The sequence below is a fragment of the Emys orbicularis genome, chromosome 13, assembly GCF_028017835.1.
Source record: "Emys orbicularis isolate rEmyOrb1 chromosome 13, rEmyOrb1.hap1, whole genome shotgun sequence".
NCBI classification, from domain to species: Eukaryota; Metazoa; Chordata; order Testudines; family Emydidae; genus Emys; species Emys orbicularis.
The window spans coordinates 16,169,997-16,449,025 of NC_088695.1; the positions used below are offsets into that span (position 1 = coordinate 16,169,997).

Genomic DNA, 279,029 nt, shown 5'->3' on the forward strand with positions numbered 1-279,029 from the left:
TCATAAAATCATGAATGTTGGCAACACTTTTGACACTACGTCTCCTTTACACTGAGGCAGAGCTGCCTTAGCGTACGTTAGAATCAAGCCTTTGAAACACTGATTCCAGCTTAACCAATTTTTTTGGCCTGTGAATTGAATATCCCTAGACTTGAAAGGATTAGATTTTATCGGTAGATGTCAGTAAATGTTGATTTCACTTTGCACACACAAACTGATTAAAAAACATTTCCATTGATAAGAACTGAAATTTACAAATAGGTACTGTAAGAAAAATGCTGCTTGAGAACTTACGAGAGTTTAATTTAAGGATATTTACGTAGCATGTTTTGTCATGAGATGTTGACAATTTGTGTTTTAACAGTTACACTTTAGCTTTTTGAATCTGTGTCTACTGTCATAAAATAATTGTCTGACTAAAATATTGTCTGATCCCCCCCCCCCAATTTCCCACAACTGTGAACAATAATATTGATAAAAACTGAAACTGTGAAAGTTTAAATAGATAAGATTAATATTTATTTGTAAGAATGTTTATATATTTATCAGTCAAAATTACATATTAAATCAAATGAATTCTGCCAAGCCTAAATATCACTCCTTAGACACGCAGTTCTGTCAGCTCATCAGGACAAGGGGAAGCTGATGTCCATGTGAAGCCCCAGTGACCCCCCACACCAGCAGAGGGGGCTGATTGCAGGATCGGAGCCTTATTGGGAGATTGCTCACCAAAGCTTCCAGGACTGGAATGTTACCAGTGATCTGGCTCCAGCTCCGCAAACAGCCTGAGTCAGTTCCAGGAAGGGAAACACCCGGCTGCTGCTGCAGGTGGGGCATATTTCTGAGCTCCCAAAAGTGAGACTAACCCTGTTACGCTGTCCAGAGGGAGCCATGGCCACAGATAACCCCGTGGAAAGTCTCCAGGAGGAAGCTACATGCCCCATCTGTCTGGAGTATTTTAAGGACCCAGTGATTATAGACTGTGGGCACAATTTCTGCCGAGCCTGCCTCACCCAGTGCTGGGAGGGATCGAATACAGACGTCTCCTGCCCTCAGTGCAGAGAAACTGTGCAACAGCGAAACCTCAGGCCGAACAGGCGGCTGGCAAATGTTGTGGAAAAAGCCAAACGGTTGAGTTTACAGGCAGCAAAGGGAGCAGAAGGAGAGAGGGTGTGTGGGGAACACTAGGAGACTCTGAAACTGTTCTGTGAAGAGGATCAAAGTTCTGTCTGTGTGGTTTGCCATCTGTCCCGGGATCACAGAGATCACACGGTGGTTTCCATGAAGGACGCTGCCCAGGAGTACAAGGTAGGGAATTGCTGGCAAGTTTAATGGGTAATAATTTTGGATTTTTAATTACAGGCTGATTTCACTGCAAGTTACCTGGCACAGGTGTGACACATCATTAAGCTCTGTAAAGCCTTCATTGTACAGGAGATGCTATCACAAAATTAATGATCTGGCAGTGTGGCGACAGAATCAGAATATCAAGTCTTAAAAGATACCTATGTGGGAAACTTTTCTCTGAGTTTCTGAATGCTTTTCAACCTCAGCTTCCACTGCTGAAATAAGGGGACTTTTTACACAACAGCCGGTGTTAACCATCAGTGAGGTTTAAATCACAAGAGCTGCAGGCCAGTCTAGGTGAGTGTGTTATTTTGAGACTGGAGAACTGATCATTTAAATATCAACACTGTTACTTATTTCACTCCCCATGTGAGAGCAGAGAGGGAGAATTACAGCTCAGCACCATTTATTGCCAGGGACGCCTCCTTCCAGTGCCACAAGCAGGTGATGTTTGGGAGATGCCACCTCTTATTTCCCCCCAGAGAGCCCAGTGGAGCCCAGGGGTACATTCTAGCCCCATGAGGGGAGTCCGGCCCCAGAAGCCCCTTAGAGCCAATCAGCAACTCCATCCTGTTTTGAACAATGCACCATCCACTGTGAACAGATCATGGTGTCTCCTTTTGGTTACTCACATGGGCTGAACTTATTTTGTGGGTGGAGCTTCAAAGAATCCAGCCACCTCCCCCCCTCTCTCTCCCCTCCCCCTGATCCCTGCTCATTTACGAAGCTGTTTTGCTGGATGCAAAGGCTGCTTTTCCACCTCCTGTCTCTCACTAACCCCAGCTGGCTCCCTCCCTCACTGCTTCCCTGCAGCAGCACCACAGGGGTGTCACCGAACAGCACCCCAGGAGCTCTCAGCAGCAGCTGCAGCAGCAGCCTGGGCACTTGGGCAGAGAGGAGGACAGAACTTGAGGGCTCAGAGAAGAGAGAGTGAAATGGGGAAATTTCTGGAGGGGGCTCTGGGGGGCTGCCATGGGTGTTGCACAGAGCGGCGCTGACGGGGCAGGAGCACGTTGCTGTGCTGTGTGAATGAATCACACGCTGTCAAAGGGGAAGAGAGCCCTGGGGTATTACAGCTCTGGAGCAGTTATAATTATGGGTGGCATATTCCCCCAGACCGAGTGTGTTCCCTGTTCCTCACTTACCTCCAGCCACATCACAGCTTTACCCTGTACAGTTAATGGGACTGCGCTGGCTCAGGTGCTCAGCTGCTGCCTGAGGGAGGCCACATGGGAGCCTGGACAGACGAGAGCACAGTGGGGTCTTGTTCCTGGCCTGGGTCTGGGGTACTGTGGAGCGAGGTGCTGTGCCAACCTCTTCACTCTCACCGGCTGGAGGGATCGTTCAGAACCTTCCCAGCTCTTTCCCCTCTGGCCTGTGCTCAGTGATGTGAAGCTTTAGCTAAAACACAGGCCTTGAGAAGTCCTGAGTGTCTGCACGAAGCAGATCCCCTGCTCTGAGACTGGCATCTCTGCTCCCATGAGGCCTTTGGGGCCGGCACAGCTGAGTCTGCTGCTCGCTTCCAGCATATTTACTGCTCATTTATGAAATACCAATATGGACAGTACTGTCCCACCCATCGGACAGGCAGACTAATGGCTGTTTATCGCACACGATGCCCCTGCAGGTGAAACTCCAGGGAGCCCTGGGCCCTCTGAGAAAGGAGCTGGAAGAGGCCCTGGCTCTGACATGTAAAGAGGAGGAGAACCACAGAGTGGCAGGTGGGTGTCTGGGTTTATTCCTCCCTGAGCTCTTCCCCCTGCAGCATTCCCAGGAATGAGGGGGGGCCGTCCAGGATGAAGTTATGAACCTGCTCTGGTTGTTTGCTCTGTTGCACAGGCTTGGTGCCGGCCATGGGCAGCGCATGCCTCCAGCATTGGGGAGGCTGGGTGAGTGTACCTGGATCATCCCCTGTGCCTGGATTATCGCCCTGCCCACTGGTCCACCCCCATTTGGCCTCCTCTCCCGAAGCCCTGCCCACACTGCACTCCTGTTCTGCCCCATGCCCCGCTCCCACTCAGCCCCCTCCCCAGAGGCTCCCTGCTCACTGTTCACTGTTGCAGCTTGCTCCTCTCCCGCACCTCATAGGCTACAACACCGTAGGCACCAACTCCAGCCCCAGAGCACCCATGAGGAAAATTTAGTGGGTGCTCTGCACCCACCGGCAGCCAAACTCCCCTCCCTGCTTCCTCCCCTGAGCGTGCCACGTCCCTGCCCCTCTGCCTACTTCCCAGCGCTTGCCGCTGCCAAACAGCTGTTTGGCGGCGTAGCAAACTCTGGGAGGGACGGAGGGGGGAGGAGCGGGAACACAGCATGCTCAGGTGAGGAGGCGGGGAAGAGGCAGGGGTGGTTATTTGAGGAAGGAGCTGGAATAGGGGCAAGGAGGGGGTGGAGTTGGGTCAGGGCAGGGGTGGAGTCAGGGTGGGGCCACGGGGTAGAGAGGAGTCAAGCACCCACAGGCGTGAGCAGAAGTTGGCGCCTATCCCCCCCCCCTTCTGCCCCACAGGCCCTCTCGCCTGCCGCTTGCTCCTTTCTGCCCCCTCCTGCCTTAAGGGTGAGTGACAGGGGCAGAGAGGAGCAAGTGACAGGGCCCCCCACACAGTTGACAGCCAGCAAGCGGCGGGTGCTGTGGGCTTTGGGGAAATAGCAGGAGCGAACGCTCCGTGTGGAGCACAGGCAGCACTCTAAAGGCGGCAGGTCTGCAGCCTGCCCCCAAAGGGAGTGGTGCTGCATCCTGTTGGGGGAGGCTGAGCCTTCCCTGGCCTATGGTACCTCCCATCCAGGGTGCTGGCAGCATCAGGCTGTCTCTCTGGTGGGGATCTCAGTGCAGCAGCTCCTGCAGGCAGAGGGGGAGGGGCAGTTCCTGGCCCTTGTACAGTGGTGCAGACCCACCCCTGAGATCTCTGAGAGGGGCAAATTCTCAATATTGGGTGCAGTGTTTTCACTATTACATGGCTCCTGTTTCCCTCCTGCACATGAGGATGGTGTGTCGGCTGCTCCAGCCATCGGTTTTCAGTGGCCTCCACGACAAAGCTCTGCAGCTTCTCTGCAGCCTGGAGGAAACAGATTGTTCCTCCTCGCTCTGCACCCACAGACACTGGAGCTGGGAGGATGATTTGCCCCCATGGGTGAGGTTCAGAGTCACTCAGCTGGCTGGGCTGGGGCGATGCTGGGAGCTGAGCTCTTCTGTACATCAAACCCAGTTGTGGGTGTGGAGCTGTCAAGGCTGTATCCCCACTTTGAACTTTAGGGTACAAATGTAGGGGCCTGCATGAAAACTTCTAAGCTTATCTACCAGCTTAGCTCTGGTCCGCTGCCACCATCTCAAGAATTCCCTCCCTGGGAAGCCTTGAGAAACCTTTCACCAATTCCCTGGTGAATACAGATCCAAACTCCTTGGATCTTAAACAAGGAGAAATTGACCCTTCCCCCCTCCTTCCTTTCACCAACTCCTGGTGAATACAGATCCAAATCCCCTTTGGATCTTAAAACAAGGAGAAATCAATCAGGTTCTTAAAAAGAAGGCTTTTAATTAAAGAAAAAGGTAAAAATCATCTCTGTAAAATCAGTATGGAAAATAACTTTACAGGGTAATCAAACTTAAAGAGCTCAGAGGACTCCCCTCTGTTTTAGGTTCAAAGTGTAGCAAACAACGATAAACACTCTAGTAAAAGGTACATTTACAAGTTGAGAAAACAAAGTAAATCTAAGACGCCTTGCCTGGCTTTTACTTACAATTTTGAAATAAGAGAGACTTGTTTAGAAAGATGGGGAGAACCTGGATTGATGTCTGGTCCCTCTCAGTCCCAAGAGCGAACAACCCCTTAAAACAAAGAGCACACACAAAAGCCTTTCCTCCCCCCAAGATTTGAAAGTATCTTGTCCCCTTATTGGTCCTCTGGGTCAGGTGTCAGCCAGGTTACCCGAGCTTCTTAACCCTTTACAGGTAAAAGGATTTTGGAGTCTCTGACCAGGAGGGATTTTAGTACTGTACACAGGAGAGCTGTTACCCTTCCCTTTATAGTTATGACACGCCCCCCAAATCACAGGTAGTGTTGGACGTTCGGTTCCACACTGGCTGTGATTTCTTCCTGGAGTTCTAGGAGAAAACAGAGTTAACAAGACACATGTACCTTTAGACATACTACTGATTATATAAAAACTAACAATATTTTTTATTACAAGAACAATTGTTAACCAGTTAACTCTGGGAAACTTTCCCGGGAGAGTGCATCAGCCACTTTGTTAGAAGCTCCCGAAATGTGTTGTATTTCAAAATCAAAATCTTGGAGAGCTAAACTCCACCGAAGAAGTTTTTTGTTATTTCCCTTGGCAGTATGAAGCCACTGTAGCGCAGCATGGTCTGTTTGTAGTTGGAAGCGCCGTCCCCAAACATATGGGTGTAGCTTTTCCAGCGCGTACACAATGGCGTAGCATTCCTTTTCGCTGATTGACCAGTGGCTTTCCCTCTCAGACAGTTTCTTGCTGAGAAACACGACAGGATGGAATTCTTGATCTGGTCCTTCCTGCATTAAAACTGCTCCCACGCCTCGCTCGGACGCATCTGTGGTTACTAGGAACGGTTTGTCAAAGTCTGGGGCCCTTAGCACAGGGTCAGACATGAGTGTTGCCTTAAGCTGGTTAAAGGCCTTTTGACACTTATCAGTCCACTGAACTGCATTTGGCTGTTTCTTTCTGGTTAGGTCTGTCAGCAGGGCGGCGATTTGGCTGTAGTGTGGTACAAATCGCCTATAATATCCGGCCAAGCCTAAGAAGGATTGGACCTGTTTCTTTGACTTTGGAACCGGCCACTTTTGGATAGCATCCACTTTGGCCTGTAGGGGATTTATAGTTCCTTGACCCACCTGGTGCCCCAGGTACGTCACTCTGTTTTGGCCTATTTGACACTTTTTAGCCTTAACAGTTAGTCCTGCCTGCCGCATGCGCTCAAAGACTTTTTTCAGGTGCTCCAGGTGTTCTGTCCATGAATCAGAAAAAATGGCCACATCATCGAGGTAGGCAACTGCAGATTCTCCCAATCCCGCTAGGAGACCATCTACAAGTCTTTGGAAGGTGGCGGGTGCATTTCGCAACCCGAAAGGAAGTACATTGAATTCATACACCCCTGCCTGGGTGACGAAGGCTGACCTTTCCTTAGCGGGTTCATCTAGTGGTACTTGCCAGTACCCTTTGGTTAAGTCTAAAGTAGAGATGAATTGGGCATGTCCCAATTTCTCCAATAGCTCATCTGTGCGTGGCATTGGATAGTTGTCAGGACGAGTTACAGCATTTAGCTTACGGTAGTCCATGCAAAAGCGTATTTCCCCATCTGGTTTGGGAACTAGAACCACTGGAGATGCCCATGCACTGGTAGAGGGGCGGATTATACCCATCTGTAGCATGTCCTGGATCTCCCTTTGTATAGCAGTTTGGGCATGAGGTGACTCCCGGTAGGGTGGGGTTCTAATTGGGTGAGCATTACCTGTGTCAATGGAGTGGTATGCCCGTTCGGTCCATCCTGGAGTGGCTGAGAAAATCGGTGCAAAGCTTGTGCACAGCTCCTTGATCTGCTGTCGCTGCAGACGTCCCAGGGTCGTGGAGACGTTCACCTCTTCCACGCCACCATTCCTTTCTCCTTCGTAGTAGACACCTGCAGGCCACTCCGCGTCATCTGTTTCCTGGGCTGTAAACTGGCAAACGTTTAATTCTCTGGAATAAAAGGGCTTAAGAGAATTAACATGGTATACCTTAGGCTTTATGTTGGAGGTGGGGGAGGCTATGAGATAGCTAACAGCTCCTAGGCGCTCCTGGACCGTGAATGGTCCTTCCCACGACGCTTCCATTTTATGGGCCTGGAGCGCCTTTAAGACCATGACTTGGTCTCCTACTTTGAAGGACCGTTCTCTGGAATGTTTATCATACCAGGCCTTTTGCTCTTCCTGAGCATCCTTTAGGTTTTCTTTAGCAAGGGCCAAAGAGTGTCGGAGGGTGCTTTGTAGGTTGCTTACAAAGTCTAGAATGTTAGTTCCTGGAGAAGGCGTAAACCCCTCCCATTGCTGCTTCACCAACTGTAATGGCCCCTTAACCTCGCGGCCATACACAAGTTCAAATGGTGAAAACCCTAAACTGGGATGTGGTACAGCCCTGTAGGCAAAAAGCAACTGCTGCAACACTAGGTCCCAATCATTGGAGTGTTCATTTACGAATTTACGTATCATGGCCCCCAAAGTTCCATTAAACCTCTCCACCAGACCATTGGTTTGATGGTGATGAGGGGTGGCAACCAAGTGATTCACCCCATGAGCTTTCCACAGGTTTTTCATGTTCCCTGCCAGGAAATTAGTTCCCGAATCTGTAAGTATGTCGGAGGGCCACCCTACCCTGGCAAAAATGTCTGCTAATGCCTGGCACACACTGTTAGACCTGGTGTTGCTTAAGGGTACAGCTTCCGGCCATCGGGTAGCAAAATCCATGAAAGTCAGTACGTACTGCTTTCCTCTGGGTGTCTTCTTTGGGAAAGGACCCAGAATATCCACAGCTACTCGCTGAAATGGGACCTCAATTATGGGTAGTGGCTGGAGAGGGGCTTTAACCTGGTCTTGGGGCTTTCCCACTCGTTGGCACACCTCACAAGACCGGACATAATTAGCAACGTCCTTGCCCATTCCCTCCCAGTGGAAGGACTTCCCCAACCGGTCTTTGGTTCTGTTCACCCCAGAATGGCCACTGGGATGATCATGGGCTAAGCTCAAGAGCTTTACCCGATACTTAGTGGGAACTACCAACTGTCTTTGAGGATGCCAGTCTTCCTGGTGCCCACCAGAAAGAGTCTCCTTGTATAAAAGTCCTTGTTCTACAACAAACCGGGATCGGTTAGAAGAGCTGAGAGGCGGTGGGGTGCTCCGTGCCGCCGCCCAAGCTTTCTGAAGGCTGTCATCTGCTTCCTGCTCGGCCTGGAACTGTTCCCTTGATGCTGGAGACATCAGTTCCTCCTTGGACTGTGGACTGAGGCTTGGTCCCTCTGGAAGCGATGCAGGTGCTGGGGCTGTTTCCATTGACTGTGAACCGCTGTCCGCTGGTGCACTATGTGGTATTTCAGGCTCTGGCTGAGCCTCTTGGGTAGGGTTATCTGCTGCTTCCACCAGTTCAGACTCGCTGGTGCCGTCTGGCATTGGAGTTGTAGACGGGCTTGCAAGCGCTGGACTCAGTGCTGGCAATGGTTCTGGTGCTGGTTGCGTTGCCAGTTCCGGTTCTGGGTCTCTGGGATTGGATCCACTACGGCTGTTGCAGTCGTTGGCAGGGGATCCGGTTCCACCACCGTTGTTTGGGTCTCTGGTAACACAGACGGGGCCCTGGTGGACGGCTCAGGAACAGGGATGGGGGTGAAAGCTTGCTTAGCCTGGCTGCGGGTGACTATTCCCACCCTCTTGGCTAGCTTCACATGGTTGGCCAAGTCTTCCCCCAGCAGCATGGGAATGGGATAATTGTCATAGACTGCAAAAGTCCACATTCCTGACCAGCCCTTGTACTGGACATGCAACTGGGCTGTAGGCAAGGTTACAGACTGTGACACGAAGGGTTGAATTGTCACTGTAGCCTCAGGGTTGATGAGTTTGGGGTCCACTAGGGATTGGTGGATAGTTGACACTTGTGCCCCAGTGTCCCTCCAAGCGATAACCTTCTTTCCGCCCACTCTCAAGGTTTCCCTTCGCTCCGAGGGTATGAGAGAGGCATCTGGGTCTGGGGATCTGTGGTGTGATTGGGGTGTAATGAACTGTAATCGGTTGGGGTTCTTGGGGCAGTGAGCCTTTATATGCCCCAGTTCATTACATTTAAAACATCGCCCTGCTAAGTTATCACCGGGGCGATGTTGGTTGATGGAGACTGGTGTGGTGGGGTGAGAAGGCGTCTGGGGTTTCCCTTGGGATGTGGGTGGGGCCTTGGGTTGTCCCCGGTGATAAGGTTTTGTTTCGGCTTGCCCCTTCTGATATTCGCTCCAACTGCTACTAGCTTTTTTCTTTTCTGTCACCTCCACCCATTTGGCTCCAATCTCCCCCGCCTCGGTTACAGTTTTGGGCTTCCTATCTAGGATGTGAACACCCTCTAAAAACTGCTCCATTTTTGCTAGGGAAAGCAGATCTTCCAGAGATTTAACATTTGCTCCTGATACCCAGGCATCACAATTTTTGTCAATGTGGTAGGCATGCCGGGTAAATGACACCTCTGGTTTCCACCTTAGGGCTCTGAACCGCCGACGGGCATGCTCGGGTGTTAGCCCCATTCTGAGTCTGGCCTTGTTTTTAAAAAGTTCATAACTGTTCATGTGTTCCTTAGGCATTTCAGCCACCACCTCTGCTAAGGGTCCACTGAGCTGCGGCCTCAGCTCTACCATGTACTGGTCTGCAGCGATGCTGTATCCAAGGCAGGCCCTTTCAAAATTTTCTAAGAAGGCCTCAGTATCATCGCCTGCCTTGTAGGTGGGGAATTTTCTGGGATGGGAAGTGGTACCTGGAGAGGAGTTGCTAGGATGGCCTGATGCATCCTGCTTAGCCTTTGCTGCTTCCAGTTCATGCTTCCTTTCTTTTTCTCTCGCCTCCTCTTTGGCTTTTTCCAGCTCCATCTTTCTTTTGTGTGCCTCCTCTTTGGCTTTCTCTTCTCTTTTATGGGCCTCCTCTTTGGCCTCCTCTTCAAGTTTTTTAATTTGAAGCAGTCTCTGATGTTTTCTTTCATTTTCTTCTGCTTCTAGTTTGGCCAGTTCTATTTTGTTAGCTACTTCTTTGGTAGTCATTTTTCTGTGTTTTTGTGCTGCGTCACCCCCTCTGCAGTTGACTGAAACTGGGATGTACTTAGCTCTGGCTGCTGCTGAGTTAACAGAGACTTTCTAACAAGCTACTCCCGAGGATGTAAAAAGAAAAAAAACAATTCAGCTTGTAAATTCCTTTTACCAGTCAAGTTTGTTTGCTTATTTGAACACTTCTCTTAACAAAGGACCTTGTTAAAAAAAACTTAACACCTCTGCCTTCAGGCAAGGAGAGATAAGATATGCGTCTACCTTCAGCTCTGCATTCCAAGCAGCTAGAAGGAAAAAAAAAATCTCTTACTGGCTTTTGGGTTTAAAACGATCTCCACCGCTGCGCCACCATGTCAAGGCTGTATCCCCACTTTGAACTTTAGGGTACAAATGTAGGGGCCTGCATGAAAACTTCTAAGCTTATCTACCAGCTTAGCTCTGGTCCGCTGCCACCATCACAAGAATTCCCTCCCGGGGAAGCCTTGAGACACCTTTCACCAATTCCCTGGTGAATACAGATCCAAACCCCCTTTGGATCTTAAAACAGGGAGAAATCAATCAGGTTCTTAAAAAGAAGGCTTTTAATTAAAGAAAAAGGTAAAAATCATCTCTGTAAAATCAGTATGGAAAATAACTTTACAGGGTAATCAAACTTAAAGAGCTCAGACGACTCCCCTCTGTTTTAGGTTCAAAGTGTAGCAAACAACGATAAACACTCTAGTAAAAGGTACATTTACAAGTTGAGAAAACAAAGTAAATCTAAGACGCCTTGCCTGGCTTTTACTTACAATTTTGAAATAAGAGAGACTTGTTTAGAAAGATGGGGAGAACCTGGATTGATGTCTGGTCCCTCTCAGTCCCAAGAGCGAACAACCCCTTAAAACAAAGAGCACACACAAAAGCCTTTTCCCCCCCCCGCCCAAGATTTGAAAGTATCTTGTCCCCTTATTGGTCCTCTGGGTCAGGTGTCAGCCAGGTTACCCGAGCTTCTTAACCCTTTACAGGTAAAAGGATTTTGGAGTCTCTGACCAGGAGGGATTTTAGTACTGTACACAGGAGAGCTGTTGCCCTTCCCTTTATAGTTATGACAGGAGCTCTGTGGAAAATCTGCCCAATCTGCATCTACATGGTCCCAACAGCTAACTGTAGGCTAGTCACTGAATAATACCCAGGGGTCTGGGTGGGCGTGTACAGCCCATGCTGCTGCGGCTTCATGCCTACCAGTGTCCGAGCTAGCTAGATCAAAGGTAGCCTGGGTGTGTCTACACATGTTGCTGTCACATCTTCATTGCAGTGTGGATACCCCCTGAGTGAGCAGAGCCATGGGCAGGTCAGAGTCAAGCCAGGCAGTGCTCGGCCACTTTGCAGCCTCTGTTGTCATCACATGGCCTTTTCATGCCAGTCACCTGCTACTGTTACTGTCATTGTCCCTGTGCTTGTCTGTAGCCAGGTGATGAATACACATGGGACAAAATGTCCGTTCTGGTTTACCTGCCTTTTCCAGTGAAATCCCTGCCTGGAGCATGGGGGGTGTGAGGAAGACGCCAGCAGCAGGGATGAGAGGAGAAGTAGGTGTCCCACTATTCAGATAAAAATGGCCATTTACAAGAGCAGAAATGCTCAGAGCTGGGTGCCTCTGGTTCTGCATCTGAAGCCATATTTAGAGCCCGGCGGAAGTGGGCTGGTTTCCAGAGGACAGAACCGCAGCAGCTCCCACTGCTGCACCTGAAGCAGTTGGAGGTCAGTTCCTCAGACAGTAGGGATTTAGGTGGATAACAATTAACACCCAGGTTTGAATGTGTCCAGCAAAGTGCCCAGCCAGCGCCCTGGAGACGGCTGCCCCTTTGAAGAGTCACTGGGGTGGTTCTGAAACCATTGATTATTGCCCCATGAGAACGAGTTACGTCCTACATCACCAGAGGCCGTGGCCCAATGATCAGTGTCACTCGGCAGAGTAACTGCAGCCCCAGCGACTGTGAGACGAGGCCCAGCAGGGGCTGCCAGTCACCCACTGAGAGGGGCTGTCATGGGCCTGAGCCAGGTGGGGAGTATCCCCATGGGTGGGAGCAGGGCCGGGAGGTGACAGGTCCCATGAAGGATGCGCTCTACGTCTCTGATGGTGGGAGATGTTAGGGATATGATAATGCTGCGCCACTTGAATTAGCTGTAACTCAACAGCTCCCAGGGGGCAGGAGGGGAAGGAGGCTGCAGGCCCATGGCCCTTTGCAGGGCCCAGGCCACATGCACAAAGCCTGGGGCAGGTGCCAGCAGGGGCTCCTGAGGGAGCTGGGGCTTGTCAGAGCTGTACCCGAGTTGTCTGAGTGCCCCATGGCTGCAGCGCTCCCACGGGCAGGGTGGGGGTGGTCTAGCGGATGAGTCCGTGTCCAAAGCCCATTGGCAGATGGGCCCAGGGGTGCTGGAGGCTGTGCTGGGGACTCGGGTTAGCTGGGCCAGAGGCAGGAGGTGGAAGTTACAGTGCTCAAACAGCTGCCTCTTCAGACAGACACTGAGCACAGCCCCTCCCCCACCACACAGGGAGCTGGACAGACGGACGGGTTAGAGCCCCGCACAGGGAAGATGGGGGGGTCAGCACAAGGCACAGACTGGTGTGGGGAAGGGCTGGGGCTCACGTACTGGGGTTTCAGGGAGGAGGGCTCTGGGGCAGGGGACAAGGGCGGGGGAAGCTGCTGAAGCCCCTGGCCATGTTGGCATCTCAGGGAGAGTAAGAGGGACTTTCCCCAACATCACTGTGGCCCGAGTCTCACTGGGGGGGGCAGGCTCCCCCCATGGTCACCCAGCACCTCTGTGCTGAGCTGCAGGGGAGCTAGAGAGGCTAGTGCAGAGTAGCCAGCCCCTCCCCCAGCCAGGATCAGCACCAGCTCAGCATTGTTCCCACGGCTCCTTTCAGAGAGCAGGTGGGGATACAGCTGGCATCAGCCAACCCGCTGCTCTGTGAGCCTAGAGGGCTCCCTAAAGGCTGCGATCCCAGGGGCACTGGTCACATGGGCATGGGGCACTCTGCCAGGCTGGGTGAGGCCAAAGCCAGCCCTGACAATGCCCTGGGTGCCCAACACCCATGTGAGCCTCAGGATGGCGCCCAATGTCCTGAACTTTGCAGCCCTGGGAGCAGGTTGTCATAGAAGGAGCATCACCCACAACCCGCTGCGACGGCTCCCCTTGGTGTCTGAGGGCCCAACACTTGGCACCCAAATCTCCCCACGGATGCCCTGGGAAGCCTCCTGTAAATCTCTCCTGTTCCCTTGATTTCTGCCCACTCCACTGTGTCCGTCCCATGCCACCTGCAATAACATACTTCAGCTTTACAAAACACCCTAGACAACCTCGCTATGGAACTGGCCTTATTAATTCTGAACTAAAACAAACCCTTTATGGTACAGTTCCCAAAAAAGTAAATATCCTTACAAATATGATACTGGTCTAATATCCCCTGCTTCATGGACAGAGGTCTAGCCTGTGTAACGCAGCATCTGGCTCACTTTTCTCTGCGTCTTTCCTATTTTTCTATCTCCAGAGCAAAGTGAAGAATAAGAGAGAGATGATTGCAGGTGAATTTAAGAAACTGCACACACTGCTGAGAGAGGAGGAGCAGCTGCTTCTGCAGAGCCTGGAGGAGGAGGAGGAGGAGAGGAAGACTCTGCAGAGACTACAGGAAAATGTCACCAAACTCTCCCAGCAAAGCTCCTCTCTGCAGCAGCTGATCACAGAGATAGAGAAGTGTCAGCAACCAGTTTTCGAGCTGCTAAAAGTGAGACAGCATCAAAATTCTCCACCCTTCCAGAATTATAACTCAGATCCCTGGGTCTGGATCCCAACAATTAGAGTAAATGTGTTCTGTGGTTTACAGACAAACAGAACATCCGGCTAAGGGCTCCATCAGTTCCAAAATATCGCAGTTCATGTTAGAGGGGAATTCTCCTCATGGAGACCCAGTGAGGCCGTGGGAGATTAAATGGATGATACAAAAATGATACTGGAGTCAGAACAGGGATGGGGTTTAGCTCAGAACACTGGACACAACACAAGCGATAAATACAGATACTGATGGGTTGGGTCCCTAGAAGGGAGAACGCTTTAGCTAAATTCCTGTCTCACCTACATAAATGAAACAAGTGTTAATGCAAAATGGTGTATGAGAGTTTACCACAAAACAGTGGAGCCTGGGAGGGTTGATCTATTTTCTAGATGAAAGTGTGATGCCCAGAGTGAGACTCACTCAGTTTTATGCACATTGTGTTAGTACAGAACATTGATTCTCTTTTTCCTTTCAGGATGTGAAAAGCACATTGAGCAGGTGTTTCCCATTTTCATTGCTCTTATATTCTGGGTGGTGGTTCTGGGATGATGTGTGTACAGAGCAGCTGAGTGATGATGGGACGTTTTCTTCATAGGAGTGAGAATGTGAAACTCCAGGAACCAGAAGCTGTTTCTACTGACCTGAAGACTGTGTATAAAATTTCCCTTGACATGAGGGAGGTGCTGAAGAGATTCGGAGGTGAGTGGATTTTACTGGGACATTCACTGTATTGTGCCTGGGGATCTGGTCAGGGCCTGGGACCCCAGGACACGCATGGACCCAGCTGACAGGCTTGGAGCTGTTTGATAGCTGGAGGCTGATGTGCTCAGTGCTGGGCAGTTTGCCTGCTACTTACAGCCACCTGCTGGTACTTGTCCAGGTATCTGACCAGGCCCCGTCACTCTGACATCCTGACCCCTCCATGGCTGAGTTAATGGGTGTCACTGAGCCAGGTGCCGTGAGGCCTGGACTGGGCCCATTGTGCTGGGTGCTGCACAGACTGGTAACGGAGGACGTGTCTGTGCCTCTCTCCTGGGACACGTGAGAGCTGCGTTGTGTGGCCACCGCTCAGCACTGCCCCAGCCCCCATTAGCCAAGGCTGGCCGAGCTTTCTGAGCTGGAGGAGGGGCTGGTCTGGCTGCTGCGGTCTGACCTGGGTCGTGTGTTACTGGGTAACAAAGCTGAATCCTACGCCCCTCGTCTGCTCTGAGCACAGCCCAGTGTGAGTTTGGGTCAGTGGTTTGCTGCTCAGTGAGTGAGACTCACTCACAAGAGTGTGACCCTGTCACAAAGGCTGAGTGTGAGCTGCCCCCATCCAAACCCCTCCCCACAACCCCAGCGCGGAGACCGGGGGCAAATGCAGAAACCTGACCGCGAGGAGGGACAGAAGAAACTAAGGCAGAGGAGATGGGGATTGGGAAGGTTCAGTGAGCTCGGTCTGTGATTTTTGAACTGGCCCTTTCATCCTACCCCCACCGCTCCTCTCTTCCCACCCACCCCCCAGCAGGGGGCAGTCGAAGGGGCCAAGCTGGGTGTCTGTCCCAGCTGATGGAGGTTGCACAGTCGGTGTCGGCTGCAGGGCCAGGATCTCAGGGCTCTGGGGAGCAGGAACCCCAGGCTGCGAGGGAAGCAGCTTCCTCTGTGACTGGCTGGAGCCAACACATCCCTGCTCCCCTCCCCGTTCACTGCTCCCAGCCCAGTCTGTACCCACTGGGCCCTGAACACGGCTGGGCTCTGGGCCATTCCACACCCCTGAGCCTGTCGGGATCCTGAGCCAGTCACTTCAGTGCCTCATTCTAGGGGATCACCAGCCCCAGGGGAGCCTCCTGTCACCCCCCCCCCAGAAGCCCCTTTTGGTGCCGCTAGGCTCTTGGCTATTGTAGATCATGTGTCTGTGTTAGAAATCCATGTTTTATTTTGTAAACACCTGGGGACATGCTTTGGGCCTCTGCCCTGCCTGGATTTTAGCCAAGGGTCCTTCCAGGGATGTTGCCATCATGTGAGATCCAGGATGGGTGCTGTTCTCCCTCTGTGGGATTAGAGTCGGGCAGGTTGTCAGGGTGGTTTGCTCCAGATCAGATCAGAGCTGGGCTTAAAGCCTTGGAGAATGGATTCAGCTATTTAGCCCTAGAGCAGGGACATCCTGGGCTGTGACCATGCACAAGCCAGGATCAGCTCTAGAGCTGGGAGGAGTTTTCGGTCTCTGATTCCATTTAGTTCTTTGTCTCTCAGCCAAGCCTGTCCAAGGAGGTGAGCAGGGAGCACCCACCTGTGGAGTGGATCCCTGTCTACTAGGGGCTGCAGAGAGACTCAGGAAATCCAGTGAAGGGTCATGGAAACTACCACTGGAAAATACAGTGATGGGGGCATGAGAGAGAGATGACCAAAGAATCCTGACGCTGGAGGATCAAATGCATCACAAGCTGGGGAAAATTCCAAAACAGCCAACAGACTAAATTTTTGCTTTCAATTATATATGTAAAGGTATTAATATAGAGACAAATTTAATAATAGAGATATGAATTGTAATTCAAACTCTTTAAGACTTTTATTATCAAACATCTAGAGCCTGTCAGATTTCTTTCCAGCAGAATGTAACAACCTAAATAAGTTACAATTTGAACTCCTTAAGGCTTTAATTCTCAGTCTAGTCAGACATCTAGATTCAGTCAGAAAAAAAGAAGGTGGATTATTTTGACTTTGCATCAGAAATCAGAAATGTTTGCAGGGTTTGGCAACCAAAAACAAATTTATTTCCAACTAAAAACTACTGTAAACTGGAAATTGTATGTTGCAAACCAAAGCATATTGGGATTTGCAGATTTCAACAAAACAATACAAAACATCTGAGTATAGGAGATACATTCCCTGAACATCTTTGTTTAGTTGAAAAACTCATTTTCCTACTATTACAAAAAAAACCCACTAAATTTCCAAACATCTCTAATTTGAAATGGAGCTTTGAAAAAGGGGGGGGGACATTAATACTGTTGAATAATACCATCGTTTCGAAAACATTTTTTTTCTTGAAACTGGGTTTGTTTCTGTGTCAAAGGGATAGTTACTGGAAGGTATAACTTGACTAAGCAGCAGAGCTGATAGCCACAGTTTTTCTGCACACTAGCAGCTTTCGGCTCAGAGTTGACCCACCAGTTAAAGCCAGTCTATCCCAGTGTTGCCAAAGGACATACAGGAGGTAAATGGCCATATTTCCAGGCCTTGTAAGTTAACAAGATAGACACAGGACCAGGATTACAAAGGGTTTAAGCACCTAAAGAAGGAGAAAGGTGCCTTGTGGGATTTACAATTGCACCTGAGCAGGTCAGGTACCTAACTCCCACTGAATGTTCATAGGATTTAGCCACCTGGCTCATTTAGGAGCATTGATAAATCCCAGTGGGTGCCTGTCTCCATCTTTTAATCCTGGCCCCCAGATAACATACAAGTTGAGCTGGAATCAGGGAACCCTGCTGTAGATCATAAGCTCTGTGTTATGCTGGGGTCAGACTAGAGGGTCAGAATGGCTTTATCATCTTTTGGGCTTTATCACCTTTGTTTCTCTACCCTTGCCTCTGGGTCGCTGCTTCTGAGCTGTGCTGGGCTCCAGGGCATGAGTCCTTCTAGCCCTTGTGAAATAGACATGAATAAATCACCTTCCCACTGCATCAGTCCTTTAATGTCAGTGCAGCTCAAAGCCAGCTACACACAGCTCATCTGCAGAGAGCAACAGGTTTAGGTTTGAGTCTAGTTCAATCGCACAATGGCCCTTTTGGCTTTATCACCTTTGTTTCTGTGCCCTTGCCTCTGGGACTCTGCTTCTGAGCTGTGCAGGGCTCCAGGACATGAGTCCTGCTCGCCCTTAGGAAAGAACATGTATAGATCACCTTCGCATAGCATCAGTCCTTTAATGCCAGTGCAGCTCGAAGCTAGCTACACACAGCTCGTCTGCAGAGAGCAAAAGCTTGAGTCTAGTTCAATTCCAGAATGAGGGGTGAAAGGATTCTCAGATACCTGTGCCATTAGCTTCTAGATTCTGGTCTATAGATAGATATTGACCAAAACATCCTAGTGCTGGATGACTGAATGTATCTTCTGTTGGGAAAAAGTCCACAAAGACTAGTACAGGAAGTTTGCTATTTCAATTAAATATGTTGGAGGATCAACGTACAGGAGAAAATTAAGATGATAAATATGAATTACAATACGAACTGCTTAAGACCTTTACTATGAGTTTAATCAAATACCTACTGCTGATTGGAATTTTTCCTCCCATCAGGAATTTTTTTATTTTTCACTGAAAAGCTTGTATCCATTTTCCCCCAGTTATTGGCAAATGAAAACTTTCAGCTAAAAACTGATTTTTTTTTTTAAATCTCAAAACCAAAACAGTTTGTTTTTTTTAAGTTTTAAGTTTTGTTACAAAACAATTCCAAAATGTTTGAGAACAGCAGACAGATTCTGAGATTTGTTGTTCAGCTGAAAAACCAATCTCCATTAAAAAGAACACAGCTGAAAATTTCCAACCAGCCTTAAACTTTAAATGAATTGGGGAACATTAATATTGCCTGATAAGGCCTGATTTCAGACCCATTTATTCTATTGCATCTGTGTCATTTCTCTTTCAAAGGGATAGTTGGTGAGGAGGTAACAACTGAATAAACAGTAAAGTTGGCAGTGCACAGAATGTTTTATACAGAAGAGCCCCTTTAAACCTTGGGTTAGAGTTGAACCAAGCAGCCAAAGCCTGTCTAGCCTGCCACCATTCAAGGACATACAGGATCTCACAGGGAGTAGAACCCAGACCTCCTGGCCTAGCTCCAAACTGCAGCTGGCTGAGTATAAATGGTGTAAATGGGTGTGCAGAAGAGAAACAGAGTAAAACATGGGGCTACATTTCCAAAGGTATTTAGGTGCCGAGTGAGCTTTTCAGAAGCACCTAGGAGCTCACAACTCATTGATTCCAAGGGGTGTTGGGGCCCTGATGCTTTTGAGAATCCCAGTAGGTGCCTCAATACCTTTAAAAATCTGCCCCAGAGCTCCTCTCCGAAAGCCCTTACAGTCCTAGTAGACACGGCAGAGAAGGGGGTGGGGTGGGGTTGAAACAGAGGCAGAAAGAGGGTAAATGACGGGTCCAAGGTCACAGAGCAGGTCACTGGCAGAGACAAGAACAGAACCCAGGTGTCCTGACAGCCAGTGCACCACACAGCAGAGAGTAAATGATACGTTTACTACCAGTCCATTGTTAGCCGCAGGCAGAAGTGCTGCTGGGAGTTGGTGCCATAAATCAATTTGGGAGCAGGGAGTCGGCCGTCTAGGCGTAGAGCTAGGGGTAGAAAAATTACAGATGAGCTGCTATTCATGATTGTGGTTGAGTCTACGTCATATTGCCCTGCAAAGGGGGAATCAAGCTGTTAGAAATTTAGTTTCAGTTTTATACCCAAGTTTTGAGCTTGCTGATGGTCGCAATAGAAGGACCTTCTTTACAACAGTTGTTGGATTTGGAGTGCGCTTTGTTCCATCCTTTATATTGCATTTTATCAAGCCACCCCATGGGCAAAATCCTCAAATGGGATAAAGTGATGAAGCTCCATTGACTTTAAAGGAGCTGACCCAATTTAGTAGTGTGGTAATGTGACTTATTGATTGTCAGAGGCGAGGAGCACTAACAACACCTACTCATTGTAAGTAATGAGTTCTGTGCACCTTTGACATTCATATAATGAGGTATTAGGGAAAGGGGAATCAGGGCCATTCCTTCTTTCGCTCTAATCCTGACCATTGTCTTTCTCCTTCCTTCCACAGCCATCACATGATGTACTGAGGAAGAAAATGTCCAACCAAACTGCCGTGACCGAATTCCTTCTCCTGGGATTCTCTGATGTTCGTGAGCTGCAGATTTTACACTTTGTGGTGTTTCTAGTGCTTTACCTGATATCCCTGCTGGGGAACATTCTCATCATCACAGCCATAGCCCTTGACCACCATCTTCACACCCCCATGTACTTCTTCCTGATGAATCTGTCCATCCTAGACCTCGGCTCCATCTCAGTCACCATCCCCAAATCCATGGGAAATTCCAGAATACGTAATTGATCTGGTGTTCATTAGGGATGTGTCGCTCAAATTTTTCTCGTCATCTTCTTTGTTTCAGCAGATTTTGCCATACTGACCATCATGGCGTATGACCGATATGTCGCCATCTGCCAACCACTGCACTATGAAATGGTGATGAACAGGAGAGCTTTGGTCCAAATGGCAGCCAGTGCCTGGATCAATGGTATTCTCTACTCTGCACTGCACACGAGGAACACGTTTGTAATGTCTTTCTGTGGAGGAAACATGGTGGATCAGTTCTTCTGTGAAATCCCCCAGGTCCTCAAGCTCGCCTGCTCTGACTCATACCGCTTTGAAGTTAGGTTTCTCATCTTTAGTATGTGCTTAGCCTCAAGCTGCTTTGTTTCCATAATTATGTCATATGTTCAGATCTTCAAAGCAGTGCTGAGAATCCCCTCTGAGCAGGGCCGGCATAAAGCCTTCTCCACCTGCCTCCCTCACCTCTTTGTGGTCTCGTTGTTCCTCTGTACTTCTGCCTTTGCCTACCTGAAACCCACCTCCAGCTCAACCCCGAATCTACGCTCTTACTCCACCGTCGACGGGAAGCTGCAGCGGTCGATTTTGCCGCCGTCCCTATAGCGGGGTAAGTCGGCTGCAATACGTCGAATTCAGCTACGCTATTCGCGTAGCTGAATTTGCATATCTTAAATCGACCCCCCCTGTAGTGAAGACCTGCCCTCAGATTGAGGTATGAATGCTTCCAGGGTTCCTTCCCCACTCGCAACGCCAGGGTACAGATGTGGGGACCCGCATGAAAGCCCCCTAAGGTTATTTCTACCAGCTTAGGTTAAAACCTGGTACGCTGCCACCACCAAGTGATTTAACAAGAAACAAGGAAATGACCACTTGGAGTTCCTCTTCCCCTAAAATATCTCCCGAAGCCCTTACTCCCTCTTTCCTGGGGAGGCTTGAGAATAATAGCCTCACCAATTGGTTACAAAGTGATCAAAGGCCCAAACCCCTGGGTCTTTGGAAAATGGAAAAATCAGTCAGGTTCTTAAAAGAAGGATTTTATTAAAAATAAAATCAGGATGGAAAATAACTTTACAGGGTAATCAGATTCAAAGAGCCCAGAGGAACCCCCTCTAACCTTAGTTTCAAAGTTACAACAAAACAGGGATAAACTTCCCTCTAGCAAAGGTAAAATTCACAAGTTGAGAAAACAATGATAAACTAATATGCCTTGCCTGGCTGTTACTTACAAGTTTGAAATACGAGAGACTTGTTCAGAAAGATTTGGAGAACATGGGTTGATGTCCGGTCCCTCTTAGTCCCAAGAGCGAACACCACCAAAACAAAGAGCACAAACAAAAGCCTCCCCCCGCAAGATTTGAAAGTATCTTGTCCCCTTATTGGTCCTTTGGGTCAGGTGTCAGCCAGGTTACCTGAGCTTCTTAACCCTTTACAGTCAAAAGGTTTATGGTGCCTCTGGCCAGGAGGGATTTTATAGTATTGTATACAGGAGGGTTGTTACCCTTCCCTTTATAGTTATGACAAATGCATTTGTTCTTTGTGGTTTTTATTAGTTTGTTTGTCAGATTTTTAGCTTATTTTATGCTTAACTACTTGGTTGGTGGTTTGGTTTGTTTCTTTCTTTTAGGAGGTTTTGGAAGTGTAAAGGCCTGAGGAGATAGTGATTGTTTGGTGAGACAGGATTTTCAATGTTTGTCCTCTCTTGGGACTGTCCATATGTCATCTCTTTGATGGGGTTCTCTGAGCGAACTGAAGGTTTGCTCCCCACAATGTGCAAAAGAGGTTTCTGCATGGCTTAGTTCCTACTGAAATGATTATGTGTATACTGTTGGCATATTATTGTGTAATTAATGATATGTTAGGCATCTTTTTATTATTTTAACCTAAGTGAATATGTAAAAACTGTGTCATTCTTGCTATGGTGGAAAGGCTGTTTTAAAGAAAAACGTTTTCCAGAGTTTCCTAAAGAAAATCTGACTCGGAATAATGAGGCCAAATTTGGATTAATAAATCATAGAATATCAGAGTTGGAAGGGACCTCAGGAGGTCATCTAGTCCAACCCCCTGCTCAAAGGAGGACCAATTCCCAACTAAACCATCCCAGCCAGGGCTGTGTCAAGCCTGACCTTAAAAACCTCTAGGGAAGGAGATTCCACCACCTCCCTAGGTAACCCATTCCAGTGCTTCACCACCCTTCTAGTGAAAAAGTTTTTCCTAATATCCAACCTAAACCTCCCCCACTGCAACTTGAGACCATTACTCCTTGTTCTGTCATCAGGTACCACTGAGCACAGTCTACATCCATCCTATTTGGAACCCCCTTTCAGGTGGTTGAAAGCAGCTATCAAATCCCCTCTCATTCTTCTCTTCTGCAGACTAAATAATCCCAGTTCCCTCAGCCTCTTCTCATAAATCATGTGCTCCATCCCCCTAATCATTTTTGTTGCCCTCCTCTGGACTCTTTCCAATTTGTCCACATCCTTCTTGTAGTGTGGTGCCCAAAACTGGACACAGTACTCCAGATGAGGCCTCACTAATGGTGAATAGAGGGGAACGATCACATCCCTCGATCTGCTGGCAATGCCCCTACTTATACAGCCCAAAATGCCGTTAGCCTTCTTGGCAACAAGGGCACACTGTTGACTCATATCCAGCTGCTCGTCCACTGTAACCCCTTCATCCTTTTCTGCAGGACTTCTGCCTAGCCACTCAGACCCTAGTCTGTAGCAGTGCATGGGATTCTTCCATCCTAAGTGCAGGACTCTGCACTTGTCTTTGTTGAACCTCATCAGATTACTTTTAGCCCAATCCTCTAATTTGTCTAGGTCCTTCTGTATACTATCCCTACCCTCCAGCGTATCTACCACTCCTCCCAGTTTACTGTCATCTGCAAAATTACTGAGGCAATCCACGCCATCCTCCAGATCATTAATGAAGATATTGAACAAAACCAGCCCCAGGACCGATTCCACTTTAGCCCATCACTTCAAAGAGATCAGGATTTGGCCAATAGATTATATACACAAGGATCAAGATTTGGTTGACAGCACCCTGGAGAAAGTGAGTGTGACAGAGATATAAGGGCCAGACTTCCCATCTCAGCTAGACTAGCACCAATGCAGAGTAGACCCATTGACACCACTAGTTTAATACTAATGAGGTTCTGGTCCAAAGTCACTGGGCAGCACTCAGTAGTGACATGAACACTGGTGTAAATTTCTTATCTGGGGTCATTTTGGTGTAGCCCTGATGTAAGTGGAAAAGTGCCATCACATGCACTGATCTGGTGTTCCATACGCCAGCTTGGGTAGATCTACTCCCATCCAAGCTGAGAAAGGATCTCAGAAGTTGGCCTGTTATTAGTATTAGAATATCATCTTTGTGTATGGTTGTGTACACTACATATATGACAGACAAAAGCATTTGATTAGATAGACTGACAGACAGACAGGACCATTCCTTGTCCTAACACACAACCTCATATAGTCATAATGATAGATTTCTATTTGATTGTGAATTATATTAGCTAGATAGATAGATAATTAATATTGTGAAAATTATTGTGCTTCTTTTCCTGTTAATGATTGTCTATGTCCAGATCATGATTTTTTTATAAGTACTCCTTATTAAACATTATTTATCAAAGATTTTTATGACTATATCTTACTCCATCGCTCATTTACAAACAGCTCATCCTAACGCACTAGTGTTTGAACTTTGAGCTGTTTTGACTGGATACATTTTTAACATGCTCTGGTTGCTTCTCTGAGCAAATGGAAGTATCACCGTTGGGATCCTTAGGCCAATCCTCAGCTGAGTTAAATTGTCATAGCTCTATTGAAGTCAATAGATCTCTGAGAATTTACACCAGCTGAAGATCTGCTCCAAACACTCATGATTATGAATTTAAAACTCACTTCCTTTGAATATTCTGTACAATGGTCCTGATTCCACAGCCACTTCAGCATGTTCTTAACTTTAATCATATGAGTGGCCCCATTGAAGGTTTAAAGGTGTAAACTCATGCTTAATTCCCTGTTGAATGTGGGTTAGGGATATGGATAGGGCTTAAGGCTAACACCAAACTGGTACCAGACTCTGACACTGTCTCCATTTCTCTCCTTTCCCAGTCAAATAAAGCCCTGCAATTGGTGTATTGGAATTACTCTCCCCTTCTGGCTTCTTTCCATAATTAGGATTCTGGGACTTGACTCCTCAGTGACTTTAGGCACCACACCGATAAATGGAGTAGAGAGAGAGAGAGATCAACATTGACAAGGAATTGCACAGAGAAAGGATGCAGTGCCACTGTCCATGTCATCAGTTTTAGGGGTATTCTGATGTGAGGCTCTCACAGTCACTCCAGCTGAAGCTGTTCCACTCTGGATTAATAATTAAAGAGTTATTGGAGTAGGGGGACTGGACACTGGGTCTTCCAGGTGAGTTCTAAGACCACCAGGCTTCAGGGTAATTCTCATGTTCTCTCTCTCTCCCTCTCTGACCCAACGATTCTTTAATCCAAAGTGGAACAGCTTGAAGAGATTGAGGGAGCCCCACATCGGAATATCCCACAGCCCAGTGATTAGGACACTGGGTGGCAGATCCCCCTTCAAATCCCTTCTCCTCAGGCAGAGGGGGCACTTGCACTTGGGTGTTCCCCATGCCAGGTAAGTACCCTAACCACTGGGCTAAAAGCTAAACAGGAGGGACGCCTTCTTGTCACACAAAACATGATGGATGCCTGACACCAAGGAGAGCATTCCCAGAAGTGATTATGTGGTGTTAATGAAGGATCAGGCTATTCCAGACCAGCTGAGATTCTGGTGCCACTAGGCTCTTAGGTATTGTAGATCATGTGTCTGTGTTAGAAATCCCTGTTTTAATTTGCAAACACCTTGGGACATGCTTTGGGCTTCTGCCCTGCCTTGTTTTTAGCCAAGGGTCCTGCCAGGGATGCTGCCATCATGTGAGATCCAGGGCGGGTGCTGTTCTCCCTCTGTGGGGTTAGAGTCGGGCAGGTTGTCAGGGTGGTTTGCTCCTGAGGTGAGATCAGAGCTGGGCTTAAAGCCTTGGAGACTGGATTCAACTATTTAGCCCCAGGGCAGAGACATCCTGGGCTGTAACCATGTCTGAACCCTGCACAAGCCAGGATCAGCTCTAAATGTGGGAGGAGTTTTCAGTCTCTGATCCCATTTAGTCCTTCTTCTCTCAGCCAAGCCTGTCCAAGGAGGTGAGCAGGGAGCACTCATCTGTGGCATGGATCCCTGTCTGCTAGGAACTGCAGAGAGACTCAGGAAATCCAGCGAAGGGACATGGAAACTGCCACTGGATAATACAGTGATGGGGGCATGAGAGAGAGATGACCAATGAATCCTGGTGCTTGAGGATCAATTTTTGCTTTCAATTATATATGTGAAGGTATTAATATAGAGAGAAATTTAATAATAGATATATGAATTGTAATGGGAACTCTTTAAGACTTTTATTATCAAGCATCTAGAGCCTGTCAGATTTCTTTTCAGGAGAATGTAAGAACCTAAACATAAGTTTCAATTTGAACTCTTTAAGGATTTAACTCTCAGTCTAGTCAGACATCTAGATCCAGTCAGAGAAAAAGAAGGTGGATAATTTTGACTTTATATCAGAAATCAGAAATGTTTGCAGGGCTTGGCAACCAAAAACTAATTTATTTTCTGCTAAAAACTACTGTAAACTGGAAATTTTGCGTTGTAAACCAAAGAATATTGGGATTTGAAGATTTCAGCAAAACAAAACAAAAGGTCGGAGTATAGGAGATACTTTCCCTGAACATTTTTGTTTAGTTCAAAAACTCATTTTCCTACTACTACTACTACTACTACTACTACAAAAAATCTAAATTTCCAAACTTCTCTAATTTGAAATGGAGCTTTAAACAAGGGTGGGGAACATTAATACTGTTCAATAATACCATAATTTCAAAACCATTTTTTCTCTTGAAACTGGGTTTGTTTCGGTGTCAAAGGGATTTTTACTGGAAGGTAAAAATTGAATAACCAGCAGAGCTGATAGCCACAGTTTATGTTTTATGCACACTAGCACTTTTAGACTCAGAGTTGAACCACCAGTTAAAGCCACTCTATCTCAGTGTTGCCAAAGGACATACAGGAGGTAAATGGGACTAGAACCCATGTTTCCAGGCCTTGTAAGTTAACAAGATAGACACAGGACCAGGATTACAAAGGGTTTAAGAACCTAAAGAAGAAGAAAGGTGCCTTTTCGGATTTACAATAGCATCTGAGCAGGTTAGGTACCTAACTGCCACTGAATGTTCATTGGATTTAGCCACCTGGCTCACTTAGGAGCACTGATAAATTCCAGTAGGTGCCTGTCGTCATCTTTTAATCCTGGCCCACAGATAACACAGAAGCTGGGCTGGAATCGGGGAACCCTGCTGGAGACTGTACGCTCTGTGTTATGCTGGGGTCAGACTAGAGGATCAGAATGGCCCTTTTGGCTTTATCACCTTTGTTTCTGTGCCCTTGCCTCTGGGACTCTGCTTCTGAGCTGTGCAGGGCTCCAGGACATGAGTCCTGCTCGCCCTTAGGAAAGAACATGTATAGATCACCTTCACATAGCATCAGTCCTTTAATGCCAGTGCAGCTCGAAGCTAGCTACACACAGCTCGTCTGCAGAGAGCAAAAGCTTGAGTCTAGTTCAATTCCAGAATGAGGGGTGAAAGGATTCTCAGATACCTGTGCCATTAGCTTCTAGATTCTGGTATATAGATTGATATTGACCAAAAAATCCCCGTGCTGGATGACTGAATGTGTTATATGTTGGGAAAAAATCCACAAAGACTAGTACAGGAAGTTTGCTATTTCAATTAAATATGTTGGGGGGATCAACATACAGGAGAAAATTAAGATAACTATGAATTACAATACGAAACCAAAATCCCCCCCTCCCCCAGTTTTTGGCAAATGAAAGCTTTCTTCTGAAAACTATTTTTTTATCTCAAACCCAAAAAAGGTTTTTGTTTTACATTTTCAGTTTTTTTTACAAAACAATCCCAAAATGTTTGAGAAAAACAGAGATTCTGAGATTTGTTGTTGTTTAGCTAATGTCCATTACAAATAACACAGCTGAAAATTTCCAACCAGCCTTAAACTTTAAATGAATTGGGGAACGTTAATATTGCCTGATAAGAGCCTGATTTCATACCCATTTATTCTATTGCAGCTGTGTGATTTCTCTTTCAAAGGGATAGTTGTGAGGAGGTAACAACTGAATAACCAGTAAAGTTGGCAGCGCACAACATGTTTCATACAGACTCATCTCTTTAAACCCCGGTTTTGAGTTGAACCAACCAGCCAAAGCCTGTCTATCCTGACTCTGTTCAAGGACATACGGGACTCACTGGGAGGAGAACCCAGACCTCCTGGCCAAGTTCCACACTGCTGCTGGCTCAGTATAAGCGATGTAAATGGGTGTGCAGAATATAAACAGAGTAAGACATGGGGCTACATTTCCAAAGGTATTTAGGTGCTTAGTGGGATTTTCATAAGCACCTAGGAGCCTATAACTGATTGATTTCAAGAGGTGATGGGGCCCTGATGCTTTTGATAATCCCACTAGGTGCTTCAATACCTTTAAAAATCTGCCACACAGCACTGCTCATAAAGCCTTTACAGTCCTAGTAGACACGGCAGACAAAGGGGGTGGGGGGTGTAGAGGCAGAAAGAGGGGAAATGACGACTGGTCCAAGGTCACAGAGCAGGTCACTAGCAGAGACAAGAACAGAGCTCAGGTGTCCTGACAGCCACTGCACCAAACAGCACAGAGTAAACGATACAACATAGCTGTGATGGAGGGATGCTGCTAGTCCATTGTTACATGCAGACTGAAGTGCAGCTGGGATTTGGTGCCATAAATCAATTTGGAAGCAGGCAGCCGGCCGTCTAGGCACAGAGCATGGGGTAGAAAAATTACAGATGAGCTGCTACTTACGAGCTGCTGGGTGAGCCTATGTCATATTGCCCTGCAAAGTGGGAATCAGGCTGTATTAGCAATTTAGTTTATCAGTTTGTGAGCTTGGTGATGGTCGCAATGGAGGGACCTTCTTTGCAAGAGTTGCTGGATTTGGAATGTGCTTTTTCCATCCTTCGTACTGCATTTTATCAAGCCACCCCAAGGGCAAACTCCTCAGATGGGATAAAGTGTTGAAGATCCATTGACTTTAAAGGAGATGACCCAATTTACACTAATGTGATAATGTGACTCATTGACTGTCAGAGGCGAGGAGCACTAACAACACCTACTCATTGTAAGTGACGAGTGCTGTGCACCTTTGACATTCATATAATGAGGTATTAGGGAAAGGGGAATCAGGCCATTCCTTCTGTCGCTCTAATCCTGACCATTGTCTTTCTCCTTCCTTCCACAGCCATCACATGATATACTGAGGAAGAAAATGTCCAACCAAACTGCCGTGACCAAATTCCTTCTCCTGGGATTCTCTGATGTTCGTGAGCTGCAGATTTTACACTTTGTGGTGTTTCTAGTGCTTTACCTGATATCCCTGCTGGGGAACATTCTCATCATCACAGCCATAGCCCTCGACCACCATCTTCACACCCCCATGTACTTCTTCCTGATGAATCTGTCCATCCTAGACCTCGGCTCCATCTCTGTCACCATCCCCAAATCCATGGCCAATTCCCTCACGAACACAAGATCGATTTCGTATTCTGGTTGCGTCGCTCAAATATTTCTCGTCTTCTTCTTTGCTTCAGCAGATTTTGCCATACTGACCATCATGGCATACGACCGATACGTTGCCATCTGCCAACCACTGCACTATGAGACAGTAATGAACAGGAGAGCTTGTGTCCAAATGGCAGCCAGTGCCTGGATCAGTGTTATTCTCTATTCTGCACTGCACACCAGGAACACGTTTGCAATATCCTTCTGTGGAGGCAACATGGTGGATCAGTTTTTCTGTGAAATCCCCCAGCTCCTCAAGCTCGCTTGCTCTGACTCATACCTCATTGAAGTTGGGTTTCTCATCTTTAGTGTGTGCTTAGCCTCAAGCTGCTTTGTTCTCATAATTGTGTCATATGTTCAGATCTTCAAAGCAGTGCTGAGAATCCCCTCTGAGCAGGGCCGGCATAAAGCCTTCTCCACCTGCCTCCCTCACCTCTTTGTGGTCTCCTTGTTCTTTTGTACTGCTGCCTTTGCCTACCTGAAACCCACCTCCAGCTCAACCTCAGGTCTGAATCTCATGGTGGCTGTTCTCTATTCTGTGTTGCCACCAATGATGAATCCGATCATCTACAGCATGAGAAACAAAGAGCTCAAAGGTGCACTAAGTAAATGGATAGGTTGGAGGTTATTCACTGAGAACAAAATGTCCATATTTCTCTTTCGGTAGCAATTTCATTGTGTGTTTCTTTATAAATATAATCATCTGATGACATTATTGCCTCCATGAGAAAATACTATGCAATCTGTTTATTTTGAAATAGGTATTTCCACTAGTAAAAATACAGACAAACATGACTCAAGAAAAAAAGGAGTTTCTATATGTTTACACCAATGTAAATAAGATCGGAATCTATCTATCATATTTGCTACCAATCACCATACTATCTGAGACCATTGCCTATAAAATCAGTAGCCATATCAAAGTCCCTAGTGAGGTCTCCGGCTCCTCTTATATTTTGGGATAAAAACTCAGATAGAGGTATCAATGCATTTGTTCTTTGTGTTTTTTGTTTGTTTGTCAGATTTTAGCTTATTTTTGCCTAACTGGTTGGTTGGTGGTTTGGTTTTTTTTCTTTGTTTTGGAGGTGGAAAGGCCTGAGGAGATGGTGAGTGTTTGGTGAGACAGGATTTTCAATGGTTGTCCTGTCTTGGGACTGTCCATATGTCATCTCTTTGATGGGGTTTTCTGAGCGAACTGAAGATTTGCTCCCCACAATGATAAAAGAGTGCAAAAGAAGTTTCTGCATGGCTTAGTTCCTACTGAAATGATTATGTGTATACTGTTGGGATTTTATTGTTTTATTAATGATATCTTAGGCATCTTTTTATTATTTTAACCTAAATGAATATGTAAAAACTGGGTCATTCTTGCTATGGTGGAAAGGCTTTTTTGGAGCAAACAGAGTTTTTACTTTTTGGCTGGGTGTAGTAAAGTTAGATGTTTTATTTTTAAGCAATTGCATAGAGGGAGAGAGTGCACTAGGACACAGGGTTTTCCCCTTCTAGGCAGGTCTTTTAAAAGATAAACAATTGCAGCAAGCATTTATATCTTTTGTTACATACAATAATGGACAACAGCTGCATTCTATTTATACATAGGTTATTTTGATATTTTATTTTTTACATTTTTTAGACTATAGTTTACATTTTATACTTATTTACACAAGGTCGCAAAAACTTTTTACACAGTTTTTTTTTAATTTGCCTTACACAATTTTTGCTTTGACAAATTTTGCATTATTAGGTTAAGAGCTAGCCTGACTTTTGCTTACGGAAGAAACTGTTTGCATTGAGATTTTTTTTAAAATTCCTGTTAGTTTTTGCTTTACTTTCACAGCTGTTTTGAAGAAAAACTTTTTCCAGAGTTTCCTAAAAAAAATCTGACTCGGAATAATGAGGCCAAATTTGGATTCCATGGAAGTGACTAAGGTTTAGCCCCTCACTTCAAGGAGATAAGGATTTGGCCAATAGCCTATATACACAAGGATCCAGATTTGGCTGACAGCACCCTGGAGAAAGTGAGTGTGACAGAGATGTAAGTGTCAGATTTCCCAACTCAGCTAGACCAGCAATAATGCAGAATAGACACATTGACATCACCAGTTTAATACTGATGAGGTTCTGGCCCAAAGTCTCTGGGCTACACTCAGTAGTGACATGAACACTGGTGTAAGTTTCTTGTCTGGGGTCATTTTGTTCTAGCCCTGATGTAAGCGGAAAAGTGCCATCACTTGCACTGATCTGGTGTTCCATATGCCATCCCGTGTGGATCTACTCCCATCCAAGCTGAGAAAGGATCTCAGAAGTTGGCCTGTTATTAGTATTAGAATAGCATCTTTGTGCATGGTTGTGTACACTACATATATGACAGACAAAAGCAGAGAATGTGATTAAATAGAGAGACAGACAGACAGGACCATTCCTTGTCCTAACACACAACCTCATTTAGTCATAATGATAGATTTCTATTTGATTGTGAATTATATTAGCTAGCTAGATAATGAATAATCTATGGAAATTATTGTGCAAGTTACTGTGCTTCTTTTCCTGTTAATGATTGTCTATGTCCAGATCATGATTTTCTTATAAGCACTCCTTATTAAACATTATTTAGCAAAGATTTTTATGACTATATCTTTCTCCATCGCTCATTTACAAACAGCACATCCTAACGCACATAGTGTTTAAACTTTGAGCTGTTTTGACTGGATACATTTTTAACATGCTCTGGTTTGCTTCTCTGAGCAAATGGAAGTATCACAGTGGGATCCTTAGGCCAATCCTCAGCTGATTTAAATTGTCATAGCTCTATTGAAGTCAATAGATCTCTGAGAATTTACACCAGCTGAGGATCTGCTCCAAACACTCATGATTATGAATTTAAAACTCACTTCCTTTGAATATTCTGTACAATGGTCCTGATTCTGCAGCCACTTCAGCACGTTCTTAACTTTAATCATATGAGTGGCCCCATTGAAGGTTTAAAGGTAAACTCATGCTTAAGTCCCTGTTGAATACGGGTTAGGGCAATGGATAGGGCTTAAGGCTAACACCAAACTGGTGCCAGACTCTGACACTGGCTCCATTTCTCTCCTTTCCCAGCAGGGCCAGCTCCAGGCACCAGCATTCCAAGCAGGTGCTTGGGGCGGCAATCTGCAAGGCGTGGCCGTCCGTGTCTTTTTGCTGCCCCAAGCAGTGCGCCGAATTGCCGCCATGGACGGCAGGGGCAGTGCGTATGCCGTTAGGGCAGCATGAGCATTTCTGCGCCGGCGGCAATTCGTCGGCAGCTTCTATGTTCAGCTGCCCGCGACGGCAATTTGGCAGCAGCTTCTGTCTTCAGCCGGAAGACAGAAGCCGCCGAATTGCCGCTGCCACGGAAATGCGTGTCCCACCCTAACGGCACACGGACCGCCCCCGCCGTCCGTGGCAGCAATTCGGTGCACTGCTTGGGGCGGCAAAAACAGTAGAGCTGGCCCTGTTTCCCAGTCAAATAAAGCCCTGCAATTGGCGCATTGGAATTACTCTCCCCTTCTGGCTTCTTTCCATAATTAGGATTCTGGGACCTGACTCCTCAGTGACTTTAGGCACCACACCGATGAATGGAGTAGAGAGAGAGATCAACATTGACAAGGAATTGCACAGAGAAAGGATGCAGTGCCACTGTCCATGTCATCAATGTTAGGGGTATTCTGATGTGAGGCCCCCACAGTCACTCCAGTCGAAGCTGTTCCACTCTGGATAAATAATTAATAAATTATTAACAATTCCACTCTGTGAATCTAGCCCTGAGTGTCTGATATCCCCTAAGAGGCTTTAACAATGTCATCCCAGAAGACTGGAGACAGATCCAAAACCACTATTTTGAGCCCTTCCTGACACTGAAGGACTTTGTAAACTGCAGCTATATCCAGAAATGGGTTCTACAGATGGCCCTGTCTCTTTAACATGAGCCGAACACAGACCCCAGGACCAAACACTCATGAGTTTGAGGTTTTAACATATAGGGCTGCTCCCATCTCAGCTGGGACCATCTCACCTCTAGATCATGCAGAACAATCTGGTCCCAGCAGGGTATAAGTGAAAGGCTGTTATTCATTGGATATCTGACAGTCAGTGGTATCTGTGCAGCTTTGAAAATGAGGCCACTTTAAAAATGCCAGCTGAGGGCTTTGTCAAGTGGAAAATTATCTATTGTCAGATTTTACAAATGGCTCCTCTCTTCATCCTTGTCCAAACAGAACCATCCATCCCTGAGCTTTGCACTGTTCAACATCCAGCCTTGCATTCATCGGTGCCTAGAGGTGCACAGGGACCATTCCCCTGCTAGGCCGCTAGTGACTATGTTGGCATAAGCATCAAAGTCTGTGCCTTGTGATGGCTTCATGGTGGCCTAAGAAATGGATAGGGGATCTTTGTGCAGTTCCTGGAAGACGTGTCCCCACCACACAAACGTCAACATCACTGGAAATATATTTGCACCCTTGTTCTCCATTACTATAGAGAGGTCCAGGAGTATGCAGAAAGGAATCCTTTGTCATATATAGCAAAGGTCCCTCCAGGGCAGGGTAGAAGCATACTTCCAGGGAGTGGTGAGTAGGGGAAGATCGCACAGCTGCCACCTGGGCTTCTAAATGTACTACTGAAAAATGTCAGACTTCAGAACTTTGGGTTAATCATCTGGCCGCTTAGGCTTCGGGTTGTGCTAAGAAAATGAGGATACAAGGGGACAAGACAGAAATCTCTGTATATTAAGTCTGGGCTATTCAAAGGGGTCTAAGGACATTAGTTGCCTAACTCCCATTGTGCAGTCAATGGGAGCTGGGCATGTAATTCCCTGAAGTCAGTCTGAAAATCATTGTCACAGCTCATGGCCTGTAGTAAAAGTTCACTGTATGGTTACAGATTCTGCAGCACCCACAGCCCCTTGTGTCTGCTCTAATTGCACAGGATGCTGCAGAGTCAGTCACTGGTTCCTCCAGAGGGCCAAGCCCATTCCTGGGGCCTCTCCAAGGAAATCAGTGATTTTCCACTGAGAATACATTGGGTCCCTTCTGCTGAGCTGTTTTCTACTCACTACCCTGTTATTTTTTTCCTATGACTACAGGGGTGTTAATGGGACAATTCACCTTAGATGGTCCTTTGAATATGTGCCAACTACTTATGCCAAACTATTTGTTCTACTTTGTATTTAGTTGTGACACTCTGAGTTCCTTTCCCACACCTGAGAAAGAACTCTGTGTAGCTCGAAGCTTGTCTCTCTCACCAACAGAAATTGGGTCAATAAAAGATATTACCTCACCCACCTTGTCTCTCTGTTCCCTGATAAGGCATCTTTAGAGAGCAGGACAGTCTCTGGTCTTAGCTTCCAGCACTGGCCATATGAAAGGAGAGGAGGTCTCAGTTCACACCCCATGTCCACATGAATGCTACAGCCATCTCAGTGCAGGATGGGACATGCTGGCTTGGGAGATAACACATGTAGCAGCTGCTTTCATGTCTAGGTCACCTATTCAACCCAGCCTCAGTGAGCAGTGCCCCAGTATCCTCCCCTTCTGACCTCTGTGAAAAATTGGTTTTGTGCCTCATCTTCTTGGACATGTCATGAAAGCACCCACTAAACATCTCATCCATCAAAACTGGAACCTGTTAACTCCCTGTGAGCAGCCTCAGCAGAGACCATGGACCAGTCTGGACCTGAAGAGATGGGAAAATGGGAGAGGGTAGATTGGGTTCCCAGTCCCGTTCACTATATGGTCTCTCCATGGAGACTGCGATAGCCATCAAAGGGGCCAATTGTTGCCAGTCAAAGTAAAGGTGGTTTCTGTAGGGATGGGCCTTAGTCCGGAACCAGAACCTCAGATCCTAAGCCCTCTCGCCTGAGCTTTGGGGAAGCGAGGATCCCAATAAAGAGCCCAGAGCTGGGCCCATCTCAAATTAATTTGCAATTTTCTGATAGAAATAGTCTTCTTTTTTCAGCCACACAACCCTCAGCTCTTACATAGCAGGGAAGGCCCAGTCCTGATCCCACTGCAGTCACTAGCAATGCTCCCGCTGACTTCAGCAATTCCAGGGTTTGATCGTAGAGGTGCGCGTTGTGTCTTCATTTGAGCAAATTTCTCCATGGAAATTCCTTCACTTCACAGTTTTTTGTTTCATTTTCCCCCATTCCATAGAGAGGTGGCCACATCAAGCAAAGGACATTTGTATGGATGGAAATGTAGGTAGAGAAGGAAATGAAGTGACCCATTCCAGTGTTGTACAGTTAGGAATGGAGAGGGCTACAAACACGGTCTGAGGCTTCCAAGCTGACTTACCCCAGTTCAAACAGAGAGAAGTTAATGACATTACTGTGTGTTCACACACTGGTAATTGGTGCTGATACACTCCCTCCATGGAAACCAGGAGTAATTCCACTGGACTCAATGAGACTCATTCTTCTCGCCTTCATCCTGGTGTAAATAAAGAGTAACTCTAGTAGAGTAAATGGAGCTGTTTCTCCTCTTACTCACCCAGTGTAATTCAACAGATTTAGGCCATATCAGCTTTTACCACCTTTACCACCATGTCTACACTTCGGACCTTACTACCTTTACTGCTTTTGTCGGTAAAACTTTTGTCGGTCAGGGGTGTCTTTTGCACACCCTGACCAACAAAAATGGTAGTGTAGACAAAGCCTAAGGTCGGGGCTTTTGGTTAACTTATTGTTAGCTATGTTAAGTGAAGGATGAATTCACAGCCATCACTCTAAATGAGGTCTGCCATTGATCCAGTCATTAGTACCTCGCAGTTTAACAATACAAGTCAGCAGAAGGAAACTGGGAGTTATGGAGGGACTTATAACTCCGGAAGCCCTTGGTCAAATGACAACAAATTTGGAACTCTAATGCTATCCCATGACTGCCTAAGGCACCCAAATTTCAAAGCTATCCAAGTAACTATTCAGCTTTTAGTGCACTTACAAAAACTGAGCTTTAAACCATACAAAATGGTGGGAATGGAAATCCACTATTTTGGCAAAAGTGCACAATAAAACATGTAGATTTTCTTAAATTCCATTCTCATTTTGGGTCCCCCAAAGATTTAGTGGGGGCCATGCACTACATTGGGTAAAATTCAACAGATTGAGACCATTTTGACCTACATCACATCAATAGTTTGATCTCTAGCTTTGAGCAAAATAAACAAACCTAGGAACTTGTAACTGGGCTTATATCTACACAATCCTTAGCTCAAATGACCCAAAATTTAGGTCACTAATCCTACCCAGCACCCTCCTAAGGCACATTAAATTTCAAAAGAATCTGGCTAAGCATGTTCTTTTTTTTTTAAGAAAGGAGGACATTTAAACAGAAGTCATGGTGCAACCTTAACTATAGGGGTGTTGCTGTGATGGTAATAATATTCATCAGTTCATTTACTGGTTGGGTACCCATCTTGCAGGTTTCTATTAACTCTGCTATTGGAATATTCCATGAGCACTGAGATGGGATTGTGATGTTCAGCAATGAGAATCTCAGATACAGGAACAAGCAAAAAGCTAGACATGACGGCACAGATATTCAACTCATGTCACCTGGCCCAGTTCCATAGCACTATGCCAATTTACATCCGCTGAGGAACTGGTCTAATTGACTTCAGTGGGGCTGGGGCTGATTTACACAACAGCTGTTTGGGGATCTGGACCCTTTAACTCCAAGGCAGCTAGAGGTGATTTACAAAAACTGGGGCTCTGACCCATTCACTCCAGTGGAGCTACCCTGATTTGAACTTGCTGAGGATCAGATCCATTGATACCAATAGATCTAGGGCTGATTTATACCCTCTGGCTCTTTGTATTTCATCAGTTTCTCTGACATGAATGTCTAGTGTAAATTACACATTTTTAAACAGTGCATCTGCAGCCAAAGGAGCCTTTTATTTTAAGAAAGAAAGAAAGAAAAAGAAAGAAAGAAACCTGGGCTATTCATCCCAATAAAAGTTGAAGATTAGAAGCAGAAAAACTCCACAACACTGTCCCCAGTGGGAATGAATCGCTCTGTCACTCTTACAAGTTATACTTGTAACTAATCCCAATGGACAAAGAGCTAGGACAGAGCAGACTGGTTACAAAAGTTTGACTCTTCTTTGGTTCAGTTTCACGGGCAAAGAATATGGGTTGGAAACTGCGTCATCGGCCAGATCCCCAGCTGGCATAAATGGATGTAGCTCATGGAAGTCAGATCCCCAAGTGGTGTAAATAGCCCTTGCTACTCTGAAGTCAGTGAAAGTGTATCAATTTACACCAGCTCAGGACCTGGTCCTTAGTTTTTAGTGTTTGTCTCTTAGTGACAAACTTCAAGCAGCCAGGGCAGCCTGAGCTGTGGGTTCCTCTGGTAGCTGCACCCCAAGTGCTGCTGGTGCAATGCAGGAGAAAAACATCTCTGCTCCCCTAGAGGTGATTACATGGAGTTAATGAAGGAACAGGTTATTCCAGGCCAACTGAGGCTCTGGTGTCACTAGGCTCTTAGCTATTGTAGATCCCATGTCTGTGCTACAAATATATGTTTTATTTTGCCATCCTGTGGGGACCACCTTTGCGATCCAGCCCTGCTTTGTTTTTAACTAAAAGGTCTTCAAGAGATGCTGCCATTGTGTGAGATCCAGGGCAGGTGCTGTTCCCCCTCTGGGGGGTTAGGGTCAACTAGGGCAGGTTGTCAGGGTGGTTTGCTCCTGAGGTGAGAGCAGAGCTGGGGTCACAGCCCTGGAGACCAGATTCAGCTATTTAGCCCCAGAGCAGGGATATCCTGGGCTGTGACCTTGTCTGAATCCGGCACAAGCCAGGATCAGCTCTAGAGCTGGGAGTGTCTTTCAGTCCTTGATCCAATTTAGTCCATCGCCTCTCACCCAAGCCTGCCCTAGGAGGGAAGCAGGGAGCACCCATCTGTGCTAGGAACTGCAGAGAGACGCTGCAACTCAGGACATCCAGGGAAGGGACGTGACAACAGCTGCTGGATAATACAGTGATGGGGGCATGAGAGAGAGAGAGAACCAAACAATCCTGGCAGTGGGTGCATAGTTAGATAGATAGATAGATAGATAGATAATGATCAATGATTCCTAACACTGCAGGATCAAATGCATCGCAAATTGGAATAAAGACCAACAAAGTAAGTTTTCTATTAAATATGTTAGAGTATTAATATACGGGGAAAATTTAATATCAGAAATATGAATTGCAATTAGAATTCTTTAAGACTTTTACTATCAAATTATGCAGACATCTGGAGATGATCAGATTTTTTTTTTCCACCAGAAAAAATTGACTTTTCATTGAGGTTGTGAGAACCAAACAGTTTCAGCCTAAAACTGTTGGTAACTGAAAAATGTTAGTCATAAACAAAAAAATGTTTTCATTTTTATGGATATCAGAGACTTTCCATGAAAATATATTCAACTGAAAACTGAATTTTCCTTTGAACGAAAGTAGAAATTGTCTGACTACTCCTAACTGGAAACTTAGCTTTAAGCCAGGGTGGGGAACATGAATATTGTCCAATAACACCACAATTTCCAACCCCATTCCCTCTATTGCAACCGTGTTTATGTCTGTTTCAAACGGGTAGCTGCAGGATGGTAAAACTGAGTAACTAGCAAAGTTGGTAGCCCAGAGAATGTGTTTTAAACATACTAACCTATCTAAACTGAAGCCCAGAGAGTCGAAGCTCCCAGACAAAGCCTGTCTTTCCTGACCCTGCCCAAGGACATGCAGGAGGTTGATGGAGCTAGAACCCAGCTCTCCTCTTCTACCATCATAGCCTCTGTCCCACACTGCTGCCTGCTAAACAGAAATACTCTCAACAGGTTCATAGAACATGCACATAGTAAGACACAATCCATCCCCAAAAGAGTTCGCATTCAAAGTACACAAGACAGACAAAGAGAGGTGGAGGAAAGAGAGGCAGCAGTAACAGAGGCAAGACTAGAACCGAAGTCTCCTGACATTCACTGACTCAGACAGCACAGAAATAAAGTCACAGAGGGAAACCATACAACCTAACAGTAACTGAATGATGGTAATAGCCCATTATCACCCAGCAATGGGAGTGCAGCTTGGATCTGGTGCCATAAATCAACGCGTAAGTAGGCATCAGGCTGTATGTGGGATGTAGGGGTGGAATCATCACAGAAAAGCTGCCATGCGGGAAGCTGGGTGATTCTATGCTGTATTTCTCAGTTAAGTGGGAATCAGACTATGCTGGCATTTTAGTATTTTAGTTTAGTTGGCCAAGTTGAGAGCCTGCTGTCTGTAGCAATAGGGGCATAATTTTGGCTAAAATTATTGGATTTGGGTTGTACTTTGTTCCATCTTTCATACTGCATTTGATCAAGCCACATCTTGGGCCAGATCTGCAGATGGTGTAAACTGACCCAGCTCCAGTGACTTTAAGGGAGCGACACCAATTTACACTCCTGTGATAACGCACCAGAGTAGTGCTCTGGTTGTGAGTGGTGAGGAGCCCTCCCTACTCCAGTCAATGGAAGTGACAAGTGCTGTGCACCTTTGGCATTGACATTATGAGATATTATGGAGAGGGGAATCAGAGTCATTCCCTCTCTCACTATAACCCTGACCATTGCTCTTGTCCTTCCCTCCACAGCCATTGCACGATGAACTAAGAAAAAAAATGTCCAACCAAACTAACATAACTGAGTTCCTTCTCCTGGGATTCTCTGATGTTCGAGAGCTGCAGATTTTGCACTTCATGGGGTTTCTAGTGCTTTACCTGGCAGCCCTGACAGGGAATCTTCTCATCATCATAGCCATAGCTCTTGATCACCACCTTCACACCCCCATGTACTTCTTCCTGATGAGTTTGTCCATCCTAGACCTCGGTACCATTTCTGTCACCATCCCCAAATCTATGGCCAATTCCCTTATGAACACCAGGTCCATTTCCTATTCTGGATGTGTCACCCAAGTCTTTTTCCTCATCTTCTTTGCTGAAGCCGACTTCATCTTACTCACCATCATGGCATACGATCGATACATTGCCATCTGCAAACCACTGCACTATGAGACTATAATGAACAGGAGAGCTTGTGTCCAAATGGCAGCCAGTGCCTGGATCAGTGTAATTCTCTATTCTTCATTGCACACCGGGAACACGTTTGCAATAACCTTCTGTGGAGGCAACATGGTGGATCAGTTCTTCTGTGAAATTCCCCAGCTACTCAAGCTCGCCTGCTCTAACTCGTACCTCAATGAAGTTGGGGTTATTGTATTTGGTGCGTGTTTAACCCTAAGTTGTTTTGCTTTTATAATTGTGACATATGTTCAGATCTTGATCACGGTGTTGAGAATCCCCTCTAAACAGGGCCGACATAAAGTCATCTCCACCTGCCTTCCTCACTTCATTGTAATTTCCATGTTTCTTTCCACTGCTGCCTTTGCCTACATGAAACCCATCTCCAGCTCTCCATCAGGTCTGGATCTCGTGGCAGCTGTTCTCTATTCCGTGCTGCCGCCAGTGATGAATCCAATCATCTACAGCATAAGGAACAAGGAAATCAAAGCTTCTCTGAGGAAACTGACTGGGTGGAGGTTATTCAACAAGAATAAAATGTCTGCATTTCTCTTATGAACATGGTTTTATCTGTGTTTTTTTACAAATACAATCAACTGATGACATTATTGTCTCCATAAGAATATGGTGTGTGATTTTTCGATGCAAAATGCTGTATTTATAGTGGTAAATCCACACTAACTCCACCAAATCAGTGGAGTTATTCTAGGTTTATACCAGTATAAGTAAGATGAAAATCTATCTATCTCATGCTTTTATACTGCCACCCCTCACCATGTTATCTGAGTACCTTCCACATAAAATCAGTAGCCATTAGAAAGTACCCAGTGGACTTCATAGAGTCTCTGGTTCTTCTCCTTTTTGGGGGTCAAAACTTTGCTTGGGGTATGATGGCTTTTGGGTTTCTGTATGTTGGTGTGACAGAGTGGGATATGACAGCATCAGATCATGAACTCTGTGTTTTATTATCTGGCTAGATATTGACATGGTGAATGCAGAAGCCTAGGCTTGCTCAATAGCAGTCTATCACTCTTTGTTCATGGCAGCTCCCCTACCTGAGAAAGGTGGATGTTACTTTGCTGAAGGACTATCACTCAGAGAAATCAAGACTGAAGTCTGGGGCCTTCGATTTTTGTTGCATTTCACCTACAGGTCCTGTTGTATGGAACAAGTTTTTTGTTGTATAGGGAGTCTGCAAGTGATGGGGGAGGGGGGTTTAAGCATGACTGGCGGGTCTGGAAGTCTTAATTTTAGTACATGACAAAGAGACAGGGGACCTATTTAAGTGCAGAGTCCTACCCGATGTCAGGTGCCAACCATAATCACATGTAAGAAGGACTTGCAGAAGTTCTATCTATCTATCTATCTATCTATCTATCTATCTATCTATCTATCTATCTATCTATCTATCTATCTATCTATCTAAGGATTCCACACTGCCACCCATTACCATGCTATCTGAGCACCATCCACATAAAATCAGTAGCCATATCAAAGCCCCTAGTAGACACTGAGGAACCAGAGACATTTTGTTCTTCCCTTCAGGGTAAAAAATTATGATTGTAGTATCAGTGCAGTTGTTTGGTTCTTGCTTCTTTCTCGGATTTTTTTTTTTTAATTTTAGCTTCTGGCAGAGACAATAACAGGTAGTTAACATGTAGAGCTGGATGGAAATTTTCCAATGAAACTGAGTTTTGTCCAAAAATGCAGATTCATAGAACTCAAAGAGTCATAGAACTCCGGAACTTTTGAGTTCCATGAACTTTCAGTGAAGCAAAAGCAGGTTGGCCACTGAGCCCTACCTACCTGCCAAGTTGGGAAGCCCAGTCTCTCAGGGTCCATGGCTCCAGGGCAGCCCTGCCATGCCAGGGTTTTCAGCCTCCCTACCACAGATCCGGGCAACTGAAAGCCCTGGGATCTCCATCTCTAACTGTGGCTCAGAAGCAGGGAGCCTGGGAACACTGAGAACCCGTCTCGAGCCAGGGCTCTCAGAACTTCTGGGCCCCTAACTCAGGCTTTGTGAATGCCGGTGATTTTAGGACACCGAAGGGCCAGATTTTTAAAGGTATGTAGGTGTCTTGTAGGATTTTCAAAAGCAGGAGTTTGGGGGGTTGAAAGTGTAGGGCTGCTCCCACATCAGCTGAGATAGGGACCCTCTTACCTCTAGTTCACACAGATCAATTTGCTCCCAGCTGGGTATAAGTTAAAGGTTATTCCATTCACTGGATATCTGACAGTCCACAGTAGCTGGGCAGCTTTGAAAATGAGGACCCTTTGAAAATACCAGCTGAAGACTTTGGGAAGTGTGCATCACAATTTTTTTTCAGCTCACGGGCCACGTCAATAGAGAGATTATCTTGTGAACACTTTCCCTCTCATTCATGATCACACCAACTGCCTCAACACCCAGGCACAGTTATGGGGACCATGTCCCTTGCCCATTCAAGTTCATATAATATGTTGGCATAAGCTACAACAATTGTGGGTATGGAAAGGTTATATTAGGAAAGCATTTGGAAGGTTTAAACACTATAGGCCAATCTCCAGGGCCCAGCTCTAGGAGTCATGACATTGCAGCAGAATCTCAGCTTTTATTTTCTAAGCAATAGTAATTTTCTAGTCCTAGTGGTTGGCAAGAAAAGCTTGAAAGTATTATCCAAACCTAAGAAAATAGCCAAGCATAACCAACAAAGCAATGTCCACCTGAGTCTGCAGAGAACCTGAGCCAATCACTCTGAGAGGGGGGAGTTGCCCTGAGTGAACCAATGCAACAATGCCCATCTGAGTCTGCAAAGAGCCAGAGCCAATAGCTCTGAAAGCAGAGGTCTGCCCTGAGTGTAACCAACACAATGACTCCAGCTTGAATGAGTAGAGAGTCTGGGAGGGTGATGTTAAGCAATGAGAATCTCAGCTACAGAACAAACACAAAATTAAGCATCAATGCACAGATACACAGCTCATGCAAAATGGCATAGCTCTTTAGCACTATGCCAATTTACACCAACTGGGGATCAAGCCCCATTGACTTCAGTAAAATTACAGCTGATATACACCAGATGGGGATCTGGCCCTTCAAATCCTTTTAGTCTCTCTGACATACCTACAACCCGTGTGAATTAACCATTTTTAAAATGTCATGCAGCATTATACCTGCCGCTTGATGAGCCATTGTCTGAGATAAGAAAAAAATGCAATTACCGAGAAAGAAAGAAAGAAAGAAAGAAAGAAAGAAAGAAAGAAAGAAAGAAAGAAAGAAAGAAAGAAAGAAAGTTGGGCCATTCATCCCAATAGAAGTTGAAGATCAGATACAGAAAATCTTAGCAACAGTGAATTTCTCCAAAGTTCTGTCCCCAGTGGGAATAAATCACTCTGAAACCATTAAAAGTTATACTTCTAATTAATCTCAAAGGCAAAGGACTAAAAAAGTGCAGACAGGTTAGGAACTTGTGACTTGTCTTCAGTGCAGATTCACAGGCACCGAATATGGAATTGAAACTGGGTAATGGGCAGGGCCGGCTCCAGGCACCAGCCCACCAAGCTGGTGCTTGGGGCAGCACCTGGAGGGGGGCGGCGCGGCGCTCCGGCCCGAGAGCGGGTCTGCGACTGGGCTCGCCGCCCTCCCCCCGGTGCTGCCTCTGGCCGCCGTGGAGAGCGGAGCCCCGGCCGGGCTTGCCGCCCTCCCCCCGGCGCTGCCTCTGGCCGCCGGGGAGAGCGGAGCCCCGGCGGGGCTCGCGGCCCTCCCTCCGGCGCTCTGGCCGCCAGGGCTCCGATCTCCCCGGCGGGGCTCGCCGCCCTCCCCTGCGGGGCTCGCCGCCCTCCCCTGCAGGGGGGGCGGCGGGAGGCTTTTTTGCCTGGGGCGATGGTAATGGGACAGATTCCCCAGCTGGTGTAAATTGACACAGCTCCGTTGGAGAGAGTGGGCCAGATCCCAGCCCGTGTAAATCAGCATAACTGCATTGAAGACATAGAAATGATTGTGGGTTAATACAATGATGGGTGCATGACAGGTAGATAGACCACTAAACAATCCTGATGGTTGAGAATCAAATGAGTCACAAGTTGAGACAAACTCCACAGACCAGCACAGTAAATTTGCTATTTCAATTAAATATATTTTTGAGGACTAATATCCAGGGGATATTTAAGAACATAAATGTGAAATTACAATTTGAACTCTTTTAGACTTTTAGTATCAACTTAATTAATTAATATCTATGGCTGGTCAGAATTATTATTCTCCTCTGCAAAACTTTGAATTTTCACCAGAACCCCAAAATATAACTTTTATTTATGTATTTATTTTTCACTTTTTGGCAGTGAAAAATTCAGCTGAAAAATGCAAATTTTAAGCTGAAAACCAATTTTTTGTTTGTGTTCAGTTTTCAAGAATAATCAATTTTTTCAAGAAAAGTTTCTGAGAAAAAATTTGTTTAGCTGAAAACCCAATTTTCCACAAAACAAAACAAAACAAAACAAACAAACAAACAGTATATCAACACTTAGCTTAACAAAGAGAAGGTTCACAGTACTTGCATGGAGAAAAAAAATGTGAGCCAGGCCCTAATTAAGAATTCATTGTGAGTTATTTATCCACTCTCAGTGATTAAGCCCCATGTTATGCCTGGAGAAACTGAGGCACGGAGACTTTAGCTAACCTAGTGTCTTGATCACCTCTCTAGCCACTGTTGCCTGGTTGTTCTTGTTCTCATTTTAGGCTGGGATGTTGAAGGGAGTCTAAGGGAGTTAGGTGCACAAGGTGTGTACAAACCTGCCTTAGACCCTGAAGGTACATACTCAAGGTCAGTGGGACCAGAACACAGACCACCTGTTCTAGCACCATATTTATTGTGCAGTACTGTTGCCAGCTGAGTACAGATTGTAGTAAATGTGTGCACAGAACATACACTGTTGTTTTAGTATTTTAGTTTCATGGGAAAATTTTTAGTCTATTGTCTGACAGAACTGAGGGACATTTTTTGCTAGGTCTGTTGGGCTTGGGCTCTAAATTGTTCTATTTTTTTAATGCATTTGATCAAGCAACACCTTGGCCCAGATCCTCAGATGGTGTAAATTCATGCAGCCCCATTGACTATAAAAGAGCTATGCCAATGGACACTAGTGTGACAACGAATCTGACTAGTGCTTTGATTGTCATCAGTGAGGCGCACACACCACTCCTGGGGTCAATAGAAGTGGCAAGTTCTATGCTCCCTTGACATTCACCTCATGAGATATTATGAAGAGGGGAATCAGGGTCATTCTCTGTGTCACACTAATCCTGACCGTTAAAGCTGTTGAAGCTGTTCCACTACATGAATACTTACTCATTGGAAGGATGATTCACCAGGAGCCTTGCCTCACTCAGTGCACAGTATGGATGCAGGCAAAAACAAATCAGGCATTTTTCAACTTTCAAGTCCTTGGCTTTGCAAGTCAAATAGATATATTTTCTAATAAAGGTTTTTGCGGACAATTTAAAGGAATGCTTCATAGTGTTCATAGTTTTGCAGCATTTGGGGCCAGAAGGCACCATGACATCATACAGTCCAACTACCTGTATATCACAGGCCATTAAACGTCACCCAGATACCCCTATATTGAGCTCAATGATTTTAATGAAACTCAGGATTTCAGTCCTCAGGAGACTACACTGTTATGAGCCACTGGCAGAGAACAGCAGAGCACGAGATGCCACCAATCTTGAGGCCTCTGGAGTGGCAGGGAATTGATTAGGTGAGATGTGCCCAGATGATCCCAGCAGGTGATCTGTGCCCCATGCTACAGAGGAAGGCAAAAAATCCCCAGCGTACCCGCCACTCTGACCTGGGGGGAAATTTCTTCCCATCTTGAATCTGATGACCAGTTAGACACCAGTCAGACAGTCAAGCAAACAAAGACTCTCATATCCCTTTGCATTAATGTGGAGGTTTTTCCCCCTACAGTTTTTATTTTGACTAAAAAAACCCTGTGATTAATAAATGATAATCCTTTTTTTTTTTTTTTTTTTTGCAATTGCATTAGTTGTTGAGGCAGAAATATATGTACACATATTTATAACTGAGGCCTTTTTGAACTTTGAAAAAAAAATTAATTGGTATTATGATGGTTATAACCCAATATAATATTAAAATAGTGTGGTACTACTTATATTTAAAAATGTATAAATTTGGCTTTTGTTGAAACAAAATAAAAACAAAACAAAAAAAGTAGTCATGTGACACATACGACAACACAGGACAACATACATGACAAGCTTACAATTAAAGATGAATGGTGCCAGAATTGTATTTATAACTTTAAAAGATAAGGCATTAAGAGCTTAAAGTTATTAAGGCAATGCATTTTAGAAAACAGACTGGGAAATGAAAGAGTTAAATAAGCAAGTCATTACCTTTTAATTTAAAACTTTTAATAGGAATTGATAACTTGGGCACCTACCTGTTCCATCTTATCTGTTTATTGTCTGACATAAATATAGAGGTTGAGAAGATAAAAGGGACAATAATTTGGTCTGAACATTTATAAATAAAGGTGAAAATTGATTACACCAAAATTAGGTGGACTTGTGATTCAGTTTCCCATTTTAACTAGTTTCAGTAGATAGATAGATTATTTTATTTACACCGCTGTAACCTACAGTAACTCAATGGAGTTCAGTGGAGTAAGTCTGGAGTTTCACTACTCTATAAACAGATTGCACACTATGTTCTCATAGAAACAATTTTGCCATAAATTGATTATATTTATAAAAAAAACACAAAATGAAACTGTGGTCATGGGAGAAAGCTGGACATTTTATTGTTGGTGGGTAATGTCTACGCCGTCAGCTTTCTCCAAGCAGCTTTGAGCTTCTTATTCCTCTTGCTATAGATGATTGGATTCGTCATGGGAGGCACAACAGAATAGAACAGAGAACAACTGCCATGAGATCCAGTCCTGAGGGAGAGCTGGAGGTGGGTTTCATGTAGGCAAAGGTGGCAGTGAGAAGAAACAAGGTGACCATGATGAGGTGAGGAAGGCAGGAGGAAAAGGCTTTATGCTGGCCTTTGCTCAGAGGGGATTCTCAGCATTATGGTCAAGATCTGACACAGTTATAAAGACAAGACAACTTAGGGCTAGCCACACATCAAATGGAATAACCCCAAGTTCACCAAGGTATGTGTCAGAGCAGGTGAGCTTGAGTAGCTGGGGGATTTCACAGAAGAACTGATCCACCACCATGCCTCTGGAAAAGGATATTGCAAATGCGTTCCCAGTGTGCAGAGTAGAGAATCCCACAGGCCCAGGCACTGGCTGCCATTCGGACACAAGCTCTCCTGTTCCTCTTTGGAACCCTGTCCCACATCTGAATGCTACTGTGACAATGCAGAGAGGAATGGGACTGGAGGCTCTCCATGATGCTCTGAACTTCTTCTGAAGCTTAGAAGAGCTTGATCAGGCCTCACTTCTCAAATAATTTATTGTCAACACACACAAAGAAGGAGGGTAAAAATATTCTGTCTTGATAAGAGCTGGGCAGAATAGGGGATTTCCCTTCTGCCAATTTTTTTTGAATTTTTAATATAATGAGCCGCCCCCGCACCCAATGCTTCCAATGGGAGCATAACTCATCACTTCCTTCTTTATAAAAAACTGGGAATAGTTCAGCAGAATGAAGATGGATATTCATGACTGAAATATCCAGAAATGGGCCCAACCTGAGCCATTCGGGTAAGAAGGGCTTGTGTTGTTGGGTTCTGGCTCTGGTCCATCTCTAGAAACCATGCCCTTGCCATGTTTGCCACGATTGCTCCATCTGCTGGTGGTGCAATTTCCACAAAGAGGTCAATGACTTAATGGGAGCTGGGAACTGAGTTCCCCTCTCGTGCTGTGAGATGGTCTCTCTGAGTCAGGGCTGATCCTGAGTCTTTGCTGAGTCTCCTGAAGGAGCCAATTAGCTCATATGAATTGGCTGGGGGTATGTGCTCTGCTTTTTTACACAAGATCTTGAGAAATGTCACTCACTCTTTTCACAGGGGTCGGAAAGTGGGCAGTTTCTGGACACTACTCTATTGGACTGCTCTGAAGAAGGTTCCTAACGATTAAGGGACCTACCTCATTCCCTGTGCCCCAAGCCAGCCACTCCCTGTCTACGATGAGCTTTCTGTGATAGCCACAGGTGACTGTGGTATGAAATGAGACCTCATTTGCTTCCCAATGGCCAGTGCAGGGTTAAAGTCAAGAACTGTCACACTTTCTCTGGACACCCTGAAGCACCTTGCCCCCATGTTCAGCTTCTGCATAGTGTACAAGGACCATCCCAACAGCTCAGGAATGCAGGTAGCAATAGCAACTAAAACTAACAACCTGTGGGGGTTCCCTGAGAGCCACCTACGGGGAGCAGACTGCTCCGGTTATCCCCAATGGGGAACTGGAGTGGATTCAGGAGGAAATAACTCAATAGAACGGGCTGGACACATCCCTGCCGCGAGTCCGTTTACTTCTGCAGGGTTACACCAGAAAGCATTTGGCCGCCATTGGCCTATGGAAGAAAATGTAATTGACTCTGCCGTGCCCTGTGGAACCATAACTGAAATGATGCGCTGAAGAATGTAAAATGATAAAACTGATTTAGCCTTGGTCCTAATCTTGACCTACATTTTTAGAGCCTTGGGATGCCTACCAGGAGCTCTGCATCTGCTTGTCTTTCCCTCATCCTGAAAGTTTCAGTCATCCCAGAAAGTGAAAGTTTATATATTTAAGTAACAAAAATGTAAAGCTCTGGCAGTGGCTTCACCCTACCTCATCTCACTCTGTGCAAAGAGCTTCAGCCATTTCCTAGAGGGGCCCTGAGAAATCTGTTCTGCATCTCATATTAAATCCTTGATCTCTCTTAAGAGACCTACCAGTGTGCTGCAGACAATGGGCTAGTTTGCATGATACGTCCTTCTGCCCACAAGGAACTGACTGGGACGTTCAGTTCATTTCAGCAGCCCACCCAAAGCTCAGTGAGTAGGCCAGGGGCTCTTATTAGCACTTTGGTCTCAGTTTTCAAAAGTGACTGGAGATTTTGGGTGTCCAGGGTGAGACACCTTTAATGGCTCCTGACCCATAGAAACTGCTGAGAACCTGGCCTCTGAAAATCAGGCTCATTTCACGGTGTCTCTTTTTCTGGGGGGTGCCCAGTTTGTGTCACCCCAAGTCACTAATAACTTCTGAAAGTTTATGCTAGGCCCCCTTTTCTCTGTGTTGCTATTATTAAGGACCCAGCTCCTTCCCAGGGGTATATTTGCTGGGCTCAGATGGTAGAGCCCAAAATGCCCTAGTGAAAGTCCCTATGTCCGTTGCAATCACTTGGGCTTCTCTGATTTGTTAGAAGACATGCTGGCCAGACCATGTGTGTTGTGAGTTCTAGGTTTAATTCCTGGGTCTGCTGCAGACCCAATGGATGACATTGGCCCCATTCACTTCTCCCAGAGTGCTTCACTCTGTGCATTGTCCTGTTACAAGCAGTCCTGAGGAGAGAAATCTGGGGCATCAAACCTTCCACATCCTAAGCCCACATAATGAGAAGGGCCTTTTCTTTCCAGATATTTCCTAGCTGAGCAGTGCCTCGAGCAATCACTCAGGCGCCCAATCTCCTCCCTTTGAAGTCAAGGGGTATTAGGCCATTTCTCATCTTTCATTACTTGAAATTGTTCCCTGGGACCCTTGTTGTTAGGACCTGCAGTAGTTTCCTGATAGGTGACACTGTCATATGACTGTGCCAAGGGTAGAGCTGGTTATGAGCTAGAGACACCTCTGCCTGCTTTTTGGTCTCTCTGAAAACACCCACCTCAGGTGTTGAGACTCTTGCCCTTGTTGTGGTCAAAGACCCCCACACAGTGATTTTAGTTCAAAGACTCAAGCCTGAGGCCAGTTTATTGACATACATACCAGTGCACTGGGGTGCAGTCCGAAGACTGACACCCCAAGGACCGCTCGCAGGCGGGCTTTTATTTCGTCAAACCGCAAGCAAAGTACAAACAATAGTCATGAGTTAAGAATTTAGGGTTGGGGTTAGTCCCTCCCCCAAACCGCGAGTTAAGAAAGTAGGGTCAGGGTCAGTCCCCCCCCACCCCCCGGTACCTTCCTCATTAATTTTCCGAGAAGTGGGTGTTTATTTGGGTAGAGGGGCGCTTGGTGGTTTTCCCCAGGGGTGGTACTTGGCACCAGTTTGGGTACATTTCTCAAGACACGTTATTTTACGGGGTCTTTTGGTTAAAGATTAGGGTGGGGGGTTCCATGGGACGCCTAAAGAGGATCTATGATTGGCTATTTTTGCAGATAGCTGGAATCACGGAGTGGGTCACAGATCACCCAAAGGAGAAGCTGCATGAGTCAGTTTGCATTTAGCTAAAGTTACCTATTGCTTCACACAAGCGGTTATTATATTTCATTAGTCATGAACATATTTCATTAGTGCTGTTGCTGGGGCTTTTTATTCTTTCCCTCCTTGCCCCACCTTGACCTCCTCTGGACATGACCCTTGACCGAGTTTGGCAGGGAATTGTGCAGTCTAGTCTAGTTCAGGCCCTGGCCTGGGCCCTGCTTTGTGTAAGGGTAGTTAGCATAACAGATCTTTGTTGGAGGGTTTATTTTGGGGCCTTCAGATTCACAGCTCTGGCTATCAAAAAGAAGGCCCCCCTGCTCTATTTCCCCACACCCTCATCTGCCTCAAGGCGGAATCTCACGCTCCTTCCACTCTCAGACTGGGATCTAGGTACTCTATCCTGCATACCAATTGCTTATTACCCTGCAGGTCCAACTGGGTTTCAGGCATCTGTGTTTCCACGCCAGGAACCTGTGACCAGTGAAATTGACCAACACCCATCTTAAAACAAAGTATTTTATTCAGCAATTGGAACAAACCTTTAACAATAGGTTTCAAAACAACAAACAGCCTACGCACCTCTATTCAAAGTTCATGCTTCAGGGCTTCAGCTGCTTATCTACAAGGGTCAGGTAGGACCCCTCCCCCCAATGCACTATTGGTCTGATGGATTCTGTCCGTCCCCCCGCCTCCCAACACACACACACACACACACACCTTATTCTGAAGCTGAAGCTGGAGCTGGGGCATTGGACAGGGTGGACCAGTGCTCTGAGGTCGCCCAGAGAACCTTTTTTTCTAGATGCTTGGCTGGTGGGTCTGGCTCACATGCTTCAAGCACTATTGATCACCTGATTTGGGGTGGGGAAGGAATCTCCCTAGCTCGGATTGTCAGGGACCTTGGGGATTTTCACTTTCCTCTGCAGCATGGGGCCTGGGTCACCTGCAGAGATCATCTGGGCACGTCACACCTAATCAACTCCCTGCCATTGCAGGGGCCTCAGGTATTGGTGACACCTCAATCTCTCCTGTTCTCCGCCTGTGGCTCTGTCACGGATCCACAGGATCGGTGCTGCGCCCCCAGCTTTGGAACAGTCTCTAGGAGGAAACCCTCCAGTGTGCCAGACCTCCGAGGGGTCTCACTGTTCCTGCATAGGCTAAGCCTCACCACCTCCTTGAATGAACCTCTGGGGCTTCAGCCCTCCTGCTTTGCACCTTGAGCTCTGTTCAGCGAGTCCAGCTGAGACAGGCTCCTGGTAGAGACTTGTCCACTCTTCAGGGATTAATGCACCTCACCAAGCATTTGCAGTGTCACTCAAACAGCGTTGTCAACAAAGTAAGGTCTGGAATGCAGCACAGGAAGTCCTTAGGTTAGCACAGAGAACTGAAAGTTAAAACATGGTCCAAGTCCCTTCTGGTTGGCCCTGAGCCCAGCCAAGCTGTAGTGAACCCCATTTTTTCAAGCTCTTTGTCTCTCTCCATCTCTCCATGGTCAGATTCCAGGTGAGAGCCCTGACTTCTTCCAGCAGCCAACTCTTGCCCCCCGCCCCCGGGTAACAATGCAGCACATAGGGGAAACTGAGGCACACACAGGCTTCATAAAAATATTGCAGAAATTCCTACTTCATCACTGGCTCACAACAGGTCAGTCTGCTGAGGACTGAAATACTTTAGTTTTACCCATGTTATTGGGCTCAGTACAGGGATAACCGAGTTAAATTTTATGTCCTGTATCGTACAGGAGGTGAGACCAGATGATCTAATGGTCCCTTCTAGCCTTAAGCTCTATGGAACTATGACACTATATTTAGTCCCATTTAAACGTACCGTTCTTTGCAAGCTGAGTGTGATGGGTCCCTCTTGAGCTACAGGAGAAGACATGAACCAACTCACATGCTCTTAGGAAGCCAAGAAGCTTCTGAGACCCAGCCTGGGCTCATATTATCACTGTGATTCTGTCTCCCTCTTCCAGATAAAACTGGAGGGGGGGCGTTGAAAGCTCCCACACTCCCTGTTTGTCTGGACCCACATACGGTATTGCTCAGTGGTGTGAAATCTTCCTTCTGCATCGGAAGGCTGGAGTATCCAGCCAGGCCCTCTATGCCCCATCTTGTGTGTGCCATTCTCTGGGTGGTTGGACACATTCAGCTTTAATGATTTGCAACCACTGGTTTTGTGACTGTATCTAGTTTGTGGGGGAAGGTATTGGAACTGTCTGATCCCTTCTCTTAGACCAACACACACAGCTCCTAAATCACATGTAGGGATACAGATTAACAAAGATGTCTTTCTAAATATATATATATATATATATGTTCTACCTCAACCACAAAATATCGGGTAGATGCAGGAATCACTGGGGGAAATTCTCTGTCCTGTGTTATGCAACAGGTCAGATTAGATGATCATAATAGTCCCTTACAGCCTTGTAATCTATGAAATGGTAAATCAGTCATGGTGAAACATGGGAATGGCTTTATTCCATCATGTGTGTTATCTGGACAATCTCTAGGACCAAGCGGGGAGGGATTAATTTTTTGTCATGACAAATGCCCTTCCTATCATTTCCCCCAAAGCATGTTTTATTGCCTTGTTTCTGAGGCTGTAAATCATAGGATTCAATAGTGGTGGCATCACGGAATAGAACACGGCAGCCAGCAAGTCCAGATGCAGTGAGGACATTAATTTTGGCCCCATGTAGGTGAACATGATGGTGCTCATAAATAAAGAAAACACAGTCAGGTGGGGCAGGCAGGTGGAGAGGGCTTTGTACCTGCCATGTGCAGAGGGGATTCTCAGCACAGTGGAGAAAATGTGAATGTAGGACACAAATATGGAAATAATGACCATGGAGCCAACGACTGAGCAACAGATAAGAATCAAAATTTCATGGTCATGTATATTAGTACAGGAGACCTTTAGCAACTGTGAGATGTCACAGAAGAACTGACCGATCACACTGGACTCACAGAAGTGCAGCCTGAAGGTATCAACAGTAAGAAACAATGAATAGATTGTGCTGCTGACCCAGCAACCAGCTGCCATCTGGACACATGCACTTCTGTTCATGATTTCTCTGTAACGCAGAGGAAGGCAGATGGCTACATAGCGGTCATATGCCATCACCGTGAGGAAGGCCATCTCTGCAGCAGCAAAGCACACAAACAAAAAGACTTGGGTGACACATCCAGAGAAAGAGATCCGTCTGGTGTTGGTTAGGGAGTTGGCCATTGATTTAGGGACGGTGACTGAGATGTAGCAGAGGTCTAGGATGGATAAGTTGCCCAGGAAGAAGTACATGGGGGTGTGAAGGTGGTGGTCGAGGGTTATGACTGTGACGATGAGAAGATTCCCAATCAGAGCTGCCAGGTAAATGACTAAAAACACTGTGAAATGTAAAATCTGCAGCTCCCGAACGTCAGAGAATCCCAGGAGAAGGAACTCAGACCTCGTGGTTTGGTTGGACATTTCCTGCCTGGGAGACACTCTACAGAGGGACAGGGGTTATGAAAGGAAGAAGAGAGAAATAAATATGATTAAAGTTATTGCTCTGCAGGAAAAAATAATAATATTGGACTTTGAAAGGTGAAAGTGAATGTGTATTTTTTATAAATCTCCCTAAATATCATTGTCTTACTCTTAGAGATATGGGAATAGTTTTCCGGCAGTCATTAACGTAGATCAATGTTGCCTCCGTGTCTGGATGATGTGTCCATCATAGCCAACTATTTTTTCAAACGTATTTGCTATTCGGAATCATTCATCCATATTAATTAACTCTGGGCAAACCCACTGTCTTGAACTCACACCTTCATTTATGGCAGAATCAGCCCTTACATGTCAAGATGAAAGACACAGAAATGAGCTTCATCATTTCTATATGCAGTATAAATATTATTTCTACAATCACAGAATTTCTGAATTCTGACGCCATGACTCTTGCACAGCCCCCTCCCCTTCATGCCCTGCCTTCACTGACCCCTCTGCAGACCCGTCCTCCTCACCCCCTGCCTCAGTGATCCCTATGCAGCCCTGTCCCCTTCACACCCTGCCCTCAGTGACCCCTGTGTAGTACCAGCCCCTTATCAAAATGGAATTCAGAAAGGGAACATTTAGGATGACTATCTCAATGAAATCCATGAGTGTTAGCTGTATGAGCCTTTGGCTTATGCCCTGTATACTACGTAATAGCAGACCATTCCCTGGGTTGTTTAAATGTAATCTGGGCCAAACACTGGAACTCTAGCAGAAGTTTTACCATAGTTACATGGAATATGGGGGGCTGCTGCACCCATAGAAGAAGTGGATGCAGTCCCACTGAAGCCAAAGGAGATCACCTTACTTCTGCTAGGGTTGAATTTTGGCCAAATAGTTTCACTTGTATCTCTGCAGTTTGCAGTTTAAGAGGAACACGGGACTTGCCATCATGGATCAGAGACATGGTCTGTCTGGTCTCTAGCCATGGTCCGAAGCAGATTGTTCAGAGGAAGGTACAAGCTGGGAAAGAAACAGTTCTCCACACTCTAATTTAGAGGTGAATCAACTCACTGGCCAGATTCAGCTCTGAGATATGCAGGGGCCAGGGAGTTCTAGACGTGCTTGCACCCAACACTCACTTTGGCTCCTTTTGATTCTGGTCAGGTTAAACAGCTATTCATTATTAAAAACATCATTCAGGAATCTGAGCAATTCTTATGCCTGTTTGAGCATGTGTGGAGCTGGTGTTTGTCACATAACAATACCACACACATGTAACGTAATAGCCCACATGGCCAGGAAGAATGGTCGGTGGTTAGGGTGCTTACTGGGGGCTTGGAAGACCTGAGTTCAATTTCCCTCCTCTGCAACAGACTGCATGTGTGACCTTTGGCAAGTCATATATTGCAAGGCCAGAAGGGACAATTGTAATCATCTACTCCAACCTCCTGCATAACACAGGCTAGAGAACTGCATGAAAATAATTCCTGCATCAGACCTTTGGGGAAAAAAAACATCCAGTCTTGATTTTAAAATTGTCAAGTGATATAAAATTCACCATGACCCTTGGTAAATTGTTCCAATGGTTAATTACCCTCCCTGTTAAAAATTTACACCCTATTTCCAGTCAGGTTTTGTCTAGCTTCAATGTCCAGCCATTGGATCGTGTTATACCTTTCTCTGCTAGATTGAAGAGCCTATTATTAAGTATCTGTTCCCCATGTAGGTACTTACAGACTGTGACCAAGTTCCTGCTTAACCTTCTCTTTGGTAAACTAATTATATTGAGCTCCTTGAGTCTATCACTATAAGGCAGGTTTTCCAATCATTAATCCTTCTCATGACTCATCTCTGAACCCTCTTCAGTTTATCAACATCTTTCCTGAACTGTGGGCACCAGAACTGGACACAGGATTCCAGAAGCGGTTGCACCAGTGACCAGGTCAGAGGTAAAATAACCTCTCACTCCTACTTAAGATTCCTCTGTTTATACATCAAAGGATTGGCCACAGCATCGCACTGCTGATTATCCACCATGGCCCCCAAATCTTTTTCAGAGTCACATAGACTTTAAGGTCAGAAGGGACCATCATGATCATCTAGTCTTGTTACCTGGGGTTCTTTCAACCCAAAGCTCTTGGTAACTTTTACTCTGTGCGAGGTGGTGTCAGGAAATAAATCACGGGAGACACGGCCCTCTGACTGATAGATGGCTGGCACAAACAGGACAACACAAGGGTGCTTTCACTTAAAGCTAAACTTTACTTAGTCTCAAGCACTTACACACGTCCGCAACAGGTTAGTAAAACACCCCCAACTCTCGATAATTGCTGAAGCTGAGTGTGGCTCTTGAGTGGCACAGCGGCAGCTGGTGGAGAACACAAGATATATCCAGAGGGAGAGTCCAGTCCCGAAGAGTCCCACTACCTCAAACTTTCCCCCCTTATTTTATACATTAGTAACACAATGACATGTCCCTTAAAGAAAACTTGTTAAGCAAACAGTTTCAATGGTCAAGTAAGAGGTTTTCTTCTGATTATTGATTAATCAGGTGTGTTTTTTTCCCAGAGTTTGCAGCCTTGAGACCCTGTTAGACCCATTCCTGAGGGTACATCCTGCTCTTCTAAAATGCAACTATCAGCAACTTCAACACAATTCATATCAGGAAGGACGCGGGGTCAAGCTGCCCTTTTTGTGGCACCAAAACCTCCTCTGCTCCTGCCTTGGTCAAGCTGAGGCTGCTTTTAGCAATAAGCAATACTGTTTTCAAGCACTTTACTGGTTTGCCAACATCTCCCTATACAGTCTGACCTCCTGCACATTGCAGGCCACAGAATCTCACCCACCCACTCCTGTAATAGACTCTTAACCTCTGGTTGAGTTACTGAAGTCCTGAAATCATGATTTAAAGACTTCACGTTATAGAGAATCCATCTTTTACACTAGTTTAAACCTGCAAGTGACCCGTGGCTCATGCTGCAGAGGAAGGGAAAAAAAATCCCAGGGTGTCTGCCAATCTGAACCGGGGAAAAATTCCTATCCAACCCTGAATATGGTGATCAATTAGACCCTGTGCATGTGGGCAAGACCCACCAGCCTGACACCTGGGAAAGAACTCTCTGCAGTAATTCTGGAAGTATGGCCTATGTTCTTTGTTCCTGGATGTATACATTTACATTTAGCTGTATTAAACACACATTGTTTGCTTAAGCCCAGCTTACCAAATGATCCAAATCTCTCTGAATCAGTTGACTGATCCTCTTCATTATTTGTCACTACCCCAATTTTTGTGTCATCTGCAAGCTTTTTATCAGTGATGATTTTATATTTTCTTCCAGGTCACTGATAAAAATGTTCAATAGCGTAGGGCAAAGAACTGATCTATGTGGGATTCCACTAGAAACGCACATACTCTATGATGATTCCTCGTGTATCATTACATTTTGCAATCTATCAGTTCACCAGTTTTTAATCTATTTAACATGTGCCATGTTAATTTTATATCAATCTAGGTTTTTTTGTCGTGCGATACCAAATGAAATGCCTTACAGATGTCTAAGTATATTACCTCTATTGACCAAACTTTTAATCACTTAGCCTTTCTGGGCTTCAGTTTCCCATCTCTAAAATGGGGACAAATAGCACATCCCTACCGCATAGCGGTGCTGGGAGGATAAATACTTTAAAGGTTGTGAAGTGCTTTGAGTTCTACTGATGAAAAGTGCTAAGTAAGAACTATGTGTTATTGTTCTGGAGTCTCTGCCTGGAAGAAATGGCATGTTTCCATTATTAAGCCTCCTCTCATAGTGTTCTCCCATTATAGCTGCAGCAGCAGGGCAGGGGGTGGGAGGGAGAGAGAGACATGGCAGCTACTTCTTCATAGCTGCTTCCCTGCTTCAGCCATTGCACAAGCAGCAAGAGACATGTTGCTGCCCAGATGCACCTGGCACCACCTCTATCAGCTCCTGCAATTTTCACTGAGGCTGGTCAACAATTTTCCATTGAAACTCATTTCCAGCGGAAAACTGGGTTTTCTGCTAAATTAATATCTTCACTAAAAGTGTCGGCTTTTCTTCAAACATTTGTTGTCAGAAAACTGAAAACCCCCAACACCAAATGTTTTGGCCCAAAAGCAATTTTTTTTCCAGGTTTGGCCAGACATTTTCAGTGTTTTTGTTTTTCTTACAAAAATCAAAAATTTCCACCCCAAAATTTGACAGAAACAAAAATGTTTCCATCCTTGTCGTTGGCAGTGTTGTTGTAGCCACGGTGGTCCCAGGATATTAGAAAGACAAGGTGGGTGAGGTAATATCTTTTATTGGACTAACTTCTGTTGGTGAAAGCAACAAGCTTTCGAGCTTATTCAGAGACACGAAGAAGAGCTCTGTGTAGCTTGAAAGCTTGTCTCTTTCACCCGCAGAAGTTGGTCCAATAAAAGATATTACCTCACCCACCTTGTCTCTCTTCATTCTTGTCAAAATTGTCCATGAAAAAACAAACAAATAAATAAAAATGTGTTCTGACCATCCCTCCTTTCCCCAACCCTCAGAAATACATCAGAATACGTAGCCCCCGTGGGCAAGGGACAAACTACCAGCCCTGACCAGATTCCAGGATTCTTTAGAATGGAAAGAGATCTGGGAGAACACAATCAGAGCTCACCCTGATGCCACTGAGCTCAGAACCCAGTCCTTGGTCAGTTACACATTAGTAAACATACCTGTAGGGGTGAGTTGGTGTCTCCTGAGTCAAGATGTCCTCTGATCCTTATGGTGTGGTAAAAATCTCTTGTTCTGAAATGCATGGACATCCCAATTAACCCTGTGACTTTTTTTTCTGAGACCATCAGTTGGAGCTGATACTATCTGAGAACATGGAGGGGACAACGACTTATAACAAAGGGCTTTCAGAGCTCATGAAGAGCTGTGGGTAAAGTTCATACTGCATCTAGATTAAAACAGGCTCTTCCCACCCTGCCAGAGCTGCAGAAACACTGCTGGGTATGCAAATAGTTTGAGACCTGATCTAGCTGCTTACACTAGGGGCCCACCGAATATCAAGCCTTTGAACAACTGAAGCTTTGCCAAGGGAATTTATTGAATTATGTTCTCCTAAGGGCATTTTGGGTAGGTATCCTGGAGTCCTGCAGGGCTCAGAATCAGGGGCACAGATGAAAAAAGTTCATCTCCCAGGCCAGCCACCGAATACAAAATTAATGTGAAAACATTAACACTGAATGCCATTCTCCTGCCAGCTACCCTAGCTCAGCCCCATTTTCTGAACAGGGCTGAGAGGAGAACCGGGCCAGCTGATTTTCATTGTCTCACCTGCATTTGGCTTTTAAAACTATTCTCTCTTCAGACATTAAACCTTCCCCATTTGCTGCAATGAAATACCCTTAGAGCTGAGGGATATGTTTGGCTGGACTCACATCTCACTGATAATGGTGAGATCTCATCTGGAATACTGTGTGCAATTCTGGTCTCCCATGTTTAAGAAAGATGAACTCAAACTGGAACAGGTGCAAAGAAGGGCTACTAGGATGACCCGAAGAATGGGAAATCTACCTTATGAGGGGAGACTCAAAGAACTTGGCTTCTTTAGTCTAACCAAAAGAAGGCTGAGGGGAGATATGATTGCTCTCTATAAACACATCAGAGGGATAAATACCAGGGAGGGAGAGGAGTTCTTTAAGTTAAGCACCAATGTGGACACAAGAATAAATCATAGAATGATAGAATATCAGGGTTGGAAGGGACCTCAGGAGGTCATCTAGTATTCTAGTCCAACCCCCTGCTCAAAGCAGGACCAATTCCCAACTAAATCATCCCAGACAGGGCTTTGTCAAGCCTGACCTTAAAAACCTCTAAGGAAGGAGATTCCACCACCTCCCTAGATAACCCATTCCAGTGCTTCACCACCCTCCTAGTGAAAAAGTTTTTCCTAATATCCAACCTAAAATGGATATAAACTGGCCATCAACAAATTTAGGCTCAAAATTAGGTGAATGTTTCTAACCATCAGAGGAGGAGTGAAGTTATGGAACAGCCTTCCAGGGGAGCAGTGGTGGCAAAAAACCTAACTGGCTTCAAGACTGAGCTTGATAAGTGTATGGAGGGGATGGTATGATGAGACTGCCTACAACGGCATGTAGCCAATCTGCGACTGCTAGCAGCAAATATCTCCAATGGCTGCTGATGGGACACTAGATGGGGAGGGCTCTGAGTTACTACAGAGAATTTTTTCCCAGGTGTCGGGCTGGTGGGTCTTTCGCACATACTCAGGTCTAATTGATTGCCATATTTGAGGTGGAGAAGGAATTTTTCCCAGGTCAGATTGGCAGAGACCCTGGGTTTTTTTCTCCTTCCTCTGCAGCATGGGGCACAGGCCACTTGCAGGTTTAAACTAGTGTAAACGGTGGATCCTCTGTAACTTGAAGTATTTAAATCATGATTTGAGGACTTCAGAAACTCAGCCAGAGGTTAGGGATCTATTACAGGAGTGGGTGGGTGAGATTCTGTGGCCTGCAATGTGCAGGAGGTCAGACTAAAGCTGATGTGCTGTGGGAGAAGGAGGCAGGTCATGGTCCATCGATAGGTGAATGTTCTGTAAAAATGAGCTCCTTCCCCTCCCCATGAGGCTGAGACTTAATGACCTGGGAGACTATGGGACTCCCTGATTTTAGAGCTGTAGAAGGGCTTTTGCTGCTCTCAGGATTCTGTCCATGTCCTTTGGGTTATGTCCCATAATTGTTTCACTAGATCAGAGGTTGTGGTGATAGGTGGTCAGTCACAGCTGACCTGTCTCCTTCCTGACGTTCTGTTCATAATTCAGGGGTTCAGAATCCCTGCCCATGTCTGCAGCTCTCTGGGGTGAAGGGAGGGTTCAGGACAATTTCCTCCCTCTCTCCAATAATCTGTGCCCGTGGGAGAGAAGTGGCTCTTCTCAGGGCCATCTCCTGGGTCTCACAGGGGTGAGAGGTTCTTGATCCCCAAGGCAGCCTGGTGCCCTGTGGTTGGTGCTTAACAGAACCTGAGGGGCCTGGGTTGGAGCCTCACTAGTGGCCATGGCTTGTGTATGTTACAGACATCCATCGCTACGTGGCACAAAGGGAATCCCCTGGGTGGGTGAGTCAATGCAGGATTGTGTCTCGAGAGATCCGACCTTTATCTCCCTGACTGATCCCCGAGTGTCTGAGAGGGGAGCTGCTGGGTCAGTGAGCTGGGAAGCGCTCACTCAGCTATTGTCTGACCAGATCCCAGATGGATTCCTGGCTCCCTGTGGGAGCACAGAGTGGGCGTGAGGGTTTCCCAGCACCATCGTGAGTCAGGAAGCAGAACAGTCCTGCCTTGGGCATTGGGTCAGGGACATGGTGAGCTCCTATCCTGGGCTTTATTACTGCACCCTACGAAAGGCTGGGGGCAACATCAGTGGGGTGGGAAGTGGTACCTGAGACCTCCCCTGGGGCCCCTATAGGGTGATACCGTCCCAGCCCCAGGATTTGGAGCCTGGCTCTGTGCAATCTGCCAAAGGTTCGTGCCCTGTTGCGTTTAGGTCTTTGGAGAGATAGTCTCTGGGGGGCAGAGAAGATCCTCCCTGCAGGTGGCATTGCTGGCCATCTACGGCCCCCTGCTGCACCTCAGCCTGGCTGGGCTGGTGGTCCTAGCCTTATCCATCTTGCGGGAAGCTGCCCAACTGATGGGGACAAGGTGAAGAGGCTGGATTAGGCTCAGGTGGTTGGGGGTGGGACCCAGGGCCTGTCACCTCTAGGCCCCAGAAAGTCATTCCCGTCCCGTCCCATCGCCATTTGGTGTCCGGGAAGCAGCAAGGCGAATGAGTCAGAGCAGGTGCCATGGCTAGAGGTGAATTCAACTCCATGAGCAGGATGGACTAAGGGGCTGAATTGCAGAGATGCCACAGCCACCAAAACTCTAGTTCCAGTCAGTGCAGTTTGCACGCCCTCTGCAAACCAGGCCTTCAGTGAGGAGTCAGGACCTCAACCTGCTAAGAGAAAGAAAGGAGAACACCCATATCCATGTACATCACCATCCCACTCCTCAGGGCCAGGAGAAGGCCTGGCCCCTGGCCCAGCTCCCTTGGCTTGATGGAGCTGCTAAGATTGGGGTGGGGTGAGAAGAGATGAGAATGAGCTGGGTACATAGTAGAATGGCAGTGAGGGCCCCTTCCTTCCAGTGGAGAGTCCATAGCCTCTCCGGGGGAGCCCTTCCTTCCCTCCACACTGTGAGCTTTGGTGCCTGGACGCTGCAGGGAACTGCTAAGGGCAAGGATTAAAGAGCCAGCTGTCATCCTGCCATGAGCTCTAGCACTCCTTTTGTCTTAGGGGGAGCCTGTGATTAACTTATCCTTAGTTATGTTAACTGAAGGGTGAATTCACAGCCATCAGTGTCAACAAGGTCTGTGATTCATCCACTCATTAGTACCTCTCCTTTTAATACCTATAAGGCAGCAACAGGAAACTGTTTTGGGGAGCTATAACCAGGAGTGCAAGTAGGGCGGTACTTGCCAGTACGCAGTACCGGCAAGAGAATTTTAGCGGGTACGGGGTACCAGAAAGACTTGGGGCTAGCCCCTGCCTCTGGAGGGGGGGGGGGGGCTGCGCTCTGCTCCTTAAAGAAGCAGAATGCGGCTAGGGAGGACATTCATTATTTAAATGGCTTTAACAGCACAATACATATGTTAACAATCAAAGTCTTTGTTTAAGTTTGTTATCATATGTTTTGTACTGTTACATTGGTCAGGAGTCCTCAAGTGGGGAGGGGTGAGGGGGACGGAAGGTGTTTAAACAGTGTTTTTTATTCAGTTTCTCCCCCTGGGTCTGAATTATCCGTGACATCCGTACTGCATTACATCAAGTCCAAATCATCAGAGGAATGTCTCTGCTTGCACTGACCAGAGGATGATTGGATTCTGTTGTCAGCCCAGCTCTGCCACCTGATGGGAATCAGGTGTTGTCCCCAGTGTACCTAGAATTCTTCTTAGCACCCAAACTAGTCTAACATGCATTTTGTTAACTGGAACTGGAGCAGCAAAACAAAGAAAACAAATGCCTCATTTTCCAGCTTTGTGGGTGAGAGAATGGTAAGTGAAGATTATAATGCTGGACACTGACGGCCTTAAGCCAGCTGCCTCAGGAATCTGCCAAGAACTTTGCTGAAAATATGTTCCTCATCTTAGCAATGAAGCTAAGATTTATCACACATCTGCCCACCTTTATTCGAATGAAGCTCCTTCTGATCTGACAGCTCAGGCATTGTCAGTTTCATCCAGAACAATTTACAAACTTGGAACCTAATCCTGTAAACCCTTAATCATTTTATCAATCCCATTGAAGACAATCGGACTATTTGCATGACTATGGACCACTTTTGTGGACTGGTAAGAGTTTCAGGAATCTGTTCTGTTCTTATAAAGAAAGTTGAAATGCAATGTTTGGGTACAATACCATAAAGCAGTTTAGGATACAGTTCTACTTAAAATTTGTCTTTTAATAAGTCCTACCTATGCTGAAATGGCTCCTCACCCAACTCCCATATTCCATATGAACAGACTGAATACTACATATGTGGGGGGAAAGTGAGTAGTTAAGCATGTTGATGTTTGTATATACAAAGGGGGGTTTCAGAGGGGACGGGAAGAGTGTCAGAGCCCTGGGCTGGGGGCAGGGAGGAGTCACATGGGGAGGTCACATGCCCCCCCTTGTATCCCTCCCATGAGTGCAGTACACTAACACTACCCTGCGACCCCTTGAGGCACACCAAACTTCAAAGCAATCTGAGTGACTGTTTGGATTTTAAAGCACTTACAAAGTTTAAGCTTTAAAGCATATAAAATGGCTGGAATGGAAACCCTCTGGCTGTTTTTCCATATTGGTGCATGCACACTGTAAAAAGTGAACATTTTCTTAAATTCAGTTTTGGTCCCCTGAAGACAGAGTGAATAAACTTGACAAACGGAGACGTTTTTGACCCTCATCAAATCAATAGTTTGAGCTCTAGCATTGCACAAAAAAACCCACCTAGAAAACCCCTTTTTATCTCTGCAACCCCTAGCTCAAATGACTTTTTGAAAAAAAAAATCTATTTTTTCATGGCTTATATTTCCATAACCCCTTGCTCAAATGACCGGTAATTCAATTTACTCATCCTACCCAGCACCCTCCAGAAGCACACCAATTTTCAAAGGAATCTGACGAAGCATGTCAATGCTAGAGGCCTTAGAAAGTTGACTTTTAAATGGTAGTCACAACGCAACTTTAGTTATACTAGCACTGCTGCATCACTATAATATTTATCAGTTTGTGTATTGGCTGAGTACCCATCTCTCAGATTTCTGTCTATAAACCATGATCTCGGAATATTCCATGAGCATTAAAACGGGATTGTGCTGTTAAACAATGAGAACACTGATAGAGGAATAAGCATCAAACTAGGCACCACAGTACAGACATTCACCTCATGTAAACTGGCACAGCTCCATAGCACTATGCCAATTTACACCAGATGACATCAATCTCCCTGACATACCTACAACCAGTGTGAATTAAACATTTTTAAATGTCATGCAGCTTTGCACGTGCAGCCTAATGAGCCTTTTATTATAATGTTGAATGCAGTAAGAAAAAAAATGTAATTGCTGAGAAAGAAAGAAAGAAAGAAAGAAAGAAAGAAAGAAAGAAAGAAAGAAAGAAAGAAAGAAAGAAAGAAAGAAAGAAAGTTGGGCCATTCATCCCAATAGAAGTGAAAGCTCAGATACAGAAAATCTTAGCAACAGTGAATTCCTCCAAAGTTCTGTCCCTAGTGGGAATGAATATCTCCTTAACATTAAAAGTTACACTTGTAATTAATCCCATGGAACAAAGAACTAAGAAAGTGCAGATGGGTTCAGAACTTTTGTCTCGTCTTTGGTTTAAACTCACAGGCAAAGAATATGGATTTTAAACTGTGTATCCCCAGCTGGTGTAAATCAGGCATTGCTCCATTGAAATCAAAGGGCCAGATCCCCAATTGGCAAAAATAGCCCTAGCTACACGCATGTTGACGTGGTTCTTAGTTTTTAGTGTTTGCTTTGGGTACCTCTTAATGACCTACTTCAATCAGCCCAGCCAACCCGAGCTGTGGGTTCCCCTGGTGGCTGTACTCCAAGAGCTGCTGATGCAATGCAGGAGAAAGGGGAGGGGGGACCAAAAAAAAAAACCAATCTCTGCTCACCCAGAGGTAATTATGTGGAGTTAATGAAGGAACAGGCTATTTCAGGCCAGCTGAGCTTCTGGTGCCAGTAGGCTCTTAGCGATTGTAGGTCACATGTCTGTACTATATATAGATATTTTATTCTGCAACCTGTTTGAGACACCCTTTGAGCCTCATCCCTGTCTTATTTTTAGCCAAGGGTCCTTTCGGGGTTGCTGCCATTGCGTGAGATCCAGGGAGGGTGCTGTTCTCTGAGGTTAGGTTCATCTAGGGCAGGTTGTCAGGGTGGTTTGCTCCTGAGGTGAGATCAGAGCTGGGCTCACAGCCCTGGAGACCGAATTCAGCAATTTAGCCCCAGAACAGGGACATCCTACATTGTGACCATATCTGGTGCCTGCACAAGCCAGGAGCAGCTCTAGAGCAGAGAGGGGTTTTCAGTCTCCAATCCCATTTAGTACATCACCTCTCAGCCAAGCCTGTCCAAGGAGGGAAGTAGGGAGCACGCATCTGTGAAGTCTGCTGTCTGCTAGGAACTGCAGAGAGACCGGCAACTCAGGAAACAGCTTCTGGATAATATAGTGATGGGGGCATGATAGACAGATAGGATTATTTGAACATTATCTCTCTAACAGAGGAGGATCAAATGCATCACAAGTTGGGAAAAAATCCACAAAGACCAGCACAGTAAGTTTCCTATTTCAATTAAATATGTTACGGTATTGATATACAAGGCACATGTGAGAACATAAATATGCATGACAATTGGAACTCTTGAAGAGTTTTACTATCTATTTAATCAAATACCTAGCACCAGTCAGACTTTTTTATTTGTTTATTTTTCAGCAGAAAAAATGGATTGTTCATAAAAATTGTGAAAACTCAAACATTTGTTTCATTGTGGCAACTGAGAAGAAAACAATTTTAACTAAAAGCTGATGAAAACTGAAAAAAATTAACCTCTTCTGTCCTTGGAAAAAAAATATATTGAGGATAGCAGATACTTTGCATGAAAATGTGTTCATTTGAAAACCCAATTTGCCTTTGAAATAATTAAAGCAGAAAATCTCTGTCTAACTGAAATGGGAAACTTAGCTTGGCACCAAGGTGGGAAACATTAAGATTTTCCACTAATACCACAATTTCAAACCCATTCGCTCTATTACAATTGTTTCAAAGGGATAGCTCCAAGATGGTTAAACTGAATAAAGCAAAGTCGATAGCCCACAGAATATATTTTAAGCACCGTGAAGCTAAAAGACAGAGTTGAAGCCCCCAGACAAAACCTTTCTATCTTGACGCTGCCCAAGATCAGACAGAAGGTTAATGAGATTAGAACCCTGATCTCCTGCTCTAGTACCATATCTGCTGTCCTATATTGCTGCCACCTAAATGGCAGTGCTGTTGAGAGGTGCCCAGAACATACACATATTAAGACACAGTCCACCCCCCTAAAAGCTTCCAGTCCTAATGGACAAGGCAGAGAAAGGGGGGAGGGGAAACAGAGGCACAGGGAGGGGAAGTGACTGGCCCAAGGTCACCCAGCAGGTCAATGGCAGAACCAAGAACAGAATCCAAGTCTTGTGACTGCCACTGATCTGCACAGCACAGACACAAAGTCACAGAGGGAAACAATACAACCTAGCAGTAACTGAGTGACGCTCCTACCCCATCATCACACAGAGATGGAAGTGCAGCTAGAATTGGTGCCATGAATCAATCTGTAAATAGGTAGAAGGCCGTCTATGTGGAGGAATCATCACAGACGAGCTGCCACATAGGAAGCTGGGTGAGTCAATGTCGTATTTCTCTGGAAAGTGGGAATCAGGCTGTGTTGTCATGTCAGTTTCATGCCCAAGTTGTGGGCTTGCTATTTGTCATAATAGGGAATCATCTTGGCTAGAATTGTTGGATTTGGATTGTACTTTGTCCCATCCTTCATACTGCATTTTATCTAAGGACAGATCCTCAGATGGTGTAAACTGACCCAGCTCCATTGACTTTAAGTGAAATAATCCAGTTTTCACTAATGTGATAATGCACCTGATTAGTGCTCTGGCTGATGGATGAGGAGCACTTGTGACTCCTCATCAATGGAAGTGACGAGTGCTGTGCACCCTTGACATTCACATTATGAGATATTACAGAGAGAGAATCAGGATCAATTCCTCTGTCACTCTAATCCTGACCATTGCCCTTCTCCTTCCCTCCACAGACATCACATGATGTACTGAGAAAGAAAATGTCCAACCGAACTACTGTGACCGAGTTCCTTCTCCTGGGATTCTCCGATGTTCGGGAGCTGCAGATTTTACACTTCATGGTGTTTCTAGTGATTTACCTGGCAGCCCTGGTGGGGAATCTTCTTATCATCACAGTTGTTGTCCTCGACCACCATCTTCACACCCCCATGTACTTCTTCCTGATGAATTTGTCCATCCTAGACATCGGCTCCATCTCTGTCACTGTCCCCAAATCCATGGCCAATTCCCTCATGAACATCAGGTCAATTTCTTATTCTGGATGTGTTGTCCAAGTTTTTCTCTTTGTCTTTTTTGTTTCAGCAGATCTTGTTTTATTGACTGTCATGGCGTACGACCGATACGTCGCCATCTGCCAACCCCTGCACTATGAGAGAGTGATAAACAGGAGAGCTTGTGTCCAAATGGCAGCTGGTATCTGGATCAGTGTTTTTCTCTACTCTGCGCTCCACACTGGGATCACGTTTGCAATATCCTTCTGTGGAGGCAACATGGTGGATCAGTTCTTCTGTGAAATCCCCCAGCTCCTCAAGCTCGCCTGCTCTGACTTGTACCTCAGTGAAACTGTAGCTATTGCCTTTAGTGTGTGTTTAGGCTTAAGCTGCTTTGTTTTTATAATTGTGTCGTATGTTCAGATCTTCAAAACAGTGCTGAGAATCCCCGCTGAGCAAGGCCGGCATAAAGCCTTCTCCACCTGCCTCCCTCACCTCACCGTGGTGTCCTTGTTTTTTTGCACTGCCACCTTTGCCTACAGTAATCCCACCTCCAGCTCAACCTCAGGTCTGGATCTCATGGTGGCTGTTCTCTATTCCGTGCTGCCAGCAGTGATGAATCCTATCATCTACAGCATGAGGAACAAGGAGATCAAAGCTGCATTGAGGAAACTCATAGCGTGGAGGTTACTTACCAGAAATAAACTGTCCATTTTTTCCCTTTGGTTGTGATTTCATTCCATGTTTCTTTATAAATGTAATCCTCTGATGACATTATTATCTCCATGAGAACATGCTTTGCAATCTGCTTATGCAGAAAGGTGTGTTTAGACTGGTAAAAATGCAAGCAAACACCATTCAAGTCAATGGAGTTACTGTAGATTTAAACCAGTGTAAATAAGATCAGACTTTACCTATCATGTTTTTTGTACTGCCACCCATCACCACACTCTCTGAGCACTCTCCACCTCAAAGGAGTAGCCATAATCAAGTCCCTAGTGGACTTCATGAGTTCTGTGTCTTCTCCTTTTGGGGGGCATAAACTCTGCTTGGGGTGCCATGGCTTTTGGTTAATTGTTTGCTTGTGTGACAGAGTGGGGTATGATGGTGTCAAACTATGAACTCTGTTGTAGTATGTGTAGAAATATTGGCACGGTGACAGCACAAGTCTGGCCTGGCTCAATGGCAGCCTGTTGTGCTGCTTTCCAGAGAGCTGCCCCTCCTGGGAAAGGTGCTTGTCACCATCATGGAGATGCATCAAGACTAGAGACTGGAGCCATCGATTTTTGTTGTCTCTCAACTACTTGCCCCCTCCCCCCAAGGGAAAATGATTTTTCTATACAGGGGGCCCACAGGCATGAATGTCGGAGATGGAACTTCACAGTTTGAACCCCTGGTGCAGAGCCGGGGGCCTATTGAACAGTGCGGTTCTGCTCTGTGCAGAGCGGGGCCGACCATGCCCACACGTAGGAAGGACTTGCAGGAGCAAGACGGCGGGAGGGATTCTTCTCAGCCTGCAATCTCGGACTTACAGAATGGATGAGATCAGACTAGGGGAGAGGGTGTCTCAGGACCATCTTGTGTTTGAAGATCTGTAACTCTCGAGGGCTCAACGCATAAAGTTTCTGTGGTTAAGAAATCCCGTTGCTAAACCCGTGTTCCTCACCTTCCTCTCAAAATGTTCTTAAAGGGGTTCAATTAGAATCCCAGAGTGAGCACAGCCTAGGTGAAGCTCTGGCAGAGTGTGTGTAGGTGTCTGGGGGCTTGGGGGAACTCAGACACTGGTTTTGAGTTCTAAGGCAGCTGGACAGTGGCCTCCAATGGCCAAAGGAAGGGCGTCAGACCAGAGGTCTGAGATTGGCAGTGTTTCCTAGAGCCCCAGAGCTAGTGATGATGAGACTCTACCCAGACACAATTACCTTGGAAGTACGTGGCACCCAGTGATTGGGTCCGCTTTCACGAGATGGATGACTGTATAACTGGGTACCGGGCCAGGTTGTAAAAGCTAGCTCGTCTGGCTTTTGTTTGGTTTTATCAGTTGGTCAATCTGGTTTTAGGGTTGTTCTTTTTTTCCTTTTTTGGGGGGAAGGGAAATGATTGGTTACATGGGTGTTTCAGTAGATTGTCATGTATTCTGGAGGCCAATGTGTTATCTCTTTGACTGGGTTTTCTGAGACATCTGAAGGTTTGCTTCCCACAATGATGAAGGGGTGGGAAAGAATTCTGTAGCTCTCTGGATGACTGAGTTCCTGCTGAAATGATTATTTTAATGCAGCTGGGATTGTATTGTATTAGTAATAAGAACAGGAGTACTTGTGGCACCTTAGAGACTAACAAATTTATTTGAGCATAAGCTTTTGTGGGCTAGGCTGTAGCCCACGAAAGCTTATGCTCAAATAAATTTGTTAGTCTCTAAGGTGCCACAAGTACTCCTGTTCTTTTTGCGGATACAGACTAACACAGCTGCTACTCTGAAACCTGTATTAGTTATGACGTGTTAGGGCACCTAGGGCCTTGGTTGGGTATCTTTTATTTATATTAAAGCTAAAATAAAACTACAGCCACACTCTAGGTGTCCAGACACCTGTCTCTCACCTCAGTCCCAGAGCAATTCACCAACCAGGGGGAAGATAGGGGTTTGTCTGCCTAACTCATGTGTGGGGCCCAATTTGGTACGTGTGCTCAGAGACCACCCATTGGATCTATTCCCATTCAAAATCTGGGTTGTGTCCTAACAACTGAGTGTCTAACCCCTGAGCTGTGGGGTATTCTGATGTGGAGCTTCCCCAGTCTCGCCCATTGAACCTGTTACACTTTGGATAAATACATAACGAGTCATTGGGTGAGAGAGAGAGAGAGAGAGAGAGAGAAGAAAGAATAACTCTGTAGCCTAGTGGTTAGTATATATAGATAGCTAGATATGAATATATAGATAGCTAGATATTTTTGCTCAAAATTTTTGGTTATAGGATTTCAGTTTTCCAGTGAAAAATCAATTCTCTTGAGAAAATTAGACACTGTCTAAAAAAAAATAATCATTTAGTAAAAGGTCCAATTTTCCACCATAAATCTTTTGATGGAAAATGTTTAACTAGACATAAGTGCTACTGTTTTTCAGGTACTGACAGTTCTCTTTACTGAGCACGGAGTGTGAATGGTGTACAGAGTACAGTGCTATGATGCTGTGAATATGTATCTCTTTTTATACACTAACCAACAGAGTCTGACACCATTATTCATGTTGAGAATGTCCTTTTCCCATGGACAGTCCCATTAAAATTCATATAGCTACTCAATATGAAGAAAGCAGGTAAAATCTGTCCCAAAGTGTATACTCAGTGTCATTCATACCTATTGAATTTTTTTTCCCTTACTCCTGCGGAGATGACACCACCCTGGAGAGTCAGCTGCAGTTCTGTCAACTATGATCTAAAGCTAGTTGTAAATTGCATCTTCAATTACACTTGAGCAATGGGGGTAGTTCATATTGTGCTGTTTCCATTAAAGCATGACTTGCCAGGACCCCTTCCTTACACAGGGCACAACATTGATGCATGGGGGGTTGCGTAGGCAACCATAAATTGGGCATATTCCAACTTTCACCGTATATATACAGGGTTATATATATACCATATAACAAGGTTTTGGATACAGTTTAAATATATTGTGAAAGCAATCAGCAGCGGATTACGGACAATTTGGAGCCCGCAGAAAAATCTCCCCCTGCTGTGGCCCCGAGGAACTCTTGCTCCCCATCAGGGCACTGGCAAAGAGCTTCTCCAGTCTCATGGCTGCAGCGAGGGGGACCCTGGAAAGGAGCGAGCAGGAGTCGGAGCCATGGGGGAAGGGGTGGAACAGGGTGGGGCCGTGGGCAGAAGGGATGGAACGGGGCCACGGTTCTGGTGCCGGGGCCCTCCCACTTGCTCCGGCCCAGGGCCCCAGGTGACCTTAAGTCGTCTCTGAAAGCAATGATCCAGTGTTCACAGCTTCATAGAGTTTAAATCCAGAATGGACCATTAGATAATCCACTTTGACCTCCTGTATGTCATAGCCCACTAATCTTCACTCATATACCCCTGCATTGAGCCAAATGACTTAGTTAAACTCAGCATTTCAGTCTTTGGGAGACTAAACCATTGTGTGCCACAGGCAGAGAACAGGAGTGACCAAGATGCCACCAATACCCCAGGTCTCTGCAATAGCAGAGAATTGCCATGCTGCAGAGGAAGGTGAAAAGCACCCAACATCCCTGCCAATCCTACCTGGGAGAAAATTCCTTCCCAACCCCAAATCCAGCAAACAGTTAGACCCTGAGCATATGAGCAAGATACACATCAGAACATAAGAACGGCCATACTGGGGTAGACCAATGGTCCATCTAGCCCAGTGTTCTGTCTTCCAACAGTGGCCAATGCCGGATGCATCAGAGGGAATTAACACAGCAGGGCAATTTCGAGTGATCTACCCCCTGCCATCCAATCCCAGATTCTGGCAGTTGGAGGTTTATGGAGACCCAGAGCATGGGGTCACTTCCCTGACCATTTTGGCCTCCACAACATCCCCTGGCAATGAGTTCCACATGTTGACTGTGTGTTGTGTGAAGAAGTACTTCATTTTGCTTGTTTTAAATCTGCTGCATATTAATTTAATTGGGTGACCCCTGGTTTTTGTGTTATGTGCAGGGGTAAATAATACTTCCCTATTCAGTTTCCCCCTACTATTAATGATTTTATAGACATCTCTCACATCCCCCCTTAATCGCCTCTTTTCTAAGCTGAGCAGTCCCAGTCTTTTTAATCCCTCCTTGTATGGAAGATGTTCTATACCTCTAATCATTTTTGTTGCTGTTCTTTGTACCTTTTCCAGTTCTAATATATCTTTTTTGAGATGGGGTGAACAGAATTAGATACAGCATTGAAGGTGTGGGCGTACCATGGATTTATATAGTGACATTATGATATTTGCTGTTTTATTCTCTCTCCCTTTCCTAATGGTTCCTAAAATCCTGTTAGCTGTTTTGACTGCCACTGCACATTGAGTGTTGGTATTTGTTTTCTCTTTAATATTAAAGACAATATTTGTAATAATTATTTTGAGTCACTTTTGCAAATGTTGCTTTTATTTGGTCCCAATCTTGAAAAGTGACTCACTTGGACAGACCTTTCTGTCCAGAAGTTCTCAAACTCTTTTTTTTCAGATCATGGACCATATGTCAGTAGAAAAAGTGTCTTGTGGAAACTTCCCCGCTCATTCCTGATCACACCAACTACCTATCCATCCAGACACAATTTAGGGGACCTCCTCCCTTGCCCATTCAACTTCACAGAACATCCCTGCACAAGTTACAGCAATTGTGTATATGGAAATGTGATATTAGGAAAGCAGTTGGGGTTAGATTAAGGCTTCAGTACTATTGTCCAGTGTCCAGGGCCCCAGCTCAAGAAGTCATGGTGTTACAGCAGAATCTCAATTTTCATTTTGTAAATGGAAGTAATTTTCTAATCCCCATGGGATGGAAAGTTTGAAAATATAACCCAAGCCTGAGACAATAACCAAGTGTAACCCCCAAAGCAACATCTGCCTGAGTCTGCAGAGAGTCTGAGCCAATTACTCTGAGGATTAAACTGCTTTGAGTGAAACTGACACAACAACACCTGCCTGATTCTTCAGAGAGACTGAGCCAATCACAAAGTTAACTCCATAGGACAGAGGTGCAGGCTGCTGCTCCAGAACCATGCCCTCACTCACCAGCCAGTTTACTAGCTGGGTGCACAGGTCCCAGATTTCTGTCTATTGAACTATGATTTTATGAGCTTAGACTCTTTCATTGTTATGTAAATGGGATGGGTTAAGCAATGAGAAACTCAAATTCAGGAACAAAAATAAAACTAGGCATCATGGTACAGATATTCAGCTCGTGTAAACTGCCATAGCTCCATAGCATTATGCTAATTTACACCAGCTGGGGAATTAACGTAAATTAAGTTGTCATGGGATAAAAGGGAATGTCCTTTCATGGATTGAGAACTGGTTAAAAGACAGGGAACAAAGGGTAGGAATTAATGGTAAATTCTCAGAATGGAGAGGGGTAACTAGTGGTGTTCCCCAAGGGTCAGTCCTAGGACCAATCCTATTCAACTTATTCATAAATGATCTGGAGAAAAGGGTAAAAAGTGAGGTGGCAAAGTTTGCAGATGATACTAAACTGCTCAAGATAGTTAAGACCAAAGCAGACTGTGAAGAACTTCAAAAAGATCTCACAAAGCTAAGTGATTGGGCAACAAAATGGCAAATGAAATTTAATGTGGATAAATGTAAAGTAATGCACATTGGAAAAAAATAACTCCAACTATACATACAATATGATGGGGGTTAATTTAGCTATAACGAATCAGGAAAAAGATCTTGATGTCATAGTGGATAGTTCTCTGAAGTCGTCCACGCAGTGTGCATAGGCGGTCAAAAAAGCAAACAGGATGTTAGGAATAATTAAAAAGGGGATAGAGAATAAGACGGAGAATATATTATTGCCCTTATATAAATCGATGGTACGCCTACATCTTGAATACTGCATACAGATGTGGTCTCCTCATCTCAAAAAAGATATATTGGCACTAGAAAAGGTTCAGAGAAGGGCAACTAAAATGATTAGGGGTTTGGAACGGGTCTCATATGAGGAGAAATTAAAGAGGCTGGGACTTTTCAGCTTGGAAAAGAGGAGACTAAGGGGGGATATGATAGAGGTATATAAAGTCATGAGTGATGTGGAGAAAGTAGATAAGGAAAAGTTATTTACTTATTCCCATAATACAAGCACTAGGGGTCACCAAATGAAATTAATAGGCAACAGGTTTAAAACAAATAAAAGGAAGTTCTTCTTCACTCAGCGCACAGTCAGCTTGTGGAACTCCTTACCTGAGGAGGTTGTGAAGACGAGGACTATAACAGCGTTTAAAAGAGAACTGGATTCATGGTGGTTAAGTCCATTAATGGCTATTAGCCAGGATGGGTAAGGAATGGTGTCCTTAGCCTCTGTTTGTCACAGGGTGGTGATGGATGGCAGGAGAGAGATCACTTGATCATTACCTGTTAAGTTCACTCCCTCTGGGGCACCTGGCATTGGCCACTGTCGGTAGACAGGATACTGGGCTAGATGGACCTTTGGTCTGACCCAGTACGGCCGTTCTTATGTTCTTACGTTCTTATCTGGCGCCATTGACTGAAAAGTCTACAGCTCATTTACACCAAATTGGGATCTGGCCCCATTGATTCCAATGGAGCTATGGATGATTCCCCCCAGCTGGGGGATCTACCACATTGACTCCAAAGGAGTGATGCGTATTTATACCAGATAGGAATTTGGCCCATTTACACCAATGGAGAGACGATGAATTACATCAGTTGGAGATCTGGCCCATTGACTCCTATGGAGCGATACTGATTTACACCAGCTGGGAACTGACATTTCATGGTTATTCAATCTCCCTGACATGCCAGCAACCAGTGTGAAATAAAGATTTTAAAAACATTAGGCAGCATTGCATCTGCACCAAATGAGCCTTTTTTTAGTGTTGTCTGCAGTAAGAAAAAGAAAGGATGAATAGTCTATTACTATTCACACAGGGACGACTTTGCTGTATTCGCTCAGCTGTTCCAATGATGCAGGCTGGCGCTTACTCCAGCTTCCGGCAGAGATAAATAACAAGTAGAGCTGGTTAGAAATTTTCTGATGACACAGAGTTTTGTCCAATATTGCCGATTCATGGGAACATCTCGGGTTCCATGAACTTTCAGTGAAGGAAAGGCAGGCTGGCAATGAAGATGGGCTGCTGGGGGCCCAGGTATCCCAGAGTACGTGGCTCTGGGGCAGCCTACCTTGTCAGAGCTTCCAGGCTCCCTGCCATGAATCCGGGAGACTGAAAGCCCTGGGAGCCCTGTCTCTAACCCGGGCTCAGCTCCCAGGTCTGCAGCAGGGAGCCTGAGAGTCCTGAGAACCCTGGTTCGAGGCAGGGCTGTCAGGGCTTCCAAGCTCCCTACTTAAAGCTGGGAGCCTGGGATTCCTGGGATGAGCTCCCAGGGTCCGTGGCTCTAGGGCAATTTCAGCTGGGATTCTGGGACCTGGTGTGTCAGATACTTTAGACCCCCCACTGATGAATGGAGTGGAGGGAAAGATCAGCAGTGACAACATTGACTGAGAAAGGATGTAGTGCCAGCGTCCATGTTGTCAGGCAGCTCAGCACCTAAGTCCAGGCTGCAGGGACACCCCATCTGAGATTGAGATCCACAGCCGGGAGCCCCTCTCCTGGAGTCAGCTGGTTTAGGCACCTTAAGCCATTTCCTGCCAGAAGGAATCAGGCCAGGGGAAGCCTCCCTTTTCACCTTTAGCCACCCTCAGCTGGGGGGCTTAACCACAGGACAAGGGGCTACTCTGACACATTGGTCTCTGCAGCTGGTCTATATGCAGCTGGTTTTGCATTTCATTGCCAGGGAGAAGAAGATGTATCCACGTCCGTTCTCTGAGGGCTTCCAGGACTCATCCCCTGGAGCCCTGCCCAGCTCAGACCCAGGCTTCCTTGCCCTGTGCCTTTCTGCAGTGTTGGAAAATTAAAGGGAGAGAAAAGACGCAGAAGCAGCAAGGCCAAGTGGGCTGAACTTAGTGGTTGGAGGCAGGATCCCTAGGTGCTAAACCCTGGCATGGGGAGAAGACATACATTTTTCCTACACATTGAGCGAGTGTCCCTGTCGTTTTCTGTAGATCTCCCCTGTGCATGTGGCCTGTACTCCATATTCATGATCTCTGGTGTATCTGCCACACAGCAAGCACCAGTCCCGCAGGCTGCCTCACCCACAAGTGTGCAACATAACAGAGAGGGGTAAAGGCAGGGAATGGAGTTGTCTGAGGAGACAGGGGCTTAAACCTGATCCTGGCTTGGACCATGCTCTGGAGGCTCTTAGTTCTTCTATCTCACTCTTGTTGCTGTGCAGGAATAGCTATGGGGCCGAAGCCTCCTGTTAATATAGGATCAGGGACCCCTGCTTTCCCTATGCTGCTCCTCTTCTCTTGCCTTGTGCTGATCCATGTGACCGCTCACACCTGCCTCGGGCAGGGGCAGTTCCTGTTAGCTGAGCTGAAGTCATCTGCCTGACCCACAACAGGGACTGGAACATCTGCAGCAGAACAGCTGAATGCACTGCATTGTGGCCTGTTCTCTATACAGCCCCGTTGGCCCTCCTCACTCCCACACACACGGCCATGCAGCCATTCAGTGACAGAAACACACGCTCCCTGGCTGCCTGGCTGGGTGTAGGCAGAGAGCCAGGGAGCTCAGCCTCCAGCAGCCCACCTGGAAGGCTCTTGCCAATTTCACTTTGTTGGCTACAGGGTAAACATGAACATTGGCAAGCGCCTTTCAGGCAGGCAGGGAGCCATCATTGCAATTTTCCTAATGGAAAATCAATTGTAGTTTTCAATTTTGAAATTTTTGAGGGTATTGGGGACTGTGCCTTTAAGGGCTGAGCTTCCCACATGGAGATTCTGGGGAGAAGGGGCACATTGAGAAGCTCTTGTTGTTATGCTCAGACAGCTGGAACTGGACACAGAATGAAGCAGAGTTCTTGCAGGCTCCTTCAGCACAGAGGGATCAGTGAACAACTCAATATTCTCATGGAAAATTTTGATTTTGTGAAAGGAAATTTGATATTAGAAAATCATTCCAGTGGAGAATTCCCAACCAGCTGTACCCAGAACTCATGGAGAGCCTATGGACTCCAGTGGGAAGAAGATTGGTGTATAGCTGGAGTATAGCATCTAGGCTTACTCGGGCTGAGAGAAGAAACATTCCCCTGAGCAGGAATGCATCCACGTGACAGAAAAGCAGAGATGGGCCCAAACCAAGACTCTAATCCATGCTGGGATCCCAAATTCCTCAACATTCAAAAGAAGAGCTTTTGGATCTGAGGTCATGGATCTGCCCTGTCACTACAAAACCCACCACTAGCTGGATGGGCAGACAATGTTCCCATTGCTGGTTGGCACAATCTCTGTGGAGATGCAGGTCATGAATGTGTTCTGGAGACTGAACTCACCTTTGCACTGTCCAGATGGGCATCACAGGTCCGAGCTGTCTGACTGGTCCTTCAGAAGACTGCCCAGTTGAAGATAATTAGTGATAGCTCAGATGAGTGGAAATCATGAAATCAATGGGAGTTAGGCACATCTGAGGACCCCAGTAGGAACCTAGCTGAATATTTAGGTGTCTAAATACCTAAAACTTTAGACACTTTTCCACATTTGACTCCTCATCTCCTGCATTATCCAGTGGAGGTTTATATGAGGACGTGTCATTGTTCCTCAGGACACTTTATCAGGCACAATCTCTTCCCATTCATGTCCCAGTGTTTAAATTCTGCAGAGTGTGTAAAGGCTGTAACGTCAGCCCAGGGATTCAGGTGTCAATAGGAAGTAGAGCACGCAGGCCATGTGGAGAATTCCCCGGGCACAGCGCCCACTGGGAGCACAGAGCTGTGATTATCCTCAGTCGGCATTGCAGAGGATTCAGTAGAAAAACACTTGAGATTGGGCCAAATTCATCTGGTGTGAGGCCACTGAATTCCAGGGAGTTACACCAGGAATGGATTTGGCTCTGTGGGCTTATGGAGGAAATTGTATGCAGCATGTTGTACACTCAGGGCTGAAACAAGATGTTTTATTGGCTGCAGACTATACACTGATAACACTGAATGACCTGCTTTTGAGGACAAAGGGCTTTCTTCCATGCCCCCTCCCCTGCCTGTTCTGTTTTCTTTCTTCATCAAACAGCCAGATCAGCAGCCCAAGAGGCAGAGAGCTGTAATTTTCAAAGGTGCCTAAAGGAGTCAGGAGTGCACAATCCACTGAAACACTGTGGGAGTTTTGGGTTTTGGGTGCCTAAATCCCTAGGCTAAAACCCTTTGAAAACCTCAGCCTGAAGTCTATTTTTCAAAAGAACACGGAGAAGCAGAGATAGTGGCTAGATACACTTCCTCCACATCCTCCTGCTCCTTGCCAATGTGTGCCAGTCCTGCCCTGCAGGAACCCCTTTTCTGGGTGACAGGAGAATCCATTCTCCAACGTCCATGGCTCCTGTCTGATCAGCAGCAAGAGAAGAAACTAGTGAGTTTTGTTTGCACAATCCACAATCTCCTCTGGCTGCATGGATGAGGGAGAGAACTAATGCCTTCCCATGGTTATTCTGGATGAGGGCAGAAAATGGAGCACCAAACCTTCTGGTCAGTGTCTCTCTGTGCTGCTGTCACAAGTAAAACTGGTTGAAAATTTTTTGTCAAATCTGTTTTTCGATGGAAAATTCAGTTTTCAACCACATGGATCTTTTTGCAAAAAATGTCTCTTATCTCTGGAAAAACAACACCCCAGAGCCCAACATTGTTTGAAAACTTCAGGTGAAAAGTGAATCTCTCTACTTGAAAATGGCACTTCAGTGTCTCATGGGAGCTGTAGTTTGGTTGCCTTGTGGTCACATTCTCCTTTATGGGCTGGAATCTCTAGCCAGACTACATCCACCCCATGAGGCATTGCAGCTGGAAGACTCCCATGATACACCAAAGCAACTTAGGAAGAAGGAATCCCATGGTGCAGATGTTGTCCAGCCAAGGAACCTGTCCCATAGAGAACGGGAGTTTGAGGCACATGAACTACAACTCCCATGAGACACGGCAGTGGTATTTCCTAATAGAAATTTACATTTTCAGTTGAAAGTTTGGAGAGGGAGGGTTGTTTGTCATAAAGTCAAAATTTTCTATGAAAACAAACACATTTTCTGCCCAGCCCTAGTCAAAAGGGACTCATTGCTCAATGGATAGGCTGGGGAGCTTGGTAGACAAGCACCTACCTCCCCTGTGGTGGGCGGTGAGGAGGAGCTGGAGCTGGGGTATCAATAAGGCGAGGTGCAGGCCTCAGCCAGGTTCTCCCCACTGGCCCCTTTTCCCTACTCAGTCCTTTCCCCTGGGGTGTGGAGAGGTCAGCAGCCCGCTCCTTGTAAAGTCAAAGTGAAAATGTTGTTAGAGTAAAAGCCTGGGGTTTACAGCTCATTGTAAAGCAGAAAATTCTGTGAGAAATTCTGGTATTTTGATGTTTGTTTTCATCTTAGATGGGGTGAAAATAGAAACATCAAAAATATTCACTGAATGAAAAGTTCTTAAAAATTTGATTGGGAAATCTCAAAACCAAAAATACTAATTTGTTTTCTTTTTCTTTTTCTTTGTTTTTTACCAAAATGAAATGCTTTGACGTTCCAATGAAAATTCTTTCATTTAGAAATGTCAACTGAAAATGAAAAAATGTCATTATGAATTAGACCAACTTCTGTTGCTGGAAGACACAAACTTTCGAGCTACACAGTTCTTTTTCAGATAGCCTGGAAACTTGTCTCTTCCACCAATAGAAGTTGATCCAGTAAAAGATATTACCTCATCCACCTTCTCTCTTTCTTATCCTGGGACCAACAAAACAACAATGAAAATAATCATTATGAATTGCCGGTTTGACTTAAAATAACATTAAAATGGCATTTTAAATCAAAATGCCCATTCAAAATATTTCAATTTTTAAAAAGTTTGGAATTAGCATTTTGAAATTAAAAAAACACATTTTTTTTAAATTTGGAAATGACATTTTGAAATAAAAAAGTTCATTTTAAGTGGATATTTCAAACTAGAAAATGGAAAAGTTGCAATTAGCTCTTCCTAGGATTTTCAAAGGGGCCAAAAGATAATTAGATTCACACATTCTACTGAAAACTCATTGGGATTTGAGCACCTAAGAGTATAATTTTCAGAAGTGCCTGAGTCTTGTTTGAAAATTGGACTTTTGCTCCTGAGGAACTTAGATGCTTTAAATTTTTTCACCAAATTTCTCTCAGATTTTAAAAAATCCCAGCCAAAATCAGAAAATGCAAAATGTCAGGGGAACAAAGGTAAAGGTGGGGGAGTAGCATTGTATGTCAACAATGAGATAAACTGTAAAGAAATAATAAGTGATGGAATGGATAAGACAGAGTCTGTCTGGGCAATACTCACACTGGGTAAAAGAACTACTAAAGCCTCCCCTGGGATAGTGCTAGGGGTGTGCTATAGACCGCCATGATCTAGCCTGGATATGGACAGAGAACTCTTTAATGTTTTTAGGGAAGTAAATACTAATAGGAACTGTGTAATCATGGGAGACTTTAACTTCCCGGATATAGATTGGGGAACAAATGCTAGTAACAATAATAGGGCTCAGATTTTCCTAGACGTGATAGCTGATGAATTCCTTCATCAAGTAGTTGGTGAACCGACGAGGGGGGATGCCATTTTAGATTTGGTTTTGGTGAGTAGTGAGGACCTCGTTGAGGAAATGGTTGTAGGGGACAACCTTGGCTCGAGTGATCATGAGCTAATTCGGTTTAAACTAAATGGAAGGATTAACAAAATTAAATTGGAGACTAAGGTTTACGATTTCAAAAGGGCTAACTTTAATAAATTAAGGCGACTAGTTAGGGAAGTAGATTGGACTAACATATTTATGGATCTAAAGGCGGAAGGCACCTGGGATTATTTCAAGTTGAAGTTGCAGGAGCTGTCGGAGGCCTGTATCCCGAGAAAGGGAAAACGGTTCGTAGGCAGGAGATTTAGACCGAGCTGGATGAGCGAGAGTCTCAGACGGGTGATTAAGAAAAAACAGAAAGTGTACAAGGAGTGGAAGATGGGAGGGATCAGCAAAGAAACCTACCTTATTGAGGTCAGAACATGTAGAGATGGAGTGAGAAAGGCCAAAAGCCGTGTAGAGTTGGACCTTGCGAGGGGAATTAAAACCAATAGTAAGAGGTTTTATAGCCATATAAATAGGAAGAAAACAAAGGAAAAAGAAGTGGGACCACTTAAGACTGTAGATGGAGTGGAGATTAAGGATATTCTAGGCATGGCACAATATCTAAACGAATATTTTGCATTGGTCTTTAATGAGGCTAATGAAGGACTCAGGAATAGTGGCAGCGAGACGGATGGGAATAAAGGAGAGGGGGTTGACATTACCGTATCCGAGGTAGAAGCCAAACTCGAACAGCTTAACGGGACTAAATCGGGCGGACCGGATGATCTTCATCCGAGAATATTAAAGGAACTGGTGCGAGAAATTGCAAGCCCGTTAGCCATAATTTTTAATGAATCTGTAAACTCGGGGGTGGTACCGTTGGACTGGAGAATAGCTAATGTGGTTCCTATTTTCAAGAAGGGGGAAAAAAGTGACCCGGGTAACTACAGGCCTGTTAGTTTAACATCTGTAATATGCAAGGTCTTGGAAAAAAATTTGAAGGAGAAAGTAGTTAAGGACCTTGAGGTCAATGGCAATTGGGACAAATTACAACACGATTTTATGAAAGGTAGATCGTGCCAAACCAACCTGATCTCCTTCTTTGAGAAAGTAACAGATTTTTTAGATAAAGGAAATGCGGTGGATCTAATATACCTCGATTTCAGTAAAGCATTTGATACAGTACCGCATGAGGAATTATTGGTTAAACTGGAAAAAATGGGGATCGATATGAAAATCCAGAGGTGGATAAAGAACTGGTTAAAGGGGAGACTGCAGCGGGTCATACTGAAAGGTGAACTGTCAGGTTGGAGGGAGGTTACCAGTGGAGTTCCTCAGGGTTCGGTTTTGGGTCCGATTTTATTTAATCTATTTATTACTGACCTCGGAACCGAATGTAGGAGTGGGCTGATAAAGTTTGCGGATGATACAAAGTTGGGAGGTATTGCCAATTTGGAGAAGGATCGGGATATCCTGCAGGGAGATTTGGATGACCTTGTAAACTGTAGTAATAGTAATAGGATGAAATTTAATAGTGAGAAGTGTAAGGTTATGTATTTAGGGATGACTAACAAGAATTTTTGTTTTAAGCTGGGGACGCATCGGTTAGAAGTAACGGAAGAGGAGAAGGACCTCGGAGTCCTGGTTGATCTCAGGATGACTATGAGTCAGCAATGTGACATGGCCGTGAAAAAAGCTAATGCGGTCCTGGGATGCATTAGGCGAGGTATTTCTAGTAGGGATAAGGAGGTACTGGTTCCGTTATACAAGGCACTGGTGAGAGCTCATTTGGAGTACTGTGTGCAGTTCTGGTCTCCCATGTTTAAAAAGGATGAATACAAACTGGAATGGGTACAGAGAAGGGCCACTAGGATGATCCGAGGAATGGAAAACCTGTCGTATGAAAGGAGACTCGAGGAGCTCGGTTTGTTTACCTTAACCAAAAGAAGGCTGAGGGGGGATATGATTGCTCTCTTTAAATATATCAGAGGGATAAATACCAAGGAGGGAGAGGAATTATTTCAGCTCAGTACTAATGTGGACATGAGAACAAATGGATATAAACTGGCCGTCGGGAAGTTTAGGCTTGAAATTAGACGAAGGTTTCTAACCATCAGAGGGGTGAAGTTCTGGAACAGCCTTCCGAGGAAAACAGTGGGGGCGAAAGACCTCTCTGGCTTTAAGATTAAGCTTGATAAGTTTATGGAGGGGATGGTTTGATGGGATAATGTGATTTTAGTCAATAGGTCAATAACGTGCCATCGCTAGTAATTAGTAACAATGGTCAATGATGGGATATTAAAAGTTACTACAGAGAACTTTTTTCCGGAGGGTCTGGCTGGAGAATCTTGCTCGCATGCTCGGGGTTCAGCTGATCGCCATATTTGGGGTCGGGAAAGAATTTTCCTCCAGGGTAGATTGGCAGAGACCCTGGAGGTTTTTCACCTTCCTCCGCAGCATGGGGCAGGGGTCACTTGCTGGAGGATTCTCTGTGACTTGAAGTCTCTAAATCATGATTTAGGGACATCAACAGCTGAGTCAAGGGAGAGAATTATTCCAGGAGTGGGTGGGTCAGCTTTTGTGGCCTGCATCATGCGGGAGGTCAGAATAGATGATCATAATGGTCCCTTCTGACCTTAAAGTCTATGAGTCTATGAGTCTATGAGGTTCTGATCCTAACATGAACATAGGCTGGTCCTCAAACAAAGTCAGCCTGAACCATTACATAAGGTGGAGGATGGGAATACTTTATTCCAGGTGGACACTAAGACTTCAGTGTGAGGAGTTCATTTCTTTTGAGAAAAAAATATCCTGCCTATCATTTTCCATAGAGACTCTTTTATCTCTTTGTTTCTTAGACTGTAAATGATTGGATTCATTAGTGGTGGCACCACACAATAGAACACAGCAGCCATCAGATCTAGAGATGTTGAAGACATCGATCTGGGCCTCATGTACGTAAATGATGCGGTACTGATAAATAAACAAAAAACAACCAGGTATGGGATGCAGGTGGAGAAGGCTTTGTACCTGCCCTGCTCAGAGGGGATTCTCATCACCGTGGAGAAGATGTGAATGTAGGACACAATTATCAATACAAAGCAGACCACATCTAGAAGTGACCCAAGAGCAATCATGACTATTGCATTAGCTTGTGTATCAGAGCAAGAGATCTTTAGCAACTGTGGGATATCACAGAAAAACTGAGCGATAACATTGGACCTGCAGAAATGTAACCTAAAGGTATTAGCTGTGTGTAATATAGAGCACATCATGCTGCTGATCCATGAACCAGCTGCCATCTGGGCACATGCAACTCTGTTCATAGTCACCTTGTAATGCAGAGGGCAGCATATTGCAATGTAGCGGTCATACACCATCACCGTGAGAAAGGCCAGCTCTGCTGCTGTAAAAGTTATAACCAGAAAGACTTGGGTGACACATCCAGAGAAAGAGATGAGTCTGTTGTTGGTTAGGGAGTCAGCCATGGACTTGGGGACCGTGACTGAGATATAGCAGAGGTCTAGGAAGGATAAGTTGCCCAGGAAAAAGTACATGGGGGTGTGAAGGTGCTGGTCGAGGGCTATGACGGTGATGATGAGAAGATTCCCCACCAGGGCTGCCAGGTAAATCACTAGAAACACCTGGAAGTGTAAAATCTGCTGTTCCCGCACGTCAGAGAATCCCAGGAGAAGGAACTCAATCACAATGGTTTGGTTGGACATTTCTTCTGTAGATGTACACTGCAGAGGGAAGGCCAATGGGCAATGGTAATAGAAGGAGAATCAAAAGATAGATGGAGAGTGGTTTTATTACTCTGCAGGACACATATGGCAGCTCAGGAAAATAACAAGATCCTTCCCTTTCTTCACCATCACCATGTAATTACAATGTTTACAATGCAGGTTCATGGGGCTCTACTTATTGGCAGCTTCTTATTCAACAGACCTACTGCTTGTGTTTATTTTAAGCCCTCTCTGGTTATTTTACTGACGAAGAAGCTGGGAGTGGATGACAGGGGATGGATCATCTGATGATTGCCTGTTCTGTTCATTCCCTTTGAAGCACCTGGCATAGGCCACAGTCGGATGACAGGAGACTGAGCAAGATGGACCATTGGTCTGACCTAGTCTGGCCAGTCTTACGTTCTTAAGGCCTTGACTCACAAGGAGTCTTAGGCCCCTAAATACCATTTTAGGCAGTTCAGTCCAGTATTTGTGCCCCACTGGAAATCACAAAACCCCCACTCATCTGCTACCTTACCCCGTAGATGGCTACAGTCCATCGGGGCCAGGGGCCAGATTGTTAAATGAATTTAGGCACTGGATGGGATTTTCAAAAGTCTCTAGGTGTGTAAAATTCATTGATTTCAATGGGTGTTAGGCTACCAGGTGCATTTGAAAATCCCATTAGGCACCTAAATACCTTTAAACATCTGGGCCTAGGTGCCCTACTTTCCACTGGTAAAGTTCTCTGGGCATCTAAAAACTTGCTGGTGAGCAGGCCGAGAAGTTGCCTCAGTCTAGGCATCCAGGTTTATGCCTCAGACCCAGTAGGACCTCAAAATAGGTGTTCCTATGCCTATCTCACCTACAGGGCCCAATCCAGTAGGTGCTCTCATGGCATACCTGAACCCACCCAGCACAAAGGTAGATAGGGTTCCCCACATAGTGTTTAGCTCAGTGGTTAAAGCTCTCCCTCAAAATCTAGAAAGCCTGGGTTCAATACTCCCTTCTCCACACTATTATCCATCCCTTTCCTAATGGTTCCTAACATTCTGTTAGCGTTTTTGTCTCCTGCTGCACATTGAGCAGATGTTTTCAGAGAACTCTCCACAATGACTTTAAGTTTTTTTTTTAATGGTAACAGCTAATTTAGACCCCATCATTTTGTATGAATAGTTGGGATTATGTTTTCCAGTGTGCATTACTTTGCATTTGTTAACCTTTAATTTAATCTGCCATTTTCTTGCCAAAATCATAGAATCATAGGACTGGAGGGGACCTTGAGAGGTCATCCAGTCCTGTCACCTGCATTTATGTGTTATCTAGACCATCCCTGACAGATGTTTGTCTAACCTGCTCTTAAAAATCTCCAATGATGGAGATTCCACAACCTCTCTAGGCAATTTATTCCAGTGCTTAATTACCCTGACAGTTAGGAAGTTTTTCCTAATATCCAAACTAAACCGCCCTTGCTGCAATTTAAGCCCATTGCTTCTTGTCCTATCCTCAGAGGTTAAGAACAACATATTTTCTCCCTCCTCCTTGTAACAACCTTTTATGTACTTGAAAACTATCATGTCCCCTCTCAATCTTCTCTTCTCCAGACTAAACAAACACAATATTTTCAATCAATATTTACAGGTCATGATTTCTAGACCTTTAATAATGTTTGTTGCTATTTGCTGGACTTTCTCCAATTTTTCCACATCTTTCCTGAAATGTGGGGCCCAGAACTGGACACAAAATTCCAGCTGAGGCCTAATCAGCGCGGAGTAGAGCGGAAAAATTACTTTTCGTGTCTTGTTTGCAGAACTCCTGCTAATACATCCCAGAATGAGGTTTGCTTTTTTTGCAACAATGTTACACCGTTGACTCATATTTAGCTTATGATCCACTATGACCCACAGATCCCTTTCCGCAGTACTCCTTCCTAAGCAGTCATTTCCCATTTTGTATGTGTGCAAGTGATTGTTCCTTCCCAAGAGGAATACTTTGCATTTGTCCTTATTGAATTTCATCCTATTTACTTCAGACCATTTTTCCAGTTTGTCCAGATCATTTTAAATTATAATCCTATCCTCCAAAGCACTTGCAACCCCTCCCAGTGTGGTATCATCTGCAAACTTTATGTGTACTCTCTATGCCATTATCTAAATCATTGATGAAGATATTGAACAGAACCAGACCCAGAACTGATCCCAGTGGACCCCAACCGATATCCCCTTCCACCATGACTGTGAACCACTGATAAATACTCTCTGGGAACAGTTTTCCAACCAATTATGCACCCACCTTATAGTAGCTCCATCTAGGTTGAATTTCCATAGTTTGTTTATGAGACAATCATGGGAGACAGTATCAAAAGCGTAACTAAAGTCAAGATATAGAACATCTACCACTTCCCCCCATCCATAAGGCTTGTTACCCTGTCAAAGAAAGCTATCAGGTTGGTTCAACACTATTTGTTCTTGACAAATTCATGCTGACTGTTACTTATTACCTTATTATCGTCTAGATGTTTGCAAATTGATTGCTTTATTATCTGCTTCATTATATTTCCTGATACTGAAGTTAAGCTGACTGGTCACCAAGTTTTGTGAGTTCTCTTTGTAACTCTTCAGAGTCTGCTTTGGATTTAACGATCTTGAGTAATTTTGGACCATCTGCAAACTTTGCCACATAACTGCTTACGCCTTTTTCTGGATCATTTATGAATATGTTGAACAGCACTGCTCCCAGTACAAATCATTGGGGTGACCCCTCTATTTACCTCATTCTACTGTGAAATCTGACCTTTTATTCCTACCCTTTATTTCCTATCTTTTAACAAGTTACTGATCCATGAGAGGACCTTCCTTCTTATACCATGTCTGCCTACGTAGCTTAATAGCCTTTGGTGAGGGACCTTGTCGAAGACTTTCTGAAAGTCCAAGTACACTATATTGACTGGATCACCCTTGTCCACATATTTGTTGACACACTCAAAGAAATATAATAGATTGATCAGACATGATTTCCCTTTACAAAAGCCATGTTGACTCTTCCCCAATGTAATGTGTTCATCTATGTGTCTGATCATTCTGTTCTTTACTACAATTTCAACCAAATTTCCTGGTACTGAAGTAAGGCTCACTGGCCTTTTATTGCTAGGATCACCTCTGGAGCCTTTTTAAAAAAAATGGCATTACATTAACCATCCTCCGGTTATCTTGTACAGAGGCTGATTTATGCAATAGGATATATACCACAGTTAGTAGTTCTGCAATTTCATATTTGTGCTCCTTTAGAACTCTTGAGTGACTCTTGGCACTGGTGTGACTAGTGCTAGAATACTGTATCAGGTTTTGGTGCCACAATTAAAGGAGGATGTTGATAAATTGAAGAAGGTTCCGGAAGGTCCACAAGAATGATTAGAGGATTAGAAAACATGCCTTACAGAGATAAATTCAAAGAGCTCAATCTATTTATCTAAACAAAGAGAAGCTTAAGGGTTGACTTGATTACAGTCTCTAAGTATCTACATGTGGAACAAATATTTAATAATGGGCTCTGCAATCTAGAAGAGAAAGGTATAACACAATTCAATGTCTGGAAGCTGAAGACAGAAAAATTCAGACTGGAAATAAGGTGAACATTTTAGAGAGTGAAAGTAATTAACTATTGGAACAATTTATCAAGGGTCGTGGTGGATTCTCCGTCACTGACAATTTTTAAATCAAGATTGGCTGTTTTAAAAAAATCTGCTCTAGGAATTATTTTAGGGAAGTTCTATGGCCCGTGTTATACAAGAGGTCACCCTAGATAATCACAATGTTCCCTTCTGGCCTTGGAATCTATGACTCTGTGAATAGTGAGGCACAAAGACATGAAGTGATGTGCCTGTAGTTAGATAACATCTTGACATGGCAGAGCTAGGGCTGGCCAGAAAAAGAGAATTCCAAACATTTGATTTTGTTTTGATGTGCAATGAAAATGAGACCTTTTGTTTTTTTCACAAAAAAAGAAAAGAGAGAGACCCATTGACCCACTTGCTGGGAAACAGTCAATCACTGATGGGTGCAGCACTCACCTGGGATGTGGGCAGTTTGGATATGTCTACACGGCGATAAAAATCCTGCAGCTGCCAGCCACGGCCATTCCATGGGGGTTTTATCGCTGTGGAAAGATAGCCTTTGTGTTCCTGATCTGCCTGATTGAGAGGAGAGACGTGAAGCTGGTTCTCTCACATCCTAGGTGAGAGCTTTAACCACTGGGCAATTCTCGGGTGGATTGCTCTCTTATTCTGAGCAGAAATTCCACCCTGGACCTGAAAAACTTCCCGATGAAAGTTGCATTGGAACTGATACATTTTGGCAAAACGCTTTGGTTTTGACAATCTGCATTTTCTGACCAAAAAACATTTCACTGACAAATTCCTGACCAGCTCTAACTGGAGCTAAGTTCTTCCTTCCACTGGACCATGCAGTGGTTTAAAAATGAAGGCCGGGTTTTTAAAGGTATAAGGTGAGGAATGGGATTTTCAAAAGCATAGAGGTGCCTAACATCCAATGATTTCAATGGGTTTTAGGTATCACAATCCCACTAGGTGCCTAAATACTTTTAAAAATCTGGCCCCAAATGTCTGAGAGAGACTAAAGGCCTGAATCTGACCTCACTGACACCAGCCCAATCCCACTGAACTCCCTGTGCTTCTTCCTGATTTACACCCATTCTACAAACTGGGGAATGGAGGGACATGGAAGTTAAGTCACTTGCCCAAAGTTACAGAGCAAGACACTGGCAGTGCAGAAACTGGGACCAAGCTCTCCATTCAGATCCCACCTTTCCCATTATGTAAAAAAGATAGAAATTATCAAAATGAGTTTGCCCCTGGGTACAATGAAATTAGTTATTCCAGGCTGATTTAATTCACAGTAAAATGTGACATTTTCTTTCACATGTATATGGTTAAATTCAACCCCTTAAAAACCTCAGGGATTTAATGACAGCAGTCAACTTACTATGCTGAGAAGTGTGGCTTTTGCCCAGCTGATGTTGTGTTTGTTTTCCAAGTTCAGAATACTGCTGGTCGCAGAAGGAATTATCTGTCTACAACTAATGCCCCAATCACTGTAGTATCTGGATGACAAATGCTCAGTTACTGAAGAGCCCTTTCATTGTTCTCACTGAGACTGAATATCAATAAACGCAGACCTCTTGCTCACTGCCTATGAGCTGCGTGGCTGACTCTGGGTGTCTCTGGCAGAAAAGAGTTGGTGCTGCGGATAGAAGATTTATCCATGTCTGTTCTCTAAGGATGGTTGGTGAGTCACTCCCCAGAGCCCTGTTCATGCTCAGAAGCGGAGGCTCAAAGGCAAAAGTTAACTTCTCTGGGAGTTTCGCTGTTTCATGAAACTCAAGTGAGACCAAAGACTGAGAGGCAGGGTGACTTCATGGGCTGAGCTCAGGGCTGGGAGCCAGGATCGCCATGTGTAGAGGATCTGTGTGTTTCCTTGACATTGAAAGTGTCTCTGTTAGTTTTTAACATGAGCTGTTCCAGCTTAAGCTAAAGGGACAACGCCCTTTAGTACTCCTTGTACCAGGTTCATATCCTGCACAGATGGAGCACAGAGGGGGATGCTCTACACACACTGGCAAGTGGGTTTCACTTGCAATGAAGGTTTTGTCTGTCTATGGCTCCTTTCAGAAATTGCAGTGGTGGGAACTGGGGAGCCACAGAACTGTCAATGGGGAAGAGCTTAGAAATTGGTCTTCTCTTGCATGGAGACAGGTTATGGACCTAGAACCCAGGACTTCATAATGTACACTAACATGGGGCCCAGCTCAATAGCTTCATTGTATCCGGCCCTGCTGGCTGCCTTGTTCTATGCTGTGGTTCCACAATTATTAGAGACTGAGGGCCAACGATATAAATTGTTCCCTGGGGTAAGTGGTAGGGAGGATATTTTTCAGAAAAAAAAATCCTTGTGCTACAATCTTAGTGTTGTGGGTTAGATCTTTCTTATTGTTAACTAGGAGCTACCTGGGACAAAGGCATCTGTGTGGGGAAGAGCAAACACTGGTGGTTGCACCAATTAAGGGCATGGCTACACTTGCAGATGTAGAGCGCTGGGAGTTAAACAAGCCCTCGGAGACCGCAGCAGGGAAAACGCTGCCCTGTGTTTACACTGTCAGCTGCAAATGCACTGGCGTGGCCACATTAGCAGCTCTTGCAACGCCACAAAGAGCAGTGCATTGATGACAAGCGGAAGGGGCTCATTTCTGGAGAAGGGACTAGAAATCACAACTGCATTAAAAAGGCAAGAGGAAAAGCAACAGGGTTGTCTGCAAAATCCCCAAGATCCCTGAGAATCCGAGCTAGGAAGATTCCTTCTCCACACCAAATCAGGTGATAAATAGTGCTTAGAGCATGTGAGCCAGATGCACCAGCCAGGCATCTAGAAAAAAGGATTCTCTTGGCCACCTCAAAGCAGTGGCCCACTCCATCCAGTGCCCCAGCTCCAGCTGAGGCCAAAATCTGATGCTTCAAATAAAGGGGAGGGGAGAAACAGAATCCATCAAACCAACTGTGCATTGGGGAAAAAAGTCCTACCTGACACCTGCAGGCAACCAGCTGAAGCCCTTTGATTAGATGTGTGTAGGTTGTTTGTTGCTTTGAAATCTATTTTTAAATGTTCGTTCCAATTGCTTAAAACATACTTTGTTTTCAGGTGAGTATTGGTCAATGTCACTGGTCACTGGTGCCTGAAGCCCAGTTGGACCTGCAGGGTGATAAGCAGTTGGTATGTGGGATATATGCAGGATAGAGTACCTAGGTCCTGGTCTGAGAGTGGAAGGAGTGTGAGATTCTTCCCTGAGACTGATGAGGGCAAGAGGCTCAACACGTGAGGTGGGTGCTTTCAGAGAGACCAGAGAGTAGGCAGAGGTGTCTCTAGCCCATGAGCAGCTCTACTGTTGGCACGGCCATATGATAGTGTCACTTATCAGGAAACTACTGAAGGTCCTAACAACAAGGATCCCGGGAACAATTTCAAGTCATGAAAGATGAGATGTGGCCTAATACCCCTTGACTTCAAAGGGAGGAGATCGGGCGCCTGAGCGATTGCTTTAGGCACTGTTCAGCTAGGAAATGTCTGGAAAGTAGAGGACTGTCTGGTGATGTAGGCTTAGGAGGTGGAAGGTTTGGTGCCCCAGATTTCTCTCCTCAGTACTGCTTATAACAGGACAATGCACAGAGTGAAGCACTCTGGGAGAAGTGAATGGGACCAAATTCATCCAGTGGGTCTGCAGCAGACTGGGCCTTTCTTCTTCCCCAGCGTCACTCAGGATTTCACAACACTGGGCCTGAAAAAATTCCTGTGAAGTTAGAGGCAGGAAGTTTAAGAAGGGACTTTTATCATTGGGGCTCTTATTGTCCAACTGTGTTTGAAGACTTTTGGCATGGTTCCAAAATGAAATGCTCCTCTCCCATAGTTCCCCCAGCTTTATCTGCAGAGAGCCCCTCCTGAAAAAGCAGAACACTCAGAAAAATTTTTGTGCATAACCAAGTATTCAAGGTTGGAGAGAGGATAAAGCAGCTGTGAAGAGGTGTTTGAACTGACTCCCTCTTCTCAGTCTGAAATATCATTACACTGCATAGCTGAGGCTCTAATATTGGAACTAATCCTTGACCAAATATGAAGTCTGGCTGAGATTTTCAAAGGAAATAGGCACCCACATCCAACTGTGATTTGGGTGCTTATTTCCCTTTGCTTCCTTTGGAAATCCCAGCCTTCCTGGTTGTCAGATCCCAACACTATTGTGGCTTTGGAAGTACTGGCTATTGCATGAGCTGAAGAAAACCTGTTCTACAAAGTGTAAAAAGGAGCAAATTTCAGAATGTCTGAAACCAGGCAGAAGAGAACAGTGGTTTGTGCAGAAGGATACACATGCACATTTGTGTGTGTACATACATCAATTAATGTACATATTCTGGCATAGTCTATATAACCATTGCATTTATGCATCACAGTATATTGTCCACATCTGGTTCCCAGAAGGAAGCATTTCCATCAGTAAGTTTTCTGAGGAAAGGTGTCCCAAACTGACCTGAATTATATCCGTGTTTTGAGGCAAGAATAAGTCTAGCCACATCTTTTTTATTGTGGGAGATTGTTATTCCCTGTCCAGTTCAAAGATTTTCATAAGTACAAATGAGTCCCAAACTTTTAAACTCAACCCATTACCATTATGGACAATTTTGTGTCTCCAAAGCTCTGCTCTTAGCAATGCCCGTTGTGATTTGAGTTGTTTTTTCCCAAATGTAATTGCATTTAGTGAAACAGCCTCATGGGTCTCTGGGGGAAAATGATTCACAGCGTGATGAAGCATAGTTTACCTTTCTGAGGGATAATGCGCCGTTATAATGCACAGCCATTTGCCAATAGTCATCCTTTATTTCAAGAACTAGCTGTCCATGACTCATTCTTGACACAATGCTGCCATCTAGTGGTTGCGGCAAATCTCTCTTTTACATTAGGTATAATCTGCTGACATCTAGTGGCCAATATGTTCTCCCCGGGTGGTCACTTTGCAGTATCACAGCCCATTTATCAACCTTTCCTTTTGCTCCCAACTCAAACATTATGGGCTACATTCTCCAGTAGTGTAAAATAGCGTAGCGGATTGCCATTTGGTTTAAATTGACATACCTCCAGTGGATTCAGTGGGCCACATTCTCCTCTGATGTAAATTGATGTAGCTCCATTGGATCAGTGGGGCAGACCCAGCTGCTGGGAATCAGCCATAGCCCCATTGGGGTCAATGGCCCAGATCCCCAGCTGCGGGAAATGGGTGTAGCCCCATTGAAATTAACAGAGCTACATCAGCTTACTAGAACTGAGAATCTAGCCCTGTAGTTGCTCCTTTTGTATCCCGTGTTTTCTGCAGCCACCTACAGGTCTTATATAGTATGGCTGCCCCTTTAATTCCCAGAGGTTCTACTGACTTCTTTTCCCCTTTCTACAATGTAGCTGCTTCTTTCTCACTGAATATCAATCATCCAGTACAGTATACAGGCTAAGTTCTCATCAATGATCCAATTCAGCCATGCAGCTGCATTTAGATAGTATAGCAGCTCTGTTCTCCTTCCTTCCCAGCCTGAGGCAGCAAGGTCTGGTGGACAGGGCACTGGAGATGTAGATTTGTGACCTCACTCTGCCATGTATCCTGGGAAAATTACCTCACATCTCTGTGCCTTGGATTCTCTTCCCACTTTTTGTTTCCTTTATGTCTTTAGACTGTAATGCCATTGAGTCAGGATCATCTCATCCTGTGTGCGCAAGCCACGGTGAGCACAATAAGGATGTGATCTTGGATAGGGCATGAAATTACAGCCATGATTTACATAAATACTACTACTAATTGTCCCTTCAGGCCCTCTGGAACTTTTCATCGGGCCCCTCTCCCGGGGACCCACCGGGCCATCCCACTCCTTCACCGTGAGCCTGCTGCGCAAATTGCAGCCAGTTCGTTTCCGGACCACACCAAGGAAACATCTGTACACACTCGTGCTCCACACCCTTCATGTCCTCACCCTGACATCCTGCCCTGTCAGGAAGTGGCAGGACTTCCTACCACCTCTGGAGGGTGAGGAACCCTGGTGGGCCAGCCTATACTCCACCCTGGTCCCAAAGGCTGCTGGGGATGTCAGTTGGTGGCTCCTTCATGGAGCCCTGAGCACAGGCATGTTCTTGGCGCAGTTCACCCCCATCCCAGACACCTGCCCCTTTTGCGGCATGAAGGAGACCCCGGCGCACGTGTATCTGGAGTGCACCAGGTTGCAGCCCCTATTCTGGCTCCTCCAGAACCTCCTGCTGAGGTTCTGGCTGCACTTCTCCCCACACTTGTTTATATTTGCACACCCTATCCATGGCCCCACTAAGTTGTGAGACCTCCTTGTCAACCTCTTCCTGGCACTGGCCAAAGTAGCCATCTACAAAACCAGGAGGAAGATGCTGGACGAGGGGACACTCTGCGACAGTGGGGCCAAGTTCCGCTCCTCCCTGGTCTCACGCATCCAGGCGGAGTTCCTCTGGACGGCGTCCACTGGCTCCCTTCATGCCTTCGAGGAGCAGTCGGCGCTGTCCGGGGTTCTCTGCTTGGTGTCCCCATCTGGTTCCCTTCGTTTAGCCCTGTGACCTCACTCCTGTCTCTGTTATATCTTTAGTTGTTCCCCTGTAATTAATTGAGATACTCTCCACCCCCTTTTTTTTTTTGCTTGGGGCGGCAAAAGAGTTAGACCCAGCCCTGCCCCTTAGGTTGGGGAAGGTCTTTTAAAGCCCGCCCACTTCCAGATCCCAACAGGCTGAGGCTAATATACCTTCCTTCCTGCCCTCTCCTGTAGCTGCCTGGTCTGACTCTGTCACAATATTAAAATGCAAAAAAAGATCTGTAAAACCCTTAGAGATGTTTTAGAATGCCCCAAAAAATCACAAGGGCTACCAGCTCTCATTTTTCATATCATCGTGTCTGATCTTGCTAAACCCAATTCACTCTAATAGTTCTTTTGACATCCAATGAACACCGTGCATGATTAAAGGATTTTGTGAGTAACAGGTTGAATGCTAAACATCAACTGAAGTAACAAATAGATCTGATTGAATAATGGATTTTTCAGTCCATTGGCAATTTTGAAAAATAATTTAAAAAATCATTTCAGGTCAAATGAAAAATGATTTTTTAAAAGAATTGGTGAACAGGAAAAAAAAGAATTGAAAGAAAATAAAACATTTTGTTCAATTTTCACCCCTAAAAAAATGTTTTGAATTTCAGGAATTCTGACAAAAGCAAGGAGAAGGAGGACTAAATTCACAAAATGGCTAAAGGAGGCACCACGTCCCTTGAACGTTTAGCTCAGTGGTTAGGATGCTCACCCGGGCTGTGGGAGACACGGGTAAAATTCCCCCCTCTGCCCGATGAGGAAACAAGATCTGTACTGTGGTCTCCCACATTGTAGAAGCGTGCCCTAACAACTGGGCTAAAGCGTTGCAAGCTTCCAGAGGGATATCACCACTCGCTTGTGAACTGTGAGGGCTGCTCTTGTGATTCAGGGTGGGGGAAAGCAAGTCACAAAGTTCCATGAAAGTGCCCTTACGCATGCAAAAGTTTCGCAGCCGCTGGGAATCATCCCAGACCTGTAACACTATGCGGTCCTACCAATCTGTGCTTGTTTCCCAGGCCCAGAATTGGCGTTCCAAGGCATGAACCTGCCCCATTACCACCATGATGTCCAAATTGCCAGAGCCCGTGCTTTGAGAGACCTCTGTGTCTATGTCCTCATCACTCTCGTCACCGTGCTGCCGTCGCCTCCTTGCCTGCTTTTGAAGTTTCTGGTGCTGCATATACTGCAGGATAACGCGCCTGATATTTACAGTGCTCATAACTGCCGCGGTGATGTGAGCAGGCTCCATGATTGCCGTGGTATGTCATCTACGGAAAAAAGGTGTGAAACGATTGTCTGCCGTTGCTCTCAAGGAGGGAGGGGCAACTCACGACATGGCTTACAGTGTTGGTTTACGGGGAATTAAAAGCAACAAAGGGGGTGGGTTTGCATCAAGGAGAAAGACTACAACTGTCACACCGAAGCCTGGCCAGTCATGAAACTGGTTTTCAAAGTCTCTGTGATGCGCAGCACGCCTTGCTGTGCTCTTCTAACCGCAAACAGCCTAGTCAGCAAACAGCCCCAGAGAGCTTTTAAACGTCCAAAGGCACATTCTATCACCATTCTGCACTTGTTCAGCCTATAGTTGAACTGCTCCTTACTACTGTCCAGGCTTCATGAGCCATGGGAGTAAGGGGTAGGCTGGGGTAGGTGCGACCACGCAGTGCTGCCGACTGGGAGAGAAGCCTGAGTCAGAAGCCTCCAGCTGGCATGATATTCCAGGCAGGACTGAATCTCCATTAGACGAAACTTAAAGAAGAGAATGACCTGGAGTCATTCCCATTTTTGCCTAGGCGCCCCTGACTGACCTCACCGAGGTCGGCCAGGAGCAACCAGGAGATGGCGGCAGAAGGTGCAGTACGACTGCTAACCATCTTTGCTAACTTGCAAAGGCAAGGAGCTGCTGCTGTGTAGCAATGCAGTTCTGCATCTGTCAGCAGCACCCAGGAGACGTATGGTGACAGTGAGCTGAGCGGGCTCCATGCTTGCCGTGGACTGTTGTCTGCATGGGTAACCCAGGAAAAAAGGCGAGAAACGATTTTTTACTGTTGCTTTCATGGAGGGAGGGAGGGAGGGGGGCCTGACGACATGTACTCAGAACCACCTGCGGCAATGTTTTTTGCCCCGTCAGGCATTGGGAGCTCAATGCAGAATTCCAATGGGCGGCAGAGACTGCGGGATCTGTGGGATAGCTACCCACAGTACAATGCTCCGAAAGTTGACACTAGCCTCGGTACTGTGGACGCACTCTGCCGACTTAATGCGCTTAGTGGGGACACACACAATCAACTATATAAAATCGATTTCTCAAAGATCGACTTCTATAAAATCAACCTAATTTAGTAGTGTAGACATACCCTTAGATGGGGTGAAAATAGAAACATCAAACATTTTCACTGAATGAAAAGTTCTTAAAAATTTGATTGGGAAATGTCAAAACCAAAAATACTAATTTGTTTTCTTTTTTTTTTACCAAAATAAAATGTGTTGACGTTCCTGGGACCAACACGGCTACAAAACAACAATGAAAATAATCATTATGAATTGGCGGTTTGACTTAAAATAACATTAAAATGACATTTTAAGTCAAAATTCCATTTCAAAATATTTCAATTTCTAAAAATTTGGAATTAGCATTTTGAAATGAAAAAAAAAAACACCCCAAAACATTTATTTTTAATTTGGAAATGGCATTTTGAAATTAAAAATTTCATTTTAAGTGGATATTTCAAACTAGAAAATGGAAAAATTGCAATTAGCTCTTCCTGGGATTTTCAAACGGGCCAAAATATAGTTAGATTCCCACATTCTAATGGACACAAATCGGACATCAGAAATGGTAACATACAAAAGCCAGTAGGAGAACACTTCAATCTTCCTGAACATTCTATAACATATTTAAAAGTCGCCATACTTGAACAAAAAAACTTCAGAAACAAACTTCAAATAGAAACTGCAGAACTAAAATTCATTTGCAAATTTAACACCATTAATTTGGGCTTGAATAGGGACTGAGAGTGGCTGGCTCACTACAAAAGCAGCTTTGCCTCTCCTGGAATTGACACCTCCTCATCAATTATTGGGAGTGGACCACATCCACTTTGATCAAATTGGCCCTGTCAACACTGGTTCTCCACTTGTGAAGTAACTTCCTTCTCTTCATGAGTCAGTATAATAATGCCTGCATCTGTAATGTTCACTCTATGCATCTGAAGAAGTGGGTTTTTTACCCACGAAAGCTTAAGCCCAAAAAAATCTGTTAGTGTTTAAGGTGCCACCGGACTCTTTCACATTCCATTGAAAATTCATCAGGATTTGAGCAACTAACAGTAAAATTTTCAGAAGTGCCTGAGTCTTGTTTGAAAATGGGACTTTGGCTCCTGAGGAACTTAGATGCTTTAATTTTTTTTACCATATTTCTTTCAGATTTTAAAAAATTTCAGCCAAAATCAGAAAATGCAAAATGTCAGGTTCTGATCCTAACATGAACATAGGCTGGTCCTCAAACAAAGTCAGCCTGAGCTATTATATAAGGTGCGACATGGGAATTCTTTATTCCAGGTGGACACTAATAGATCAGTGTGAGGAGTTCATTTCTCTTGAGAAAAAATATCCTGCCTATAATTTTCCATAGAGACCCTTTTATCTCTTTGTTTCTTAGACTGTAAATGATTGGATTCATTAGTGGTGGCACCACACAATAGAACACAGCAGCCATCAGGTCTAGAGATGTTGAAGACATCGACCTGGGCCTCATGTACGTAAATGATGCTGTACTGATAAATAAACAAAAAACAACCAGGTGTGGGATGCAGGTGGAGAAGGCTTTGTACCTGCCCTGCTCAGAGGGGATTCTCATCACCGTGGAGAAGATGTGAATGTAGGACACAATTATCAATACAAAGCAGACCACATCGACAAGGGACACAAGGGCAATCAAGACAATTACATTAGCGTGTGTATCAGAGCAAGAGATCTTTAGCAACTGTGGGATATCACAGAAAAACTGAGCGATAACATTGGACCCGCAGAAATGTAACCTAAAGGTATTAGCTGTTTGTAATACAGAGCAGATCATGCCGCTGACCCATGAACTCACTGCCAACTGGGCACATGCACCTCTGTTCATAGTCACTTTGTAATGCAGAGGGCGGCAGATTGCAATGTAGCGGTCATACGCCATCACCGTGAGAAAGGCCAGCTCTGCTCCTGCAAAAGTTATAACCAGAAAGACTTGGGTGACACATCCAGAGAAAGAGATGAGTCTATTGTTGGTTAGGGAGTCATCCATGGACTTGGGGACCGTGACTGAGATGTAGCAGAGGTCTAGGAAGGATAAGTTGCCCAGGAAAAAGTACATGGGGGTGTGAAGGTGCTGGTCGAGAGCTATGATGCTGATGATGAGAAGATTCCCTACCAGGGCTGACAGGTAAATCACTAGAAACACCAGGAAATGTAAAATCTGCTGTTCCCGCACGTCAGAGAATCCGAGGAGAAGGAACTCTGTCACGGTGGTTTGGTTGGACATATCTTCTGTAGATGTACACTGCAGAGGGAAGGCCAATGGGAAATGGTTATGGAAGGAGAAACAGAAGATACATGGAGACTGGTTTTATTTATTACTCTGTAGGACACATGTGGCAGCTCAGGAAAATAACCAGATCCTTCCCTTTCTTCGCCATCACCATGTAATTACAATGTTTACAATGCAGGTTCATGGGTTTCTACTTTATTGGCAGCTTCTTTTTCAACAGACCTATTGCTTGTGTTTATTTTAAGCCCTCTCTGGTTATTGTACTGACTAAGAAGCTGGGAGTGGATGACAGGGGATGGATCACCTGATGATTGCCTGTTCTGTTCATTCACTTTGAAACACCTGGCATGTGTTTCAAAGAAAGTCGGAAGAAAGGAGACTGAGCTAGATGGACCATTGGTCTGACCTAGTATGGTCTTATGTTCTTAAGGCCTTGACTCACAAAGAGTCTTAGGCTCCTAAATGCCATTTTAGGCAGCTCAGTCCAGTATTTGTGCCCCACTGGAAATCACAAAATCCCCGCTCAGCTGCTGCCTTACTCCGTAGATGGCTACAGTCCATTGGGGCCAGATTGTTAAATGTATTTAGGCACCTGGTGGGATTTTCAAAAGTCTCTACCTGTATAAAATTCATTGTTTTCAATGGGTGTTAGGCTACCAGGTGCATTTGAAAATCACATTAGGCACCTAAATACCTTTAAACATCTGGGCCTAGGTGCCTAATTTTCCACTGGTAAAGTCCTCTGGGCCTCTAAAAACCTGCTGGTGAGCAGGCCGAGGAGTTGCCTCAATCTAGGCATCCAGGTTTACGCCTCAGACCCAGAACAAAGGTAGACAGGGTTCCCCACATGGTGTTTAGCTCAGCGGTTAAAGCTCTCACTCAGGATTTAGGAAGCCTGCGTTTTATACCCCCTTCTCCACACTATAGAAAAGGACGTTGAGTCTCTGGTCGAGTGGGAGAGGGCCCTAGTCACTGGGTTATGGGGTATTCCGGTCAGGGTGTCTTCAATCTGTTCTGCTGAAGGTGTTCCATGGTGTATAAAAAATTAAAAGTGAATTGGGCCAGATATACAGAGGGCCAGGATCACTCTATAGGCCAGTGGTTCTGGCTCTCACCAGTCGCAAGCTGGGCTAACTCAGGTGAATTTAAACAAAGGTGAGATATGATAAGATCTGGTCACTGGGTAAACTGGGCACAAGAAACTAATATGTGCTTTAATACGGCTAAATGTAAATGAATACATCTAGGAACAAAGAGAATAGGCCATACTTATAGGATGGGAAAATCTGTCCTAGGAAGCAGTGACTTCAGGGTTGTGATGAATAAATCAGTTGAACATGAGCTCCCAGTGTGATGCTGTGGCCAAGAGAGCTAATGCGATCCTGGGATGAATAAAGAGGGGAATCTTGAGCAGGAGTAGAGAAGTTATTTTACCTCTGTATTTGAACATAAGAATGGTTATACTGTGTCAGAGCAATGATCCATCTAACTCAATATCCTGTCATCCGACAGTGGCTGGTGCCAGATGGGAATCAACAGAACAGGGCAGAGTCAGAGGCTTAGGGACACCCAGAGCATGGAGTTGCATCCCTGACCATTTTGACTAATAGCCATTGATGGACCTATCCTCCCTGAATTTAGCTAGTTCTTTTTTAAATTTGATTATACTTCTGGCCTTCACAACATCCACGGCAACAAGTTCCATAGGGTGTGTGTTGTATGAAGAAGTACTTCCTTTTGTTTTAAACCTGTTGCCTATTAATTTCATTGGGTGACCCCCAGTTCTTGTGTTCTCTGAAGGGCTAAATAATATTTCCCTATTCACCTCTCCACACCATTCATGATTTTATAGACCTCTATCATACCCGCCCCCTCCCATTCATCGCTTTTCAAAGCTCAACAGTTCTAGTCTTTTGAATCTCTCCTCATATGGAAACTGTTCCATACTCCTAATAATTTCTGTTGCCCTTCTCTGTACTTTTTCTCATTCTAATATATCTTTTTTGAGATAGGGTGACCAGAACTGCACACAGTACTCAAGGTCTGGGTGTATCATGGATGTATATAATGGCATTAAGATATTTTCTATTTTATTATCTATCCCTTTCCTAATGGTCCCTAACATTCTGTTAGTGTTTTTGTCTGCTGCTGCACATTGAGAGGATGTTTTCAGACAGCTATCTCCAATGACTTTAAGATTATTTTTTTAATAGTAACAGCTAATTTAGACCCCATCATTGTGTATGAATAGTTGGGATTATGTTTTCCAGTGTGCATTACTTTGCATTTGTTCACATTGAATTTAATCTGCCATTTTCGTGCCAAAGTCATATAATCATAGGACTGAAGGGGACCTTGAGAGGTCATCCAGTCCCGTTCCCTGCACTCATAAGAATATAAGAACATAAGAATGGCTGTACTGGGTCAGACCAAAGGTCCATCCAGCCCAGTATCCGTCTACCGACAGTGGCCAATGCCAGGTGCCCCAGAGGGGCCATACTGTGTCAGACCAACGGCCCATCTAGCCCAGTATCCTGTCAGCGGTCGGTGCCAGATGCTTCAGAGGTAATGAACAGAACAGGGCAGAGTCAGAAGCTTTGGGACACCCGGAGCATGGGGTTGCATCCCTGAGCATCTTGACTAATAGCCATTGATGGACCTATCCTTCCTGAATTTAGCTAGTTCTTTTTTTAACTCGATTATACTTCTGACCTTCACAACATCCCCGGCAACAAGTTCCACAAGGTGTGTGTTGTGTGAAGAAGCACTTCCTTTTGTTTTAAACCTGCTGCCTATTAATTTCATTGGGTGACCCCTGGTTCTTGTGTTCTCTGAAGGGGTAAATAATATTTCCCTATTCACTTTTCCACACCATTCATGATTTTATACACCTCTATCATACCCCCTTCCTCATTCATCTCTTTTCAAAGCTCAACAGCTCTAGTCTTTTGAATCTCTCCTCATGTGGAAACTGTTCCACACTCCTAACAATTTTTGTTGCCCTTCTCTGTACTTTTCCCCATTCTAATATATTTTCTTTGAGATAGGGTGACCAGAACTGCACACGGTATTCAAGTTGTGGGTGTATTATGGATTTATATAATGGCATTAAGATATTTTCTATTTTATTATCTACCCTTTTCCTAATGGTTCCTAACATTCTGTTAGCTTTTTTGTCTGCTGCTGCACATTGAGCAGATGTTTTCAGAGAACTATCCACAATGACTTTAAGATTTTTTTTTAATGGTAACAGCTAATTTAGACCTCATCATTTTGTATGTATAGTTGGGATTACGTTTTCCAGTGTGCATTACTTTGCATTTGTTAACATTGAATTTAATCTGTCATTTTCTTGCCAAAGTCATAGAATCATAGAATCATTGGACTGGAGGGGACCTCGAGATGTCATCCAGTCCCATCCCCTGCACTCATGGCAGGACTAAGTATTATCTAGACCATCCCTGACAGGTGTTTGTCTAACCTGCCCTTAAAAGTCTCCAATGATGGAGATTCCACAACCTCTCTAGGCAATTTATTCCAGTGCTTAACCACTCTGACAGTTAGGAACTTTTTCCTAATGTACAACCTAAACCTCCCTTGCTGTAATTTAAGCCCATTGCTTCTTGTTCTATCCTCAGAGGTTAAGAAGATTCTTTTTTTCTCCCTCCTCCTTGTAACAACCTTTTATGTACTTGAGAATTGTTATCATGTCCCCTCTCAGTCTTCTCTTCTCCAGATCAAACAAACACAATTTTTTCAATCATGTTTTCTAGACCTTTAATCTTTTTTGTTGCTCTTTTCTGGACTTTCTCCAATTTGTCCATATCCTTCCTCAAATGTGGGGCCCAGAACTGAACACAATACTCCAATTGAGGCCTAATCAGCGTGGAGTAGCGCAGAAGAATTACTTCTTGTGTCTTGCTTACAACACTCCTGCTAATACATCCCAGAATGATATTTGCTTTTTTTGCAACAACGTTACACCATTAACGCATATTTAGCTTGTGATCCACTGTGACCCCCAGATCCCTTTCCGTAGTACTTCTTCCTAAGCAGTCCTTTCCCATTTTGTATGTGTGCAACCGATTGTTCCTTCCCAAGAGGAATATTTTGCATTTGTCCTTATTGAATTTCATCCTATTTACCTTGGACAATTTCTCCAGTTTGTCCAGATCATTTTAAATTACAATCCTATCCTCCAAATCACTTGCAACCCCTCCCAGCATGGTATGGTCCACAAACTTTACAAGTGTACTCTCTATGCCATTATCTAAATCACTGATGAAGATATTGAACAGGACCGGACCCAGAACTGAACCCTGTGGGACCCCACCTGATATCCCCATCCAGCATGACTGTGAACCACTGATAACAACTCTCTGGGAATGGTTTTCCAACAAGTTATGCACCCACCTTGTAGTAGCTCCATCTAGGTTGAATTTCCATAGTTTGTTTATGAGAAGATCATGCAAGACAGTATCAAAAGCCGTACTAAAGTCAAGATATACCACATCTACCTCTTCCCCCCTATCCATAAGCCTTGTTACCCTGTCAAAGAAAGCTATCAGGTTGGTTTGACTCTATTTGCGTTGACAAATCCATGCTGACTGTTACTTATCACATTATTATCTTCTAGATATTTGAAAATTGATTGCTTAATTATTTGCTTCATTATCTTTCTGGATACTGAAGTTAAGCTGACTGGTCACCAAGTTTTGTGAGTTCCCTTTGTAACTCTTCACAGTCTACTTTGTATTTAACGATCTTGAGTAATTTTGTATCATCTGCAAACTTAGCCACATACCTGCTTACCCCTTTTTCCGGATCATTTATGAATACGTTGAAAAGCACTGCTCCCAGTACAAATCATTGGGGGACCCCTCTATTTACCTCACTCTACTGTGAAAACTGACCTTTTATTCCTACCCTTTATTTCCTATCTTTTAACCAGTTACTGATCCATGAGAGGACCTTCCTTCTTATACCATGACTGCCTACGTTTCTTAATAGCCTTTGGTGAGGGACCTTGTGAAAGGCTTTCTGAAAGTCCAAGTACATTATATCGACTGGATCACCCTTGTCCACATATTTGTTGACACACTCAAAGAATTATAATAGATTGATCAGACATGATTTCCCTTTACAAAATCCATGTTGACTCTTCCCCAACATATTGTGTTCATCTATGTGTCTGGTCAATCTGTTCTTTACTGCAGTTTCAACCAAATTGCCTGGTACTGAAGTTAGGCTCACTGGCCTTTAATAGCCAGGATCGCCTCTGGGGCCTTTTTTAAAAAATGGCATTACATTAACCATGCCATTAACGTTATCTGTACAGAGGCTGATTTATGGAATAGGATATATAACACAGTTAATAGTTCTGCAATTTCATATTTGCTTTCCTTTAGAACTCTTGAGTGAATCTTGGCACTGGTGTGACTAGTGCTAGAACACTGTGTCAGATTTTGGTGCCACAATTCAAAAAGGATGTTGATAAATTGAAGAAGGTTCAGGGAAGACCCACGAGAATGATTAGAGGATTAGAAAACATGCCTTACAGAGATAGATTCAAAGAGCTCAATCTATTTATCTTAACAAAGAGAAGCTTAAGGATTGACTTAATTACAGTCTCTAAAGTAGCTACATGGGGAACAAATATTTAATAATGGGCTCTGCAATCTAGCAGAGAAAGGTATAACACTATTCAATGGCTCGAAGCTGAAGATAGAAAAATTCAGACTGAAAATAAGGTGTATATTTTTAAGAGTGAAAATAATTAACTATTGGAACAATTTACCAAGGGTCGTGGTGGATTCTCCATCACTGACAGTTTTAAAATCAAGATTGGATGTTTTTAAAAGATCTGCTCTAGATATTATTTTAATGAAGTTCTATGCCTGTGTTATACAAGAGGTCATACTAGATAATCACAATGTTCCTTTCTGGCCTTGGAATGTATGACTCTGTGAATAGTTTTCAGATTTGTAGCCGTGTTAGTGTAAGCAGAGTCAGGATAAGCTCTACCTTGACATCTGGTGGTGAACTGTGGCAAGTGTGGAAAAGAAATTCAAGGGATGATCTTGTTTGCATAGGCACACCCACCCTGCCTAGCATGAGCACAGGGCAGCCCAAAAAGGTCACTTTGGCTGCTGTGTGATCCCCAGTTTCTCTGTTATTTGGGCAGGAGGAATAAAGTGTTGTTACCCTGATTATGTGAATCAAGGACAATGAAACTGTTTTATGACAGAGGGTCTCACCATCACCTAAGTAGTATTTGCTATACAAGGGACATGGGTTCCAAAACCCAGTGAATTGAGAAAGGTTGGGGATAGGTATGTATATCTGATGGTATGGGCCCCCCCTTGAGAGCCTAGAACACCAATTGTACTAGTTCCTCTCTCCGCTGTTGAATATCAGAGCTAATTTTGCTTCCATTAGGAGTCTAGCTAAAGATTACTGAGCTGAATTCACTTTGGGCCAATGGTGCACCAGCACTGGGGCTCCCCTACTACTAAGAGTTGAAATCGCTAAAATTGCTGAGTTGAGATCACTGAGTGTTGTGTTAACTAAGCAGCCGGCAGAGTGGAGCAGTTTGCGGAACAGTGAGCTGAGCAGTTTGCGGGGGCAGCTGGAGCGGTTCATGGGACGGCTGGAGGAGTGGAGTGGAGCGGCTGGCAGAGCCGAGCAGTTTGTGGGACGATTGGAGGAGCAGAGCGCGCAGCACGGCTGGTAGAGCGGAGCCATTCGTGGTGAAGGCTGCAGCAGAACTCCATGGAGAGGCGGGGCAGTCGGCCTCAGACCACGTAAGGTGCCCCTTAACACCCTGTGTGCCCCCCCCCCATTTCCACCGAGGCTGGGGGGGGGGGTAAAACTCTGCAGATAAACTTTTGAACTCTGGGGTGGCACTGACCAGGGATAGAGACTTTTGGGTTGTTGGACTTTGGGGTGATTGGACTTAAGATCCCGAGGGGAAAAGGACACTGCCAAACTTACTTGGAGGTGGGGCTTTTGCTCATGGTTTGTGTTATGAATCCTGTTTGTGGTGTTTCCCCAACATAATGCCACATTGTTTCCCTCCTTTATTAAAAGGCTTTTGCTACACTCAGACTCCGTGCTTGCGAGAGGGGAAGTATTGCCTCCTAGAGGCGCCCGGGGGGGTGGTATGAAATTATCCCAGGTCACTGGATGGGGGCTCAAGACGGTTTTGCATTGTGTTATTGAAAAGGAACCGCTAGACACTGAATCCGGCACTTGTTGCTGCCAACTAAGACCGGCAGAAGAGTTACATTAGTCTGTATCAGCAAAAAAAAAAAAAAAAAAAAAAAGAGCAGTACTTGTGGCTCCTTAGAGAGTAGAGGCATTAGGGGACAAGAGCTGAGAAAGCATTGTTCTAAGTCAGCCATAAAAATGTTGGCATACTGTGGTGCCATGCGGGTACATTTTTATGGCTGACTTAGAACAGCGTTTCCTCAGCTCTCGTCCCCTAACGCCTCTACCCTACTTGCACTACATTGATGACATCTTCATCATCTGGACCCATGGAAAAGAAGCCCTTGAGGAATTCCACCATGATTTCAACAATTTCCATCCCACCATCAACCTCAGCCTGGACCAGTCCACACAAGAGATCCACTTCCTGGACACTACAGTGCTAATAAGCGATGGTCACATAAACACCACCCTGTCCGGAAACCTACTGACCGCTATACTTACCTACATGCCTCCAGCTTTCATCCAGACCACATCACAGAATCCATTGTCTACAGCAGGGGTAGGCAACCTTTCAGAAGTGGTGTGCCAAGTTCACTGTAATTTAAGGTTTCACGTGCCGGTAATACATTTTAATGTTTTTAGAAGGTTTCTCTCTACAATTCTATATTATATACATAAACTATTGTTGTATTTAAAATAAATAAGGTTTTTAAAATATTTAAGAAGCTTCATTTCAAATACAATTAAAATGCAGATCTTATCAGTTTAGTGTGATTCTTGCCCTCGCTTTTCCTTGCTGAGTTTTCCAATGTGGGCTACAGCAGGGGGTGACTGAAGAGCGCTGGGTCGAGGCCAGGAGCAGAGCCCTGGGGCTGGCTGCCGGTACCCCAGACTGGCAGTGGGCTGAGCGGGGCCGGCGGCTGGAACCCCAGACCAGCAGCGGGATGAGCCGCTCAGCCCACCACCAGCTCCGCTCAGTCCGCTGCTGGTCTGGGGTTCAAGCAGGGGTGAAAGTAACCTAAATTTCTTACAGGTACTGTCATATTGCAACCACCCTTGGGGGGAGGAGCTCAGGGGCTGGGGATGTGTGGGTGTGGGGGGGAGCACTCAGGGCAGGCGGTTGAGGTGCGGGGGGCTTAGGGCAGGGGGTGGCGATGTGGATGATGCAGGAGTCAGGGCTGGGAGCATGGGGGGTTCAGGAGTCTGGGTTGGGTGGCATGAGGGGCTCAGGGCAGGGGGTTGGGGTGTGTGTGTAGGGGAGAAGTCCTGGGGGGGCGGGGGCTTGGGACTGGCCTGGGACAGTCACGTTTGCAGCCGGGTTACCTGGATGGTGGATGGGTCCCTGCCCCACGTTATTCCTGTTCCTGCCAAGGGAGCTGTGGGCCAGTTGTGTGGGGTCACTGCATGTGCAGGCAAATGGGGGGTGGTGGCAGAAGACCCCCTGGCCTGCCACTCCCTTCCCCTTCCCCCCAGGAGCCGCAGCTGTGCACGCTGCAGGGATGGCATATGCCTGTAATGCCCTGGTATCCAGCCACAGTAGCGACAGAGGGACAGCAGGACAGGCTGGGACGCGGACATCTCCACTGCGCCTCCTGCCGGCCCCTTTCACTTGCCTGACTGCCTGCTGCTTAGTCCAGTGCACAGGGTCACCAGTGCCAGCCTGCAGGAGAGTTCCGGCACCCAGCAAGACCCCAGCTGGGAGAGCACCACGCGCTGTGCCTCCAGCCGCAGCGGAGCGCCCCAGCATCAGCCGGCTCCGAGTGTGCACACTCCGCCTTACTTTCACTTCTAGGTTCCGGCTGCCGGCCCCTGGCCAGCCGGGGTCCCGGTTGCCAGGACGCCGGCTGGCCAGGGGCCGGCAGCCAGAACCCCAGAGCAGCGGCGGGCTGAGCAGGGCTGGCGGCCGGGACTCCAGAGCAGCAGGGGGCTGAGTGGCTCAGCCCACGGCCGGTCTGGAGTTCCATCCACCAGCTCCTGCCGGCCGGGGTTCCAGCCGCTGGCCCCGCTCAGCCCGCTGCCAGCCCGGGGTTCCGTCCATCCAGGCCAGCAGCGGGCTGAGCGGGACCGGTGGCCGGGACTTCGGCCTGCCATTAAAAATCGGCACACGTGCCACCTTTGGCACACGTGCCATAGGTTGCTGACCCCTGGTCTACAGCCAAGCTCTAAGATACAACCGCATTTGCTCCAATCCCTCTGACAGAGACAAACACCTACAAGATCTCTATCAAGCGTTCTTAAAACTACAATACTGTAGTGGGGTGGTCACCCGCTCCTGGCCTGAAAGGGGTTAAAAGCTAGCCCTGGGGGAAGGCTAGGGCTGGGAGACTTAGGCTGAGCTGATTGGGGGAAGTGGCTGCAGCTGGGGCCATGCCCCAAACAGGCCCAGCTGGCCCCTATAGGAGGCAGTGAGCCAAAAGCCCAGTCAGTCTCTCTCTGCTTGTAGAGAGAGAAGGGCCTGGCTGCTAGGGAGCTGAGAAGGGTAGTGGTAGTGGAAGTGGAGCAGGGCTGGGCTGGGGGAAGGCTAGAGGAGATGGGGAGCTCCAGCCTGGAAACTCCCCAGGCTGTAGGCCTAGCTGAGGGCTTAAGACCAGTACCTGGGCTGCAGAGGGGCAGCCCAGCTATAGAGAGAGGCAGCAGGTCCAACCCAACCTTGCCTGTGATGAGTGGCGTATACTGCAGTCTGCCCCAGGGAGTGGGACTAGATGGTGACTGGCAGTAGGCTTAGACTGAGGCGAGGTGGGGTTAGTGGGTGGGGGTTCCCCTGGGTGGGGACACCCAGAACCTGAGAGTGTGGGGGTACTGCCAGTGGGGCAGCAACCCAGAGAAAGGAGCACCGGGGTCCTGGGAGGGACACGGGGGCCAGCGGTAAGGTGGATCACCAGCCTGCAGGGGGCGCTCCAGGATGCTGGAAGAGCTAATTCCCATGGAAGACCAGCAGGAGGCGCCACAGGGGTGAGTCCCGGATAGCTACAAATACCCACCTGCTGAAGTGAAGAAACAGATTGACAGAGCCAGAAGAATACCCAGAAGTCACCTACTCCAGGACAGGCCCAACAAATAAAGTAACAGAATGTCACTAGCCGTCACCTTCAGCCCCCAACTAAAACCTCTCCAGCGCATCATCAAGGATCTACAACCTATTCTGAAGGACGATCTGTCACTCTCACAGCTCTTGGGAGACAGGCCAGTCCTCGCTTAGAGATAGACCCCCACCCTGAAGCAAATACTCACCAGCAACCACACACCACAAACACTAACCCAGGAACCTATCCTTGCAACAAAGCCCGTTGCCAACTCTGCCCACATATCTATTCAGGGGACACCATCATAGGACCTAATCACATCAGCCTCACTATCAGAGGCTCGTTCACCTGCACATCTCCCAATGTGATATATGCCATCATGTGCCAGCAATGCCCCTCTGCCATGCACATTGGCCAAAACGGACAGTCTCTACGCAAAAGAATAAAGACACAAATCAGACGTCAAGAATTATAACATTCAAAAACCAGTCGGAACACATTTCAATCTCCCTGGCCACTTGATTACAGACCTAAAATTGCAATTCTCCAACAAAAAAACTTCAAAAAACAAACTCCAACGAGAAACTGCAGAATTGGAATTAATTTGCAAACTGGACACCATTAAATTAGGTTTGAATAAAGCCTGGGAGTGGATGGGTCATTACACTAAGTAAAAACTATTTCCCCATGCTAATTTTCCCCCTACTGTTACTCACACCTTCTTGTCAACTGTTTGGAATGGGCCATCCTGATTATCACTACAAAAGCTTTTTTTCTCCTGCTGATAATAGCTCACCTTAATTGATTAGTCTCATTAGAGTTGGTATGGCAACACCCATTTTTTTATGTTCTCTGTGTATATATATCTTCCTACTGTATTTTCCACTGCATGCATCCGATGAAGTGGGTTTTAGCCCACGAAAGCTTATGCCCAAATACATTTGTTAGTCTCTAAGGTGCCACAAGTACTCCTCATTTTTTTTCTGTGAATAGTGAGGCACAAAGACATGAAATGATGTGCCTATAGTTAGACAACATCTTGACATGGGAGAGCTAGGGCTGGCCAGAAAATGAGAATCCCAAACATTTGATTCTGTTGTGATGTGCAATGAAAATGAGACCTTTTGTTTTTTTCACAAAACAAAAAAAGAGAGAGAACCATTGACCCACTTGCTGCATAACAGGCAATCACCTGATGGCTGTGGCACTCGCCTGGGATGTGGGCAGTTTGGATATGTCTACACGGCAATAAAAAACCTGCAGCTGCCAGCCCCAGCCATTCCGTGGGGCTTTTATCGCTGTGAAAACATAGCCTTTGTGTTCCTGATCTGCCTGATTGAGAGGAGAGACATGAAGCTGGTTCTCCCACATCCTAGGTAAGAGCTTTAACCACTGGGCAATTCTGGGGTGGATTGCTCTCTTATTCTGAGCAGAAATTCCACCCTGGACCTGAGAAACCTTCCCAATGAAAGTTGCATTGAAACTGATACACGTTGGCAAAACGCTTTGGTTTTCACAATTTGCATTTTCTGACCAAAAAACATTTCACTGACAAATTCCTGACCAGCTCTAACTGGAGCTAAATTCTTCCTTCCACTGGACCATGCAGTGGATTAAAAATGAAGGACCAGGTTTTTAAAGGTATAAGGTGACAAATGGGATTTTCAAAAGCATATAGGTGCCTAACATCCAATGATTTCCGTAGGTTTTAGGTACCACAATCCCACTAGGTGCCTAAATACTTTTTAAAATCTGGCCCTAAGTGTCTGCGAGAGACTAAAGGCCAGAATCTGACCTCACTGACACCAGCCCAATCCCACTGAACTCCCTGAGCTTGTTCCTGATTTACACCCATTCTACAAACTGGGGAATGGAGAGACATGGAAGTTAAGTCACTTGCCCAAAGTCACAGAGCAAGACACTGGCAGTGCAGAAACTGGGACCAAGCTCTCCATTCAGATCCCACCTTTCCCATTATGTAAAAAAGATACAAATTATTGAAATGAGTTTGCCCCGGGTACAATGAAATTAGTTATACCAGGCTGATTTAATTCACAGTAAAATGTGACATTTTTATTCACATTTATATGGTTAAATTCAACCCCTTAAAAACCCCAGGGATTTAATGACAGCAGTCAACTTACTGTGCTGAGAAGTGTGGCTTTCACCCAGCTGATGTTGTGTTTGCTTTCCAACTTCAGAATACTGCTGGTCGCAAAAGGAATGATCATTGAAGCTTCTGTCTAATCTCTCTATCTGCCTACAACTAATGCCCCAATCACTGTAGTATCTGGATGACAAATGCACAGCTATTGAAGAGCCCTTTCATTGTTCTCACTGAGACTGAATATCGATAAACTCAGACCTCTTGCTCGCTGCCTATGAGCTGTGTGTCTGACTCTGGGTGTCTCTGGCAGCAAAGGGTTGGTGATGTGGGCCGAAGATTTATCCATGTCTGTTCTCTAAGGATGGTTGGTGAGTCACTCCTTGGAGCCCTGTTCAGGCTCAGAAGCGGAGGCTCAAAGGCAAAAGTTAACTTCTCTGGGAGTTTCTGCTGTTTCATGAAATGCAAGTGAGACCAAAGACTGAGAGGCAGGGGGACTTCATGAGCTGAGCTCAGGGCTGGGAGCCAGGATCGCCACAGGCAGAGGATCTGTGTGTTTCCTCGACACTGAAAGTGTCTCTATGTCTACTACATTGTGCTGTGTCTGTGTGTTCATTGTGAGTCCAATAATCTGTCAGTTCCTGGCTTCCCTGGTCATCATCATGCTGATGTGAGATGCTTAGTTCTGTGCTTCTGTCCCAGGCCTCACCCCTGCTGCTAGTGTGGAGATGCTTGGGGAGCCATGAAGCAGCCTGTTATTAAAGCAGGATCAAAATCGTCAGCACTTCCCACCCTGCTCAGCTCTGTTTAACTTGTGCTGAACCGTGCAACAGTCTGCGCCTATCCTCTACAGGGTAGAGCCCTCTCTGAACCAAAGTCACCTGCCTGGCCCAGATCAGGGGGTGAGGTTAGCCTTGAATACATGTAATTGCCAAACTCAGTTTAGTGACTTGCAGGTTTGCATGGCAGGGGGCCAATGAGAACAGAGTCCGATCCTGGGATCCTTACCAAGTGGTTGAAACTTTATTAAAATCTTTAGGCTTGGGATTTTCAAAGCTGCCTAGGAGAGTTCAGCACCCAAGTCCTATTGATTGTAATAGGAACTGAGCATTCAAATCCCTGCAGCAGTTTTGAAGTTCTCGCCAAAATGACGGCTCTTGGTCTAAAGCATCCCAGTGTTCTCCTCAGGGTAGAGTTTAAGGCTCTGGTTCTGAATAAAGCTGTCCAAAATTTTGCAGACAAAATTTCCCTTTTCCAAAAAATGCATGTTAAGATTGTTAAAAAACGTTGCTAATTTGTGTCAAATTAGCTGAATTGTTTTAGCTGGAATAAATGACATTTTCTAAACAAAACATTTTGATTTGTTTATTTGAAATGACTTTTGGTTTTGAATTTTGCTTAGATTTTATTTTCTTTGTTAAATTGCATTTTGGGTGAAGCAAAACCTGTTTGTACCTAAGACTTTTTTTTTTTAAATTAAATAAGAACTGATACATTTCTTATTTGCATTGCTGTAGGTATGACATATAAAGCCGACATGGCCTGATCCTAGCCCACCTGAGGGACTGCCTCTGTCCCTGTGCCTTACTGACACACAGCTGTGGTCAGCCTGGGATCCCGATCTGCATCCGCCTCTTTATAAAGGAAAAGGGTGTCAAACGCAGGTATAACCACACAGCTCCTTCTCCTCACTCACATCAATTAGATGTATTATTTAGAGTTGGAGAGAAGATCCTTCCCTTCTCAGAAACTATCTCCACCCTCTCCTGAGTATCCTTATTTGATGGCCACCATCTTGGTTGACATACCAAGGACTGAAACAGGAAACCTCCAGATGTAAACACATGAGCTGCTCTAGCTTAAGCTAAAGGGACAATGCCCTTTAGTACTCCCTGTACCAGGTTCATATCCTCCACGGATGGAGCACAGAGGGGGATGCTCTACACACACTGGCAAGTGGGTTTCATTTGCAATGAAGGTTTTGTCTGTCTCTGGCTCCTTTCAGTCATTGCAGTGGTGGGAACTGTGGAGCAACAGAATTGTCAATGGGGAAGAGCTTAGAAATTGGCCTTCTCTTGCATGGGGACAGGTTATGGACCTAGAACCCAGGACTCCATTATCCCTCTCTTGAACTGTGAGGAAGATGGGACTTTGATCCACGATTGAATCTTGACCCCAACATCCCAGTTTGTGCCCCACTCCTATGAGCCCCATGATGTACACCCACAAGGGGCCCAGGTCAATAGCCTCATTGTATCAGGCCCTGCTGGCTGCTTTGTTCTATTCTGTGGTTCCACAATTATTGAGGACCAAGGACATAAATGGTTCCCTGGGGTAAATGGTAGGGTGGGGCGGAGTGTGAAAGGGAGTGTGTGGTGTGTAGGTATTTTGGAGTGCTGAGAGCGTGTCAGCATGCTGTCTTGTAAATTCAGACAGCAGCAGCCTCCCCTCACCCCCACCTCTCTCTCTCTCACACAGTCACAGCAAGCAGCATTTCACAGTCATGGTTGCTTTGTCCCGGAGCAGATAAGCAGCCGGCTGTCAGAAACAGAGCTTTGAAACGGGATATCCTCATTCCTGCAGCCGATAACAAAACAATGAGAAGAGTGGCCACTTGACTTCAGGGGATTATGGGATGTTTCTGGGGGCCAATCACAGTGCAGTAATGCAACACCTCGTTCACACCTCGTTTCAGCCGGGGTGCAGCAAGTTTTATGCTTCTCGTGGAGATGGGTTACCAGGAGCGTTCCAGCTGCAGAGTCAGGACGCTCAGCGTGCCTTGCCAGTGTGGACACATCGGGAGTTAGAGCGCCCGGGGTTGCTTTAATGCGCTGTAACTTGCAGGCTACAGACAGTCACAAAACCAGTCATTGCAGGGCATTACAGATGAATGGGTCCAAGTAGCCAAACAACGGGGCACTCAAGCTGGGGGGCATACATGGCCTGGCCAAATGCGCTGGCCAACTGGGAAAAAGTAGACTGAGACAGAAGGAAGATTTCACAGCTGTGTCCTATCTGAGAGACACCATGAGCAATGTGGTAATTGGGAACAGACATGCAGGGAGGGTGGGAGCATTCAAAACCCCCATTTTTCCCTGGGAGAGGAAAACAGAGTCATGGAGAGAAACTGAGACCAGGCTGGGTCCCAGGAGCTTCCTGGCTTTCTGAGAGCATGTGAATTGGGTGGGGTCACTTCTTCTCTTGTAACACAAGAGGGAAACCCATCTGTCAGGGGGACTACTCACCACTGGGAGTCTCTTTGTGGCTATGTCTGGGATTAGCTCCACTCAGGTCTGACACCCCCCTTGTGACGGTTGCTCACATCGTGTCCTCCCTCACTCTGCAGGACTCTCTCTCTGTGACTCAGCCCTCTGGCCAGGGCACTGCACAGTCCTTCTCTTCCAGGGTATCAATGTCCCAGTGGATCAATTGTCCCCATTCCGCTCCAGACAGTCTTCTGCTCCAAGGCCAGGTCCTGTGCCACTTTCCCAGCAGTTGGTTGGGGAACTCGGGCCTGCCCACTACTCTGGGTTCCAGCCCAGGGACCCTATGGCCTGCAACTATAGTCTGCTTGCTCCCACACCCAGCAGATATTTCCTTCCTACTCTCCTTCCACATCTGGTTCCCAGAAGGAAGCATTTCCATCAGTAAGTTTTCTGAGGAAAGCTGTCCCACACTGACCTGAATTATATGGTGTTTTGAGGGAAGAATAAGTCTATCCACATCTTTTTTATTGTGGGAGATTGTTATTACCTGTCCAGTTCATAAGTACAAATGGGTCCCAATCTTTTAAACTCAACCCATCACCGTTATGGACAATTTTGTGTCTCCAAAGCTCTGCTCTTAGCAATGCCCGGTGTGACTTGAGTTGTTTTTTCCCAAATGTAATTGCATTTAGTGAAACAGCCTCATGAGTCTCTGGGGGGAAATGATTCACATCGTGATGAAGCATAGTTTACCTTTCTGAGGGATAATGGTCTGTTATAATACACAGCCCTTTGCCAATAGTCATCCTTCATTGCAAGAACTAGCTGTCCATGACTCGTTCTTGACACAATGCTGCCATCTAATGGTTGCCTCAAATCTCTCTTTTACATTAGGTATCATCTGTCGATATCTAGTGGCCAATATGCTCCACCTGGGTGGTCACTTTGCAGTATCACAGCCCATTTATCAACCTTTCTTTTTGCTCCCCACTCAAACATTATGGGCTACGTTCTCCATTGGTGCAAAATAAGGTTGCTCCACTGAAGATAACGGACCGGATTTCCATCTAGTTTAAATTGACGTAGCTCCAGTGGAGTCAGTGGGCCACATTCTCCTCTGGTGTAAATTGATGTAGCTCTATTGGATCAGTGGGGCAGACCCAGCTGCTGGGAATCAACCATAGCTCCACTGGAGTCAATGGCCCAGATCCCCAGCTGCTGGAAATTGGTGTAGCCCCATTGAAATTAACAGAGCTACATCAGCTTACTAGAACTGAGAATCTAGCCCTGTAGTTGCTCCTTTTGTATCCCTTGTTTTCTGCAGCAACCTAGAGGTCTTTATATAGTATGGCTTCTCCTTTGCAGCCCCAGAAGTTCTGCTGACTTCTTTCCCCCTTTATTCAATGTAGCTGCTTCTTTCTCACTGCATATTAATCATCCAGTACATTATACGTGCTAAATTCTCATCAGTGACCCAATTCAGCCATGCAGCTGCATTTAGATAGTATAGCAGCTCTGTTCTCCTTTCTTCCCAGCCTGAGGCAGCAAGGTTTGGTGGACTGGGCACTGGAGATATGGATTTGTGACCTCACTCTGCCATGTATCTACTGTGTGGCCTGGGGAAATTACCTCACTTCTCTGTGCCTCGGTTTCTCTTCCCACTTTTTGTTTCCTTTATATCTTTAGACTGTAATGCCATTGAGTCAGGATCATCTCATCCTGTGTGCCCAAGCCCCAGTGAGCACAATAAGGCTGTGATCTTGGATAGGGCATGAAATTACAGCCATGATTTACATAAATACTACTACTAATTGTCCCTTCAGGCCCTCCGGAACTTTTCATTGGGCCCCTCTCCCGGGGACCCACCGGGCCATCCCACTCCTTCACCGTGAGCTGGCTGCGCAAATTGCAGCCGGCTCGTTTCCGGACTGCACCAAGGAAACATCTGTACACGCTCGTGCTCCACACCCTTCATGTCCTCACCCTCACATCCCGCCCTTTCAGGAAGTGGCGGGACTTCCTACCACCTCTGGAGGGTGAAGAACCCTGGTGGGCCAGCCTATACTCCGCCCTGGTCCCAAAGCCCGCTGGGGATATCAGTTGGTGGCTCCTTCACGGAGCCCTCAGCACAGGCGTGTTCTTGGCACAGTTCACCCCCATGACAGACACCTGCCCCTTTTGCAGAGTGAAGGAGACCCTGGCACACATGTATCTGGAGTGCGCCAGGTTGCAGCCCCTATTCTGGCATTTCTCCCCACACTTGTTTATATTTGCACACCCAATCCGTGGCCCCACTAAGTCATGAGACCTCCTAGTCAACCTCCTCCTGGCCCTAGCCAAAGTAGCCATCGAGAACAGCAGGAGGAAGATGCTGGACGAGGGGGTGCTCTGTGACTGTGGGGCCTATTTCCGCTCCTCCCTGGTCTCACGCATCCGGGCAGAGTTCCTCTGGGCAGCATCCGCTGGCTCCCCTGATGCCTTTGAGGAGCAGTGGGCGCTGTCTGGGGTTCTCTGCTCAGTGTCCCAGTCAGGTTACCTTCATTTAGCCCTGTGACCTCACTCCTGTCCAGGGCCGGCTCCAGGCACCAGGCAACCAAGCTGGTGCTTGGGGCGGCACCTGGAGGGGGGCGGCGCGGCGCTCGGGCCGCCGGGGAGAGCGGGGCCACAGCCGGGCTTGCCGCCCTCCCCCCGGCGCTCTGGCCGCCCCCGCGCCCTCCCCCCGGCTGCCGGGGGGAGAGTGGCGAGCCCCCGCCGGGGCTCGCCGCCCTCTCGCCGCTCTGCCCCCGGCGCTCTGGCCGCCGGGGGGAGAGCCGAGTCCCCGCCGGGGCTCGCCGCCCTGCCCCCGGCGCTCTGGCCGCCGGGGGGGAGAGCCGAGCCCCCGTCGGGGCTCGCCGCCCTCCTCCCAGGGCTCCGGCCGCCCCCGCGCCTTGCCCCCGGCCGCCGGGGGGAGAGCGGAGCCCCCGCCAGGGCTCGCCACCCTCGCCCCGGGGCTCCGGCCGCCCTCCCCCCGGCGGGAGAGCGGAGCCCCCGCCGGGGCTCGCTGCCCCCCCCGGCTCCGCCCCCCCCGTCCGGAGGCTTTTTTGCCGCCCCCCCAGGCTCCGCCCCCCCCCCCCCCCCCCGCGGGGGGGGGGGCGGCCGGAGGCTTTTTTGCCTGGGGCGGCAAAAAAGCCAGAGCCGGCCCTGCTCCTGTCCCTGCTATATCTTTAGTTGTTCCCCGTAAATAATTGAGATCCCGGACCTTGTGGATCCTCCCCTTAGGCTGGGGAAGATCCTTTAGAGCCCGCCCACTTCCAGGATCCCAACAGGTTGAGGCTAATATACCTTCCTTCCTCCCTTCTCCTGTTGCCGTCTGGTCTGACCCTGTCACAATATTAAAATGCAAAAAAAGGTCTGTAAAACCCTTAGAGATGTTTTAGAACTCCCCAAAATCACAAGGGCTACCAGCTCTCATTTTTCATATCATCGTGTCTGATCTTGCTATACTTGCTATAATGAACGCCGTGCATGATTAAAGGCTACTTGCATGAGTAACAGGTTGAATGCTAAACATCAACTGAAGTAACAAATAGATCTGGTTGAATAATGGATTTTTCAGTTCATTGGCAATTTTGAAAAATAATATAAAAAAATCATTTCAGGTGAAATGAGAAATTACATTTTAAAAAAATTGGTGAATAGGAAAAAAAAAGAATCAAAACAAAATAAAACATTTTGTGTCATTTTCACCCTCCCCTCCCACCCCCTAAATGTTTTGAATTTCAGGAATTTTGACAAAAGCAAGGAGAAGGAGGACTAAATTCACAAAATGGCTAAAGAAGGCAACACGTCCCTTGAAAGTTTAGCTCAGTGGTTAGGACACTCACCTGGGCTGTGGGAGACACAAGTAAAATTCCCCCCTCTGCCTGATGAGGAAACAACGTTTGTACTGTGGTCTCCCACGTTGTAGAAGAATTCCCTAACAACTGGGCTAAAGCTTATAAGGGAGGCAACTCCACTATGACCACCTGCTCCTCCTCCACCTTTATATGAATCCTTTGGCATTTGTCAAAATGCCTGAAAGTTGAAACAATTTTTTTTGGGAGGAAACAAAATGCTTCATTTTGACCATTTGATTAAGATGTTTTTCAAAATCCCACGAGGTGCCTAAATATCTTTAAAATTTTGGCCCTGGGCACCTAAATAGATTTAAAAAACTGGCCCTAAATGATTTAAGAGCCCCACCAACTTTCAATCAGACCTAGGCTCCTACGTCACTTACACACTTTTGAAACTTTTCACCCTAAATCCCACAGAATTCACTTAGGCCCTTACTCTAGTGACCTCCTTCGATGATTGGAAGATAACTGTAAAAAGCAAATGCAGCCCTAAGGTGCAAAATTCTAAATGAAAGCGTCATAGATTTTACATACATACACACATAGATCTGAAAGCACTTTTCAAAGCAGGTTAATATTACAGCTTTTTGAAAACTTTTCAGTGGAACTGTGTTCAGTTGGAAACTGCAAGTTCAATTAAATAAACACTTTTCTTGGGAACATATTGATTTTTTTAAGGGAAATTAGCAAAACAATTTGTTTCAATTTGGTCAAAATGGTTAATTTAAATTTATCATTTGAATTTTATGTTATATTATAATTTATGTATGTTGCATATATTATACTATAATGTATAATGTAATGTAATATAATGATAAAGGCAACAAGAGACATTTGAATCTTATAAAAACATTTTGTTTCAATAAGGTAATTCTGATGATTCTGAAATGAAATATTTTATAAAAAAATCAGTAAATGTTAATGTTTGGTTCTTACTAGGGATGAAAGGACATTTCTGGAGTTTGCATGGAATGGAAATTCCATTTCCCAACAAATTTCAGCTGGTGTCATTGTCTCCATTTCAAGATGGGGAAACTGCGGCACGGGAAGGGGATGTGGCTTGTTCAAGGTCCCACAATTAACAAATGTATTGCTGGCACTAGAACCCAGTCAAAATGTCACTTTAAACTGAACAGTTTTCATTTTGAATTGACATTTTGAAATGAAATATTTCATTTTGAAACATTGGAACTAGAACTGATTGAAAATTTTCTAACAGAACAGTTCCATAGGAACGAGTTGATTCCATTAAAACTATTACAGGAACCAAGGCAGGGTGGCTGGCTGTCTTTTCTATTTTTTCTCTATGAAATTTCAGAATTTTGTTCTGGAAGATGTTCTGAAATGTTTATTTATTTTTTGTTCTGATTCAGAGTAATAATAATAATAATGAGGAAACTTTGGAAATTACCATGGAAGAGGAATTCTGGGTTCTGACTAGCATTAGTTTTGATCAGAATGAAATGTTTTGCCATTTCTGAGTTCTCCAACAGCCCAACTGGAAGGCTCTTGGTAATTTCACTTTCTGGCTACAGGGTAAACGTGAACAGGCAGGCTGGCAGGGAGCCGTAATTGCAATTTTCCTGATGGAAATTTCAATTGTATTTTCCAATGTTGAAATTTTTGAGGGTATTGGGGACTGTGCCTTTAAGGGCTGAGCTTCCCAGATGGAGAATCTGGGGAGAAGGGGCAGATTGAGAAGCTCTTGTTGTTATGCTCAGACAGCTGGAACTGGACACAGAATGAAGCAGAGTTCTTGCAGGATCCTTCAGCACAGAGGGATCAGTGAACACCTCAATATTCTCATGGAAAATTTTGATTTTGTGAAGGCAATTTTACATTAGAAAATGTTCCAGTGGAGAATTCCCAACCAGCTGTACCCAGAACTCATGGAGAGCCTATGGACACCAGTGGGAAGAAGATTGGGGTATAGCTGTGGTATAGCATGTAGGCTTACTCGGGCTGAGAGACAAAACTTTCCCCTGAGCAGGAATGCATCCACGTGACAGAAAAGCAGAGATGGGCCCAAACCAAGACTCTAATCCACGCTGGAATCCCAAATTCCTCAACATTCAAGAGAAGAGCTTTTGGATCTGAGGTCATGGATCTGCCCTGTCACTACAAAACCCACCACTAGCTGGATGGGCAGACAAGGTCCCCATTGCTGGTTGGCACAATCTCTGTGGAGATGCAGGTCATGAATGTGTTCTGGAGACTGAACTCGCCTTTGCACTGTCCAGATGGGCTTCACAGGTCCGACCTGTCTGACTGTTCCTTCAAAAGACTGCCCAGTTGGAGATAATTAGTGATAGCTCAGTTGAGTGGAAATCATGAAATCAATGGGAGTTAGGCACATCTGAGGACCCCAGTAGGAACCTAGCTGAATATTTAGGTGTCTAAATACCTAAAACTTTAGACACTTTTCCACATTTGACTCCTCATCTCCTCCATTACCCAGTGGAGGTTTATATCAGGATGTGTCATTGTTCCTCAGGACACTTTATCAGGCACAATCTCTTCCCATTCATGTCCCTGTGTTTTAATGCTGCAGAGTGTGTAAAGGCTGTAATGTCAGCCCAGGGATTCAGGTGTCAATAGGAAGTAGAGCACGCAGGTCATGTGGGGAATTCCCCGGGCACAGCGCCCACTGGGAGCACAGAGCTGTGATTATCCTCAGTCGGCATTGCAGAGGATTCAGTAGAAAAACACTTGAGATTGGGCCAAATTCACCTGGTGAGAGTCCATTGGATTCCAGGGAGTTACACCAGGAATGGATTTGGCTCTGTGGGCTTATGGAGGAAATTGTATGCAGCATGTTGTACACTCAGGGCTGAAACAAGACATTTTATTGGCTGCAGACTATACACCGATAACACTGAATGACCTGCTTTTGAGGACAAAGGGCTTTTTCCATGCCCCCTCCCCTGCCTGTTCTGTTTTCCTTCTTCGTCAAACAGCCAGATCAGCAGCCCAAGAGGCAGAGAGAGTTGTAATTTTCAAAGGAATCAGGAATGCACAACTCCCACTGAAACACTGTGGGAGTTGGGTGCCTAAATCCCTTAGGCTCCTTGAAAACCTTAAAACTATTTTTCAAAAGAACATGTAGAAGAAGAGATTGTGGCTAGATACACTTCCTCCACATCCTCCTGCTCCTTGCCAATGTGTGCCAGTCCTGCCTGCAGGAACCCCTTTTCTGGGTGACAGGAGAATCCATTCTCCAACATCCATGGCTCCTGTCTGATCATCAGCAAGAGAAGAAACTAGTGAGTTTTGTTTGCAAAATCCCCAATCTCCTCTGGCTGCATGGATGAGGGAGAAGACTAATGCCTTCCCATGGTTATTCTGGCTAAGGGCAGAAAATGGAGCACCAAACCTTCTGGTCTCTCTGTGCTGCTGTCACAAGTAAAACTGGTTGAAATTTTTTGTCAAATCTGTTTTTTGATGGAAAATTCAGTTTTTAACCACACGGATCTTTTTGTAAAATATGCCCACTATCTCCGGAAAACCAATACCCCAACCCGCAATATTTTTTGTCTGAAAATTTGAAACTTTCAGGTGAAAAGTGAATCTGTCTACTTGGAAATGCCACCTCAGTGTCTCATGGGAGATGTAGTTTGCTTGCCTTGTGGTCATATTCTCCTTTATGGGCTGGAATCTCTAGCCAGGCTACATCCCCCCATGATGCATTGCAGGTGTGGGACCACAATGACTTAGGAAGAAGGAATCCCTTGGTGCAGATGTTGTCCAACCAGGGAACCTGTCCCATAGAGAATGGGAGTTTGAGGCACACGAACTGCAACTCCCATGAGACACGGCAGTGGTATTTCCGAATAGAAATTTACATTTTCAGTTGAAAGTTGTGGGGAGGGGTTGTTTGTCATAAAGTCAAAATTTTCTAAAGAAAAAAACCACATTTTCTGCCCAGCCCTAGTCAAAAGGGACTCATTGCTCAATGGATAGACTGGGGAGATCTGTAGGCAAGCACCTACCTCCCCTGTGGGGGGTGAGGAGGAGCTGGAGATGGGGTGTAAATAAGGCAAGCTGCTGGCCTCAGCCAGGTTCTCCCCATGGGCCCCTTTTCCCTCCTCAGTCCTTTCTCCTGAGTTGTCGAGAGGTCAGCAGCCGGCTCCTTGTAATGTCATAGTGAAAATGTTGTTAGTGTAAAAGTCTGGGGTTTACAGCTCGTTTTAAAACAGAAACTTCTGTGAGAAATTCTGGTATTTTGATGTTTGTTTTCATCTTAGATGGGGTGAAAATAGAAACATCAAAAATTTTCACTGAATGAAAAGATCTTAAAAATTTGATTGGAAAATGTCAAAACCAAAAATACTAATTTGTTTTCTTTTTTTTACCAAAATAAAATGCGTTGACATGCCAATGAAAATTCTTTCATTTAGAAATGTCAGCTGAAAATGAAAAATATCATTATGAATTAGACCACCTTCTGTTGGTGGAAGGGACAAGCTTTCGAGCTACACAGTTCTTCTTCAGATAGCCTGGAAACTTGTCTCTTCCACCAATAGATGTTGATCCAATAAAAGATATTACCTCATCCACCTTGTCTCTTTCATATCCTGGGACCAACACGGCTATAAAACAACAATGAAAATAATCGTTACGAATTGTTGGTTTGTCTTAAAATAACATTAAAATTACATTTTAAGTCAAAATTCCCATTCAAAATATTTCAATTATTTAAAAATTTGGAATTAGCATTTTGAAATGGAAAAAAAAAAACTTTTTTTAAAAATTTGGAAATGATATTTTGATATAAAAAAGTTCATTTTAAGTGGATATTTCAAACTAGAGAATTGAAAAATTGCAATTAGCTCTTCCTGGGATTTTCAAAGGGGCCAAAATATAATTAGATTCCTACATTCTAATGGACACAAATCAGACATCATGAATGGCAATATACAAAAGCCAGTAGGAGAACACTTCAATCTTCCTGGACATTCTATAACAGATTTAAAAGTAGACATACTTGAACAAAAAAACTTCAGAAACAGACTTCAAAGAGAAACTGCAGAACTAAAATTCATTTGCAATTTTAACACCATTAATTTGGGCTTGAACAGGGACTGAGAGTGGCTGGCTCACTACAAAAGCATCTTTCCCTCTCCTGAAATTGACACCTCCTCATCAATTATTGGGAGTGGACCACATCCACCCTGATCGAATTGGCCCTGTCAACACCGGTTCTCTACTTGTGAGGTAACTCCCTTCTCTTCATGTGTCATGCCTGCATCTGTAATTTTCACTCCATGCATATGAAGAAGCAGGTTTTTTACCCACAAAAGCTTATACCCATATAAATCTGTCTTTAAGGTGCCACCGGACTCCTTCACATTCTATTGAAAACTCATCGGGATTTGAGCAACTAAGAGTAAAAATTTCAGATGTGCCTGAGTCTTGTTTGAAAATGGGACTTTGGCTCCTGAGGATGCTTTAGATGCTTTAATATTTTTTTCCATATTTCTTTCAGAAAATGCAAAATGTCAGGTTCTGATCCTAACATGAACATAGGCTGGTCCTCAAACAAAGTCAGCCTGAGCTATTATATAAGGTGCAACATGGGAATACTTTATTCCAGGTGGACACTAAGACTTCAGTGTGAGGAGTTCATTTCTCTTGAGAAAAAATATCCTGCCTATCATTTTCCATAGAGACCCTTTTATCTCTTTGTTTCTTAGACTGTAAATGATTGGATTCATTAGTGGTGGCACCACACAATAGAACACAGCAGCCATCAGGTCTAGAGATGTTGAAGACATCGACCTGGGCCTCATGTACGTAAATGATGCTGTACTGATAAATAAACAAAAAACAACCAGGTGTGGGATGCAGGTGGAGAAGGCTTTGTACCTGCCCTGCTCAGAGGGGATTCTCATCACCGTGGAGAAGATGTGAATGTAGGACACAATTATCAATACAAAGCAGACCACATCTAGAAGTGATCCAAGAGCAATCATGACTATTGCATTAGCATGTGTATCAGAGCAAGATATCTTTAGCAACTGTGGGATATCACAGAAAAACTGAGCGATAACATTGGACCCGCAGAAATGTAACCTAAAGGTATTAGCTGTTTGTAATACAGAGCAGATCATGCTGCTGATCCATGAACTCACTGCCAACTGGGCACATGCACCTCTGTTTATAGTCACCTTGTAATGCAGAGGGTGGCAGATTGCAATGTAGCGGTCATACGCCATCACCGTGAGAAAGGCCAGCTCTGCTGCTGCAAAAGTTATAACCAGAAAGACTTGGGTGACACATCCAGAGAAAGAGATGAGTCTGTTGTTGGTTAGGGAGTCAGCCATGGACTTGGGGACCGTGACTGAGATGTAACAGAGGTCTAGGAAGGATAAGTTGCCCAGGAAAAAGTACATGGGGGTGTGAAGGTGCTGGTCAAGGGCTATGACAGTGATGATGAGAAGATTCCCCACCAGGGCTCCCAGGTAAATCACTAGAAACACCAGAAAGTGTAAAATCTGCTGTTCCCGCACGTCAGAGAATCCCAGGAGAAGGAACTCAGTCACAATGGTTTGGTTGGACATTTCTTCTGTAGATGTACACTGCAGAGGGAAGACCAATGGGCAATGGTTATGGAAGGAGAAACAGAAGATAGATGGAGACTGATTTTATTTATTACTCTGCAGGACACATATGGCAGCTCAGGAAAATAACAAGATCCTTCCCTTTCTTTGCCATCACCATGTAATTACAATGTTTACAATGTTTACAATACAATGGGGCTCTACTTTATTGGCAGCTTCTTATTCAACAGACATACTGCTTGTGTTTATTTAAAGCCCTCTCTGGTTATATTACTGACTAAGAAGCTGGGAGTGGATTACAGGGGATGGATCATCTGATGATTGCCTGTTCTGTTCATTCCCTTTGAAGCACCTGGCATGGGCCAAAATCGGAAGACAGGAGACTGAGCTAGATGGACCATTGGTCTGACCCAGTATGGCCAGTCTTATGTTCTTAAGGCCTTGACTCACAAAGGGTCTTAAGCCCCTAAATGCTATTTTAGGCAGTTCAGTCCAGTATTTGGGCCCCACTGGAAATCACAAAACCCCCACTCATCTGCTGCCTTACTCCATAAATGGCTACAGTCCATCGAGGCCAGGGGCCAGATTGTTAAATGTATTTAAGCACTGGGTGGGATTTTCAAAAGTCTCTAGGTGTGTAAAATTCATTGATTTAAATGGGTGTTAGGCTACTATGTGCATCTGAAAATTCCACTAGGCACCTAAACACCTTTAAACATCTGGGCCTAGGTGCCTAACTTTCCACTGGTAAAGTCCTCTGGGCCTCTAAAAACCTGCTGGTGAGCAGGCCGAGGAGTTGCCTCAATCTAGGCATTCTGGTTTACCCCTCAGACCCAGTAGGACCTCAAACTAGGTGTTTCTCTGCCTATTTCACCTGAAGGCCAATTCAGTAGGTGCTCTCAGCACAAAGGTAGACAGGGTTCCCCACCTGGTGTTTAGCCCAGTGGTTAAAGTTCTCACTCAGAATCTAAAAAGCCTGGGTTCAATACTCCCTTCTTCAAACTATAGAAAAGGAAGTTGAGTCTCTGGTCTAGTGGGAGAGGGCCCTAGCCACTGGGCTATGAGGTATTCCAGGCAGGGTGTCTTCAATCTGTTCTGCTGAAGCTGTTCCATGGTGTATTAAAAGTGAATTGGGCCAGATATACACAGAGCAAGGATCATGCTATAGGCCGGTGGTTATGGTTCTCACCAGTTGCAAGCTGGGCTAACTCAGGTGAATTTAAACAGAGGTGAGATATAATAAGAGCTGGATCACTGGGTAAACTGGGCGCAAGCAATTAATATGTGCTTTAATATGGCTAAATGTAAATGAATACATCTAGGAACAAAGAGTATAGGCCATACTTATAGGATGGGAAAATCTGTCTTAGGAAGCAGTGACTCTAAAAAAGATTTCAGGGTTGTGATGAATAAATCAGTAGAACATGAGCTCCCAGTGTGATGCTGTGGCCAATAGAGCTAATGTGATCCTGGGATGAATAAAGAGGGGAATCTTGAGTAGCAGAGAGGTTATTTTACCTGTGTATTTGAACATAAGAATGGTTATACTGTGTCAGAGCAATGATCCATCTAACTCAATATCCTGTCATCCGACAGTGGCTGGTGCCAGATGGGAATCAACAGAACAGGGCAGAGTCAGAGGCTTAGGGACACCCAGAGCATGGAGTTGCATCCCTGACCATTTTGACTAATAGCCATTGATGGACCTATCCTCCCTGAATTTAGCTAGTTCTTTTTTAAATTTGATTATACTTCTGGCCTTCACAACATCCACGGCAACAAGTTCCATAGGGTGTGTGTTGTATGAAAAAGTACTTCCTTTTGTTTTAAACCTGTTGCCTATTAATTTCATTGGGTGACCCCCAGTTCTTGTGTTCTCTGAAGGGCTAAATAATATTTCCCTATTCACCTCTCCACACCATTCATGATTTTATAGACCTCTATCATACCCGCCCCCTCCCATTCATCGCTTTTCAAAGCTCAACAGTTCTAGTCTTTTGAATCTCTCCTCATATGGAAACTGTTCCATACTCCTAATAATTTCTGTTGCCCTTCTCTGTACTTTTTCTCATTCTAATATATCTTTTTTGAGATAGGGTGACCAGAACTGCACACAGTACTCAAGGTCTGGGTGTATCATGGATGTATATAATGGCATTAAGATATTTTCTATTTTATTATCTATCCCTTTCCTAATGGTCCCTAACATTCTGTTAGTGTTTTTGTCTGCTGCTGCACATTGAGAGGATGTTTTCAGACAGCTATCTCCAATGACTTTAAGATTATTTTTTTAATAGTAACAGCTAATTTAGACCCCATCATTGTGTATGAATAGTTGGGATTATGTTTTCCAGTGTGCATTACTTTGCATTTGTTCACATTGAATTTAATCTGCCATTTTCGTGCCAAAGTCATATAATCATAGGACTGAAGGGGACCTTGAGAGGTCATCCAGTCCCGTTCCCTGCACTCATAAGAATATAAGAACATAAGAATGGCTGTACTGGGTCAGACCAAAGGTCCATCCAGCCCAGTATCCGTCTACCGACAGTGGCCAATGCCAGGTGCCCCAGAGGGAGTGAACCTAACAGGTAATAATCAAGGGGACTGGACTCGATGACCTCTCGAGGTCCCTTCCAGTCCTAGAATCTATGAATCTATGAATAAGTGATCTCTCTCCTGCCGTCCATCACCACCCTCTGATAAACAGAGGCTAGGGACACCATTCCTTACCCATCCTGGCTAATAGCCATTAATGGACTTAACCTCCATGAATTTATCCGGTTCTCTTTTAAACACTGTTATAGTCCTAGCCTTCACAACCTCCTCAGGCAAGGTGTTCCACAAGTTGACTGTGCGCTGTGTGAAGAACTTCCTTTTATTTCTTTTAAACCTGCTGCCCATTAATTTCATTTGGTGAACCCTAGTTCTTATATTATGGGAACAAGTAAATAACTTTTCCTTATTCACTTTCTCCACATCGCTCATGATTTTATATACCATATCCCCCCTTAGTCTCCTCTTTTCCAAGCTGAAAGTCCTAGCCTCTTTAATCTCTCCTCATATGGACCCGTTTCAAACCCCTAATCATTTTAGTTGCCCTTCTCTGAACCTTTTCTAATGCCAGTATATCTTTTTTGAGGTGAGGAGACCACATCTCTACACAGTATTCAAGATGTGGGCGTATCATGGATTTATATAAGGGGAATAAGATATTCTCCGTCTTATTCTCTATCCCCTTTTTAATGATTCCTAACATCCTGTTTGCTTTTTTGACTGCCCCTGCACACTGCGTGAACGTCTTCAGAGAACTATCCACGATGACTCAAAGATCTTTTTCTTGATTTGTTGTAACTAAATTAGCCCTCATCATATTGTATATATAGTTGGGGTTATTTTTCCCAATGTGCATTACTTTACATTTGTACACATTAAATTTCATTTGCCATTTTGTTGCCCAATCACTTAGTTTTGTGAGATCTTTTTGAAGTTCTTCACAGTCTGCTTTGGTCTTAACTATCTTGAGCAGTTTAGTATCATCTGCAAACTTTGCCACCTCACTTTTTACCCCTTTCTCCAAATCATTTATGAATAAGTTGAATAGGATTGGTCCTAGGACTGACTCTTGGGGAACACCACTAGTTACCCCTCTCCATTCTGAAAATTTACCATTTATTCCTACACTTTGTTCCCTGTCTTTTGACCAGTTCTCAATCCATGAAAGGATCTTCCCTCTTATCCCATGACAACCTAATTTACGTAAGAGCCTTTGGTGAGGGATGTTGTCAAATGCTTTCTGGAAATCTAAGTACACTATGTCCACTGGATCCCCCTTGTCCACATGTTTGTTGACCCCTTTAAAGAACTCTAATAGATTAGTAAGACATGATTTCCCTTTACAAAAACCATGTTGAATTTTGCACTACAATTTATGTTCTTCTATGTGTCTGACAATTTTATTTTTTACAATTGTTTCAACTAATTTGCCGGGTACTGACGTTAGACTTACCGGACTGTAATTGCTGGGATCACCTCTAGAGCCCTTTTTAAATATTGGTGTTACATTAGCTATCTTCCAGTCAATGGGTACAGAAGCCGATTTAAAGGACAGGTTACAAACCATAGTTAGTAGTTCCGCAATTTCACATTTGAGTTCTTTCAGAACTCATGGGTGAATGCCATCTTATCCTGGTGACCTCCTCTAGTGACACCTCAATCTGTGACAGTTCCTCAGATTTGTCACCTACAAAAGCCGGCTCAGATTTGGGAATCTCCCTAACAGCCTCAGCCCTGAAGACTGAAGCAAAGAATTAATTTAGTTTCTCCGCAATGACTTTATTATCTTTAAGTGCTCCTTTTGTATGTCGATCGTCCAGGGGCCCCACTGGTTGTTCAGCAGGCTTTCCGCTTCTGATGTACTTTAAAAATATTTTGTTATTACCTTTTGAGTTTTTGGCTAGCTGTTCTTCGAACTCCTTTTTGGCTTTTCTTATTATATTTTTACACTTAATTTGGCAGTGTTTATGCTCCTTTCTATTTACCTCACTAGGATTTGTCTTCCACTTTTTAAAAGATGCCTTTTTATCTCCCACTGCTTCTTTTACATGGTTGTTAAGCCACGGTGGCTCTTTTTTAGTTCCTTTACTGTGTTTTTTAATTTGGGGTATACATTTAAGTTGGGCCTCTATTATGGTCTCTTTGAAAAGTGTCCATGCAGCTTGCAGGGATTTCACTCTAGTCACTGTACCTTTTAATTTCTGTTTAACTAACCCCCTCATTTTTGCATAGTTCCCCTTTCTGAAGTTAAATGCCACAGTGTTGGGCTGTTGAGGTGTTCTTCCTACCACAGGAATGTTAAAAGTTATTATATTATGGTCACTATTTCCAAGCGGTCCTGTTATAGTTACCTCTTGGACCAGATCCTGCGCTCCACTCAGGACTAAATCGAGAATTGCCTCTCCCCTTGTGGGTTCCCGTACCAGCGGCTCCAAGAAGCAGTCATTTAAAGTATCGAGAAATTTTGTCTCTGCATTTCATCCTGAGATGGCATGTTCCCAGTCAATATGGGGATAATTGAAATCCCCCTGTCATAACTATAAAGGGAAGGGTGACAGCTCTCCTGTGTACAGTACTAAAGTCCCTCCTGGTCAGAGACTCTAAAATCCTTTTACCTGTAAAGGGTTAAGAAGCTCGGGTAACCTGGCTGACACCTGACCCAGAGGACCAATAAGGGGACAAGATACTTTCAAATCTTGGGGGGGGGAAGGCTTTTGTGTGTGTCCTTTGTTTAAGGGGTTGTTCGCTCTTGGGACTGAGAGGGACCAGACATCAATCCAGGTTCTCCCCATCTTTCTAAACAAGTCTCTCTTATTTCAAAATTGTAAGTAAAAGCCAGGCAAGGCGTCTTAGATTTACTTTGTTTTCTCAACTTGTAAATGTACCTTTTACTAAAGTGCTTATCTTGTTTGCTATACTTTGAACCTAAGACAGAGGGGATTCCTCTGAGCTCTTTAAGTTTGATTACCCTGTAAAGTTATTTTCCATACTGATTTTGCAGAGATGATTTTTACCTTTTGTTTTAATTGAAAGCCTTCTTTTTTAAAACCTGATTGATTTCTCCTTGTTTTAAGATCCAAAGGGGGTTTGGATCTGTATTCACCAGGAGTTGGTGAAAGGAAGGAGGGGGGAAGGGTCAATTTCTCCTTGTTTTAAGATCCAAAGGGGGTTTGGATCTGTATTCACCAGGAGTTGGTGAAAGGAAGGAGGGGGGAAGGGTCAATCTCTCCTTGTTTAAGATCCAAGCAGTTTGGATCTGTATTCACCAGGGAATTGGTGAAAGGTTTCTCAAGGCTTCCCAGGGAGGGAATCCATCGAGAATGGTGGCAGCGGGACCAGAGCTAAGCTGGTAGATAAGCTTAGCAGTTTTCATGCAGGCCCCTACATTTGTACCCTAAAGTTCAAAGTAGGGATACAGCCTTGACATGGTGGCACAGCGGTGGGATCGTTTTAAACCCAAAAGCCAGTAAGAGATTTTTTTTTCCTTCTAGCTGCTTGGAAAGCAGAGCTGAAGGTAGATGCATATCTTATCTCTCCTTGCCTGAAGGCAGAGGTGTTAAGTTTTTTTAACAAGGTCCTTTGTTAAGAGAACGGTTCAATAAGTGAGCAAACTTTGATCTAGTAAAGGTAATTTACAAGGTGAATTGTTTTTTTTTTTTTTTTTCTTTTTACATCCTCGGGAGTAGCTTGTTAGAAAGTCTCTGTTAACTCAGCAGCACTCAGCAGTTGCCTGAGCTAAGTACATCCCAGTTTCAGTCAACTGCAGAGGGGTGTGACCCAGCACAAGAAAACCAGGAAAATGACTACCAAAGAAGAAAAAGCTAAAGAGGAGGCCCACAAGAGAGCTATGGAGCTGAAAGAAAAAGAGATAGAGCTGAAAGACAGAGAAGAGAAAGCCAAAGAGGGGGCCCACAAGAGAGAGATGGAGCTGAGAGACAGAGAAGAGAAAGCCAAAGAGGAGGCCCACAAGAGAGAAATGGAGCTGGAAAAAGCCAAGCAGGAGGCCCATAAAAGAGAGATGGAGCTGAGAGAAAGAGAAGAAAAAGCCAAACAGGAGGCCCATAAAAGAGAGATGGAGCTGAAAGAAAAAGAGATGGAACTGGAAGCAGCAAGGACTAGGCAGGGTGCATCAGACCATCCTAACAACTCCTCTCCAGGTACCACTTCCCATCCCAGGAAATTCCCCACCTACAAGGCAGGCGATGATACTGAGGCCTTCTTAGAAAATTTTGAAAGGGCCTGCCTTGGATACGACATCCCTCCAACCCAGTACATGGTAGAGCTGAGGCCGCAGCTCAGTGGACCCTTAGCAGAGGTGGCGGCTGAAATGCCTAAGGAACACATGAACAGTTATGAACTTTTTAAAAACAAGGCCAGAATCAGAATGGGGCTAACACCTGAGCATGCCCGTCGGCGGTTCAGAGCCCTAAGGTGGAAACCTGATGTGTCATTTACCCGACATGCCTACCACATTGGGAAAAATTGGGATGCCTGGATATCAGGAGCAAATGTTAAATCTACGGAAGAGTTGCCCTTCCTATTGCAAATGGAGCAGTTTTTAGAGGGTGTTCCTGAGGAAATAGAAAGGTACATCCTAGATGGGAAGCCCAAAACTGTAACCGAGGCGGGGGAGATTGGAGCCAAATGGGTGGAGGTGACAGAAAAGAAAAAAGCTAGTAGCAGTTGGAGCGAATATCAGAAGGGGCAAGCCGAAACAAAACCTTATCACCGGGGACAACCCAAGGCCCCACCCACATCCCAAGGGAAACCCCAGACGCCTTCTCACCCCACCACACCAGTCTCCATCAACCAACATCGCCCCGGTGATACCTTAGCAGGGCGATGTTTTAAATGTAATGAACTGGGGCATATAAAGGCTCACTGCCCCAAGAACCCCAACCGATTACAGTTCATTACACCCCAATCACACCAAAGAACCCCAGACCCAGATGCCTCTCTCATACCCTCGGAGCGAAGGGAAACCTTGAGAGTGGGCGGAAAGAGGGTTATCGCTTGGAGGGACACTGGGGCACAAGTGTCAACTATCCACCAATCCCTAGTGGACCCCAAACTCATCAACCCTGAGGCTACAGTGACAATTCAACCCTTCGTGTCACAGTCTGTAACCTTGCCTACAGCCCAGTTGCATGTCCAGTACAAGGGCTGGTCAGGAATGTGGACTTTTGCAGTCTATGACAATTATCCCATTCCCATGCTGCTGGGGGAAGACTTGGCCAACCATGTGAAGCTAGCCAAGAGGGTGGGAATAGTCACCCGCAGCCAGGCTAAGCAAGCTTTCACCCCCATCCCTGTTCCTGAGCCGTCCACCAGGGCCCCGTCTGTGTTACCGGAGACCCAAACACAGGTGGTGGAACCGGATCCCCTGCCAACGACTGCAACAGCCGTAGTGGATCCAATCCCAGAGACCCAGCCAAAGCCAGTCCCGGAACCGGAACTGGCAACGCACCCAGCACCAGAACCATTGCCAGCACTGAGTCCAGCGCTTGCAAGCCCGTCTACAACTCCAATGCCAGAGGGCACCAGCGAGTCTGAACTGGTGGAAGCAGCAGATAACCCTACCCAAGAGGCTCAGCCAGAGCCTGAAATACCACATAGTGCACCAGCGGACAGCGGTTCACAGTCAATGGAAACAGCCCCAGCACCTGCATCGCTTCCAGAGGGACCAAGCCTCAGTCCACAGTCCAAGGAGGAACTGATGTCTCCAGCATCAAGGGAACAGTTCCAGGCCGAGCAGGAAGCAGATGACAGCCTTCAAAAAGCTTGGGCGGCGGCACGGAGCACCCCACCGCCTCTCAGCTCTTCTAACCGATCCCGGTTTGTTGTAGAAAAAGGACTTTTATACAAGGAGACTCTTTCTGGTGGGCACCAGGAAGACTGGCATCCTCAAAGACAGTTGGTAGTTCCCACTAAGTATCGGGTAAAGCTCTTGAGCTTAGCCCATGATCATCCCAGTGGCCATTCTGGGGTGAACAGAACCAAAGACCGGTTGGGGAAGTCCTTCCACTGGGAGGGAATGGGCAAGGACGTTGCTAATTATGTCCGGTCTTGTGAGGTGTGCCAACGAGTGGGAAAGCCCCAAGATCAGGTTAAAGCCCCTCTCCAGCCACTACCCATAATTGAGGTCCCATTTCAGCGAGTAGCTGTGGATATTCTGGGTCCTTTCCCAAAGAAGACACCCAGAGGAAAGCAGTACGTACTGACTTTCATGGATTTTGCTACCCGATGGCCGGAAGCTGTACCCTTAAGCAACACCAAGGCTAAAAGTGTGTGCCAGGCATTAGCAGACATTTTTGCCAGGGTAGGGTGGCCCTCCGACATCCTTACAGATTCGGGAACTAATTTCCTGGCAGGGAACATGAAAAACCTGTGGAAAGCTCATGGGGTGAATCACTTGGTTGCCACCCCTCATCACCATCAAACCAATGGTCTGGTGGAGAGGTTTAATGGAACTTTGGGGGCCATGATACGTAAATTCGTAAATGAACACTCCAATGATTGGGACCTAGTGTTGCAGCAGTTGCTTTTTGCCTACAGGGCTGTACCACATCCCAGTTTAGGGTTTTCACCATTTGAACTTGTGTATGGCCGCGAGGTTAAGGGGCCATTACAGTTGGTGAAGCAGCAATGGGAGGGGTTTACGCCTTCTCCAGGAACTAACATTCTAGACTTTGTAAGCAACCTACAAAACACCCTCCGACACTCTTTAGCCCTTGCTAAAGAAAACCTAAAGGATGCTCAGGAAGAGCAAAAGGCCTGGTATGATAAACATTCCAGAGAACGGTCCTTCAAAGTAGGAGACCAAGTCATGGTCTTAAAGGCGCTCCAGGCCCATAAAATGGAAGCGTCGTGGGAAGGACCATTCACGGTCCAGGAGCGCCTAGGAGCTGTTAACTATCTCATAGCCTCCCCCACCTCCAACATAAAGCCTAAGGTATACCATGTTAATTCTCTTAAGCCCTTTTATTCTAGAGAATTAAACGTTTGCCAGTTTACAGCCCAGGAAACTGATGACGCGGAGTGGCCTGCAGGTGTCTACTATGAAGGAAAAAGGAATGGTGGCGTGGAAGAGGTGAACCTCTCCACGACCCTGGGACGTCTGCAGCGACAGCAGATAAAGGAGCTGTGCACAAGCTTTGCACCGATTTTCTCAGCCACTCCAGGACGGACCGAATGGGCATACCACTCCATTGACACAGGTAATGCTCACCCAATTAGAACCCCACCCTACCGGGAGTCACCTCATGCCCAAGCGGCTATACAAAGGGAGATCCAGGACATGCTACAGATGGGTATAATCCGCCCCTCTACCAGTGCATGGGCATCTCCAGTGGTTCTAGTTCCCAAACCAGATGGGGAAATACGCTTTTGCGTGGACTACCGTAAGCTAAATGCTGTAACTCGTCCTGACAACTATCCAATGCCACGCACAGATGAGCTATTGGAAAAATTGGGACATGCCCAATTCATCTCTACTTTAGACTTAACCAAAGGGTACTGGCAAGTACCACTAGATGAACCCGCTAAGGAAAGGTCAGCCTTCGTCACCCAGGCAGGGGTGTATGAATTCAATGTACTCCCTTTCGGGTTGCGAAATGCACCCGCCACCTTCCAAAGACTTGTAGATGGTCTCCTAGCAGGATTGGGAGAATCTGCAGTTGCCTACCTCGATGATGTGGCCATTTTTTCTGATTCATGGACAGAACACCTGGAGCACCTGAAAAAAGTCTTCGAGCGCATCCGGCAGGCAGGACTAACTGTTAAGGCTAAAAAGTGTCAAATAGGCCAAAACAGAGTGACGTACCTGGGGCACCAGGTGGGTCAAGAAACTATAAATCCCCTACAGGCCAAAGTGGATGCTATCCAAAAGTGGCCGGTTCCAAAGTCAAAGAAACAGGTCCAATCCTTCTTAGGCTTGGCCGGATATTATAGGCGATTTGTACCACACTACAGCCAAATCGCCGCCCCGCTGACAGACCTAACCAGAAAGAAACAGCCAAATGCAGTTCAGTGGACTGATAAGTGTCAAAAGGCCTTTAACCAGCTTAAGGCAACACTCATGTCTGACCCTGTGCTAATGGCCCCAGACTTTGACGAACCATTCCTAGTAACCACAGATGCGTCCGAGCGAGGCGTGGGAGCAGTTTTAATGCAGGAAGGACCGGATCAAGAATTCCATCCTGTCGTGTTTCTCAGCAAGAAACTGTCTGAGAGGGAAAGCCACTGGTCAATCAGCGAAAAGGAATGCTACGCCATTGTGTACGCGCTGGAAAAGCTACGCCCATATGTTTGGGGACGGCGGTTCCAACTACAAACAGACCATGCTGCGCTACAGTGGCTTCATACCGCCAAGGGAAATAACAAAAAACTTCTTCGGTGGAGTTTAGCCCTCCAAGATTTTGATTTTGAAATACAACACATTTCGGGAGCTTCTAACAAAGTGGCTGATGCACTCTCCCGGGAAAGTTTCCCAGAGTTAACTGGTTAACAATTGTTCTTGTAATGAAACATATTGTTAGTTTTTATATAATCAGTAGTATGTCTAAAGGTACATGTGTCTTGTTAACTCTGTTTTCTCCTAGAACTCCAGGAAAAAATCACAGCCAGTGTGGAACCGAACGTCCAACACTATCTGTGATTTGGGGGGCGTGTCATAACTATAAAGGGAAGGGTGACAGCTCTCCTGTGTACAGTACTAAAGTCCCTCCTGGTCAGAGACTCTAAAATCCTTTTACCTGTAAAGGGTTAAGAAGCTCGGGTAACCTGGCTGACACCTGACCCAGAGGACCAATAAGGGGACAAGATACTTTCAAATCTTGGGGGGGGGAAGGCTTTTGTGTGTGTCCTTTGTTTAAGGGGTTGTTCGCTCTTGGGACTGAGAGGGACCAGACATCAATCCAGGTTCTCCCCATCTTTCTAAACAAGTCTCTCTTATTTCAAAATTGTAAGTAAAAGCCAGGCAAGGCGTCTTAGATTTACTTTGTTTTCTCAACTTGTAAATGTACCTTTTACTAAAGTGCTTATCTTGTTTGCTATACTTTGAACCTAAGACAGAGGGGATTCCTCTGAGCTCTTTAAGTTTGATTACCCTGTAAAGTTATTTTCCATACTGATTTTGCAGAGATGATTTTTACCTTTTGTTTTAATTGAAAGCCTTCTTTTTTAAAACCTGATTGATTTCTCCTTGTTTTAAGATCCAAAGGGGGTTTGGATCTGTATTCACCAGGAGTTGGTGAAAGGAAGGAGGGGGGAAGGGTCAATTTCTCCTTGTTTTAAGATCCAAAGGGGGTTTGGATCTGTATTCACCAGGAGTTGGTGAAAGGAAGGAGGGGGGAAGGGTCAATCTCTCCTTGTTTAAGATCCAAGCAGTTTGGATCTGTATTCACCAGGGAATTGGTGAAAGGTTTCTCAAGGCTTCCCAGGGAGGGAATCCATCGAGAATGGTGGCAGCGGGACCAGAGCTAAGCTGGTAGATAAGCTTAGCAGTTTTCATGCAGGCCCCTACATTTGTACCCTAAAGTTCAAAGTAGGGATACAGCCTTGACACCCCCACTATTATTGAGTTCTTTATTTTGATAGCCTCTCTAATCTCCCTTAGCATTTCATCATCACTATCACTGTCCTGGTCAAGTGGTTGATAATAAGATCCCTATTGTTATATTCTTATTAGAGCATGAAATTACTATCCATAGAGATTCTATGGAACATGTGGATTCACTTTAGATTTTTTCTTCATCTGAGTCTACATTTTCTTTCACATATAGTGCCATTCCACCCCCCCCACCACATGACCTGTTCTGTCCTTCCGATATATTTTGTACCCCGAAATGATTGTGTCCCATTGATTGTCCTCACTCCACCAGGTTTCTGTGATGCCTATTATATCAATATCCTCCTTTAACACGAGGCTCTCTAGTTCACCCACCTTATTATTTAGACTTCTAGCATTTGTGTACAAGCACTTTAAAAACTTGTCACTGTTTATTTGTCTTCCCCTTTCTGATGTATCAGATTCTTTTTTATGAGAATGTTTCTTGTGTGATCTGGCCCTTACATTATCCTCTTCCATCCTCTCCTCCTGACTAAAACCTAGAGAATCTCTATCAATAGACTCTCCTCTAAGAGAAGTCTCTGTCCAATCCACGTGCTCCTCTGCAGCAGTCGGCTTTCCCCCATCTCTTAGTTTAAAAACTGCTCTGCAACCTTTTTAATGTTAAGTGCCAGCAGTTTGGTTCCACTTTGGTTTAGGGGAAGCCCATCTCTCCTGTATAGGCTCCCCGCATCCCAAAAGTTTCCCCAGTTCCTAATAAATCTAAACCCCTCCTCTCTACACCATCGTCTCATCCACACATTGAGACTCTGAAGCTCTGCCTGCCTACCTGGCCCTGTGCATAGAACTGGAAGCATTTCTGAGAATGCCACCATAGATGTCCTGGATTATTTAGTCCATTTAGACTAAATATTATCTAGACCATCCCTGACAGGTGTTTGTCTAACCTGCTCTTTAAAAATCTCCAATGATGGAGAGTCCACAACCTCTCTAGGCAATTTATTCCAGTGCTTAACTACCCTGACAGGAAGTTTTTCCTAATGTCCAACCTAAACTGCCCTTGCTGGCATCTAAGCCCATTGCTTCTTGTCCTATCCTCAGAGGTTAAGAACAATATTTTTTCTCCCTCCTCCTTGTAACAACCTTTTATGTACTTGAAAACTATCATGTCCCCTCTCAATCTTCTCTTCTTCAGCCTAAACAAACCCATTTTTTTCAATCTTCCTTCACAGGTCATGTTTTCTAGACCTTTAATAATGTTTGATGCTCTTTTCTGGACTTTCTCCAATTTGTCCACATCTTTCCTGAAATGTGGCACCCAGAACTGGACACAATACTCCGGTTGAGGCCTAATCAGCGCAGAGTAGAGCGGAAGAATTACTTCTCGTGTCTTGCTTATAATAACACTCCTGCTAACACATCCCAGAATGATGTTTGCTTTTTTTGCAACAATGTTACACTGTTGGACTCATATTTAGCTTGTGATCTTGAGTGAATCTTGGCACTGGTGTGACTAGTGCTAGAATGCTGTGTCAGGTTTTGGTGCCCACAATTCAAAAAGGATGTTGATAAATTGAAGAAGGTTTAGGGAAGACCCACAAGAATGATTAGAGGATTAGAAAACATGCCTTACAGAGATAGATTCAAAGAGCTCAATCTATTTATCTTAACAAAGAGAAGCTTAAGGGTTGACTTGATTACAGTCTCTAAGTATCTACATGGGGAACAAATATTTAATAATGGGCTCTGCAATCTAGCAGAGAAAGGTATAGCACAATTCAATGGCTGGAAGATGAAGATCGAAAAATTCAGACTGGAAATAAGGTGTACATTTTTAAGAGTCAAGTATCAGGGGGTAGCCGTGTTAGTCTGTATCTACAAAAACAACAAGGAGTCTGGTGGCACCTTAACGACTTAAATAAATCTGTTAGTCTTTAAGGTGCCACCAGACTCCTTGTTATTTTTAAGAGTGAAAGTAATTAACTAAAGTAACAATTTACCAAGGGTCATGGTGGGTTCTCCGTCACTGACAAGTTTTAAATCAAGATTGGCTGTTTTTAAAAAATCTGCTCTAAGAATTATTTTAGGGAAGTTCTATGGCCTGTGTTATACAAGAGGTCACAATAGATAATCACAATGTTCCCTTCTGGCCTTGGAATCTATGCCCGGGTCTACACTAGCGGGGGGGGGAGCAACCTAAGATAACCAACTTCAGCTACGCGTATCTTAGGTCAACTTACCTGGCCATGAGGTGCCTAACATCCATTGATTTTAATGGGTTTTAGGTGCCAGAGATTCTTTTGAGAATCCCACTAGGTGCCTAAATAGTTTTTAAAATCTGGCGCTAAGTGTCTGCAAGAGACTAAAGGCCTGAATCTGACCTCACTGACACCAGCCCAATCCCACTGAACTCCCTGTGCTTGTTCCTGATTTACACCCATTCTACAAACTGGGGAATGGAGGGACATGGAAGTTAAGTCACTTGCCTAAAGTTACAGAGCAAGACACTGGCAGTGCAGAAACTGGGACCAAGCTCTTCATTCAGATCCCACCTTTCCCATTATGTAAAAAAGATACAAATTATTGAAATGAGTTTGCCCCGGGTACAATGAAATTAGTTATACCAGGCTGATTTAATTCACAGTAAAATGTGACATTTTCATTCACATGTATATGGTTAAATTCGACCCCTTAAAAACCTCAGGGATTTAATGACAGCAGTCAACTTACTGTGCTGAGAAGTGCGGCTTTCACCCAGCTGATGTTGTGTTTGCTTTCCAACTTCAGAATACCGCTGGTCGCAAAAGGAATGATCATTGAAGCTTCTGTCTAATCTATCTATCTGTCTACAACTAATGCCCCAATCACTGTAGTATCTGGATGACAAATGCTCAGTTACTGAAGAGCCCTTTCATTGTTCTCACTGAGACTGAATATCAATAAACTCAGACCTCTTGCTCACTGCCTATGAGCTGTGTGGCTGACTCTGGGTGTCTCTGGTAGCAAAGGGTTGGTGCTGTAGGCAGAAGATTTATCCATGTCTGTTCTCTAAGGATGGTTGGTGAGTCACTCCCTGGAGCCCTGTTCACGCTCAGAAGCAGAGGCTCAAAGGCAAAAGTTAACTTCTCTGGGAATTTCCGCTGTTTCATGAAACTCAAGTGAGACCAAAGACTGAGAGGCAGGGGGACTTCATGGGCTGAGCTCAGGGCTGGGAGCCAGGATCACCATGTGCAGAGGATCTGTGTGTTTCCTTGACACTGAAAGTGTCTCTATGTCTATTACATTGCGCTGTGTCTGTGTGTTCATTGCGAGTTCAATAATCTGTCAGTTCCTGGCTTCCCTGGTCATCATCATGCTGATGTGAGATGCTTAGTTCTGTGCTTCTGTCCCAGGCCTCACCCCTGCTGCTAGGGTGGAGATGCTTGGGGAGCCATGAAGCAGCCTGTTATTAAAGCAGGATCAAAATCGTCAGCACTTCCCACCCTGCTCAGCTCTCTTTAACTTGTGCTGAACCATGCAACTATCCTGGACAGGATAGAGCCCTCTCTGAGCCTGGCCCAGATTAGGGGGTGAGGTTGAATACATGTAATAGCTGAACTCAGGTTAGTGACTTGCAGGTTTGCATGGCAGGGGGCCAATGAGAACAGAGCCCTATACTGAAATCGTTACCAAGCGGTTTAAACTTTATTAAATCTTCAGGCTTGGGATTTTCAAAGCTGCCTAGGAGAGTTCAGCATCCAAGTACTATTGATTGTAATAGGAACTGAGCATCCAAATCCCTCCAGCAGTTCTGAAGTTCTCGCCAATAATTTCTAAAATGATGGCTCTTGGTCTAAAGCATCCAGCGGTCTCAGGGTGGAGTTTAAGGTGTTGGTTCTGAATAAAGCTGGCCAAACTTTTACAGACAAAACTTCCTTTTTCCAAAAAATGCATGTTGAGGTTGCTAAAAAATGTTGCTAATTTGTCTCAAATTCGCTGAATTGTTTTGGCCGGGAAAAAAATGACATTTTCTAAACAAAATGTTTTGATTTGTTTCTTTGAAATGACTTTTTGTTTTGAATTTTGCATGAAGCAAAACCTTCTGTTTGACCTAAGACTTTTTCTTTATTTTTTAATTTTATCTTTTGATTCAGCCACCAAACTGAGACGTTTCTTATTCGCATTGCTGTAAGAATGACCTATAAAGCAGACATGGCCTGAGCCTGGCCCACATGAGGGACTGCCTCTCTCCCCGTGCCTTACTGACACACAGCTGTGGTCAGCCTGGACTGCCGAGCTGCATCCGCGTCTTTATAAAGAGAAGGGGTGTCAATTCTCAATTCATGTATTATTAAGAGGTGGAGAGAAGATCCTTCCCTTCTCAGAAACTATCTCCACCCTCTCCTGAGTATCCTTATTTAATGGCCACCATCTTGGTTGACATACCAAGGACTGAAATAGGAAACCTCCAGATGTAAACACACGAGCTGCTCTAGCTTAAGCTAAAGGGACAATGCCCTTTAGTACTCCCTGTACCAGGTTCATATCCTCCACGGATGGAGCTCAGAGGGGGATGCTCTACACACACTGGCAACTGGGTAACACTTGCAATGAAGGTTTTATCTGTCTATTGCTCCTTTCAGTCATTGCAGTGGTGAGAACTGGGGAGCTACAGAATTGTCAGTGGGGAAGAACTTAGAAATTGGTCTTCTCTTGCATGGGGACAGGTTATGGACCTAGAACCCAGGACTCCATTATCCCTCTCTTGAACTGTGAGGAAAATGGGACTTTGAGTCATGATTGAATCTTGACCCCCAACATCCCTGTTTGTGCCCCACTCTTATAAGCCCCATGATGTACACCCACATGGGGCCCAGCTCAATAGCCTCACTGTATCAGGCACTGCTGGCTGTCTTCTTCTATTCTGTGGTTCCACAATTATTAGAGCCTGAGGACCAAGGACATAAATGGTTCCCTGGGGTAAAGGGTAGGGAGGGTATTTTTCAGGGGGAAAAAACCCTTAGAATCATAGAATATCAGGGTTGGAAGGGACCTCAGGAGGTCATCTAGTCCAACCCCCTGCTCAAAGCAGGACCAATTCCCAACTAAATCATCCCAGCCAGGGCTTTGTCAAGCCAGGCCTTAAAAACCTCCAAGGAAGGAGATTCCACCACCTCCCTAGGTAAAACATTCCAGTGTTTCACCACCCTCCTAGTGAAATAGTGTTTCCTAATATCCAACCTAGACCTCCACCACTGCAACTTGAGACCATTGCTCCTTGTTCTGTCATCTGCCACCACTGAGAACAGCCGAGCTCCATCCTCTTTGGAACCCCCACTCAGGTAGTTGAAAGCAGCTATCAAATCCCCCCTCATTCTTCTCTTCTGGAGACTAAACAATCCCAGTTCCCTCAGCCTCTCCTCATAAGTCATGTGCTCCAGACCCCTAATCATTTTTGTTGCCCTCCGCTGGACTCTTTCCAATATTTCCACATCCTTCTTGTAGTGTGGGGCCCAAAACTGAACACAGTACTCCAGATGAGGCCTCACCAATGCCGCATAATGGGGAACGATCACGTCCCTCGATCTGCTGGCAATGCCCCTACTTATACAGCCCAAAATGACGTTAGCCTTCTTGGCAACAAGAGCACACTATTGACTCATATCCAGCTTCTCGTCCACTGTGACCCCTAGGTCCTTTTCCGCAGAACTGCTACCTAGCCATTCGGTCCCTAGTCTGTAGCAGTGCATAGGATTCTTCCGTCCTAAGTGCAGGACTCTGCACTTGTCCTTGTTGAACCTCATCAGGTTTCTTTTGGCCCAATCCTCTAATTTGTCTAGGTCCCTCTGTACCTGATCTCTACCCTCCAGCGTATCTACCACTCCTCCCAGTTTAGTGACATCTGCAAACTTGCTGAGAGTGCAGTCCACACCATCCTCCAGATCATTAATAAAGATATTAATCAAAACCGGCCCCAGGACCGACCCTTGGGGCACTCCGCTTGAAACTGGCTGCCAACTAGACATGGAGCCATTGATCACTACCCGTTGAGCCCGACGATCTAGCCAGCTTTCTATCCACCTTACAGTCCATTCATCCAGCCCATACTTCTTTAACTTGCCGGCAAGAATACTGTGGGAGACCGTATCAAAAGCTTTGCTAAAGTCAAGGAATAACATGTCCATTGCTTTCCCCTCATCCACAGAGCCAGTTATCTCTTCAGAGAAGGCAATTAGGTTAGTCAGGCACGACTTCCCCTTGGTGAATCCATGCTGACTGTTCCTGATCACTTTCCTCTCCTCTAAGTGTTTCATAATTGATTCCTTGAGGACCTGCTCCATGATTTTTCCAGGGACTGAGGTAAGGCTGGCTGGCCTGTAGTTCCCTGGATCCTCCTTTTTCCCTTTTTTAAAGATGGGCACTACATTAGCCTTTTTCCAGTCATCTGGGACCTCCCCCGATCGCCATGAGTATTCAATGATGATGGCCAATGGCTCCGCAATCACATCCGCCAACTCCTTTAGCATCCTTGGATGCAGCGCATCCGGCCCCATGGATTTGTGCTCATCCAGTATTTCTAAATAGTCCCGAACCACTTCTTTCTCCACGGAGAGCTGGTCACCTCCTCCCCATACTGTGCTGCCCAGTCCAGCAGTCTGGGAGCTGACCTTGTTTGTGAAGACAGAGGCAAAAAAAGCATTGAGTACATTAGTTTTTTCCACTTCCTCTGTCACTAGGTTGCCTCCCTCATTCAGTAAGGGGCCCACACTTTCCTTGACTTTCTTCTTGTTGCTAACATACCTGAAGAAACCCTTCTTGTTACTCTTAACATCTCTTGCTAGCTGCAACTCCAAGTGCGATTTGGCCTTCCTGATTTCACTCTTGCATGCCTGAGCGATATTTTTATACTCCTCCCTGGTCATTTGTCCAATCTTCCACTTCTTGTAAGCTTCTTTTTTGAGTTTAAGGTCAGCACGGATTTCACTGTTAAGCCAAGCTGGTCGCCTGCCATATTTACTGTTCTTTCTACACGTCGGGATGGTTTGTTCCTGCAACCGCAATAAGGATTATTTAAAATACAGCCAGCTCTCCTGGACCCCTTTGCCCTTCATGTTATTCTCCCAGGGGATCCTGCCCATCTGTTCCCTGAGGGAGTCAATTTCTGCTTTTCTGAAGTCCAGGGTCCGTATTCTGCTGCTCTCCTTTCTTCCTTGTGTCAGGATCCTGAACTCGACCATCTCATGGTCACTGCCTCCCAGGTTCCGATCCACTTTTGCTTCCCCTACTAATTCTTCCCTGTTTGTGAAGAGCAGGTCAAGAAAAGCTCTGCCCCTAGTTGGGTCCTCCAGCACTTGCACCAGGAAATTGTCCCCTACACTTTCCAAAAACTTCGTGGATTTTCTGTGCACCGCTGTATTGCTCTCTCAGCAGATATCAGGGTGATTAAAGTCTCCCATGAGAACCAGGGCCTGCGATCTAGCAACTTCCGTTAGTTGCCGGAAGAACGCCTTGTCCACCTCATCCCACTGGTCTGGTGGTCTATAGCAGACTCCGACCACGACATCACCCTTGTTGCTCACACTTCTCAACTTTATCCAGAGACTCTCAGGTTTTTCTGCAGTTTTATACCGGAGCTCTGAGCAGTCATACTCCTCTCTTACATACAATGCAACTCCCCCTCCTTTTCTGCCCTGCTTGTCCTTCCTGAACAGTTTATATCCATCCATGACAGTACTCCAGTCATGTGAGTTATCCCACCAAGTCTCTGTTATTCCAATCGCATCATAGTTCCCTGACTGTGCCAGGACTTCCAGTTCTCCCTGCTTGTTTCCCAGGCTTCTTGCATTTGTGTATAGGCACTTAAGATAACTCATCGATCGTTCCTCTTTCTCAGTATGAGACAGGAGTCCTCCCCTCTTGCTCTCTCCTGCTTTTGCTTCCTCCAAGGATCCCATTTCCCCACTTACCTCAGGGCTTTGGTCTCCTTCCCCCGGTGAACCTAGTTTAAAGCCCTCCTCACTAGGTTAGCCAGCCTGCTTGTGAAGATGCTCTTCCCTCTCTTCGTTAGGTGGAGCCCGTCTCTGCCTAGCACTCCTCCTTCTTGGAACACCATCCCATGGTCGAAGAATCCAAAGCCTTCTCTCCGACACCACCTGTGTAGCCATTCGTTGACTTCCACGATTCGACGGTCTCTACCCAGGCCTTTTCCTTGCACAGGGAGGATGGACGAGAACACCACTTGCGCCTCAAACTCCTTTATCCTTCTTCCTAGAGCCACGTAGTCTGCAGTGATACGCTCAAGGTCATTCTTGGCAGTATCACTGGTTCCCACGTGGAGAAGCAGGAAGGGGTAGCGATCTGAGGGCTTGATGAGTCTCGGCAGTCTCTCCGTCACATCGTGTATCCTAGCTCCTGGCAAGCAGCAGACCTCTCGGTTTTCCCAGTCGGGGTGGCAGATAGATGACTCAGTCCCCCTGAGGAGGGAGTCCCCGACCACCACCACCCTCCTCCTCCTCTTGGGAGTGGTGGTTGTGGAACCCTCATCCCTAGGACAGTGCATCTTTTGCCTTCCAATCGGTGGAGTCTCCTTCTGCTCCCTTCCTTCAGATGTGTCATCTAGTCCACTCTCCGCATTAGTACCTGTAGAGAAAACATGGAAACGATTGCTCACCTGTATCTCCATTGCTGGTACATGGACGCTCCTCTTTCTCCTTCTGGAGGTCACATACTGCCAAACTTCTTCACCATCCTTCTATCCCTGCTGCGCCTGCTCTGAATCTTCAGAACATTGTGGCCGTAGAAGCATCTCCTGACGTCTGTCCAGGAAATCTTCATTTTCCCTTATGCAACGCAGAGTCGATACTCGTTTCTCCAGACCTCGAACCTTCTCTTCCAATATGGAGACCAGCTTGCACTTTGTACAGACAAAGTCGCTTCTGTCCTGTGGAAGAAAAACAAACATGGCACAACCTGTGCAGGTTACAACAGCTGATCGCTCACCTTCCATATCACCTTCCTCTTAAGAGCTTGCTCAGCTGTTGTAGTAACTACTCAGAGAAACCCACAGATGAAAGCCTCAGTGCGCTCTCCCCAGGCGAACTCCCTCTGTTAGCCTCTGCTGTTCGCCGCTCAGCTGGTTCGCTGCTGACTGCCCTTATATACCAGTCAGGCCCACTCAAGGCCCACCTGGAACAAAGCACTCCCAATTCACACTTTTCAAACAAACAAGCAAGCAATCAAGCACACAGTCAAACTGACAAACTGTCCCAGCAACAGACAGACACTCAGATACTCACCAACACAGCCCCCCTAATGCAGCACTTAGCGTACCTCCTCTCGGACAGCTCCCAGGCAAACTCCCTCTGTTAGCCTCTGCTGTTCGCTGCCTTGTGGTCCACTCTTAGTGTTGTGGGTTAGATCTTTCTTATTATTAAACCTGAGCTACCTGGGACAAAGGCATCTGTGGGGGGAAGAGCAAACACAGGTGGTTGCACCAATTAAAGGTTCCAGTTCCCCGACAGGTCGTGTTCTGCTAACCCAAGCTACACAATCTAATGAAAAAGTCTGGCTCATCTCAACCCTGTTGAAAAGATAAAACAAAATAAAATATGTCCTGCTTCCAGTCCTTTGCAACAGACGTGTGGATTCTCATAATCCGGTTCCCAGCAGAAAACAATTAGTCAGGTCTGCCTCCTGGTTTAAGACCTTCCAGAGAAATGTATAAATCAGCCAGCAGGTCTGTTGTACACATATACAAAGATATTTTTTGACTGAAAATTGAAAACCCAGATATCAATTTATTGTTTTTGTTTTCAATAAAAAAGTTTGGTTTTCAGCAGTTTTTATCCAAAAATATTTGGTTTTCAGATGAATATTTTTGGTTTTTGCTTGCCCAAAACTGAAAAAAAAAAAGTTTTATTGTTTTTAGTTTCTTGACAAAAAGTTGAAGTATTCCACAGAAAATCCCCCATATTCCAGCTGTCATGAATGTTGGTGTGTGTATGTAATAGTTATGAATTGGTATTCCAAAATGTGACTTATGTGCTAAGTTTGTTCCAGACAGTTCCAACATCCTCCCCCACAGTCTACAGACAGTCACAAAACCAATCATTGCAGGGCATTAAAGATGAATGGGTCCAAGCAGCCAAACAATGGGGCATTCAAGCTGGTGGGCATACATGGCCTGGCCAAATGCGCTGGCCAACTGGGAAAAAGTAGACTGAGACAGAAGGAAGATTTTACAGCTGTGTCCTATCTGAAAGACACCATGAGCAATGTGGTAATTGGGAACAGACATGTAGGGAGGGTGGGAGCATTCAAAACCCCCATTTTTCCCTGGGAGAGGAAAACAGAGTCATGGAGAGAAACTGAGACCAGGCTGGGTCCCAGGAGCTTCCTGGCTTTCTGAGAGCATGTGAATTGGGTGGGGTCACTTCTTCTCTTGTAACACAAGAGGGAAACCCATCTGTCAGGGGGACTACTCACCACTGGGAGTCTCTTTGTGGCTATGTCTGGGATTAGCTCCACTCAGGTCTGACACCCACCTTGTGACGGTTGCTCACAGTGTGTCCTCCCTCACTCTGCAGGACTCTCTCTCTGTGACTCAGCCCTCTGGCCAGGGCACTGCACAGTCCTTCTCTTCCAGGGTATCAATGTCCCAGTGGATCAATTGTCCCCATACCGCTCCAGACAGTCTTCTGCTCCAAGGCCAGGTCCTGTGCCACTTTCCCAGCAGTTGGTTGGGGAACTCGGGCCTACCCACTACTCTGGGTTCCAGACCAGGAACCCTATGGTCTGCAACTATAGTCTGCTTGCTCCCACACCCAGCAGATATTTCCCTGGGATCCTTCCTACTCTCCTTCTCTGTCTTTTGGAGACAGCCTCTGGGTTCACCAGCTCAAACTCCCTCCTCCCAGGTCATCTGAGGGAAGGGATCAGAAGGAGACCCCGTCGACCGGAAGGCATTGATGCATTCTCCTAAGGATGGGGGTTCCATGACCACCACTCCCAAGAGGAGGAGAAGGGTGGTGATAGTTGGGGACTCCCTCCTAAGGGACACAGAGTCATCCATCTGCCGTCCGGACCGGGAATCCTGAGAAGTGTGCTGCTTGCCTGGAGCTAGAATTCAGGATGTGACTGAGAGTCAGCCGAGACTCATCAAGCCCTTGGACTGCTACCCCTTCCTACTTATCCATGTGGGCACCAACGATACTGCCAAGAATGACCTTGAGCAGATCACTGCAGACTATGTGGCTTTGGGAAGAAGGATAAAAGAGTTTGGAGTGCAAGTGATGTTCTCTTCCCTCCTCCCTGTTGAAGGAAAAGGGTAGGGACCATCGACTCATGGAAGTAAATGCGTGAGTATGCAGATGATGTCGGCAAGAGGGCTTTGGCTTCTACAACAACAAGCTGATGTTGCAGAAAAGAGGATTACTGTGCTGGAGTGGGCTCCATCTATCAAATACTGGGAAGAGCATCTTTGGACATCGTCTGGCTAACCTGATAAGGAGAGCTTTAAACTAGGTCCTATGGGGGATGGTGACAAAAATCCGGCCAATGTGCATCTAGGCTCAAGTAATGACGACAAACGGAAGGGGCTAATTTCTGGAGAAGAGACTAGAAATCACAACTGCATTAAAAAGGCAAGAGGAAAAGCAACAGAGCAGTCTGCAAAATCCCCAAGGTCCCGGACAATCTGAGCTAGGGACATTCCTTCTCCACCCCAAATCAAGTGAATAATAGTGCTTGGAGCATGTGAGCCAGACGCACCAGCCAGGCATCTAGAAAAAATGGTTCTCTGGGCCCCTCAGAGCACTGGCCCGACCCATCCAGTGCCCCAGCTCCAGCTGAGGCCAATATCTGATGCTCCAAATGAAGGGGAGGCGAGAAACAGAATCCATCAGACCAACTGTGCATTGGGGGAAAAAGTCCTACCTGACACCTGCAGGCAACCTGCTGAAGCCCTTTGATTAGATGTGTGTAGGTTCTTTGTTGCTTTGAAATCGATTTTTAAATGTTTGTTCCAATTGCTAAAAAAATATACTTTGTTTTAAGGTGGGTGTTGGTCAGTGTCACTGGTCACTGGTGCCTGAAGCCCAGTTGGAGCTGCAGGGTGATAAGCAGTTATTATGTGGGATATATGCCGGATAGAGTACCTAAGTCCTGGTCTGAGAGTGGAAGGAGTGTGAGATTCTTCCCTGAGACTGATGAGGGCAAGAGGCTCAACACCTGAGGTGGGTGCTTTCAGAGAGACCAGAGAGTAGGCAGTGGTGTCTCTAGCCCATAACCAGCTCTACCCTTGGCACGGCCATATGACAGTGTCACCTATCAGGAAACTACTGAAGGTCCTAACAACAAGGATCCCGGGGAACAATTTCAAGTCATGAAAGATGAGATGTGGCCCAATACCCCTTAATTTCAAAGGGAGGAGATTGGGCGCCTGAGCGATTGCTCTAGGCACTGTTCAGCTAGGAAATGTCTGGAAAGAAAAGGCCCTTCTCATGATGTGGGCTTAGGAGGTGGAAGGTTTGGTGCCCCAGATTTCTGTCCTCAGTACTGCTTATAACAGGACAATGCACAGGGTGAAGCACTTTGAGAGAAGTGAATGGGACCAAATTCATCCAGTGGGTCTGCAGCAGACCCAAGAATTAAACCTAGAACTCACAACCCACATGATCTGGCCAGCATGTCTTCTGCAAATCAGAGAAGCCCAAGTGATTGCAATGAACACAGGGACTTTCACTAGGGCATTTGGGGCATCAGAGACAAGCAAATGTACCCCTGGGAAGGAGCTGAGTCCTTAATAATATGAACATAGGGAAAAGGGGGCCTAGCATAAACTTTCAACCCTATCATCTACAGTCTGAGGAACAAAGAGGTGAAGGGGGCCTACAGAAAAGTTGTGCTGCAGAATTTAGGCATGATTTAGGCTGTCATTTTCAGAACAACCTATGGAAGTTTGGCACCCAACTCCCACTGGCAGATCAGTGCCTAATTTCTTTAGGCCACTTTGAATAACTTAGCCTAGATCTCAACAGAATTATGAAGATCGCCTGCAATCTTAACTGGATTTATTAACAATCTCTTTGACTGGGCCTTTCTTCTTCCCCAGCGTCACTCAGGATTTCACAACACTGGGCCTGAAAAAATTCCTGTGAAGTTAGAGGCAGGAAGTTTGAGAAGGGACTTTTATCATTGGGGCCCTTATTGTCCAACTGTGTTTGAAGACTTTTGGCATGGTTCCAAAATGAAATGCTCCTCTCTCATAGTTCCCCCAGCTTTATCTGCAGAGAGCCTCTCCCGAAAAAGCAGAACACTCAGAAAAAACGTTGTGCATGACCAAGTATTCAAGGTTGGAGGGAGGGTAAAGCAGCTGTGAAGACGTGTTTGTACTGAGTCCCTCTTCTCAGTCTGAAATATCATTACACTGCATAGCTGAGGCTCTAATATTGGAACTAATCCTTGACCAAATATGAAGTCTGTCTGAGATTTTCAAAGGAGATTAAGGGAGTTAGGCACCCACCCACATCCAACTGTGATTTGGGGGCTTATTTCCCTTTGCTTCCCTTGGAAAGCCCAGCCTTCCTGGTTGCCAGATGCCAATGCTATTGTAGCTTTGGAAGTACACCTCTACCTCGATAGAATGCTGTCCTCGGGAGCCAAAACATCTTACCGCGTTATAGGTGAAACCACGTTATATTGAACTTGCTTTGATGCACCGGAGTGTGCAGCCACCCCCCCCCCCCCCCAGAGCACTACTTTACCGCTTTATATCTGAATCCGTGTTATATCGGGTCGCGTTATATCGAGGTAGCGGTGTACTGGCAATCACTTGAGCTGAAGAAAACCTGTTCTACAAAGTGTAAAAAGGAGCAAATTTCAGAATGTCTGAAACCAGGCAGAAGAGAACAGTGGTTTGTGCAGAAGGATACACATGCACATTTGTGTGTGTACACACATCAACTAATGTACACATTCTGGCATAGTCTATATAACCATTGCATTTATGCATCACAGTATATTGTCCACATCTGGTTCCCAGAAGGAAGCATTTCCATCAGAAAGTTTTCTGAGGAAAGCTGTCCCACATTGACCTGAATTATATGGTGTTGTGAGGGAAGAATAAGTCTATCTACATCTTTTTTATTGTGGGAGATTGTTATTCCCTGTCCAGTTCAAAGATTTTCATAAGTACAAATGGGTCCCAATCTTTTAAACTCAACCCATCACTGTTATGGACAATTTTGTGTCTCCAAAGCTCTGCTCTTAGCAATGCCAGGTATGACTTGAGTTGTTTTTTCCCAAATGTAATTGCATTTAGTGAAACAGCCTCATGAGTCTCTGGGGGGAAATGATTCACATCGTGATGAAGCATAGTTTACCTTTCTGAGGGATAATGGTCTGTTATAATACACAGCCCTTTGCCAATAGTCATCCTTTATTGCAAGAACTAGCTGTCCATGACTCGTTCTTGACACAATGCTGCCATCTAATGGTTGCCTCAAATCTCTCTTTTACATTAGGTATCATCTGCTGATATCTAGTGGCCAATATGCTCCGCCCGGGTGGTCACTTTGCAGTATAACAGCCCATTTATTAACCTTTCTTTTTACTCCCCACTCAAACATTATGGGCTACGTTCTCCATTGGTGTAAAATAAGGTTGCTCCATTGAAGATAACGGGCCCGATTTCCATCTAGTTTAAATTGACGTAGCTCCAGTGGAGTCAGTGGGCCACATTCTCCTCTGGTGTAAATTGATGTAGCTCCATTGGATCAGAGGGGCAGACCCAGCTGCTGAGAATCAACCATACTCCACTGGAGTCAATGGCCCAGATCCCCAGCTGCGGAAAATGTGTGTAGCCCCATTGAAATTAACAGAGCTACTTCAGCTTACTAGAACTGAGAATCTAGCCCTGTAGTTGCTCCTTTTGTATCCCTTGTTTTCTGCAGCAACCTAGAGGTCTTTATATGGTATGGCTGCCCCTTTGCAGCCCCAGAAGTTCTGCTAACGTCTTTCCCCCTTCATACAATGTAGCTGCTTCTTTCTCACTGCATATCAATCATCCAGTACATTATACATGCTAAGTTCTCATCAGTGACCCAATTCAGCCATGCAGCTGTATTTAGATAGTGTAGCTGCTCTGTTCTCCTTTCTTCCCAGCCTGAGGCAGCAAAGTCTGGTTTATCAGGCACTGGAGATGTAAATTTGTGACCTCACTCTGCCATGTATCTACTGTGTGGCCTGGGGAAATTACCTCACTTCTCTGTGCCTCGGTTTCTCTTCCCACTTTTTGTTTCCTTTATGTCTTTAGAATGTAATGTCATTGAGTCAGGATCATCTCATCCTGTGTGTGCAAGCCCTGGCGAGCACAATAAGACTGTGATCTTGGATAGGGCATGAAATCACAGCCGTGATATACATAAATACTACTACTAATTGTCCCTTCAGGCCCTCCGGAACTTTTCATTGGGCCCCTCCCCCGGGGACCCACCCGGCCATTCCACCCCTTCACCATGAGCCAGCTGCACAAATTGCAGCCGGCTCGTTTCCGGACCACATCAAGGAAACGTCTGTACACTCTCTTGCTCCACACTCTTCATGTCCTCAACCTCACGTTCCATTCCGTCACAAAGTGGTTGGACCTCCTACCACCTCTGGAGGGTGAGGAACCCCGCTGGGCCAGCCGATATTCCTCCCTGGTCCCAAAGCCCACTGGGATATCTGTTGTTGGCTCCTTCATGGAGCCCTGAGCACAGGCGTGTTCTTGGTGCAGTTAACCCCCATCCCGGACACCTGCCCCTTTTGTGGCATGAAGGAGACACTGGTGCACGTGTATCTGGAGTGAGGCAGGTTGCAGCCTCTATTCTGGCTCCTCCAGAACCTCCTGCTGAGGGTCTCGCTTCATTTCTCCCCACACTTGTTTATATTTGCACACCCTATCCGTGGCCCCACTAAGTCATGAGACCTCCTTGTTAACCTCCACCTGGCCCTAGCCAAAGTAGCCATCTACAACACCAGGAGGAAGATGCTAGATAAGGAGGTGCTCTGCGACTGTGGGGCCTATTTCCGCTCCTCCCTGGTCTCACGCATCTGGGCAGAGTTCCTCTGGGCAGCATCCGCTGGCTCCCTTGAGACCTTTGAGGAGCAGTGGGTTTGTGACCTGCTGCTCACAAACCAGGAAGAATTAGTAGGGGAAGCAAAAAGGTGGATGGGAATCTGGGAGGCAGTGACCATGAGATAGTTGAGTTCAGGATCCTGACACAAGGAAGAAAGGAGAGCAGCAGAATACGGACCCTGGACTTCAGAAAAGCAGAAATTGACTCCCTCAGGAAACTGATGGGCAGGATCCCCTGGGAGAATAACATGAGGGGGAAAGGAATCCAGGAGAGCTGGCTGTATTTTAAAGAATCCTTATTGAGTTTGCAGGAACAAACCATCTTGATGTGTAGAAATAATAGTAAATATGGCAGGCGACCAGCTTGGCTTAACAGTGAAATCCTTGCTGATCTTAAACACAAAAAAGAAGCTTACAACAAGTGGAAGATTGGACAAATGACCAGGGAGGAGTATAAAAATATTGCTCAGGAATGCAGGAGTGAAATCAGGAAGGCCAAATCGCACTTGGAGTTGCAGCTAGCAAGAGATGTTAAGAGTAACAAGAAGGGTTTCTTCAGGTATGTTAGCAACAAGAAGAAAGTCAAGGAAAGTGTGGGCCCCTTACTGAATGAGGGAGGCATCCTAGTGACAGAGGAAGTGGAAAAAGCTAATGTACTCAATGCTTTTTTTGCCTCTGTCTTCATGAACAAGGTCAGCTCCCAGACTGCTGCACTGGGAAGCACAGTGTGGGGAGTAGGTGACCAGCCCTCTGTGGAGAAAGAAGTGGTTCAGGACTATTTAGATGTGGATGTGATTGCAGAGCCATTGGCCATTATCTTTGAAAACTCATGGTGATCGGGGGAGGTCCCAGATGACTGGAAAAAGGCTAATGTAGTGCCTATCTTTTAAAAAGGGAAGAAGGAGGATCCAGGGAACTACAGGCCAGTCAGCCTCACCTCAGTCCCTGGAAAAATCATGGAGCAGGTCCTCAAAGAATCAATTCTGAAGCACTTTGAGGAGAGGACAGTGATCAGGAACAGTCAGCATGGATTCATTAAGGGCAAGTCATGCCTGACTAACCTAATTGCCTTCTCTGATGAGATAACTGGCTCTGTGGATGAGGGGAAAGCAGTGGATATGTTATTCCTTGACTTTAGCAAAGCTTTTGATACGGTCTCCCACAGTATTCTTGCCAGCAAGTTAAAGAAGTATGGGCTGGATGAATGGACTATAAGCTGACTAGATGATCAGGCTCAACGGGTAGTGATCAAGGGCTCCATGTCTAGTTGGCAGCCGGTATCAAGCGGAGTGCCCCAAGGGTCAGTCCTGGGGCCGGTTTTGTTCAATATACTTCATTAATGATCTGGAGGATGGTGTGGACTGCACCCTCAGCAAGTTTGCAGATGACACTAAACTGGGAGGAGTGGTAGATACGCTGGAGGGTAGGGATAGGATACAGAGGGACCTAGAGAAATTAGAGGGTTGGGCCAAAATAAATCTGATGAGGTTCAACAAGGACAAGTGCAGAGTCCTGCACTTAGGATGGAAAAATCCCATGCACTACTACATACTAGGGACCTAATGGCTAGGCAGCAGTTCTGCAGAAAAGGACCTAGGGGTTATAGTGGACGAGAAGCTGGATATGAGTCAATAGTGTGCCCTTGTTGCCAAGAAGACTAATGGCATTTGGGGCTGATTAAGTTGGGGCATTGCCAGCAGATCGAGGGACGTGAACATTCCCCTCTATTTGAAATTGGTGAGGCCTCATCTGGAGTACTGTGCCCAGTTTTGGGCCCCACACTACAAGAAGGATGTGGAAAAATTGGAAAGAGTCCAGCAGAAGTCAACAAAAATGTTTAGGGGGCTGGAGCATATGACTTATGAGGAGAGGCTGAAGGAACTGGGATTGTTCAGTCTGCAGAAGAGAACAATGAGGGGGGATTTGATAGCTGCTTTCAACTACCTGAAAAGGGGTTCCAAAGAGGATGGATCCCTTAGGCTGGGGGAGGTCATTTAGCAGTGCGCAGGCTCTGCCCACCCACTTCCAGATCCCAACAGGCTGAGGCTAATATACCTTCCTTCCTGCCCTCTCCTGTAGCAGTCTGGTCTGACTCGGTCACAAATATTAAAATGCAAAAAAAGGTCTGTAAAACCCTTAGAGATGTTTTAGAACTCCCCCAAAATCACAAAGGCTACCAGCTCTCATTTTTCATTTCATTGTGTCTGATCTTGCTAAACCTAATTCACCCTAATAGTTCTTTTGAAATCAAATGAACACCATGCATGATTAAAGGCTACTTGCGTGAGTAACAGGTTGAATGCTAATCATCAACTGAAGTAACAAATATATCTGGTTGAATAATGGATTTTTCAATTCATTGGCAATTTTGAAAAATAATATAAAATATCATTTCAGGTGAAACGAGAAATGACATTTAAAAAAAAATTGGTGAATAGGAAAAAAAAGAATTGAAACAAAATAAAACATTTTGTTTTATTTTCACCCTCCTCTTCTCCCGCCCCCCCCCCCCCCCAGATGTTTTGAATTTCAGGAATTTTGACAAAAACAAGGAGAAGGAGGATTAAATTCACAAAATGGCTAAACTCCTCCTCGTGTCCCCCCATTTTGGTGTCAGGTGCAAAGTTCTAAATCAAAGGGTCATAGATTTTACATACATACACATATAGATCTGAAAGCACTTTACAAAGCAGGTTAATATTACAGCTTTTTGAAAACTTGTCAGTGGAACTGTGTTCAATTGGAAACTGCAAGTTCAATGACATAAACACTTTTCTTGGGAACATATTGATTTTTTTAAGGGAAATTAGCAAAACAATTTGTTTCAATTTGGTCAAAATGGTTACTTTAAATTTATCATTTGAATTTTATGTTATATTATAATTTTTATATATTGCATATATTATACTATAATGTATAACATAATGTAATATAATGATAAAAGCAACAAGAGACATTTGAATCTTATAAAAACATTTTGTTTCAATGAGGTAATTTTGATGATTCTGAAATGAAATATTTTAGAAAAAAAATAAGTAAATTTTAATGTTCGGTTCTGATTTGGGATGAAAGGACATTTCTGGAGTTTGTATGGAATGGAAATTCCATTCCCAACAAATTTCAGCTGGTGTCATTTTCTCCATTTCAAGATGGAGAAACTGAGGCACGGGAAGAGGATGTGGCTTTTTTGGGGTCCCACAATTAACAAGTGTATTGCTGGCACTAGAACCCAGTCAAATGTCACTTTACACTGAACTTTTTTCATTTTGAATTGACATTTTGAAATGAAATATTTCATTTTGAAACATTGGAACTAGAACTAATTGAAAATTTTCTAACAGAACAGTTCCATAGGAACGTGTTGATTCTATTAAAACTATTACAGGAAACAAGGCAGGCTGGCTGGCTGTCTTTTCTATTTTTTCTCTATGAAATTTCGTAATTTTGTTCTGGAAGATGTTCTGAAATGTTTATTGATTTTTTGTTCTGATTCAGAGTAATAAAATAATAATAATGAAGAAACTTTGGAAATGATCATGGAACAGGAATTCTGGGTTCTGACTAGCATTAGTTTTGATCAGAATGAAATGTTTTGCCATTTATGAGTTTAAATTTTTTGGAACATTTCATTCTACAAAAAAATTCCAAATTGTAACTTTTCATCCAGATTCAGGATGAAAACAATTTCAAAATACTGGAATTGCCTCTGCAATGCAACATCTTGAGCTGGAAAGACATTTGATTTAAATTTGACAGACATCTCAGTCTCCAATGATGGAGTTAGCCATGCAATATCCCGGTGACTATTTTCCATAGTCTTGTCTGTCAAATGTATCTTTTCTTCTGTAATATACTAATACAAAAATATCTCTATTTGTCTCAGGAGATTGTGGGAGTGAGACTGAGAATTGGTGTGCTTTGCTGTTGTCATAACTATAAAGGGAAGGGTGACAGCTCTCCTGTGTACAGTGCTATGGAATCCCTCCTAGCCAGAGACTCCAAATCCTTTTACCTGTAAAGGGTTAAGAAGCTCGGGTAACCTGGCTGACACCTGACCCCAAGGACCAATAAGGGGACAAGATACTTTCAAATCTTGGGGGGGGGAAAGGCTTTTGTGTGTGTCCTTTGTTTAAGGGGTTGTTCGCTCTTGGGACTGAGAGGGACCAGACATCAATCCAGGTTCTCCCCATCTTTCTAAACAAGTCTCTCTTATTTCAAAATTGTAAGTAAAAGCCAGGCAAGGCGTCTTAGATTTACTTTGTTTTCTCAACTTGTAAATGTACCTTTTACCAGAGTGTTTATTTTTGTTTGCTGTACTTTGAACCTAAGACAGAAGAGGGGGGTCCTCTGAGCTCTTTAAGTTTGATTACCCTGTAAAGTTATTTTCCATACTGATTTTACAGAGATGATTTTTACCTTTTTCTTTAATTAAAAGCCTTCTTTTTAAGAACCTGATTGATTTCTCCTTGTTTTAAGATCCAAAAGGGGTTTGGATCTGTATTCACCAGGAGTTGGTGAAAGGAAGGAGGGGGAAAGGGTCAATTTCTCCTTATTTAAAATCCAAGGAGTTTGGATCTGTATTCACCAGGAAATTGGTGAAGGTCTCTCAAGGCTACCCAGGAAAGGGAATTAGCTTTGGGATGGTGGCAGCAGACCAGAACTAAGCTGGTAGTTAAGCTTAGAAGTCTTCATGCAGGCCCCTACATTTGTACCCTAAAGTTCAAAGTAGGGATACAGCCTTGACATGGTGGCAGCGGACCAGAACTAAGCTGGTAGTTAAGCTTAGAAGTCTTCATGCAGGCCCCTACATTTGTACCCTAAAGTTCAAAGTAGGGATACAGCCTTGACATGGTGGCAGTGGTGGGATCGTTTTAAACCCAAAAGCCAGTAAAAGATTTTTTTTTCCTTCTAGCTGCTTGGAGAGCAGAGCTGAAGGTAGATGCATATCTTATCTCTCCTTGCCTGAAGGCAGAGGTGTTAAGTTTTTTTAACAAGGTCCTTTGTTAAGAGAACGGTTCAATAAGTGAGCAAACTTTGATCTGGTAAAGGTAATTTACAATCTGAATTGTTTTTTTTTTCTTTTTACATCCTCGGAAGTAGCTAGTTAGAAAGTCTCTGTTAACTCAGCAGCACTCAGCAGGAGCCTGAGCTAAATACATCCCAGTTTCAGTCAACTGCAGAGGGTGTGACCCAGCACAAGAAAACAGGAAAATGACTACCAAAGAAGCAGCTAACAAAATAGAACTGGCCAAACTAGAAGCAGAAGAAAATGAAAGAAAACATCAAAGACTGCTTCAAATTAAAAAACTTGAAGAGGAGGCCCACAAGAGAGAGATGGAGCTGGAAAAAGCCAAACATGACAGAGAAGAGAAAGCCAAACAGGAGGCCCATGAAAGAGAAGAGAAAGCCAAACAGGAGGCCCATGAAAGAGAAGAAAAAGCCAAACAGGAGGCCCATAAAAGAGAGATGGAGCTGAAAGAAAAAGAGATGGAACTGGAAGCAGCAAGGACTAGGCAGGTTGCATCAGACCATCCTAACAACTCCTCTCCAGGTACCACTTCCCATCCCAGGAAATTCCCCACCTACAAGGCAGGCGATGATACTGAGGCCTTCTTAAAAATTTTTGAAAGGGCCTGCCTTGAATACGACATCCCTCCAACCCAGTACATGGTAGAGCTGAGGCCGCAGCTCAGTGGACCCTTAGCAGAGGTGGCGGCTAAAATGCCTAAGGAACACATGAACAGTTATGAACTTTTTAAAAACAAGGCCAGAATCAGAATGGGGCTAACACCTGAGCATGCCCGTCGGCGGTTCAGAGCCCTAAGGTGGAAACCTGATGTGTCATTTACCCGACATGCCTACCACATTGGGAAAAATTGGGATGCCTGGATATCAGGAGCAAATGTTAAATCTACGGAAAAGTTGCCCTTCCTATTGCAAATGGGTGTTCCTGAGGAAATAGAAAGGTACATCCTAGATGGGAAGCCCAAAACTGTAACCGAGGCGGGGGAGATTGGAGCCAAATGGGTGGAGGTGACAGAAAAAAAAAAAGCTAGTAGCAGTTGGAGCGAATATCAGAAGGGGCAAGCCGAAACAAAACCTTATCACCGGGGACAACCCAAGGCCCCACCCACATCCCAAGGGAAACCCCAGACGCCTCCCCACCACACCAGTCTCCATCAACCAACATCGCCCCGGTGATACCTTAGCAGGGCGATGTTTTAAATGTAATGAACTGGGGCATATAAAGGCTCACTACCCCAAGAACCCCAACCGATTACAGTTCATTACACCCCAGTCACACCAAAGAACCCCAGACCCAGATGCCTCTCTCATACCCTCGGAGCGAAGGGAAACTTTGAGAGTGGGCGGAAAGAAGGTTATCGCTTGGAGGGACACTGGGGCACAAGTGTCAACTATCCACCAATCCCTACTGGACCCCAAACTCATCAACCCTGAGGCTACAGTGACAATTCAACCCTTCGTGTCACAGTCTGTAACCTTGCCTACAGCCCAGTTGCATGTCCAGTACAAGGGCTGGTCAGGAATGTGGACTTTTGCAGTCTATGACAATTATCCCATTCCCATGCTGCTGGGGGAAGACTTGGCCAACCATGTGAAGCTAGCCAAGAGGGTGGGAATCGTCACCCGCAGCCAGGCTAAGCAAGCTTTCACCCCCATCCCTGTTCCTGAGCCGTCCACCAGGGCCCCGTCTGTGTTACCGGAGACCCAAACACAGGTGGTGGAACCGGATCCCCTGCCAACGACTGCAACAGCCGTAGTGGATCCAATCCCAGAGACCCAGCCAAAGCCAGTCCCAGAACCGGAACTGGCAACGCAACCAGCACCAGAACCATTGCCAGCACTGAGTCCAGCGCTTGCAACCCCGTCTACAACTCCAATGCCAGAGGGCACCAGCGAGCCTAAACTGGCAGAAGCAGCAGATAACCCTACCCAAGAGGCTCAGCCAGAGCCTGAAATACCACATAGTGCACCAGCGGACAGCGGTTCACAGTCAATGGAAAAAGCCCCAGCACCTGCATCGCTTCCAGAGGGACCAAGCCCCAGTCCACAGTCCAAGGAGGAACTGATGTCTCCAGCATCAAGGGAACAGTTCCAGGCCGAGCAGGAAGCAGATGACAGCCTTCAAAAAGCTTGGGCGGCGGCACGGAGCACCCCACCGCCTCTCAGCTCTTCTAACCAATCCCGGTTTGTTGTAGAAAAAGGACTTTTATACAAGGAGACTCTTTCTGGTGGGCACCAGGAAGACTGGCATCCTCAAAGACAGCTGGTAGTTCCCACTAAGTATCGGGTAAGACTCTTGAGCTTAGCCCATGATCGTCCCAGTGGCCATTCTGGGGTGAACAGAACCAAAGACCGGTTGGGGAAGTCCTTCCACTGGGAGGGAATGGGCAAGGACGTTGCTAATTATGTCCGGTCTTGTGAGGTGTGCCAACGAGTGGGAAAGCCCCAAGACCAGGTTAAAGCCCCTCTCCAGCCACTACCCATAATTGAGGTCCCATTTCAGCGAGTAGCTGTGGATATTCTGGGTCCTTTCCCAAAGAAGACACCCAGAGGAAAGCAGTACGTACTGACTTTCATGGATTTTGCTACCCGATGGCCGGAAGCTGTACCCTTAAGCAACACCAAGGCTAAAAGTGTGTGCCAGGCATTAGCAGACATTTTTGCCAGGGTAGGGTGGCCCTCCGACATCCTTACAGATTCGGGAACTAATTTCCTGGCAGGGAACATGAAAAACCTGTGGGGGGTTGGATCTATAAAACCTAAAAGGGGGTTGGATCTGTATTCACCAGGAGTTGGTGAAAGGAAAGAGGGGGGAAGGGTCAATTTCTCCTTGTTTTAAGATCTAAAAGGGGTTTGGATCTGTATTCACCAGGAGTTGGTAAAAGGAAGGAGGGGGGAAGGGTCAATTTCTCCTTATTTAAGATCCAAGGAGTTTGGATCTGTATTCACCAGGGAATTGGTGAAGGTCTCTCAAGGCTACCCAGGAAAGGGAATTAGCTTTGGGATGGTGGCAGCGGACCAGAACTAAGCTGGTAGTTAAGCTTAGAAGTCTTCATGCAGGCCCCTACATTTGTACCCTAAAGTTCAAAGTAGGGATACAGCCTTGACAGCTGTTCTCTCTGTGTCTCTTTCTGTTGAGTAAATGGAGAATTTGTGATTGTCTCTGTGTGTGTGTGTCTTTAATTTTGTGATTGTTGTGGGTTTAATTTTAGGATTTCTTTTGTTTTAGCAGGCTTTTGTCTGTCCTCTGGGCTGGCACGGCCAGCCCAGGGGGACAGAGACCTCAGTTTGTTGTGGATTCTCAGGGTTAAACCAGGGCCATGGGTTGCAGATTTTGACTCCAGAATCTGCCTCTGTGGAGGCGTGTTTTCTAACTGTGACGAAGGTGACCATGTTTAAAAATATGCGGTAGGCCTCCCTTGTTGCCACGCTTAGCCTTGTTGAGCAGATGGCTGTGAAGGGGATTGTTGTGTGGTGTGTTTCAGTCCCTGTGGTGCCCCTCTCAACACCTGCTGTTAAAGTCACTATCTCTAATGTCCTTCCTTTATTAGGAAATGAGCAGCTGGCCAGAGACATACTGAGAAAGATCGCTGCCCTATTAGGAGATTTCCTTTGAACTGAAAAGCCCCAGAGGTTCAGCATGTCTTGTCCTTTCGTGGGCAGGTTTATATGGTATTAAACAATGCTTCCAAAGTGTCAAAAGTTTCCCTCAACTATAGGATTAGGGAATGTGACTACACTGTGTTTGTTGCCACTGAAGACATGGCCTGTTTTTGTTGTGGGAGTCTGACACAAGTGGTTAATTGGAAAATGCAGGTGAAAGAAATAAGAAAATGCAGGTGGCCCCTGGGAATGGTGACCTTTTAAAAGATGTTCACTTTCAGGACTCTTTCAATTATTTTGGGGGAGACTGGGTTGCCTCAAAGGATGTTTTCCTCTCCCTAAGGCAGTGGTGGGAGGTGGGTAAAATTAATATTAAATATTTTTATCAGCAATACATGCAGCAGACAACCCTGGTCTGCTGCGTGGGAGTATGAAGGAGTTAGAGTTGGGGATTGTGGAACTTGAAAAAGTCTTTCATGGCAGTAATGATCCTGGTTGCATGAGAGCTTGAAAGATAAAAAACTGCTCCTGCAAGATCTGTTGGGTAGCAACGTTCAGGGTGCATTGGTCAGGGCCCGATTTCAGGGCCTTTCTCAAATGGATGTGCCTACTCAGCTTTTCTCTGACCTGGAAAAGAAACATACCAACCAGAAAATGAGCGGCCATTTCAAGACATTTTCAGGCCAAGTGCTTTCAGCTCCTGTGGGGATTAGGAACTTCGCTGTGAATTTTTTCTCAGACCTGTATGCAGCTGAGCCTGTGTCTCTATCTGAGTGTTGGTGGCTCCTTGAAGATCTTCCTAGGATCTCAATGTTGGATGTAGACAGACTTGAACAGGACCTGACACTCTCAGAATTGACTTGTGGCCTTAATGGTATTGATGGTTTGCCTGTTGAGTTTTATAAGGCCTTTTGGATCTTTCCTGAGCCTAACTTGCTCCAGGTTTTTCAGGAGTGCATTAGAGAGGAGATACTGCCTCTCATTTGTCATCAAGCGGTTCCTACCCTGTTGCCTAAGAAGGGGGCCTTGGGGAGGTGAAGAATTGGAGATCTGTTTCCCTGCTTTGCTTGGATGATAAACTGTGTTCAAAGGTCTTAGCAAATAAATTGAAAACTGTGATTTGTTTAGTAGTTCACCCTGATCAGACATATTGCATCCCCAACAGGTCCATTTTTGATCACCTTGTTCATTTGTGGGATGTAATTTCGACCTCAAAAATGTTTGATTTGCACATTGGGTTGATTCCCCTTTATGGAGAGAAGGCTTTTGATTGTTTAGATCATGGATATTTGTTTTGTACCCTTGTTGCTTTTGGTTTGGGGCCCAGGTTTGTCTCCTGCTTTCAGTTACTCTATATTGAGATATATAGTCTACTTAAGATGAATGGTGTTTTGAGCATTCCCTTTCCAGTCTGTAGGGGAATCATAGAGGGTGCAACCTGTCTGAGCTATTGAATGCTCTTTCTATCAAGCTCCTGTTATGCATGTTGCGAAACCACCTTTCTTGCCCTTCTCTTCCTGTACCAGCTTGTGCTGCCTTGAAAGTCTCTGCATATGCTGACAATGTGACTGTGTTTATTACTCATGATTGCAATGTCCAGGTTTTGACTGAATGTCAGTACTCTTTCAAGCAGGCTTCCTCAGCTGGCATAAATTGGGGGAAGAGTGAGACACTCCTGCTGGGGGCTTGGGTGATCTTCCGCCCTCTAACTTTGCCAGGGAAGACTACTGTGGAGGTGATCTGACTTTAAGGCACGGGAAATATGCTGGGACGAGATGATATTTTGGGTCGGATCTGGGAGAGAGTTATGGAAAAGTTGGAGGGGAGGTTGCGAAGGTGGAAGTGGTGTTTGCCTCAACTCTCATTCCAAGGGTGTGTTACTGATTAATAATTAAATTGCCTCTGTGTTGTGGCATAAGTGTATTGTTTTGGATCCCCCTCCAGTCCTTTTAGAAAAAGTTCACAAGGTTCTTTTAGACTTTTTCTGGGATGGCCGTCACTGGCTGAGGCAGAGTATTTTGTAACTGTCGATGTGGAAAGGGGTCAAGGTCTCACTAATCCTTTGAGCAGAATCTCTACTTTTTGGGTACAGTTGCTGCAACAGCTGTTGCTTGGGGATGAACCTTTTTCTTGGAAGCAACTGCCCTTTGCTTTTCTTTGGCAGGTGGGGAGTTTGGCTTTTGCTCAGGAACTTTTTTAGTTGACCCTGGTTACCTCAGTTTTGAGGTGTTAACTTTTTTAATTAAAGCCTTTTTAGTGCTTGGAGATTTTTTAAGCTGAGGCTTCTGGATAGACTGGAGTTCCCAGGACTGCTTGCTGAACCACTTGCTTAAAACCTTCTTGTGAGGATTCCTAGTCTTGTTTCTAGGAGTCTTGTCTCTTCCTTTATTGCAACGGGTGTAACAAAACTGGTTCATTTAATTGATTTTACTAATTTTGCATGCGTATCAGCAGATATCTTGGCTGTCAAGCTTGGTTTTCATTTGGTTCACTGAATTTCTTGGTTTTTATCACTGGTGGAATCCGTCCTTCCTAGGGGCAATATTGTCAGTCTGGACACTTGCCTCCTTGATTATACAAATTCCTGATTATGCTAATGTTTCTAATTTCTTGCCTGTTGCTTCTGTTGTGGATTGGGATGTTGTGAAGCCTGGCAGTTTGCTTGCCTTCAATGGATCTTCTGAACTTACTTTTAATACCTTAGGCCATAAGTCATTGTATATGTTTGCAGTAAAGATTCATCATTTTTGAATGCTTGTTGATTATCCCAATACAGTATGGAGGACACAGCTTCTGGTGGCGGACTCCATTCATCCAGCCTGGTGAACTGTATACAAGCCTCCAATTGCAGAAAGGAAGGATGATCTCCAATGGTCAGTTCTTCATGGGGCTATAGCATGAAAATGTTTGTGCAACATTTTTGACTCTGCAGGTGTCCATGTCAGGTCCGACATGAAGGAGACTTTTTTTTTTTCATGTTTCCTACTTGTTCCAGGTGACAGACATTATTTGTTTTACTTCAGGGTATTTGTAAGTTATTATCCCTTGATTTTTCTCCTACTGTATTTATTTTACTGTTAAGTATAGGTTCACAAAGAGATCTGTTGTATGCCTTGAAAACTTTATTTTGGGTCAAGCAAAGATGTCCATTATAAAAGTAGATGATAGTAATTTATTGGTACTGGGGTTGCAAATGTATTATTATTATTATTATTTTAGATTTTAGGGGTTTCGTGTCTTCATTTGGAGTTTAGATATAAGCGATTTGAAACAATTTATGCAGCACTGGGCTATTATAAATGAACTGTTGGGGTGGCCAACTGCTGTGGAATTTATAATTTTTTTTTCTTTTCTGTGTTTCTGTACTGATATTTATTAAAAGTATTTTAAAAGCCAAAAGTCTCTCTCACTCTCTCTGATCAAAAAATGTATCTGATTGGATATTGAAAAAAAAATTGGTACATGAAAACTTTCAGATACAATTGCCATGTATACATTTGTCCGAAATACACCTTTGATATATATCTATATCTATATTTATATCTTTTTAGATATATATGTCTGAAAGATAAATATCTATGTAAGGTGGTTTCATGGGTCACTGTGCCCCTAAGGGCAGATAATCATCAAGAGGAGCCCTTACCTGGTGTCCCTCTGGTTTGGCCATAGTGGGTTTCAATGTCCTGGGTTCTTAGCCCCTAATGGGTGGTGTCTCCAACTGACTGTCATGGTATTCAGGAACCCTACCTTACCTCCCTATGTGGTTTTGACTATCCCCAACCTGGAGTTTATCCCTATGACTGGCCTGATACCTCAAATATATACTCTTCTGACACCTCCATAACTTATAAACCACCAACCAAGGTATACTTTATTTCTATGGGGAAAGAGACAGGAAGCACATAATGGGAAGGAGAAGATTGATATGGACAGGATACATCAGTAACACTATACAACCTGCAAGTAACACTACCCTCAGGGTGGATTTTTCTGGATTCACGAGTCTGAGTTTCTCAACACTAGTTGGCTCCATCATGTGGAGGAACCCACGTACTTTCATGAGTCATTGCAGGTCTGAAGATGCTTGAGTGTAGTGAGGTAATGAGTCAGTCTTCCATCCCCAAGGGTTCACCCATTCACAAGTGTCAATACCTTCCCCCCTTGTACTGGTGAGGGGAGCGCAGTCCTGTCTTCCTCATCTATCATCTACCCATCAACAAGCTTAGCTACCTTTTTCATCAGACCCCTTAAGCCAGCTTACATAAATAATATATGTTATAAATATATAATATATCTTTTATATATGTTACTATATATGGCAATATTGTCTGAAAAAATTCATATACTGAATATTTTTTCAATATCCATGCTGAGATATCTTTGATCACTTCTTCAAACAATACATTAAAAATGCATGATTTCTTGTCATGAAAAATGTTGACAATGTTGACAATTTCAACTTAAAAAGGCCAAATATTTTCAAAGGAAATAATCTTTCTTGGAAAAATGCCAGGCAGATCTAAGTGAATAAAAGCAGTGGCCAGAATCTCCCACCATTCAAGGTGTGACCAGCTCATGACCAGAGTGGGGTGTATTTTTGATACTTGCAATATTACATTGTGCATACTTACAACTTTATGGAAACCCTTAGAAAGAAAGATGGAAGAAAAAGTATGTGGAAATCACCCCAAGAGGAAAGAGCTGGGCCATGTTTCCTACCCGGTTGTCCCATAGCATAATTCCAGTGTCCCAGCTAGGAACAAGTTTGATACATTTTTGTACTCCTTTTTTCATTCTTCCCACATACATCTGGGACAATATCTGATCAAGTCAAATCTCAGCCCCCTATTCCTATTTGGTAATCCAGGATACCAATTTTAGGGTTCCAGTTGTCCATACATGGTGTTCCAATTCACCATAATTACCTTTTCAACAGTAATACGAGCATCTGCACCAGTCCCTTTCCCAATAGTTTTGAAGCTCAATGCAGTTAGCTCTTGTTGCAAAAAGCCACTAAGATGCTACTATCTGTTCCTTTATGGTTTACCTATTTCACCCCAAATGCATTGCTAACTATTACAAGATACATATTGCTACAGTTTATAACCTTAGGTCAAGCAAGTATGATTCCATAACCGTCAGTCAAGCACTCATAACTCTCACGCTATCTTATGCCAACTCCAACTTCTGCTAGGCCTCACTCTAACCCCTTAACAATTAATGATTAAAACCTAGAGCCAGCCTACTTTTAATACATATATTTTGTATTAAATATTTGTATATCCTGTGCTTCACATTACAGCTCCAGAACTTCCATTATTATTTCTATAAGCATGCTTAACAGCTAGATTATATTTTACCCAAACTATAAACCCTCCAAGATCAGATCAGTGGACAACAGTCAATAACTTGATCTCATCCAAGAAAAAAGTAGCAGTTTATTACTGCAAATGAGGAAAGCTAAAAAGCAAAGACATGATCTCCTGCACAAAGAAAGTAGATTAGGATTTAAGGGAGGATTTAGGTGTCTGACTCCCATTTTAAGAAAAAAGGAGTTGGTTGCCCTTTGAAATTCTTTGCATCAACCCTTTTTCCTAATTTTCTACTATATTCATGACCTTCAGGAATGTTTTGGTCCTTTTGACTACATTTCTACTAAATCCAGCTTGTTTGAAAATGACTTCACATCCTACTGAATGCCTTTGCCAGGGCTTCCTTCACCTCTTTGTTTCTTAAAGTGTAAATGAAAGGGTTTAATATCGGAGTTACAACAGTGCTAAAGATGTTGATTGTTTTATTCAAATCCAATGAGCTTTGTGCAGAAGGCTTGACATACAGAAAAGTGATAGAGCCGTACCAGATAGTCACAACAGTGAGATGGGCAGAGCAAGTGGAAAAGGCCTTTTGCCGTCCTTGGGCTGATGGGATTCTCAAGATGGTGGAGATGATGTAAAAGTAGGAGACCAGTGTTATCGCGCATGAGACCACGACAACAATGATTGAGATAATGAATGCTGCCAGTTCAATGAGGCTTGTGTCAGTGCAGGAGAGTGCTATCCAGGAATCTATGTCACAAACGAAATGATTGAGGATGTTAGGGCCACAGAAAGACAACCTGGCTATTAGAGATGCCAGCACAGAGATAGCCAGGAAACCACACAGCCAAGAGATAAGGGCCAGCCAAACAGTGATGGTGCTGTTCATGAGGGAGCTGTAGCGCAATGGGTGGCATATGGCCAAATAGCGGTCATAGGCCATGACAGCCAGGAGGAAACATTCTGTAGAACCCATGGAGAGGAAAAAGAACAATTGCAGGAGGCAGACAGTGAAAGAGATAGTTTGGCTTGTCCCTAGCATGACACCAATAGCCTTAGGGACACATGCTGTGGTGAACCAGATCTCCAGGAAGGAGAGATTGCAGAGGAAGAAGTACATGGGGGTGTGGAACTGTGGGTGGGTCCACACTAAAGCTATGATGGACACATTCCCTAGGATCGTTAGCATGTACATCACAGAAAACAGCACAACAAGGGACATCCGGAAATACCAAGTGCCAGAAAAGCCCAGTAAGATGAACTCTTGCACACTCGTTTGGTTTTCTGTTTCTCTACTGGTCATGAGGTCCATCTGAAATAAGAGAACATTGGAGGCAAGCAGTTAAAATGCTGAACTCAGTTAGATACTACACAAACTTGAATGTTCAAGCGCAGGACTGTAACACCTTACCCTGTTGTAATGCATGTCAATGGCCCTGTCTAGATGAAGTGTCAGTGTGTGGCAAGCCAGAGTGTGAATCTACAGTGCAGTGTGTGTCAGTGTGGGCACTGTTACCACTCACTAAAAAGTTCCCATCAAACTACTCCTGTTTTAAATTACAGTAAATCAAAGCACACTAAGCAACTGTTAGCGGGAAGCAGCAAGATTCACACGGAAACTTAAAGCATATCTACACTGCACACTTCTTTTGACCGTGTGTATGGCGAACAGTGTATACACAGCTTGCCCCCCTAGCATGGGTAATAATAGCTGTGTAGATGGTGAGACACTGCATTGGCAAGTAGAGTAAAGAGATGACACTTCTTTTGAAGGCATATAGGATACAAACACAGCTCGCCCCAGTAGCATGGGTATAAATAGCTGTGTATATGGTGAGGCACTGCTTAGGCAAGAAGAGGAAAAACATGCCTGAACCCTGTGGACATTTACCAAAGTAGGTACCTTACACAGCTCTCTACTCCCCTAAGCTGTGTCTCCCCCGTGCACAGTGCCATTTTTAGCAGTGTAGTGTCTCATTGCCTCCCCACCTCTGGAGCCTTTCCCTGGCCCAGTAAAGTACTCTGAAACCTCCCTCCTGACAGAGTCTTTCACTCCCACATGTAGCTACACACCACAGTGTGGATCAGCTTCCTCTTCACTGTGGTAACCCCTACATGCTGCTGAAAGTGTTGAGCAGTGTAGACGTAGCCCTAGTGTGTGCTGTAGATTAACAGCCCAACTTGCTGGGCACTAACTCTCCATCTAAACAAACCCAAACACTCATATGAACCTTACGGCAAAATAACACAAGTTTGTTTCAACATTTGTATAATTGTTAACCTTCCAACAATGTTCAGGTGATTGCTAAATATGGTGAGAAGCATCAACATTCCTGTAAGATTTATTTTTTAAGGCTGTTGACACATTTATCATTCACGTAACTTGCTTAAAAAGTCCACTAGGTGCCAATCCACCTAGAACTTAGGTGCTATTGAAAAATCTTACAATATTTCTTTTTCAGATATTAGTTATCATCCTGCCCAGCTTCCTGAATCTCTCCTCTATTTATATTTCAGTGACTCCTAGAGACCTCAGCTGAGATCAGGGGGCCATTAGAGTACTGTAGAAACATAGAGTAAAAGAAAGACCTTTCCCTAATGAGATTACATTTTAAATAGACAAAGGGTGGATGGGGAAACCGATGCACACAGACATCAAGTAATTCACCCAAAGTCACACACAGCAAGTTGAAGGTAGAGGTGGGAAAACAATCCACGTGTCCTGACTCCCAGTTCACTGCCCTATGCGCTAGATCAAACTCTCAGTGAAAGCAATTGGATGATCAATTATTTCTGGATGCCAAGTAGTTTTGGCTGAAAATTTCCCATCAAAACTTGTTTTCAACAGAAAATATTGGCTTTTAAACTAAACAAAAATTTTCATGGAAAGTGTCTCCTCTCCAACCCCCCAAATTGTTTAATTTTCACCAGTTTTCAGGCAATGATTTCCTGTTTTTTGCTGCTTATCACACATGAGATATGGAGGACACTGTATGAGATGATGAAAGTTGTCAGCTCGACGAGTCTTGTGTCAGTGCAGGAGAGTGTTATCCAGGAATCTATGTCAATAAAGAAGGGATTGATAATGTTAGGGCCACAGAAGGACAACCCGGATATTAGAAATGCCAGCACAGAGATAGACAGGAATCCATCAGCCAAGAGCCAAAGGTAAGTTAAGCAGAGAAGGTGCTGTTCATGAGACAGCTGTAGCACAATGTATGGCATATGGCCAAATAGCGATCATAGGCCATGACAGCCAGGATGGGAAATTCTGTAGAGCCCAGAGAGAATACAAAATATAGCTGCAGGATGCAGGTGGTGAAAGAGATGGTTTGGCTTCTCCCGAACATTACACCAAGGGCTTTGGGAACACAGACCATCAATTACCATATCTCTGGGAAGGAGAGATTGCAGAGGAAGAAGTACATGGGGGTGTGGAGCCATGGGTGGGTCTACATTATGGCTATGACAGACACATTCCCTACAAATTGTTAGAAAGTACATAACTGAAAACACCACTACAATGGAAATCCAAAAATATCAAGTGCCGAAAAAAACCAGGAGGATGAACTCCTGCACGCTGGTTTGGTTTTCTATTTCTGCCCCAGCCATGAGGTCCATTTGTCAAGACATGAGGGATCATAAGGCATTTAAACATGTTGAATACTCTTTTTGATGTGCAAATGTGCAGCGCCTAATATCCTACCCTTTGAGAATACCAATAGACTATCTGCAAATCCACAGCCCTGAACCTCTGCCCACATCTCCTAAAACACTTGGAAGATATTTTTCTGGGCTGTGGGATTGTGGGATTTGACACTGCACCTGGTAGACCTGGCTCTTGCTTGAACTCGCTTCACTGGTGAAATACAAGGGACAAGATTCCAGGCTGAAATTCTAAGGGATTTTGGCACTTTAGGGCTCTTTTTAAAATCCCAGCTGTAATACTTAGAACCCAGGTTAAAGATAAGATAAGGGAAGGGAAGCAGGTGCTACTCAACACTGTGCTGTCCTTGTGCAACTTTCAGCCTCCTCAGTAGAGATAAGAGTTGCACTCCTCATTCCTCTAAGGCCCATCAGGAGCCAGTGGGGTGGCTGACCCAAAGGCATCTTTCTGCTGTTGCCAGTCTAGCCCATCAACCCCACTTCACCCACCTGTGAGAAAGCCTCAGGATTTGGCTCACCTTGAAAATAACCTTGCTTGCTGCTCAGCAAAAAGCCTGGGACTTTTAAAAATACCTAAGTGACCTAGAAGCACAAGTCCCACTGAAAGTCAATAGGACTTCTCTTCCTAAGCCACATTTGAAAAATACCATTTTGTTTAAACTGAAATCTTTCACAGAAACATATCAGTTTCATCAAAAATTTCGTCTGGATGCGTTGTTAGGTCCAGGATGGAATTTCTGAACAACATGAGAACAAACAGAAAAGGCCAACTGTATAGTCTAGTAGTACAGGCAATTACCTAGGCTATACAAGGCCCAGGTTTGAGACCCTCCTCTGAATCAACCTCAGCTGGGATGTCCATATGAATCTCCCATGACCCAGGTGACTGCCCGAACCACCTGGCTGTTGTGTGCTGGGTTTCTTAATCTTCTATTTTTTCTGCCATCAATTTTGAAACGTCTCGTGTTCTCTCCATATCAGAACAAAAGAAAATTTGAAACCTTCAGATTTTTTTTTTACAAAATGGAATTCTTCCTTTCCAAGAGAGTCCTAAATAGGCCCTTTAGAAAACCCCACCCCAGATTCTCAGGAACAAGGAACTGACATTGGAAATTATAAATTATGTTGATTATTTATTGTATGTCTTCAGGTAGAACCTTAAGGTCCCAGCTAGGGGTGGGACCACATTGTGCTGGGTGCTGCACAGACATAGCTTAGAAGACCGTCCCTACTCCAGAAAGCTTACAATCTAAAAGACAAGCCAGGCAAACAGGTGGAGACAAACAACAAAGAAACAGCTTCCCAGAAATACAGTAAAATTGCTTCCCAGTTTCCCTTTCATATAACAACCCTCCTCTTCCACTCATCTCCCCTGGGCTCAGCTTTCAGTCAAACCCCTACAGCCTGGGTTAGACCAGAACAATAGCCTAACTAGTTAGGAATCATGTTCCAAACACGGCACAATGCCAAATGCTTAAGAAACAACCTATAATCCACCCTACTACTCTAGGTACTTCTGCTGCATTGTACAGAGGACATTGCTCCCTGAACTGAGGTAGACATCAATTTATAGAAAAAAGAATCATTGATAGTTATTGTAGCCTGATATTTTCAAACGGGTTAGAGGGAGTCAGTGCAATAGAAGCTGGGTGACTAACTTCCTTATGCTTCTTTGAAAATCCCAGCTGTAATGCCTACCCTCTCCATTGTAATTTGAATTTATTTATGTTCAGATAACAATACTTAGCACTTGTACAGCTCTTTACATGTGCATAGCAATGTGCAAAGAATAACTATTAATCCACACAATGTGACTACAAACTGGAGGCCTGATTTAAGGCACTTTGGAGTGAATGGTTGACAAGGTCAGTATAATTGTTCCCATTTTACAGATGGGGAAACTAAAGCAGGGATGTGAAGCGATCTGTTCAAATCACAGAGACAGCTGAGGATAGAACACAAGAACTGATATTAACACTTCTCTGCCATGTGCAGTGTTCAGAAATAGATTTATCTATCTATCTATCTATCTATCTTCTCCTTCTTTTCTCATTTGCCACTGTTAAGTTACTATACCAGAAAATTCCACAGGTTAATGTATTAGAGCTGCTTGAAAGTTTTCAACCAACACATTTTATCAGTGGAAACTGTCTTTATGATGAAACTGAGATTGTTGCAAAATAAATAAAGAAAGAAAGAAGAGAGAAGATAACTTGGGGATTTTCATGAAAACAATAACAACAAGAAGTTGTTTCTGGTGCAAAAAAGACAAAATATTTTGGCTTAAACCTGAAAAATTTTGTTTGTTGTTTTTTGACCAAAAAAACCCAGAAAAAATTAAAAGAAAAATTGGACAAAAATGAAAATATTTTTCATTTTTGTCAAAAATTTTGATGTAAAACAATAATTTCCCAAATGGCTCTATTAGTTTTACAATTTACAAAAAAAATATTATTTCCTTTTGTTCATTCTGACTTTATACTAAATTAAAAAAGAGGAATAAGATATACTCATTCTTTCAGTACAGGTGTGTTGACTCCTCAATGAGGCAAACTTTTTGAACAGCAATTTTCAGGTAGCTCACATTACAAAGAAAGGCAAACTTATTTCTCAGTACAGTTACTTTAAACTATAAGTCCAGGATATGCTTTAGCTGTCTGGTGGATCTAACTTACCATGTCTTCTGATAGAGCTTGTCAATACAAACTCCTTTCATTCACAATCTTTTTCTCTTTGGATGATACACAATAGCACAGGTGCTGAAAAATAGTGCATCATAAGATGGTATATCTTCCTTTCCCCGCAACTAAACATATAGCAAATACAGGAATATTTCACACATGGTTCACGTTTACATCACAGTCATTTTACACCACTGTAGCAGTGTAAAGGGGCCTTAAAATGTGTGTAATAAGTAGAATCCACTCCAACGTTAAGCCCCCATTCTACTGCCAGAGTGGTGTGAAGTGTTGTTAGCATAAATGAGAATCTGCCTCTTCAAACCAAAAGACTCAGGCAAATTTTGTAGATTTTGACATTGATAGGAATCTGTTTCCATCATCATCCAACTAGCTTTACCCCTACCTACCTTGTAAATGAACTGCTGCTGAAATTGGCTGCATGAGGGTGTTTGTTTTGTACTCCACCCTCACCTCCCCATTGCCCCTGGGATATTGGATCTCAACAGAATTTCACAGACTTCCCTATGTTATGTATCGGACTCTGCTAAATCAGGCTGGTCTCCTGGTGAAAGCACAGTACTGGCAGCCTGGAGACCAACATTTTTGTCCTGCATTTGCCAAACTGTTTCTACACAGTGGGAGCTTTGGTGTCTTAGTTAAGCCCCCACCCAGCCTCATTTCCCAAGCTTTAAAATAATGGCAAATGCCAAAATTGGACCCATTTGACTTGCTGAACACAGACAAAGACCTGGAGAGAGGAAGCCCCAACAGTGAATTTTATTGGTTCTACAAAACCAAGGAAATATGCTTCATATACTTGACACCATCTTCTGGCACCTAATCAATTCCTCATTTCCATATCCACAGATATAGAGAATTCCTGTAAGAGAGGGGAGTAAGCTGCATCTAAGGGAGGACTCGTCCCTTGGAGCGGTGTCTCTGAAACAGACAGTAAAATGTTCAAGAGTTTCCAAATTTGTTAGTCTCTAAGGTGCCACAAGTACTCCTCGTCTTTCTCCTTATAGTTAGAAAGTTCTTCCTAATATCTAACCTCAATCTCCCTTGCTGCAGCTTAAACCTATTGCTTCTTCTCCTATCTTCAGTGAACATAGAGAACAGTTGATCACAGTCATCTTTATAACAGCCCTTAACATATTTGAAGATTGTTATCAGCTCCCCCCTTGTTCTTCTTTTCTCAAGAGTAAACATGCCCAGTGTTTTTAACCTTTCTTCATAGGCAGGGCTGGCTCCAGGCACCAGCTTGCCAAGCAGGTGCTTGGGGCGGCCACTCCGGAGAGGGGCGGCACGTCCAGCTATTCGGCGGCAATTTGGCAGACAGTCCCTCATTCCCGCTCGGAGCGAAGGACCTCCCACTGAGTTGCTGCCGCAGATCACGATTGTGGCGCTTTTTTTTTTGTGCTGCTTGGGGCGGCAAAAACCCTGGAGCCGGCCCTGTTCATAGGTCAGGTTTTCTAAACCTTTCATCATTTTTGTGCTGCTCTCCTCTGCTCGCTCTCCAATTTTTCCACATCTTTTCTAAAGTGCGGCACCCAGAAGTGGAAATAGTAATCCATCTGAGGTCTCATCAGCGCTGAGTAGAGGAGAACAATTATCTCCCATGTCTTACATACAACATTCCTGTCAATACACCTCAGAATGTTATGAGCCTATTTTACAACTGCATCACCTTGTTGGCTCATATTCAGTGTGTGATCCACTATAATCCCCAGCTCCTTTTTAACAGTACTAACACCTAGCCAGTTAGTCCCCACTTTGTAGTTGAACATTTGTTTTTTCCTTCCTAAGTGACGTACTTTGCACTTATCTTTACTGAATTTCATCTTGTTCTTTTCAGACTAATTTTCCAATTTGTCAAGGTCCTTTTGAATTCTAATCATGTCCTCCAAAGTGCTTGCAACCCCTACCAGCTTGCTGTCATCTGCAAAATTTATAAGCATACTCTCTGCTTCATTATCCAAATTATTAATGAAAATATTGAATAGTACCAGACCCAAGACTGACCTCTGTGGGACCCCACTAGATACACCCTTCAAATTTGACAGCAAACCATTGTTAACTACTCTTTGAGTATGTTCTTTTAGCCAGTTGTTCACCCACCTTATAGTAATTTCCTCTAGACCACATTTCTTAGTTTGTTTATAAGAATGTCATGGGGACTGTGTCAAAAGCCTTACTAAAATTAAGGTATATCCCATCTACTGCTTTCTCCAATACACCAGGTCAGGAACGCGGTCAAATAAATTAAAAGTTTTATTTTTAATTGAGATTTTGACATAAATTGACATTCAAATGATTGATTTTGATGTCATTTTCAGTCAAAATGTCACTTTTTCATTTTGAATTGAAATTTTGAAATGGAATATTTCATTCTGAAGTGTTGCAAGTAGAACTGATTGAATTTTTTCTAACAGAACAATTCTATGGGAACATGTTGATTCCATAAAAATGTTTTAGAGTGGTAACTAAGAACATCTGGAGTTTAGTATGCAACTTGTTTGTAGCAATGTATAAAAGGAGAAGTCATAGGAGGGGCATCTCTGTTCTGGTCTGGGGGAACAGGCTCCTGGTGTCCTGGCTGAACCAGTACCATTGTCGCAGGCATACATGTGTTAGTGTACTTGTAGCTCTTATGGGGCGATAATACCGTGCTTCGTTGACAATAAATCTGGCTGAGCCCCTTCACCACTGAACCGAGCCTGTGGTCTTTATGAATAACATCAAGGTCAGTGCAGCTAACACTGGAGCTCCAAGAACAGCCGCACTAGCAGCATTAACAACTTAGCAGCCTTAAAAACACTCCGCAGCACTAACAACATATATCAGTAAGGGGGGTTTATGGTTTGCCATATCCCTAAGGGCAGCTAATCATCAACAGGAGCCCTTACCTGGTGTCCCTCTGCTTTGACCGCAGTGGCCTGTGTTCTTAGCCACTAACAGGCGGTGCCTCCAATGGTTTATAGTAGTCAGGAACCCTTCTTGGCCTCCCTATGTGGTTTGGACTATCCCCAACCTGGCACTTATCCCTATGACTAGCCTGATGCCTCATACGTACACTTTTCTGACACCTCCATAATGGATGAACCAATGATCAAGGTACACTTTATTTACAAGGGGAAATATAATGGAAACATATAAAAGGAAGGGGAAGATAGATATGGATTGGGTACATCAGTAACACCAACCAATCCACATGTAACACTACGTCTACAGTGGATTTCCTTGGATTCAAAAGTTCAATTTATTCCACACTAGTAGGCTCCAGAATGTGGAGGAGCTCACATAACTTCATGAGTCATTACAGGCCTGAAGGTGCTTGAGTGAGGTGAGATGATGAGGGTACCAATTCATCCAGGGGGAAACCCTCTCTGTGGCAGCAATAGGCATTACTCACAGGGGAAAGAGTCCCACGGCATAGGAGGCCTCCTCGGTGTTTCTAAATCAGTTGTTCTCTCCCCTTTCAGGGCAAAATAGGCAGGGACAGACAGTCAGGAGAACACTCACTCTCCTCCTTTTATCCCCCCTCCAATTGGCATAGTAAGCCTTCCATCCCATAATGTTCATCCATTCACAAGGCTCAATAAACCCTGGCCTTTTACTGGCTAGGTGAGCACAGTGCAGCCTCTCTCATCTCTCATCTACCCAGCAACAAGCTTGCCTCTCTTTTTCATCAGATCTCTTAACCAGGGTTACATATATAATATAATATGTTATAAACATATAATATATGTTACACACACACACATATATATATATATATATAGCAATAGTGTGTGGAAATGTTCATATATTGATTTTTTTCAATATCCAGTCTGAGATTTTTTGATCATTTCCTCAATCAATTAAAAAATATATAGAAAAATGCATAATTTCTTGTGATGAAAAATGTTGACAGTGTTGACAATTTCAACTAAAAAGGGTCAAATATTTTCAATGGAACTACTCTTTCTTGGGAAAATGCCAGGAAAATCTAAATAAATAAAAGCAGCATCCAGAGTCTCTCGCCATTCAAGGTGTGACCTGCTCATGACCAGAGTGGGGTGTGTATTGGTGGATTTAAGACACCGGTTTAACTCCTCAATCCTGGGCCCCCTATTTGAGGAGCTGGTCCCGAATGTAAAGCCACCAAAATCCTACTTTCATGTGTGTCAGATGCCAATGGCCTTCATTGGCTATTCCAAAAGCTGGGAATTGGCCAGACATACGGATATCTTTGCCATGTTCTTTTTCCTGAGCAGCAAGAGGTGGGTTGGGTAGGAGTCATAACAGCTGTCCCACACAAATGGATCAGAAGGAATATTCCTAGGGATAGATCTGCTGTTTTAGGGGTGTTGATCACTATCTATGGGCCAGATCTTGAGCTGATATAAATATGATCTATTCTGAGGTTGTGGAGGTGGGAATCAAGTGGCTTTTTGCAGGCTCATTGCACAGGTGTGAATTTTTCTCTGTGGCATTACATTGATATTTAACATGTACCCCTGGAGTAAAATCCTGGTCCTATTCAAGCCAGTGGGAGCTTTGCTATTGACAGCAGTGTGGTCTGGTTCACCCTTGGAGTCTTAAAATTCCACATCCATACATCCACCTGTTGGAGAGATCTCACAAGTAACTCAAATAAGGAGAGGAAATTGTGTGTATATTTGTGGCTGGGAATTTGAAAATCAATGGTGTTAAGCACATAGGTGCTTTTGAAAATCTCACTAGATGCCTAAATACCTTTAAAAATCTGGTCCCCTATTAGTAGCTACATAGATAGTGAATACCTCACTCCTCCAGAGAAGTACATTATATCATGGAACAGGCCACCCAGATACCCCGAAATAACCTGCTTCAATACAGAAATAAAATCCCCTCTGACTGCACGCCCCTAGTTGTCACCTTCCATCCCACACTGGAACCCTTACGGGGTATCATCAAACAACTACAACCCATACTCAATAGGGACCCCATCCTGAAAGAAATCTTTCCTGAACTCCCTCTCCTGGCCTTCAGATAGCTCCCCATCCTCTCCTAGCTCATCATCAGAAGCAAGCTGCCCACAGACCAAGAAACACCAACTCAAAGCAGCACCAGACCCTGTGTGACGTTATTGACATTAATTGGGACCATATAGATCATTGTTGCAACCAAGGTCCTGTAGTGGCACCCAAATCTTGTATAAAGGGGGTCAATTGGGGTGTCTTAGACAAGGTCAGGGTTTACTGGTTATGATTATGCTGTCTATATGTGTGTATCAGTTTTGTAGTTGAAGTTATGAATCTTGGCACTATACTGTCTGTATGGCAAACTTATGCTATGCTTCTGGGTGACATCCCAGACAAGCTGGGATTAGCTCTGCCTAGCCTCCTTGATGGCCCATTAAGGACCATCAGCTATACAATGGACCCATGGAGAGAAGGCAGATACGCCTTGTAACTCAGCAAAGTATGCAGGAACTGGCCCATATGACTCCAGACTCCATGTTGCTGTAATTTTCCACAGTAAGAACAAAGAGGTGTTCTTACACCTGGAAAAGACTATAAAAGGCTGATGCCTCATCTCCATTTCGTCTTCAATCCTGCTTCATACCTCTGGAGGAACTTTACTACAAGCTGAAGCTTTGAACAAAGGACTGAGGACCCATCCCAGTGGGGGTGTATTCCAGAGACTTGATTTGAACCTGCAGTTTATTCCATCACTGCTGCAAGCCTGAACCAAGAACTTTGCCATTACTGTATATAATTGATTCCATTTAACCAATTCTAGCTCTCATCTCTATCTTTTTCCCTTTTATGAATAAACCTTTAGATTTTAGATTCTAAAGGATTGGTAACAGCGTGATTTGTGGGAAAGATCTGATTTGTATATTGACCTGGATCTGACGCTTGGTCCTTTGGGATCGAGAGAACCCTTTTTGTGTATATTGGGATATTGGTTTTCATAACCATTTATCCCCCATAACGAGCGGCACTGGTGGTGATACTGGGAAACTGGAGTGTCTAAGGAAATTGCTTGTGAGGTTGCGGTTAGCCAGTGGGGTGAGACCGAAGTCCTCTTAGTCTGGCTGGTTTGGTTGCCTTAGAGGTAGAGAAACTCCAGCCTTGGGCTGTAACTGCCCTGTTTTAGCAATTTGTCCTGAGTTGGCACTCTCAGTTGGGTCCCGCCAGAACCGCATTGTCACACCCTGCCAGAACAGATGCAAAACCTGCAGACATATCTCCACTGCTACAATGATAACACCCCCCACAACACATTTTTCAAGACCCATGGATCCTACACATGCCTATCACAACGTGTGGTGTACTTCATCCAGTGCACTAAATGCCCCAATAGCAACTATGTGGGTAAAACCAGACAATCACTATGCTCATAAATGAACTCACACAGGAAAATGATAAAAGACAAAAACACCACATCACCTGCGGGTGAACACTTTTCACAAAGCGATCGCTTTATATCTGGTCTATCAGTCCTCATCCTCAAAGGAAACCTGCACAACACTTTCAAAAGATGAGCCTGGGAGCCTGAATTCATAATTTTGCTAGACACTAAAAATCATAGTCTAGGTCCTGGTCTACACTGGGGGTGGGAGGAAATCGATCTAAGTTACGCAACTTCAACTACATGAATAACGTAGATGAAGTTGACATACTTATATCTACTCACTTCACTGCGATAAGCCGATGGCTGACACTCTCCCGTTGACTCCGTTTGCGCCTCTCCCCCTGGTGGAGTCGACGTGAGAGTGCTTGGCGGTCGATTTATCACATCTAGACTAGTGGGTAGGATTTATGGCTTATTACAACAATCTGAAACCCACTAACCTCCCTTTGTGTCTTTTCATCGGGTGGCCCCTGGTTTTTCTATTGTGGGAAAGGGTAACTATCACTTTTCTATTCACTTTTTCCACACCATTCTTGATTTTATAAACCTCTATTATATCTCCCTTAATCATCTCTTTTGTAAGATGAACAGCCCTAATCTTTTTAGTCTCTCCTAGCATGGAAGCTGTTCCATACCCTAGATCATCTTTGTTGCCCTTCTCTGGACAGTTTCCAGTTCCACTATATCTTTTTTGAGATGGGGTGATGTAATAGTCCGGTGGGGGGGGGGGTCGTGCCCACTCAGGGGCCGTCGGGAGCCAGGCCGCCTTACTACACGGCCCAAATCAGTTCTCGGGTTCGGGAGGTCTCGGGGTTGTGCCCCTCAGGCAGGGGCTAAACAAAAGGCAGCCTGCCGCTGCCAGGAGCTCCAGCCCTCAGTTAGGGCTGGGCAGCAAACCAGTCCTAAGCTCCGGTTTTTACAGCCGGAGCTGAGCACTAACAAAGTCAGTAAGCCCAGGCCCTTAGTCAGGGCAGGACAACAAACAATAGTTCAGGGGGCTCAGGTCCTTGCAGCAGGAGCTGAGCACTAACAACGTCAGGAACCCCAGGCCCTTAGTCAGGGCGGGGCAACAAACAGTAGTCCAGGGGGGCTTAGGTCCTTGCAGCGGGAGCTGAGCACTAACAAAGTCAGTAAGCCCAGGCCCTTAGTCAGGGCGGGGCAACAAACAGTCAGTCTTTTAGTGGCCCAGGCCCTTAACCAGGGGTTGGGTCAGTTTGTGGCAGCCCAGGCCCTAGGTCAGGGCGGGGCAGCAAACAGTCAATCTCTCAGAGGCCCAGGTTAGGGAGGAGGAGAGACTGCCACCCGGCGTGGGGTGGCAGGGGAGAACACAGGCCCACCCACTCCACTGTGTTCCAGCCCGGGGCCCTATCCGCAGCAGTCCGTTTACCGCGGGGTCAGTGGGGATCAACACCGCAACACACTGACATAGGCTCGGGGTCTGCTATCCCCGGGCCACTTCCCATCTCCTCCTCCATTGGTACCTGCTCATCGCTGGGCTCGGCAGCGGGGTCCCACACCATGGGCTCCTCGGGTTGCTGAGGGCTGTCTAGGTCGGGCCGCTCCTCCGGTCTCGGGTCCGGCTTCTGCTCGGGCCCCTCCTCGGGGTACCGCGCTCGGGGCAGGCTCGGCCAGTCCACCTCGGGGTACCTGGCTTGAGGGAGGCTCGGGTAGCCCACCTCAGGATATCTGGCTCTGGGGAAGCTCGGGTAACCCACGTCAGGATACCTGGCTCTGGGGAGGCTCGGTCCGTCGGCGTCAGGGTACCTGGCTCTGGGGAGACGCGGTCTGGCAGGAGCCTGAGCAGGAGCGTCTGGCCTCTCCGGCCGCTCGGCCCCAACTGAGTGCTGGGGTCTGGCTTTTATACTTCCTGTCCCGCCCCTTGATTTCCGGGGGGCGGGAACAGGTGGGGATGTTCTGGTTCCTCTCTCTCAGGGGCCGTCGGGAGCCAGGACGTTTGGTGCTGGAGCTCCTGCTCCCTTCTCCCTCCTTCCCCCCCCCCCCTGGCTGCTGCTGCTGCTGCTGCGCGGGTGAGTGCGTGAGTGAGTGCGGTGGGGGGGCCTTGCCAGCCTGCCCCCCCCTCGCCCCTCGCCTCGCCTCCGGAGGGAGAAGCCCCGCCCCCCCCCGACACCAAGACCTTCGGGGGCCCCCCCTGCTTGCCTGCTTGCTTGCCTGCCTATCCGGCCGGCCGTCTGCCGCTCGCCGTTGCTGCTGTTGTTCCTGCGTGGGAGCCACTATCTCCGTCGCGGAGTCGGAAGAGACTGAGTTCCTGGCTCGGGAGACTGTGGAGGGGTTTGTGTGAGACCTGTGTTTGGAGTGACTTTGCCAACTTTGCTCCCGGGGTGGTGGTGCCTCTGGTTGCTTTCGGAGGGTGGACGGAACTGAGCCTCTCGCTCGTAATTCCCCGGAGTGGAAGCCATCGCGTGCGAGGAAGCTCTGAGGTCGCCGTGGGATTCTCCTGTCCCGTCCCCTGTAACGGACTGTTGAAGAGGGCGCGGGGGGGGGTGCAGTGCCCCCCCCTTCAACCATCTGCCCCCCCCACTACCACCACCCCCACCGCCGACGACCCCTCCACCGCCCCGCGTGTCACCTGGACCTGCTCTTCGCCCCTCGGCGGGGCTGTTTGCTCCCCCCGCTTTTTCCACCGTCCGGGACTGTTTGTTTGCAGCTGTGAGCTGCTGAACCTCCACTTCACGAGCGCTGTGGGTGCACCCTTTCCCCCCCCCCTGCTGCGTTTAGCTGGGGGGGGTCCCCTCCCTGTAGCCCCCCTATATTAGTTGGCTCTACTCTATCCCGCCCCCCCCCCTTTTTTTCAGCCCCTTCGGTTTGTTCTTTTGGTGCTCCTTCCCCCCCCCCCCCCCCATGGTTTCTAGCCTGCTGGCTGTGTTCTCGGCCTTGTCCTTGAATTGCAGCTGGCTGAAGTTTTTGCAGTTGGCTGGGAATTTGTTTATGTTCCTGGGCCGCTGCTCTGGTATAACCCCCCGCGCGCACTCGTGTCCCTGTTTTGTTGCACCCCCCCCCTTTTTTGCACTGTTTCTGCCCCCTTATATTGTTGTTATAGTTCCCCCCCCCCAGTGTAGCCGGAGGAGCCGGCATTTCCCCAGAGGCGCCCTCCTCCCCTTTCTGTAGCTTTATAGGAGGGTGTGGTTAGGCCCCTCCCCCCTCTTCCCCTTTTTCCCCGCCCCGTTTGCAGCTGCAGGTTGTTATGGCGGGGGACTCTGCTCCTGGTTCATTCCCTGCCCCTCCCCCCGCCACTGCCCCTGCCCCCGCCCCTGCCCGTGTTCTTGCCCCTGCCCCGCTCTCTTCCTCTGCCCTGTTGCCCCCGCCCGCCCCGGTGGCCGGCCCCTTGGCTGGCCCTGCCCTAGACAACGCCGCTGCCACGGCTGCCTCCTCCACCGGCAGGAAGGGCCAGGGGAGGAAGAAGGGCAAGGGCCCCGCCCGTGGGACCAAGCCTCCTGCGGGCGGGGCTGCGATCCCCGCCGCAGCCTCGACATCGGCCGCGGCCCCTCCCTCTCCCTTTCACCGGCTCTGAGAGCGCTTCCTCTCGAGCCCCCAGAGCGTACGCCCAGGTGGCCGCCGCCCCTCCGCGTACCGCTGCACCTTCCACCCCGACCGCTGCCTCCGGACCCATCTCCGGCGGCCTGGGCCCCTTCCCCTCGCTGACTAGGAGGCATGGCGTCCGCTGCCACCTCGTGCCTGCCTCGCCCCATATCGAGACCTACGTGCGGGCGTTGGCGAGGGTGGTGGGGCCCACGGCCATCGTGGCGGCCTCCAAAATGTATGGGAAGGCTGTGTTCTTCCTGGCGTCGGAGGCCGCCGCGCAGGAGGCGGTGGAAAGAGGCCTGGCGGTGGGCGGCGTGTTTGTTCCTTTGGAACCCTTGGAGGACCTGGGCGTACGGGTGGTCTTGACCTCCGTTCCGCCCTACCTCCCCAACGCTGCCCTGTTGCCTGCCCTCTCCGCCATGGGGAAGCCCATTTCTATTCTAAGCCCTCTCTCGTTGGGCTGTAAGGACCCCACCCTCCGTCACATCCTGTCGTTCCGCCGGCAGGTCCAGCTCCAGCTGCCGCCGGCGGCGGGTGCCGGAGCGGTGCTCGAAGGGTCCTTCCTGGTGCCCTACCAGGGGGCCCACTACCGGGTACACTATTTGACGGGGGAGGCCCGGTGCTTCCTCTGCCGAGCGCCGGGGCATGTCCGGAGAGACTGTCCCCTGGCCCGATCAGGTAGGGCGTCCGAGACCCCCGGGGCCCGAGCGGGTGCCGGCCCTATCGTCGCCGACGACCCTAGCGGTTCGGCCACTGCTGCTGCCGCCACTCCTCCTCCTTTTGCCGTGACTCCCGCTCTGGCCGCGGAGACGGCCGAGCGGGCGGGCCTTGCCGTCGCCGACCCTGGATCGGCGGGGCATGTGGAGGAGCGAGCGGGGCGGCTTTCGCCGGCCGCGGGGCGGGGCCCGCCCCAGGGGGAGGTTTCCCCTCTCCCTGGTGGCCCTTTGCCCCTGCCACCCCGAGCCGAATTGTTGCCCTTGCCCTCAGACCCCGCCCCTGCTGACCAGCCCTCCACCTCCTCTTCCACCTCAGGGGGCTGGGTGACCGTCCGGGGGAAGCGCAGAGCCCACAGATCGCGGGCTCTCTCCCTTCCCTCCGATGAGGAGGGAGAGCTAACCCCCCGAAAGATGTTGCGGGGGGCCGAAGTTGCTGGTTCTGGTAACGCGCCCCCGGACGGTGCCCAGCAGGAGGCGCTGGCCATGGAGACCGTAGATGCCATGGCAGCGGCTGGGGAACCTCCTGTCCCTATCGTTGAGCCTCCACCTGAGGTGGCTTCGGTAGCGGTTCCCCCGGTCCTTGCTTCGTCCGTGCCTCCCGCCGCCACCGCTGATGCCGGGGCGGCTTTCATCCCTGTGACTGGCGAGGAGGTCGCCGGGGCCAGAGGGTCCGCTTTTGCTTTCTTCTTTGATGAGATCGAGGCCCTAGGTCTGACCCCGGTTACCCAGGGGGAGGACAATCTTCCATCGGCGGGCCCCAATCCAGGTGTTGATTTAGTCCCGCCTCCCCCTCCTACTCCCGGTTCTGCCACCCCCGGATTAGTTTTGGGGGAACCCTTGGCCCTACCTGCCAGCCCGGCCGCGACTACAATCTCGTGCACAGCCGCCGAGCCCCTTGGGGCGACGGCTGTTGCTACGCAGCCGGTTCTTGCCCCCGATCCCGCCCTTTCCACCTTACCTGCCATACCTGCTAGTCCGGCCGCGACTACCGTCTCGTGCACAGCCGCCGAGCCCCTTGGGGCGACGGCTGTTGCTGAGCGGCCGGTTTCTACCCCCGATCCCGCCCCTTCCACCTTACCTGCTCCCGAGACTTCCCCTGTCCCTGCTGCCTCCGTTGGTTTGGCAGCGGGAGAGGGGGAGCCCGATACGGCCCCTTGTCCTACCCTCTTTTCTGTCCAGCTCCCTGGTTTTGTTCCCGAGGTCTCTCTTCCTGCCACCTCGGGTCCCTCTGCTACCCCAGGGGTTGTCGCGTTTCCGTTGCCTGCAGACGACCCTCGGGGAGCAGCTTTTGTGTTTCCCCTTCCCGCCACTGTAGGGGCTGTGTTGTTCCCTCAGCCGCCCTCTCCTCTGCCGGGACTGGGGATGGGCAGCCCGGCGCAGCAGCGCCGGGGCTCGGCCCCTTGTTTGTCCGTCCGCAAGGACCCTTCCGGGACCCTGCCGGAGGTCGCCGGCAGCGCGGCCGCTGCCTCCCCCTCCGCGCTGCGGGATGAGCTGCGCCTCTTTCTATCTGATTTCCGTGGTTCCCAGGGTAAGGTGCAGATCGCCCTTCGGTGCTGGGGGGACTTCCATCTCGTTCTTCGGGCCGTGAGGGTGCTTTTGGGGGAGGGGCGAGGGTCCGATCGGCGGGACTTCGCGGCCTACCGGCGGGCCCGCAGATTCCGCGACTCCTTGTTGGCCTTCGGGGTCGAGAATGGAATCTTGCGAGGCCCGCTGGAGGCCGTCGATCCCTCTGCCAGTGAGGATCTGCCCCAGCCCTCAGCATGACAGTCACCACGTTTGCTTCGTTGAACGCCCGGGGCTGTAGGGTGGGTTTCTGCAGGAGCCAGGTGCTCTCCTTCCTTTGAGAGGGGGGGTACTCTGTGATTTTCCTACAGGAGACCCACGCGGCCCCGGCCGTCGAGGCTAGCTGGCGGCTGGAGTGGGGTGACGGGGTTTATTTTAGCCACCTCAGCACCCACTCGGCTGGGGTGGCCACCCTGTTTTCCCCGGAGCTGCGGCCTGAGGTGCTGGGGGTCGCCGAGGTCGTGCCGGGCCGCCTGCTGCACGTCCGGGCCCGCGTGGAGGGGCTGGTTTTGAATTTGGTTAATGTTTATGCCCCGATCAAGGGCCCGGAGCGCGTGCCTTTTTTTCGGCGGGCGGCAGCCTTCCTCGGCGCTCTGGATTCTCGCGAGTGCCTGGTCCTGGGCGGGGACTTTAACACCACCCTCGAGGACCAGGACCGCTCCGGGATTGAGTCTTCCCAGGCAGCCGCGGGCGTCCTCAGGGAGATTGTAGATCATCACTCCCTGGTGGACGTCTGGCGCGACCACCACCCGGACGACGATACGACCTTCACCTATGTTCGGGTGGAGGCCGACCGGTCGTATTACTCCCGGTTGGACCGTATCTATCTGTCCCGCTTTCATCTGGCCCGGGCCCATACCTCCAGCGTCCGGCCGGCCCCGTTCTCGGATCACCATCTGGTGTCCGTGACGGCCTCTCTTAGTTCTGAGCGGCCGGGGCTGGCCTATTGGCATTTTAATAACAGTTTGCTGGAGGACGTGGACTTCGTGGCTTCCTTCCGGGTGTTTTGGTTAGCCTGGCGGGAGCAGCGGTGCGCCTTTCCCTCGGCGCGGCGGTGGTGGGACGTGGGGAAGGTCCGTGCGCGGCTCTTTTGCCAGACCTACGCCCGGGGCGCCAGCCGGCGGAGGGGTGCGCTGATAGGGCAGTTGGAGCGGGAGGTCTTGGAGCTGGAGAGGCGTCTGGCCTCCGGCCCCGGGGATCCACCCCTCTGCGCGGCGTACCGGGAGAAGCGGGAGGAGCTCCGGGCCCTGGAAGATCACCGGGCCCGGGGCGCGTTTGTTCGATCCCGCATCCGTCTCCTTCGGGAGATGGATCGCGGCTCCCGCTTCTTCTACGCCCTGGAGAAAAAGAGGGGGGCCAAAAAGCATGTCACCTGCCTCCTGGCGGAGGACGGCTCCCCCCTCACGGACCCGGAGGAGATGCGTGGCAGGGCCAGGGCCTTCTACGCCGCTCTTTTCTCCCCGGATCCGACCGACGCCGAGGCCCGCAGGGTGCTCTGGACCGAGCTCCCGACGGTCGGCGCGGGCGACCGAGACCGGCTGGAGTTGCCTCTCTCCCGGGCCGAGTTCTCGGAAGCCCTCCGGCTCATGCCCACCAACAAGTCGCCGGGCATGGACGGGCTGACCGTGGAGTTCTACCGCGTGTTCTGGGATGTCCTCGGCCCAGACCTCGTCGCCGTCTGGGCCGAGTCCTTGCAGGGCGGGGTCCTCCCTCTCTCGTGCCGGCGGGCTGTGCTCGCCCTGTTGCCGAAGAAGGGGGACCTCCGCGATTTACGGAATTGGCGTCCCGTCTCGCTCCTCAGCACGGACTATAAGGTTGTGGCGAAAGCCATCTCGCTGCGGCTGGGGTCCGTGCTGGCGGACGTGATCCATCCTGACCAGACCTACACTGTTCCGGGCCGGAGTATCTTTCACAATCTCTACCTGGTCCGTGACCTTCTAGAGCTGGGGCGTAGAGATGGTCTGTCGTTCGCCCTCCTGTCCCTGGACCAGGAGAAGGCGTTCGACAGGATGGACCACGGGTACCTCCTGGGCACCCTGCGGGCTTTTGGTTTCGGGCCCCAGTTTGTCGGCTTTCTCCAGGTGCTGTACGCTGAGGCGGAGTGTTTGGTCAGGCTCAACTGGACCCTGACCGAGCCGGTTAGCTTCGAGCGGGGAGTGCGGCAGGGGTGCCCCCTCTCGGGCCAGCTGTACGCTCTGGCGATCGAGCCCTTCCTCTGCCTCCTCCGTCGGAGGTTGGCGGGGTTGGCGCTTCGGGAGCCGGAGATGCGGCTGGTCCTGTCGGCGTACGCCGACGACGTGCTCCTCGTGGTGCAGGATCCAGAGGACCTGATGCGGGTGGAGGCCTGCCAAGCCGTTTACTCGGCAGCCTCCTCCGCCCGGGTCAACTGGGTCAAGAGCTCTGGCCTGGTGGTCGGGGACGGGTGGCGGGCGAGCTCCCTCCCACCCGCGCTTCAAGCCATCCGGTGGAGCGTGGGTCCGCTGCTCTATCTCGGCGTCTACCTTTCCGCCACGCACCCTTCTCCGCCGGAGAACTGGCAGGACTTGGAGGCCAGGGTGGGTGAGCGGTTGCGGAGGTGGAAGGGACTGCTCCGGTGTCTCTCCCTGCGGGGGAGGGCGCTGGTGCTGAACCAGCTCGTCCTGTCCATGCTCTGGCACCGACTCAACACCCTGAGCCCTACCCCGGGACTCCTGGCCAGGCTCCAGAGGTTAGCCCTGGAGTTTTTCTGGCCGGGACTGCACTGGGTCTCTGCAGGGGCTCTGAGTCTCCCCCTGGAGGAGGGGGGACAGGGCCTGGTCTGCCTTCGTAGCCAGGTCCAGGTCTTCCACCTCCAGGCCCTGCAGAGGCTCCTTTATGGTGCGGGTAGTCCGGCATGGAGCACGTTGGCGCACGGCTTCCTCCGCCGCCTTCGAGGGCTCCGCTACGACCGGCAGCTCCTTTTTCTCCACTCGAGAGGTCTTCCGCAAGACCTCTCGGAGCTGCCGGTCTTCTACCAGGACCTTCTCCGGACATGGAAGCTTTTCTCGGTGACCAGGTCCACTGTGGCCACCGAGGGCGCAGATCTCCTCGCGGAGCCCCTGCTACACAATCCTGCTCTCCGTGTGCAGGTGGCGGAGTCACCCTCGGTGAGCCAGAGGTTGATCCTGGCGGGAATCACTAGGGTCGGAGACCTCCTGGACTACGCCGGAGGGGACTGGGTGGATCCACGCGCGCTTGGTCGGCGCATGGGGCTCTCCACCCTCCCGACCCCTCTGCGTGTGCTCCAGGAGGTGGGCGCTGCACTGTCGCCTCCCGCTATCAGCTTCCTGTGGCGGGCCCTGCGGGAGGGCGTTCCCCGCCCGCCCCTCACCCCGGGCCCTCCGGATCTTTTTATCGGGCCCCTGCTCCGTGAGCCCCCCCGGCTCCCACAATCCCATAATCCGAGCCGGCTGTATGCTTTGCAGCCGGTCCGGTTTCGAACCGCGCCCAGAGACCACCTGTACATGCTCGTGCTCCACACGTTGCATTTTCTCACCCTCGTGTCCCGCCCCGACACCAATTGGCGGGACTATTTGATACCTGTGGAGGGTGAGAAACCCCGGTGGGCCAGTCTTTATTCCACTTGATTCCAAGGCCCACCGGGGATGTTGGTTGGCGGCTCCTTCACGGAGCCGTGAGCACGGGCGTGTACCTAGCGAGGTTTACCCCCATTCCCAAAGCCTGCCCATTCTGCGGCATACGGGAGACCCTGGCGCATGCTTACCTTGAGTGCGCCAGGTTGCAGCCCCTATTCCGGCTCCTCCAGAACCTCTTGTTGAGGTTCTGGCTGCATTTTTCCCCTCACCTGTTTATTTATGCACACCCTATTCATGGCCCCACGAAGTCGCGGGATCTCCTCGTCAACCTCTTCCTGGCTCTAGCCAAGCTCACCATCTATAATACCAGGGAGAGGATGTTGGCCGAGGGGGTGCTCTGCGACTGTGGGGCCTACTTTCGTACCTTTTTGGTTTCACGTCTCCGGGCGGAGTTCCACTGGGCAGCGTCCGCTGGCTCCCTTGCCTCCTTTGAGGAGCAGTGGGTGCTGTCCGGGGTTCTTTGCTCGGTGTCCCCATTTGGTTCCCTGATTTTGAACCTTTGATTGTCACCTCACTTCCTGTTTTTTTATTAGTTGTCCCAGGGAATTATTTGGTTCTGGGTCCAGTGGTCCCTCCCGCTAAGTTGGGGGAGGGGCCTTTAGCAGTGGGCGGGTGAGCCCGCCCACCTCCCGGTCAACCAATATGGCCTCACTACAGGTGACCAGAACTGGACACTGTATTTAATATGTGAGCACACCATGGGTTTATAGTGATGTTATGATATTTTTGTCTTATTTTCTATCCCTTTCCTAATACTTCCTAGCATTCTAACATTATTAAGGGCACAAGAGCAAACTATCCCACTGCACAGGAAAGATAGGAAGTGTGACGGGTTGGATCACAGAGCCCCTTGGGACTGCCACCTGAGATGCTGAGACTACCTCTGAGCCCATTGTCCCTGCCGGCTTGGGACTTCAGTATCTTGCCTTGTTTGAGCCAGACACGCTAGTCTGCTGCAAACGCAGATCCAAGTCTGAACCACGTCCCCCACAAGCTGCAGCCTTAACTGAAAACAGCTTAAGAAGTGCTCCTGTCTCCAGCACTCAGATACCCAGCTCCCAATGGGGTGCAAACCCCAAATAAATCCGTTTTACTCTGTATAAAGCTTATACAGGGTAAATTCATAAATTGTTTGCCCTCTATAACACTGATAGAGAGATATGCACAGCTGTTTGCTCCTCCAGGAATTAATAATTGCTCTGGGTTAATTAATAAGTGATTTTATTAAAAATAAAAAGTAGGATTTAAGTGGTTCCAAGTAATAACAGACAGAGCAAAGTAAATTACCAAGCAAAATAAAGTAAAGCATGCAAGTCTAAGCCTAATACAGTAAGAAGCTGAATACAGATAAAATTTCACCCTCAGAGATGTTTCAATAAGCTTCTTTCACAGACTGGATGCCTTCCTAGTCTGGGCCCAATCCTTTCCCCTGGTACAGTCCTTTTTCCAGCTCAGGTGGTAGCTAGGGGATTTCTCATGACTGCAGCTCTCTTTGTTCTGTTTCACCCCCTTATATAGCTTTGGCATAAGGCAGGAATATTTTGTCTCTTTGGGTCCCCATCCCTCCTTCTAAATGGAAAAGCCCCAGGTTTAAGATGGATTCCAGTACCAGGTGACATGGTTACATGTCCTGTGAGACCTCAAGACTTCATTCTTCCCAGCCTGACTCACAGGAAGGCTTGAAAGTAAACAGAGCCATCTACAGACAATTGTCCAAGTTGATGGGAGCCATCAAGATTCCACACTACCATTAATGGCCCACACTTTGCATAATTACAATAGGACCTCGGAGTTATATTTCATATTTGTAGTTTCAGATATAAGAGCGATACATTTATACAAATAGGATGACCACACTCAGTAGATTATAAACTTTGTAATGATACCTTACAAGAGACCTTTTGCATGAAGCATATTCCAGTTACATTATATTCACACTTATTAGCATATTTTCATAAAATCATATGGCATGCAACATCACAGGGAGTATGGCAAGAGACTATCGTGGCTTAACCAGGAGATCTTCAATGATCTAAAACTCAAAAAAGAGTCCTACAAAAAGTGGAAATGATGTCAAATTACAAAGGATGAATATAAACAAATAACACAAGTATGTAGGGACAAAATTAGAAAGGCCAAGGCACAAAATGAGATCAAACTAGCTAAGGACATAAAGGGTAACAAGAAAACATTCTACAAATACATTAGAAGCTAAAGGAAGACCAAGGACAGAGTAAGCCCATTACTCAATTAGGGGGGAAAGACAATAACAGAAAATGTGGAAATGGCAGAGGTGCTTAATGACTTCTTTGTTTCGGTTTTCACCAAGAAGGTTGGTGGCGACTGGATGTATAATATAGTGAATGCCAGTGAAAATGAGGTAGGATCAGAGGCTAAAATAGGGAAAGAACAAGTCAAAAATTACTTAGACAAGTTAGATGTCTTCAAGTGACCAGGGCCTGATGAAATGCATCCTAGAATACTCAAGGAGCTGACTGAGGAGATATATGAGCCATTAGTGATTATCTTTGAAAAGTCATGGAAGATGGGAGACATTCCAAAAGACTGGAAAAGGGCAAATATAATGCCCATCTATAAAAATGGAAATAAGGACAAGCCAGGGAATTACAGACCAGTCAGCCTAACTTGTGTACCAGGAAAGATAATGGAGGAAATAATTAAGCAATCAGTTTGCAAACACCTAGAAGATAATGAGGTGATAAGTAACAGTCAGCATGGATTTGTCAAGAACAAAACCTGATAGCTTTCTTTGACAGGATAACAAGCCTTGTGGATGGGGGGAAGTGGTAGATGTGGTATATCTTGACTTCAGTAAAGCTTTTGATACTGTCTCACATGACGTTCTCATAAACAAACTAAGGAAATACAACCTAGATGGAGCTACTATAAGGTGGGTGCATAACTGGTTGGAAAACCATTCCCAAAGAGTAGTTATCATTGGTTCACAGTCATGCTGGAAGGGCATAATGAGTGGGGTGCTGCAGGGATTGGTTCTGGGTCTGGTTCTGTTCAATATCTTCATCAATGATTTAGATAATGGCATAGAGAGTACACTTATAAAGTTTAACAGATGTATTGGAGCATAAGCTTTCGTGGGTGAATACCGACTTCATCAGACGCATTCACCCACGAAAGCTTATGCTCCAATACATCTGTTAGTCTTAAAGGTGCCACAGGACTCTGTTGCTTTTTACAGATCCAGACAAACACGGCTACCCCTCTGAGACTTATAAAGTTTGCGGACAATACCATGCTGGGAGGGGTTGTTAGTACTTTGGAGGATAGGATTATAATTCAAAATGATCTGGACAAACTGGAGAAATGGTCTGAAGTAAATAGGATGAAGTTCAATAAGGACAAATCAAAGTACTCCACTTAGGAAGGAACAATTAGTTGCACACATACAAAATGGGAAATGACTGCCTGGGAAGGAGTACTGCGGAAAGTTATCTGGGGGTCATAGTCGATCACAAGCTAAATATGAGTCAACAGTGTAACACTGTTGCAAAAAAAGCAAACATCATTCTGGAATGTATTAGCAGGAGTGTTATAAGCAAGACACGAGAAGTAATTCTTCCGCTCTACTCCCCGCTGATTAGGCCTCAATTGGAGTATTGTGTCCAGTTCTGGGCGCCACATTTCAGGAAAGATGTGGAAAAATTGGAGAAAATCCAGAGAAGAGCAACAATATTGATTAAAGGTCTAGAAAACAAGACCCATGAGGGAAGATTGAAAATATTGGGTTTGTTTAGTCTGGAGAAGAGAAGACTGAGAGAGGACATGATAACAGTTTTCAAGTACATAAAAGGTTGTTACAAGGAGGAAGGAGAAAAATTGTTCTCCTTAACCTTGGAGGCTAGAACAAGAAACAATGGGCTTAAATTCCAGCAAGGGTGGTTTAGGTTGGACATTAGGAAAAACTTCCTAATTGTCAGAGTGGTTAAGCACTGGAATAAATTGCCTAGGGAGGTTGTGGAATATCCATTACTGAAGATTTTTAAGATCAGGTTGGACAAACATCTGTCAGGGATGGTCTAGATAATACTTGAGTGCAGGGGACTGGACTAGATGACCTCTCAAGGTCCCTTCCAGTTCTATGTTTCTATGATTCTGTTAGCCTTTTAGACTTCTGTTGTGTATTGAGATGAAGTTTTCAGAGAACTATTCACAATGACTCCAAGATATCTTTCTTGGGTGGTAACAGATAATTTAGAACCCACCATTATCATTTTGTATGTATAGTTTGGATTATTTCTTCCAATGCACATTACTTTCACTTATCAATGTTGAATTTCATCTGCCATTTTGTTGCCCAGTCACCCAGTTTTCTGCAGTCAGCTTTGGACTTAACGATCTTGAATAATTTTGTAGCATCTGCAAACTTTGCCACTTCACTGTTCATTCCCTTTTCCAGATCATCAGTGAATATGTCGAACAGCACAAGTCCCAGTACAGATGCTTGGAAGGCCCCACTCTTTATCTCTTTCCATTTTAAAAACTGACCATTTATTCTAACCCTTTGTTTCCTATTTTTTAATCAGTTACTGATCCATGAGAGGACTTCCCTGTTATCCCCTGAGTAATTTCCTTCAGGGCCTTTGGAGAGGGACCATTTCAAATGTTTTCTGAAAATCCTAGTACACTATATAGACTGCATCACCCTTATCCACATGTTTGTTGACCCCCTCAAAGAATTCTAATAGATTGGTAAGGCATGACTTCCTTTACAAAAGGTGTTTTGACTCCTCCCCAACAAATGCTGACCATCAATGTGTCTGATCATTCTATTCCTTAATATAGTTTCTACCAGTTTGCCCAGTACTGAAGTTAGGATCACTGACCTGTAATTCCCAGGATAGCCTCTGGGGCCCTTTTTATAAATTAGAATTATATTTGTTACCATCCAATTAACTGGCACATAGGCTGATTTAAGTGATCGGTTACATACTACAGTTTGTAGTCCTGCAATTTCATATTTGAGTTCCTTCAGAACTCTTGGGTGAATATCATCTGGTCCTGATGATTTATTACTGTTTAATTAATCAAGTTGTTCTAAAATCTCTTCTATTGACACATCAATATGGGACAGTAATTCAATAATGTCTCCCAAGGATATTGCAGGAAATTGCCATGTCTGTCACAGTCAGTTCCATGGCATCACACAAGTCTCTCCTATTGGAAAATATATCATAAATGTAAGTAGAGGAGATAAAGTGTGAAAGTGGGAATTTCAAAGGAGCGCAAGGAAGCTAGTCACCTAACTTGTATTGAAATTTAGTGAGATCTAGGCAATTAATTTGCACACATTCCTTTGAAAATGTCAGCTTTAATCTATATGTGACATTCAATGGGAGCTTGTTACCCAACTCCCTTAGGCCTAGGCCCCTACGTAATTATCAATGGGTGCATCCATATAGATCCTGGCAAATGCCACACAAATTTAGCAACTTGGAATTTTCAGCATGATAAGTTTGCATTTCTCCCACTTGAGTTCATCTGTAAGTCAACATCAGGTTGTTACAGTCAATGAGGAAACATGTAAAACAAAGAAATGTTCACATGCAGTAAGAATGACCTTCAGGAAATTTTAATTTTGGTCCCTTTGACAACATTGCTACTAAATGCAGACCATTTGAAAACCACTTTACATGCCACTGATTGCCTTTTCCAAGGCTCGCTTCACCTCTTTGTTTCTTAGAGTGTAAATGAAAGGGTTTAATAGAGGAGTTACAATAGTGTTAAAGACGTTGACTATTTTGTTTAGATCCAATGAGTTCTGTGCAGAAGGCTTGACATACAGAAAAATGGTGGAGCCGTACCAGATAGTTACGACAGTGAGATGGGCAGAGCAAGTGGAAAAGGCCTTTTGGCGGCCTTGGGCTGAGGGGATTCTACAGATGGTGGAGATGATGTAAATGTACGAGACTAGGGTTACTGCACATGAGCCCAGGAGGACATTAATAGAGATGATAAAAGTTGCCAGCTCAACGAGGCTCGTGTCAGTGCAAGAAAGCGCTATCCAGGAATCTATGTCACAAAAGAAGTGATTGATAATGTTAGGGCCACAGAAAGACAACCTGGATATTAGAGATGCCAGCACAGAGATAGCCAGGAACCCACACAGCCAAGAGATGAGGGCCAGCTGAGCAGAGAAGGTGCTGTTCATGAGGGAGCTGTAGCGCAATGGATGACATATGGCCAAATAGCGGTCATAGGCCATGACAGCCAGTATGAGACATTCTGTAGATCCCAGAGAGAATATGAAATACAGCTGCAGGATGCAGCCGGTGAAGGAAATGGTTTGGCTTTTCCCGAACATGACACCAATGGCCTTGGGGACGCAGGCCGTGGTGTACCAGATCTCCAGGAAGGAGAGATTGCAGAGGAAGAAGTACATGGGGGTGTGGAGCCATGGGTGGGTCCACACTAAGGCTATAACAGACATATTCCCTACAATTGTAAGGAAATACATAATTGAAAACACCACTGCAAGGGAAATCCGAAAATACCAAGTGCCGGGAAAACCCAGGAGTATGAATTTCTGCACGCTGGTTTGGTTTTCTATTTCTGCTCCAGCCATGAGGTCCATCTGTCAAAACATGAGGAATTATAAGGCATTTAAACATGTTGAACACACTTTTGGATGTGCAAATGTGAAGCGCCAAATACCTTACCCTATCAGGGTACCTATAAAATATCTGCAGATCCATAGCCCTTAAACTCTGCCCACATCTCCTAAAACACTTTCAAGATACCTATCTGGGCTCTGGGATTGTGGGATTTGACACTGCACCTGGTAGACCTGGCTCTTGCTTGAACTCGCTTCCCTGGTGAAAAAGAAGGACCAGGATTCCAGGCTGAAATTCTAAGGGATTTTGGCACCTTAGGGCTCCTTCTAAAATCCCAGCAATAATACCTAGAACCCTGATTAAAGATAAGGGAAGGGAAGCAAGTGCTACTCAACACCATTCTGTGCTTGTGCATCTTTCGGGCTCTGCAACAGAGATGAGAGCTCCACTCCTTATTCCTCTATGACCCATGAGGAGTCAGTGGGATGGCTGACCCAATGGCAGCTTTCCCCTGTTGCTGGTCTAGCCCATCAACCCCACTCCACTCACCCATGAGAAAGTCTCACGATTTGGTCCATTGTCTTCATGCCTCACCTTCAAGATAACCTTGCTTTCTGCTCAGGAAAATGACTGGGATTTTAAAAAACACCTAAGTGACCTAGGACCACAAGTCTCCACTGAATGTCATTAGGACTTCTGTTCCTAAGCCACTTATACTCCCTGATCTTCAATGGGAGTTGTGCTACTTAGGCCTAGAGCTGGGAAAAATACAATACAATACAATAAATAATTAGACAAAACTTTTTTTTACGTTGAAAATACCATTTTGTTGCAACAGAAATATTTCATGGAAACATATTGGTTTCAACAAAAGTGTCATCTGGGTATGTTCTTAGGTTCAGGATGGAATTACTGATCAAAGTGAGAATAAAGGATAAGAACTAATGCCATAGCTTGGTGTCATGTGCACTTGCCAAGTTCTGAGTTCCACTTCTGAAACTACCAGACATGGGAGTTGAACATGATTCTCCCATGACCTGGGTAACTGTTCTAACCACCTGGCTGTAGTGGGTTGATCTTTTGTACATCTCTTTTTGAAAAGTCTTGTGTTCTTTCCATATCAGAACAAAACATAGCTTGAAATCTTGAGATTTTTGTTTCTTTTTTCAAAAAATGAAATTCCAATTTCCAACTGGTCCTACTCAGACCCTTTAGAAAATCCCAACCAAAATTCTCAGGAACAAGAGATTGACATCAGAAATTAGAAATTATCTTTATCATTTACTGTGTGTCTTCTGGTAGAACCTTAAGGTCCCATCTATGGTTGGGACTCCATTGTGTGGAACATGGCACAAACATAGCACAGAATCCAGACCATTTCCAAAAATCATACACTCTAGAAGACAAGCCAGGCAAGCACGGAGAGACAAACAACAACAAAACTGTTTCTCAGAAGCACAGTAAAATTTCCTTCTTTTCTTCTTTGCCTTATTAAAGTTACTATACCAGTAAATTCCACAGGTTAATGTATTAGAGCTGCTTGGAAATTTTCCATTATCACATTTTTTTCGATACATACTGTGAAGTGATATGTTCAAATCACAAAGACAGCTGAGGATAGAATACAAGAGATGAGATTCTCACTTCTTGCATCTGAAGAAGTGAGGTTCTTACCCACGAAAGCTTATGCTCCCAATACTTCTGTTAGTCTTAAAGGTGCCACAGGACCCTCTGTTGCATTCTCACTTCTGTGCACTGATTGGAAATAGGTGGGTATCTATCTATCTTTCTATGTACCTATACATATATTTTCTTCTTTTCTTCTTTGCCTCATTAAAGTTACTATACCAGTAAATTCCACAGGTTAATGTATTAGAGCTGCTTGGAAATTTTCCATTCTCACATTTTTTCGATGGACACTGTCTTTTTGATGAAACAGAGATTTTTGCAAATCAATCAGTCAATAAAATAATTTTGGGACTTTCATCAAAACAATAACAAGAAGAAGAAGTTTCTGGTGACTAAAGAACAAAATGTTTTGACTGAAAACTGAACACTTATGGTTTATCAAAGCTTTTTTTTTTTTTTTTACCAAAACCTGAAAAAAATTGTTGAGAATAACAATTTCTTTGTGATAAATTTTGATGCAAAAAGCAACTTTCCCACTTGATTCTATTAGTTATACAATTTACAAATAATAGTATTTCCTTTTGTTCATCCTAGATTTCATACTATATTAGAAAAAAAGTGATGAGATAGACTCATTCCTTGTGTACAGGTGTGTAGGTTCTTCAATGAGGCAAAGTTTTTGAACAGCAATTTTCAGGTAGCTCACATTTCTAAGAAAGGCAAACCTATTTCTCAATACAGTTACTTTAAACTATAATTCCAGGATAGGCTGGATCAGGCTAGTGGATCAAACTTACCATGTCTTCTGATAGAGCTTATCAATACAAACTCCCTTCATTCACAATGTTTTTTCTCTCCGGATGACACACAATAGCCTTGGCTGCTGAAAAATGGTGCATCATAACATGGTTTATCTTGCTTTCTCCCCACCTAAATATATAACAAATATAGGAATATTTCACATCTGGTTCACATTTACATTAAGGTCATTTTACACCGCTGTAACAATATAAAGGGACCTTAAAATGTATGTAATAAGTATAACTCACTCTGATTTTAAACCCCCATTCCACTGCCAGAATGGTGTGAAGTGTTGTTAGTATAAATGATAATCTGCCTCTTCAAAACCAAAAGACTTGGGGAAATTCTATAGCTTTTGATGTTGATAGGAATCTCCCTCCACCATCATCCAACTGGCTTTACCCCTACCTACCTTGTTAATGAACTGCAGCTCAAATTGGCTGCATGGGGGGTTGGTTTTGTACTCCACCCCCATCTTCCCAACACCCTGAGGATATTCAGTCTCAACAGAATTTCACAGACTTCCCTAGAATGTGTAACAGACTCTACTAAGTCAGGCTGGTCTCCTGGTGAAAGCACCGGACTGGTAGCCTGGATACCAGCATTCTAGTCCTGTCTTCGCCAAATGCTCGCTACACAGGGGGAGCTTTGGTGTGTTACTTAAGTCCCCTCTCAACCTCATTTTCCCCAGCTATAAAATTAGAACAATAACCCATTACTTCTTGTCCTACCTTCTATGGACGTGGAGAACAATTGATCACTGTCCTTTTTATAACAGCGCTTACTATATTTGAAGACTGTTATCAGATCCCCCCTCTGTCTTCTTTTCTCAAGACTAAACATGAATAGTTTTTTTTACCCTTTCCTCCTACGTCAGGTTTTCTAAACCTTTCATCATTTTTGTTGCTCTCCTCTGGACTCTCTCCAAATTGTCCACATCTTTCCTAAAGTGCGGTGCCCAGAACTGACACAGTACCCCAGCTAAGGCCTCACCAGTGCTGAGTAGAGTGGGACAATTACCTCCTGGTGTTACATATGACACTCCTGTTCTATACCTCAAATGTTATTAGTGTATTTTGCAACTGCATCAAATTGTTGACTCCTATTCAATATGAGATCTGTTATAACTCCCAGATTATTTTCAGCAGTACTACCGCCTAGTACTAGTATTCTATGGATGTAGAAGCTCTCTACATGAACAGACAGATACCACAGGGGTGAGCAAACTTTTTGGCCCGAGGGCCACATTGGGGTTGCGCAACTGTATGGAGGGCCAGGTAGGGAAGGCTGTGCCCCCCAAACAACCTGGCCCCCACCCCCTCTCTGCCCCCTCCCACTTCCCGTCCCCTGACTGCCCCCCTCAGAACTTCCAACCCATCCAAACCCCCTGCTCCTTCTCCCCTAACCGCCCCCTCCCAGGACCCCTGCCCCCTATCCAAGCCCCCTGCTCCCTGTCCCCTGACTGTCCCGACCCCTATCCACACCCCCACCCCCTGACAGCCCCCCAGGACTCCCACCCCCTATTCAACCATCCTCTGCTCCTCGTCCCCTGACCACCAACTCCCGGGATCCCCCACCCCTAACTTCCCCCCAAGATCCCACCCCCTTATCCAACCCTACTTGCTCCCTGTCCCCTGACTGCCCTTCCGACCCCATCCACATCCCCGCCCCCTGACAGGCCCCCCGGGACTCCCACTCCCAACCCTCCCTGTTCCCCATCCCCTGACCACCACCCCAGAACTTCCACCCCATTCAACCACCCCCTCCTCCCTGACTGCCCCAGAGAACCCCCATTCCCTTACCCAACCCCCCTGCTACCCGCCCCCTTACCAGAAGTAGGAGTCACAGCCGCGATACCTGGACAGAGCCAGCTGCGTTCCCCACTCTGCCCAGCAGGAGCGGTGGGCCAAAGCGAGGCTGGCAGCTGCGGGGGTGGGGGGACAGTGGGGGAGGGGTTAGGGACTAGGCTCCCCGGCCGGGAGCTCAGGAGCTGGGCAGGACGGTCCGCCGTAGTTTGCCCACGTCTGATCTAGCGAGTTATTCACCATTTTGTAGTTGAGCATTTGATTTTTCACTCCTAAGTGAAGTACTTTGAACTTGTTTTTATTACATTTCATCCTGTTGATTTCAGACCAATTCTCCAACTTGTTAAGGTTGTTTTGAATTCTGATGCTGTCCTCCAAAGTACTTGCAACCCACTCAGCTTCGTGTCATCTGCAAATTTTATAAGCATATTCTCCACTCCATTATCCAAATTATTAATGGAATAATTGACTAGTACTGGACCCAGGAATGGCCCCCGTGGGACCCCACTGGATATGCCCTCCTAGTCTGACAGCAAAACATTGATAACTACTCTCTGAGTACCATTAATCCACCCATTGTGCACTCACCTTATAGTAATTTCCTCTAGCCCACGTTTCTTAGTTTGCTTATATGAATGTCATGGGGACTGTGTCAAAAGTCTTACTAAAATTAAGATATTTCCTATCTACTTCTTCCCCCCATCCACCAGCTCAGGAACCCTGTCAAAGATATGAAAAGTTTTGTTTTTGAGATTTTGACTTAAATTGACATTCAAATGATTAATTTTGATGTCATTTTCAGTCAAAATGTCACTTTTTCATTTTGAATTGACATTTTGAAATGAAATATTTCACTTTGAAACATTGGAACAGGAACTGATTGAAAATTTTCTAAAAAGAACACTTCCATGAGAATGTGTTGATTCCATTAAAACTTTTAAAGAAAGCCAGGTAGGCAGGCAGAATGTCTTCTCTATTTTTTCTACATGAAATTTCAGAATTTTGGTCTGGAAGAAGTTCTGAAATATTTATTTATTTATTTATTTATGATTCAGGGTAATAATAATAAAAAGATGAAACTTTGGAGATTACTATGGAATGGGTGTTCTGGGTTCCGACCAGCACTGGTTTGGATCAAAATGGATGTTTTGCCATTTCTGAGTTTAATTTTTTTGGAATGTTTCATTCCACAAAAAATCTCCAAATTTTAAATATTCATCCAGATCTTGATGAAAACCAATTTCAAATTTTAAAATATTGGAATTTCCTCTACAATGAAAATTCCAACCAGCTCTAATTATGGCTGGGACTTCCAAAGATGCCAAAGGGACATAGGTGCAAAAATTCTATTGAAACTCTCTCAGGCTCCTTTGGTAAACCCAGCCTACGTCTTTACCCTCCTTTGAAATCCCCAGCCTTAATAAGTAAAACACTTTCCAAAAGGTAGGGGGATACAAAGGTAAAAGTTAAAGTTTATTTACACTCTGATGATAAGACTGGTCTGGATACAAAAATTAAAAAATAGAAATAAGTCAGGCATCAAGGGCAAGCTATTTAAAGGTATTAGGAACCTAGTGGGATTCTCAAAAGCATCTAGGTGCCTATCACCCATTAAAATCAATAGTTCCCATCAACAGTAATTAAACTTCTCCCTTGTAATTCCTTTTTTGTTGAAAAATGACCATTTTCAAAAATGAAAATGTTTCTAAAGAACTGTTGACTTACTGAATTGTTGTTTTCTTTTTTTTAATGAAATTTTTCATTTCATTTTTTGTCTAAGTTTAAATGGAAAACTTTATAGAAAATATTATTGATTTTTTCCCATTTAACAATATGTAGGACCCCCCAACTTAAAACCCTTAAAAAGGGAAATAAGTTTGATTTTTTGAAATTCTTCACTAATTTAAAAAAAATATATCCACCAACATTGTTCATCATTCTGTATTTCCTGCATGTTGTTCTTTAGTCTGCTGTTTAAGAATTTTTCAGCTATTGAATCAAGGAACAGACACAATATCCTGTGAGTTGGCCAACCAGTCATACATCACAGATAATGAAAACACTGGAGTTGCTACAAATTTAAACTTTGGATCTGCACTCAGAAGTTTGTCCTATGTCACTAAGATCTTGATCCTGCACACGCTTTATGCACAGGCTTTCTTTCCTAGTGTGAGTAGTCCCCATTAGAGTCAACTGGACAACAATAAATAATATAATTTAGCACTTGAGTAATGATCTCAGGATGGGGGCCTAAATGTGAATTGCTAAAAGTAATATCCACATAGGTCCTGATCTAAAGGCCATTTAATTCAGTTGAAAGATGTTCATTGATGCCAATGGGCTATTGATGAGACCTCTAGAAAGATTTAGTTTCCTGAAGGTGCACCTAGGTGCCTTGTGGAAATGTTAAAAGTACCTAAGCAGGTTAGGTACCTAACTACCACTGAAATCAATGGGATTTTGGTGCCTCATCTGCTGAAGTGCTTTTGAAAATCCCACTAAAAAACTATCTGCATCTTTAGAAACTTAAATACCTTAGAAAATATGGCCCTTAGGAGCTCACGTCTGGTAGATTTTCAATAAAAATTAGGCTCCTAGAAGCCAGATATTTAATGGTATTTAGGTGCCTAGCTGAATCTTTAGGTGCCTAAATTCCTTTGCAAATCTGGCCCTTAGGCACTTCTGAAAATTTTACCCAAATATAAAAGGTGTAAATGTAAAATTGGAACCAGGATTAAAAGAATAACAACAAGAACAGTTATCCCCAGTTTCCCTGAAAATTTCCTTTCTTCTAGTATTAAGGTAAATGGATCAGTCTTGTCCTCTGCTATTTTTCTCCTTCAGGAATCTCTGCTGTGCTCTGCGGTAGGCAGGATTTGTCTTTGTTCCTCAAAGGCTCTACGATGAACATTTTACATTGGTACATGCCAAGGCAGAGAATCATAATCTCTAATTCCAGCACATTGCCAAACGTGAACTCCTAATCTTTTCTCCAAGATCCTCCCTCACTCTCCATTGTCCCACTCATTTCAAAACTCAGCTAACCTTCCCAACACATAGCTTTGGAACACTGGGGTTATTTAGGTGTCTTCTTCTTCTGTACCCATGATCATGATTTTTGTCTTTGGTGAAGATTTTCAGAGGCAAAGAAGGCAGTTATGTGGCCCAACTCCCATAGAAAATCCTTTGAAAATCTCCCCCTTTGTATCTAACATTAAAACGATTTTACATTTTGGCCAGGATCAAATTCTAACAACCAAGGAACAAACTTCATGACTCGGCTTGGAAGGATTAGATTTGTATTGGTAAATGTTGGTAAACGTCAATTTCACCATACACACAAACTGATGAAAATGTATTTCCATCGATAATACCCAAAATTTACAGATAGGCAAAGTAAAAAAAATGCTGCTGAAGAACTTATTAGAGTCAAAATCCAGTGATTTAGACTCATGAATTGGGCTTGTTACAAACGAGTTAGTGAATGAATAGTAAAAACAAGTATGATCTGTTGAATTAAGGATATTTACTTTCTATAGTTTAACATGTGATGTTGACAATTTGTGTCTTAATGGTTTATAGAGCTTTCACTTTTTGAATCTCAGTGTCAACTATCATTTGTCCGACAGTCTCCTGCCCCCACCCCCATAATTTTTTACAAGTATGAACATTGAAATAAATAAAAAGTGGAGAAAATGCTTAAAAATAAACATTGATATTACCCATCAAAATTATAAATAATAAAAATAAAATGCTGCCAAGCCTATTCATGACACATTAACATATAAGTGAGAACAGAACAAGAATTTCATATAGAATTATGTACCAGACAGTGCTTAATTGTCGATGCTCATTAAGGCCTGGTCTACACTCGGGGGGGGGGGGGCAGGGGAACCAATCTAAATTACGCAATTTCAGCTACGTGAAGGGGAAGGCAGATCAGGTGCATAATTTTAGCAATTATTTTACCCCTTACTTAAATGTTATTCAGTCCTTAGCCCAGCAAATTCCCATTGTATTTACCGGGATAATGCCTGATATTGCTCAGTAATTTTCACACCCATGTGGATGGCAAATGCTCTGACCAGGTCAGGATTTCATGAGCACAATGACAACCCGGTGGAATTGGATAGCTAAGCACTAGGGCTGAGATCCTCAAAGGTATAAAGGTACTAAAGAGGCAAACAGGTGCCTAGCAGGGTTTCCAAAAGCACCTTGGTGCCTAACTTCCATTGAAGTCCCTAGAATTCAAACTATACTACGTTAAAGCACACTAGGGAGCCTTAGGGTAAAATTTTCTAAAGCACCTAGGTGACTTAGGAGCTTCAGTCTCATTGGCTCTTTAGTTAGTTAGCTGAACTTGAAAATTTAACTATAAATCCTATTTTCAAAAGTGATTTAGGGCTAGATTAGTCAAGGTATTTAGGCACCTACTGGAATTTTCAAAACACCTAGGTACCTAAAACATTGGTTTATATTGAAAAGGGAGAAAATATAATTGTTGAATGCCTGTGTTGATTAGACTTTGATAAAAAATATGTAAGGCTGGGTGAGGGAGTTAGGCACCCAACTCCATTACATTTCATAACTCCCTTAGGATCCTTTGCAAATTCAAATCCAAATAGGGAGGGGGACTAAATTTAAGTTATAAATTAACCTGATATTGCAACTTTAATGAAAAATCAGAATACCAAAAACAAGCAATCAAACAAAAATTCTGAATGTTCACTGTAACACTCATTGATAGATTTCAAGTTAGGGACAACTTTTTTTTGCTGTATTTGTGGGGCTTATGGTGTGTTTAGCACAGGTGTCTAGGAGTGAGGGTACCTGGATTCTCTGCCTAGCTCTTCTAGGGACGCATAGAGTAGCTTTTATATCAAAGGAATAGGAATCAGTACTCTTGGGTTCTATATCCACTCTTTGAGGGGAGTTAGGAGGAGGGGGCGGAGGAGGAGAGAGGGGAGGGAGCGCGGCCGGAGGAGCAATGGGGGAGGGCGCGGCCTCCGCCTTATCCTCCGATGTCCTCCGGGGCGAGGCGGCCGCCGCGCAGCGTGGGGACATGGTGGCGAGGGGGACCCGCAGCTCTCCAAACACGCCGCCGCTGCCGGCTCTGCTCCGCAGGCAGCCGCCGGCCTCTGTGAGCCAAGCGCAGCTCGCACACACACTCCCCTCCTCCTGCCCGCCCTCCCTGCCGCCCTCCCTTATTGCGGCTGCTCCCGCTCCCCGCCGCGACTGCTGGGAGCCGATTAATAATTGATGGCAACAGCCCGGCTGCCGGAGCAGGGGCGAGGAGCGTGGACGGGCGGGTGGCCGCTTGCTGCTCAGCCTGCCGAGCTGCGAGCCCCGGCCCGGCGGGCACCAGGCACTGGCAGCAGAGGGGCGGGGAAGGGCTGGCCAGGGACAATGGCAGGAGGGATGAGATGCGGGTGGGAGAGGAGCTGGGTGGGCGCGGAGCAGCCGGAGGAGGAGCCAAGGGGGGCGTGGCCAGAGGAGGAGCCAAGGCGGGGCGCCTTTTTTATGTTTGCTCCCCTGCTCTTAAAACCTGGCTATGCCACTGGCTGAAAAACAGGGCTCCTGGGTTCTATTCATGGTTCTGGTTGAGAAGTATGTTCTACTGACTAAATGGGGAGAAGAATTGCAGACTCCTGGCACAGCTGGTCAAAAATGTTTGAATTCACAGTTTTGATGAAATTCTTCATCAGAATTTAAAATTCTGATTTAAAAGGGATGCATTTTTTTTTATTTTTTTTAAGGAATTTTTTTTCCTGTTTTTTGGTCCTCTCTGGCCCTGAGCTTTGCTATAATTGGCTCATTGCATGACCTTGCACACCTCAGTCTCAATTTGTCAAGGGAGGTTGAAACTGACTCATTATTTTCAACCACCAAAAATGAATGCTGGTTTATATATGTAAATTGTTATTTATGCTCAAAAATTAGGCAACTTTCCTTCGAACTGCAACTTTGTATAACATCCCCGCTCCAACTTGGGACTTCAGCAGGATGAGAACCTGAGACTTTCTGCACAAAAAGAATTAAACGTCCTATTGCATTGTAGGAAGGAAATTGACAGGTACAAATCTCATGTGTTCAGTATTGACCTACCTCTGCTCCCACTGGCTCAATGACAAAAATCCCATTGACTTCCTTGGGAGCAGAATTAGGCCTATACTGAGAACTTTTGAAAAGCTCACCCTATTTAGCAGGGATTTTCAAAAGAGACTATGGGTTTTTGTTCACTTCTAACTAACTTTCAGAGAGTACTGAATGCCTAACACCCATAGGTCCCATTTGAAAATGATTTTGCTCTTGAATCTTGAATAATTTACAGGAAAAATGTTGTTTTTTCTGTTGAATTTTTTCAGGGTTTTGTCAAAAAGACAACCCCCCCACCCACACCCAAAACCCAACTTTTTATTTGAAAATTTTCAATTTAAAACAACAAAAATATAAATTAAAATAAGATAAATCTTGGGCTTTGGATGCTGACCATGGGAAAAAATATGTTTCATTGACAAAAACTAAAAATTGTGTTTTTCAAGGAACACCTGAAAATGGAATTTCTATCATGAAAGTTTCTTTTTTGTCAAAAAGCCACTTTCCACTGAAAAAAAAGTTTCCACGGGAAAATTTATGACAAGCTTAAAATTCACCCTGTGAGCAGGAAGACTCCAGAAATGTAATAGCAATATCATATTTTCAGCCTTAAACTATTATTTCTTGCCTCTTTTAATTATCTGCTTTTTCTGTGCATCAAAATCATCTGCATCCCACAAAGCCATCGTTGTGTTTAATCATTTTAATTTCATGTCTTCATTTGTTTTGTCAGGCAAAACAGCTGATCACACTGGAAAAGGGCAATCATACCATTGTGAAGTAATTTATTCTCCTGGGATTCCCTGGGACCCAATATTTGCAGATCTCGCTCTTCATGCTCTTCCTTGTTATGTACATCTTGACGGTCACAGGAAATGTGTCGATCATAGTCCTAGTGGCAACCAGCCGTCATCTCTGCATCCCAATGTACTTCTTTCTCTGCAATCTCTCCTTCCTGGAGGTATGGTACACCGCAGCTTGTATCCCAAAGATGCTTGCCAACCTTGTGTCCCAAAGCAAATCCATCTCCTTCATAAGCTGTGTCCTACAGATGTATTTTGTTTTCTCCCTAAGATGCACAGAGTATTTTTTCTTGGCTGTCATGGCCTACGACCGCTATTTGGCTATATGCTATCCATTGCACTATAGCTCCATCATCAACAGCACCTTGACTGCTCAGCTGGCTGCTGGCTCTTGGTTGAGTGGTTTCCAACTATTTCTGTCCCAGCATTTCTGATCACCAGATTGTCCTTCTGTGGCCTTAAGGTCATCAATCACTTTTTTTTGTGACATAGCACCGTGGATAGTTCTTTCCTGCACAGATACCTAGCTTATTGATCTGGTGGCCTTTATCATCTCATTCATCGTCATCCTGGGCTCCTGTGTCATAACCCTGGTATCCTACATTTACATCATCTCCACTATACTGAGAATACCATCAGATAAAGGACAGAGAAGGGCCTTTTCAACTTGCTCTTCCCATCTCACGGTCATGATTATCTGGTACGGTTCGACCATTTTCCTACATGTCAACCCTTCCATGCAGAACTCATTGGAATTGACCAAAATAGTCACCGTCTTGAATACTATTGTCACTCCCCTGTTGAACCCTTTCATCTACACACTGAGGAACCCAGAGGTAAAAGAAGCTCTGAGACATGTATTCAGGGAAGTGATGTTTTTCAAAATGTCCTGGAGGTCATTGACTGTCACAGAATATGTGGTGAAAGAAAATAAGTCTGAACATGGAAGATATACCAAAGTTTATAGTGTACTGAAAAACCACCCCACAATCCCTTAGGGCCAGAATTCTAGAGATAATTAGATGCCTAGCTCCAATGGAAATCAATGTGAGTTAGGTGACTAAATACTTTTAACAATCTGGTCCTTAGTGTTTCACATCCTTGAACATTTACGGCCAGATTGCTAAACGTATTTACGTGCCAAATGGGATTTTATATGAGTTTTAAAGGCCTAGATGCTTTTTAAAAAAACCCTTAGCACCTAAATACCTTTCAAAATCCATCCCTTATGCATTATTATCCTGTTACTTTGTATTTAATTTACAATGAAGAAAATTGCACATGTGCCAATTATTTATTTATATTAAAGCATGGCCTATGTAGATGATATAGATATAGATTATATTGATAGGCTTGGCAGAATTCAATTTTTTTTATAATTTTGACAGAGAATATCAATGTTTATTTTTAAGCATTTAAAAAAATATTGTCTATATTTTCACATTTGCAAGAAATTACTGTGGCGTGTCAGACAACAAGGTGGGTCAGAGAATAACTATTTAATGACAACTGATTTTTTGAAAAGTTAGAACTTTATAATGATTAAAACTCAAATTGTCAACATCACAAGTCAAAATATACACAGTATATTCCTAAATCAAACTCCAATAAGTTCTGAAGCAGCATTTTTCTTACTTTGCTTATCTGTACATTTCTATTTTTATTGATGGAACCATTTTTTGGGGGGTGGTCAGTTGACAGTCTGTATGGTGAAAATGGCATTTACCGACATTTACTGATAAAAATGTAATCCTTCCAAACCTAGGTATAGATAAAGATAAACCCACAGGAACTTCAAATCAAGACCCCAGTGGAATTTGAAGGGGATTCAGAATAAAGTTCCAGTTCTAGTTCCAGACTGGATAGAAACCCAGATGGGTATTTTTGTAGGCTTCTTTCTTTCTTTCTTTCTTTCTTTCTTTCTTTCTTTCTTTCTTTCTTTCTTTCTTTCTTTCTTTCTTTCTGGCATTGCAAAATTTTGTAAATATTGATTTCACAATGATTCTGCCAGTTTAGACTGAAGATACTGGGAATAGCTTGCAAAATTTTGATGATGTCAAAACTGAATCCAGAACCTAATCCTGATTCACCTTTAAAATCAGATGCAAGTCATAATGTAATACCCTGGCTTAATGCACGAGATGGTACTTCCCCTAGGGGTTATTACAATAGCCTTCTACTTCGTCACAGCTAGAGAAGTTAATTTTTTAGCTCCATTGCTAAAGACCTGTGTCTTCTGTGTTGAAAGTTCCAAGGTCCTGGAAACCCCCAATTTACAATAAGCCTAGATCTAATCAGGATTTGAATTCACATGTTGCCTGCTCTATCCACTTTTACTAAGAATTCCTCATTGTCTTGTATTATCACCTCCTTCTATGGCGAAATATATCTAGTGGTGCTTGTGGAAGTGGCTGAGAGAAAATAAGACACCTAACTTCTTTCCAAAACTTGAGGTTTGAGAAATTTCACAGAACATCTCCTTTAATTTTCTAAATGCCGTTGCACTTTCTGAGTTCATTCATTGTGAATACAAATATCAAAAAGAGAAGGCCCAGAGGTGTCCTCATGCTACCTTCAACCTGACTGGGGCCATGTTGCACTGGGATTCTCAAAAGAAACGAAATATTGGAAGACTACAGAAGTTGGGAGACATTTTGGGGGGAAAAAAATCATTATTGCTAAGTCCAAGCATTGACAAATCGTGAATCAGGGCCCCCAAAATCATGAGATTGGCTTTAAATAATAAATGTGTGGTTCTTTTTATTTGCTGTCAGGTTTTTGAGTCTGTAGGGTTCACTTACTTCATGTTTTTGTTTTTCTCTGTAACCATGAGTGTGTCCTGGTGGCAAGAGGACTGGACTGCAATGAAGAGTACTCAGTTCTATTCCTGGTTCTGCCATTGGCTTGGTGGGTGACTTTGAGCAAGTAATGGCGTCTCTCTGTGCCTCAGTTTCCCCACCTATAAAATGGGGATAATGATACTCACCTCCTTTTTTTGTGATCTATGGATGAAAAGAACTACCTAAGAAAGAGGGATTATGATTATTTAAAAGAAAATATGAAAGCTGATATGCTGATTCAAGCAGTTGAGACTTTAAGAAATATAACAAATATTGTGAGACAGACAGTAAAAATCATAAGCTGCTAGCCCCACTTAAGTCAACTACAGAACTCAATTTCAGTGGGGCCAGGATTTCACCCCACATTGTCCAGAATTTTATCTTAACCCAACATTCAAACCCTTTGAGGCTTGTCTGATGTATAGGGCCAGACCTTCAACTGCCAATTTACAGTAGATTAGCATTTGGGCTACAAGATGTACTTAAAATATATGGATGTGCTATGTACAATTAATATCACTTCACAAAATAACATGGAACCGGTTAAGATTTTGTGCAATCTGATTTACCTAATATTCACATAAAGATCATTGTAAGTGGTCACTCACTGATTCACGTAATCAGTGTCCATGTTTCCATTGAATCTTGAGCCCATTGGGTTTTGTGAGTGTAAATTCTAACATTTCCATGCACTCACAGGTGTTAGAATAGTGAAGTGACTCCAAAATGTGCTGCTTTTGTGGATATCTATCACTTTGTCTGGGCCTGGTGCAGGCTGTTTTCAAAATGTTAAAGGTTGTGAACGTGATACGTACAAGGAAGATTATGTCCACAAATCGTTCTCAACCAATTTAGTTTATTCTGTGAATTCTACTTCTATGAGACACTATGCACTTTATCCGTCTGGATTTATTTATTGTTGGAATACCTACATAGCACAATAAATTAGATTAGATAGATAGATATGTATGGGGACACAGAAAGAGATATTTTTTGTTAACTGTGATCTCCATACAGTTGATACACCTTCATTTTCCCTGATACTGGAATAAAATTTTACTGGTAACTTTGGTTTCTCTTGGCAAATATGGATGTTTTAAATGGAATTTCTAGATTGTGCTTCACTGGACCATTAGAGTACCTGAAACAATTCAGGATATATCATTTGATAGTTCACAAGGATAAAAGAATGATTCAAGTTACTGATTTCACAAGGTACTACACTCAATGTACAGTGATAGCAAGACATAGAAACACAACAATGAATGTGGATGAGGGACCTGATCGCCTCATAGGATATGATTTTTGTCTAATTTTGTGGCTTTTTGTCTAATGTGCAGTATAAATCCCATGTTCTTGGTTTGAGGATCTGATTGTTTAAATTAAAGACTTATTTGTCCTTCCTATGGAGTGATTATCAAGTTGGGATACAAGCTTGCGTACTGATGTTACATAGGAACATTGGACCAAATTCACATCTGGCGTAACTCCCTTGACTTCGGAGAATTTGCCCTAGTGTCTCGCAGGAACAGAGCAGGTGTACAAAAATCTACTTCAACATGAGCCCTATATAAATACAAAACAGGGATATACATTACACTTTAAATTAAGAGTACTGCAGTTACAGTGTAGTTACAGTGCAATGGTCCTGTAATTACAGTGTGCTTATGTTTTTCTCAATATCTGTGAGTAACACTGAACCATATAATCAGGAAGTTTGCTGCATAACTGAGAACAATCGCAGAGGCTGGGATTTTCAGGGCAGCCTGCAGGAGTTTGGCACCCAGATTCCATTAACAATTTTAGCCAGCATCAATTTGGTTAGGACACTTGAGCTGGATCCTCAGCTGGTGTAAATCCAATGGAGCTACGCTAGCTCACACCAGCTGAAGATATGCCCTTGAAAATACCATGAAGAACAGCTAAGTGCATTAATAATTAAATCTGTTATATAGTTGTCCTTCAGTGTATATGATTTTCTGGAAAATACATATTGAAAACATAAGCATGTGGTAATTACAATGTAACTAAACTGTTATTACAGTACCCATATTATAAAGCATGACTGGACATGAACATTATTTACTGCTGAACACATTTTTTTTTCATTTGACACTTTGGCTGATCTTATAAAAGCCACCTAGAAGATTTGGAACCCAAAAGACCAGATTTTTAAAGGCATTTGGGTGCCTAGTGGGATTTTCAAAAGTATCTGGTTGCCTACACCCATGAGTGTTAGGTGACTAGATGGTTTTGAAAATCCCTCTAAGAACCTAAATACCTTTTAAAAATCTGGCCCAAAGTCTCTTAGGTAGCTTTAAATATCTCATATTTGTACTTCTTGGCACATTGTTTCTTAATTTCCCTTGTTATTCTTCCAAGTCTATTTTGATTCTCCTTTTCTACTTCTGTATATTTGTATATGGCCCATTCTTACTCTTAAATGGTTAAATAAAGTTTATATTTTTGTTTGTTTTTCCCTTGTGTTGTGGAGAGTGCATTATTTAAAAGTACGCTAGTAACACACTGCACAAAATGATAGAATAAAGCCTAAGGGATCAACCTTTATAACATGTTCTCCATGTTATCAGTGAGACCCAGGGAAATAACTCTTTGGGGATGACAACTGGGGAATCTGTCTATGTACAATTTACGAATTCTTGTTGATCCTGTGAAATTGCTGTATCATTGAATGCATCAGTGTATGTGGAGTTAGCAATCTACTGTCAGGGTTGTGTCACATATTTACCAGAACAGGGAAAATGGAGGGTCATTAACCTTAATAGCGCCCATTGAAGTGGAAGCATCTCAGGAAAATGAAACGCAGAGAAACTGGTCTGACCAAGATTATCTGCAAGGATGAGGTTCATTGGAGCAGGGACTGAACCTGGAGGTTCCAGGTGAATATGCAAATCACTAAGCTATAGAGTCATTCTTACTTTCTCTCTCTCTCTGTCTCTCCCTCTCTCTGGCCCACTGAATATTTAAATATTTTAGAAAAAGTAGAACAGCTGCAACAGGAGAGAGACCCATCCCCAAAGGCCCTAAATCCCAGTGGTTAGGGCACTCATGTGGGAGTGGGGTTCAGGTTCTTACTCTGGGCAGTTGGAGTAGGGATTTAAACTAGGGTCTTCCATATGCATACGAGTGCTGTAACCACTGAACTATTAAATATTGGAGGGCAGCGTGCTACCTCCTCCTACCTGGTGTAAGCACCTGTCTCCACTAGAGGCTTCCCAGCTGAGAATATCAAGCAGAGATAGGGGTACCTCCTTCTGACCTGGATTTAGGCACCTAATCCCCTTTGAAGGGCAGAATCTAGGCTGCACTCCTTTCCTTGTCATTGTCTTTTGGTTAGCTGAGGCAGCTCTTCATGCCACATTCTAGCTTCTATGAATCCCATTCTTAGGTGCCTAACTCTCCCCATGCATTATATATGGTTACCCTGGGTGCCTAATTCCAAAGTGCAGCAGGGCACCTAAAGTTAGGTGCTGCAATGCGGAGCTTAAGCTCCCTTTGTGGATCTAGCCCTGCATTGCTTATGCTCAGGTCACATTTTCCAGCTTTCTGTTACAACCACGAGAGCTACAACCATCTCCCATCCCCCAGTGAAATCTGAAGAAGTGAGGTTCTTACCCACGAAAGCTTATGCTCCCAAAACTTCTGTTAGTCTTAAAGGTGCCACAGGACCCTCTGATGTAATAACATGAATCCAGAAGCTTGGTCCCTAGGCACAATACAGCCTGTGGCTTAGCACATTATCAGGAAGTCTGTAAAATTTTGCTGAGATCAAATCCATAGGGGCTGGGGAGGAATATAAAATGAGCTTCCTCCCCAAACCTTTTCACTTGCCATAAATTTGTCAGCCAAAGGCAATCCCTGCTGGCAGACGCTGAGCTTCTGAAGGGGATGAAGGTCTAACCAATATAGAAATAGACAGAGTTTTCCAGAATCTTTTGGTTATGAAATGTTCAAATATTCAATTTATAAGACATTTTGTATGTGTGCAACTGATTGTTCCTTCCTAAGTGGAGTATGTTGCATTTGTCTTTATTGAATTTCATCCTATTTACTTCAGACCATTTTTCCAGTTTGTCCAGATCATTTTGAATTATAATCCTATCCTCCAAGAGTGAGGAATCATTAAACTGATATACACAAAGTAAGTATATCTCACCGTGCTGTTTTTGGTTTTGTTTTGTTTTGTACTTATGCTGTAAACCCTGGCATAAATATAAGGACATATTGGGCCTGATGCTCCTTCCATACCAGTCTGACAGTGGTGTAAATCCACTCACTTAAGTGAAGTAACTTCTGATTTACATCAGGCTAAGTGACAGGAGAAATTGCCCCATTGATGCCTATGGAGTTACTCTTGCTTTATACTGTGGTGTGTAAGTGGAGAATCTTCTCCCTTTTCTGCAGCAGACGTACTCCTCATTTGCACTGGTGTGAGTGAGTGGAGAATGAGCCCCATTTACTTTAGTAGAATTACTCTTGATTTACACCAAGGTGAGTGAAAAGGGACTAAATTGTACCTTTAACATGTGAAATTCACTGCAGTAGTAATTCATTGAGGCAAGTAAATAAGGTCACACAGATTTATCTTAGGTAAATGTAGTAACCCTCACCCTGACACAAGCAGCTGCAGAAAATGCTGTCCTGGGGAGAGAGATGGCCAGTGAGAGGGCAGCTCGAGCTGGGAAGGGGCTCAGAATCCGCCCGAAGGGGCAGATTGAAACAAGCTGTGAGAGGAGAAGAATCTAGATTCTGAGTTAGCGGATGAAGTGGAATTTGGGGTAGGAGGTGAGTTGATAAAATAAAATTAACAGGAGAATAAAAGTCGGAGACTGGGAAGTGGGAAGGAGGAAAGAAGGAAAATAGGAAAGGTTTCAGGTCAGGAGAAGCCGAAAAAACTAGACCTGGGTATGTGAGCTGACACTATTAGAGAAGGGAAGTAGAGGGAAATAAAATCTACAGGTGCACCAGAAAGAGAGTATCAAGGGACAAAAACTGAAAGGAGATATAATTGGTGTAAAAGGGGAATTGATCAAAAAGTTGTGTTAGATGAAAACCGATCCTGAAAACAGTAAATCAGAAGCTCACCCACAAAGGACCGAAGGTGTGTGAATAGAGAGAATGACTGTTTGAACATCTATTGACAGAATACAATTCAAAGATGCCTAAGGGACAAGTGTGGGCCCATTAGGTGAAGAAACCTGCCTCTTCTCACAGTTAGCATAGCCTAGTCTGGTCACCACACAAAGAGGCGGTGATTGGTATTAGGTATCCTGACAGACTGCGATGGTGAACTCATACCTTCAAGGGTCAGCAATATCTAATATATTTCACTGCCTGTATAACAATCTCTTGCTTTGTAACAGATGGAACATGTGCCTTGAACACAGATGGCAAACCAAACCAGAGTGCACGAGTTCATCCTCTTGGGCTTCCCCAGTAGTCAGTATTTGCAGACCTTCCTCTTTGTGCTGTTTTCCATGATGTACATCCTGACAGTCATGGGAAACATGGCCATCATAATCCTAGTGAGAACATGCTGCCAACTGCAAACTCCCATGTATTTCTTCCTCTGCAACCTCTCTTTCCTGGAGATATGGTACACCACAGCCTACATTCCCAAGACACTTGCAGTCATCCTGGGGACAAGCAGAACAATTTCCTTTACTGGCTGCATCACACAGATGTACTTCATTCTATCCTTTGGCTGCACGGAATGTTTCCTCTTATCCGTCATGGCCTATGACCGCTATCTGGCCATTTGCTACCCATTGCGCTATAGTTTCATCATGAACAGCACCTTGTCTGCTTTGCTGGCCCTCTGCTCTTGGGTATGTGGTTTCCTAGCTATTTGTGTGCCAGCGTATCTCATAACCAGGTTGTCCTTTTGTGGCCCTAATGTCATCAATCATTTCTATTGTGACCTAGATTCTCGGATAGTTCTCTCCTGCACAGACACACATCTCCTTCAGCTGGTGGCTTTCCTCACCGCCTTCATTGTCCTCCTGGGCACCTGTATAGTAACTCTGATCTCCTACATTTATATCATTTCCACAATACTGAGAATTCCATCAGCATAAGGACGGCAAAAGGCCTTTTCCACTTGCTCTGCTCATTTGGCTGTTGTGATTATCTGGTATGGCTCCACCATTTTCCTGTACGTCAAGCCTTCTGTACAGAACACCCTGGATCTAAACAAAATAGTCAACACCTTAAACACAATTGTAACACCACTGTTAAACCCTTTCATTTACACTGTAAGAAACGAAGAGGTGAAGAAAGCCTTGGAAAAGGCACTCGCTGGTATGTAAAGTGTGTAGATGTCTTTGATTTGGTATAAAATAAGATATCATTAGAGCTGTTAAAATTATTTCATTTGCATTGTTTTTTAAGAAAAAAAAATCTGTTCTCAAAACCAGAAACCTTTTTCTTTTTTTTTTCTTTTTGTTGAAACTGAATATTTTGAATTTCTGGTATTTTGAATTTTTGTGTTCAGCTTTCTTTCTTTCTTTCTTTCTTTCTTTCTTTCTTTCTTTCTTTCTTTCTTTCTTTCTTTCTTCACTCTGTGACTCCTCAGCTTTTGAAAAAATACATAGTGGCACAAGGAAAAAAATAATGAGAAATGAAAATTAAAAAAAAAAAAAAAAAAAAAAGCAAATCCCTGTATACCATTCACTGTATTGCATTTAGAAGTGAAAATGGGGCTGGGGGAAAAGGATAAAGAAAAAAGAAGGGAAAAGGTGGGAAATTGCAAAATATCAATATTTGGATTTTTCATATTTGTTTAAAAATGTTTTGCAGAAAAAAAATACAAAGCAAAGAAAACAAAACAAAAACTAAATAAAAATAATTTATTTTTGGAATGAAAAATACTTTGATATTTTGAATTGTTTCACAAATGTGGGGTTTTCCCCCCCATTTTTTCCAACAAATTCTAAGCAAAAAGGTAAAATGTAATATGTCTTAGGGCTTTTGAATATGTCTCCAGCTAAACATAGTCTCATCTACAAGAGCTGATCTAAAAACAGAATTCCCATCCAACGGGAAATTCCAATATTTCGAAATCTGATTTTGTTTTTGTGAGATTAAATCTTCTGAAATACTTAATTTTGATCTTATTAAAATGTTTTATTTTGACTTTATCAATTCAACTTTTATAATCTAATCTAATGTAATATTAAAACATGTCTATAATATATTAATTATTATATTATATTATTGACACAAAACATTTAGATAATTTCCTATATAAATTTTTGATGAAATCAATACATTTCTGCAAAATGTTGCAATTTCATTGAATCAGTGTTATCAAATGGAAAAAAATCCAACCAGTAGCTGTATTATTTACTCCAGTGGCTGGCTACTTACACAGAACAGAGCTTAGGTGGAAAACTCCTGTATTTTTATTACTGAAGTTTCCAAGTTCCTGTGTATGAACTCCATTTACAGCCAATTTTTAAAAGTATTTAGGCAGCTAAAGATATAGATAAGAACCAAGGGCTAGATTCACAAAGAGCGTTAGGTGCCAGACTGTCACTTTAGGCACCCAAGTCCCAGAATCAGACCCCACTGGGATTCACAAAACCTGCACTCAGCTGCTGCCAAACCCTTGTAGGTGCTTACACTCACTCAGAACTTAAGTTTATGCAGTAGAAGTTCCCTAGGCACCTATGTTTTTGCCACTGAGGACATGTCCTGTTGTCTCATTCTCTGCGCCCGGATGCCTCAGCCCCAAAGCAACACATAAATCGGGAGAAGATCAGCGTTCCTCCACCTAACTTGCATGCAGAGTCTGATTTGGTAGGTGTGCTCAGAGCAGGGATTTGAACAGAAGTCTCCTACCTCTCCGGTGAGAGCTTTAACCACTAGGCTAAGGGATATTCTGACGTGGGAGTCCCTTAGTCTCTCCTGGTGCAGTTGTTTCACTTTGGATGAATAAAGAGTCATTGGGCCAGAGGGCATATGCACACATGAGAATGACTATAGGCTGGTGGTTGGTAGACTCTCCCAGTATGTGGGAGATCCAGGAGCCAGTCCCCCACTCTAATGACACCTTAATTATTTATCCAAAGTGGAACAGCTTCACCAGGATAGAATACGGGAGAGCTACATCAGATTACCCCATCAACCAGTATTTAGCGCACTCTCGTGAGTGTTTGGAGACCCCTGTTTAAATCCCGTCTCCCCCTCAAGTAGAGGAGGGACATGACCTAGTAGTTTTCCACATCACGGATGAGTACCTTAACCACTGGGCTAAGGGAAGGGGCTTAAGACACACCCCCGTCCTTGGTATCTGTGATGCTTCCCAGGGTTGTGAGGCACCTCTCTACCACTTGCCCTTAGAATGAAGAAGCCTTGTCTGTGTCTGTCGGGGGTCAGCTCCCCAGTCCCACCAGCCGTGGGCAACACAAGCACTCCCCTCTCAGCCTATGCAGGTTCCGCTGTCCCTCTGCAGGTTAGCAATTGGCACTATCCAACACCTGAGCCCTCGGAGTATCTCCTTGGAGTGTCCAGCCCCTGGTCCACTGGACACTCAGCGAATTCACATATCCACTGCTCCCAAAGAAGCAGGACACCCCAGCTTACCAGTTTCCCCTCGGATCACCGCTCCGCTCAAGACACAGCCCTTAGCGATGTTTATAATGAAAACAAGCACAAGTTCATTTAACACAGAGGAGAGATTCAAGTGCTAGTAAATGGATATATTGAAAACAAATGGTTACATGTAAAATAAACGTATAGTAAACATTCTAGAACCTAGACTTACTTAATTAGTTACTGTCATATCTTATAGTATTGCTCACCTGTGTTTCTCAGCCAGGTAGGCTGCAATCCCTTTTTCATGAAACAAGCCATGCTCTCCGCTTGTCTCCTCAGTGCAGGATCCTGGGTTTACCTCAGTACCCCCAGTTACACCTCCCAAATCCATTGTCTTTACTTGTAAGCAGGACACCCCCTTTGCTGGTTTTGTTTTTTTCCTGCAGCTCTTCTCTTATGTGAATTCACAACTTCTGCATTAGGCTCAGTAAAGCAAATGGACTTACATTATGAGACACACAATACACAATAACCATCCAGAGAGAGAAGCGTTTACTACCTCCACCAGAACAGAACCTGTTTATCACCTTCTGTTGACCTGTCTTAATGTACATACCTTAAGAACATACCTTAAATATCATCCGTGCATACATTTTGCAATGATGATGACCAGTAAGCTACTAGCTCTTGGTAGAGACCTTACATGCCACCCTTTGGTGAACTGTTACATAGAAACCTGACCCAGAGGATCCCTGTAAACACCTTTTGCCCTCTGCCAGTTGGCACCAATGGGTCCCTGGGTCAGAGCACCTCCTATTGGCTAGTTTAGTCTAGTGTTCTGGCTTTTGTGGATCCCATTCTTAGATGTCTCCCTCTCCCCTTCCATTGTATAGGGAGCCTGGGTGCCTGACTCAGGCTGTGTGAATCCCAATGATATTCTAGGTGCCTGAACGTGAGGTGTTGTGACACTGAGTACTGCAACATCTAAGTCCCTCTGTAGTTGTGTAAGAAAGTGGGTTGTGGTAACAGAGACCAAAGATCAACCTTCCTCTTGCAAGATGGAGGTCAGTGATGCAGGTAGACCAGGGAATGTAAATTGCTACAAACAGCAAACTCAGGGTATTGTGTTCTACTATGTTTGAATATCAGAGTTTAATTGTTAGATACAAGCTCTCTGTGTCTTAATAAGAACAACAACACAGCCCTTAGAGCTAAGATCAAGGGTACGCGTAGGATAAGATTTAGAATTAGGGTTAACTTTAGAGTGATGTTTCAGGGTTCGGTTTCAAATTGAGTGTTGGGTTTCAGAGGTTCATGTTAAGAGTAGATGGGGATTATCAAAGGAGACAAAGAGTTGCTAGGCATCCAGTCCTTAATTAATTTCAACAGGATTCAAGCACCTATTTCCATTCTAAACCCCCCAGTCTAAGTTGTTAATTAGCTGAGTTTGGACTAAGGGCTACATATTTCATATTTAAGGTATTTACGTCACCACCATTACCATAGTACAGGGGTTGGCAACCTTTGGCACGTGGCCCGTCAGTGAAATCCGCTGGCGGGCCGGGACGCTTTGTTTTTCTGCAGCGTCCCCAGATTTGGCCAATTGCAGCTCCCACTGGCCGCGGTTCGCCATTCCAGGCCAATGGGGGCTGTGGGATGCTGCGTGAGCTGAGGGATGTGCTGGCCGCCGCTCAGGCCGTAGGAGAGAAGATGCCCCCATCCCCATGGGCACTACCCGGCCCCTCATTGGCAGCCTCAGCACAGAGAGCGAGGTCTGGAGGGGCCTTGGAGACTGACTTGCCACCTTTCCATTACAATGAGTTTCCCCAGGCCAGAGGCCCATGGGTGTGGGGCTGTGAGTGGAGGGGGAAGCTCTTTCTGCCCCAGCTCTGGGCTCCCACAGGGGACTCAGGGCCAGGGAGCGCAGATCCAGCACCACCCAGTGGGACATTAAAAGCAGGTTCTGAAGAGACCCCAGAAGAAATGTGGTGGGTGAAAAAACTCCCCCGTCCCTTCCCCACATCCGGCCAAGCTTCCTCATTTCTCTTCAATGCCTTTTCGCTACTGAGAGGCAGGGGTGATGGTTGACTGATGGGTTCTCCCCCCTCTTCCACCACTGGCCCCTGGATGGAGAGTGTGGGGTGAATACCCTAAAGGGAATGGGGTAACTTGGAATTGAAACATTTGCATCCACAATCCTCCCCCCTTTTTGCACCATAAAGGGGCAGGAAGGAGCAAGGGGCAATTTGGATACACACACATCCCAGCCTCAGTTCAATGTGGGGACATGGAAGGATGTGTGGAGCGAAGAATTTGCAGACAGTCCCTGGCTCCCGGGGGGGCGGGAGGAGGGCGAACTGTGCAGACAGTCCCTGGTTTATAGTAGCTGGGGATGGGGAGTTGGCAGACACTCCCTGGCTGGGTTGGGGGGGGGAGGGGTGAGGCGTTTGCAGACGCTCCCTGGCGGGGGCGGGGCTGGGGCTAGCAGGGATACTTTCCCTTCCAGCCTGACTCAGGGCTTCGCTGCTCAGACACCGAGAGAGAAGGTACCGGGGGTGCGGATCGGGCCCCCAGTAGAGCCCCCTCCCCTGGGGTTCCTGTCCCCTGGTCCTAGCCCCCCCTTTTCTCTGGGTCCTGCCCCCTCTGTGTCCAGGGCCTCCCCACCCCCTGGTCTGGGCTCATCCCCCTGAATCAGGGCTTTGCCTCTGCAGAGTCTCCTCTCCCTGGCTGGGGGGCCCTGCGTCCCGGGGCGGGTTTGGGGGTGTTTGGAGGGAGGTGACCCCTAAACCTTCCTGCGCTACCCCCCCCGATCCTCCGCCCCCCCCGTCCCTTTCTTTTCGTACTTCTCCCTGCGTGGATTTCCCGGAGCCCATCCCCGTGGCGCCCGGCCGGCCCTGACCTGCTCCCCACACGCTGGGTGCCCATTGCCGGTCAGAGCTCACCATCGCCACCTCCGCACTGTGACTCAGCCTCTGGCTCCATCGCATCCCAAAAAGCAGCTACTGCAGCAGGAGCCAGGGCCTGTGAATTGTCGTAATTTTCACGCCGACTGCCTTCCTCCGGGCTGAGAATTAGGCATCAGAGTTAAATGCCGGGGACAAACAACCAGCCCCAGCTCCCCGCTGAAGCCCTGTCCCGGCCTCAGCCCTTTCCCAGCCTATGGAGCTTAGCCCAGAGAAGGTGAAGAGGCCTGCCCCCCCGGCTGTAAATACCTGCTGGGGGTGGGGGCACTGCAGCGTGGCAGTGGATAGTCTGACGCCATCCCCTGGCTGGGAGTTGCAGGCAGAGGAATTCACACTAGGAGGGAGGTGCACCTGTCTGGCAGGGAGGGGAATTAGCTGCTGGCACAACTCCCTGAGGGCTGGGGTGGATTCTCCATCCTGGGCTGTGCGTGAAGCCGGACGGGAGGTTTGTTTAGAAGATCTGCCTTCTATCCCCCCTGTCATAACTATAAAGGGAAGGGTGACAGCTCTCCTGTGTACAGTGCTATGGAATCTCTCCTAGCCAGAGACTCCAAATCCTTTTACCTGTAAAGGGTTAAGAAGCTCCGGTAACCTGGCTGACACCTGACCCCAAGGACCAATAAGGGGACAAGATACTTTCAAATCTTGGGGGGGGAAAGGCTTTTGTGTGTGTCCTTTGTTTAAGGGGTTGTTCGCTCTTGGGACTGAGAGGGACCAGACATCAATCCAGGTTCTCCCCATCTTTCTAAACAAGTCTCTCTTATTTCAAAATTGTAAGTAAAATCCAGGCAAGGCGTCTTAGATTTACTTTGTTTTCTCAACTTGTAAATGTACCTTTTACCAGAGTGCTTATCTTGTTTGCTATACTTTGAACCTAAGACAGAGGTGATTCCTCTGAGCTCTTTAAGTTTGATTACCCTGTAAAGTTATTTTCCATACTGATTTTGCAGAGATGATTTTTACCTTTTGCTTTAATTAAAAGCCTTCTTTTTAAGAACCTGATTGATTTCTCCTTGTTTTAAGATCCAAAGGGGTTTTGGATCTGTATTCACCAGGAGTTGGTGAAAGGAAGGAGGGGGGAAGGGTCAATTTCTCCTTGTTTAAGATCCAAGCAGTTTGGATCTGTATTCACCAGGGAATTGGTGAAAGGTTTCTCAAGGCTTCCCAGGGAGGGAATTCTTAAGATGGTGGCAGCGGACCAGAGCTAAGCTGGTAGATAAGCTTAGCAGTTTTCATGCAGGCCCCTACATTTGTACCCTAAAGTTCAAAGTAGGGATACAGCCTTGACACCCCCGCAGTTCATTCCGGGCCCTCCCCGGCGTGCGGGTTTGCCCAGGTGATCCCAGTCTTCCCGTCCAACCTTCCAGCTGGGAATTTTCCAGGCGACTGGAGTGGTGGCGAGCTGAAACGTGGCTCGGGGAGTGGGGTTCAGAGCCCCTCTCGGTCACGGCAGCTCTGGTGTTCCTTGCCCCCATCCCACCCTCAGCTCCCCTCTCCTCCACAGAGACTCCCCGCGCGCCTCAGAGCCGGGTTTCTGCTGTGGGAGAAATCAACCGGCTGCCGTCCTCTTGCCCCCTCGTAAGGCAGCAAATCCGAGGCCCAGGCCGGACGGTTCCGGGGTGGTGAGCAGGTGCGGCCGAGGGCTGGATTTCGTCCTCGTTGGGGCGGGGGGGGCGGTTATGGCAGCCACTCCGGCCCAGAGTGAAAGCTGAGTAAATAGCAGGGCTGCGTTCCTGCCAGGAACGGCCGGGAGCCGGAGCCTGCTCCACAAACCTCTGCTTCTCTGCAGGGCGACAGCGGGGAGATGGGTCTACCTGGGTTAACAACCCCCCAGTGACCAACCCGGGTCTTCTGCAACTGCTCCAGGGGCCCCCCAGGGGCTCAGGATAGAACCCAGGAGTCCTGGCTCCCAGCCCCCTCGTTCTAACCCACTAGCCCCTCACCCCCCTTCATTCCGTCTGACCCCCCCACACACGCTTCCTTCTTTCCATCTGTCCGTCCGTCCATCCATCCATCCCCATACACTCCCCCTACATTTCTCCATCCATCCCCCAACTCCCAGCCGTACCCCGGTCCCCGCCTGCCCCTCCCTGCTGGGGGCTGGCGCGGTGGTGGGGGGAGGCAGGGGGCCCGAGAGGAGCCATGACTCTGATCTCAGGAGCTAGGCCCCGTGAGCCTGCGGGACTCCCTGCCACAGGACCTGGCTGAGCAGGGGGGTGGGGCTGGGGTCTCGGAGCCATCGCTGGGGGGGACGGGGGTTTGGGGCACCCTGTGCCCATCAGTTTCCATGGAAACCCTGTATCTCACCCCCCACACAGATCCCCAACCCCAGAGCCGAGATGGATCTGGTCAGCGGGCCGCTACTCGTCAAGAAGCCGGGTGAGTCAGGGCTGTGAGGGGCGGTGCCGTGAGGGGGAGGGCGGCCCCATGGCTGACGTGGCCCCTCGCCCCGGTGCCCATGGGGGATTTGTGGGGGGGGCCCATGGCTGACGTGGCCCCTCACCCCACTGCCCATGGGGGGTTTGTGCGGGGACCCATGGCTGACGCGGCCCCTCACCCACCGCCCATGGGATGTTTGTGGGGGGGGCCGTGGCTGACGTGGCCCCTCCCCCCCAGTGCCCATGGGAGGTTTGTGGGGGGGCCGTGGCTGATGTCCCCCTCACCCTGGTGCCCATGGGGGGCCCGTGGCTGACATGGCCCCGCGCCCCGGTACCCATGGGAGTCGGGGGTGCCTGTGGCTGACGTCCCCCTCCCCCCAGTTCCCCTGCGCAGCAGCTCGGTGTCGGTGTTGATCCGAGGCTTCGTGGCTGACGTGGGCTGCGAGCTGCTCTACAGGAACAAGGAGCCGGGGCCCGTGGAGGCCGTGTTCAAGTTCCCCGTGGATGCCGAGGCAGCTGTCTACGCCTTCCAGGCCCGTCTGGGGGGGGCCTGCATCCAGGCCCAGCTCCACGAGAAGAAACAGGTGCTCGGGGGCAGTGGTCCCGGGGGGGAGAGAAGAGGGGGCGGGGCTGGGGGGATCTTGGGGTGACCCCGTCTCTCCCGGCAGGCACAGGAGCAGTACAAGGATGCACTGGGTCGGGGGCAGAGGGATGTCAGGGGACGGGGGGATCTCGGGGTGACCCCGTCTCTCCCGGCAGGCGCAGGAGGTGTACAGGGAAGTACTGGCCGGGGGGCAGGGGGATCTCGGGGGGGAGGGGGATCTCGCTGTGACCCCATCTCTCCAGCAGGCGCAGGAGGTGTACGGGGACGTGGTGGCCGGGGGGCAGGGGGATATCAGGGACAGGGGGATGGGGGGCAGGGGGATCTCGGGGTGACCCCGTCTCTCCCGGCAGGCACAGGAGCTGTATGGGGACGCGCTGGCCGGGGGGCAGAGCTCGTTCCTGCTGCAGCAGGAGGGGGCCGGGGGCGATGTGTTCAGCTGCTCCCTGGGGAATCTGCCCCCCGGGGAGGAGGCGGTGCTGACCCTGCGCTATGTCTGCGAGCTGCCGCTGGAGCCTGACGGGGCCGCCCGCTACGTGCTGCCGACCGTGCTGCGCCCCCGCTACACGCCCCGCGGTGAGACCCACAGCCCCCCCTGCACCCGTTCCGCGCCCTCCGGTGAGACCCACAGATCCCCTTCCCCCGTCACGGTGAGACCCAGAGCCCCCCCCACGTGCCCCATGGTGAGACCCACAGATCCCCCTGCCCCCCCCACGTGCCACACGCTGACCCCTCCCACGTGCCACACGGTGAGACCCACAGCCCCCCCTGTGCCCCAGCTCCGCGCCCGACATTGAGACCCACAGCCCCCCCTGCACCCGTTCCGCGCCCTCCGGTGAGACCCACAGCCCCCCACCTGCCCTCCGGTGAGACCCACAGATCCCCTACCCCCGTCACGGTGAGGCCTATAGCCCCCGCGCCCCATGGTGAGACCCACAGATTCCCCTGCCCCTCCCACGTGCCACACCGTGTGACCCACAGCCCCCCCTGCTCCCCTGCTCCGCGCCCCCCCAGTGAGACCCACAGCCCCCCCCACCTGCCCTCCGTGAGACCCACAGATCCCCTACCCCTGTCACGGTGAGACCCACAGCCCCCCCATGCGCCCCACGGTGAGACCCACAGATACCTCTGCCCCCGCTATGCACCCCATGGTGAGACCCACAGATCCCCCCATACTCCCTTGCACCCTATACCCCAGCTGTGTGCCTCCAGCCATGCTGCACCCCTTTCACATGCCCCATGTTGAGACCAGACCCATAGGCCCCATAGATCCCGCATAGCTCCCTGTACCCCATAGCCCCCAGAACCCGGACTACACACCCCATGGTGAGTGACCCCACAGCCCATAATCCCCCGAAACCTCCATAGCCCCGTTACGTACCCCACAGTGAAAGAACCAAATTTGCCCCCATAACGCCCCATAGGCCACTACTGTGTGCCCCTCGGTAAGTGTCCCCCAGGCCTGAAATCCCCGCCCCAGGGTATGTGACCCACCCCAGCCATCCCAAAATCCCCTGCTATCCCAGCCCAATATCCCCCCAATATCTCATCCTCCCCATCCTCCCCCTGCTCTCTCCCAGCTCCCTGGCCCTCACCCCTGTGTCTCTCTCTGCAGGGTGGGACGGGGAGGACGTCACCCAGGTGGTCCCGCGGGTCCCCCAGGGGAAGCTGCCCTACACCCTGAGCCTGAGCGCCACGCTGCAGTCGCCCCACGGCATCGACCGCGTGCTCTCCAACTGCCCCCTCACCCCCCTGAGCTATACGGCCGGGAACCGAACCACTGCCCAGGTAAGGGCTCACCCGGGCGCCTGGGTCCCGGCCATCCCCAATGGGAGGAGGGTGCGGGAGGGAGAGGGGGGGCTCTGGGCTGAGGGGTGGGTGCCAGGGAACGGGGCTGTGGGCTGGGGGGGATTTGGGGCGAGGCTGGGGGGCAGGTCCCAGGTGGGTGGGTCCTGAAAGGGGGAGCATGGGCCAGACTTTGGGTGATTGGGGGGCGGGGGGATCGAGCGACACCAACGGATCTGGGGAATTTCCCAGTTTCTCTGGGGAAAATCTGGACAGGCTGAAATCTGCCAGTTTGGGGATGAAATCCCTGGCAGTCGCTGGGCTCTGTTAGTGTTTAGTTTCTGGGATTTTCCCTCTCCTTCTTTCTCAGTGGAAGGAAATGGAGGTGTGGGGGACCAGGAAAATTTTACCCCTAAATTGGAAAGATTTAGCCCCCCCCCCCCCCAAATGTCAAATGTTTGCAATTTTTCACCAGGAAAAGCCAAGTTCCCGCATTGGCCTTTGGGGTTGTTTTTCCCTCTCTTCTCTCCACTGAACCCGGGGGGGCCCAGCCAGCGTTCCCAGGGTCAACCCCTCACCCCGGCTTCATGCAGGGGGCACCGAGCCAGGCACGAGAGCCAGCAGGACCCTGTCCCCCCAGGAATCGTGTGGAGGTGACTGTGTGTCTGTCGCCCCCCAGGTGTCGCTGGCCCAGGCCCCCCCGTGGGACCGGGACGTGGAGCTACTCGTCTATTACGTGGAGCCACACAAACCCAGCGCGGTGCTGGAGGCCGGGCTGCCTGGAGCCAAGCCAGGTGGTGGAGGGGATCCTGCACCCAGCTACCTCTGGGCGGGGGTGCAGAGGGGGGTGGGGATCTGGGAGGGGGGTGAGGTAGGTGCTGGGCGGTGACATGGGATCAGGGAGGCACGGGGCAATGAGGGGGATGACTGGGGAATGGGGGGTCCTAGGGCTGATGGGGGTGGGTGCTGTGGGAATCTGGGGGCAGGCGAGGGTTGGGGGACAGGAGCAGGGTGTCTTGGGGGAGCTGGGGATGGGGTGCGTGTGGAGGACAGGGGACAGGAGCGGGGGGCCTTGGGGGAGCTGGCGTTGGCAGAACGGGGTGTCTGGGAGCAGGCAGGCACTGGGGAGCACTGCAAGTTTGGGGGGCATGGGGGAGAACTGGGGATGTGAGAGCAGGCACTAGGGGGCTGGGTATTGGGGGTGGTGGGGGATCTAAGGCAAGAGAGGGGTGGGGGGAGGGACAGAGCAGTGGGGGTGGGTCTCTGGGGGCAGTCGGGGGTGCTGAGGGGGCGGCTCACGGGGGCTCGACCCCATGCCTGCCCCATTTGGGGGCTGGCTCCCATCTCCCCGCAGGTTCCCTGATGGGCGACCCGGCCGTGATGGTGACCCTGCTGCCCAGCGTGCCCGAGGCGGTGCCGGCCCTGAGCCGGGCCGGGGAGTTCATCCTCCTGCTGGACCGCTCCGGCAGCATGGCGCACCCCATGGACGGCAGAGACCTCTCCCGCCAGCGCATCAACAGCGCCAAGGTATGGCCAGACGGGAGGCTGTGCTAGATGGGCCCGTGGGGCCACGCCCGGGGGAGCTGCCCAGGCTGGCTGGGCCCATGGGGCTGACTCTCCATCCGTCTGTCTGTCCCCAGGAGACCCTGTTCCTGCTGTTGAAGAGTTTGCCCCTGGGCTGTTATTTCAACATCTACGGCTTTGGGTCTGAGTTCGAGTCCTTCTACCCGTGAGTCCGAGGGGCAGGGCAGGGAGGAGGCTGGCTGGGTTAGGGGGCAGGGCTGGTTAGGGGACAGAGGGTGTCTGTGGGTTAGGGGGCAAGGCTGGTTAGGGGCAGGGGATGTCTGTGGGTTAGGGGGCAGGGCGGGTTAGGGGGCAGGGGGTGTCTGTGAGTTAGGGGGCAGGGCTGGTTAGGGGGCAGGGGGTTTCGGTGGGTTCGGGGCAGGGCTGGTTGGGGGCAGGGAGTATCGGTGGGTTAGGGGGCAGGGCTGGCTGGGGGCAGGGGGTGTCTGGGTTAGGGGCAGGGCTGGCTGGGGGCAGGGTGTCCCTGGCTTCGGCTGTCCCAGCCCCAGACCTGTCGTCGCCCCCCGCAGGCAGAGCGTGGAATATACCCAGCAGACCATGGCCGAGTCCCTGCAGCGCATCCAGCTGCTCCAGGCTAACCTGGGGGGCACCAAAATCTTGGAGCCACTACGAGCCATTTACCGCAGCCCCTGCCGGGACGGGCACCCACGCCAGGTACCGGGGGCATTGGGGCCAGCTGGAGGGGCGTCCTGGGGCAGGCTCGGAGAGTGATTGTGGGGCCGAGGGGTGATGTGGGGGGTTTCAGAGAGGGATGCGGGCCTGGTGGGACAGACTCATAGACTTTCAGGACAGAAGGGACCATCGTGATCATCTCATCAGGCCCCAACTCCTCGCCCCCACCGTGACAGCCCCTCGCGCCCCTGTGACAGCCCCGCCCCTCGGGCTGAGTCACTGCACCCCCAAACCATGAGTTACAGGCGTCAGGTCACAGCGACTCCCCCCAGTTGCTCCAGTTCAAACCAGTGAGTGCCCCGGGCCCCAGGCTGCTGAGGGAGACCAACCCCCTAGGGTCTCTGCCAATCTGAGCTGGGGGAAAATCCCTTCCCCACCCCACACGTTGGGGTCAGCTTGCCCGGAGGATGGGGGCGAGACCCCCTCCCCCCCAGCCAGCTCCCTGGGAAGGATTCTCTGCAGTAACTCTGAGCCCCCCCCAGTGCCCCAGCCCTGCCCATGGGGTGTTTGCTCCCAGCTGTCGCATGGGCCATACGCCATCGTAGGCCCTTCCTTGCCCACCCCCCCCCTGCTCCCCTCGGAGGCTGTTCCTGAACTTCCAAGGGGGAGACCCCGGGAGAGGGGATTGGAGAGGGGCTGGGGGTCCTGGGGGGCAGCCGACAGGGGCCATGGGGTGGCTCAGAGTGGGACTGGGGCTCTGGGCCAGATGAGGGGGCCAGTGCCCCTGGGGGTGTGAGCGGGGCATGGCAGGTAGCAACCGGGGGGGGGTACCTCTGTATAGAGCTGGGAGGGGCAGTGCTTTGTGCCGCGCCCAGCTCTGGGGGGTGCCCTGCAGCCCGGGGGGGGCAGGGAGGGCACACGTGGGGTGGTCAGGAGGGAGCTCCCGGAAAGGTGACCACAGCAGTCGGTGGGTTCTTGTCTCCAGGGGTCGGTGAACAGGTGATGGGTGGGGGTTGGGGTCATGCCTAAGGGTTGAGGGTCACAGAGATAGGGGAGAAGGTCAGCGGTCCCCATCGGTCATCCCCTCGGGAGATCTCTGGGAGGGGAGGGATGGGGCCGGGGGTCTCTGGGAGGGTCAGAGGGGCAGACTCTCCAGGGGGGCTGCTCCCGTTCCCAGCGGGGAGGGGGTGTCTCCGGGGGGTGTTTGGTCCCTGGTTCTGACAGCGTCTCTTCCTCCCCCCCCCCCCCCCAGCTGTTCGTGTTTACGGATGGGGAGGTAGAGAACACCCAGGATGTCATCGCAGAGGTGCAGCGTCACCGGGGGACCCACAGGTAATGGGGGTGCCTGCCCCCCGAGCCCTGCCCCCATTAGCATTGCCATCATGTGGACCCCCCCCACACCATAGTCCCCAGCATCTGCCCAACCCTTCACCTCACCCTACCCCCCAGCCCCGCCAGCATGGGGAGCCCGCCCCCAGCCCAGCCAGCCCTACTGGCCCCTCTCCAACTGTCCTGTCCCCCCCTCCCAGCACTGGATGGGCCCCACCAGCTCTGCCCCCCCAGCCCTGAACTCTGCCCCCCCTGCAGGTGCTTCTCCTTCGGCATCGGGGCCGGGGCCTCCACAGCTCTGATCAAAGGCATCGCCCGGGCAGCAGAGGGCAGCGCCGAGTTCATCACTAGCCAGGACCGCATGCAGCCCAAGGTGAGAACCCAGGAGTCCGGGCTCCCGGCTCCCAGCTCCCCTGCTGTAACCCACCAGCCCCCACTCCCCTCCCTGCAGCAGGGCTAGAACCCAGGAGTCCTGTCTCCCAGCTCCCCCACTCTAGGCCACTAGACCCCACTCCCCTGCAGAGCTGGGGATAGGACCCAGGCGTCCTGGCCCACCCTATGTGTGCCGGTCTCTCTCCCAGGTGCTGCAGTCTCTGAAGCGGGCCCTGCAGCCGGTGGTGACCGGGATCTCGCTGAGCTGGGATCTGCCCCCCGGGATGCAGGCAGAGCTGCTGCGTCGTGGCCCCGAGGTGATCTTCGGTGGGCAGCGGTGTATCGTCTACGCCCAGCTCTGCGGGCAGCCCCAGGTGAGAGAGTGAGGCCCCTGCCCTGGGGCGCCCCCAGGGCTCAGGATCAGTGACTGAGCCAGGAGCCCCCCAGTCTCCTCCTGGGTGATAACTCTGACCCCTAATGATGACCATTGGGCTGGAGCTCTCTGTGCTACCCTAGCCCCATTGATTTCAGTGGGGATTGTTAACTCTGACCCCTAATGATGGCCACTGGGCTGCAGGTCTCTGTACTAGCCCGGCTGCATTGATCTCAGGGCAGGTCTACACTACAAATTTACATCAGCGCAGCTGCACCGCTGTAGCACGTCTGTTGAAGACACTCTAAGCCGATGGGAGAAGCTCTCCTGCTGACATAGCGCTGTCTACACGGGGGGCTAAGGTCGGTGTAACTATGTCGCTCAGGGGGTGTGGATTTTTCATGCCCCTGGGCAACGTAGTTCTACCAAAGTATGTAGTGTAGATGAGACCTCCAGTGGGGATCGATAACTCTGACCTCTAATGATGGCCACTGGGCTGGAAGTCTCTGTGCTACCCCAGTCCCATTGAGCTCAATGGGGATTGTTAACTCTGGACCCTAAAGGCAGCCATTGGGCTGACTAGGCTAGCCCCCCAACTGGTGTTAATTGGGCGTATTTGCCCTCTTTGTTCTGTAAGCTGGGTCTGGGGGATCCCAGGGCATCTTCTCCCCTGTCACATTCCACCTCTGACCACCTTTCTTTGCCCGCAGCCCGCAGACACTCCCATGGGGGGTGTCACCCTGCAGTACCGCATCCAGGACCAGACCTACAAGGAGACGCTACAGTTCCCCCTGCAGCCACAGGATGGAGACAGGTGACAGCAATGCTCCCCAGCTCCCATCCCCTCCCCCCCCCCCAGCAGCTGGGTCCTGCCCCCCCACGTCCCCACCCCAGCGGAACAGAGATGGGATGGGACCTGCCCCCCTGGCTCCCAGCCCCCCTTCTGTGACCACTAGACCCCACTCCCTTCCCGGCACCAGGATAGAACCCAGAAGTCCTGGCACCCGCTCCCCCCCCCATCCCACTAGACCCTGCTCCCCTCCCCGCAGCAGCTGGAACCCAGGCGTCCAGGGCTGACCCCGTGACTCTCTCCCCGGCACAGGCTGCCCGTTCACCGGCTGGCAGCCAAGTCGCTGCTGCTGGAGCTGGAGGGGACCGTGGGGGCCGGGTCGGAGGGGGACCGGCACCGGGCACTGGAGGCCAGCCTGAGCTCGGGGGTCATTTGCTCCCTCACGGCTTACGTGGGGGTGGACACGGAGCGGGGGCAGCCGGTGCAGGGGCCGCTGGTGAGACGGGACGTCCCGCTGGCAGGTATCCCCTGAAGGGGTCGGGGCTCCCGGTGGCAGGGGGGGACCCAGCATGTGGGGGGAACTCGGGGGGTGGGAGGGGAAACCTAGCACCGGGGGGAGGGATGGGGGAACCTGGCGTCGGGGAGGAGGGGAATTCCGGGAGGGATCCCAGCACGGGGGGATCCCAGTGTAAGAGGGGGGGACCTAGAAGCATAGGGGGGCGTCATGCTTATAGGGTAATGTCCCTTTGCCCCTCTCCCTGACCCCCCGACTCCCATGGGGCTGTGCTGCCTCTCTCTGTTCCAGGGTGACAGCGACCCCAATGCTCACACCCCCGGGGCATGGGGAGAGCAGGGGTGCTGGCAGGGTGAGATGGGGAGTAGCCCACAGGGCTTGCCCCCCTCCCCCATCCAGGAGAGTGGGACCTGTGCTTCCCCCCAGACACATGGACAGAGACAGGCAGGCGGAGACCCAAAGTCAGACAGGGACAGAGACCGAGAATCAGACAGACGGACCCAGACGGGGACAGGCCGGAGAGACGCAGAGAGAGAAACAGACCCAGTCAGACAGACGGACTGACCCAGACAGCTGCAGGGACAGGAGGGGCGGGCGCATCGCTGTCATGAGCAGACCTGGCTAGCAGGGGCCTCTCGCCCCCCAGCATCCTGCCCTCATCCATGGGGCGCAGCACCCACCCCTGCATCCCCTGACCCTGGAGGAGGGGTCCCAACTGAGGGGAGAAGAATGGGGCTATGGGGACTGAATCTGGGGGTCACAGCCGGGGGGGGAAGGGACAGGAGCTGGGGAGATCCTGGCTGTGATGGAGCTGTGGGGAGAGGAGGATGGGGCTGGGTGTGTGGGGGTCCCAGCTGGGGGAAAGGGAATGGGGGGGTATGGGGGAGGGGTCCCAGCGGTGTGTTGGCTCTAAGTGCCTGGGGGGGGGGATGGATTTCTCCTCCCTCCCTTTGCTTCTCTGTGTCTGTTTGTGTGTCCGTCTGTCTCTCTCTCTGTCCATCTGCTCCCTAAATTTAGATTTCATCGTGGACTATAAGGAGATGATAGACTGCATCTCGATAGGACAGGTCTCAATAGACAGTATTTGCGAGCGGCCGGCGAGCATAGTGCCCATAGACGAACCGAACCACCGCAGCTTCTTCGGGCGCCTGTCCCGTGCCTTGCGTGTGGCACGTGAGTACCACTGTCATGAGTGCCTGCACCTCCCAAAGTCCTTCCTTGGAATTGCCTGTCCTGGCTCCGTGGCCTCCCAAAGCGCAGCTGGGGGGGCCCCCAACACAAGGGCAGACAGTCCTACAACCAGGGGGCCCCTCCGGAGATGGCACCCCAGAAAGGTGAGGGGGGCAGGGGCTGGAAGTCAGGACTTCGGGGGTGGGCAAACGCCAGGGTGACGCTTCATCGGGTTAGAGACGGACGTGCCCTGAAGGTCATGGAGCTGTGCAAGTATTTAAAAACTACATAGAAAATAAAGGAAATTCCTGGGCGAAAAACCTTTGTGTCTCTGGGGGAGGGGGAATCCTTAGCTGTTTTTTTTAAGTGTCGTGAAGCAAATTATCTTGAAACAAAATGAATAAAAAAATAAGGAACCCCCCAGGCAAAAAACTCCGTGAAGCTGGAATTTGGGGTGTGAGTTTGTATCAGTGAGCTAAGTGTGTGTGTTGGGGAGGGAGGGATCAGTAGTTTTTAGTAACAGAAATGTCTCTGAGCAATTTTCTCTGAAATAAACACAGAGGGAAATTCCCAGGCAAAAAAACCTTGTGAAACTGGGCCTAAGCTTGGACGTTTGTACAGGCGAGTTCAGGGACAAAAGTCTTTATTGGCACATTCTGGTTTATAAACGAAGAAACCCACGAAAGGCAGAAATTTTAAAGTGAAGGCTAACCTTAAAACCTGAATGTGGAGAGTCTGGAAATACGAAGTTACTGTAGCCCAGATAACTTTAACTCTGCCCCGTAACCCTGACCCATGCATGGCTATAATATCATATAGATTCTGTAACATCCCATCCCCCGCTACCCCTTTAGATGCTTGTGTATCCCCGGATGTAGGTCTGTATCACAGGTTGTAGTGAGTGATGTTCCCGGGGTCAGATTGTATTTGAGAAACACCCTGGGGTCGTGGAATTAATAGCTGGGCTGGGTCATTCACAGGGAGTTAGGTGCCCATCTCCGATTGAAAGTTAATTGTAATCCCATGGGTGCAAGAAGGGGCAGAGTTAAGGATGTCTGTGGAGGGGTTAAGGGTGCAGAAGAGCAGGTAAAGGGTGCCCATGGATGAGGTAGTGTTAAGGGTGCAGAGGAGCAGGTTAAAGGCACTCATGGAGGGACAGAGTTAAGGACACACAGAGGGTCAGAGTTAAGGTTGTTGGCTGTCCCCCAGCCTGGACAGGCCATGTCTCTGTTCTGTACCCACAACCCTGTACCAGCCCCATCTCCCCATGTCTCTCCCCAGGGCGGGAACCGGAGGAGTCTCCCTTGCTGAGGCTGGTGTCTCTGCAAAATGCCGATGGCTCATGGGACCTGGACCCCCGGCTGGCTGCCGTGCTGGGGGTGAACAAGACCGACGCCAGGGGGAGGATACCCAGTGAGGTGAGTGGGGGTGGGGGTGCAGAGGAGAGAGGAGAGGAGAGATGGGGGACAGGTGCCATGGGTTGCGCCTGTTCTCTCCTCCCAGATGAGATTGGGGGTGACCCAGGCTGGGGGGGGGGGGGAGTCTGAGGGTGACTGGATTAAATGACCCCCTGAACCTGGAGCCCAGTGGGCAAGACGGGCCCAGGTCGGGGGGCTGGGAACCCCCTAATGGGGTCAGAGCATTGGATCGAGGGGGCCCAGGCCCAGGTGGAGGCGCCCAGGCCGGGCCCTGTCTCAGGCTGTCTCCCTACCCCCTGGGCATGGCACTGGGCATCTGGGTAGGGGGTCCACAGTGCTGGAGTGGGGGCACTAGGAACCCTCTGAGTCCGGGGGGAGGAGGCTGGAGTGGGGGGGTCCCTATGCCAGGGGGAGGGCTGAGTGGGGGATGGAGGCCGGGGGGGGCAGGCCGGGCACTGACTCAGGCTGTCTCTCTCCTGCCCCCCGCAGGACGTGACCCCCAGTGTCTGGGCCACGGTGCTGGCCGTGGTCTGGCTGCACACCCGGGCCGTGGGGCAGCGCGACGAGTGGGAGCTGCTGGAGGCCAAGGCTGTGGGCTGGGTGCGGGACCGAGCAGGTGAGAGGGGGCCGGGGGGGTAGGGGGCAGGGACAGTGTCCAGGGTCTCAACCCCGAGAGCCCCTGCCCATTGGGGCCCCTGAGCCTGGGCCCCAGGAACCTCCATCCTCACCTCCCTGTCCCCATGGCCCGGAGCCATGACCCTGCCCCCCATGTCCCATAGCCCAGCCCCCTTCAGGGCCTTGAGAACCTGTGCCCCATGGGTCCCAGGGCCCCCATCCCTGAGATTTCTGCACCCCAGGGCCCCACAGCCCAGCCCTCAATAGCCCTCATCCCCAGCCTTTCCCCATCCCAATCCCAGCACCCTTCCGGGGTTTCCGTTCCCTGTCCCCCAGGACCTTTACTTCCCAGCTTCCCAACCCCCATGCCAGTCCCCCACATGCTGTGAGCTCTCTTCCCTTTGCCCCCAGGCCCTCCCCTCGTTCCCCGGGCTGGTGTCTCTCCACTGACCCTCCTCTCATTTCAGGGGCCCTGCTGAGCAAGTGCCTGGAAGCCGCCAACGCCCTGCTGGGCTGCAGCGTTAGCCCTGCTGTCTTCGGGCTCTGAGCCTCCCCGGGATCCCCGTACCTGCTCCCCAAACTACCCTGGGCATTCAACCGGGAGCCCCGAGGGCCAACAGTGGGCACTGGGTGCATACCCACATGGCCGGCCTGTGCCCAACCCGGAGCAACCCCCCAGCTGGGATCCCACCACTGCCACCAATTGGGATGCATCTGCCTCCCGCTGGCTGAAGAGGAGCCATGGCTGCCCCCCGGCTCCACCCCACGCTGACCCACTGTTCAGTAACCCCCATGCTGCTCACAGCCGCTGCCTCCTCTCAGCATTGTGGGGGAGTCCTCGGGATCGCCTGCGTCAATGTTGCAAATTTCTTCGCTTTTTCAAAATGACTGAGGGGTCCCTCTATAAACAGACCCTTTGCCCCACCCCAGAGGTGGCTGCACTGACCTCACCCTGCATGAGCCATCCAGTGTAAACTAGTCACATCTACGTGGAATTCAGCTATTGGACAGACAGACAGACCAACAGGATCTTTGCTTGTCCAGGCATGACCTCATTTTGTCATAATGGCAGATTTCTCTTTGCTAGACAATCCTGAACGCAAACAGGAGCGCAGTGATTCACATAATTCTTCATTTCCTCTCTGTCTAGGTCTGGACTAGAGCTGGTCAGACATTTTCTAGCTGAACAGTGTTGTGTTGGCAAATGCGATTCCATGGTGAAGGCTGAAAGGTGGAAGCAGGCAGCAGATGGAGGAAGCTTGTCCCATGCTGCGTGTTGTGAATCTGTTCCCATTCACCAGCTGCTGAATTCTCTACCACAGAAGAAATGATTAAAAACCTGACCATCCATCTTGACGGTTAATGCTCATGCTGTGTCCATCCTGGGCAGCACCGGGCCCTCCTCAGGACATCCTGGGACTCAAGCAAACGATGAAAGACATCAGCTGGTTAATTCCCTGGAAAGAAAGTGCTATTTTTATCAAGAAACTGCAGGAACATAACGAAGAAGCAAACAGTTTTCCCACTTCATGTTAACCAGCACTGACCCCCTTTGAACAGCTTTCACCCTATGACTCTGTGCTGGGTCACGTCCCTATTTCAGCCTTTCTGTGTCTGAGAAGGCAACTCAATAAATTCAATTTACAGCACCTGGAGTCCAATCACAGCTACCTGCCCCGCATTGCGCAGAGACTCTGGGGAAGGATTAAGATACCAGGTAATTGATTAATTGCCTTAAGCCCTGACGGAATGCCGCCCTGGGACTGAGATTTCCCCAAAGGCCAGATAGAATTCGGAGATCCTAATTCTCACTTCCCGCTATGAATAGTGGAACTTCGATACCAGCGGTGATATCCTGGTCCCATTGAAATCAAAGGGTGTTTTGTCTTCGACTTCAACGGGCACAGAATTTCAGCCCATATTACTAGGCTTTTGCAAATTTAACCCTGTGGCTGGGATTTTGGAAGACGTGATTGAGGCACCCAGTTCCAGGGGATTTGGCCTCTTTGAAAATTCCAACCTACTATCCTGTTCCAAACCCACTGAAGTCAGAGAAAAGGCTCTTTCAGAGAGAGCTGGGGAACCAGCTTCCATTGAAAACTCCAGCCGGAGTGAGTCTTTCCAATGGTCTTCAGATAAACTCCATTGGTAGAAGTTGATTGCCTAGCTCCCTTCGGCGCCTTTGGATGTCCCAGCTTCCAGCTGACTCCAGTGGACTTTGAAGCAGGCCCAGTATGGATACCTGAGCCTTTAGCTAGATAGAAAATCCACACACAGAATAACAAAATCATATGATCGTCTGTACTCACAGGTATGTGGCCATAAACAGCCTCACGTACTATAGCACACCCAGTAATGTATGAACCCTCCAGCCTGTAATGCCCTGTCCGTGCCCATCTGTTCCCATCTAGTCCTGGGTCCTAGGTTCTCTCCTTGGCTCTGGCTGGGCTTTGCATGCTAGCGACTAGAGCAGGGGACTGGCCCATAGCGTTCCCGGGTTCTGTTTTGGTTCCTGGAGGCAAATGTGGCCTAGTGGGTCGAGCAGGGGGGACTGGGACTCAGGACTGTGGTAAAAGTGTCACAGAGAAACCATAATAAAGACAATTAACAGATGTAAACACACTGAGCATAGCAGGTGTCACCCATCAGTCTTACAGGGCCCCAGCAGGTCAGAGTCTTTCCAATCTTCCGCCAGCCCAAAAGGTCCTGTCCATTCGATGGGTCCGAGTCAGTTCAAACTCATCCTTTCAGAGCAAAAGTCCTTTCTTTGTTTCCTTGTTTCTGGAAAAGCCAGCCTAACCCAGTCTGCAAACACCCTTCCCCCTCCCCACCCCCCGAGGGTGTGGAACTTCTCTGGAGTGGATCAGTCTCCGGGGGGGGGGGAAATGTCTACACTGCATTGTAAACCCGGGCTTGTGGACTTGGTGTTTCCAAGTCCGTGCTTGAGTGTCCACACTGCATTGGAAGCCTGGGTTTACAATGCTGGACCTGGGTCTCTCAGCCTCGCTAACATGTCCATACTGCACTGTGCAGACCTTCTGACTCGGGTCTGCGGCTTGACCCGCGTCCACACTGCACAATGACAGGGCTTGGACCAGAGTCTCAGCAAGACTCGGGCTCTGACCCATCCCCCTAGCAGCATCCTAGGACCCAGGCCCTGAGTGTTTGCTCCACTGAGTCAGACTGACCTGTGTGCATGCAGAAAGGGGCCTTGGGCTCAGACGTGAGTCAGAGCCCGGGCATAGGGTGCAGTGTAGACATAGATGGTGAGTTGCTTTGCTTTACTCCCCCCCGCCCCATTTTTGGTTCCTGGAGGAGCTGGTGTAACCCTCCCCCCTGGAGTTATGTACAATTCCTGGCCCACAGCGATACATAAACTTAATACAGTGTGGTCCCCAAAATATTGATGGGGTGCGATATCTAAGACTGGCCTGCAGAGAGCATCCCAGTGATGCACTGGATTGGGGAACATGGTTGCTGGGTTCAATTCTCAGCTCTATCACAGAATCATAGCGTGACCTTGGGTAAGTCACTTCATTGCTTTGTGCCTCAGTTTCCCCTTTGGAAAATAGGGATGATGATGATGATAATATTCCCACTTCCAGAGGTGCTATGAGAATAACTCGAAAAGTACTTGGGACTCAGATACAACAGTGCTGGGTGCGGTATAATACCTAGATACATGAAGAGTAACATCTTGGTCAGTTACTGAACCAGAAATAGTTATGAACAAGAAACTTCACTTATCAAATGTATATTTCACAACTCCTCTTGGAATAAATAATTTAATCTTTGAGTCAGCTAGAGTAAACCTAGACCATCCCTGACAGGTGTTTGTCCAACCTGGTTTTAAAAACCTCCAGTGATGGGGATTCCACAACCTCCCTTGGAAGCCTGTTCCAGAGCTCAACTACCCTGAGAGTTAGAAAGTTTTTTTCTAATATCTAATCTGAATCTCCCTTGCTGCAGATTAAGCCCATTGCTTCTTCTCTTACCTTCAGTGGAAATGGAGAACAGTGGATCCCTGTCCTCTTTAAAACAGCCCTTAACTTATTGGAAGACTGTTATCAGGTCCCCCTCAGTCTTCTTTTCTCAAGACTAAACATGCCCAATTTTGTAACCTTTCCTCACAGATCAGGTTTTCTAACTCTTTGATCATTTTTGTTACTCTCCTCTGGACTCTCTCCAATTTGTCCACATCTTTCCTAAAGTGTGGTGCCAATAACCGGACACAGTACCCCAGCTGAGGCCTCACCAGGGCCGAGTAGAGCAGGACAGTTACCTCCCGTGTCTTACATACAAAACTCCTGTTAATACACCCCAGAATGAGATTAGTGCTAAGGCCTGTGTTATACATGAGGGAAGATGAGATGGTCACAAAGTTTCCAAGGCCAGAAGAGATCAATGAGTCATCCCCTCCCATCCAGTTATAGAATAGAATCATAGAATATCAGGATTGGAAGGGACCTCAGGAGGTCATCTAGTCCAACCCCCTGCTCAAAGCAGGACCAATCCCCAACTAAATCATCCCAGCCAGGGCTTTGTCAAGCCTGACCTTAAAAACCTCTAAGGACGGAGATTCCACCACCTCCCTAGGTAACCCATTCCAGTGCTTCACCACCCTCCTAGTGAAAAAGTTGTTCCTAATATCCAACCTAAACCTCCCCCACTGCAACTTGAGACCATTACTCCTTGTTCTGTCATCTGGTACCACTGAGAACAGTCTAGATCCACCCTCTTTGGAACCCCCTTTCAGGTAGTTGAAAGCAGCTATCAAATCCCCCCTCATTCTTCTCTTCTGGAGACTAAACAATCCCAGTTCCCTCAGCCTCTCCTCATAAGTCATGTGTTCCAGTCCCCTAATCATTTTTGTTGCCCTCTGCTGGACGCTTTCCAATTTTTCCACATTCTTCTTGTAGTGTGGGGCCCAGAACTGGACACAGTACTCCAGATGAGGCCTCACCAATGTTGAATAGAGGGGAACGATCACGTCACTCGATCTGCTGGCAGTGCCCCTACTTATACAGCCCAAAATGCCATTAGCCTTCTTGGCAACAAGAGCACACTGTTGACTCATATCCAGCTTCTCGTCCACTGTAACCCCTAGGTCCTTTTCTGCAGAACTGCTACCTAGCCACTCAGTCCCTAGTCTGCAGCAATGCATGGGATTCTTCCGTTGTAAGTGCAGGACTCTGCACTTGTCTTTGTTGAACCTCATCAGATTTATTTTGGCCCAATCCTCTAATTTGTCTAGATCCCTCTGTATCCTATCCCTACCCTCCAGCGTATCTACCACTCCTCTCAGTTTAGTGTCATCTGCAAACTTGCTGAGGGTGCAGTCCATGCCACCCTCCAGATCATTAATGCTGCTATAATGGTGCTTCCTTCTCATTCATTATCCTTTGCTGCCCTCTGGTGACTGCATGAAGCAACCGAATTTCGTTGACATCTGCCGTATTCGCCATCTTTTCTCTTTACTGCTTCGCTTCCAAGGGTAAGCACCAAGGGCTGGTTGGGGCACTTGGACTGTGGATGGGATCGCAGAGCCCCAGGCACCTGTTAGGATATAGATATTCAGGCCTGTCTGTAAAGGCCTATACTTTAAGAATTTAGGTGTATTCTTATCACTTAGGGTATGTCTACACTACGAAATTAGGTCGAATTTATAGAAGCCGGTTTTATAGATATCGGTTTTATACAGTCGATTGTGTGTGTCCCCACATAAAATGCTCTAAGTGCATTAAGTCGGCGGACCGCGTCCACAGTGCCGAGGCTAGCGTCGACTTCCGGAGTGTTGCACTGTGGGTAGCTATGCCACAGTTCCCGCAGTCTCCGCCGCCCATTGGAATTCTGGGTTGAGATCCCAATGCCTGATGATGCAAAAACAGTGTCACGGGGGTTCTGGGTACATGTCGTCAGGCCCCTCCCCCTCCGTCAGAGCAACGGCAGACAATTGATTTGCGCCTTTTTACCTGGGTTACCTGTGCAGACAACATACCATGGCATGCATGGAGCCCGCTCAGCTCACCGTCACCATATGTCATCTGGGTGCCGACAGACGTGGCACTGCATTGCTACACAGCAGCAGCTAATTACCTTTTGGCAGTAGACGGTGCCATAGCACTGGGATCATGGAGCCCGCTCAGATCACCACGGCAATTATGAGCACTATGAACACCACGCGCATTGTCCTAGAGTATATGCAGAGCCAGAACATGACAAAGCAAAACCAGGCGAGGAGGCGATTGCAGCGATTGCAGCGCGGCGACGAGAGTGATGAGGAAATTGACATGGACATAGCCCTCTCACAAGGTACGGGCCCCAACAATGTGCAAATCATGGTGTTACTGGGGCAGGTTCATGCCGTGGAACGCCGATTCTGGGCCCGGGAAACAAGCACAGACTGGTGGGACCGCATCGTGTTGCAGGTGTGGGACGATTCCCAGTGGCTGCGAAACTTTCGCATGCGTAAGGGCACTTTCATGGAACTTTGTGACTTGCTTTCCCCTGCCCTGAAGTGCCAGAATACCAGAATGAGAGCAGCCCTCACAGTTGAGAAGCGAGTGGCGATAGCCCTGTGGAAGCTTGCAACGCCAGACAGCTACCGGTCACTCGGGAATCAATTTGGAGTGGGCAAATCTACTGTGGGGGCTGCTGTGATCCAAGTTGCGAGGGCAATGAAAGACCTGCTGATATCAAGGGTAGTGACTCTGGGAAACGTGCAGGTCATAGTGGATGTCTTTGCTGCAATGGGATTCCCAAACTGTGGTGGGGCGATAGACAGAACCCATATCCCTATCTTGTCACCGGAGCACCAAGCCACCGAGTACATAAACCGCAAGGGGTACTTTTCAATGGTGCTGCAAGCCCTGGTGGATCACAAGGGACGTTTCACCAACATCAACGTGGGATGGCCGGGAAAGGTACATGATGCTCGCGTCTTCAGGCACTCTGGTCTGTTTCGAAAGCTGGAGGAAGGGACTTTCTTCCCGGACCAGAAAATAACCGTTGGGGATGCTGAAATGCCTATCGTGATCCTTGGGGACCCAGCCTACCCCTTAATGCCATGGCTCATGAAGCCGTACACAGGCAGCCTGGACAGTAGTCAGGACCTGTTCAACTATAGGCTGAGCAAGTGCCGAATGGTGGTGGAATGTGCATTTGGACGTTTAAAAGCGCGCTGGCGCAGCTTACTGACTCTGATAGACCTCAGCAAAACCAATATCCCCATTGTTATTGCTGCTTGCTGTGCGCTCCACAATATCTGTGAGAGTAAGGGGGAGACATTTATGGCAGGGTGGGAGGTTGAGGCAAATCGCCTGGCCGCTGATTACGCGCAGCCAGACACCAGGGCAGTTAGAAGAGTACAGCATCAGAGAAGCTTTGAAAACGAGTTTTGTGACTGGCCAGACTACGGTGTGAAACTTCTGTTTGTTTCTCCTTGATGAACCCTTCCCCCCCCCTCCCCTGGTTCACTCTACTTCCCTGTAAACTAACCACCCCACCCTCCCCTCCCCCCTTCGAGCACCTCTTGCAGAGGCAATAAAGTCATTGTTACTTCTCACTCATGCTTTCTTTATTAATTCATCACACAACTAGGGGGATAATTGCCAAGGTAGCCTGGGATGGGTGGGGGAGGAGGGAAGGAAAAGGACACACTGCAGTTTAAAACTTTAAAACTTTAACACTTATTGAAGGCCAGCCTTCCGATGCTCGGGCAATCATCTGGGGTGGAGTGACTGGGTGGCCGGAGGCCCCCCCACCGTGTTCTTGGGCGTCTGGGTGAGGAGGCAATGGGACTTGGGGAGGAGGGCTGTTGGTTACACAGGGGCTATAGCGGCGGTCTCTGTTCCTGCTGCCTTTCCTGCAGCTCAACCATACCCTGGAGCATATCAGTTTGATGCTCCAGCAGCCGGAGCATCGACTCTTGCCTTCTGTCAGCAAGCTGACGCCACCTATCCTCTTCAGCCCGCCACTTGCTCTCTTCAGCCTGCGATTCAGCCCGCCACCTCTCCTCTTGTTCATATTGTGCTTTTTTGCACTCTGACATTGACTGCCTCCACGCATTCTGCTGTGCTCTGTCAGCGTGGGAGGACAGCTCCTTCTAATCTTCACTAGCCTCTGTGAAGGAGAAACATATGCAGCTGGTGGAGGAGAAGGGAGAGGTGGTTAAAAAAGACACATTTTAGAAAACAATGGGTACACTCTTTCATGTTAAATTTTGCTGTTCACGTTACACAGCACATGTGCTTTCGTTACAAGGTCGCATTTTTCCTCTTATATTGAGGGCCTGTCTGTTTGGTGTGAGAGATCACTCACGCAGTGCCAGGCAACAGATTTTGGCTTGCAGGCAGCCATGGTAAGCCACAGTCTTTTGGCTTTTTTAACCTTGTTAACAAGTGGGGATGGTTTAAAACAGTACTGCTCTCATTAACCATACCAAGCACCCGTTGGGTTGGCCATTTAAAATGGGTTTGCAATGTAAAAGGAGGGGCTGCGGTTTCCGAGTTAACATGCAGCACAAACCCAACTATGCCCCCCTCACACACACCCAATTATCTGGGATGATCACTTCACCCCTTCCCCCCACCGCGTGGCTAACAGCGGGGAACATTTCTGTTCAGCCGAGCAGGAACGGGCACCTCTGAATGTCCCCTTAATAAAATCACCCCATTTCAATCAGGTGACCGTGAATGATATCACTCTCCTGAGGATAACAAAGAGAGATAAGGAATGGATGTTGTCTGCATGCCAGCAAACACCGGGACCATACGCTGCCATGCTTCGTTATGCAATGATTCCAGACTACGTGCTACTGGCCTGGCGTGGTAAAGTGTCCTACCATGGCGGACGGGATAAGGCAGCCCTCCCCAGAAACCTTTTGCAAAGGCTTTGGGAGTACATGAAGGAGAGCTTTCTGGAGATGTCCCTGGAGGATTTCCGCTCCATCCCCATACACGTTAACAGACTTTTCCAGTAGCTGTACTGGCTGCGATTGCCAGGGCAAAGTAATCATTCATCATTAAACACGCTTGCTTTTAAACCATGTGTGATATTTACAAAGGTACACTCACCAGAGGTCCCTTGTGTGCCCTCAGGGTCTGGGAGCATGCCTTGGGTGAGTTCGGGAGTTACTGGTTCCAGGTCCAGGGTGATAAACATATCCTGGCTGTTGGGGAAACCGGTTTCTCCGCTTACTTGCTGTGAGCTATCTTCATTGTCTTCATCATCATCTTCCTCGTACCCCGAACCCGCTTCCCTGTTGCGTGTTTCTCCATTGATGGAGTCAAAGTACACGGTTGGGGTAGTGGTGGCTGCACCCCCTAGAATGGCATGCAGCTCCGCGTAGAAGCGGCATGTTTGCGGCTCTGCCCCGGACCTTCCGTTTGCCTCTCTGGCTTTGTGGTAGGCTTGCCTTAGCTCCTTAATTTTCACACGGCACTGCTGTGCGTCCCTGTTATGGCCTCTGTCCTTCATGGCCTTTGAGACTTTTTCTAATATTTTGCCATTTCGTTTACTGCTATGGAGTTCAGCTAGCACTGATTCATCTCCCCATATTGCGAGCAGATCCCGTATCTCCCGTTCGGTCCATGCTGGAGCTCTTTTGCGACCCTGGGACTCCATCATGGTTACCTGTGCTGATGAGCTCTGCGTGGTCACCTGTGCTCTCCACGCTGGGCAAACAGGAAATGAAATTCAAAAGTTCGCGGGGCTTTTCCTGTCTACCTTGTCAGTGCATCTGAGTTGAGAGTGCTGTCCAGAGCGGTCACAATGAAGCACTGTGGGATAGCTCCCGGAGGCCAATAACATCAAATTCCGTCCACACTACCCCAATTCCGACCCGCAAAGGCCGATTTTAGCACTAATCCCCTCGTCGGAGGTGGAGTAAAGAAACCAGTTTAAAGGGCCCTTTAAGTCGAAAAAAAGGGCTTTGTCGTGTGGATGTGTCCAGGCTTAATTCGATTTAACGCTGCTAAAGTCGACCTAAACTCGTAGTGTAGACCAGGCCTCCGCTAGTTATAGAGGTATAAAAGAAAGAATCAAAATCACTGTTTGTGAAAGGGCCTTCTCGTACTGTGACAGACTGAGGCTCTGTTCTTAGGCTAAGTAAGGCCTTTGGCTAAGCAGCAGAGGCAGCCATAAGCTAAGAAGTGAATGGTCACATCCTCACATTCCAAACTAGTCACATGGAAATAAGGTGCTATTGGGCTGTTAGGAATATCAGGACAGAATGGTATTCCTATCACCTCCAGAGAAAGGAAAGAGCCTAGAACATGTAAAAGGAAATTTAGTTTGATAGTTTTCTGTCTGGTAAGAACTCACTTATTAATAGACACAGCTGGGAAACCCTTATGTCTGTATAGATGTAGTTGTGAAATCCTCACTTCTGTATTGTTTTGTATGTTTATTTGCATGGTCTCTGTCTGGTTCTGTAATTGTTTCTGTCTGCTGTATAATTAATTTTGCTGGGTGTAAACTAATTAAGGTGGTGGAATATAATTGGTTAAATAACCATGTTACAGTATGTTAGGATTGGTTAGTTAAATTTCAGTAAAATGATTGGTTAAGGTATAGCTACGCAGAACTCAAGTTTTACTATATAGTCTGCAGTCAATCAGGAAGTAAGGGGGGAATGGGAACAGGGAATGGGGGTGGGGAAATTGGAATAATGTTTTGCACAGGGATGGCTCTGTGGTGTCAGAGCTGGGAAGGGGGAAACTGGACTCATGCTTGCTGGAAGTTCACCCCAATAAACATCGAATTGTTTGCGCCTTTGGACTTCGGGTATTGTTGCTCTCTGTTCATGCGAGAAGGACCAAGGAAGTGAGAGGGTGAAGAAATAAGCCCCCTAACAGCACCCACCAAGATTTGCCTTTGTATTGTTGTCATCAGCAGGTAACGCACGTAGGCCCCAATCCTGGTGAGGCGGGGGCCAATGGGAGGTTGGCCTTTGAGCTCAGTGGGGACAGGTCTTGCCCCCATTGTGTATCTAGGTAGGTAAATGCTTCTGAGCACTGTAGTGTCTAAGCACACGCAGGATGAGGTGAGTCAAATGGAGGTGGGATGTTAGATGGGGTGGGATCTGAGTTACTACAGAGAATTCTTTCCTGGGTGCTGGCTGGTGAGTCTTGCCCACATGCTCAGGGTTTAACTGATTGCCATATTTGGGATCGGGAAGGAATTTTCCTCCAGGGCAGATTGGCAGAAGCCCTGGAGGTTTTTCGCCTTCCTCTGCAGTGTGGGGCACGGGTCACTTGCTGGAGGATTCTCTGCACCTTGAGTTCTTTAAACCACGATTTGAGGACTTCAGTAACTCAGACGTAGGTTAGGGGTTTGTTACAGGAGTGGGTGGGTGAGATTCTGTGGCCTGCATTGTGCAGGAGGTCAGACTAGATGATCATAATGGTCCCTTCTGCCCTTAAAGTCTATGAGCTACGGCCAGGTCACACCAACTGGGGATCTGCCCAGTGACTCCAATGGAGCGGCGGCTGATTGACTCCAGCTGAGGATCTGGCCCAAAGAGTTTAAGGCTGATATTTTCCAATCCTGACTAGGTGATTTGGACACACAATTCCCATTGAATTTAGTTTGAAAACATCAACCTAAGTGACCTGCTCAGTGCCACACAGGGAGTCTGGGGAAAAGCCAGGAACTGAACTGTGAGTTCCAAGGGCCAGTCCAATGCCTCAAACACACGCTCAGCCGTCATCTCCCCGCTGGGGTCAGAGGGTGAGGGTCTCTGGCCTGTGCTATGAACAGAACAGACTATATCACAGTGGTCCCTTCCGGCCTTAGAACAGCTGGGAATCCATGAGTCTCCTAGCGAAACTGTGATCCATGCCTGTTCAAAACAATCGTTTAGCATTAAGTGTCCTGCTCCTCAATGAAAATTGCAACTTCTGCTTTTCCCAAATGAACAGATTAAGGAAGAGTTTAGCACATGCTAAGATTTGATCAATTGATTTGTGGCCAACATTTTCAAATTTGGGGACCTAAAGTTGTTAATAATTAGGCTGGAATTAGGCACCTAAATCCGATTGAATTTCAACGGGATTTGGACATCTAGCTTCTATAAAGCTGCTTTCAAAGTGCCAAACTTAGCTCTCATCTGGTACAACTGTAGACCTGAGCCCCAGCCCCATTTGGGGAAACCGAGGCACAGAGAGGGGCTGGGTCACACTTTCAAAATCATCTAATCCCAGTGTCCAGAGGGGCAGATTTTAAAAGTATTTAGGTGCTTTGTGGAATTTTCACAAGTGCTTAAACAAGTTAGGTGCCTAACTCCCCTAGAAATGAATAGCAATTGGGCATCCAAATCCCTTAGGCAGTTTGAAAATCTTAGCCTTAATGTCTCTGTTTTAGTCTGGTGTTTTTTTTCAGGATTGCTGGGCTGCCCTGGCTCCCAGACAGGTCACTGAAAAATGCAGGTGTCCAACACACCTACAAGTCTGGCCACTTTGATTAATAGGGATTTTTGCTGGCTACCTTTAGGCATCTGAGTTTGAAAACTTTTGCCTAAGTGATTTGGCTGAGGTCACAAAGGAAGTCAGGGCCAGCTCCAATATTAAAGCTAAGGTCTTTGGATCTCCATCACGTGCTCCAAACTATTATGATGAATTCTTCTTCTTCTTCTCCAAACTTACACCAGTGAGACCAAGGTTAGAAACTGACCTCTGGAGAAAATCAGGGTCTCAGATGCCCCAATGTAGAGCTGCATTAGCCCCACTTAAGTCACAGGGGTTAATTCTAATTCACACTATGAAGACCCAGAACTATAACAGAAGCTTAAACATTTTTGGTGATATATTACTCTGTGTATATGTGAGGAAGGGGGAATTTTTGGTGATATATTTATGACCCCGCTACGTGCCTCGGTTTCCCCTATCTGGCGCGTGGTTACTCAGTGGGGGGGAAAGGTGTGTCAGCTCCCTGTCTGGGTGGCATGAAGAGTCGTTAAGGAACTGGTTGAAACTGACCAAGAGGAACAAGGGGGCCAGAGAGACAATGCCAGTGCTGCCTGGATTCCCCCTCTCCTCACAGGGAAGCTGAGCAAAGACACCCCCTCCCCCCAACCTGGAGAATGAAGGACTGGGAAGGGGTGAGCTGGGGGGTCAGAGGTGACTTCTGGACGCGCTCTCTCTCTCTCTCATAGGAACTGACTACGGAGGTCAGACAGACACACACAGACACAGCCTGGACACGGGGTTCACGCTGGCTCGGCAGGGCCCCGGGCTGACCAGAACGGATGACGTTTTCACCTTGATTTCTCTTTACTAACCTAAGAGCTTCCTAGGCTGTGTCCACGTGACTAATAAACCCGACTGTTTCGTAAACGTTGCCTGAGTGCCACTGCGAATCCTGGGGGAGGCGCTCGTGTCCCTGCCAAGTGGACACGTCTCTCCCAGGAGTCTGGCTCCGCTGGACAGAGCTCACAGGATGAAGCAGGGGGGCTGGAGCCCCAGAGGGTCAGTCCAGCAGGTGGTGAGGCCACATGGCCTCCCCTGAAGGGAGAGTGAGACCCTTTGGGGGTCTGGCCCATCGAAGGGGGTCCTTCAAGGGACTGGTCCAAAGCTGGGGGTGCAGCACCGATCCTGTGGATCTGGGACAGTATGTGTGTGAGGCTGTTCCCCCTGCCTGAGGCTCTGGGATCTGCTGTGTATTTGTGTGTGTGTGTTTTGTTGTTGTCCCCTGCTGGAGGGAATGAGACCTGCTCAGTGTGTGGGTGTAGGTGCATGCATCCCTGCTGTCCTCTTCTCTTGCTCGGTGTGTGGGGGTGGGGTGCGTATTTCCCTTCTGCGCCGTCTTGGAAGGAAGGACACTTATTCTTTGTGAGTGTGTGTGGGGAGACGGGGGGAGTGCAAGCTGCTTTGTGATGCATGGAGACAGCTCAGTTCTGGCCCGGGCCTGGCCTGGCAGGGGCTGCTGCAGCTCAGAACTCCACAGAAATACCAGAGCTCTGAGGATGCAGGGCCTGGGCCAGGCTCCTTAGCCTGCGTGCTGCAGACAGGAGGGGAATGCTGCAGGAGGAGAGCTGCTGATCACAACAGTGGTGCATTGACAGAGCTCGGGGGGGGGGGGGGGGGGGGGCGGTGAACTTGGATTGCAGATGGTCAAGATGGAGGGGAATCATCAGCGCTGTGTGTTTGGGGCAGGGCAGCAATGATAGCTCATTTCTCTGATGTATGGGCAGCATTAGGACAGGCACAACAGGGGTATTGTAAGTTAGGGCTGAGATCTGTCAACAGAGCTGTAAGGGAGTCAGGGCTGGGACAGCAGGGGGCTGCGGGTCAGGATTGAGGGGCACCAGCACAGCTGTGTGTGTGTGAGCCCAGAGATGGAATGGGGTGGGGGAGAAGGGGGCTGTGGGTTAGGACCGAGGACATTGGCAGAGCCTGGGGTTGTGGGCAGCACAGCAATGCCCATGTCACTGAGGCCTAGAAACCTGGAATTGCCTTTTGCTCACTGCCTCTGGGCCGTGCCACCTTTGCTAATCTCCTGGGAAACTGAGGTTTGTTTACCTGTCTGTTTCACTGCAGCCACCCCCTCACATTCCCTCCCTTCCTGGGGGTCTGATGGAATTTACGAAGGGAGGGATCACCTGTCACGGGGGCTAGGAATGAACGGCTCGACCCCTTTGGCTTTCCCATCAGGGCTATCTGCCATAGGAACAGACCTGTCCCTTCCTTTGTCTAATTTTAATCAATGCCTCTGACTTTCTGTTCTAATCAGCCCCCACGAGACTGCCACAAAGACCGGCATTTCCCGGCAGCGTTGCCATTCTAATGGCCCTCAGCGGGACCCATTAAAGTGACAAGTAACTTTGTTTCTGCTGCTGGCCCGTCGTTCCTCGAGAGGGTTGTCAGCTCTCCAGGTCGGGCCCAGCCCTGTGCTGGGCTGAGCCCTACTCGGAGCGCTCATTAAGATGTGTAATGATCAGTGTGTCCTCCTGTAGGTCTCTGTTCACTCACAGATGCTGCAGGCTAATTGGAGAGAGTTCTTCTTAGAAGGTTTGCTTATGGGAATGGTTTTAACGAGCACATAAGGAAGCAGCCTTTTTTTTTTTTTTAATATTTTTGTCCTAAGCAGGGCATTAGTAAAATTAACATGTTTCAAATGAAATTGATCCAAGTTGTATAGAAGGGCACCATTGCCTCCTGCAGCACCTCCTTGCAGCTGAGTGTGGCTCTGCTGTGTGTTGCCTCAGTTCCCCCCCCCTCCCCCCCATGAGATCACTTTGACTTTAAGGCCAGAAGGGACCATCATGATCATCTAGTCTGCCCTCCTGCACATCGCAGGCCACAGAACCTCACCCACTCACTCCTGGAATAGACCCCCAACCTCTGGCTGAGTTACTGAAGTCCTCAAATCTTTATTTAAAGACTTCAAGTGACAGAGAATCCACCATTTACACTAGTTCAAGCCAGCAAGTGACCCATGCCCCACGCTGCAGAGGAAGGCGAAACCCCCCCAGGCTCTCTGCCAGTCTGACCTGGGGAAAACCCCCCAAAAGCCTGCATGTTCCTATGCTAACTTTTGAATTAATCACACATGTATCTCTCAAAAGCAACAGAGGGTCCTGTGGCACCTTTAAGACTAACAGAAGTATTGGGAGCATAAGCTTTCGTGGGTAAGAACCTCACTTATTCTAAGGCTCCATTCGCCTTAGTTCACAGCACTGTCAGAAACAACAAGGAGTCTGGTGGCACCTTAAAAACTAACAGATTTATTTGGGCATAAGCTTTCGTGGGTAAAAACCTCACTGTTCACGGCAAGAGAATCTCTCCTGACTCATGCCAAGGAGAATAAACACACGCCAAAAAAAAAAAAAGTGATATAATGTCCCCTCTATTAGGGTGGGATTTTTGAAGGGCTTTGAGGGGGATTTAGGGGCCCAGCTCCCCTGGAATTTCAGCTGGCCCCCATGAGCCCCTTTGACAATCCCAGGCTCTACCATTTTCTTCACTAAATTGGTGTTTATGTCATGGGAGGCAGTGGCTGGGGATCTGGGAGCCTGCCGTCTATTTCCATGCCTACCACTGACCCGCTGGGTGACCCTGGGCAAATCGCATGACCCCTCTGTGCCTTGGTTTCCCCATCTGCAAAAGGGGGTTAGCCACACTTCTCTTCCTTTGTAAGGTGCTTTGAGCTCATGAAAATTGCACTGGGTGTGTGGGTGTGATGGGGTGTCGACCCCACACAAGCCCTGAGTGGGTTAATGTGGGCTGGGAGGGGCCAATTAACCTTAGATGCTGCGTATGGAGGGAAACCACGGCTTTATAGGGCCTAATGGCAGATGCTACGGGAGAAGCTGGGGTAGCATTATCAAGTCAGGAAGCCCAAGCAGGAATGAGCTGCTGGGAGGCAGGATGTCTGCAGTTGTTCCCTGAGGAGAAAGGGAGTTGGCCTGGGATAAGGAGGAAATCCAGGAGATCCAGGGGGATAATAAGCCCTGAAGTTCTGCCCTAAACTAGGGAGTCTTACAAGAGGCCTAGAGGAGTGAAGTAGCCAAGGGGTGTAGAGGCAGCTCCAGGGGTGAACCCAGAGTTAGGCAAGGAGATAGAGCGCTGGGCTGCAACAACAGGGTCTGAGACTGAGCAGGCCTAGCATGCTAGTCAGAGGGTACCTGGGCTGGAAGCCGGAGTAGCAGGGGGACCTGGGTCCACCACTGGCAAAGTGGATGTCCACAACCAGCTAAATGGCAGTAAAAGGCTGTGTGTGTCTGCACTAAGGTCAGGGCTAGCTAATGTGCATTCACAGAGATGTCCTGGCCAGTCCAATTTATAGTCCCCACACAGCTCTGCAATATTTTTTGGGGAGGGAGGGCCCTTCCTACCTACCTATGGGGGTCTGAGCCCTTCTCCTTGTCTCCTCCTACGTGAATCAGGTTTGGGCGGAGCTTGCCTTTCTGTGAGCCTGGGGAGCCCTTGCCCCTCTGGATGGGAGAGCTGAGAACAGGCAGGCTTCGGGCATGTGCCAAGGACACACTGCTGAGAACGGGCGTGCTTGATGCACCAGAAACTCTCCAGCTGTGGGGAGGGGGGAGGAGAACCCCACTGAAGTGAATGGGGGCAGTTCACGTGTCTCAGAGCTGTGCTTTCAGGCTGTATTGAGCCCCCCCGGGTGTTCTCTTTCAGCTGAGAACCTCTCATGGAGATGAGTGGGCCACTTCCCATCTCTCCAAGCCCACTCCGCTGCTGATGGATGGGTGGATTTTTCTCCTGCCTCCCCCCATGCTTCCTACAGTAATGAAGAGCCAGGACAGCTGCACCCTAGCCAAGGTTGGGAAGCCCTTCTTGTTAAGCGAATGACTCCAAGTGCTCTAAAATTCACCCTATACCGGAAACCTACTGACCACTATACTTACCTACATGCCTCCAGCTTTCATCCAGACCACATCACACGATCCATTGTCTACAGCCAAGCTCTAAGATACAACTGCATTTGCTCCAACCCCTCAGACAGAGACAAACACCTACAAGATCTCTATCAAGTGTTCTTACAAATACAATACCCACCTGCTGAAATGAAGAATCAGATTGACAGAGCCAGAAGAGTACCCAGAAGTCACCTACTACAGGACTGGCCCAACAAAGAAAGTAACAGAACGCCACTAGCCGTCACCTTCAGCCCCCAACTAAAACCTCTCCAGCGCATCATCAAGGATCTATAACCTATCCTGAAGGATGATCCCTCACTCTCACGACCTTGGGAGACAGGCCAGTCCTCATTTACAGACAGCCCCCCAACCTGAAGCAAATACTCACCAGTAACCACACACCATACAACAAACACACTAACCCAGGAACCTATCCTTGCAACAAAGCCCGTCGCCAACTCTGTCCACATATCTATTCAGGGGACACCATCATAGGACCTAATCACGTCAGTCACACTATCAGAGGCTCATTCACCTGCACATCTACCAATGTGATATATGCCATCATGTGCCAGCAATGCCCCTCTGCCATGTACATTGGCCAAACCGGACAGTCTCTATGCAAAAGAATAAATGGACACAAATCAGACATCAAGAATTATAACATTCAAAAACCAGTCGGAGAACACTTCAATCTCCCTGGACACTCAATTACAGACCTAAAAGTCAAAATTATTCAACAAAAATACTTCAAAAGCAGACTCCAATGAGAAACTGCAGAACTGGAATTTATTTGCAAACTGGACACCATTAAATTAGGCTTGAATAAAGACTGGGAATGGCTGAGTCACTACACAAACTAAAAACTATTTCCCCATGCTAATTTTCCCCCGACTGTTACTCACACCTTCTTGTCAACTGTTTGAAATGGGCCATCCTGATTATCACTACAATTTTTTTTCTCCTGCTGATAATAGCCCACCTTAATCGATTAGTCTCATTAGAGTTGATATGGCAACCCCCATTTTTTTCATGTTCTCAGTGTGTGTATATGTATACATGTGTATATATCTTCCTACTGTATTTTCCACTTCACACATCTGATGAAGTGGGCTTTAGCCCATGAAAACTTATGCTCAAATAAATTTGTTAGTCTCTAAGGTGCCACAAGTACTCCTCGTTCTTTTTACTTTTACAACTGTGATGCTTCTCGGGGTGCCCAGGGCTGGGAGTTGCCTTATTACCCCCTCCCTCCAGCACGAGGGAGTCTTGCCTGTGCTGGCTGAGTGAGAGCTCCTGACACAACCAGCCCGTCAGCCACTCTCCTCTGGGCTCCACCAGCCCTGCAGGCTGACAATCGATGCACCCTCGCTCCTGCGTCCCTTCAAAGTCCCCCTTCTGGCATCCACCCCAATCGCTGGATTCCCAAAGTCCTCAGTTTCACTTCCCCCCCCCCCCGGTCCTCTGTCACACAGCACTTGAGTTCAGTCACAGTAAAACAAAAGTGAATTTATTTAAGAAAGAACAGAGATTCACCCAGAAACAAGCGTGAGTGACAGAAGCAAATGGCTACATACAAAACAAAATCATAAAATACAAACTAGGGCCTATGCTTACTAATGGTCATCTTTCCTATCTAATGAAGTAGATTCTCACCCCAAAGTTCAGTCTCTCACAGTGATTGCTGGCCCCAAGGAGCTAGGACCTAATCTTTCATAAAGCACCCCTGCTCGGCAAGGTACCTTCTCAGCGAACGGGTGCAGAATCTCTTTCTCCTGTGATATACGGACTCAGTCTTTTGTCTTTATTCCTGGACAGGACCGGCCCCTCACTGTCATATTGTCTTTTTCACTTCCATGGGGTTTTGATGTTGATAGTGTCTTTGGCTTTCTGTTGATTGTTCTGGATTGATGCAAAGGTAGACAATTGAGTGATACATTACATAATAGACGAGCCAGGGAGGGAGGACAACTCCCTCCCAGTTAAATGGGCCATCATTGAGACACATGATTCCCTCCTAACTCTTACTCCAAGACCATAAAGGCAAAATTTTCAGTATAGCTACATTATTCCCTAAATATTACTCGTATGTACATCTCGCAAAAATTGAGTATTGATACGTTACAAGCTTTCAGTAGACACCTTGGATGCTACCCTTTATGGATAAACACCACGAAAGTGATGTATTAGTTGTAGTCAGTTTGTCAGGTCTGAGACAGGAGTTGCTTGTAAACAGCAAACTCTTTGCCAGTTGGCACCAATGAGCCCCTGTGTCACAACAACCCCTTCACTGTTGCATGCATGATACCAGTTAACCCTATACTTTCCCTACCCATCATTAAAGTCGCAGACCACTCTCACATCCCATCTCACTGCTATCAATACCCATTCCAATACAGAATCATGTAGGTCAGTGGTTTTCAAGCTTTTTTCATTTGCGGACCTCTAAAAAATTTAGAATGGAGGTGCAAACCCCTTTGGAAACCTTAGACATAGTCTGCAGACCCCAGGTTGAAAACCACTGATTTAGGTTGTGTCAATAGCAGGGCACTGGGGTCACCTTGCCCCAGGCAGTGAGGACCTCTCAAGGTTCCTTCCCACCCTACATTTCTGTGATTCACACAGGAACTTAGAGTGTAGCAACTCCTAGCTTGTCAGCGGCGAGGAAATCCTTGGGGTTCACAACGCCTGAGATAGGTACTCAGGCTCCCTGAACAATGAATGGGGAGAGACAGGGCTAAGACTGGGAGTCACAAAAGCCAGCGCGCTCTGCAGGCAGGCGCCTAAGGTAGCCACTGGGAGATGCTAAGCACAGGGGTGTGTCCAACCCCGCCCCTCTCACAAAGTTAAGCCCCTAAATCCTGGCTGGAGGAAGGCTCATCCTTCTGACTGGGGCTCTCAGCCCCTCTCTTTGAATCAGACACAGCTGCCCCATAACTCTGAGCCTCAGGGGGTACAGGACTCCCCCAGGACATGGGAGACCCTGGATCCAGTCCCCCTGCTCTAAAGGCATGTTCATTATTTAAAATCAATGACCCTATTTGGAGTGTAGCTTTTAGAAGGAGACTCCAGCCTTCCTGTAAAGTCTCCAGATGATGGCGACTCCACCACATCCCTTGGTAAATGGTTCAGAGTTGCTCCAAGACAGGGGTAGGCAACGTGTCCGTACATGGACACAAGTGTCTGTGGTAAAAATGTTGAGGTCCATAGCAATTTGAGTCCGGGTTGAATGACTGAAAGACATAACCCTCCCCCCAATGTCTGTCACTAAGTCCAGTAATTTTGTCAAGTGTCCACCATACAACATGGTGGTGCTGACCTCTGCTCCAAGAACGATTTGGGGATCTGACCTTACAGTGAGAGACTCAAGAACCTCAAACTATGTAACTTAACAGGGAGACGGTGAGCAAAGCTTCAACAAAGAGTTGACTAGAAGTATGTACAGGGGAGGGTGTTTCTGGTTGCTGGGGACTCTTCAGTCTCCTAGACAAAGGCAAATGAGAGCCAATGGCTGGCAGCAGAAGGGAGACAAATTCGGGCTAGAAAGAAGGGGCATGTTTCTAATGGCGAGGGCAATTGGCCATTGGAACAGTTTGTCCAGGGCTGTGGTGGATTCTCCGTCATTTGGAGTCTTTAAATCAGGACTGGATGCCTCCTTCTAAAAGATCCCCTCTAGCTCCGGGACAAGCCATCGGTGTTGCCAAAGGTGAGCTAGGGCTAGAGGAGGTTCAGCCCCCGCCAGATCTGAGCGAGCCACCTGCTTAGCGAGAGCCCCCTGGCTGCCCAGCAGCAGGACGAGCAGGGAGTGTCCCCGTGGCCTGGCGTGGTGCTGCGGGCAGAGTCTGCCCTGAGCATGCCCAGTGCCCAGCGCGCCAGCCCTGTCCCTGGTGTGGGGAGTGAGATGGAGGGAGGGGAGGAGAGGGGGAAGGGGCTGCAGAGGAGGGAGACAGACACAGACACAGCCAGCTGTGGCCATCGGCACTGCCACACGGCTCCCTGTGCTCCCAGCCCCACACCGCCCCTCCTTTTGCCCCCTCCCAACCCCCATCATAGACCCCCCAATTAATCCCCTCCCACAACCCCCATCCCCTGCCCACAGTGCCCCCAACTCTCTCCCACAGCCCCCCACCCAACCCTCTGCCATAGACCCCCCAAAATCCTCCTGCAGTCCCCAGCCAACACCCCCACCATAGACCCCCATATAACCCCCAACCCTCCCCCCAGCTCCTGTTTAAACCCATCCACCCCCTGCTATCCCATCCCCAAATAAACACACCCACACCCCCCCAGAGAAACCCAAACCCCACAAAACCTCCTTCTGCCACATCCCCCATCCACCCCACTGCACCAACCCCCTTCTTCCCACATATATCCACCCCATGGCACACCCCTCCAACTAAACACCCCCAGAAAACATCACCCTGCCAGCACCCCCTTCCACCTCAATGCCCCTCACCCCACCCAGACCTTCCCCGGCCGCTGCTCATCATCCTCTTAGCCCCATTACCCAATAAACCCACCTCTGAAAACCGTCCCTACACCACCATCCTCAAACCACTTCCCTCCCCCCACCTCCCTCTCTCTTCACTCCAGCCCCTCCTGCCACTGCTCCAGCACCCCTACTCCCCCCAGGGCCCTTCTGTGGCCCCCACCACACAGGTCCATCTTCCTGAATGTCCACAGCTCCTGGCTACACCAATCCCTCTCTCCCTTCTTCAGTCACTCCGGTCCCCTGGGGTTCACCCCAAAACCCCCCACAGGGCCCCTAACCCCTTTACCCTGGCACCAGCATTCCAACTTCACCGTATGTGGGGCTGGGGACCTTTCTCCCCCTCCTTAGACTTCCCCTAAGGAACAGACCTAAGTGGTGGTGGGGGGGGGCGTGATTTTGATTCTGGACCCCTCTCTCTTTCCTCAGCTGAGTAGAAAGGAGCACGGTGCAAACCACCTCCAAAGATTTTAACTTTTTGAGACAAAACTGAAAACAACAGAACATTTTTTGAGAGAGAGAGACAAGATGGGTGAGGTGATATCTTTGATTGGGCCAACTGCTGTTGGTGAGAGAGAAGTTTTTGAGCTTACACAGAGCTCTTATTCAGTCTGGAAAATGAACTCAGTATCACAGCTAAATACAAGGTGGAACAGACAGTTTATCATAAGTAGTTAAGAAACATTTCAAGGGACCATTCAAGTTGAAATGGTCCTTTAACACCCCTCCAGTCATGGAAGGGACGGGGGGAAAGGCAGGGGTGTGTGTGTGTGTGTTGGGGGAGGGGGTTAGTTGTTTACAGTTTGTAGTAATAAGCCATAAATCTAGAGTAACTATTCAGTTCATGATCTTTAGTGTCTTGCAATGCTATGAATTTAAGTTCCCAGGCTCATCTTTTGACGGGGTTGTGCAGATTTCTTTGAGAATGAGGACTGAGAGGTCAGAGGTAGAGTGATCACTTTGTGAAAAGTATCATTAAACAGTTACAATCCACACTCGATGGGGATCACATCCTGAAAGTAATCTTTCCTGAACCCCCACTTCTGGCTTTCAAACAGCCCCCATCCTTTCCAAGCTCATCATCAAAAACAAGTTCCCCACAGATCAGTACACACCAACTCAAAGCAGCATCAGATCCTGCCAAAACAACAGATGCAAAAGCAGCAGACATATCTCCACTGCTACGATGAGCAATACTCCCCCCAACACACCTTTCAAGATCCATGTGTCCTACATGTGCCTATCACGACATGTGGTGTACTTCATCCAATGAATCAAATGCCCAGACAACAGCTATGTGGGTGAAACCAGACAATCACTATGCTCTCAAATGAAATGACACAGAGAAATGATAAAAGACAAACACTATATCACCTCTGGGTGAACACTTCTCACAAAGAGATCACTCTATTGCAGTCCCTTGAAATATGTTAACTACTTATGCTAAACAATCTGTTCCACCTTGTATTTAGCTGACACACTGAGTACATTTCCCAGTCCTGAAGAAGAGCTCTTCTGTATAAGCTTGAGTCTCTCACCACCAGAAGATGGTCCAATAAAAGATATTACCTCACCCTCCTTGTGTGATGGGATCCCCAGGGTACAACCTAGAGGTGTGGGACCGCTGTGTCCCCTTAACTCTCCAGCCTGGGCTGTCTCTCACAATACTATGCCAGTGACAAGCAGCAAACCCTTCCAGGTGCTGTGATCACTCAGCCATCAGCTTGTGGAGACCCACAGCCAGTTACATTGCATGAATGTTCTCTAAGCCAGTTATGAATTATACAGAGAGCGGCATCAGCCAATCACGCCAGCCTTGCACTCTAGAAATATACCATCTTACACTGCTCCCTTGGACAGTGCAAGCTCATTCATTAATTCACCACACCAAAAAATGAAAGTAGATGTGCAACAGCCCTTGTTAAACTGAGCTGAGATTTCCACAAGCACGTCAACCAAAAACACATGGTCTTAGGTAAAATATAAAACAGATTAATTAACTACAGAAAGATAGATTTTAAGTGATTATAAGAAGCAGGCATAGAGATCAGAGTTGGTTACATAAGAAATAAAAATAAATTTGCAGTCTAAATTCTACAAATGAAGCAAGATTTGAATCAAACAGTTTCTCACCCTAATAGATGTTACAGGCAGCTCACAGTTCTCTATACAAAGGCTGGAAACTCTTCCCAGCCTGGGACCAATCTTCTCCAGTTCAAAGTCGTTGTCTTCCAGACGATCTTCCATGTGTTGAGATGGTGGAGGAGAGAGGCCAAGTGGTGATGTCATTGACCCTCCTTATACTTTCTCTCCAGGTGCTAGAAAGATCTTTGCTGTGACGTGGGGTCGGGCAGTACCCACTGCTTATGTGACCTCTATGGAATCTCTGGGAGAGTGGATTCTTCTTGATGGGCCATCAACGCCTGTCTGGCCAGTGATGGTTGCCCCTTTGTTGTTACAGAAAGGCCAGCTGTGGATATCTCCCAACCTCACTATATTTCAGTAACACATTTAGCAATACTTCATAACATCACATACAATGATAGTACCCACAATTCAACAGGATATTATTGTTCAGCAGATCAAGACTTCTCAAAATGATACCTCCCAAGTCATACTTTCTACCAAACACATCATAATCATATCACAGAAATAACAGGAGTACTAGTGGCATCTTAAAGACTAACAAACACGAAAGCTCAAATAAATTTGTTAGTCTTTAAGGTGCCACAAGTACTCCTGTTCTTTTTATGGATACAGACTAACATGGCTGCTACTCTGAAACCAATCATATCACAGTGGTGAATATGGGGATCCAGGGCGCTATTTTGAGGTACAGAGGGTCACACCTTGTCTTTGTAATATTCTGGGACCAACACAGCCAGAACAACAATGCTTTTTTTTTTTTTTTACAGTTTCCATCTGAAGGTTTTCAGATGTCAGTTGCCAAAAAGGAAAAAAAAAAAATCATTTTTCAGGTTTGCTATTTTGATGAAAAGTCAAAATCTTCTCTCCCCTCCTCCCACTGCAAAATTCCAACCATCTGTATCTCTCTTATATTTATATATGTGTGTGTGTATGTGCACGCACACGCATCTCTTGTATACTGCATTTCTGTATCAGGGCCCACTTAGACCCTCCTTCTTTCACAATAGAAACCAGATTAATTGATCCTCATTTCATTCAACTAGTCTGAATTCTTTGTGAGGGCCAGACATTTCCTGACAGCTTTTCTCAGGGCCTCCTTGACCTCTCTGTTTCTCAGACTGTAGATGAGGGGATTGGCCAAGGGAGTCAGGACTGTGTAGCAGACAGAGAACACTTTGTTCAGGGCTCTCAGGTTGCTGGATTTTGGTAGCATGTAGACAATCATTATGGTCCCATAGAAAAGTGTTACCACAATGAGGTGAGAGGAGCAGGTGGAAAAGGCCCTTTGCCTCCCGGTGGTGGAAGGGATTCTCAGGATGGTGCTAACGATACAAACATAGGATGTCAAGGTTAATAGAAATGGGGAAACTGCATCTGGGAAGGAAAATATATAAAGAACCAGCGTCATCTGGCTGGTGTCGCTGCAGGAGAGCTTTAGCATTGGGGTGAAATCACAAAAGAAATGGTCCATTTCATTGGGGCCACAGAAAATTACTTGTGACATAAAACACATCATTATTGTACAAGGTAGAAATCCACTTATCCAACACCCAGCTGCTAGTTGGAGGCACAACTTGCCATTCATACATATTCCATAGTGCAGTGGTTTGCATATGGCTAAATACCGATCATAAGACATCGCTGCCAGGAGATAACACTCTGTAGTTGCTAGAAAACAAAAGAAAAAAAACTGTGTCATGCAGCCCCCCACAGAAATGGTTCTGTCCCCAGTCAGGAGACTGGCCAGTATCCTGGGCAGGAGGGCAGAAGTGTAGCAGGTCTCCAGGCAGGACAAGTTCCCCAGGAAGAAGTACATGGGGGTGTGAAGGTACTGATCCATCACAACTAGAGCAATGATGAGGATGTTCCCGGCCATGGTCACAATGTAGATCACTAGGAAAACCAGGAAGAGAAGGATCTGCAGTTCTGGGAGATCCCCAAACCCCAGGAGGATAAATTCCGTGACTTCTGTTTGATTTTCCACATCTCCTTTCTCCATGAGATGAATCCTGTGATAATGAAAAGTAATGAACATCAAAAGATTTGGCTCTACTGTGAAATTAGATAGATTTCCATCTTTTGATCTTATAAGAGTTCCCATTACAAACTGAGAGCTGGGTTTATATTGTCTCACAACAGAGAAACTTCTTCACTTCAGAGAGATCCATAGAGTTTCCCCACACACCCCAGAGAGCTGTCACCCAGTTAATTTCCCCTCTTTTGCCCCATACCCCAACTTTTTTCATTCATTGATTCTTAGATTTAAGACCAAAAGGGACCATTTGGGGATGGAGGTTGGCACAATTGATTAAAAGAGCTTTAAACTAGAAACTTGGGGGAAATGCTCATGTAATCTCCACACCTGATTCTAACATCGAGAGGGAGGAAAATCAAGTAAGAAAGCATACAGCAATGGAGAAAGGAGCTGCACTGGGTAGGAGAATGGACATTAAGAGGAAGGATAGTGGTGATGCCAGTCAGATACTGGAAGTAGAATAACTGTCCCCAATCAAGCAAGCAAGGAATGTGGGCGAAGCCAAGCAGCAACAGTTAAGATATTTGTACACCAATGCAAAGAACCTGGATGACAAAATGGAGGAACTAGAACTACTGGTGCTGGAAGTGAAACCAGGTATTATAGGGATAACAGAAACATGGTGGAATAATAATCATGACTGGAGACCAGGTATTGATGGGTATGTGCTGTTCAGGAAAGACAGAAATAAAGGAAAAGTTGGTGGAGTAGCACTGTATATTAATGATGAGGTAGACTGTAAAGAAATTAGAAGTGATGGAATAGATAAGACAGAGTCTGTTTTGGCCAAAATCACTTTGAGGAAGTGATAAATTGGAGGACAAGTGCTTCAAAAAGTAATTTTCCCTCTGCTGATATTCACACCTTCTTGTCAACTGTTGGAAATGGGCCACCATGATTGCATTGGCCTTGTTGTCACTAGAAAAGTAATTTTCCCTCCCTTGGTATTCACCCCCTCTTGTCAACTATTGAGAATAGGTCACTTCCACCTTAATTGAGGTGGCTTATAAGAACTGACCCCCCACTTGGTGAGGCAACTCCCATCTTTTCATGTGCTAGAATATATATTCTGTTTACTGTATTTTTTACTCCATGCATCTGATGAAGTGGGTTTTGGCCCACGAAAGCTTATGCCCAAATACATTTGTTAGTCTCTAAGATGCCACAAAGACTCCTCATTGTTTTTGCTGATACAGACAAACATGGCTACCACTCTGAAACCAATAATAGTAGGGGCCCAGATTTTCCTGGATGTTATTGCTGACAGATTTCTTCACCAAATAGTTGCTGAACCAACAAGAGGTGATGCCATTTGAGATTTGGTATTGATGAGCAATGAGGATCTCATAGAAGAACTGGTTGTAGGGGACAAAATTGGTTCGAGTGATCATGAGCTAACTGAGTTTAAACTAAATGGAAGGGTAAACAAAACTAGGGTGCTTGATTTCAAAAGGGCTAACTTTAAAAAATTAAGGGAATTATTTGGGAAGTGGACTGGCGTGAAGAACTTCAGGATCTGAATGTGGAGGAGGCTTGGAATTCATTTGTCAAAGCTGCAGAAGCTATCTGAAGCCGGCATCCCAAGCAAGGGGGGAAAATTCGTACGGAAGGGTTACAGACCAGCCCAGCCCAGATGAGCAAGCTTCTCAAACAGGTGATTAACAGAAAACAGAAAGCCTGCAAGGAATGGAAGATGGGATGGTTCAGCAAGGAAAGCTACCACATGGAGGTCAGAAAGTGTAGGGAAGGATTTTAATAAATCTGTAAACTTGGGGATCATATCCTAGGACTGGAGAATTGCAAATATACTACTTCTATTTAAGAATGGGGAAAAAAGTGAGCCAGGAAACTAAAGATCTGTTAAATTTGACCTCAATTGTATGCAAGATTCATAGATTCATAGATTCATAGATTCTAGGACTGGAAGGGACCTCAAGAGGTCATCGAGTCCAGTCCCCTGCCCGCATGGCAGGACCAGAACAAATTTTGAAAGAGAAAGTAGTTAAGGACATAGAGGTAAACAGTAATTGGCATAAAATAAACATGGTTTTAGAAAATGTAAATTGTGCCAGACCAACCTGATCTCTTTCTTTGAGAAGATAACTGATTTTCTCAACAAAGGAATTTCAGTAGATTTAATCTACCTGGATTTCAGTAAAGCATTTGATACAGTTCCACATGGGAAATTATTAGTTAAATTGGAAAAGATGGGGATTAATATGAGAATTGAAAGGTGGAGAAGGAACTGGTTAAAGGGGAGATTACAAAGGATCATACTGAAAGGTGAACTGTCAGGCTGGAGCGAGGTTATTAGTGGAGTTCCTCAGGGATCGGTCTTGGGACCAATCTTATTTAACATTTTTATTACTGACCTTGGCACAAAAAGTGGGAGTGTGCTAATAAAATTTGTGAATGACACAAAGTTGGGAGGTATTGCCAGTGTGGAGGAGGACCGGAATATCATACAAGAAGATCTGGGCTACCTTGAAAACTGGAGTAATAGAAATGGGATGAAATTTAATAGTGCAAAGTGCAAGGTCATGCATTTAGCGACTAACAACAAGAATTTTTGCTATAAACTGGAGATGTATCAGTTGGAAGCGACAGAGGAGGAGAAAGACCTGGGTGTATTGGTTGATCACAGGATGACCATGAGCCACTAATGTGATGCGGCCGTGAAAAAGACTAATTCACTGCTAGGATGCATCAGATGAGGTATTTCCAGTAGAGAGAGGGAAGTGGTAGTACCATCATACAAGGCACTGGTGAGACCTCATCAGGAATACTGTATGCAATTCTGGTTTCCTATGTTTAAGAAAGATTAATTCAAACTGGAACAGATGCAGAGATGGGCTACTAGGCTGATCCGATGAATAGAGAACCTATCTTTTGAGAGGAGACTCAAAGAGCTTAGCTTGTTTAGCCTAACCAAAGGAAAGCTGGGAGAGATATGATTGCTCTCTATAAATACATTAGCGGGATAAACACCAGGGAGGGAGAGGAGTTATTTACGTTAAGCGCCAACGTGGACACAAGAACAAATGGATACAAACTGGCCATCAACAAGATTACGTTTGAAAATAGATTAAGGTTTCTAACCATTGCAAGAGTGAAGTTCTGGAACAGCCTTCCAAGGGGAGGAGTGGTGGCAAAAAACCTGACTGGCTTCAAGACTGAGCTTGATAAATTTATGGAGGGGATGGTATAATAAGATTGCCTACAATGGCATGTAGCTGATCTGCGACTGCTAGCAGCAAATATCTCCAGTGGCTGGTGATGGGACACTAGATGGGGAGGGCTCTGAGTTACTACAGAGAATTCTTTCACAGGTATCTGCCTGATGGGTTTAGCCCACATGCTCAGGGTCTAACTGATCGCCATATTTGAGGTCGGGAAGGAATTTTTCCCCAGGTCAGATTGGCAGAGACCCTGGGGTTTTTTCGCCTTCCTCTGCAGCATGGAGCACAGGTAACTTGCAAGTTTAAACAAGTGTAAATGGTGGATTTTCTGTCACTTGAAGTCTTTAAACCATGATTTGAGGACTTCAGTAACTCAGCGAGAAGTTAGGGTTCTATTTCAGGTGTGGGTGGATGAGGTTCTGTAGCCTGTGATGTGCAGGAAGTCAGACTAGATGATCATGATGGTCCCTTCTGCCCTTAAAGATATCAGCAGATGAGAATCCATCATTTCCCTTGGTAGTTTGTTCCAATGGATAGTCACACTCATTGGCAACAAACTGTGCCTTATTTCTCATTGAAATGTGTCTGGCTTCAGCTTCCACCCATTGGTTGTAGCTGTGCCTTTTCCTGTTCGTCAAAAGAGCCCTTTGATAACCAGTCTTATCTCCCCAGGAAGGTGCTGATACGCTGTAATCAAATCACCTCTGTCTCCTCTTTGATAAACTGAACACATCGAGCTCTATAAGTTTCCCACTGGAAGATATTTTCTCCAGCTCTCAAATTGTTTTTCTGGCTTTTTTCTGCTTCCTCGTCAATCTTTCAACATCCGTTTTAATACGTTTTAAAGTCTATTAGTCATTAGATCATCCAGTCTGAGCTCCTGCTTTAACAATAACCACAGAATTTCCCCCGTACCCCTACACTGAGCTCAATAACTTGTTTGGCTAAGACGTACCTTCCAGAAAGGCAGCCCGTCTTGATTTGAAGATATCAGCCACGGATCGCATCAGCCCTCACCCCGCAGCAGGGTGCTGGAACCTGAAGTTGAGTTATTTGTCCACTGTAGGTTTCAGAGTAGCAGCAGTGTTCGTCTGTATCTGCAAAAAGAACAGGAATACTTGTGGCACCTTAAAGGCATTTAAAACGTTCACCCCAGCGCTGCCCACGGTATTCCAGAATTGGTGTCACGAGTGCTCTTTACAGAGGTGAAATCCCCTCCCTGCTCCCCTGTTTATACAGCCACTCTGTGGGGTGCTCAATACTGCCCAAGAAATGCTGAGGGCCCTCAAGCCCCACGGAAATCCAGGGAGGAGATACTCAGCAGTAGACATGAAGCATCTGAGGATTGGGCTGGGATGGTGCATAGGTATCTGCCCCCCAGAAAAGTCTGGAGCGGCAGCTGATAAGTAGTTGAGAAACTGAAGGCCACCGTCCCTGAGAAAACAATGATCTATCATGGAGAGAGAGATGGGGAGATCCAGCCAGCGATCAGGAGGGTGAGGGGAAGACAGACAGAGGGATGTGTAAGGGCAGAGATGATAGCTGGGTCTTCTTTCTGATTCATCAGTTTTTCTAGCTGTGAACCACAAAGAAACCGACTGTGAAGTCCTTACTCCGGCAGAGCTCCCAGTGTGTGAGGACACTATCCAAGGGGAGTGTCTCAGAGCAAGGGCTTCGTTTGAGCAAGAATCTGAGGAATTGCCCCGAGGCTAGTGACACTTACCTTCAAACCTCCACATGAAGCAGCGAGCTCCCCATCGCCAGTGACAGGGTCTGGTATCAGTCAGCCTTCTTGACTCAGTTTGTGGGCAGACATCTGCCTGTGGGTGCTGGGATGGGCGTCTCTCACTGCCTGGGTTGATTGTTGGCATCACACAAACCCTTAATGTCTCCTGCTCTGGATTCTTGCAGGGTTTATCAGGGAAAGCAGCCAGCCTCTGGCCCTTGCCGCTGCTGTTGGGATCTCCCTTGGGACTGCTGCCAGTGATCGTCTGGATTCCCTCAATAGGGGAATTGATGCTGTGTTACTTGTTAAAACAGTGTAACATCACAAGAATGCAACAAAGATGCCTGTGGCTTTTGTTTGTTTGTTTGTTGCTTTTTACAGATCCAGACTAACTGATGCCTGATCACAAGAATGGCCACTCTGGGTCAGACTAATGGTCCATCTAGCCCAGTGTCCTGTGTCTGGCAGTGGCCGGTGTCAGATGCTTCAGAGGGAATGAACAACAGGGAAATTATCGAGTGATCCATCCTCTGTCATCCAATCCCAGCTTCTGACAGGCAGAGGTTTAGGGACACCCAGAGCATCTTGGATAATAGCTATCATTAGACCTATCCTCCATAAACTGATCTAATTCTTTTTTGAACCCACTTATACTTTTGGCCTTCACAACATCCCCTGGCAATGAGTTCCACAGGCTGACTGTGCGTTGTGTGAAGAACAACTTCCGTATGTGTGTGTTAAACTTGCTGCCTATTAATTTCATTTGGTGACCCCTGGTTCTTGTTTTATGTGAAGGGACACGCTGCTGTGGGGTGAGCATGGGGCAGGCTGGCTCTACAACCTCCCTCCCCTCCTTGCTGGGGCCTCATCTCCGCACCAGGCTGGGACAGAGACAGTGACCCCCACACCGGAGAGTGGGGCCTGACAGTTTCACTGAGCTCCCCCAAAGGGTATCTTCACCAGCCCCCTAGGGCAATGGGCCTGAGGGGGGAATCACAGGCTGGAATGCTCCAGCCTCTGCTATGTGGGAGATGTGACTAAAATGATCAGAATGGATTTTTTTCACCTTAAAATCTATGTATCTAGGAGCTCCTCTCCCCCCAGGAAAAGTGGGTTAATGGGGAAGTGTGAGTCTTGCAGGGTGGAGAGTAGGTGTGTGCGCATGGGCGGCGGCGGGGGGAGGGGAGGGAATTGGGAGTCTGGACCCCTCTCTCTTTCCTCAGCTGAGTAGAAAGGAGCATAATGCAAACCACCTCCAAAGATTTTAACTTTTTGACAGAAAACTGAAAACAACAGAACATTTTTTTAGAGATTGAGAGAGAGAGAGAGAGAGAGACAAGGTGGGTGAGGTGATAGCTTTGATAGGGCCAACTTCTGTTGGTGAGAAAGACAAGCTTTTGAGCTTACACAGAGCTCTTATTCAGTCTGGGGAATGTACTCAGTATCACAGCTAAATACAAGGTGGAACAGATAGTTTATCGTAAGTAGTTAACACACATTTCAAGGGACCAGTCAAGTTGAAATTGTCCATTAACACCCCTTCAGTCATGGGAGGGAGGGGCGGAAAAGTTAGCTCTGTGTGTGTATGTCCATGGGTCCAGATGATGAAGATGTCATCAATGTAGCGCAAGTAGAGTAGGGGCATTAGGAGACGAGAGCTATGGAAGCGTTGTTCTAAGTCAGCCATAAAGATGTTGGCATACTGTGGGGACATGCGGGTACCCATAGCAGTGCCGCTGACTTGAAGGTATATATTGTCCCCAAATGTGAAATAGTTGTGGGTGAGAACAAAGTCACAAAGTTCAGCCACCAGGTTAGCTGTGATATTATTGGGGATATTATTCCTGATGGCTTGTAGTCCATCTTTGTGTGGAATGTTGGTGTAGAGGGATTCTACATCCATAGTGGCCAGGATGGTGTTTTCTGGAAGATCACCGATGGATTGTAGTTTCCTCAGGAAGTCAGTGGTGTCTCGAAGATACTCTATATCAGTCCCTTGAAATATGTCAACTACTTATGCTAAACAATCTGTTCCACCTTGTATTTAGCTGACACACTGAGTACATTTCCCAGTCCTGAAGAAGAGTTCTTCTGTATAAGCTTGAGTCTCTCACCAGCAGATGGTCCAATGAAAGATATTACCTCACCCACCTTGTGTGATGGGATCCCCAGGTTACAACCTGGAGGTGTGGGACCACTGTGTCCCCTTAACTCTCCAGCCTGGGCTGTCCCTCACAAATCTATGCCAGTGACAAGCAGCAAACCCCTCCAGGTGCTGTGATCACTCAGCCATCAGCTTGTGGAGACCCACACCCAGTTAAATTGCATGAATGTTCTCTAAGCCAGTCATGAATTATACAGAGCCCTGGTCTACACTACGGGGTTAGGTCGAATTTAGCCGCATTAGGTTGGTTTAAAAATTACTGCGTCCACACAACCAAACCCGTTCCGTTGACCTAAAGGGCTCTTAAAATCGACTTCTGTACTCCTCCCCAATGAGGGGAGTAGCGCTAAAATCAACCTTGCTGGGTCGAATTTGGGGTAGTGCAGATGCAAATCGACGGTATTTGCCTCCAGGAGCTATCCCAGAGTGCTCCTTTGTGACCACTCTGGACAGCACTTTGAACTCTGATGCACTAGCCGGGTACACAGGAAAAGGCCCGGGAACTTTTGAATTTCATTTCCTGTTTGGTCAGGGTGGCGAACTCAGCAGCATTCAGCAGCACAGGTGACCATGCAGTCCCCCCAGAATTGTAGAGCGTAAGATGTTTCTACGCTCCCCCTATCATCTCCGTTCCTGAGGTTATGGCAGATTAGAAGGCAAAAAAAATGCACTAGCGATTACATGTTTTCCGAGCTCATGCAGTCCTCCCGCACTGATAGGGCACAGCTTAATGCATGGAGGCATTCAGTGGCAGAGGCCAGGAAAGAATTATGTGAGCACAAAGAGTGGAGGCAGGACCTGATGCTGAGGCTAATGGGGGAGCAAATGGACATGATGAAGCGTCTGTTGCGGGAGCAAACGGACATGATGAAGCATCTGTTGGAGCTGCAGGAAAGCCAACAAGAGCACAGACCTCCCGCTGCATCCACTGTATAACTGCCTAGCCTCCTCCCCATGTTCCATAGCCTCCTCACCCAGACACCCAAAAATGCAGGGAGGGTGGGAGGCTCTGGGCACCCAGCCACTCCACTCCAGAGGATGGCCCAAGCAACAGAAGGCTGTCATTCAAACAGTTTGATTTTTAGTGTGGCTACAATAAGCAATGTGGCCTTGTCCTTCCCTCCTCCCCCACCCCACCTGGGCTACCTTGTCCATTACCTCTTTTTTTTTAAAATTCATAAAGAAAGAATGTATGGTTTCAAAACAATAGTTACTTTATTTCGAAGGTGGGAGGGTGGTTGGCTTACAAGGAATTAAAATCAACAAAGGGAGTGTGTTTGCATCAAGGAGAAACACACACAACTGTCACACGGAAGCCTGGCCAGTCATGAAACTGGTTTCCAAAGCCTCTCTGATGCGCAGCGTGCCTTGCTGTGCTCTTCTAATCACCCTGGTGTCTGGCTGCTCAAAATTGGATGCCAGGCGATTTGCCTCAACCTCCCACCCAACCATAAACGTCTCCCCCTTATTCTCCCAGATATTATGGAACACATAGCAAGCAGCAATAACAATGGGAATGTTGGTTGTGCTGAGGTCTGACCTAGTCAGCAAACGGCACCAGCCAGCTTTTAAACATCCAAAGGCACATTCTATCACCATTCTGCACTTGCTCAGCCTACAGTTCATAGATTCATAGATTCTAGGACTGGAAGGGACCTTGAGAGGTCACCAAGTCCAGTGCCCTGCTCTCATGGCAGGACCAAATACTGTCTAGACCATCCCTGATAGACATTTATCTAACCTACTCTTAACTGCTCCTTACTATTGTCCAGGCTTCATGGGAGCAAAGGGTAGGCTGGGGTAGGTGCAACCGCGCGGTGCTGCCAGCTGGGATAGCAGCCTGAGGCAGAAGCCTCCAGCTCACATGATATTCCAGGCAGGCAGCAGCAGTGAAAGTGAGCCGAGCGGGCTCCATGCTTGCCGTGGTATGGTGTATGCACGGGTATCCTAGGAAAAAAGGTGCGAAATGATTGTCTGCCATTGTTTTCATGTACCATGCGACATGTAGCCAAAACCACCCGTGACAATGTTTTTGCCCCATCAGGCATTGGGAGCTTAACCCAGAATTCCAATGGGCAGCGGAGACTGCGGGAACTGTGGGATAGCTTCCCTCAGTGCAGCGCTCCATAAGTTGATGCTAGCCATGGTAGTGAGGACGCACTCCGCTGACTTAATGCACTTAATGGGGACATACGCAATCGACTTCTATAAAATCGACCTAATTTTGTAGTGTAGACATACCCAGAGAGAGGCACCAGCCAATCACCCCAGCCTTGCACCCTAGAAATATACCATCTTACACTGCTCAAGACTCCCTTGGACAGTGCAAGCTCATTAATTAGTTCACCACACCAAAAAATGAAAGATGTGCAACAGCCCTTGTTAAGCTGAGCTGAGATTTCCCCAAGCACTTCAACCAAAAACACACTGTTTTAGGTAAAATATAAAACAGATTTGTTAACTACAGAAAGATAGATTTTAAGTGATTATAAGAAGCAGGCATAGAGATCAGAGTTGGTTACATAAGAAATAAAAATAAATTTGCTGTCTAAATTCTACAAATGAAGCAAGATTTGACTCAAACAGTTTCTCACCCTAATAGATGTTACAGGCAGCTCACAGTTCTTTATACACAGGCTGGAATCCCTTCCCAGCTTGGGACCAATCTTCCCCAGTTCAAAGTCTTTGTCTTCCAGATGATCTTTCAGGTGTTAAGATGGTAGAGGAGAGAGGCCAAGTGGTGATGTCATTGACGCTCCTTATACTTTCTCTCCAGGTGCTAGAAAGATCCTTGCTGTGACATGGGGTCGGGCAGTACCCATTGCGTACGTGCCCTCTGTGGAGTCTCTGGGAGAGTGGATTCTTCTTGATGGGCCATCAACACCTGTCTGGCCAGCGATGGTTGCCCCTTTGTTGTTAAAGAAAGGCCAGCTGTGGCCACCTCCCAACCTCACTATATTTCAGTAACACACATAGCAATACTTCATAACCTCACATACAATGATAGTACCCACAATTCAATAGGATATTACTGTTCAGCAGATCAAGACTTCTCAAATGATACCTCCCAAGGTATACTTTGTACCAAACACATAATCATATCGCAGTGGTAAATATGGGGATCCAGAGTGCTATTTTGAGGTACAGAGGATCACACCTTGTCTTTGTAATATTCTGGGACCAACACAGCCACAACAACAGTGCACAACTTTTTTTTTTTTTTTTTTACAGTTTCCATCTGAAGGTTTTCAGATGTCAGTTGCCAAAAAGCAAAAAAAAAATTCATTTTTCAGGTTTCAGTTATTTTGATGAAAAGTCAAAATCTTCTCTCCCCTCCTCCCCCTGCAAAATTCCAACCATCTGTATCTCTCTTATATTTATATATATGTGTGTGTGTGTGCACGCACACGCATCTCTTGTATACTGATTTCTGTATCAGGGCCCACTTAGACCCTCCCTCTTTCACAATAGAAACCAGATTGATTGATCCTCATTTCATTCAACTAGTCTGAATTCTTTGTGAGGGCGAGACATTTCCTGACAGCTTTTCTCAGGGCCTCCTTGACCTCTCTGTTTCTCAGGCTGTAGATGAGGGGATTGGCCAGAGGAGTCAGGACTGTGTAGCAGACAGAGAACACTTTGTTCAGGGGTCTCAGGTTGCTGGATTTTGGTAGCATGTAGACAATCATTAGGGTCCCATAGAAAAGTGTTACCACGATGAGGTGAGAGGAGCAGGTGGAAAAGGCCCTTTGCCTCCCGGTGGTGGAAGGGATTCTCAGGATGGTGCTAACAATACAAACATAGGATGTCAAGGTTAATAGAAATGGGGAAACTGCATCTGGGAAGGAAAATATATAAAGAACCAGCGTCATCTGGCTGGTGTCGCTGCAGGAGAGCTTTAGCATTGGGGTGAAATCACAAAAGAAATGGTCCATTTCATTGGGGCCACAGAAAATTAATTGTGACATAAAACACATCGTTATTGTACAAGGTAGAAATCCAATTATCCAACACCCAGCTGCTAGCTGGAGGCACAACTTGCCATTCATACATATTCCATAGTGCAGTGGTTTGCATATGGCTAAATACCGATCATAAGACATCGCTGCCAGGAGATAACACTCTGCAGTTGCTAGAAAACAAAAGAAAAAAAACTGTGTCATGCAACCCCACACCGAAATGGTTCTGTCCCCAGTCAGGAGACTGGCCAGCATCCTGGGCAGGAGGGCAGAAGTGTAGCAGGTCTCCAGGCAGGACAAGTTGCCCAGGAAGAAGTACATGGGGGTGTGAAGGTGCTGATCAGTCACAACTAGAGCAATGATAAGGATGTTCCCTGACATAGTCACAATGTAGATCACTAGGAAAACCAGGAAGAGAAGGATCTGCAGTTCACGGAGATCCCCAAACCCCAGGAGAATGAATTCGGTGACATCTGTTTGATTTTCCGCATCTCCTTTCTCCATGAGCTGCATCCTGTGGCAGTGAACAGTAATGAACAGCAAAAGATTTGGCTGCACCATGAAATTAGATAGATTTCCATCTTTTGATATTGTCAGGGTTCCCTCCCCACTCTAAACTCTAGTGACCAGACCCTTGGGTTTTTAGGACACTAAAAACGCAATCAGATTCTTAAAAACAGAACTTTATTGTAATGAAAAAGTAAAAGAAGCACCTCTTTAAAACCAGGATGGAAGGTAATTTACAGAGTAATCAGATTCAAAACAGGGGGATTCCCCTCTAGGCAAAACTTTAAAGTTACCAAAACAGGGAAAAACCTCCCTCTTAGCACAGAGAAAATTCACAACCTAAAATAAAAAATAATCTAACGCATTTCCTTCCAATTACTTACAATTTGTAATCTTAGATGCTAAATGCAGGTATGGCTTTAGGAGATGTATTTTCCCTGCCCTGGTTCCTGGCTGTCCCAGAGAGAACAAAGATCCTTTTTGTCAGGTGCCAATCAGGTTATTTGAGCTTCTTAACCCTTTACAGGTAAAGGAGGGATTTTACAGGTAAAGGAGGGATTTTATGCTACCCTTAGCTGTATGTTCATGACACGCCCCCCAAATCATAGACAGTGCTGGACAGCCTGCTCCACAATGGCTGTGATTTCTTCCTGGAGCTCTAGGAGAAAACAGAATTAATAAGACACATGCACCTCTAGATATACTACTGATTATATAAAAACTAACAATATTTTCCACATTTCAAGGGCGATTTTAACCAGTTGATTCTGGAAAACTTTCATGGGAGAGTGCATCAGCCACTTTGTTAGAAGCTCCTGAAATGTGTTGTATTTCAAAATCAAAATCCTGAAGAGCTAAATTCCACCAAAGAAGTTTTTTGTTATTGTCCTCGACGGTATGAAGCCACTTCAGCTCAGCGTGGTCGGTTTGCAGGTGGAAATGCCGTCCCCCAAACGTATGGGCGTAGCTTTTCCAGTGTGTACACAATCGCGTAGCATTCCTTTTCGCTGATTGACCAGTGGGTTTTCCTCTCAGACAGTTATTTCCTGAGAAACATGACAGGATGGAATTCTTGGTCTGGTCCTTCCTGCATTCAAACTGCTCCCACACCACGCTCGGACGCATCTGTGGTTACTAGGAAAGTTTTGTCAAAGTCTGGGGCCCTTAGCACGGGGTCAGACATGAGTGTCGCTTTAAGCTGGTTAAAGGCCTTCTGACACTCTTCAGTCCACTGAACTGCATTTGGCTGTTTCTTTTTTGTTAGGTCTGTCAGTGGGGCAGCGATTTGGCTGTAATGTGGTACAAATAGCCTGTAATATCCGGCCAAGCCTAAGAAGGATTGGACCTGTTTCTTTGACTTTGGGACAGGCCACTTTTGGATAGCATCCACTTTGGCCTGTAGGGGGTTGATAGTTCCTTGACCTACCAGGTATCCAAGGTAAGTCACTCTGTTTAGGCATATTTGACACTTTTTAGCCTTAACAGTTAGTCCTGCCTCCCTTATGTGCTCAAAGACTTTTTGCAGATGCTCCAGGTGTTCTGTCCATGAATCAGAAAAGATGGCCACATCATCAAGGTAGGTGACTGCAGATACTCCCAATCCCGCTAGGAGACTATCTACAAATTTTTGGAAAGTGGCAGGTGCATTCACAGCCCAAAAGGGAGCATATTAAATTCATACAGCCCTACATGGGTGATGAAGGCTGACCTTCCCTTGGCGGATTAATCCAGCGGTACTTGCCAATACCTCTTGGTTAAGTCTAAGGTAGAGATGAACTGGGCACATCCCAGTTTCTCCAATAGCTCATCTGTGCGTGGCATTGGATAGTTGTCTGGATGAGTTACAGCATTTAGCTTACGGTAGTCCACGTGAAAGCGTATCTCCCCATCTGATTTGGGAACTAGAACCACTGGAGATGCCCAGGCACTGTTAGAGGGGCAGATTACACGCATCTGTAGCATGTCCTGGATCTCCCGTTCTATAGCAGTTTTGGCTTGAGGAGACACCCGATATGGTTGGGCTCTAATTGGGTGAGCATTAACTGTCTCAACGGAGTGGTATGACCATTTGGCCTGTCCTGGGGTGGCTGAGAACATGGGCATGAAGCTAGTGCACAGCTCCTTGATCTGCTGTCACTGCGTACATCCAAGGGTCATGGAGAGATTCATCTCTTCCACGCCACCGTCACTTTTTCCTTTGTAGTAGACACCTTCAGGCCACTCAGTGTCATCTCCTCCTTGGGTTGTAAACTGACAAACCTTTAATTCTCTGGAATAAAAGTGCTTTAGAGAATAAACATGGTACACTTTAGGCTTTAGGTTTGAGGTGGGGGATGCTATGAGATAGTTAACAGCTCCCAGGCGCTCTTGGACTGTGAATGGCCCTTCCCATGACACTTCCATCTTATGGGCCTGGAGCGCCTTCAAGACCATGACCTGGTCCCCTACTTTGAAGGAACGCTCTCTGGCATGTTTATCATACCAAGCGTTTTGCTCTTCCTGAGCATCTTTTAGGTTTTCTCTAGCAAGGGCTAAAGAGGTTCGGAGGGTGTTTTGTAGGTTGTTTACAAAGTGCAGAATGTTAGTTCCTGGAGAAGGCGTAAACCCCTCCCATTGCTGCTTCACCAACTGTAATGGCCCCTTAACCTCGCAGCCATACACAAGTTCAAATGGTGATGTGGTACAGCCCTGTAGGCAAAGAGCAACTGCTGCAACACTAGGTCCCAATCATTGAAGTGCTCATTTATGAATTTATGTATCATGGTCCCCAAAATTCCATTAAACTTCTCCACCAGGCCATTTGTTTGATGGTGGTAAGGAGTGGCAACCAAGTGGTTCACCCCATGAGCTTCCCAAAAGCTTTTCATGGTTCCTGCCAGGAAATTAGTTCCCGAATCCATAAGATGTCGGAGGGCCAATCTACCCTGGCAAAAATGTCTGTTAATGCCTGGCACACACTTTTAGCATTGGTGTTGCTTAAAGCTACTGCTTCCGGCCATCGGGTGGCCAAATCCATGAAAGTCAATATGTGCTGCTTTCCTCTGGGTGTCTTTTTTGGAAAAGGACCCAAAATATCCACAGCTACTCGCTGAACGGGAACCTCAATGATGGGGAGTGGCTGGAGAGGGGCTTTGACCTGGTCTTGGTGTTTTCCCACTCTTTGGCACACCTCACAAGACCGGACATAATTAGCAACATCCTTGCCCATTCCCTCCCAGTGGAAGGACTTCCCCAAATGGTCTTTGGTCCTGTTCACCCCAGCATGGCTACTAGGATGATTGTTGGCTAAGCTCAAGAGCTTTATCCGGTACTTAGTTGGAACTACCCACTGCCTTTGAGGATGCCAGTCTTCCTGGTGCCCACCAGAAAGAGTCTCCTTGTATAAAAGTCCTCTTTCTACAACAAACCAGGATCGGTTAGAAAAGCTGAGAGGCGGTGAGTTGCTCCGTGCTGCTGTCCAAACTCCCTGGAGGCTTTCATCTGCTTCCTGCTTGGCCTGGAACTGTTCCCTTGATGCTGGGGACATCAGTCCTTCACTGGATTGTGGACTTGGGCTTGGTCCCTCTGGAAGCGATATAGGGGATGTGGCTGTTTCCGTTGACTGTGAACCACTCTCTGCTGGTGCACTATGTTGTGTTTCAGGCTCCGGTTGAGCCTCTTGCACAGGTTTAGCTGCTGTTGCCAGTGTGGGCTCAGTGGTGCGCACTGGTGTTGGGGTCGCAGACGGGGTTGCAAGTGCTGGATTCAGTGTTGGCAATGATTCTGGTGCTGGTTTCTCCACCAGTTCTGGTTCTGGGACTGGCTCTGACTGGGTCTCTGCAACTGGATCCACTACTGCTGTCGCAGATGTTGGCATGGGGTCTGGTTCCACCAGCTTAGTCTGGGTCTCTGGTAACACAGACTGGGCCCTTGTAGAAGGTGCAGGAACAGAGCTAGGTGTGAAGCCTTGCTTAGCCTGGCTGTGGGTGACCATTCCCACCCTCTTGGCTAGCTTCACATGGTTGGCTAAGTCTTCCCCCAGCAGCATGGGAATGGGATAATCATCATAGACTGCAAAAGTCCACATTCCTGGCCAGCCCTTGTACTGGACAGGCAACTTGACTGTAGGCAAGTCAAAAGAGTTTGACTTGAAGGGTTGAATCGTCACTTGGGCCTCTGGGTTGATAAATTTGGAGTCCACTAAGGACTGGTGGATAGCTGACACCTGTGCTCCAGTGTCCCGCCACACAATAACTTTCTTCTCACCCACACTCACAGTTTCCCTTTGCTCTGAGGGTATCTGGGAGGCATCTGGGCCTGAGGACCTTTGGTGTAACCCTGGTGCAATGAACTGTAATATATTGGGGTTCTTGGGGCAGTTGGCCATTACATGCCCCAGCTCATTACATTTAAAACATCATCCAGCTGACTGGTCACTAGGGTGAGGTGGGTTGCTGGAGAATGGGATGATAAGGTGTCTGGGGTTTTCCTTGGGGTGTAGTTGGGGCCTTGGGCTGCCCCCGGTGATATGGTGTGGTCTCGGGGTGTCCCTTCTGGTATGCACCCAAACTGCGACCAGGGTTGTTCCTCTCTGCTACCTCCACCCATTTTGTTCTGATTTGCCCCATCTCTCTGACAGTCTGGGACTGCTCGTATTGATCAGCATAAGAAGTAAGACTTTCTGCTGAGTCCATTTTCTTATACCATAAACACCGTTTTACATCATCATTGGCCATAGTCAGGAACTGCTCCTGGACAACCAAATCACACATTCCTTGAAAGCTAGTTACTCCCCTGACTTTGACCCATTTATCTAACAGATTCTTCGTCTGGTTTATATAAGCCACATTACTTAGTCCAGCCCCACTCTTAAGGGCTCTAAATTTTACTCTGTAAGTTTCAGGTGTAATTTGAAATTGTTTCAAAATCAAATTCTTAAATTTACCAAAGTCCAAAGCATCCTCAATATGCATCTTGTTGAATATGTGCAGAGCTCTTCTAGTCAATTTTGCTACCAGTGTGGTCATCTTGTGATCGTCAGGAATTGCATGGAGGGTGCACAGTCTCTCAAAGGTGATGAAATATTCAGCAATATCACTGGATTCATCATACTGCGGACATAGTCGCTCCAATTTGTGGAATTCTGGGGAAGTGGAGCCAGCTGCTGAAGGGTTCTGTCGTTTCCACTCCATCACCTCCAGTTCATGCTTCCTCTCTTTTTCCCTCTCCTCCCTAGCAGCTTTTTCTCTGCTGTTTGTGCATCAATCTCCCATCTGAGTTCCAGCTGTCTTTCATGTTCCTTCTTTCTTTCCTCATCTTCAAATCTGGCTAATTCCAGTTTTTTCTGGACATCACTTTCTGTCATCCTAGCCTTTCTGCACTTAGCCTAGCTTAACCTGAGAGCTAGAAAGAAAAACAAAACAAAACAAAAAACTAAAACAAAAACAAGCTTGTGAATTCCCTTGCAGGACTTAACTACTCTGCCCTGAGGCAGAGAGAAAAAAAACTCCAGCTGCTCTTAGCTAAAAACAAACAAACATAAAAAAAAAGCTAACCCTCCCTGCTTTCCAAGCAGCCAAAAGAAAGAAAAAAAATAATTCTTTTAATATCCTGAGATTTGTGCTTCTGGTTCAAAATGATCCCACCGCACTGTCACCATGTCAGGGTTCCCTCCCCACTCTAAACTCTAGGGTACAGATGTGGGGACATGCATGAAAGTCCCCCTAAGCTTATTTCTACCAGCTTAGGTTAAAAACTCCCCAAGGCACAAATTCTTCCTTTCCCTTGGACGGTATTGCTGCCACCACCAAATGATTTAGTCAAAGATTTAGGGAAAGGACCACTTGGAGTTCCTGTTTCCACAAAATATCCCCCTCAAGCCCCTTCACCCCCTTTCCCGGGGAGGCTTGAGAGTAACCAAGGTGAGCACAGACCAGACCCTTGGGTTTTCAGGACACTAAAAACCCAATCAGATTCTTAAAAAAAGAACGTTATTATAAAGAAAAAAGTAAAAGAAGCACCTCTGTAAAATCAGGATGGGAGGTAATACACAGGGTAATCAGATTCAAAACACGGAGGATTCCCCTCTAGGTGAAACTTTAAAGTTACAAAATCAGGTTAAACCTCCTTCTTAGCACAGGGAAAATTCACAAGCTAAAAAAAAAAAAAAAAAGATAATCTAACGCATTTCCTTCCTATTACTTATAATTTGTAATCTTTGATGCTTAGTTCAGGTATGGCTTTGGGAGAAGTATTTTCTCCACTTCTTGGTCCTTTTGATCAGGTGCCAACCAGGTTATGTGAGCTTCATAACCCTTTACAGGTAAAGGAGGGATTTTATGCAACCCTTTGCTGTATGTTCATGACAGATCC

General features: G+C 46.7%; 11 protein-coding genes and 3 pseudogenes across 11 annotated transcripts; 7 read left to right on the forward strand and 7 right to left on the reverse strand.

Moving 5' to 3' along the window:
- The first annotated feature begins 878 nt into the window (after positions 1–878).
- On the forward strand, positions 879–179,216 carry LOC135888202 (E3 ubiquitin-protein ligase TRIM39-like; annotated as a pseudogene).
- On the forward strand, positions 28,492–29,451 carry LOC135888185 (olfactory receptor 14A16-like). Its single transcript, XM_065416000.1, has one exon. It carries the CDS (start codon positions 28,492–28,494, stop codon positions 29,449–29,451), a length of 960 nt encoding a protein of 319 aa, XP_065272072.1.
- Positions 39,449–40,405, forward strand: LOC135888189 (olfactory receptor 14A16-like). Its single transcript, XM_065416003.1, has one exon. It carries the CDS (start codon positions 39,449–39,451, stop codon positions 40,403–40,405), a length of 957 nt encoding a protein of 318 aa, XP_065272075.1.
- LOC135888017 (olfactory receptor 14A16-like) lies at positions 67,122–68,084 on the forward strand. The gene has a single exon (XM_065415825.1). The coding sequence runs from the start codon at positions 67,122–67,124 to the stop codon at positions 68,082–68,084; it is 963 nt and encodes a 320-aa protein (XP_065271897.1).
- On the reverse strand, positions 83,487–84,425 carry LOC135888083 (olfactory receptor 14A16-like). Its single transcript, XM_065415895.1, has one exon. It carries the CDS (start codon positions 84,423–84,425, stop codon positions 83,487–83,489), a length of 939 nt encoding a protein of 312 aa, XP_065271967.1.
- Positions 98,195–99,154, reverse strand: LOC135888085 (olfactory receptor 14A16-like). Its single transcript, XM_065415896.1, has one exon. It carries the CDS (start codon positions 99,152–99,154, stop codon positions 98,195–98,197), a length of 960 nt encoding a protein of 319 aa, XP_065271968.1.
- Positions 124,181–125,140, reverse strand: LOC135888086 (olfactory receptor 14A16-like). Its single transcript, XM_065415897.1, has one exon. It carries the CDS (start codon positions 125,138–125,140, stop codon positions 124,181–124,183), a length of 960 nt encoding a protein of 319 aa, XP_065271969.1.
- LOC135888312 (olfactory receptor 6F1-like) lies at positions 167,671–168,606 on the reverse strand. Its single transcript, XM_065416124.1, has one exon. It carries the CDS (start codon positions 168,604–168,606, stop codon positions 167,671–167,673), a length of 936 nt encoding a protein of 311 aa, XP_065272196.1.
- Positions 179,217–195,132: 15,916 nt separating the features above from the next.
- LOC135888249 (olfactory receptor 6F1-like) lies at positions 195,133–196,068 on the reverse strand. The gene has a single exon (XM_065416060.1). The coding sequence runs from the start codon at positions 196,066–196,068 to the stop codon at positions 195,133–195,135; it is 936 nt and encodes a 311-aa protein (XP_065272132.1).
- A 9,211-nt stretch (positions 196,069–205,279) lies between these two features.
- Positions 205,280–208,189, forward strand: LOC135887507 (olfactory receptor 6F1-like; annotated as a pseudogene).
- A 7,250-nt stretch (positions 208,190–215,439) lies between these two features.
- On the forward strand, positions 215,440–216,360 carry LOC135888256 (olfactory receptor 6F1-like; annotated as a pseudogene).
- Positions 216,361–223,892: 7,532 nt separating this feature from the next.
- Positions 223,893–235,641, forward strand: LOC135888056 (von Willebrand factor A domain-containing protein 5A-like). Its single transcript, XM_065415872.1, has 17 exons — positions 223,893–223,932; positions 224,313–224,515; positions 224,886–225,108; positions 226,148–226,320; positions 226,997–227,111; positions 227,672–227,844; positions 227,958–228,046; positions 228,411–228,555; positions 229,766–229,845; positions 230,101–230,215; positions 230,424–230,588; positions 231,298–231,401; positions 231,690–231,898; positions 232,909–233,064; positions 234,343–234,479; positions 234,969–235,095; positions 235,562–235,641. Exons 1-17 carry the CDS (start codon positions 223,893–223,895, stop codon positions 235,639–235,641), a joined length of 2,334 nt encoding a protein of 777 aa, XP_065271944.1.
- A 24,506-nt stretch (positions 235,642–260,147) lies between these two features.
- LOC135888317 (olfactory receptor 10A7-like) lies at positions 260,148–261,107 on the reverse strand. Its single transcript, XM_065416129.1, has one exon. The coding sequence runs from the start codon at positions 261,105–261,107 to the stop codon at positions 260,148–260,150; it is 960 nt and encodes a 319-aa protein (XP_065272201.1).
- A 10,608-nt stretch (positions 261,108–271,715) lies between these two features.
- On the reverse strand, positions 271,716–272,732 carry LOC135888181 (olfactory receptor 11A1-like). The gene has a single exon (XM_065415997.1). The coding sequence runs from the start codon at positions 272,730–272,732 to the stop codon at positions 271,716–271,718; it is 1,017 nt and encodes a 338-aa protein (XP_065272069.1).
- Between the last annotated feature and the right edge of the window lie 6,297 nt (positions 272,733–279,029).

Excerpts from the sequence above, each read along its gene's own strand:
- LOC135888249 (XM_065416060.1), bottom strand. The coding sequence starts at position 196,068 with ATGGCTGGAGCAGAAATAGAAAACCAAACCAGCGTGCAGAAATTCATA.
- LOC135888312 (XM_065416124.1), bottom strand. The coding sequence starts at position 168,606 with ATGACCAGTAGAGAAACAGAAAACCAAACGAGTGTGCAAGAGTTCATC.
- LOC135888086 (XM_065415897.1), bottom strand. The coding sequence starts at position 125,140 with ATGTCCAACCAAACCATTGTGACTGAGTTCCTTCTCCTGGGATTCTCT.
- LOC135888017 (XM_065415825.1), top strand. The coding sequence starts at position 67,122 with ATGTCCAACCGAACTACTGTGACCGAGTTCCTTCTCCTGGGATTCTCC.
- LOC135888056 (XM_065415872.1), top strand. The coding sequence starts at position 223,893 with ATGGATCTGGTCAGCGGGCCGCTACTCGTCAAGAAGCCGG. Across the intron at positions 230,589-231,297 it reads AGCTCTGCGGGCAGCCCCAG|CCCGCAGACACTCCCATGGG; the intron begins GTGAGAGAGTGA and ends CTTTGCCCGCAG. Across the intron at positions 231,899-232,908 it reads ACGGGACGTCCCGCTGGCAG|ATTTCATCGTGGACTATAAG; the intron begins GTATCCCCTGAA and ends CCCTAAATTTAG.
- LOC135888085 (XM_065415896.1), bottom strand. The coding sequence starts at position 99,154 with ATGTCCAACCAAACCACCGTGACAGAGTTCCTTCTCCTCGGATTCTCT.
- LOC135888317 (XM_065416129.1), bottom strand. The coding sequence starts at position 261,107 with ATGGAGAAAGGAGATGTGGAAAATCAAACAGAAGTCACGGAATTTATC.
- LOC135888083 (XM_065415895.1), bottom strand. The coding sequence starts at position 84,425 with ATGTCCAACCAAACCATTGTGATTGAGTTCCTTCTCCTGGGATTCTCT.
- LOC135888185 (XM_065416000.1), top strand. The coding sequence starts at position 28,492 with ATGTCCAACCAAACTGCCGTGACCAAATTCCTTCTCCTGGGATTCTCT.
- LOC135888189 (XM_065416003.1), top strand. The coding sequence starts at position 39,449 with ATGTCCAACCAAACTAACATAACTGAGTTCCTTCTCCTGGGATTCTCT.
- LOC135888181 (XM_065415997.1), bottom strand. The coding sequence starts at position 272,732 with ATGGTGCAGCCAAATCTTTTGCTGTTCATTACTGTTCACTGCCACAGG.